Source organism: Ochotona curzoniae, unplaced genomic scaffold (assembly GCF_017591425.1).
Source record: "Ochotona curzoniae isolate NIBS_2020 unplaced genomic scaffold, NIBS_Ocur_1.0 scaffold_1037, whole genome shotgun sequence".
Lineage (NCBI taxonomy): Eukaryota > Metazoa > Chordata > Mammalia > Lagomorpha > Ochotonidae > Ochotona > Ochotona curzoniae.
The window spans coordinates 10,736,702-10,982,813 of record NW_024467083.1 but is presented as its reverse complement, the minus strand read 5'-3'; the positions used below and the strand labels follow the sequence as shown (position 1 = coordinate 10,982,813).

The 246,112-nt window shown below is 39.3% G+C and overlaps 2 protein-coding genes across 2 annotated transcripts; one reads left to right on the top strand and one right to left on the bottom strand.

Annotated features, from left to right (window-relative positions):
* Window positions 1-34,564: 34,564 nt before the first annotated feature.
* FRRS1 (ferric chelate reductase 1) lies at window positions 34,565-85,928 on the top strand. Its single transcript, XM_040998812.1, has 16 exons — window positions 34,565-34,726; window positions 44,079-44,274; window positions 45,431-45,567; window positions 46,652-46,746; window positions 47,924-48,071; window positions 51,115-51,297; window positions 63,318-63,416; window positions 64,492-64,639; window positions 73,807-73,920; window positions 74,890-75,005; window positions 76,779-76,865; window positions 79,309-79,406; window positions 79,656-79,714; window positions 80,930-81,073; window positions 84,999-85,060; window positions 85,132-85,928. Exons 2-16 carry the CDS (start codon window positions 44,079-44,081, stop codon window positions 85,222-85,224), a joined length of 1,779 nt encoding a protein of 592 aa, XP_040854746.1. The 5' UTR covers window positions 34,565-34,726; the 3' UTR covers window positions 85,225-85,928.
* A 16,421-nt stretch (window positions 85,929-102,349) lies between these two features.
* Window positions 102,350-150,988, bottom strand: PALMD (palmdelphin). The gene is made up of 8 exons (XM_040998750.1): window positions 150,571-150,988; window positions 134,050-134,130; window positions 126,969-127,093; window positions 109,840-109,954; window positions 109,662-109,695; window positions 109,452-109,565; window positions 106,953-108,032; window positions 102,350-102,700 (listed from the first exon to the last, which is right to left on the bottom strand). Exons 1-8 carry the CDS (start codon window positions 150,613-150,615, stop codon window positions 102,657-102,659), a joined length of 1,638 nt encoding a protein of 545 aa, XP_040854684.1. The 5' UTR covers window positions 150,616-150,988; the 3' UTR covers window positions 102,350-102,656.
* Window positions 150,989-246,112: the final 95,124 nt, after the last annotated feature.

Below are 246,112 nucleotides of genomic sequence, written 5' to 3'. Positions count from 1 at the left end.
TGGTCAGGCTGCTCCTCTAGGAATGCCAACTGCACAGGCTTGGGGCGTGTCCTCATTACTGCCCAGCAATGGTACTGTAGTTTACATGATGACAAAGAGGGTGGATTTTGCTTGTTTTTGTTTTTTTCTAACTATGCAGGCATAGGAAATCGGCAAAACTTAGGAAACCACTGGGATTTCATGAATAAGGAAAAATAAATTTCTAGGCCTAAGACCTGAAAACAGTGGAAAGAAAAGCCAAAGACATCACTGTTTTTATCAGTTTTAAAACATTCCCTATGGAGAGCTGTGTGGTTGAGTAAAGCATTATGACGTATGTGGAACCGGGAGGGACAATTCCAGCCTGGAGATTTCTTGGACCCCTTCTTTGGTAAGCCTCTGTCTCCCAGAGGAAAACTTTCATTCAGGTGTCCCAAAGAAGGCTGCCTCTTCCAAGCCCCTGCTTCTGTCCTGGTGCCATGCATCCTGTCCTGGCTCTAACTGCACCAATTCATAGACACGCAGGCAAGTGTGTGAATCACTCCATCCTGAATCACTCTATCCTTAATTCCATGAAGTTCTGGAACGAAAGGGACCCAGATGACCGCTTCACCTGTTAAACCCCTGAGTTGTCAAGTCAGGATTGCTAGACACCCAGTAGAATCTGCCATGATCACTGGGCAGAGCCAGCCTTCCCTCAGAGCGACAAAGCTGTGGTGGCTTTGCCTCTGCTTCTCAGTCATCCTGATCCCAGGCAAGGACAGTCCCACCTGGCTGAGCCAACTTTGTTAGATGATGCCGGGGTTTCATTCACCTGGGATGTCACAAGAGAATCAGCTTCAAACGGGAGTGGCTCAAGTGAAAGTTCTGTTTATTGATGACAAGTCAGAGAGGGAAGGAAAACATACTTCCTTGAAGCAACTGCTTCCCTGAGAAGCAATTTGCCAGGCCTTTTATATCTTACAGGAGAGCAAATGTCCAGGATGTAAAAAGGAGTGGAAAGTCCTTCCTGCTTGTGTATATGTTATCTGTTTAAAAATCTGACTCAGGCTGTTTTTTTTTTTAAAAAAGAATGTTTTTAAAATTTGTTTATTTACTTACTCATTTATTTGAAAGGCAGGGAGTCAGAGTTTCCAACTGCAGATTCATTTTCCAAATATCCACAATGGCAGGCAGTGGGTTAGACTGGAGCCAGGATCTCAATCCAGATAAAACCAGGGCTCTATTCCAAGTGCTTCAATATTGGATGCAGATGATGCGGAGGGCATCTTTACCACTGTATTTACCACGGTATTTGTGGCAGTTTAACTCCTCTCTGAGTACAATGTTGCAAAATTAGCTTTCCTGGGAACATTCTATGAAAGAACAAGTTGCAGAAAGTAACTGGTTGAGGTTTTCCTAACAGGTTCCAGTGGCTTCTTGGTGTACATGCTTATATTCCCCAATTACAGACTGAAAATGGCTAGTTGCAAATGGCCCCAAACTAAATTTGGGGATCCACAGCTTATTTAGCAGTACCTGCTGTTTGTTGCACACATAGATGCTGAGAGCATGTAATAGAAGTTACTGCTTTCCGGGGACTCCTAAATCTTATTGGTGAGAGAAAGATCAACAAAGAAGTGTATAATGAATAATAAAATGTGGCAAGAAATAAAGCAGGGGATAGAGATGTGTGGAACAGATAGTAGAGGAGATCTGTAATTCTAAATAAAATTACACCAAAAAAAGTGATGCTAAGCTGAAGGAAAGAAGACCAGGACATTCAGGGTAAAGGATTACACGCAGAGGTACACAAAGTACAAAGACCATGTGGTCAGGGCATGCTTAGTGATTTAAAAAAGGTCACTGTAGCTGAGTGAAGAGAGTGATAAGAGACTGGGACAGACAGATGGGGAAGAGTGGGTGGCTAGATCTTGCAAGGCTTTGTAGGCTGTTGCAAGGACTTATGTGTTCATGCTGGCAGAAAGAGCAGGCTGTTGGAGGATTCTAGAAAGTGCTGCAATCTAGCCTTTTATAAGGGTCATGCTACAACTTTATGGGGATACTTGTATATTGTATAAAGAAGCATGGAAAAAAGTAGGATGACCACTTAGCAATAATTATCTAAACCAGAGAAAGTTCTCTCTCTCTCTCCCTCTCTTTCTCTGTCTCTCTGTTTATTATGTGTTTTCAGGGAAAGTTACAGCTATGGACATGTTGAGAAGGTGAGTTCTGGATGTATCTTTAATTTCCCTTTTAAAAATATTTGTTAATTTTATGTGTTTAAAGACAGAGCAACAAGGAGAGAGAGAAAAATGAGAATGAGATATCCTTAATCTGTTGGTTCATTCAACCGTGCCCACAACAACTGGGGCTGAGCCAGGCTGAAGCCAGGAACCAGGAGCTTCTTCCAGGTCTCCCACATGGGAACAGGGTCCCAAGCACATGGACCATCCTTTGTTGATTTCTCAGGTCTTAAGCAGGGAGCTGGATGGGAAGTGGAGCTGCTAAGGCTAAACCAGTACCTACACGAGATACTGGTGCCGGCCCATAACCAGCATTTTAAGGAGTAAAATAGGAAAGATTCAAATGTATCGCTTCCATATTACTTCACAAAGCTTCTTACTAAAAGTTTGATAAACTGAGTCAAGCATTCCTACTGTAAGTCATCAACAAACAAGATTGCTCTAGAATGCATACTGTATAAAATCATAGCTCATGATCATGAACTAGTGGTTGGGCTTGAGTGCAAGCTCTACTAGGACCTAATTGTGAAGCTTGTACTCAATCTCTCTATGCTTTTTCTTGTTGGTTCCCCTTTTTAAAGAATTCATTTTATTATTTTGCATGATACAGTTTTGTAGGTATAGGGATTAATCCTTTCCTCTCCCCATTTCTCCCTCCCATTATTTCCCCCATATTATTACAGTAGTGTAGTCCTTTAGTAAGAGTTATAAATTTACCATTCTTCTGTTTAAATGCATCATGGCATTGTAAATATAGGCAAAGGTATGAAATTTAGTATCATACTGTCAAGGCATATTTAACTGTTTCACTGGAAATCTTGCATTTATTCCAGAGTAAAGATGCCTACTGCAATGTCTTCACTTCCTGGTATGCCTGTTTCCATTGCACAGTTAATCTTTGAGAATATGTGTATATACTTATTCACCTATATATTATGTTTTGGATCATGCCTGAATATTGCCTTTTCAAAAGAGATAACATATTTGTCCTTTTGGGACTGGCTTATTTCACTGAACATAATAGTCTCCGGTTGGGATAATTTTGTTACAAATGTTTGAATTTCATTCCAAAAAGAATGAAGTGGCTTTGTAGTATTCCATGAAATAGATGCACCACAATTGTGCATTTTCAAGTTACTGTTTTTTTTTAAGTTATCAATTTTTGTGGAGGTGGCAGTGACAAATATCTTGTACATTCTGTGCAAAGAGATTGATTTCACCGAGGAAATGAGGGCCAGCCCCACATTTAGAGGCACTGTTCAGTGCTACAGGAGCTGCTACACTCTCATCCTACACAACTCCTGTGAGGATGATTGGAGTTGTCTGAGAGTGATGTGAGCTCACAATTTCCCCCATGCTACTGTAGAGCTTTTTTTTTCACTGTGTTTCAACAGTCTTTGAGGCATATCTTCTGCCATATCTTCTGCAGTGTAATATCTAGGTATTTTGTGAAAGTTAACCACTGTGGTATCATTATGCTTGCCCAAACTGCTCAGAAGCACCTACTTTTTCTTTTCAATACTGAATTTGTTGACTGAGCACTTCCTTTTGAGCAGATCAAGAATATCTGTGGCTGGTGTGATGACTTAATTGGCTAATCCTCTGCCTGCCAGCACCCTTATCCCATATGGGTGCTGGTTCAAGTCCTGGCTGTTTCACTTGCCTTTCAGCTCCCTACTGTGGCTTGGGAAAGTAGCACAAGATGGCTATTTGAGTGTCTGAACCTCTGTGGGAGACCCAGAAGAAACTACTGGATCCTGACTTCAGAGTGGCTCAGCTCTAGCCATTGAAACCACTTGGGGAATGAACCAGCAGATGGAGGATTTTTCTGTCTCTCATCACTGTACATCTGCCTTTCCTATAGAAATAAATAAGTCTTAAAAAATCTTCTAATTCTCTTGACAAGAACAAGGTTTGAGCTGCAGTGGAACTTTTTCCTTCTTGGGTTTCCTAGCCCTGAGGTTGCTCTTGTGATAAACAGAGAGAAAGATCCTGCATCTATTGGTTCACTCCACAAGCTGCCACAACTGCTAGAGCTGAGCTAAACCAAAGCCAGAAAGAAGTTTCTTCTGGGTCTCTCATATGGGCACAGGGTCCCAAAAGTTTGTGCCAACCTCCTCTGCTTTCCTAGGCCACAAACAGGAGCTGGATGGGAAGTGGAGCAGCTAGGACACGAACCAGTGCCGGTATCAAATCCTGGCACCTGGAGGTAAAAGATTAGCCAGTTAAGTGCTTTCTCTCTGGACCCTCTGTTAAGTCTTAAAGAACTCAGGCTTTTTTCGCCTTATAACTTTCACCTTTGATTAGACAGACCTCATCTTTTATTACACAAAAAGCCTGCCAGAGCTCCAGCTGTCATATCCCAGTTCACACAGCAAGATGGAAGAAGAGAGAAAAAAAGTGGTGAACCTCATTGAAAGAACATTCCTAGAAATACCATACAGCATTTCTGTTTTATGTCCAAAAATTTATAACCAAAAATTACACGCAAATGTAACTTTTAGGCAGCAATGAGATTTGCTAAAGCTGAAGTGCTGTTATTAAGATAAGAAAGACTAGATTTTGGCAGATAACTAATAGTCTCTGACACCATTTATATGATACTTCATTTCAGATTTTAGTTTTTATCCATGTGCATATTTGACCTGGTAGTTAAGACCTTGCTTGGAGCACTCGCATCCCATAGTTGAGTACCCAGATTTAAGTTCTGGTCCCAGTTCTAAATTTCAGCTTCTTGCTAATGAAGACACCAGGAAACAGAAATGATGGTTCAAGTACCAGAATTCTTGCCTCAGTGGAGGTCCCCGCTCTTGATTTTGCCCTGATCCAGTGCTAGCTGTTGTCAGTTTTGAGGAGTAGGCTAGTAGAATGAAGTTTTCTCTGGCCCCTCTTCAAATTATTTTTAAAAAGATGAAAACCTTAGAACATTTTAATTGTCATAAAGATGCAATTTTCAGTAGGAGGATGGAAGGCTCCAGGAGAAATGTCTCAAAATAAAAAAGAAAATTGTTTTTGAATGTACTGTCCACATTCAGTGGTGTTCCAGCCGTATCCCATGAGTTTTTTGTTTGCTTGCTTTTTTTTTCCAGAAATATTGAGAGTAACTCAGTGATTGCAACACAAAAAGAGTTAAGCAAATGTATCCCACTTTTCTCTCTCTCTCTCTCTCTGTCACACACATACACACACACAAGCTCCATTGAAGTAGCAGCTTTTGAACTGAGGGCCAAAGGAATTTGCTGAAACTAAATTCTGGGACAGGTCAATTTACCCTCCCAGTCACAGGACAAGGAGATTAAGCTCACTGCATGCTCACTTTTGGGAAGAAAGTCAGAGGTGAGCCAGCCTTACACAGTTACTCTTCCTGAATTTATCAGCTGGGAATGAGTTATGAGCAAAGAAAAGCCAGGCTATGATTGAGAATAGCTGCTCTTCAAAGGGAGAAGAGAAAAACCCTTCATCCATTGTATAAGCATTTCAGTCTCTTGTGTACCAAGCCCTCTGCTATACTTATTCCCATAATAGCTGTACTATTTAACGTTTCTCACAATAAAGCATGAGATTCCAGGTTCTCCAAATTCTCCTTAATATTGTGTGTGTGTGTTGTGTGTTTCCCCTGTGTAGCCATCCTAAAGGTTGTGAGAGGTTGTTGTGTCTTTGATTTGCATTCCCTAAATTATTATTGATGTTGATTTTTTTGTTTGTTTTGGCTTGGTTTATGCTTTCTGAGCATTTGTCTATCTCCTTTGGAGAGATTTTATTAAAGTTATTTATCTGTTAAAACAACAGAAGACGGCTTAGTGCAATGACTGAATTGGCTAATCTTTCTCCTGCAAGTGCTGGCATCCCATATGAGTGCCAGTTCATGTCCTGGCTGCTTCGCTTGCCATATAGCTCCCTGGTTGTGGCCTGGGAAAGCAGTGAAGGATGGCCCAAAGCCTTGAGATCCTGCACCCACCTGGGAGATCTAGAGGAGACTCCTCGTTCTTGCCTTTAGATCAGCTCAGCTCTAGCCATTATAGCTGTTTGGGGAGTGAACCAATGGATGGAGGATCTTTCTGTCTCTCTCTCCATGCATCTGCCTGTCCAATAAAAATAAAATAATCTTAAAAAATGTATTTGAAAGAGGGAAAAACAGGGTGAAAGCTCCCATTTGTTGGTTCAGTTCTAATGCCTGCAATGTTCAGGACAGAAACCAAGATCTAGGAATACAACCTTTATCTCCCATCTAGGTGACAGGACCCCAATCTCTTGAGCCATAATCAGTGCCTCCCAGGGCCTGTGTTAACAGTAAGCTGGAGGTGAGAGTTGGAATTAGGACCTGGCTCTCGTCTTTGGTCTGGCCCAATCTTGTCCAACTAGTGAGTGAATAGTGAATTGGCTCTCTCTCTCTCCCCGCCTCCCCTTCTAGTAATGTGATTTTGAATTAAATAAATCCTTTTCAAAAACACTTGGAGCTGGGAATTGAAACCTTGATATGGAATGCTGGCGCCTTGATTTCTGGCAAAATGCCCACTTTTATGTGTGTTATTCTTTGTGATGTTATGATTTATGTTGCTGCTCTCTGAAGTATTTTCAGATCGTTAATTTTTGTTTGTATACAGAAACAAAACAAACTTTTGTGCTTTGATTTTGTTGCCTGCTACTTTGCTGAATTTATTTAGTTCTTTTTTTTGAAATGTATGTATGTTATCTGCAGAGTTTTCTAAATATATTATACCATCTGTAAACAGAGAAGTTTTTTCCCTTTTCTCCCCACTCTCCAATTGCCCTGCTGTGGTGTTGAATAGAAGTGCCCCATTGTTTTTCAAGTGCTGTGTTGAATACATGTGGTAAAAGTGAGCATCCCTGCCTTGTTTCTGACCATAGATTATCAGCATTGAGTGTGATATTTCCTGTAGGTTTTTCATATACAGCTTTTGTTATATTGAGATAGTTTCCTTCTATTCCTAGTTTTGGGGGGCATTTTTGCTATAAAGGAGTATGGAATTTATTCACATTCTCTTTCTGTAACAATTAAGATGATGATTTTCATTTATTTAAAATAGTTATTTCCCTTTTCTTTTTGAAGGAATGGCTAATGGATTTGAATTTTGTATTTCTCACAGCAATATGATAAGTTATGATTAACATCATGTTATCCGTGCTGCATTTACTGTGTTTTCAAAAGTAGCACTCCTGTTATTAACTTTAGTTAGTTTCAAAAAATATTCTGTATTATGAATAGGAATTTGTGGATCAAATTCAGAACAGTACAAAAAAGAAAGAGGAAGAGAGAGAGAGAGGGACAGAGACAGAGAGACAGAGAGAGAGAGAGACAGGGACAGAGACAGAGAGAGAGAGAGAAACAAAATGCCTTCTTCTACTGATAAGAGTTGGAACAAGAGGGCCAAAACTGGGAGCTGGTAACTCAATGCAAGCATCACAAACCATCACTGGGATCCACATCAGCTCCAATCAGGAGTTAGAGCCAGCCACTGAACCAAAGTACTCTGAAATGTGATAAAGGCTTCCCAACCAGTGGTTTCACAGCTAGGCCAAAAGCCTACAAAGCTTTCAGAATGGAAGAATTGATAGCAATGCATCAGGTACCCTAATATAAGAGTTTTCTATCTATCTTGCCAAAATGGAGAGCACTCATTAAGAAGAGAAAATCTTTTTCTTCTGAATGTCCAGTATCTTAAGGAATGTATGCTGTATAGTCACTATACACTAAGAAATTTAAAATTCTCACCTTGAAAAGGAAGGGTATTTATTCCTTGGCTCTTTGGCCCTCTCCTTTTTCGGAGAGTGCATCAGTTTAGGATTATGGAGAATCAATTTACTGTTATGCATGAATCTGAAAGTGTTCCAGATTTGCAAATAGTGCCAAAGTGATCAGTCATGTCATTTAACTTGGTGTTATTAAAGGCTTGAATTTGCTGTGAAGCAAGGATTGCACTTTCTTTTCCTACCATGCCACTATCAATCACTTTCTCTTTTCAAAGCAACATAGACTCATGTATTATTCAGTTCTCAACGGTTAGTTGAAAATTGCCTGAGGATAGATGGCTAAACAGTAAAACGAAGCAAAAACTAGAAAATGATGGTACTTTAACTACTAAAAATAGCTTTTTATGCAAATCATCACTTATATGTTATATAAAGATAAAACTAGGTGAAGTATAATCTAGTATAAAGCACTTCATGAAGAGATCCCTGCTTTATAGATTCTGTTTGCTGATCTGCACAATCCAATTTATTAGAGCACTTGACAGGAGTATCTCACTGTTGTTCAAGTAAACTCAGAGGAAAGGTCAATGGTGTAACTGCAAAGGTCAATCTATTTTAATTTCCTATGGTTTAAAAAAGCCCTCTTCTCAATTTACAGTGACTGTAGGAGTCATTTTCCTGCTTACACAGTGGTAAAGGGTTTGTATATCTTAAATGCAATACACTGAAAAATCAGCAAAGCAGAGATTAACATTAAATCAATCAGACTTGGGGAAGTTTATTCTATGGGTACGTGTTATACATTCTGTCAAGTAAAATGATTATTCTTTGGTTATTTATTAGAAAAATACTAATAAAGTTTCAGTTTCTTTAAGAAAGTTTTTAACTGGAAAATATTTGTTTATCCCAAAATAAAGCTACATTTTAAAAACATGTGAGGCATAGGTTTGATAATATTGGTAGTTTTTGAAGTACAAGTGTATAAAATACACATTGAATTCAGAACCAAATCAGTAATTATTCTTTGAATCTATTATTTTTTTTTCTTTTTGGTATTTTCCTTTATTTCAAAGGCAAAGTTGCCAGAGAGAAAGAGAGACACAGAGATAGATGGAGAGAGATCTTCAGTCTGTTGGTTCACTTCCCAAATGGCAGCAATGGCTGGGGATGAGCCAGGCCAAAGCCAGGAGCCTGAAGCTTCTTCTAGATCTCCCACATGAGTTCAGGGCCCAAGGATGTGGGCCATTCACTGCCTTTCTGGACACATTAGCAGGGAGTTGAATGAGAAGTGGAGCATCTGGGTTTCAAATTTAAACCCATATGGGATGCTGGTGCTGCAGGCTAAGATGTAACTTATTATACTATCACCTGGCCAGGATATTTCTTTTTTCTGAAAGCAAATTTTCAGGACTTAATTATTTGAAAGGCAGAGTTACAGAAAGAGAAAGAGAAAGAGAAAGAGAGAGAAATAGTGAGTAATCAACTACCCACTGGTTTACTCCCCAAATGACTGCAATGACCAGGCCTGGTCCAAGCTGAAGCCAGTGCCGAGAGCTCTATCCAGATTTCCCATATGGATGGCAGAAGCTCAAGAAGTTGGACCATCTTCAGTGATCTCCCCAGGCACATTACCAGGGATACGGATCTGAAGTAGAGCAGCAAGGACTCAAGAATTCTCATATGAGATGCTAGTGTAACAGTTAGTGGCTCAACCCATTGTGCTATAACACTAGACCTTTGAATTGATATTTTAAATCATGCTATATTGATTTGTCTCATTGTCTAGAATTCATTTTGACTTTTCTCTATCCATTTTAAGGCTTATTGGTTCTTCAATATCATAAAGGAATTTTAAAATATAGTGAGGAATTGAGGTACTTTTAAGTTCCTTCATGTCATATTGTAACGATAGCATTAAAGTCAGGTTGTCAAACAATACTTTTATGTTCATAATCCTGTACTGTTTAGAAGGCAAGATAACAGAAGAGCGCTTTAGTGCATATCAGGTAACATGATTATGGATCTTGCTGAGTTCCTGACAAGTTGTGCATGCAACTTAATCTGAGTCTTAATTTTGTTGCAATACAGTGATCTCTAATCCTGAATGCATAAATAAGAGAAAACCTGTTTCAGGAGTAGCTTGCAAAGTGAGGTTTACCTATAATTCAGAACTCAGGAGAGTTTCTGGTAGACATGGTGGGATGATGATGCTGCATTTCAGGAAACTTGGGAGGGCTTCTGGGTAACCTAACTCACGAGGTGACTGATTTCTGGGAAGTACATCCCGGCATATGCTCCTGGGATGAGGGGAAGGGGAAGCTGCAAGGAGGTACAAGGAGGGAGGTAAAACCCCCTTCGGAGACGTCAGGACTTCCACCATTTCTCTTTTCCACATATTTTACAGGAATCCTAGATCTAGGTGGGACCCAATATTGTAGGAAAGTTGTTGGCATTGTGTTTGCTGCTACAAGACACAGATGCTTCTTGACTTAGGGTGGGGCTACACCCATTGTAAGCTGAATGAATAAAAATTTATTTTAATATGCTTAACCTACTGAACATAGCATTGCAGTGTGACACACTGAAGACTCAAATGTTTGTCCTTGTGATGATATGACTGACTAGGAGCTGTGGCTCACTGCCTTTGCCAGCTCCTTAATAAGCTAAGAATTCTCACAGCTGTGCTCTCCAAAGGGATCTTGCCACTATGCTGAAAGCTACAGTAATACTTAGTTTTAAGCTCCCAGTATCTGAAATCTACCCCTTCACTTGAGGTATCATGAGCTTGGAATGAAACTAGAAATTCTTAGCACATTTGATGAAGTGATATGATATTTTTGTGCATGAGTGTTGCATTGTCAATTTATACATTTTACACATATATTGTAAATATTGTACAATTAAGTTATATTGCTCATATTGTCAAATTTGTCATAAGTTGTGTCATTTTTGGGTTGCCAAACTCCTTTTACACCTTAGTTATTTAGTTTATTTGCTTAATGGATACTTACTAATGGAAATATAATCTACTTGTTATATCTTATAATGATTCAACTGACTTAAAATACCAAAAATTGGAAAGATCTGATTTTAAAAAGTGCAGAATTAATTCTCTCACAAAGACCAATATGTTGTGGTATTTTCAAATCAAATTTTATTAGCCAGTATCTTTAGGTAAAATATCAAAACTAGGAAAAGATTAAATGGTGATAGTACAAAATTACTTTTCCTACAGTGAAGAAATGAACTGCAAACTGTTGTGTCATCTTTTTTTTTTTTAAAGATTTATTTTTATTATTTTTTCATTGGAAAGGCGGATATACAGAGAGGAGAGACAGAGAGGAAGATCTTCCGTCCGATGATTCACTCCCCAAGTGAGCGCAACGGGCCGATACTATGCCGATCCGAAGCCAGGAGCCTCTTCCGGGTCTCCCACGCGGGTGCAGGGTCCCAAAGCTTTGGGCCGTCCTCGACTGCTTTCCCAGGCCACAGGCAGGGAGCTGGAAGAGAAGCGGGGCTGCCGGGATTAGAACCGGCGCCCATATGGGATCCCGGGCGTGCAAGGCGAGGACCTTTAACCACTTGCGCCACTGCGCCAGGCCCCTGTTGTGTCATCTTTAAGTCATGTGCTGTTAGCTATAACTTCCAGGAATGCTTGAACATTTGTATGCTTCTTGCATTTTATTTGGTGGCATTATTCTAGATCAAGTTGTTCCCTCAATCCATGGAATTAAAGAAGTAGAATATTTTGCTAGCTATTACTTCCTCACAGTATACTTGGAGAAGTTATTTTTAAGAAGCTTATTCATAAATGATAATGTTAGATATGTAGTACCTTATATGTTTTTAATATATTGCAATACCTGTGATTCTATTTAATCTTCACCATGGTTTTGTGATAAAGACAAGATAGGTACTAACTCCATGTTATAGACAGTATAATGAGGTTGAGAAATGGTAGTCAATAGTAGTTGGGAACTAAACACCAGGTATTTTTATTTCTGGATATGGTAACATGTATTGTGGAATTATATACAAACGAAGGGCTATATGATGAGTTTCGTATAGACTTGAACAGCATAATTTTAGGGATGGGATAGATTCCATCCAGGCTGCCATAGATAGGCAAGGATTCAATCTGATTGGCTGAAACAGATAACAGCAGCTTTAAACTGCAGCATTTCTAGCTGAATGACAGCATCTTTGTTCTTGGGTTACAGTTAGACCACAGGTAACATATAAATAGTCTGACAGTGGAGAAGTGGGGACAGGGCTACAAGGACCAGGTGTAATATCGGTGGACCAGAATTAATATTGTCTAATTTTTTGTTTGTTTTTGAAAGATTTATTTTATTTGTATTTGAAAGGTAGAGTTAGTTACAGATAAGAGGAGAAACAGAGAGGTATTCATCAGCGGATTCACTCCCCAGATAGCCACTGTGGCCAGAGCTGAGCTGGTCTGAACCTGGGAGCCTGGAGTTTTTCCAGGTCTTCCACATGGATGAAGGGGCCATCCTCTGCTGCTCTCCCAGGCCATAAGCAAAAAACTGGATTGAGGGTGAAGCAGCCTAGATACAAACCAGTGCCCACATGAGTTGCTGATGCCATAGGCAGAGGCTTAGCAGCTACTATGCCACAATAAGTTCTGATATTGTCTAGATTATATTTATTTTTACCAGATTCCAAATATAACAGCAAAATTGTTACATAACTACTCACTGTGGTCTAAAATCCTGGGGAAACAGAACTAGGCAAGAAGTTTGGGAAGGAAGCTGTTGCTACTTGATGGATGGTGAATGTCAGCCAGGCATGAAACATATGGGTGAGAGACTAATTCTAGAGTCCTTAATCTGTTTCTGGTGTGGTTCTCATAGCCAAAAGTCAATCTGATGATCAGTTTTCTTATATATTCTCTCCAGGACAGAGAACCAGTGGGCAGGAAGCAAAACACAGTGCTCCATTGTCACTTGAGCACAAGGTTCAGTTTATAAAACATTTACCCGAGATTTAGTTGAGATGTTCTGCTCAATGTAAGTTCACAGCTTTACAACTATAAAGCATCCGCATTTCCCCCTTGCAAAATGTATGCCACTGTATTTTGTGATAATCCTCATGTGCCATTATATGGCATGACACAAGGAGAGCAGTGTGAAATGCTTCAAAAAAGTCATGAAAATACATAATAAAAATCTGCATAGATTTCAAAATGCTTCGCACTAAAATGAATGTGCATTTTTAATTTTTAAAGATTCATTTCTTTTTTGTTCTAGTTGAAACATTTTTTTAATTTTGAATTTTATGGTATAATTCCATAGGGTCTGGGATTTTCCCCCCGCCATAGTCCCACCTCCCAACTGATTTTCCCATGTTATTAAAATAGTGTAGTCCTTCATAAGCAGTCATAAGTCCATCAGTCTGTTATTTAAGTGTGCCTTGACATTGCTGGTACAGACAATGTCAGACAGTCCAGCATCCCATCGCATAGGTATACAGTTTCATTGGGAGTCGATCTTTGCTCTGGAAGTAGGGGATGCCTATTGCATTGCATCTTCACATCTGAATATGATAGGCTGCCTTATATCAGAGAGGACATATGAAATTTGTCCTTTTGGGGTTGACTTATTTCACTGAGCAAATGGTTTCTAGTTGGGACCATCTAGTTGCAAATTGTATGATTTCATTTTTAATGGCTGAATAATATTCCATGGAGTAGATATACAACAGTTTCTTTAACTACTCTTCTTTGGATGCACATCTGGATTGTTTCCATGTTTTTGCTATTGTAGATTGTGCTGCTGTAAATATACTATTACAGATCCCTTTCTAATATGCAGTTTTCATTTCCTTTGGATATATTCCTAGGAGTTGGATAGCTGGATCATATGGCAATTTATTTACAATTCTCTAAGTACTCTCTATACTGATTGCTGTAGTGGTTGTACTAGCCTACTCTCCCACCAGCAGTGAAGGAGATTTTCTCCCCACATCCATGCCAGCAAGTGTTATTAGTAAACTTCTGGCTGTTGGTCAACCTCGCTGGAGTTAGGTGGTACCTCAACGTGGTTTTCATTTGTATCTCCCTGATGGCTAGAGAGCTAGAATATCTCTTCATATGTCTGTTAGCCATTTGAATCTGTTCTTTTGAAAAATGTCTATTCATTTTCATTTCATTTTTATTTGAAAAACAGTTTGACAGATGGAAGAGACAGAGAACAAGATCTTCCATTTGCTGGTTTACTCCCCAAATCGCTGCAACAGCCTGAGCTGAGCTGATCTGATCTGAAGCCACAAGCCAGGAGCATCTCTCTGGGTTTCGCATGTGGGTGCACTGGCCCAAGTAGTCATCCGATGCTACTTTCCCAGGCAGTAAACAGGGAGGTGAATCACTGTGGAGCAGCCAGGACCTGAACTGGCACCCTTGTGGGATGCTGGTCTAATAAGCAGAAACTTAGCCTACTGTACCATAGTACTAACCCTGAAACGTATTTCTTTTTAAAAGAAAATTATTTATCTGGGAGAGAGAGCAAAAGCACTTGCTGGTTTACTCCTCAAGTGCCTGGGGTGGCTTGTTGATGCTGGACATGGGAACCGCAATACAGGTGTCCCTAAAGGATGGCAGGAACCCCATTGCTTGACTCATCCCTGCTATCTCCCAGGCTGCATTTTTAGCAGAAGTCTAAGATCAGGGGAAGAGTTGAGACTTGAACCCAAGTACTCCAACATGCAATGCAAGCATCTTAACTTGCGTCTTAATTGCCACACCAAACACCACTTCTTAATTTTATCATTTAATTCCATTTTTCCATTAACTCTTGAACTCTTTTTTTCACTGATTCCAGGAGTATCTCAAAAATGCACAGATTCCCTTTTAGGATAATGGTAATAAGTTGAACACAATACAAAAATTAATCTAATGACTCACAGGCAAAGGCATAAAACTTTTTCCCTATGCCACCCATTTTCTGATTATGTGAGGACTTGTATGGCTAAGTAAATATACAAAGAGTTTCTATTCTAGTTCCCTGGACACTATGTTCAATCGAGAGTCTTCAATAGTTTGTTATTCCGAGAGTGAGCCAAGGTCCATCATGTGGGAGCTTGTTAGAAGCACAGAATCTTAGGCCTAGTGGTGAGTCAGAGTCTGCAGTCTAAGGTCTGCAGGTGATTTGTAAGCACATTCCACTTGGAGAGGCATTAGGCATGTCGTCATACTTCATGTTTGTGCCTATCTTCATCTTCAGTTTTAGGGATATTCCGCTTCCGTTTATAAACTGTTGGATAGTCAATTCATCCTGTGCTTTGTAAAATGACAGGATTGATCCTAGTGTGTGTCTTATGAGGGAGAAGGAAGCTTCTTTTGAATTCCCCAGTTCTGACTTTTTCTCCTGTGTGACTTCTGCTTTTGAAGGCAAAGCTTTATCTTTGCTTTCAGGGAGACAAAATCGCTCTCTGATCAGCTTGAACACTCTTCCTTATAGCATTTTTCTAAATAACATCACTTGATGAAGGCTACTAAATTGTTGAGTTCTATCAGAAAGGTAAGTTATTAATTTCAATGTTGAATATTATTTAGGCAGTTTTATAACAATATTTAAAAAACATTTATTTATTTAAAAGGCAGAATTAGAGAAAGAGAGAGAGAGAGATCTTTTACTTATTGGTTCACTCCCCAAATGTTGGCAACTGCCAGAAATGGGCTAGGCCCAAGGCAGGAGTCAGTTATTGCATTCAGGACTCCCATGTGGATGCGGAGGCACAAGAACTTGTGTCAACCTCCACTGCTTCCCCATGCCACTAGCAGGGTCCTGGACTGGAGTGTAGCAGCCTATCTCCTATAGTTGTGACAACAAAAATGTCTTTAGGCATTGTCACATGACTCCCATGGGACAAAATCATGCCTGGCTGAGTGCAATTGCTCTTTAGTCGAGTCATAGCTTCTGTGAAGGTAACAAATGCCTTTCATGATGTTAAATCTCATAGTTACTCAACACCTTACTGCCATCTAAGATGATTAATCTTTCCGCTCTTGCCATTTTTCTCTTGCCATCAATGACAGCATTCTCTTAATATTCCTTCCTCTTACCTGTTGAATTGTTCTCTTTCTCTTTCCCTCATCCTCTCCCTGTCCTAAATTCTTTCCTTCCTCCTTCCTTTCCCTTCTTATGATGGCTGCATTGCATATCCAAGTGCATAATCAGAGCTGGCATTTTATATGAATACAAGTTGAATCCTCCACTCCCTCCCTAGCTCCCTGTTAATGCATGGAAAACAGCAGACGATGACTTCAGTATTTGGATCCATGTCATCCGTGTGGGAGACTCAGCTGGAGGCCCATGCTCCAGGTCTGGCTCAGCTTTGGCCAGTGCAGCCATTTGGGGGAGTGAACCAGCAGATGGAAGATCTCTCTGAGACTCTTTCCCACTCAGTATTTCTACCTTTTGCATAAACATAAACATACATGTTTTAAAAATAAATAATTGCAAAAACTATTGTCACATCAATTTTCCAGATTAGATGATGTTTGCAGGAATCACCCTTGGGGCTGGCATGGTAGCATAATGCGCTAATCCTCTGCCTGCACCATCAGCAACCTGAACAGGTGCTGGTTTGAATCTTGGCTGCCCCACTTCCAATTCAGCTCCCTACCAATGGCCTAGGAAAGCAGTTTAGGATGGTTCAAGTGCTTCGGCCCGTACATCTATGTGGGAGATCCAGCAGAAGCTTCGGACTCCCAGCCTTGCATCATTTCAGCCCTTGCCATCACAGCCATTTGGGGAGCTGATCAGCAGATGGAAGATTTCTGTCTTTTCCTCCTCTCCTCTCTCTCTGTAACTCTGACCTTCAAGCAAAATAAATCTTTTAAAAAGAGAAATTATCCTACAAATTTGTTTTGATTTTTTGTGATTGTGTTGTTATTGAATATTCACTCTTTTGAATATTTACTTTTATAACTAATTTTTATTCACAATGCTATGTAAACCTTAACAGAACTGCACTTCAAATTATATAAACCCAGCCTAAACAAAATTAGAATCCATTCCTGGGTCTTAATACTCTTTTTTTTTCTCCTTGTCTCTTTGTTTTTTCATTACTACCTGCCAATACAAAAATATGTAGGAGGTACAACAAAGTTTTTTAAAAATGTAACTTACGATATTGTGATTTAAACTTTAGAAAATTGTTCTATTAAGATTGACTCCTGGTGCCAGTGTCCTGGTGTAGTTGGCTATACTTCCACCTGATATGCCGGCATCTCATATGGGGGCTGGTTCATATCCTGGCTGCTCCACTTCCCATTGAACTCTGTTTATGACCTGGAAAAGCAGAAGAGGAGACTGTTTATAGCTTTCACATGATTTTAGTGCTATAACAATGCATGTCTTAAGTAAAAGAGAAATAAACTCACAGGCATCTGGTAAGTCTAGATGAAACCTTGCTTGTGGCAGCTGACATTCAGCTCAGCAGTTAAGATGCCTGTGTCATGTATTGGAATATCCAAGTTCAAGTCCCAGCTCCTTCTACTGATTCAGTTTCCTGCCAGGGCAGATCCTGCGAGGCAGCAATGATGGCTCACACGTTTAGGTTTCCCTCAGCCAAGCGAGAGACATGCATTTCATTCTGGCTCTGACCCAGATAGGGTTCGGGCTCCTGACTTTGGTCTGCCCAGCCTTGGCTGTGGAGGACATTTGGTGAGTGAACCAACAAAAGGGGTAATCTCTTTCTCTCTCTCTGCCTCTCTCTCTATTTGTCCTTCAAATAAATACATATTTTAAAAATGGTTTCTTTAATATTTTCAAGAAACTATGACAATGAAATATTTGTTGTTCTTTCGGACTTAGCCTGCTGTGTCACATAACCTGTCTGATTTTAAAGTATTTTAATGAAAAGAGTGATGTTTCTTCCAAAAAAATACGATCATCTACTTAAATATTTATAAGAACAAGATTTTTAATACTAATAAATATAAGTAAAAAAAAAACAAGAGCAGCTAAATTCTGACTCACTCCAACAATGAAGTAGGCTAACTCCTCGATACATGACCTTTTGACCACTTGAATATATGAACCAAAAATTAAGTGGTCAACGGTGAAAATTTGTGAAGGATACATACTTTTCAAAGTTTCTTTTAGAGGAACATGTGCAAAAAAAAAAATTTGAGACAGGTAGTCTTGGCGAATAAATGGACAATTCCATAAATCAATCATACGACACTGTTGCAGAAGAGTGGCTTCCTATTTTTAACTGTCCTGCTGGCAGCCTGCAGTGGACAGCTGCATCAGATGGATGGAGGCCTCTCAGGGCTGTGGAAGGACGCTGTGTTGGCTCAGTTATTTTTAGATGTGACACCCTCTTTTCAAACTCTAGTGTTTAGCAAAAGATACTTGACATGAATATTTTTACAGTTTGAATTGGAAATAACTCCTATTTCTGCTATAAAACACAAAATAGTAACGTCTACACACCTGTATTGAGCATTCTACTCATTTCCAATGAAGTCCCTTTTTGGTTTGTCCAGGACTCCTGGGCAGTTACTATCAGCACTGAGGAGCAGTACTGATACTGATATTGGTACTTGACTCTCTCCAATTGCCAAATCTGCCCTGGAGATGTCCGTCCTCAGTTTCTAGTCAAGGCTGCCATGGCTACTAGAGCACTAGTACCAGCTGATTTTAAAAAATTAACTTGTTTGAGAGACAAAGAGGGAGGGGGGAGAGATAGGGTGGAGAGAGAAAGAGAGAGAGAGTGCCCATCCTCTAGTTTGCTCTTTCCCATACAGGTTGGGACTGGGTCAAACTGAAGCCGAGACACAGAATTTCAATCTGGTGAGTGGCAGGGGCCCAAGCACTCGACTCACCACTTACTGCTTCCTGGGCCACAATGAGCAGGAAGACAGAGTCAGGAGCCGGAGCCAGGTACACAACCCAGGCCCTCCACTGTAGGATGCAGGCGTCATCACTGGGCTCTCACAGCTAGCTGGACACCTGCCCCACAGCTGATTTCTGAGATGAAGCAATCTTACTTTCCCATTGTCACACTTACTGAGCAGAGCTTTCTTTCTACTGGGCATAACATTGGACTCATTGCTCTCTTAAATTCTTGTCTCAGGACTTGGACCTGTCAGATCCACCAGGAAAACATATTGAGTTTTGAGTCCACAGTCAGCTGCTTCGCGGGCCTGGGTGCTTGCACATTAGGGTTCAGTAACTAAATTTTTGAAATAGTATGTGGTGACTGCTCTTGAGTGTATGTTTGCCTCCAGTTGGCTGGATAGCCACATCCCATCACATATTTGCTGTTTCGCTCTTTATGGCTCTGGGACTCAGAGCTGAGCAAGGTTCCCTTCCTTGTGGTGACCTGAGTTAAAACACCCATTCACTTTGTGCATACCCTGAATCCTTAACGCTGACGTTTCCTAACTCTAAAAGTCAGAGAATAGAGTTTCTTCCCGCAAAGAAATTGTCAAGCCAGTTTTAGTTCCCTGCAGATATAGCACAATCATCCCAGGAGGATGTGTCCCAGGATTCTCAGCACACAGGTATATTATAGCTTAATTTGTAAATTAGCACAATAAGACTTGAATAACTCTAAAATAGAACAGACCTAATAGTATGTTGTAATAAAGTTATGTGAATGTGATTTACTCCCTCAAAAACTTGGTTGCACTTTACTCTTTTTTGTGTTCAAGATTTATGTATTGACTTCAAAGGCAAGGTGACAGTGTTGGGAGGAGGAAGAGTTTTTTTTTTGTTTTTTTGTTTCAATATTTAGGAAAAGTCTTACCTATTTCAGAGAGTCTAGCTCTCCATGGTCCAAGATCCTTGCCACTGATCTAGAAGTTGTGGGAAGAATTTGGGAAACCAGCTGCATCCTGATTCTTTAGTGGTGGTGTTTTATGCGTAGTGCTTTGGGAGTGAGTAGGTAGAATTATACTAGTATTCCTGACTCTCCCTTTTACAGTCTGGTGGAAAAGGAAGGAAATGATGCCACAAACAAAGCTGAACTTGCTTTTCTCTGTGCTGTTGCTGCTAACATAGAATTTCCTGGCATCTACTGCCCCCATGTGGTACAGAAACGCATCTTAGGGAAAGTTTACAGTGAAGTTGCAAATTGAAACTATGACAGATATTCCAGTGCTGAATTTGCTTAGGTTTAAACCAAGGAAAAGAATGAACTTCTCATCAACTTTTCTGAACAACTCAAACTATTCCAAACATTATGAAGGTGGGGAAAGAAAAAGCCTTGTTATATTCCCAATCCTGAAGGCAGTAAAAGAGAAGGAAGGCTTTCCCTCCAATACTTTGAGGACTTCTGCCAACAATTCCAGGATGTGGAGTCACTCTCAAGGGCTATTTCAGAGTCACTCACATCATTTTATCTAGTGACCCATTCCTGGTAATTAAAATAATAATTAAAATAATTTAGCAAAGAGCCTTGCTGTCTCCCACCATATATATAAATAAATCTTAAATATATATGCATTAAACAGTTATTTACTCCATAATATACTCTGGTTTTCCTCTTTTGTTTCATTGATGTTTTTAATTTTTACCTACTATCTTTGTTTTATGTTACTATAAAGAATAATTTAGACTGGATAGTTTATAAGCAAAGTTCATTTGGCTCGTGGTTTTAGAAGCTGGGAAACTCAGGATTCAGGGACCATATTTGTGAGGGTCTTTTTGCCATATGCATCACATACCAAATACATGTGCCCAAGTGTGCATGAGAAGAGGCTTGAGAGAATCAAAGAGGGAAAAGGGGCTAAATTCTTTGTCTTTACTCTCATGATGACTTTCTGACTCTGAAATGGCAACTGTAATCCATACTTCAGAGTAGCATTTCCAAGACCTAATCACTTGTAAAGGTATCAGCTCTCAACGTTGCTGCCTAGGGGATTAATTTTCCGACATGTGAATTTTGAGGGATGCATTCAAACCTTAGCACCCATGATGTATTTATTTGAAAGGCAGAGTTTCATAATAGAGGTAAAGAAGAGAGAGATCTTCTATCTGCTGGTTCATTCTCCAGATGGTTACATTGCTCAAGGCTGACCCAGGCTAAAAACGAGGGGCATGGAACTCCATCTGGGTGTCCCATGGGAGCAGCACAGGCCCAGGCACTCAGGTCAGTTTCCAGTGCTTTCCCAGGTGCATTAGCTGTGAGCTGTGAGCTGAATTGGAAATAAAGCAGCCAGGACTAGAATAGGTAGAGATATGGGATGCCAGAGTCACAACAGTGGCTTAACCTGTTGTACCTCAACACTAGCATATAATTTTGAAAATTGCTGTAAAATAAAACTTGCCATTTTAACCATTTTCAGAATACAAATGAAGATTGTGAAATGTAGTCATGATGGTGTATAACTGTCACCGCCATCTTTAACTGTTTTCATCTTGCAAAATTGAAACTGTATGCACTAAACAGTGCTTCCTCCTTCCCCTATCCCTTGGCAACCACCCATTCTATTTTATGTCTCTATGATTTTTGACATCTCATACTGTACCTATCTATCTGTGGGTGGCTTATATCTCTTGGCATAAAGTTCTTAAATCTTATCCATATTGCAGCAAATGGCAGAACCTCCTCCCTGATGATGAGGAACTGGGACAGAGAGAGGATGGTTAACAAGTACAAAGGTGCAGTCTGATAGGAAGAGTAACTGTTTCATAATGCAGTGTTTCATAATACAATAACTATGATTACCAAGCCTTAACTGAATATTTTAATACAGTAAAGTGGGCTTTGAGATTCCCCAGCACAAAGAAGTAATAAATGTATGAGGTTATGGCTATATAGTTATCCTGATCTTATCATCACACATTGTACACTCATGTTATGTGTAGACATTTCATACTGTATTATACAAATATTGACAATTAGTATGTGTCAATTAGAAATAAAAACATAGTGATCTGGCGTTGTGGTGCAGCAAGTTAAGCTGTCGCTGTGGAAGCCAGCATCTCATATTGGGGTGCAGGTATGAATCTTCGCTACTCTGCTTCCAATTCAGCTTCCCACTGATGCTCCTGGGAAATGAGCAGAAGATGGTCTGAGTACTTGGGTCCCTGCCTTCCTGACCTCTGTTTCAGCCTGGCCCAGACCTGACTGTTGCACTCACTTGGGGAGTGAATCAGTGGAGCCCTCTCTCCCTTTCTCTCTCTTCCTCTCTTTCTGTTATCTGCATTTGAATAAATAAATGAATCTTAATAAGGATTAAAACATATTTAAAAGAATTTGCTTGCTTTATAAGGCCAAATAATAATCCATTTTATGCTCAGATAATTTTTGCCTATCCCATTATCTGTTGATGGACACTTGGCTTGCTTCTGTGCTTTAACTATTGTGCATAATGCTAGGATGAATATGGGAATACAGCTGTTTTCTATAGATCCTGCTTTGAATTCTTTTGAGTATTTTTTTTCTCAAAAAAAATTTTTTTTAAGATTTATTTTATTTCAAGGTCAGATACACAGAGACGGGGAGAGACGGAGCAAAGATCTTCCGTCTGATGATCCACTTCCAAGGGACCGCAATGGCTGGTGCTGTGCCAATCCGAAGCCAGGAGCCAGGAGGAACTTGCTCTAGGTTTCCCACATGGGTGCAGGGTCCTAAGGCTTTGGGCCATCCTTGACTGCCTTCCCAGGCCACAAGCAGAGAGTTGGATGGGAAGTGGAGCTGCTGGGATTCGAACTGGCGCCCATATGGGATCCCGGTGCATTAAAGGCGAGGACTTTAGCCGCTAGGCCACAGTACTGGGCCCATCTTTTGACCATTTTTTCCATGGATTTTATGTTCTACTAAAAAAACTTTTACTATTCCAAGTTGACAAAGTGTTAGCTATAGAATATGACAGATCTAATCCATTCTATTTCTGAGCTCACAGGAGGACACACAGTTTCAGAAAGAGGTGGCACAGGTGGTCCAAGTGTGCTACCCAGCAAAAAATAAAAAGCCAAGAATGCCTAATTTCTGGAGTCATCTATGCGGGCCAGATTCAGGAGTATCTCTCCGGAGCAGTTTGACATTGTTGCAAAGCTCTGACTTCCAAAAACAAAGAAATTGGAAACAGCAGGTCTTTGTGGAGTCTGAGTCTTGAGGATGTCTCCAAGATAGTGGCTGAGACCATGAACAACTACCTGTTTGGGGAAAGGCTCTTGGTGTGTCATTTTATGCCACCCGAAAAAATACATCTGGAAATTTTTATGAACTGGAATGTTGCATTTCCTAAGTCATCCTTTTCAGCAGTGAAGTGGTACAACTAGAATCGGACATGCCTCCAAAAGCTGTGGGTGGAGGAGCAACCTAAAAAGAAAGACAGGCTACTTAGGAAGCAAATAGCTAAAAGAATTGATTATGATTTCCCTTTATTAATAATAGAGAAAGAATCAGAAAATGCTTCCAAGATGACTATGGCTGATTAATGTGCAGCTTGCTAAAAGTTTAAAAATTTATTTGAAGGTATCAACTAAGAAGAAAAAGAAGAAAACTGGCATGGGTAAAAAGAAAGAAAAAGGCTTGTGCTGCTTCTGACACTGCTGGGAATGTTGTTCTCAGATGGCTCGTATTCTGTGTAAAGGAGGAAATATAAGAGACTCAAACACTTGCACGTTCAGGGAAGAAAAGGCAATCCGTGATTCTGAGTGTATTGTGTCCAATATATCTGCTGGTTTTATGGCTCTTTGTTGGACTGGTATAGCGACAACAACCTTGGCCAAGATCCTGCAGAGGAAAGTCTGTTGTTGGACTGTGTCAGTCAGCAAACTGGTTCTGGCTTGTCACCCTGGCTCAAACACAAGGAGGGCAGCCAGCTCTGTGCTTTCTGGCTTTCTACAGCTTTCACGGCTCGCTTTAGTGACTCCCTACATAAAAGGGGTCACTGTTTCCCGTGGCTTTAAGCACCAAAACTACAGCTTTCATGTCACCACCCTCTTCCTGGATCATCCACATGGTTGTTTTGTCTTGAAAGGTGTAGGTTTTCTATCCACAAGCTTGCTCCCCGTAGTAGCTGGGGCTGGGCCAGGCCAAAGTTAGGAGAAGGAACTCAGTGAGGTCTCCCACGTGAGCAACAGGCCCTGACTGCTTGAGATACCACCTGCTGCCTTCCAGGGTTTGCAGTAGTGGAAAGCAAATGGCAAGTGGAGCTAGGATTCACCCAGACCCTCCAGGAACAGATTTAGGCATCCAAACAGTTCAGCCACTGTAAAAGTGACTCTCTTAGAATAGTTCTGGTGGGCCCAGTGTGGTGGCATAGTGGTTTAAGTCCTCACCTTGAATGAACCAGGATCCCACATTGGCACTAATTCTGATCCCGGCAGTTCCACTTCCCATCCAGCTCTCTGCTTGTGGCCTGGGAAAGCAGCAGAGGAAGGCCCAAAGCCTTGGGACCTTGCACCCATGTGGGAGATCTAGAGCAAGTTCCTGGCTCCTGGCTTCGGATTGGCACAGCACTGGCCATTGCGGTCACTTGGGGAGTGAATCTTCGGATGGAGGATATTTCTGTCTCTCTTCATCTCTGTATATCTGCCTTTCCAATTGAAAAAAAAAAAAAAAAGAGTAGTTCTGGCGGGTCTGGTGGCTGGTGGTACTGAAGTTATAGCCTAGTGAATAAATCTTTACCTTGCATGCGCCAGCATCCTATATTGGCATTGGTTTGAGTCCTGGCTGCTCTACTTCCTATCCAGCTTTCTGATTGTGGCCAGCCTTGGGACCCTGCAACCATGTGGGAGACCTAGAAGAAGCTCCTGACTCCTGCTTTGGATCAACTCAGCTCCAGCTGTGGTGAAGGGAATGAACCAGCGATGGAAGATCTTTCTATCTCTCTGTAAATTTGCCTTTCCAATAAATCCATCTTCAAAATAGTTTAAAAGAAATGACAGATCCTAGAAGTTGAAAATCATCTCTAGTCTTTAGTTTGAGTGTCCTAGAGAATGAGGACTAGAAATTAGAAAGGGGAATTGATTGCTTTTCTATGATTGTCATAGGAAATTGCTGTAGACCTAACGGCCAACACAACAGCAGTTAAATTCTCAAATTCTAGAGGCCTCAAGTCCGTACTCAGTATCAATGAGGCAAAACCAAGTTGCTGCAGAGCCACATTCCTTGCAGAGACTCCAGGATAGAACGCACCTTACCTCTTTCAGTTTCTGACTTTATTCCTCACTTTATGGCCAGTCTCAACCTCTGTGTCCATAACCATATTACCTTTTCCTGACCTTTGGTGCAATTTGCCTCAGCCTGTACTTCAAGTGTGAAGGTGATAATTATGTTGAATATTTATGAAAATATTGAAACTGTGCGAGTGTATGTGCTATGCAAACACAGACCTAACTCATCTTTATAAAACATACAAAGTTGGGTATTGGATGAAGAATATATTTACATCAGATGCTTGTAAGCAATAAACACTACCTGGGGCAGGTGTGGTGGTATAGTATGACAATCTCCTTGCTGCGATGCCGGCAAACCCGTGTGGGTGCAGTTTGAGTACTGGCTACTCCAGTTCCAGTCGTTTCTGATGGTGGCCTAGGAGAACAGCAGAGGATGGCCCAAGTCCTTGGGACTCTGAGCCCATTTGGGAAATCCTGAAGAAGCTCCAGCTCCCAGCTTCAAATCATCCTGGCTCCAGCCACTGTGGTCATTTGGGGAGTTGCATGACAGATGGAATCTCTCTCTCAGTCTTTCCCTGTCTCTTTCTGTAACTTTTTAAAAAAATTTATCGGGCCCGGCGCGGTGGCGCAAGTGGTTAAGTCCTCGCCTTGCACGCCCGGGATCCCATATGGGCGCCGGTTCTAATCCCGGCAGCCCCGCTTCCCTTCCAGCTCCCTGCCTGTGGCCTGGGAAAGCAGTCGAGGACGGCCCAGGGCTTTGGGACCCTGCACCCGCGTGGGAGACCCGGAAGAGGCTCCTGGCTTCGGATCGGCATAGTATCGGCCCGTTGCGGCTCACTTGGGGAGTGAATCATCGGACGGAAGATCTTCCTCTCTGTCTCTCCTCTCTGTATATCCGCCTTTCCAATAAAAAATAATAAAAATAAATCTTTAAAAAAAATTTATCATTATTTTTTAATTGTAAAGCCTGATATACAGAGAGGAGGAGAGACAGAGGAGGAAGATTTTCTGTCCATTGGCTCACGCCCCAAGTGGCTGCAATGGATGGTGCTGCGCCAATCTGAAGCCAGGAGCCAGGAACTTCCTCCAGGTCTCCCACATGGGTTCCAACGCCTTGGGCTGTCCTCGACTGCTTTCCCAGGCCACAAGCAGGGAGCTGGATGGGAAGTGGAGCCTCCGGGATTAGAACTGCCACCCATATGGGATCCTGTTGCATGCAAGGCGAGGACTTTAGTTGTTAGACTATCACGCCAGGCCCCATCTTTCTATAACTTTGACTTTCAAGTAAAAAAAAAAAAAACTATATATAGATACAGATGGAGCTTTAAAAAAAGGAGAAAAGTTCAAATGGTAAGGAATACCTGATCTATGTTAAAGAAAGTTACCTAGCTGCAAGTATATGCATTTGTCACGTGATTATGCATTTATCATTCCATCTACCCCTCATCCACTTAGAAAATCAATAGGTTAGAGAAGATGTAGTGCCTCTTTGTACAAGTGCGGGTCACTGCTTAGCAGTTATCTGCTACATAGTGAGTGCCTGACAAAATATTTTTGAAATGATTATGATAATTTATTTGAAAGTGTCTTCCTTTTTGAAAGGCTGGTATTTTGCTGGCTTGCTGCCTCTCCCTACTTGCCATCAGAAATCCGAACTCAGAATTTGGCATGAAGATTTAGAGAACATACAGTTCTGGTTGTAACCCATCGTCTTTACCCTGGAGGTAATAAAAACAGATAGGGGATGGGGATGAACTAATACTCTTTTCATTATACTTCCTTGCCCTTTGCACTCATCTTAAACAAACGAGTGTGCCTATTAACTTGAAACAGTGTTGTTCTTTATCTGGAAGGATTAGTGTTCTAGATCTTTCACCTCTTGGTAGCAGTTTTCTTTTAAGTGATCTATTTTTATTTGAAAGGCAGATTTACAGAGAGAGAAATAGACAAGCATTTCGATCTGCTGATTCACTCCCCAACAGCCAGAGCTTAGCTGATTCAAAGTCAGAAGTCAGGTGCCTCTTCTGGGTCTCCCATGTGGGTGCTGGGTCCCAAGAACTTGAGCCATCCTCAACTGCGTTCCCAGGCCGTAAACAGAGACTTGGATTGGAAGTAGAACAGCCACGACATGAACTGGTGCACATATGGAATGGCGGTACTACAAAGTGGAGGGTTAGTTTGCTGGGCCTGGAGCTGGCCCCCTCTTTGGAGCAGTTTTCCTCAACAGCAAAATGCTAAAAATAAATAACTAAATTAAAGCAAATGCTTCATTCCATTTCAGACCCAGAGTCATCTGTTCAATCACAAACTTACACAAAAAATTCTTGCCACAACCTGGGAAACACTTGGTGGTTTTTATATTTTCTGCTATCATAATTGGAAAAAGAAGGGCTTTTGGTATTCATTAGCAAGATCAGGAATGCTTATGTTCTGCAACAATAAATATCCACTTAAAAAAGTAATAAAAGGCAATGACCTAGCCTACTAACGAGTTCGCATCTATGCATTTATGTTGGAGTGGACTTCTCTGATTTCGGGTTATCTCCAGGTAATTTTATATAAAAAACAGTAAAAATTTTTGAAATGATTAATTTTATTTAGATAATTAAAACTGAGTTTTGGTGAAAATGTTAGCTACTTTTTTGGAGACATAGTTCTAGGCAGGACTGGAGTGAACTGCAGGATCTGTTCTCATAGGGATTGACATGTTGGGGAATTACAGGAGTAGGCTCTGTCTAAGAGAACATAACACAAAGTGAACTTTAACTCAGAGGGAAGTCACTTAATGTTGAGGAACTGAAGGATTAAATGTGTTTAAGAGGAGTGTAAAATGAAGTGATCTTTAACTGGTAGGTAAGAAAAATATGGAGAAGAACAGTATGTTGTCGGAGAAGATATGCAGCATAGATTTAGTGAACAAAGTTGACCAGAAGTCTATGAGTAGTTTTGGAAACTTTTTATTATTATCTTTGAAAAGTTTCTTTATTTGAAAGGCAAGCTGACAGAAGATGAGACAGAGAATAGAGATGGAAGAGAGTTTTTCTACCTGCTTTTTTACTTCTCCACTGCCTGCAACAACCAGGGCTATGTCAGACTGGAGCCAGGAGCCTGGCACTCCATCTAGATCTGTCTGTGGGGGTGCCGGGCACCCAAGTACTTGGACAGTATTTTACTGCATCCAAGGCACATTTGCGGGATGCTGGCTCAGAGGACCTGGACCTGGAACTGGAACCAGAACTTTGATATGGATGCAGGTGTCCCAAAGGCTTCCCCATTTAAACCACAAGATTTACCTTAAAAAATTTTTTTCCCTTGCACTGAGGAGAAAGTAAATTGCATCTATAACACTACCATAACTTTTTTTTTGCTTTTAACTTTAATTTATTAAATATTTATGTGCAAGCAATGTCATTTGTATAGGTTGTTTCACCTTCCTGTCTATGGAATCTGCACATTCGTTCACTCCGTGGTATTAACCAGGTGAGGAGAGATATTTTTTGAGCAGGAGGATTGAGTAGTGTGCATTGTCTTTTAAGGATATGAACATGGTAGGATACTGGATGGCTAATGTGGTTGACGAGAAGCTGGAGGCACTTAGTAGAAAATGGCCACGGTCCAGTTGAGATGGCATAGGCAGTGAGGACATAACCCAGGGTGATTGCAGTGGAGACTGAGAGAGCAATGTTGTTGTTGGAATGATATGGACATAATTACAGGCTCAGTGAGGGGTTCGTTTTAGATGGTGATTTCAGATTTATTGAGTTGAGGCAGGCCTTAAGCAAATGGGCACTTTCTGTTTGAATGCAATCTTTTATGAAATGCTGCATATAATAATAAAGCTTATCAATCTGGACATTAGTCCTCATTCAGACTTGACAGTGAGGCAGAGTAGTGTTCTGCCTTAGAAACCTTTCTGCAATTTTTCTGCTTGGTTCTGGGCAATTTACTTCACCAGGCAAATACCTTAGCATTCTTGGCTAGTTGTAGACTATCCATAATAACCTTTCATCTGCAATCGTTGTGCAACTCGTGGTAATACATACAAGGCTGGACAAGTGGCAGCTAAACAGAAGGCAGTTATTGTTCTTGTTATATTGTATTTACCTTATTCATTCTCTTTCTCCCACCAGTTCAGAGTGGAGCTTTCCCTCAATGGTATGATGTATGATATCACAGTAGACTGAATGCAGGCATAGATGTGAGAATTGGCTGTCTTATGCTAAGCTAGGCATTAGGGAGGTATGTAAAAACCTATACAATGATACTGCCAAATAAAAACTATTGGAGGTATTCCTGTGGACTGGATTTCAGTCGTCGTGTCAAAACTAAGCTATTTATCTTATGTCCTGAAAAATTAGGATCAAAGTGAGAATAAGTTTCCAAAATGGGCCCGTTTCAGTGGCCTGATAATGATCCAACTGTTGTACAAAAGTAGTACATGAAGCAACCTGCTATCAAGTCATCTGTTGTTTTTTTCTTGTTCTGTTCCTGTCTTTTAAAAAATTATGTATTTTTATTGTAAAGGGAGATTTACAAAGAGAAGGAGGGACTGCGAGAAAGTTGTTCCATTTGTTGGTTCACTGTCAAAGTGGCTGCAATGGCCGGAGCTCAGCTGATCTGAAGCCAAGAACCAGGAGCTTCTTCCTGGTCTCACATGTGGGCAGAGTCCCAAGGCTTTGGGCCTTCTTCGACTGCTTTCCCAGGCCGCAAGCAGGGAGCTGGATGGGAAGTGGAGCAGCCTGGACATGAACTGACACCCATATGGGGATCCTGGCACTTGCAAAGTGAGGATTTAGCCACTGACCCATAATGTTGAGCCCTCTATCCCTGTCTTAAAAGGAAAGTAACTCAGAAATGATCACTACAGTTTCCCTTCCTTCCTTCCTTCCTTCCTTCCTTCCTTCCTTCCTTCCTTCCTTCTTTCTTTCCTTCCTTCCTTCCTTCTTTCCTTCCATTCTTTTTTCTTTCTTTCTTCCTTCCTTCCTTCCTTCTTTTCTTTCTTTCTTTTTCTTTCTTTCTTTCTTTCTTTCTTTCTTTCTTTCTTTCTTTCTTTCTTTCTTTCTTTCTTTCTTTCTTTCTTTCTTTCTTTCTTTCTTTCTTTCTTTCCTTCCTTCCTTCCTTCCTTCCTTCCTTCCTTCCTTCCTTCCTTCCTTCTTTTCTGGATTAATTTATTTCTGTGTGAAAGTCAGAGTTGTGGAGAGAAGAGAAACAGCTATCGTCCATCTGCTGGTTCATACCCCAAATATATGCAATGGCTGGAAAAAGACCAGTCTCAAGCCAGGGACCAGAAGCTTCTTTCAGGTTCCCTGCATTGATGTAGGGAACCAAGAACCTGGGCCATGTTCCACTGCTTCTCAGGTATACCAGCAGAGAGCTGGATTGGAAACGGAGCAGCTGGAACTCAAACCTGCATCTACATGAGATTCCAGAGCCGCAGGAAGGATCCAACCTACTATACCCCAAACTCCTGGCAAGGGGTAGCATTAGGTCCAATAATCAAGAAGCTGTTTGAAATGACCTTATCTAATTTCAGAGAACTGATAAGAGTACTAGCTATAGTGCTTTAGATCCAGCTTCCAGCTATAGTACCCTGGGAGGTGAGGGTGATGTCTTAAGTACCTGCATCCATATCACCTTTGGGATAGACCCAGAGTGAGTTCTGGGCCCCTGGCTTAGGACTGGTGTAGCTCTTGCTGCTGTAGACATTTGAAGAGTGAACCAGAAAATACAGAATCTAATTAACCAAAATGAAAATAGATAAAACTTAGGAAAAAAATACCCGAATCCCATAATAGATATGTGCTTTTGAACTTAAATAAGTACAGGATTAAAAAAAATATTATGTTAGCAAATTTATTGTCATGTAAAAATACTCTTATAGGGATATACTTCAGCTGTTTCAATTTATCATATAAAATATTAACAAGTATTACCATCACAAGCATCTTTCAGAAGTCTGCAAATTTTTAAGAGTTGTGCAAATTCAAGTTTTGATTGAGAGGCATGGGAATGGCATTCAATAGGGTGATTTCATAGAAGGAATCCAAGTGTGGGCCTGGCTAAAGTCCTTGTCCGACTTGTGTCAGGATCCTATGTGGGCACTGGTTCTAATCTTGGCAGTCTCGCTTTGCATCCAGCTCCCTGCTTGTGGCCTGGGAAAGCAGTCGAGGATGGCCCAAAGCCTTGGGACTCTGTACCGCGTATGAGACCAGGAAGAGCTCCTGGTTCCTGGCTTCAGATTGGTTGAGCTCCAGCCATTGTGGTCACTTGGGGAATGAATCACTGGACGGAAGATCTTCCTCTCTGTCTCTCCTCCTCTCTGTTTATCTGCCTTTCCAATAAAAATAAGATAAATCTTAAAAAAAACTACATCAGCTGATCCTTACTTCTGCTATTGAAAGCCTCACAGGGTAAAATAGCTTTCTGCAATTACAACTATAAAAGGAAGTCTCCATTAGATGGCAAAAGTGTGATTTAAAAGTCTATAAAATAAATACTCATTTTCTTGCATCCTAAAGCACCAAGAAAGTAGCACAAGAGAAACTGAAGGGAAGGGCTGGGCTCTATCTAAAACTACCCTTCCAAACCTCCAAGTCCCCAGCTTCCGTTCCCTCTTATCAGGCCCTCCCAGAGGGTTACCTCTACCAGTCACTTTCTTCACCAGCTTATGCAAGGAGAGGACTTCAGCCACTAGGTTACCGCTGGGGCCCCATAATTATACCTTTTAAAATTGGAGACTTTCAGCCTTACATTTAGCTTATTAAAGCCGATAGTTTATGTCCCCAAGTGGCTGCAATGGCCAGAGTTGAGCTCAGTTGACCCAATCCAAACCCAGAAGCTTCTTCTGGGTCTCCCACGTGGGAGCAGGAGCCCATGGCTTTGGGCCATCCTCTGCTGCCCTCCTGTGCCACAAGCAGGGAGCCGGAAGAGAAGTGGAACAGTTGGGACATGAACTGGTGCCCATATGGAATCCTGGCATATGTAAGACAAGGACATTAGCTGCTTGGCTACCGTGCTGGATTTAACTTGATATAGTTTAAAGTTATCTACCTTCCCAGCAGCTTTGGGATAGAGATTAAGTCTGGGTCTCCTTTATTTAATGCGTCTTTTCAACATTCTCTAGAGGGGTTTATGTTAATTGTGATGAGTGCTTAAGGAGAAGGTAAGTGTCAGTGAAAGTTCTTTCTTTTTTCTCCTTTTAAAACAGGTTGCAAAACAAGCAAACCAGTAAACAAATGGACAGGAGAAATTAATGGGCAGCTTTTCAAAAGCACAAATCCAAGTTTCTAACAGACATATTAAAAAATGCTTAGGTTGGGCCCGGCGCGGTGGCGCAATTGGTTAAGGTTCTCCCCTTGCACGCCCAGGATTCCATATGGGCGCTGGTTCTATCCCGGCAGCCCCGCTTCCCTTCCAGCTCCCTGCCTGTGGCCCAGGAAAGCAGTCGAGGACGGCCCAAAGCTTTGGGACCCTGCACCCGCGTGGGAGACCCGGAAGAGGCTCCTGGCTTCGGATCGGCATAGCACCGGCCGTTGCGCTCACTTGGGGAGTGAATCATCGGATGGAGGATCTTCCTCTCTGTATCTCCTCTCTGTATGTCCGCCTTTGCAATAAAAAAATAATAAAAATAAATCTTACAAAAAAATCTTAGGTTGCCTAGCAATAAGGGGAATACAAATAAAAACCACCTTAATGTTCCACTTAACTGCAGATAGAATGGCCTGTATACAAAAGTCTTCTAATAACACCTGCTGGCGAGGAGATAGGGTAAAATATGTCCTGTTTCACTGGCGGTTAGATTGTAGACTTGAGCCGCCATTCTGAAAGTCAGTATGGAGAGTGCTCAGACAACTGGAAATTTATCTACTGTATCTCCTATATGAGCCAGCAATTCCACTCCTGGGAATGTATCTAAAAGAAGTAAAACCTACATTAGAGAAAGCAACCTGCATTCGTATATCCATAGTTGCACTATCCACAATAGCAAAGACATGGAAGCAACCTAGATGCTCATAGAAAGAAGGATGGAGAGGAAAACTGTGGTTTACCTACTCTTTGGGTGCTACTTAGTCATTAAAAAGAATGCAATTCTACTATTTGCAAAAAGTGGTCTCAACTGGAGACCACTTTGCTCAGTATTCTTTCTGATATAACACAATTGCATGCAAAATACAAAACAAAAACCTATATAAGATGCACTTATATTCTCATAAATGAATGTTGTAATGGAAATGAGAACTGGGAAACAAAGAATGCAGTGTATAACTCTACTCCTGAGTAAAAGAACGACCCCCATGAAACTGTTATATGTATATATATATATATATATATATAGAGAGAGAGAGAGAGAGAGAGAGAGAGAGCAATAACTAGAGGCTGTACCATCACCCTAAGCCTCTAATGTCATGACACACACACAGTAGAATGTTGGAGTCGTGTCTCACCTGGACTATGTTATTGTAAAATACAGGGACAATGGGGAGGGGAGAAGAGGAAGGCAGAAAAGGGGAGAGAAAGGGAGAAGTCCTATGCCTACAAAGAATAAAAAAAAAAAAAACACGTAGAAAGAGCAGCTTACAGAGTTTGCCAGCACTGATTGGCAGGCAGTGCCGACCTGCTGAGGGGGTGTGCTGTGAGCTGCTGCCCTATTTGCCCTGAAGTGCCGCGCTTCATGTCTTCAGACAGGCTGTGTTGTCCTAGCCCTGCCGGAACAACCTTGTGTCGTACAAAGATTAAAGTCTGAAAAAGAAGCAAACATAAGACTTCTACATTTCAGGATATATTTTGGAAAATAAGGGGATTTCTTCCATTACATCATTCATAAGTCTGATCATTTAATACCTGTTGCAGTTAACTGAAATATTTTGCTACCTACTGTTTTTTATGCATTGGATTGCCAGATAAATTCCTGGACAAGCTGAATTTCAGCTTCAGTTAAATGATAAATTATACTTAGCATAAAAATGGTTAGAAGAAGTATAATTACATTTAATATGAATATTTTTAGTGTAAGTATTGTAGTATTAGCATGTATTATATTTAGTACGTATTTTTTAGGATGGTTAGTATAATATACGTATTTTAGTGTAAGGATGCAATGTGAGTATTGCAGAAAGCAACCTTCATACCACAGAATGAAATTCCAACTTAACTGGGTATCCTATAGCTTAATTTGTTAAATTTGGCAACTCCAGCTAGATACAAGCGGTTCTTTCGAATGTGTCCAATTCTGCAGATCAGGTGTATATTTTCGATTAGTTTTGCCGGTCAAAGTCTAAAAATGTAATTTTCTTGGTATAACGATTACTAGCAGGCAAAAAGTATTTCCGAAAACAGAATCCTCAATTCTCTGAAAGGGAGCTCTGAAACTAGTACTCCTGGCTTGCAGATCAGGTTTGGCCGCTTAGCTTGGGAAATCTTCCCTCTGGTTGTTGGGTAAACTGGCTCCACCCAGCTGCTGAAATGTGATAGGAGTTGTAGCAGAGCCGGAAGTTGGCTGGGACTGCCTTTGCTTCTCAAGGTAAGTGGCCCGTGTTTTCTTTCTGTCAAACCTTTGCAAATCATAGAAAAACTGCAACCCGCTGGGCGAGGGCAGCGGGGGGCTGGCTCCTGTGCTCGCTGGGGCCGAGCCGCTCGGTGCGTGCAAGCCTCACCAGCCGTGCTCTGGAGTTTGAACTGAGCTAATCAGTGCTCGCCAACGAGGTACGTTAATAATAAGCCTCGTGACTTTGACTAAGGCGCTTTCATCCCAAGCAAAGGGTGGTTATAAATGGAGTGGTAGCTGGGATCCTGAAAAGTGCAGTCCATTTGGGTATTTTTTTTTTTTTTAATTCAAACAGTGGGGACTTTTATATTTAGACCAAGTGACATGATTACCTGTATGTGGATTTCTTAGAGCCTGGCTTGTTTTCAAAGCAACTTTTAAACCTAGGGATTTGGGTTCTTTCCGATTCCTTCCCCTCGACCTCAGCCTTGGAGTACCATCAGATTTTCAGGAAGGCTCTGTGGGGTAACAAGATGTTACCTTTGTCCTGCATTTTTATTCCTTTATATGTGAATATACGTATGTGATGTCTTGTTTACACTACCTTAAGGGCAAAGGGGACTTTTCAGTTTGTGAAGTCAGCTTTTTAAAATGGATTTCCCACCGCCCCCCCTTGGAATATTAAAAAAAAATTAAAAGCAAGATTGGACTGTTGTGATTGGAGCATATGGATGTGGAGGGTTTAAATGTTGTCTATTAGTTTCTTGAAAGCAGAGGTAAACTTCAGTGAGTGAATTCTACCCAGTGACTTAATAAATCCATGAGTTGTTCTTTGGGTCACCCGTATCTTCTGTGTCATGCCTGTGCCTTTACTTAGTGTCAGATTTTCCTGATAGTCAGTTAAAAATCACAGTGCAGGCATATTTTTTTTTAAGATTTACTATTTTTATTACAAAGTCAGATAGATATAGAGGAGGAGAAATAGAGAGGAAGGTTTTCCATCCGATGATCAACGGTCAGTACTGCGCCAATCTGAAGCCAGGAGCCTGGAACTTCTTCCAGGTCTCCCATGCGGGTGCAGAGTCCAAAGGCATTGGGCCATCCTGGACTGCTTTCCCAGGCCACCAGCATGGAGCTGGATGGGAAGTGGGGCTGCTGGAATTAGAACCGGTGCCCATTTGGGATCCTGGCGCGTTCAAGGCAAGGACTTTAGCCGCTAGGCCATCGCGCCGGGTCCCGGTATATGGTTTTCAAGTGTATTTGCTGATTGTAAGAGGTTTAATGAGTAGGATCCCTTTGCTGTGATCCAGGAAGTGTGCGGAAACACAGGTCACCCATGTGGCAGAGAAATGTGATTAAGCTTTTCATTTGCAAAGCTCAACATCGGAAGCTGCAAGAGAAGAGAATAATCAGAACGGGTTGGCAGAATTGGGTAGGATTCCAAGGAAAGGAAAAGAATAGGCAAGCTGGTTTAATATGCCACCCTTTTAACATGTTCTTTGTGTTATGTGTTTAATAGGTGCTGTTTTATTTAATCCTTACCAAAGCCTCTGCTGTTGGTAGCATTGGTGAAACAAGTGAGAAAGTTAGAATTTTGTGAGATTAAATAATTCACACAGGGTTAGTAAAGTGGTGCTGTTAGATTTCATTCAGTAATCCGGGTCTATCAGGTTGTCAAGTTCTTTCCATTTGACTTTATTGTGACACAGTAATTAACAACATTTGAAAATGCGCCTTTGAAAGAAAGTGGAGGTTTGTTTTTAAAGATTGATTTATCCCTTCTAAAGGCCAAGTGAGAGAAAGGAAGTTCCATCCATTGGATCAAACCTCAAATGGTCGCAGTGGTCAGAGGTGGGCCAGTCGAGGCCAGGAGCTTGGAGCTTCTTCCGGGTGCAGAGTCCCAAAGCTTTGGGCCATCTTCGACTGCTTTCCCAGGCTACAAGCAGGGAGCTGGATGGGAAGTGGAGCTACCGGGATTAGAACCGGCGACCCATATGGGTTCCCGGGGCGTTCAAGGCGAGGACTTTAGCTGCTAGGCCACCCCACCGGGTCCATCCCTTTTTTTTTTTTAACTGACACACATATTCCATGGCTTGGGTATGGCATAGCTTATTTTTAAAATTTTAATTCTTTTAAGAGGCAGAGAGACAGGGAAAGAGAGAGAGAAAAGTGAGAGAGAAAGGTTGAGTGAGAGAAGGAGTGCAAACTTGTTGCCATTTTTGGCTCATTCTCCCAAATATCCCCAAGTGTCTAGGATTGGGCCAGGCCCAGCGTGGGAACTCAGGTTAGGTTTCCCACCTGGGTAGCCGGTGCACAACTGCTTGAGCCATTACTTGAGCCTCCCAGGGTCTACATTAGTGGGGAACTAGATTTGGGCGGATGGAACATGGTCTGAAACCCTGAGCGTGGCTATGGAATGCAGCTGTCCCAAATGACAGCTTACCCACTAGGCCACACATAGGTCCCTCATAGTTCATTTTTGTTAAACAGCTAAGTTATCTTGAATTTTTTGCTTAGAAGTAACTTTTGCATAATTGTGTGCGTTATTCTGTGTGACTACTTTCTAGAAGTGAAACTCCTAGGTCAGATGTTAAATTTATTTTTAGTTCAGTAGGATAGCCGCCAAATATCTTCCAAACTTGTTTTGATATTTTTCTCTTCATTTTAAATGAAGGTTGCTCAAAAAAAAAAATAAAGAAACTTCATTTCTCTATAAATTTGCTTTTTGCTTTTGTAGGATTTTACCGGTTTTATGCATTTCATATGACATGTTAGATAATGTACATTTTATTATTTTTAAAAACGATTTATTTCATTTATTTCTAAGAAAGAGTAATACAGACAGGAGGAGAGACAGAGAAGCAGAGAGCGGGCTTCCACCTGTTGGTTTACTCTCCCAATGTCTGAAACGACAGAGCTGGGCACGGAGCCTGGATCCTGGATCCTGGGTCCTGGATCTTGAAGCTGGGAGCATGGAGCCTGGAACCTGGAGCCCAGAAGTTACTTACTTGTGTCTCCCATGTGGCATTTGGGTCATCTTCTGCTTTCCCAGGTGTGTTAACAGGGAACTGCACAGGAAGTGCAGCAGGCAGGTCTTACACTGGTATCTGAAAGGGCTTCAGGCATCTCAGGCAGAGGCTTAATGTGCTGTTCCAAAATACTGGCCCCAATAATGTATATTTTATTTTTTTTTTAAATATTTATTTTGTTTTTATTGGAAATGCAGATAAACAGAGAGGAGACAGAGAAAGGAAGATCTTCTGTCCGTTGATTTACTCCCTAAGTGGCCTCAATGGTCGAAGCTGAGTCAATCTGAAGCTAGGAGCCAGGAGCTTCTTCCTGGTCTCCCATGCGAGTTCAGGGTCCCGAGGCTTTGGGCCGTCCTCGACTGCTTTCCCAGGCCACAAGCAGGGAGCTGGATGGGAAGTGGAGCTTCTGGGATTAGAACCAGCGCCCATATGGGATCCCAGGGCGTTCAAGGTGAGGGCTTTAGCCGCTAGGCCACACCGCTGGGCCCCACAATGACTATTTCTTACAGTTGACTTTAGATCTAGTGAGTCTCAGGGTTTTTGCCTGCCAGCAGGCCTCAAGGTCACCGAGGGTGAGGCAGACAGTGGCCTTAGGCCTCAAGAACCACTGGGGACAAGCTGCTGAGGAATGTCCATTTTATTATGCACAGATTACAGATTTTTTTTATTGAATTTCATTTTATAACATCATTTCCTAGGCTCTGATGTTCCCCCATCCCCTCCCTGTGCCCTCTCCACATGGTAGATTGCTCCACCTTGTTGCATTACCACAGTTCAAATCCAGTCTTGTTTCTTTCAATGCAAGCATGTACCATGCATAGAGTCCACCAAAGACACTGTAATTGGCTGTATGAAACGTCCATTTCCCTAGATCTTGCAGTCATGTCAGAAGTCATGTTCCAGGTGTATTCCTCTTGACCTTGTAGCCATGTTGGAGGTCGCACTCCAAGGCTGAGTCTCAGGCCGTGGGGAAAGTTAGGCTTAAGCCATGCCCTCCAGGCATCAGGGCAGGGGCCTGGGGCGGTTGCCCACGAGTGAGACCATCTCAATTCTCCTAAAAACTCCATTCTCATTTTTCTTTCTTAGCCTGGTTCTCATCCAATCATTTCATTCTGATTTTTTTTTTTTTTATCACATCACTGTGAAGGTCTGACTGACTCTGCGGATGGCTTAGTGGTTAAAGTCTCAGAAAACTAGCCCAGGGACCATGCTTTTCACTGCTCGGGCTTGCTGTGACATGGACAAGTGTCTTCATGTGTGCTTTATCGTACATGCTGGGATCCATGATCCCTCCACCATCCCCTGGGCATTGTGCTGCAAGCACCCTAAGTCCTTCACAGGTTGTCTGGCATGGTGAAGCCCTTCATAATTGTCAGCTCTTCCGTGATTTTCTCCCCTACCTCTAAACTACTATAATGACATGCATTTTTTTCTTACTCTGTTTCTGTGTAAGACAGCTTTTTAAAATCATCTCTGTGAGCTTCAATTTCTGTACCAGTAAAAACTTTGGTATTTTTTTTTTTTTTAGGGATTGTAGATTTTACATGGAAAGCACTAACTGTGATGATGATAGTAGGCCTTTAAACAACAGTAACATCATTAGTTCATAAATTAATGATATTTGTTTTTATTTTACCTAATTGTTTTGGGTGTTTAGAAAAGACCCATTCTACTAACCCCCTATTTTGTTTTCAGCACAATATTACTTTGAGAGCCATATGGAATGATCCATATGAGACTTCTGTCATATGTAATAAGCCAGTTGCTGCCAACCATTTTCTTTGAAAATGAATAAAGAAAATGGAAAAATTACCTCCTGATGACGCGCTGACTGCAGAACCAGGATGACAGTGTACTGTTGCAAATTACTCTTTCTATCAGTGATTTTCCTCACTTTTCCATTTACTTTGTACTACTTTCACTGAGACTCCAAAATCTTTTTCAGAAGTTCATCTTGAGTTAAATTGGACAAGCTTAGCTTGGTATTCATTGTGCTATTTTTGTGCTTTTTTTTTTAGGACCCTTATCATAAATGTTTAACTTAAATTATTAATGTAAGAATAATTTTTCTAGTTGCTTGCTACTGTGAAAATGGAGTCTGAAATGTTTTTATTTGGACAAGTTGAAATACTTGACATATGCTTTGATTTCCCTATAATTGAGCTTCAGCTATCAAAATCAATTTAATTCTTAATGTGGAAGTTTTCTAGGAAAGTAAAGTTAAATTACTCTAAAGAAGGGCAAGACATTTTGTGAAATATGGTAGAAGGGTTGAACATACTAGCTACAGATGGTAGAAATATGGGAAAATCTCAGTTGACTAACATTATTCAGCAAATTAGTTTGAAAAATTAATATCAATACCAAACAATTATTTATTGACAACTTTTTAATTTTAGGTATCAAACTAATTGCTTACATCCATTCTTTCTGGAGCCTGAGTTCTGCGAAATAAATCTCTGTATTGTTACTCAGACTTTCAGAAAGTGCTGCAGCTGATGAGGCAGTCTCCTGAATCCCATTATGAGTGGTGGTTCCTGTCTCTGGCCACGGCTCCCTCCCACTGGAGCCATCTGGGAGTGAATCAGTGCATGGAAAGGCCCTGTGTTCCCCTTGCTGTATGTCACTCTGCCTTTCCAAGAAATAAAATAAATCATCAAAAGTGACCTGAAGTGCTGAGATTCTGAACACTCTGTCCCTAAACTAGTTTCTAAATCAGTTTGGAATTCAAGTTACATTTGTTAGTATTTACTCATTTTTATTGGAAAGGAAGATGTACAGAGAGAAGGAGGGACAGAGAGAAAGATCTTTTCCATCCATCTACTGGTTCACTCTCCAAGTAGCCACAACAGTTGGAGCTGAGCTGATCTGAAGCCAGGAACCAGGCTCTTCTTCCAGGTCTCCCACATGGGTGTAAGATCTCAAGGCTTTAGGCTATCTTCTACTGCTTTCCCATGCCACAAACATGGAGCCGGAAGGGAAGTAGAGCAGTTGGAACATGAACAGGTGCCCATTTGGGATCCTGGCAAATGCAAAGTGAGGACTTAAGATATTAGGCTATAGAGCCACGTCCTCAGTTCTATTTTCTAATAAGAATAGTATAATGAATGGTGGTTTTATGTCTGGGCAAAAAGCCTAGATGTGAAATTATATTTAACTTAGAAGTTCATTGCAATACTTTGTACTTATACCAAAATAAAAGAGAGTAATGTTTTAGTGCTCCCAATAATAGAATGAAATGAAAACTATTCTGTAAGATATAGCCATTTTTCTTGAGCATTTTCTGGAATGCAAGTAGTAGAAATTCTGAACAGAGCTTTAAAGAGTGTTGTGTTTTATGTTAACTGAAAAAGTTCTTCCTCATATAGAAGATCACTATAAGAATGCTGATTATTTGCCATATTTATAGTTTTTGTTTAGCCTCATACATGGAATGAAGAAAGAATAAGGCATTTTCTATTTTATAATCCATTTCCTGTCTCCAAAAATCCTCCCTCTTGCATAGCTTGTTTGTTCCTTTTTTAAAAAGAATTATTTTCATTTTTGATTTGAAAGTAGGATGACAGAGAGAAGCAAGAAAGCTAGCAGTGCAATTCAGTCTAAGTTCAAAGACTTGGGGCTTGGATGAGGAAAGTAATGCTGGTATGAGTTTTGGGGTGTTGAAGCCAGAGAACCAGAGCTTGGACGGCTAAAGCTAGAAGAATGAATGAATGAGCGGCTCAAGGACAGTGGCTTCCCCACTCCCTCTGTCTTTTTGTTCTGTTGACTATGTGAGATCTAGTCACATTGGTGAGAGGATCTTCTTCACTTATTCTGTTGATGCAGATGCACAACTCATCCTGAAACAGCGTGACTCAGAAAGAATGCTTTCTCAGCTCTCACAGCATCCCTGAGCCCAGTCATGTTGACACATATATTAGCCATCACATGTGCCCATGTTTGATTTTTGATATTTAATTTATCTGCTATAGATGTTTGAGTTTCCTGGATCTGAGTTTTGGTGTCTGATAATAATTTGGTAAAATTCTCAAGCATTATGTTTTCAATGATGTTTTCTCTTTCTCAAATTGCTACTACACGAATGTTATACCTTTTGTAGCTGTCCTATAGTTCTTGAATACCCTGTTTTGGTGTTCTCTTAGTTTTTCAGTTAGACTATTTCTACTGAGATATTTTTGAGCTCAGAGATTTTTTAGTATAGACTGGGAACACCCAGTCTATCAATAAGCCTTTTAAAGACATTATTTAAATTTCTTTTGCAAGGTTTTTGGTTACTAACATTTCTTTTTTGGATCTTTGTTGGAATGTTCACATTACCTATCTGTGCATGCTGAGTACCTTTTTACTAGCGCCTTTAGCATATTCATCACAGGTGTTTTATATTCCTAGTGTGATAATTCTAACATCTTTGCCATGTCTGGGTCTGATGCAGGCTTTGATCCTTCATTTTATTTTTTATGGGCTTATTTATTACTTTATTTGAAAGAGTTACAGAGAGAGGGACACACACACACACACACACCTTCTGTCTGCTGGTTGGCTCACTCTCTTTTTTTTTTTTATTGTTATTAACATTGTATTATGTGATACAGTTTTATAGGCACTGGGGATTCCCCCACCCCTCCCATACCCCTCCCCCCATGGTGGATTCCTCCACCTTGCTGCATAACCACAGTTTAAGTTCAGTTGAGATTCCTTCCTTGCAAGCATATACCCAGCATAAAGTCCAGCGTCTTATTGTCCAGATAAGTTCAGTGGCCTCTTGGGGAGACCTTCTATGGTCTGAAGGTAGAGCTAACAGAGTAAAGATCCGGTCAGTTAAAAGCCCCAACAAAACCTCAGTATCAATATACAACATTATGGAATTAATTGACATAGTATTGAGTAAACAATATGTTAAAAATAATGCAAGTTCCATTCTTCGAAACATCTGGGTTGAGACAGTATCAATGACAGGTTCAAAAAATAACAAACAGTTGGTTCACTCTCTAAATGGTCAATATGGCCGTGGCTGGGACAGGGTGAGGCCAGGAGCCAGGAGTTTCTTCTGAGTCTCCCATATGGGTGGACAGGGTCCAAGCACTTGGTGCTGTTTCCTTATGTTTCCCAGGGTGCGTTAGCAGAGAGCAGGATCAGAAGTGGAACAGCTGGCGCCGTCACGGGATGCTGAGGTTGTAGGTGGCGCCTTTACCCTCTATGCCACAGTGTCTTCCCACTTTGTCCCTTTAGACTGTATTCTATTAAAAAACAAACAAAGAAAAACAAAAAACCCCAAAAAACCCTGTATTCTATTTTTGCTGTTTAGGATGCTTTGTAATTTGTTTTTCCCGGATAGTTATACATTATGTACTGAGTAAAAGAAACTGCTGTAATATGGGGGTAAGGTGTCAAGGGGAGGGAAGCATGCTGGAGCTGTAGGAGCAGGTTTTGATAGTCTCTTAGGGCGTCTGTGGGAATATTTTAGCAGCTTCCTTGATTTTCCTCTACCCTGCTTTAACTGAGCTGCAGCTAGTCTTTTCCTTCCCCCAGTCCAGGTAAGCTCTGATAAAACCTTGGTAGACTAGGTTCTGACTCAGTCCTCATTTAAATAACTGCAAAATGATCATAGTTTCTCCATAGTTATAAAATGGTCATTTGTTCCAGCGATTCTAAGACTGCTTTTCCCTACGACCAGAAATAGAAAGCTCCATTTCTATGGTTGAGTGAACAGCTTCTTGAACTCTTCCCATCCACAACCTGTCCAAAGTGTGAACTTAATTTGCTGCCAGGTGACATGTCTCTGTCAACTACCTCCAGCCTTGTGTGATGCTGTGATTTGCAGGTCCTGAATATGTATGTGAATTGAGGTGGTTGATCTGGGATAGAAGAAGATGAGACTGATGTGAAGTAGTTGCAGGAAAACGGCTGGAGGAAGATTGCATGGGCTGCCAAATGTGTTTCTTAATCCAAAGGATCTGGGTTTCAAATAGTAGAAATATTGTTTTCTGCAATTGGTTGTTACCTTCAAATTTTCACTGTTGCTGGTTAGATTAAATACCCTGTGACCATAATCGGTCTTCTGGGAAGCAGGGAGAAGAATTGAAATCAGAGATATATTCAGTGATGATATTTTAAGACAGCAGAAATATTTTCTCAAACTAGGATGAGATGGAGTAAATCTTCTGTTTTTATTGGAATTATTATCTCTGAATTGCACTCATGAAAGCTATCATTTGTTATCTTCCTTGAGGCTTTGATTGTTTCTTAATTTTATGTGAATAACTTTGGAAGAAGAGTTGTTGTCTCTTTCTTTTTCACTTCAGGAAGTGGAGGCCTAAGTGATTTGCTGGGAGTCTCATAGTTGGTCATCAGCCACCAACTGAGACTCATACCCACATGAGACTTTACAAGCCACATTATTCTTTTCCTACACATTTTGAGAATGATTAGCTGAACAGTGACAAGCAGAAGTAGAACTGTCCTGTGTTATGAAAACTTTTATATTTTGTTCTGATAATTTCTGAAAATAATTTGTTTTTAATCTTTTTTTTTTTTTTTGCAGATGACAACTCTTGGATTTATATTTAGTGTCTTCACATTTTTCTTGCACGTGGTTTCTGTGTTTAATTATCCCAATGGAAAAGTAATGCAGTCATGTGGCGGGATGATTCCTGCACATGGACATAGTCCACAGTCTGGGGCCGCTCACGACATTTCAGTGAGTCAGATGACATTCAGGCCGGGAGATCAGATTGAAGGTACCATGCCTTGATGAACTATTTATATTTTGTTTTACTCTTTTATTGGTAATTGACTCTTCATTATTATTGGATGACTTCATTTAAGACTGTTGACCTGTTTTTATACTTTCCATCTTTGTTCAAATAATAGATAGGACCATGCATACCTATTCCTTACTCAGAAGTAAACTTTAAAATTAGCTTTATCATTGTATTTAAAAACTTGAAAATTTGCTTATTTTGTTTATTTGAAGGGCAGGGAGAGAGAGAGAGAGAGAAAGATGGACAGAGGAAGAGAGGAAAAGAGTGAGAGAGAGGGAGGCAGGGAGGTATAGTGAGTGACAGAGAGAGAGATAGAGAGTGGGAGAATGAATATCTCCCATCCTTTGGCTTATTGCCCAAATATCCACAATAGCTAGGACTGAGGCCAGGGCTGAGTAAGACTAAAGCTAGGAGCTAGGAACTCCATCCAGGTCTCCTATGTGGATGATAGGGATACAGGTGCTTGAACTTTCCCAGGTGGAACTTGAACCAGGCATCTGATATGGAATTTGGGCTTCATAAGTGATGCCTTAATCACTGGGCAAAATCTTCCACCAATTGATATGTATTTATTAATAATACTACTAATAAAAGAAGAGAAAAATAAAATTATTTAGAATACATTTTTGTGCTTCTCGATATTCTGTAAGCTTATGTCTCCCTGATTGTTTTGGGATAATGTAAGCTGACTTTAAAAGTGCATCTGTAATAGCACTTTGAAAACTGCTTTCTGCAACTCTAGAAATGCAGCATATTAGTAATTACTCTTGAGTAATAGAAAGGGTGTCTGGAAAAAATGATTTTACCTTTATCTGTATATTGTATATCTCTTACAATTTCATATTGCATAGTAAGATATAAAGGCCCTGAAGAATTTGTAGTAAAGAAATAAATGTTTGCTTCATCTAACGTTTTCCAGACTAAATATAGCTTTCTGGATCCTGCTTTGACCATCACTCCCTATAGAGTGAATTTCCAGGCGAACACAGTTTAATACCTTCTTTGTGCATCTGATGATTTTCCTCCCTGGAAGGAGTTTTGCATATGCATACCTGGTTCTACCTGGGATGCACCTCTTCCAAATGTTCCTTTTTCTGGGAATTTACTATATTTTTAATCTGTTCTCTGTCAGTTACTTTGTCAGGGCCACCCTTTAAAGGCTTTCTCTTGGAAGCTCGTGATGCTGAGAATTTGAGTGGACCTCCTGTTGGCTCTTTTTCATTGATTGACAACCATATATCACAACTTCTGACTTGTGAAAACATACAGGTTTGTGTTTAAATTGATTTGTTTCAGTTTTCTTGGATCTTCTCATTTTGGGTTGGTGATTGCAAGATGAATGTAGCATCTTTGTGTTGCAGACAGCTCAATAAATGAACATCTGAATAGATTAAGCTTTCCTTCTAGTTCTCCTACTTGCAACGTATGTTTCTGTACAAGTATCCTAGAAAAAACAGGAAAGTGGCTTGAAGTGTTCTTAGTGTGTGACATAATGACTCATTGTATTGATTTTTGAAGAGTTTTAATATTGAAGCTGGAGTTCTGGGGAGGTTAATGTTTGTGCATTCATTCATTTAATGAACACTTATAGTAGGGACTGTACTGGGTGTGAAGGATCTGGTGAAGAACAAGAATTCCTCGAGCTGCTTGCAGAATCCCTGGCTTTTTGTGGACTTGGGAGAAATAGCACAGAAGTAGAATGTGTGGAACTAGGGCAGACACTAAGTAGAAAGGTGTGATAACTGGTTTCAGCACACACAGGGTGGGTGGAAAGCATCGAAGAGAGAAATACCTTGGCTGGAGGGAGCTGAGAGCTTCTTTGGGGAGAGAATCTCCGAACTACGGTCAAAGAACTGTAGGCGTTTGCCAGGTGAATGAAAGTGGGAAACAAAATTGTTCAAAAGAAGTTAGTTAAATATCATGGTGTATATCTGAAGGCACAGTTTTTGTTTTTTCTTTGGACAAATTGTGTGTAGTTTATTTGTGTCTGTTAGTGGAAGGAGTATACATATTTTGTATAAATGGAATAATGAGCAGGTTCCCTGTACCCTGTACCTACATATTTTGTATAAATGGAATAATGAGCAGGTTCCCTGTACCTAATACACTCTGTATTTAGGACTCTTCATTTCTTAAATTTGTGATAACTTTAATTTTGTGATTAATTCAGTTGTTAATCTGTTGTCAAACAATCAGTATGTTCTTTCTGAGGGCCTGGGTCCTTGTTCCAAGGAAGAGTTTGCCGTTATGCCATTATCATGCAGTGAGAAGGTGATTTACAAGATGATGGCAGTTTCAGTCCTGTTGAGTTCCTGAGAGACTGAATGGTAATTCTTTTTCAATGTTATTTCAGGGATCAGCTGTGAGTCATACAAGCTCATCCAAAAAAACCAAAGTTCAAGTATATTGGAATGCGCCAAGCAGCGCCCCAAATCACGTACAGTTTCTGTGAGTAGAAGAGTTTCTAACTCTAACATAGTTAGCTGTATCATTTTCTATGCCTATTTGGTTTTCGCTTCTACCGGAGAAGTTTGTGAAACTAAGGATACCAGCATACCGGTGTAAGAAACTGTTTAACTCTTTTTCTTCTTTATTTTTCATTCTTCATTCACCAGAATATACACAACACAAAGCACAAGACTTAGTACCCTAGTGGGCACAAACAAAGAATAGTTGGGTGAATAAAGTTTTGTGCTACGTTCATGCTGGCGAGAAATAGCAGTTAATACTTGACTGTGTCTGAGGCATCAAGGAATTCTTTTTAAAGATTGCTCCTGCTTTAGTTTAAGAATATAAAAATAGTTCTGAAATTTAGATGACTTTTTTTGCAGTGTTCCAATTTGCAGATTGTTAGGAAAGCATGCCCCTGTATGCCTCTCAGAAATATGAAATTGAGAGGAATCATAATAGCAGTTCTTCCTTAATCTTATAAACAACAGGAACTGGAATGTCACCAAGCTATGTAGTGATTCCTCAGTTGTGTTATAGATCTATGAGGGAATCTTAAAAATTCATGCAAAATGTTACTAATGAAATACCCATCTGTTAAAATTATTTCCTACCAAGTGAATTTAACTTTCTGAAGTACCCTTGTCCCTTTTTCAAGAGAAAAACTGCTATCCTAAAATGTCACTCAATGTGTACACAGATCCCCAGCACCTCATAATACAGCTTTGCACCTGTGTGTCACGTGGAATGTGGGAAGGGGGCCATAACCTCAGCCAGAGTTGGTGCTTGCTTATGTAACCTCTATAGGTTGTTACTGTAACTGCATGCTACATAAGCCCTCTGGAAGAATTTGAAAAGTACATTGTGAAATGAGTACTAGTAGCTTCTTTATACATGAACGTGCAGAAATCTGTGCAGTTAGTTCCAGTTTAGCCACATGGCTGATGTGAGTAGGTCTACAGAGCAGATAAATAAGAAGAGACAGATAGAGAGGGCATTGAAATTTCATCCGGTGATGGGGCAGAAGAGAGTCATTAGAGATGACAAACAACATAAGTACGATGGTAAGTACTACTGTGTACTCCCCATATGTTTCCTCTTTGTGTCATTAAAGGTTTGATTTTGTTAGGATGGGCCATAATCTGGGTTGTTTCTATCTTTTGGTACTGTATTTCAGAGCCACAGTTGTTGAGAAGTATAAAATCTACTGGGTGAAGATACCTAGTCCTATAATTTCACAACCAAATGCACTTCCGTTTACGACACCTGAAGCTGCAATAGCATCTTTGCCAACAATATCTCCAGTCTCTCATTTAACCAAATCTGTAAGTCGCATTTCCATAACTTTTCCAAGTGAGGCATCAAACAACAGCATCCAAGTTATGGCTTTATGCTTGGCAAAGAGGATAGAGATGTAAGGTTGAGATAGCAAATTCTTGTGTTCTCTATAGGATCTGAAGGAAGGCTTCACTGCAACATTATGAATTTTTATTTAGAATAAAGACAATTTAGGTCCTTGCAAGTCTAAAGTGTGCTTAAGACATTCCCGTAGAGTCTGTGCTAGTTGTGAGTTTGTTTTCCTTTGAAAAAAGAGCTGAGGAGACAGCTTGCTTTACCTTCCTGTTCTCCTCCCTGCCCCGCTGCCTCCCTTTCTTGCTTTCCCACAACCAAATGTCACACTTGCGGAGGGAACTTAGGCTAAAGTTAGTCATGATTTGGAGAATATTGTTCACATGTTTTTAGATCTTATTTCATTAAGTCCAAAAGATACTGGGGAATTCTATGTGCTGAACCATGGAGAATCTCTTGTCAGCTTATCAGGTAGAATTCCCATCCGGCCCTTTGGTTCAGTTATGACTGAAAAAGAAAATCTTGAAAAGGGCAATGCCTACTAGAAATCTTTAAAAAAACTAGCTTTACTGAAGGAGGTTCTGATCAATTAGACTTATTTAGCAGTGGGTATAAATGAAAATGTCTTGAGTCATGTTGTCATAGTTGGAGGGACAAACTTAGACATGAATCCTGATTTGGCTACTGTCTGTCTTTGGACAGATCACTTGGCTTTCAAAGTCTCATTTTCTTAAATGAGATGCAATATCAAGCTCTTTGATGAGAATTAGACAAAACAATAGATGTAAGTTTTCCAAATGAGCCTTGCACTTAATGCATGTTCATTGTACATTGCTTCTTTTTTTCTTCTTACTTATTTATACCTGTTGTTTTTGTTCTTAGTCTAGACCGAGTAAAGAATTTTTTAAAAAAAATTTTATTTATTTTTTATTTGGAATGCAGAGTTTTACAGAGAGATAAAGGCACAGAGAAAAAGAGAGCAAGAGAGAGAGGTCTTCCACCTGCTGGTTCATTCCTCAAAAGGCTGCAATGACTGGGGCTGTGCCAGGCTGAAGCCAGGAACCCAGAGCTTCTTTTGGATCTCCCACATAAGTCCATGGACCCAAACATTTGTGCTGTTTTCCACTTTTTTTCCCCAGCACATTAGCAGGGAGTTAGATCAGAAGTGGAGCTGCCAGGGCTTGAACTAGCACCCATAGTGGGATGTCTGCATTGCAGGTGGCAGCTTAACTTTTTGTTCCACAGCTCTGGCCTCTACATAAAGAGTTTTAAACCTATATAATTTTTAATTTTGTTTGTTTTCTACATTTTGTAAGATACGTATGGATACTATGTTTGATTACATTATTTTAAATGCTGCAGTTGTGTTTGACCATATAATTAGTCCCAGTGATAATGCATCTATTTGTATTTGTTATCAGTTAAATCTTTTTAGATTTAAAAAAAATTTCATTTACTTTTTACTATTATTATTTTTATTATTATTTTCCATGATATGGTTTTTAGTAGGTGTAGGGATTCTTTCCTCCACTTCCTCTTCCTTTCTTCCCATTTCTCCTCCCTCCTCACTGTTTCCTCCTCCATATTATTACAATAATATAGTCCATCAGTTAAGTCTTAATACCTATTTGTTCAAAAGATTCTTTAGAGAAATAATTAATCAGTTTGTATCTCAGCTTCCCTGTTGATATCTGTGGACAATATTGTGTGTCCTTCCATCTAATCACATAAAAGCTATTGGCTATTGTTGGGGATTTTATTGTGTTTTTCTGCCAGGTTTATAACTTCTGATTGAAGGGAGGTCTATTCGGAATCATGGTATTATGACAATTTTAGTGCTGGAAGAAAACTCAAGGTCTAATAAGTGCACTTTCACTTTCCTCTACTGAAGTTGGGACTCTGTTTTTGGCCACCTGAATGCAGTAAGAAAGAGAGCAGAGCCCAAAGTCCACAGCTCCTGATTCCTGGTAGCTTCTTCTCTTCACTCTGTGATGATTTGCCTTCAAGTTTTCATTTTATCTAGTTCCATGAAGTTAATGTGCAGCTCTCTCTTGAAAAGTACAGTCAGAGCCCATTGGAACAAGTTCTATTCATTTATGTGGCCAATATGCAGAGCTGATGTTTTCCAAGAGTTTTGCTATTACCTACCACTCTGGGTTAAAGTACATTGCTGCTTGTTTCTACCTTCCTAAACTACTGTTGTGATTCAGAATAAGGGTAAATGTCGGGGTAGTTTTTTTCATATATTCTTTAATGACCAAATTGGAACCTAAATTCTGGAAGTAGAGTCAAATCTAAGCTTGCCAAGGGTTGGTTTATTAGACTTTTAAAATTCCATCTCTGAAAACTAGAGGATACTTGTTAGGCAAGAATATCAACATGGATTTAAATATTCCCTAGGAATTTTCTCAGAATTAATCAGAAACTGAGGTTAGTGTTAACCCAATGGGTAAGACACCCTTGTGCCATATGGGAACACCATGGTTTAATACCTCGCTCTGGTGCCTGAATCCATCTTCCTGGAAATGCACTCTGTGAGGTAGCAATCATGGCTAAACTACCTGCTACCCACTTGACAAACTCAAATTGTGTTCCCAGCTCCCAGTTTGGGCTTTAACCAGCCAAAGTCATTATATGTATTTGGGAAGTAAACAAACAGTTATGAGCTCTCTTGTCTCTAAATAAGTTAGAAAAACACCAGAAACTTGGCTCCAGAACCTTCATAATGTGGGATATTTTGTGTATTAAAGAAAATTTGAGGCTCTCACACCATAGCAGGCCAACTACTGCTGTGTTTCAAAATTCCAATTAAAATTAATGAAATTAAAAAGTTCACAACCTGACTACTGCTTTGAACATTTCTAATTTGGGGAGTTTCTTTTGTTGCTTTGTTTGAATTCTTATTAGGAAGAAGTATTCATTCTCTTTCAAACTCATATTTGAAGGTAGTGTTCTGTCTTTGACAATGAATCACTTGTTTGGTAATTATGATTTTTTTTTCCCTTGTCATTTTTCTAGTTCAATGCTTCAGATTGTGGGAAAAAGAAGTTCTGTATCAGGAGTCCTTTCAACTGTGACCCAGAGAAGGAGCACGCGTGTATGTTCCTGTCGTTCACAAAGGAGGACCAGTCGGTGTTGGTTGAAATGAGCGGTCCCAGTAAAGGCTATTTATCCTTTGCGTTTTCTCATGACCGATGGATGGTTGGTATCTTTCATTTACGTAAGAGGCAATGAAAGAAAATCACGGGAATGGGCTCTAATCCACAGTGGATTAGCTGTTTACTCCAGAGTCAAATGACCATGCTCGGGTGTATTTGTAAAGGAGAAATTCACTTTGAACAGATTATAAGTTAAACAACTTTGAATGTTTCATCAGCTTAGTAGTAGGACAATTAAAAGTCAGGAAAATAATTTTACTTACAGTAGATTTGCCATATTATATATGTACATTTCTGTGATAAAACAGGAATCTCCGCTTAAACAAAAGTTGCTCTATGTAAAATGTTATTTGTACTGCCTCTCTAAGCACAATTGTTTATTTAAATGCCATATATTTCTCCTTTTGGTAGTCACTAGAACATTTTCCCAAACAGAATTAAACCCACCTGTCCAGGTAAAGTGAATTGATTATCAGCAGGCTCCTGCATCAACTCTGCAGGAGGCACTTAAGTTTGCTCTTGCTCTCTCTGCATGATGCTGAATAGACCCAATGGTTCTGTCGGTGGCTGCTTTGTGCCACAGTGTAGAAGGTTGTAGGCGTCCTGCTTCCTCAAGGAAAAGAGTGTTGTGGCTAGGATGTAAATGCACCTATTTAGGCAGGCTTGACAGTGGGAGCAGGGAAGACCATGCTTTGAGGTAGTCCCTTATTTCCATATTAGCAAATGCAAGAAGTCGTTTCTAGAGAGAATTTTTTTTTCCCTGTCAGCATTTAAACCTAATGCTCTTCTTTGAGGAATCATGTTCTGAAGAAAGAAAAGGAACTCTGAGATGCCTGTGATAGAACTAGGGTTTTCCTTGAAATTGTACTTGGATCATATTGGTCCTAGTGCACTGACTTTGAGTATCATGGGAAACAGGTATAACTTTTCTATGGGGAATGGCATGTGATTTGTATCTTTTGCCATAGCCCTGGAATACGCTTGCTGTTATCTTTCATTAAAAAAAAGATATGTCTTAAATCTATGACACACAAAATATATTATGAGCTTTAAAAAAAGCATATTATGGTATTGAAACAAGTTCAAGGAAAAAATGTCTATTATAAAAAAAACTACACATGGGTTTCAATGTTTTAAAAATATGCGTTTATTTGAAAGGCAGAATTATAGAGAGAAGCAGGCAGAGAAAGAGAGAGAAGTTTTCCACCTGCTAGTTAATTTTCCAAACGGCTGTAATGACTGGGGCTGGATTGGGCCAAAGCTAGGAGTCTGGAACTGCATGTAGGTCTCCCAAGGGCGTGCAGGAGCCAGAGACTTGGATTGTTCTCTGGTGCTTTCCAGGCACATTAGCCAGGAGCTGGCCTGGAAGTGGAGTAGATGGACTTGAATGAACGCTCTGCCACATGCCAGCTCCTCAAATTTTCTTTGCCAAGATAATTTTCTTTTGATTTATTATTTCATGAATCTTTAAAAAATTCTCTCATGTAAAGCATTTTGAATTGTTCCCTTTCAACAAGGCTTATATGGGAAATTTTACACTCTCTTTAAGGATGCTGCAATTGATTAAAATATTTTTCCATCCTTCCATTTTGTAATTGCCCTAAGCCATCTAGCATATTCTTTTCGGTCTTTTCAGCGCCAGCAAAAATGAACCATCTTTGGTGTATGAGGTGGATAATGCAGCTGGCTTAAAAATAAAATATGACTTGGACCCAGCACGATTGACTAGTGGCTAAATTTTTGCCTTATATGCACTGGATTCCCATATCAGTGCTGGTTTATTTCCCGACTACTCCGCTTCCCTTCCACCTCCCTGCCTGTGGCCTGGGAAAGCAGACAAGGCTGGCCCATGTGACCCTGAATCCATGTGGGAGACCTGGAAGAAAATGATGGCTCCTGGCTTCAGATCGGCTCAGCTCCAGCTGTTGTGGCCACTTGGGAAGTGAATCAGTAGATGGATGGAAGGTTTTCTCTCTGTCCCTCCTTCTCTCTGTACATCTTCCTTTCCATTAAAAATAAGTAAATCCAAAAAAAAAAAGGGACTTAAACTAAACAAAGGATAACTTTAATGCTTGGTGTGTGATCTGATAAATGGGCCACAAAAGACGTTTGGAATGTATTTCTAAACAGAATTGACAATGATGGCTTTGTTGAGTAAATTAAAGGGTTCAGCAGTTTCATCTCTTATTTATTGCATACTACAGTCAACAAAAATTACATTCTAGTCATTTTTATCTTTAAGTTCACGCTGTAGTATACCATCACATTTTCTTTTGCTGTCCATACAAAGTCTGAATTAGGGGAAGGACAATATCACTGGTCTAAGTATCGTGATGAGTGGTCTACAGGCAGGCCAATTATATTTGTTCTAAATTGTAGCTATAGGTGGCATAAAAGCATTTATCTCTAATTCAAGATGTATTTATCCCACTTAGAAAACTTATTTGTTTCTAGGATAGTATTCATCAAAAATGTTTATAAAAAGACTTAATTATGCAGGTGCAGTTGATTTACAGCGCAATCCTGTTAGTGATTAAAGTCATCTGTACACCTGTTTGCTTAAATTGTTGGAGAATGAGTAATTCTCTTAAAATCTATTTTTAAGTGGTATTTCTATTTTTGGTCGTTATTTTTAAGCTTGGGGGCACTTTTATGCTGTTTTATTTATTTGGAGTATATAACAAATTTAAATACCAAAGAGATCTAATGTTCTGACTACTGATTAGGTAACCTACCATGGCCTTTATCCATTTAACTTATAAATCAATTACATGATTTATTTTGGTATTAGATTTCATCACTAACATTTATTAGAAGTATACTTTTCATATTTTTGTAACATTGGCTTGTTAATATCATAATTCTAACCGAATTTCCAAGTACTCATGCCTTCCGTAAGTAATATATATTTTATTTAGCCAGTCTAAGAGAACTTTAAGGAATTATTGGCATAATGGAATTAAAGCATAACAATTAAAAATGCAAACCTTATTTATTTGTCAACGCAAATTTCATCCAATTTAAGACAGTTCTGTTAGTAATGACATTAGCCATTTAATCCATCCCTAGAGAACTGAAGGTCCTGGGAGTATGTCAATGCAGTCTTTTTGGCATTATCAGATGAAGAAAGCCTGGCATTCTTTAAAGAATTTTTTTAAGGCTAGGAAAGAAAAAGATGTCTGAAGGAGCCAAATCAAGACTGTGAGGTGAATTCCTAGAAGATTTCTCATCAGATATCTCTGGAAAAGTTGCCTTAGTTGGATGAGAACCAGCAGGAGCATTATCCTGGTGGAGAATGACTTTCCGGTGCAGCTTTCCTGAGCAGCTTTCCTGCTAAAGCCTTGGCTTTCCCCAAACATTCTCCTAATAGCCACACATAACTGTTTTCTCCTCTTCTGAAAGTCAACAAGCAAAAGGCTTTGAGCATTTCTCAAACTGTTGGCATTAGCTTTGCTCTTTGGTAGACTTCTGCTTTGACTGGACCCCCTGTGAAATCTGCATACAAGAAAGTGACCTGTAATCCTATATCTACAGCAGTACAATCTATAATAGCGAAGACATGGAAATAACCTAGATGTCTTTTGAAAAAGCAATGGATAGAAACTGAGAAATTGCTTTTCTCTATAATATTATAATTGTGTAGTCCTTCAAAAACAGTCATAAGTCCATCACTCCACTATTTAAGTATATCCTGACATTGTTTGATTCCTTCTAACACTACCTCACTGAAAATAATGTCAGATACCATGGGTTGAGGGATTAGCCACCAACAGATGCCCTCCAACTGCAAAATTTGTCATCCTAAGTCCCAGGTGGTTTTCCTTCTGCTTGTGAGTCTCAACTGGGATTCCCACATCCTTGCCTCTGGTTCCAGTAATTTGTTGTAATGGCTCATGTACTCAGGGAAGCCCATTTACTTTCATGGTGAAGGAGATGATTAAGGAAGTAGATGAAGAGATGTGCAGGGTAAGTTATGGGAGAGGAGTTCCCACACTGTGTAGGCACTGTCCTCCAGGAACCCTCATATATTCAGCTACCAGGATGCTTTCCAAACCATGTTTTGGTTCATTTGGAGGTTTTTTTAAATAGGCACAATTGATTCATTTACTGGCCTTTGCTGGTAAGCTTCAGACCCTCTCTGTTTTCTGAAGATTGTGGGATAAACTTCCTGGTCCTTGAATCCTGAGGGTAGTTAGTATTGACCAGTGATCAGTTGCTTTATAAGCAAACAAAAAGATGAATCACTATGAAGAAGCCAAGATTTTAAGAGTTGTATACCAGGAAATGGGGATGAAGACCAAGCTTACATTTTACAATGTTGGGCCTGCACTCTATAAATTTGCTCCATTCATAATCTCTCCATGACCAAATTCTAAGATATTCAATATTGATCTCTTGTGGAATCCAGTGTGATTTCTATCTGTTCCTTGTCTCATCTGGATGGGTGTTCCTAGATGACAAAAATCAACATCTGTAAACTGAACTTATGACAACTTCTAATGTCTCTTTGTATTTTTTGGTCTTGTTAATCAACAATAATATTTAAAACAGCAGTATGGTTAATTGCTTGATTCTTGTCCGGTACTGTCCTAGCCAGCTTGTGCAACATTTGTTCTTGCTTTCACCATTTTCCCTGGTAACTCAGAGACATTTTTATTGTGACTTGGATTCTTCCCTATCACTTATCATTTAGGTTCTTTTAACTCCTGCTTCAATTTCTTAAAGGTTTCATATACATAAAAAATGAAAAGAGCAGTGCAATGAGCACCATCAGTCTTTTACCTTGATTTGGCATTTTTTCCTCTGTGTATCTATTTCTATCTCAATTGATTTATTAAAGATAAGCATTTTCCCCTGAACTATTTGGAAATAAGTTTTGTTGTAGATATTATGACATTTTCATCCCTCAAGTTTTCAGAACATATCTTCTAAGAATCCTGACATTCTCCTGTAATTATATGGTATCTTTGTCAGATTGAGATAAAGTAACAGATGTAATAATTTTATCTAATATCCAGGCTGAACTCTGATTGCCCCAATTGTCACAGTGAAGACCTTTAGAGCCATTATTAAAGGAAAATTTATAATCTAACATCCAACCAGTTCTTATTCAGTTAATAATGTATTTCTGGTCTTTTCTATAGAACAACTACCCTATCTTTTTCTATTTTAGGAAGGTTGTTTTATAGAGTATTCAGCAATTTATACAATAGATTCATGTTAAAATTTTTGCATGAATATTATATATGCAGTGTTGTTTACACATCAGTGCATCCAACCAAAAAGTGCATAATGTCTAGTCATTCCATTGCTGATGCAGCAATGTTTCATCACTGGTATCTGTCAGACCTCTCCATTGTGAGGCTATTTCATTTTTTGTAATTAATCAGAGTGTGTGGGCTGTTACTTTGAGCATCATCTCACTAGTCTGTTTCCTAGTAACCCATTCCCTAGTGGTTTTAGCATTTACTGATATTCTTTCTTTGAATTGGTTATTAGATTAGTAGTTTTGTGATACAAAATTTCCACGTATGTCTTAGCTGAAATTGTTCTAAAAAGGGGAGCTTTCTTTTCTTTGTACTTCCCTTCTCTTTGGATCATTACTGGGGCCTGATGGAGCCCTTTTGCCCACCATGTTGTGTCCTTCTTTTGGGTGGTTATATTTACCTATGTGTGTCCAATGGGAAGCTCTTCAAACTGGGTCTGTGGTTTTTTGTTTTTTTTTTTTTTTTTGGTAATGTTTTGACAATGTCTTGTTTGTTCATATGTTCAAACATTCCGTTGTTTCCCAAAGGAACTTTCTTTTTCTTTAGTAAGGACAGTGTTTAGATGACAAGTTTCCATTTTAGTTGCTATCCCTCATATGTGCATTGTTGGATGTCTCAGGTTCTTTTGCGTCTGTCTTTGAGACCTCTGCCTCATTCTCCCTGGTACATTGTCACTACTCTAACTTGACTTGGACCTTTATTGTGCCCTGTTGTACTATTTCAGTAAGTCCTCATTGGCTTTCATATCTATGTAAATTCTTCTGTCCGTGTCATCTCTAATACAAAATTTGGCATTCTTTTTCCAAACCAAAATGGATATCCTATGGAAATCTGCTCTCCCAAACTTTCGGTGAGCCTTTAGTAATTATGGGAAAATAATTTTTTAAAGTATAACTTTCAATCTATTCAAAGTCTTAGGAATAGTCATTAGAATTTCCAGCCTTAGAACCCCTTTGTGTATTTTGTTTTATGAATTAATTCCTTTTTTGGATTTATATTTGAAAGTCAGAATTACAGAGAGAGAGAATGACACAGAGAGTGCGGGAATTTCCGTCACTGGTTCATTCCTCAGATGGCTGTAATAGCCAGAGCTGGGCCAGGCTGAAGCCAGGAGCCAGGATCCTCTTCTAGAGCTTTTGTGTGAATAGCAGGGGCCCAAACACTTGGGTCATTTTCTACTGCCTTTCCCAGGCAACTAACAGGGAGCTGATCAGAAGTGGAACATCTGGGACATACAGCAGTGCCCATATGGGATGCTGGTATCACAGGTGGTGGCTTCACCTATTATATCACCATGCTTATCCTTATCTCCCCTTTATATGTTTTAGCTAGTAAAAATTACTTGATTCTTACAATTTTCTTGTATTTTGATGCTTCAGTATCTTTTTTACATACAGTCCTCGACTTCTAAAACCTTTCCTTTGGTCTCAGTTCTACCTTATTCTCATACAAATATTTTTTATTTTCTAAATTGTACTTAATTGTTATCTTTTCTGATAAACCTTTTCCAATTCTCTGCCTTCTCATAATTTGTGTTTTTGCAGAGCTTTGCTGAAGTTTATTTTGTGACATTTGATGTGTTAATGTAACTACCTTTCTCTTCCAGTCTAATGTAATTTTTGATTGTAAGAATTGTATTCTGTTTATCTTTTTCTTTGCAGCACCATCCTGCACAATGTGTATGTGTGTGTTTGCTAGACTAGAATATATTCTACATGTTTCATTGATAGAAGGAAAACTGGGGAGGGAACTTCATCTCAACTCCAGGATTTAGTGAAATGTTTTATCTTGTATGCATCCATGCTCCAAACTTTAGGTTTTAGAGCTGCCTGGGGCCTCAGAGTTAGGTGTAGCATCTTTAATTTTGGAACAATTTGAGGTATGTGTCCTTATTTTTTTCATTATCGTCTCCAACATTTTAAAATTCTCCTTGTATTGACTTTTTAAAAATTGATTTATTTCAAAAATGAATCCTTTTTTGTCTTATATATTTTTAAAAATATTTATTTTATTTTTATTGGAAAGTCAGGCATAAAGAGAGGAGGAGAGACAGAGAGGAGGATCTTGCGTCCTTTGATTCACTCCCCAAGTGGCCGCAGTGTCCGGAGCTGTGCTGACCCAAAGCCAGGAACCAGGAGTGTCTTCCGGATCTCCCACATGGGTGCAAGGTCCCTAAGGCTTAGGGCTGTCCTCGACTGCTTTCTCAGGCTACAAGCAGGGAGCTGGATGGGAAGTGGGGCGGCCAGGATTAGAACCAGCACCCACATGGGACCCTGCTGTGTACAAGGCTAGGCCTTTAGCCATTAGGCTACTGTGCCGGGCCCTTTGTTTTACACACACACACGATTTATTTTGTTTTTACTGCAAAGTCAAATATGTACAAGGAGGAGGAAGAGAGGAAGATCTTCCGACCAATGATTCATTCTAGAAGTGACTGCAACAGCCAGAGCTGCACTGATCTGAAGCCAGCTGCCAGGAACTCTTCCGGGTCTCCCACATGGGTACACGGTCCTAAAGCTTTGAGCCATCCTTGACTGCTTTCCAAATCCATAAGCAGGGAGATGGATGGGAAGCAGGGTTGCCAGGAATAGAACCGGCGCCCATATGGGATCCCGGCTTGTGCAAGGTGAGGACTTTAGCTACTAGGTTACTGTGCTAGGCCCTATCTTATATTTTTAATAATAAGAGCTTCTATGTCTCATTGATGATAGATATTCTAAAAAACAGGTATTATTTTTGTAAAAGCATTTATATATTGAAAGGAAAGTTAGTGAGAGAGATAGAGAGAAGAGGGAGGGGAAATATTGCATTCATTGGTTCACTCTGCAAATGGCTGCAACAGCCAGAGTGGCAGATTAACTCACCATGCCACAACACTGGCTGCTACATGTGCCGTTTAAATTGGGGTTTGGCAAACTTTCCAGCAAAGGACTAGACAAAAGTTGTTTTAGAGTTTTGGACCTTGTGCTTTCCAAACCAGCTGCTGAATTGTTGAAGCTGTACAAATGAGGCCATAGATAATTTATGAATGAACAGGTGTTCTTGTGTCTCAACCAAACATTGTTATGGACACTGAATTTGAGTCTGATATATTTGTTATGGAAAGTCCTAGTAAGTTTCTTAACCATCTGAAGCATCTTGAAACCATTCTTAGCCGATTAGCTGTACAAAAACTTCACGTTATCTGTGGCCTGTATAGTTTGTTAGATAACTTGGTTTAGATTGTGTCTGTTCCAAATTCCTTATGTTGTGGTGGGCTAATTCTGCTTTGAGTATAAGATATATAATAGTGAGTGGTTATTTTCCTGAGATTATTTTGTTGAGCAATTCCAGAAAGGCTATAGTTGAAAATAAATTTGAATCTGAAAACATAAAAGTGTTAGAAAGTCATATTGGCATTTATAGCAAAATTTTTAAAAGAAATTAATTTACTTTTATTTGAAAGGCAGATTTTTACAGAAAGAGAAGGAGAGACAAGAGAAACCTCTCTCATCCTCTGGTTTACTCTCCAGATTGCTGCAAAGACTAGAGCTGAGATGATCTGAAGCTGGGAACCAGGCGTTTCCTCCCAGCCTCCCATGTGAGTGCAGGGGTTCAAGGCCTGGGACGATTTTCTGCTACTTTCCCAGGCCATAAGCAAAGAGCTGGACTGGCTGTGATACAAACCAGTACCCATCTGGGATTCCTGTGATTGTAGGTGGAGAATTAGCCTGATATGCCACTAAACTGGCTCCAGCAAAGTTTGTAATAGAATAATCTTGGATGTTGTTCAATGAGTAAAGAGCATTAAAGACTGCCGGAGTTCAGCTGCAGCAGAGTTCGGAGCTCGAGAAGGGTGCTTGGAGTCGGCGACAAGAAAAGACACAGATACTGTCACTTGGTGCCTTCTTGCTCCAGCTCAAGAAGCTGTCCTTTTTATTTACTTAGACACATCACAAGCCTCTGCACAAACGTTTGATTTTACTATCTTTTAACTTCAGACTAAGCCGGCATGCACAGATGTTCAACTAATTTTTACTTCATGGTCAACCAGGTGCTCTTAAAGGTAATTCTATAAGTTACTATAATCAGCTTTAAAGCAAGCCATTATTCATTCTTCAGAAGTAGCCATTAGGTGCCAGCCAGAACTCCAAGGCCAAGGCACAAACGGTTGCCTACTAATCAGTAAAACATTCCTACTACATTTTATTTTCACAACTTATCTATCTCTTAATGGGAGAAATACATCAATAGAAAAAATAACATAATGATCTAGGACAAAAAGTTTCAAACATTAAATCCCCCTATGACTGCAGGCTCTAAAACCTCATGAACAATCAAACAATAATCAAAAGTATATCTCTATGATGTTAATAAAATCACCCAATATTTCCTCTAGGTAAAGAATTATGAAAACAGCTAAAACAACTACATTTTCTATGATCTAAAGAGTTGCAAGGACAGGCTAGCTTTTAAGGTCACTGTAACTATATTTTTTGCCATAGCAGTCTCCGCTCATAATCCCATCACTTCCATAAGGCATGTTATATGTCTGGGAGAGATTTCAGGGCAATGGGTAGGTACACAATAAGGTGTCTAGAAATGGCATAGGTTTAATTGTATTCCTGTGCGCAGTTAAAGGCCCACTCACCAAGACACTATCAATAGCATTAACTCTCAAGCTCACGTTGGTTGCAAAAGCCACCTCACAGGGGCAAACAATACCTTAATAGATTATAGAATTCTTAGTGGGGTGGTTCAGTGTCCATGTAAATGGGGGTGAGACCGCATCAAGGTGGTCAGAGAGAAATCTGCTGGGCCCTGCCAAACAGCTGGAAGCTCCCTGGGCACTGCCAAGCAGAGGAGCTGTTCTCTTCACACCTTACTGTCATCCATACCTACTGCACAGGCCCCAGCAAAAGACCATGTTAGTTTATGTAAAAAATATGGGAAAGATCAAACTATAGACAATAACTAAAATCAAGATTATTTGTGTAAATTATTGTTTATACATAGTTTGACAGTTTAGATTGCTTTCAGATAATTTAAAAAGCAAGATCTAATTTTTAGAGTTAAGGAGACTTGGAGACTAAGGAATAGAAGGAAATTAGGCTGTGACAAAAAATTCCTTCTTGAGTTCATATTCTTGTTTTGATTATGTGAACTCAGTCTAATGAGATGCACAATGTTGAGCAGCATTTAGTTAAGATGTCTTCCACCTTGGAAGTTACCAAGAGTCTCAGAAAATGAAGCATATCATTGCCATTAAAACATGTAGGATGTGATTGTTACGGAGTGCAGCCAGTGATTGCTCCTTCACCTCTCCTTGTATACTCTTTCCCCCAAGTCCTGATTCAGCTGGGATGTTGGATGCAGATGAATCCAATTAGTCATTTTAGCTACAAGCGCAGTTCCTGTTCCTGCCCATCCCAATGAGCGCCAATTAACTCCTTAACTCACAACACATAGGTATTCACTCCTGCCCACCTGTGACTCACCTATCAGCTGAGTGGAGAGGGTATTGCCTTGTGTTGTGTAACCACGCCCCTCACAAGCCCCTTTAAAAGGCCCATGAAGTGGAGGCTCACTCTTTCTGGTCGGGTGTTTCCGTTATTCTGACTCCTCGACCCTTGGCTGACCAGGACAGGTAATGCCCTGAGCATGGTTCCCTGTGCACTGCTTAGATGGGACAATGGATATAGTAATGTTGTTTCTGATCTGTGTACTCTCAGGAATTCCAGGAGAGGTGAGGCCTAGCAGTAGTGGAATGTGGGCAGAGAAGCGAAAGAAAGGTGAATGTCTGCAGCTTTGTAAATATATCCAGGTTATTTGTTGCATGTCTATTAGGAAAATTTATATTGTTGGGGAAGCTGGGACATAGGTCTTTGGCTGGCTGGCTGGATGGATTTAAGGGTAATGACCATTTGTTCCCCTTTGGATTATGACTGGGTTGGATTGCCATATGGACTTGTGATCTGTTTCTAGCATGTTCTGTTATCACCAAGCTTGGTTAATAGACTCCGTTATAAAACCTTAGACATGTCTGGTGTGATCTCGCTTGCACCCCATAACAGTGATATGTATTGACAAATATTTGGAAAATGTTCATGATAAAATAAATAGCAAAAAGGGTAATGAAATGATTATTTTCCCATTTGGGAAGAGAAAGACAGGTACAGATACAAATAGATTAAGGTGAGTTTATACCAAGTGTTAGTAGTGGTATTGAATTAGTGACTGGTTTATTAATATATAATCATGTTATATTTCTTTTGTATTTTTAATTTTATAATACAATCTGAATACTTCTGTGGTCTAACAAATTATTTCTAATTGGTCAGTCTGTTTTCTAGAATTGATTGTATCATTCAGGATACAGTAAGTGATGTGTTTTATGAAAAATTTTTACTTGAAAGCTAGACATAAAGAGGGACATAGCCAGTGAAATCATTCATCCGTTGGTTCACTTCCACATGCCTGTGACTACTAGGCCTGGGCAAGGCTGAGGCCAGGAGACAGAACTCAATCTCGGCTTCCCGTGTGGGTGGCAGGGACCCAAATACTTGGGTCATCACATTTTGCCCTCAGAGTGTGCATTAGCAGGAAGCTGGAATTGGAAATGAAGGCAGGGCTCAAACCCAGGCCCTATGCTATGGGTGAGGGCATCCCAAATTACATCTTAACTGTTGTGTCAATTGCTCACTTCAGTAAATCATATTTAACCATCAGATAATATTTGACTTCATTTGGAATCCTTTGGAAAAAACTTAGTTATTGAAATTCCTTTAGCTAACTGTCATTTGTAATTGTTTTCCAGGGTGACGACGATGCTTACATATGTATTCATGAGGATCAGATGGTGCATGTACAGCCTTCCCATTTGACAGGGCGAAGTCACCCTGTGATGGAATCAAAGGTAGGCAGAAACTTGGGCCCCTCCACCTGACTGGTTCATCTTATGTGGCTGTCCCCAGTGTTTGTACTGCAGGTTAGCTCTGAGTTCCGTAGTTAGCAGCTTAGCTTAAGCAGTGGCCTGGTAGCTGTGTCCCTCTCTCAATCAGAATCTGTGTGAAACACAAATTTCTCTTGTAGAAAAATATGACCTGCTAAAAAGAGTTATTTAGTTGGAAGGCACAATGACAGAAGGCGAGCAAGGGAGAAATATGTTGTATTCATTGGTTCACTCTTCAGATGACCACATTAGCTAGCCTGAACGCAGGAAATAGGAGCTCCTTCTGGTCTCCCAAGTGTATGGCAAATGTTGAAGTACTTGGACCATTCTTTCCCAGTTGCATTAGCAAGGTGGTGGATTGGGAGCCAAGCAGCAAGGACTTGAACCTTTGTTCTGATGTGGGATGCTGTGATTATTTATTCCCCTATACCAGATTGATGATCCCTGAATTTTTTTTTTTTTTAGTTATTTTGAAAGAGTTAGAGAGAAAGAGAGAAAGAGATATCTTCCATCTTCTGGTTCACTCCCTACATGGTCACAATGGTCAGCCCAGCCTCAGGCCAACATTAGGAACTACCAGGTTCATCCTGATCTCCTATGTGGATGGCAGGGACCAAGCACTTGGGCATCTTCTGTTGCTTTATCCCAGGCCATTAACAGGGAGATGGGTTGATGTGGATAATCCAGGAGATGGACTGGTGCCCAAACAGGTTCCTGATGTCACAGGCACTGCTTTGCCAGAATGCTGATCCCCAAACATGATTTTTTGCCTGGGTCAGATAAACTCTCTTTGTTGCATTTCACAAAAATTATTTTATGGTTTGTTAAAGCAGCAGTCTCCTTTCAAAGCTTAAAGGTGATATTGAAGAGGTGGCCTACATTAGCGATACAGAGCTGTTTGGTCTGTAGATGTATGGCTTTAAATAAATGCCAATTATAATAAAAGAAGGAAGGCAGCTGAGAAAGTCTGGTTTTGAGCATATTTTGATTTGAGAAGATCAATGGAAGTGCTGGGCATATCCACTGTGTATATTCTCAGGCTGTTCTTGAGGGCGTGTCTTGGAGGTTGGCAGATGGCATCATGCAGTGTTCTTTTCGAAGAAACATCACCTTACCTGGGGTGAAGAATAGATTTGATCTCAACACAAGCTACTACATATTTCTAGCAGCTGGTGCAGCTAATGATGGTAAGTATTTTGATATAAAATGTCTTTTGAAGTTTTGTTTCTGCTCTTTTCTCCTTTTCCCATTCTTTCATAGAAAATACGATAGTCATCTTTTTAAGACAAAGATTTGTTTATCTGTGTTTATTCAATTATTTGAAAGGAAGACTGACAGAGAGTGGGGGTATCTTCCTTCCATTTGGTTCACCCCTCAAATGACTGCTACAGCGGGGGCTTGACCAGGTCGAAGCCAGGAACCCAGAACTCTTGTTCTCCCTCCTGCCATCCTAGGTGTATTAGCAGGATTTGAACCAGCACTCTGGCAAGGGATGCCAGTGTGGCAAATGGTGGCTTAACCTCTCTTGCCACAATGCCAACCCCTGTAATTTACTAATCCTTAAGGTGAACGTTTATGGGTAAAGTATTCTCACCTGTTTCCATTTCTCCTGAAAATTTGACTTGTGGTAGCCTTTTTTTCCTGGGGACTTTATATAGTCAAACTTTCTTCTGATAGCTATTCATTTGGTTTCCTTAAGTGTAGAGATTAAGGCTTGTCCTTTTCTGGGATTTTAGACACTGTCAATGGGATTGTTGTTAGAGATCTTTGCTCTTATGGGAAAATATACCCAATAAAGCTCTGATAACCATGGACCTGAGCTGTCACCAGTGGAAAGAATTGGGAGTAGCTTTTGGCCAGTAGAATCGGGTGCTGCCAAAGCTCCTGTTGAAGGAGAGTTTCCCAGGCTGCCCTTCGGGTGCTGTGTGGATTGCATCCTGCATCTAAGTGGCTCTGCTGTGAAGTAGAGCCCAAGAAGGTTTCAGGAATGCTGCTTAGTTTATCCTCAAATTGCCTTGTTGTATATCACAATATGTATTATAGAAGTAGTCTTATTTTAAGGTCTGAGCTATAACACTTTGAACTGTAGGAATGCCAGTGTGGTATTGAGTGACTCTTCTCTGGAGATAGTGTTGTTTCAAGTTTTGAGAATATAGCCAACTTTGAAAATGGTGAGGAAAGTGGCATATGGAATGGAGAGTTGGCATGGGAGCTAGGGTAAACAAAGAGGAAAAGCAGAAAATGTGTTGCAGGCAGAGTTGTGAAAAGCCTTGGGTATTCTATCACGTGGTTTGGACTTCCTAGTATGGGTATGGTGGAGCCCCAAGCGAGTTTGGAAGCAGGGTAAAGATCTCCTGAGTGTTAGAGAAAATCTAGGAACGTGTATGTTTACGAGTAGGAGCAGTTATCTTAGTCAAATCATGGATTCTTGTTTGCCCAAGCTGTAGCAAATACAGCTTAAAGTTCTTGGGTAAATGGTGATAAGGACTAAAATGACTTAGTGGTTTCTGGCTAAACATTTTAGGTTTACCCTTCAATTTTATCTTCATAAATGGAAACCCAGGTTTGTAATGTTTATTTCCCCTAGGAGGGAACTGAGGCTTAGGGAGATGATGCCATTTGCCTAGACAAGTAATGGCAGAGCTAAAGTTTAAAAACCCCAGCTCTGTTCTTCAGGGCCTGTGTGTGCAGTAATTTAGAACATGGGGAAATTAAAAATGAATTTTTAAAGAGGACAAGATCAAATGTTTGTGTTTGGAAGCAGTTACTGCTGAAGTGTGGGGGATACTGTTATTACTGCAGTCATAACTTACAGCATGGCACACTCATCTCATTTACTGCTCACAGAGGCTTTACCAATTGGAATCATGTTGCCCAGATAAGGATACTGGGACCTAGAAATGCTGAAAAGCTGGCTTGTTCCAAATGAACCGAGCAACAAAAGCAGGCATTAAAACCAGGTCTTGCAATTGTAAAAGCTGTGCCCTTCCCAAAATTCCAGGCTGCTTCCTTTGCTACCCAGCATGTCCTAGGCGAGCCATGAATGATTATGAGCTCGAAAGTATTTAAATTGTGAAAGTGCTTAGTGCTTTTGGTATTTACAATTTTAAAGCACACAAATTATACTTTAAAAGAATAGTGGACTGGCCATTGTGGCTCCACGTGGTAAGCCCCCACTTGGGAGACTTCTATCACATGTTGGAGTGGCTGGGCCAGGTCCTGCCTCTTCTTGTTGAGTCTCCTGCTAACGCACACCCCAGCAAGTGGCAGGTGAGGGCTTCAGCATGGAGTCCTTGCCATCCTGGAAGCCCGGATAGAGTTCCTTGCTCTCTACTCTGGCCTTGCCCAGCCTTGGGCATTGTGAGCACTCAAGGAGTGAACCAGCAGATGGAAGATCTTTCTCTCTGCCCTTTTGTCTTTTAAATAAAGAAAAAAGGAAAAGCAATTCTATTTAAAGGGAGAAAGCCTGTTGAATAATAAATTGTATGTGTGTATAAGAATGTATATGACAATGGCAAATGTTTCTGGACAGGTCCGCATCTTATAGAAGGTATGGTTTAAGTGATGGTTGTAACCGTCCCTTAGAAAGCCCTAGTGAGTGTGTGGTGTGTATGAAGAACAGAGCCTTGCTTCATCTCTCATCTGCCTGTACTGCTGTGTCATAAGCATGGCGGGAGATCTGTATCTTGCCTCTTGGGTTGTTTCTCAAAGTGTGGAGTTGAAGCAACTTGCTTTAGAACCGCCCAAGTGGTTGCTGCAAGTGAAGAGCCCTAAGCTCCATCAAGACGACTGAATCTCTGATGCTCAGACCTGATTTCCAGCAGCATTTCAACTAAGTGCTGCAGTTTACTAACTTAGTGCTTTTAGACAGGGCTTTCTCAGCCGAGTTGCACATGACAAGGTAGTCCAGGAGAGATGAAGAACAAAGCTAGAACTTTCTCATTATATTTATTTGATCCCATTTAACATTTTTCTTTTCTTGTTTTATTATACAGCATGTATAATGTGTTAAAGCAATGATACATGAAGGTGTTAACAAAAATGCACAAATGTTGCATGTACATGTTTTAAGCCAATAGAACACAAAGCAAACAAAGCAAAATACCTGGAATTACAAATTTTAAGATTGCTTCTCCAGATAATTCATTTTTCCAGTTCCTTTGTACTGAAGAACAAAGGACAATTACCATAAAAATCAGTGTTTTTTCTATTACCTACTCATATGTAAGAGAATCATTTATAAATTGAACTCTGCTTAAAAGCAGTGAGACTTGGTAAGGTTTAAACCATTTTTCGAAAAGTGATCATATAATCTCTGTAACCTGTGTAGATATAGTGCCCTCAGTTCGTAAATTCATAAAGATCTATTCATTCAAACTTTTTTCCAGCAGGTGTCTTCCTCAGAAGGCTAACATTTTCCTATTTTGGAATAAGCAGTCATATGAAATATTGTGCTGTAAGTAAAAGATAGAAATAAGTCAGGTGAATGAGTAATTCATGGTTATGCAATGCACCAATATATAGTGAATGAAGTAGAAACTTCCTTATGATGTAAGCTGCCATTTAAAGAATTTAGAAATACTACAGGTCTTATAGCACTGTGAAGTCTGGCGTTACACAAGAACAAACACTCTGTTAAAGTGAAACTGTAAAGTAAGAATAGAGCTGTGCAAAAGGGCTCTAAATTTATAGTGCATTTCTGCTTCCAGCAAGGTGAAGTTCATGCTCGGTCCACAGCTCCATGGTGATTCAGTTTAAAGACCTTTATCTTTCAAACTAGCTCTCAGACTCTTTGGGGATGTAGTCCTTTTTTCCTCCCTGCCACTCAATGCAGGATGTCTGGCTCCCCAATACTGATTGTTTTCTACATTTTCTTTTTGATGTTTTTGTAGTTCCTGATGACTACAGTCTCTTTTGTCTTGATACTGTTTTTCCTTGGTGTTTATTACATGAAACTCCTCTCATTTCTCCTTTATTTCTAATCTTTTCTGTTATTAGAGACATAATTCTCTTATGCTTCTTATTCCCACAATTTTTTTATTTTTAAAGATTTATTAATATTTGAAAGGCAGAGTTATGGAGAGATGGGGAGAGCTGGAGGGAAGGAGAGAGAGAGAGATAGACATATGTGTGTATATATATATATATATATATTTGTGTAGATATCTGCACAAATAGATAGATCTTTCATTAGCTGGTTCTCTTCCCCAAGTATGTGTAATGGCCAGGGCTGGGCCAGGTCAAAACCAGGAACCTGGAACTGAATCAGGATTGCCATGTGGGCATGTGGGTACATTGGTTTACTGACTGAAGCCCCAAGCCCCCCCCTCCATTTTTTTTCTGTGTTCCCAGACACATTAGTAGGGAACTAGATTGGAAGTGGAAGACTTGGATTGGTATCCATATGGGATGCTGATATTTGCAGAAAGTGGCTAAACCCACTGTATCCTAGAGCTATCCTTTTGTGTATCTCATCTTCTACATGACCTTTAGAAATGATTTGCCAAATTTTATTAAAAATCCTGTAGGGATTGTGATAGAAACTGCAATGAAATTCAAAGTTAATTTGGAGAATATCAAATGTATTTTTGACAGTGATTGAGATGATATTTAATTACTGTTACTTGATACATTTGTAGGATAAGCCTTGCTCATGTTTTATTAATGTTAATACACAACTTTGATTCACTAATATATTTAAAGACTTATTTATTTTGATTAGAAAGGCAGATATACAGAGAGAAGGAGAGACAGAGAAAGATCTTTCATTTACTGGTTCACTCTCCAAGTGGCTGCAATGGCCAGAGCTGAGCTGATCCAAAGCCAGCAGCCAAGAGCTTCTTCTGGGTGTCTCATGTGAGACTGGGCACCCAAGGCTTTGGGCTGTCTTTGATTGCTTTCCCAGGCCACAGGCAGGGGGTGGTTGGGAAGGGGAGCAGCTGGGACACAGACTGGTGCCCATATGGAATCCCGGCATGTGCAAGGCCGGGATTTTAGGTGCTAAGCTATCATGCTAGGCCCTGATTCACTAATATTTAAGCTTTTTTACGTTTATTCACAGTTGATTTTGATTGGTGGTTGTGTGTTGTCTGTGTGGGTGATGAGCAATCATGTGGACTCGCACATGCCTAGTTTTGGTGTCAGCATTAGGCAAATCTTACGGAATGATCTGTAAAATAGTTTAATTGAGCTAAAAATTCTAAAGATATAATGTCTTTTGATGGTATGGTAGAACTCATACTTATAACAACCTGAATGTGGAGTGGAAATATGGAAAAAGCCTATTGTAATTACTCTTTGGAGTGTCTACTTTCGTTGGCCAACTTCTAGAATCCCATTTTCTTAGAAATTAATGTATTTCATTAATTTTGAAATTTTTAAGTCTGATGTATATAGTCTTAGATATGAGTGTATCCAATTAGCCATTTTTATTCCACATAGTTAATTTTAAGTTGTGATACTTTTATCTTGTAATCAGAGCTGGGTTTTTTTAGATTTATTTATTTTCATTGGAAAGGCAGATATACAGAGAGGAGGAGAGACAGAGAGGAAGATCTTCTGGCCGATGATTCACTCCCCAAGTGACTGCAATGGTCAGTAGTGTGCTGATCCGGAGCCAGGAGCTCTTCCGGGTTTCCTGTGCGGGTGCAGAGTCCCAAGGCTTTGGACCATCTTTGACTGCTTTCCCAGGCCACAAGCAGGGAGTTGGATGGGAAGTGGAGCTGCTGGGATTAGGACTGGGGCCCATATGAGATCCCGGCGTGCAAGGCGAAGATTTTAGCCACTACTCTATTGCACCAGGCCCTATAATCAGAGCTATTAAGAAAAAGTTGACCTTACTGACTGTTTTGGTTCACTAGGTTGCATGTTTTTAATCTATGTTTTCATTATATTTTGATAATCTTTACATAGTTAATTAGGGTAAAAAACGGTTCAAGGGCTACAGGGAAATGGGTAAGACTATCATTTCCATACCGCTTCCTTGATGTATCTGAGGTAAAGAGGGATATAGAGGGAGAAGTCCCACCCAGTTTCCCACCCACCCTAAGTCCCGGATGTGGGGCATGATCTGAGATACTCACTCAAGTGGTTCCAATAGTTCACCATTCATGGATCGCTACCAGTCTCGCCACTCTAAGCTCGATGTGGTCGTTGAAGAATCCACTGATTAACACAGTCTCTTATGGAGTCTCCATTTGCCCAGTATTTCGCTGCCGACAGATAGCTGAGGTTGTTGATTGACTTGTTCTGTCTTTTTTTGGTTAGGACTCTGAGTCCAGTGTCTTGACTGGGGAGATCCTCAAAGAAACTTTGAGGTATTCCCAGTCCAGATTCCTGCGTGTTCTAGCAAGCATAGGACCCAGCACAGTCCATCGCCCCGATCAGCTGGTGGTTGCAGTTGCTGGGTCGGTTCTGTCTCCATGTCCTCCACTGGAACCAATGGGTGTTGCAGTCCAGCCTGGTTCTGCCCAGGACACACCCGGCCCTCACACAAACCAGTAGGAGCTGCAGCCCACTCAGGGCGACCCACAGTAACCCCAACTGGGTCCACCTCCTACCCTGGCTTGGCAGTGTGTATGGCAGACTAGTTTGGTCTGTCCCACATTCCCTACTGCTCACATACATGTCAACGGGTATTGTGACCTTATTCCATCCAACCATATCATCAATCCAGCCCTCATGGATGTTCTTGGGGGTCTGTCTAGCCACCCTAGCCCCTGTCCTAGTTCCCGTGCCCTCCCGTGGAAGGTGATCACCCAAGAGGGAGGAGCCCACTATTTCCCTCCCAGGTCGCTCCCACTCCCAGGTTATGCCCTCTCCAGGTGGCCCTGTGGTTCAACTCGACATGACTAGCCCCCTGTACCAGCCTCCGCCAGCCGATGCTACGATCAAGCCCCAACAACCCTCACCCACTCTGATTGTAGATTGCACCAGTGGGAATAGTCAGCCCAGCCTGGTTTTTGCCCGATCTGGTCCATATGAGGTACGCAGTTGTTGTGGCCCTGCCTGGTCTGGTCTACCCCCTACCCAGCTCATGTTCCCCAGTGGAAGTAGCTGTTCAGCTAGGGAACCACCCCTTATTTTCCTGCCAGCTCTGCCTCTTCCCTTCCTGATTCTTGCGTGTGCTGGTTGGGCACTGCTGCATCCGGCTCAGGCTACCTCACCTTGGCATTCCAAGTTGTGTATTGCTTTTGTCGCGGCCGGACCTGTTTCGACCCACACTCTGTCCTGGCATTTGGATTTACCAGTGGATGACATGAACAGATTCAGCCTGGTCTGCCCCTGAACCATGCCAAATGTATGCCAGTGAGACACTTTCCATGACCTCTTGGCTGTTACCTTCCATGCTTCTTGCGCTGACCTGCAGGGTCTGTGTCCTGCCAGAGGAGTTGCCCGGGCTCCTCCATCAGAACCCCTCCAAGTACCAGGTTTTGTGCATACCAGTGGGTCCATGTGCCAGTTCACCTCATGTCCTAGCAGGAACAGTAGCCTTTCCTAACTGGCCTTCATCCCATTCTGGTTCTTGCTGTTGGATGTTTCAGCCCAGCCACGGCTCGTCCACACTCCCAGATAGCTCGTATATGGCTTAATTGGGGTTGAGACCTAGCCTAGTCTGTCCCACATCTGCCCTGGTCCTCCAGAGCACCAGAAGGTGTTGCAGTTTGGCCCGGCCCGGTATGTCTTATTCCAGTCCACACTTGTGTCAAGGGAGATGATAACTGTATCCTGACCCGACCGCAGCCCCATCCACCTGTCGCGACCCCTGCCTTAGACACCGTGGCTCAACTCTGTGGTTCATATAGACCCGTTGGTGCCAAAACCTAGCTGGGCATGGCTTGAGCTCCACCCTGTTTTCCAATCATGCTTGTGGGCTAAGGTTTGCTCAGTTCAAACCTTCAGGTCTCAGTCCCATGCTTGCATTAAGGTTTCATGTCCCTGTTCCTGGGAATCACCAGAAATTTGTGTCTCACCTACACTAACGCTGGCCTTACTTATGGGTGTCCCTAAGCAGCTATTTCATACCATAAAAACCCCAGAGCTCACCACTGGGCCGCCAGCAGGCTGGGCCTGGCACCATTTGGTGCACTGGCCGCCCAAAGCCAAGGCCTCTGCCCCCGCCTTGTGGCGGGGGCTTTGGCCGAGTCCCCGGTGGGGTTCCGTCTGGCAGGGGCGTCCCCCACAAGTGCCACCTTGAGGAGGGGTTAAGTCTACCCCTTGCCCTGAGACTGGAATCACATTTTGTTTTCAATTAACCTTGAATTCAATACTTTACATATAAACGCCTTATAGACGGTCAAAGCTTCTTTTGGACAGTACGTTGATTGTGTCTCAGTGTTTGATAAAAAGCATCTTCATTGTTACACATCTCTAAGGCAACATTGAGTTCAGTTTTGATTCTCTGTTAAATTCAAAGACTAGTTTCATAAACATGCATGAATAAATATTTATTCATAAACAATTTCACCACTGGTTTCTAATTACTTTTTAGCTTTGCTTCATTGGATAGATAGCATTGAAAATTATTGATGTGATAGTCTGTGACCCAACATTTATCATCTGTGGAGACCAGGATTCCTATTTATCACCTGTGTTAAACTTCTAAATTATCATTTGTAGAATCTAAAATTCAGTATGTACTATAATGATTTAGATTATATTTTGTTTGTAGCATAAGATATTGTAAACATTTGTGTCTTTGGTTGAAAGCAAGAATAAATTTGTAGAATGCTCAGACATGCACACACGTGACAATTTAATTTTGCATATAATAGTCATAGTAAATACTAAGTAATATATAGTAAGTAATGTATTTTTGTGTTTTGCACTGTTTAGGATTTTGGTTGGTTAGTTAGACTGACTGAATTGGAGGCCTAATCTCTCACCTTGCAAATGCTTTTATGGAACTCTGTGCACCCTGGTACTGAAGGCCAAATTTTTGTTAGCTTATTCTAAGATTTTAGAGGCGGGTGATGGTTAATGGCTCATAGATTTTTTGTAAAAAGCATATATCCTTTCAAGAACAATATTTGACATTTGTAATGACTTAGGAGGATGTTAATAACTATTTTGACTTATACTCATTTCTTGGATATTCTTAGTTCTTTTGTGATAAGCTTTGCATTCCAAGCTCTTACTTTGATTCATCTCTTGATTAAATTATTTCTTTAGCTTTATTCCAGAAGGCCATGCATTTCTATAGTTATTTTTATATTGCATTTGCATATGAATTACATCTGATGGTTTTAAATTATTTTTATTAAGAAATTTTAAGTGTCATGATCACCTAATTCCTTCTTGCTTGAGAAAGTAATTGTGCTTTATATTAAAATATAATAAATAAAAAATTTTTAAGGTCGAATTTACAGGCACTCCCAGCAACCTTTGATTACATATGAACAGTATGATGTGACAGGCCCTCCAAAGGATGCAGGAGGGTCCCGTTCCACCCTCATTCTGAAGGCTCATGGTAAGTTACATGTTTCACATCACTAGTATTTTGTGGGATGAATTTAATCGATCCAGTGTTGACTGGATTGGAATGGTGATTGACATAATAGTGAAATTTCTGTTCTTTTTTATTTAAACATTAACACTTGTAAGTGGTATCATCCATCTTATTTTTTGTTAGTTTTTGTTAAAATTGTAGAGTAGGGCTAACTCAATGGTTTTAGCAATGACTGCCTATTAAAATTACCAACAGAGATTTCAAGATCTATGATTGTAAAAAGTATGCCTGTCATTTCCAAATGAAGTCATGTCTGAGTATACAGGATTAATGAATATGAGACTAATTTTTTTTACCATCTATTAAATAAATGTAGTATATACTACACCATTGTAAAATATTAGGGTTTTGGAAGAATTTAGTATATTCCCTTCTCCAGAGTTATTCTTTATAGCTGAGTTTACATAAATTTCAATTAACAGCAGTCAAGCTTGAAAAATTTTCCATTGCTAATTTGTTTCTCATGTTGTGGCTCCAGCTTTGCAGTAGATTTGAAATTACATACATGTTCATACTTCTTTTTTTGGTGAAATGTGAAAGTTCTGAAATAGGTGCAGACGATCTGTGCTAGGATTATGATTAAGAGCACAGTTGCTGAAGCCAGATCAGGTTCAAATCCTGACTATGTAAACTTGAGCAAACTACTTCTCTAAGCCTTACTTCCTTCATCCAGAGCAATTAGAATAACGATTGTCAGCATGTCATAAGACTGAAAAGATCAAGTTGATTAACACGTGTGAAGTAGTTAGATTTCACAGTCCACAGTCTTAACAGCTTCATAGCCCACCGTTAGGAGAAGGTGCTGGAAAGAGCTACATTGCAAAGGATCTCTTAGGTCAGCTGAATGTATTCTCTTTGTTTTTGCCTCTTGGTTATTTAAGAAATGGCATAATTGGGCCTACTAGCATCATTCTTTTTTTTCACATGTAGGTGCCTTAATGTCCGTGGCATGGATGACTACCGTTAGCATAGGAGTACTGATTGCTCGATTTTTCAGACCTGTTTGGTCAAAAGCTTTCTTCCTTGGTGAAGCAGTTTGGTTTCAGGTAGGTAAGGGAAAAGGGTTCAAGGCCATCTGTATGTTTTTGTACATTGCGACATGAAAATATGTGAAATATGTTGTGCTTTGTTTTTTGATTTCTGTTTAGGTAGGATTGAGAACCTCTTTTTTTTCCCTTTGGCCTTCCTAACAGAGGATACACAAGATATCTGGTGGAGGTCAAACTACAGCTTTTTGGCCAACAGCTTGCAACTCAATTCACTTCTCCTAGAAGGGTGGCAGGAATCCCAGTACTTGGGCTGTCACCTGCCACCTTCTAGGTACGCATGAATAGGAAGCTAGAGTCAGAAGCAGAGCTAGGATTGGAACCAGGCCCTGTGAAATGACCATCCCAAGCAGTGCGTTAACCACCACTCAACATCACCTGATCCATACAGTAGTTTAAAGCTCTCTCTTTGGACCAGCACTGTGACATAGTAGGTAAACCTGTTGTCTGTGACATCAGCATCCCATATGAGTGCTGGTTTGAATCTTGGCTGCTCACTTCTAATCCAACTTCCAGCTAAAAAGTCTGAGCAGGCAACAGTGCTTGGGCTCCTGCACCCACGTGTGAGACCAGAAAAATCTCCTGGTTCCTAGCTTGGATCAGCCTAGCTCTGGCCATTGTGGCCATTTTGGGGATGAACTGAAAGGTGTAAAATCTCTGTGTCTCTGCTCTCTCTGTAGTTCCACCTTTGAAATTTAAAAAATTCTTTAAAAATACATCTGCCTTTCAAATAAAGAAGAAAAAAAATCACTGATATAGCTGCTCCCTACCCAATAGGAAGAGGCAGTATGAAAAAAACTTCCAGATACATGATCATAACTGAGTTTAGGACAGTGTAACATTCATTGGCCTATCAATGAGAGGACAGTCTCCTGCTCTGAAAAGCTCCTCCCATCAACAAAAATTAAAAATAAAAGATTAATACACAAAAAAGCCATGAAGTATATGCATATAGTTGATTATGTTGCTTAGTGATGTGGACACATTCTGAGAAGTGTTTCATTAGGTGATTTTGTCAGTATAAGAATACACTTACACAAAAGTGGCAGCAGTTGATAAAATTTTGAGGGGCAACCATGGTATATTTGGTCTGTGTTTGACCAAAATATTATGGAGCACATACTTATGTATATATATATACACACATAGCTATGTGTGTGTGTGTATGTGTATGTAAATATATACAAGAGGTCTTCAAAAAGTTCATGAGAAAACTTTGAATGACTTTCAATTTTTTCTGCCCCATAAACTATTTGCAGTACCCACATACATACCCCACCATTCATATATGGTGATATATATACATACACACACCTGAGGTAGTTTTGCTTTGCCCCTGAAATCTTTTGTATAATGAATTGTACATTTCAGATATTTTTCTCTTATCCAGTTACATTCCCAGTTGCTGAGGAGACAGTATCCCCGTCCCTTGCTTGCTGTTTCCTTGCACCTGGTATAGTGCTATGCCTGGTAGAAGAGCTTAACCAATGCCTGTGAGGAAAGGACATACTTGGCAAGTAACAGTGCTCTGTGTGTGAAATATTCACTCTAGCTGCTCTGGGCAGGTGAAGTCTTGGCAGTTATGAATGATGAGGAAGACAGTGGAAAGCTTTCTTTAGAGTTAAGTATGGTATTTTTTAAAGTGGTTCGCAAACTCTGATTAAATGTTTGAATGCAGGTCTTTAGAGAATCTTATGTCGTGACATTTTCTCATTTTAAGAATAGCTCCTTCCTCTTAGATAATTGTGTTTTCACTGTCATCTCATGTTGCAGGTGCATCGAATGCTAATGGTTACTACATCTGTGCTCACTGGCATTGCTTTTATTATGCCCTTTATATACAGAGGAGGCTGGAGTAAGGTAAATGTGTCTTAAGAAGGGTGCTTTAATAAATTCATTTTGATATCAAAACAAATTGTTTTATTACATGTTGTATTTAATTATATTTCTGTGTATGCCTCTTATTTTTAAAAATTATTTGATAGCAATTTTATGATTATGGGTCAAAGTAGATAATTACTTGTAATGATATGAATTTTTAGTTTGAATGTTACAATGTCCATTAAGGTATTAGTTTTATAATCTAAAAAAGTTTATGCAAAATGGAGTCAAGAGATTTTTAAGTGTTCTGGCTGCTCCACTTTCCATTTAGCCTCCTGCTAATGTACCTGGGAAGTCTTTGGAACGGGGCCAAAGTACTTGGGCTCCTGACACCTGTCATTCTGCTCTACCTGCTGCCATCCACATTAATTGTTCAAATCCCATCTTTAGACCAAAACCTAAGAATCAGCCTTCACTATGATTTCTTGTATATCTCATAGCCAATTCATGAGGAAATCCTATTGACTCTACATTTAACATGTATTCACAATCCAGTATTTTTCCTATCACTGATTTTGAGTTTGAGCTACTGTTATGTTTGGTTTGGACTTCGTCAGGTAAGGTCTGTTTTCAATAAAGGCAGAGTGACATTTCAAGCATGTAAATGAGATCATATCATTCCTGTGCCCAAACATGTTTTCCGTTTCTCACTTATACTCAGAGTAAAAGCCAAAGACCTTCTGGTGACCTCTAGGGTAATAATTTGGTACTGAATTATTCTCTGAAATGCCAAATGCCTTCTTGTCTCTGTCTAGTTCTCATGCCACAAAGACTTTTTGCTTGTCCATAGGCATACCAGCTGTTTCCTGATTTGCATCCTATTTTCAAAGATTTTTCTTCCGCCTGCTACACGCTCCCTTCACTCCTCTAACTTGTTCAAGTCTTTGCTAGAGTCTATTTTTTTCCACCTTAATCATTTATTTCCTAGTGGCATTTCATATAATTCACTTAATTTTTTTTGTCTTTTTCTACCTCTTCACAGTAGAATATTAGCTCATAAGAGCTGAAATATTTATTGGTTTTGGCATATCCCAAACACCCAGAAAAGATTCTCATAGTCAATGAATATTAGTAAAGACATGAATATAGCTTACCAACTGTAGTGACATCTGAGTTCAGAACCTGGGCTCCCATTACAGTTTTCCAGTTACATAGCCAGTCTGAATTTGATATCAAAATTTAACATTTCAGAGGTTGGATTGTAGTTCTTGCCATTGATAAATAAGGTTGTATAAGGTTAAGAGCACTAGTCTACAACTAGACTACTTGCATTTTTTAGTTAACTTGTCTATGAAAATGGAAAGAATATAGATTCTCTTGTAGGCTTCCTACATGCTTGTGAGTTAATTGAAAGCACTTAGGATAGTTCCCACCCAGCACAGTGTAAGATACATACAAGTTGTTTTTGCTGTTGTATTTATTTGTTTCTAGCTCTTTATTTGTTTCTGGCTCCTTATTTGTTTTTGACTCTTCCATCATGGTTATGCTTTTATTTGTGTATAACTGGGTCTGTAGTTTGAAAATGTTTATGTTGCTGCTTTGTTAGCCAGCTACTATCTGCTAAGGCTTCCTAACATTGCTTAGAACTGCTGTGTCTGAGTTGTAGGTTCTAAACCTGTAGCCTAAACCAGCATGGTGAGAGAATGGGAGCCAGTGCCAACAAATTGTAGCATTCCTCCATCTAAACGTGCACAGGAGAGAACATTGTTTCAATCTTTCTTGGAAGAGTTCAAGTGGAATAACTTGATCCATGCTACTGTTGTAATGAGGCTCACAACATCCCTTAGGGAAGAATTTAGCAGAAACTATCCAGGATAGCTATAGAAGATTTTCCTGGGTTTAATCTTTACTATGAACAACAGAGATAAGCTTTTGATACAGCGACTCTACAGTTTAGATAACAATCATTTGTTGAATGTGGCTCTGGAGCTTAATCAGAGAACCAGACACAGCTCACAGCCTGGGCCAACAGAGGACACAATAAGTCATTGTAATATGTTGGGATGATTGCTCTTGACATGTGGACCCTGAACCGGGTGCTAAAAAGGTGGATGTCCTGACCTCCACTGGGTGGCCATCTGACATCCTGTGTGGGGAGAGGCAGCAGTCTATAGCTGAAGTCCATTGCTACCAGGCGCTGTCTGGGTTTGAACACAGTAATTGTGTTTCTGAGCTTCATTTCCTCCATGTGGGAATTTGGGGTATTTATATCCATGATCAAGCATTATAATGATCCTGAATGATCTTATGGATGAAGTTTGTGCCTAATGCAAAGCATAAGCTCTGTGAATGTTGTTGAACTTCATCATTATCCACATCATCATTGAATGCTCAAGGTTATGGAGAAACATTAAGTCTGCATCTTTGTGTATGGCTTTTCACTCAAGGTGATGTCACATTGAGATGACATTATTTTCTTCAGCATGCAGGTTACCACCCATACCTCGGCTGTGTGGTGATGACCATAGCAGTTCTTCAGCCACTTCTGGCAGCCTTCAGGCCACCTTTGCATGACCCAAGGTACTTGCAGTTTTGTATACAAATCCTTTCTATGTGGATATCACTAGTTGGGAAATGAAATTATTTTGAAGTGGAAGCATTTTGAATCTTATAAAATTCAGTGATCCATTATCTTTACTTTGAAAGACTTTATAATTTCTGCTCTCTATTTCCGAGGCAATCAGGAAAATTATATGCTCTGTGTTTTCTTGGGTATTAATTGTAGAGCCACCACGTTCAAAAATACTGACTGATTCCTTGTTTTGGTAGAAGGAAAATATTCAACTGGACACATTGGAGTATGGGTACAGCTGCGAGAATAATAGCAGGTGAGTAGATTTGATGCCACTTAATCATATTTAATTGCTGGTTGTTTGTATTGCAAGTCGTAATTTGGCTTAAATGATTTTAGATGCATTAGTAATTGGAGTAATTGGTTGTTGAGGAAAATTCAGCCTTAAACATTGAACTTCAGAAAGTAATTTCTAGAGGTAAATATTTAAGTCATTATTTTAGTTTTCAAATTTAAGGTTTAATAAAAAGGCTCAAAGTCTCCTTTTGAAGACTTTTTAAAGTTTACCTTTACCAGCAGAATCGTATATGCTGACAGCCAAACATTTGAGCAGCTCAAGCTGAGGATCATTTATGGGTTAGATTAAGCTGAGGCTTTTGGTGCAAACCTTTATTGGTCAGTCATTATACCAGAGTATCAAGAAAGGTACTTATGAATGGACAAGATTCCTCTTGGCCCTGAGTTTAGGTTCACAGTTCAGGATTGGCTGAACCTCATCCCTTTGGCTGTATGGTGAAGCTGCAAGTTGGCAGAGGCAGAATGTGCAGGAAAAGGTTCACAGGGTAAGCTTGGAAGCAGGAGAGGCTGGGCCTGACTCAGGCTTCTATGGCCACCCCACAACCTCCCTAGGGCGTGCCCCCAGTGGCCTAGGGACCTTCCACCAGTCCCATGTCTTCACTGGATTAGACTAGTACCATCAGTGCATTAAGTTTTCCATTTTCTTAATGCACGGACGTGAGACTGAGGTTTTAATGAGATGTCTGTATGCATTTGTGAGCCATGTCCTAGTCCAACCCTCATGCCCTCCAGCTCCAGCTGCCTCTGCTGGGCCTGACACCTTCCAGGGCAGGGCGATTATCAAAGGTAAGTGTGATTATCTAAGGCATTTCCCTGCCTTGCAGGTGTATAGCAAGTACACAGAAGACACCTCCTGTGGTCTGAACATGTCTGCAGCTTGTTCTCTGGGAAGATGGAGTGTAGTTAGTTAGCCAACTGTGATTTTCAGGCTTTGCTCCCCTCCTGCAAGGGCAGACTTAAAACTTTCTGGGAAGTTTGTATGTCTCTTTTTTGAAACAGTTGATATATCATAGGTATTGTTTTCTTTCTTGCTTTATCTAGTCTTAGAATAAAAGAAGGACTGACTCAGCAATTTGGTCTTAAACTCTGAGTATGTTTTACTTGATAGAGCACACACACATGTAAATAGCCATACATGTGCTTCATGTGAATGTAATTTGTATTTTATACTTAGTGGCAGCCATGTTCCTGGGGATGGACTTACCAGGCCTGAATCTCCCTGACCCACAGAAGACCTACACAATGATCGGGTTTGTAGCCTGGCACATCGGGACGGAGATTGTTCTGGAGATACATGCTTACCGCCTCTCTCGAAAAGGTAATGTGTTCAAAAAGCCATGTGGACAGAATCATATAAGATTTTCAAATATAATCGGATTTCTGATACTAACAGTTGATTATTACATGGTGGCTCATGAGCAATTTCTATTTTCTTAAAAGTTACAGATACACACGTGAGAGAGAGGAGAGAGAGGGAGGTCTCCTATCTTCTGGTTCACTCCCCAGATGGCAGCAACCATTGTGAATGAGCCAGGTTAAAGCTGGGAGTCTGCAGCTACAATCTGATCCCCTGTGTAGGTGACAGGGGCCCACACACTTGGGCCGTGTTCTGCTGCTTTTTCCAGGCCATTAGCAGGGAGCCTGATTGAAAGCTGAGTGGGGCATGGACTGGTGCCAGATGGGATATGGGCACTTCAGGTGCTATGCCACAATGCTGCCCCCCAAATATGTTTATTTTTGATTACACTGCTGTGGTAGAAACTGTGGGAATTGTCTTCCTTCGTCCTCTATATTTTGTGAGGAAAATAGGGGAATGAGTTTAAATTTTAGGGATGAGGACTTTTTGAACATTTTCACTTTGTGTGCTAATGTGACTTAAAGCCAGTGCATACTGGGAATTCTGAGTGCTTGAGTTGGAGGGAAGCCTGGGATAGAAGAGACCCAAGTCACACAGGATTGGCATGTTACACATATGACACAGGTGCGTATGTGCCATCACTTAGGTTTCCACATATGAAAACATACAGCTAGCAATCTCATTAGCTAGATAATGAAGATCTACTTTTTTTTTTTGAAAGATTTATTTTATTTTTATTTGAAAGTCAGATTTACAGACAGGAGGAGAGACAGAAAGATCTTCCGGCCAGTAAATGTAGTGGTTGGTGCTGTGCTGATCTGAAGCCAGGAGCTCTTCTGGGTCTCCCACGTGGGTGCAGGATCCCAAGGCATTGGGCCATCCTCGACTGCTTCCCTAGGCCACAAGCAGGGAGCTGGATGGGAAGCGGGGCCGCCAGGATTAGAACTGGTGCCCATATGGGATCCCGGCTAGTGCAAGGTGAGGACTTTAGCTGCTAGGCTACTGTGCCAGGCCCTTTCTCATGCTTTCTAATGACTGATTCTTTTTGGTCTCAGAGCCATGCAGGGTTAAGACACTTGTAAGCACTGACAGGAGTGGAGCTATTCAGAGAATGGGTAACTTTTTAAAATAGCTTGGATTCTGGCCTGTGTCAGTTCTGTCTAATCTAGCTTTTCCTTTTTTCTTGTCATATTATCACTTTATGATACAGTTCCATAGGCCCTGGGAATTCTCCTACCCCTTTTCCTAATCTCCCCGCCTGCCCCCCCCCCCAAATGAGTTCTCCCATGTCATTACAACAGTATATTTCCTCACAAACAGGCATAAGTCTGTCATTGCTGGCATGGACAATGGCAGAGTCCAGCATCCTACTGTCAAGACACAACCAACAGTTTCACTGGGAGTCCATCTTCGATCTGGAAGTAGAGATGCACACTGCACTGCATTCTCACATCTGCACATGTCAGTCTCCACTACACAGTCACTAGACATCCCCCAAGTGAAAAGCCACAAAATAAAAGCAACAGGAAGAAAAGTAGAAATTTACAACGCCATGAAGTTAAACAACATGCCACAGGACATGATAGTCTCCACTACACACTTCCTATACATCCGCTTAGATGACTTTCTAGAAACAAAACCCTATTATCAGAACTGTAAGCACACTTGAAAAAGGAAATTAAAGAAGTTTGTTTTGGTTTAAATATGCTTTGAGATTCATTCATAGAAGGTATCTTCAAAAAGGTTTTGAAAACATATTTTATGAAACAACTATGCATGAGTTGTAGGTATTTAAGGCATCTAAAATTTATGTGATTTAAGAGGCAGGAGAGAAGGAGTACTACCACGTACTTGCAGTGGCCTCTCCCTGGAGATGGAGCTGGGACCGGGACCTCAGTCCATGTCTACATTTGTGGCAGGGACTCAGTCATCTCCTGTTGCCTCTCAGGGCACACGTTACCTGCAAGTTGGAGTTCGGAGCTGGGGCTGAGTCCGAAATTTAGTCTGGAACTTTGGCATGGGATATGGACCTAGTGGTATTTTAACCTCTAGACCAAGTGCCCCTAAAATTGTCTCTTAGTCTTATTTTTTCCCATATGCATTTTGAAGTACCCTTATCTGTGCTGTGGACCTAGGTTCAGGGGTTTCCTGAGCAGCAGGCCCCTGAAACCAACGAGGAGGTGAGGCGACCGTGTTGAGCAGCATGAGCCACCAGACAGTCTGGTCGAGCATGTCTTATTGTAAAGCAGGGACAAATTTATATAGACCAAGAAAGGGGAAGGCAAAAGGGCATCTTCTGGTCCAACAATGACACTGTAATTGGCTAGAAGGCATGCCCATCTCTCTGCACCCTCCAATGAAGTCACAGGTCATGAACACTGTGCATGACTGGCAGGTGTGCCCCAGGTCACAGGCAGGTAGGCTGTGGGTCACGTACAGCACATAAGCTGGAAGCTATGTCTCAGGTCACCCTCACCACATGTGGCTGGCCAGGAGGCTGTGCGTTGCTTTGGCTTCTCAGAGTTGCTTATCAAGGAAGTCCCAGCACAGCTCATTCAAGGACAGAGACGAGACCCTGCGCTACAGCCCACTGCTCCTGCCTGTGTAGACAGTGACCAGGGCAGATCGAGATATCAGTGAGCCAAGACCATTGTCAGAGTTCTCTTGGGGACACAGTGTGCCGTGTACCTATAGCCTCCTACATAGGCCAAGCAGGCAGAGACCCAGGGACAATCCCCTACACCTAGGTGTCTGGGTGGCTTTTAGGAGCTGAATAGTAACTGTTGTGCCACTTTTGGTTCTTGATAAGGCTGTATACATGGGACATCTGACTTCTGACTTAAGGTTTGTTGTCTAAAATATATATGTTGGGCTGATGCTGTGGTGTAGTAGGCTAAGTCTCTGCCCCTGTATTGCAAGCATCCTGTGTCAACACTGGCTAGCACTCTGGCTGTTCTACTTCCCATGCAGCTCCCTGTCTGTGGCCTGGGAAAGTGGCAGAGGGTGGCCAAAATCCTTGGGTGCCTGTATCCAAGTATTTAGATACTTTAGATCAGCTCAGCTGCAGCCACTGTGGCCCTTTGTGGAGTGACCCAGCTCTCTCCTCTCCTCCCTATGTAATTCTGCCTTCCAAATACAAATAAATTAATAGTTAAAAAAAACACATATATAGACCCAGCACGATAGCCTAATGGCTAAAAGTCCTTGACCTGAATGCACCAGGATCCCATAGGGGAGCCGGTTCTAATCCCGGGAGCCCCATGTCCCATCCAGCTCCCTGCTTGTGGCCTGGGAAAGTCAAAGGTGGCCCAAACCTTGGGATCCTGCACCCACATGGGAGACCTGGAAGAAGCTCCTGGTTCCTGGCTTCAGATCGGCACAGCTCTGCTCGTTGCACTCACTTGGAGTGAATCATCGGATGGAAGATCTTTCTGTCTCTCCTCCTCTCTATATATCTGATTTTGCAATAAAAATAAATAAATCTTTAAAAAAAAAAAACCTCATGTACTGAAATTGGGTTAACTCCCTTGATCTAGTCAATTCACAATGTATACATCAAAAAACCTCATGAAGTACACCTTTAATATATACCATTGTGATTTCTGCCATAAAAGTCCTCAAGTTTAGGTTGTTTAGCTTGCCATGTTGTTGACTGACTAGCAGAACTGTGCAGGTTTTAAATCTTAACCAATCAGTGCTGTGACAAGTTCATCAAGATTTGTGTGAACTTTGAATCTTCAGGAAGTTTGCAATGCTTAGTAGTTTGAAGTGGGAGAATTTACAACCTGGAAATGAGTGAGCACTCCAAGTTTTATTTATTTTTAATCTCAAAAAACTGGTGTGACTGCCTGACACTGACCTTACAAACTTTTGTTGTTCTTGACAGTGGAAATCCTGGATGACGACAGAATTCAGATCCTCCAGTCTTTCAGCGCAGCGGAAGCAGAGGTACGTTCTTATCTTCTCTGTTTGCATAAACCGTAATGGAGGTACTTCTTATATCTCAGTTTTTCTTTCAGGGTCATGCTTTTAAAAAGGCTGTTTTGGCGATTTATGTCTGTGGGAATGTGACTTTTCTCATCATATTCTTATCTGCAATCAACCATCTTTGAGCAAGCGAAGACTTTGACTTTAGTAGGCCAGGTGGTAATCGCCATCACTCCAGAGACACTTGAAACCGAACTGACTGCTGGGAACGTGTGTATGAATTTTCACTTGAAGACTAAGGTCATGTCAATAGGAGAATTTGGAAGTCTGGTTTTTATGTGACGATCAAATGCAAGTAGACTGTAAACTGATGACAAACACTTCTTTGTAATCTGGGGTCTTAAGGATTAGGGTTGAAGAAAGATGAATGTTCAATAACCCATGCCATGAGTTTAAGATTGTTACAATGTAAGGAAACAAACAAGAATGTCATTAAGATAAAGTTATAAGGATAAAAAAGGAGATTGTATTAAGGTCAATGTATTCTGAATGGCAAAGCTGCTACGAAATGTTAAAACAAACATTTTGACTAGTTTATTTTAATAGTCTTTGGATTTTCTTTTAGAAGCAATGTTTTCTTTTTCACTTTTTTTGGATATGCTACTGCTCTGCGTATTTTGTTCCTTGTAAAGATTTCATTAACATTTAAGTACATTATAAATATTGTATTTCTTAGCAATGAAATGTAATTATGCATCACTTCCTTAAAGACATCTCTACTGATTTTATATGTTGTCTTGACTGTAATATTTATGTTCTTATAACGAATGAACATTATAGATGTGCATTTTCAAAATTAATAAATTGACCCTTCACCCTTCTCTCAAAAGTTATATTTAACAGTTCTAATTTTCTTCTTGGAGTAAACTAAATGTGTGTGTGTTTAGAAGTTACGTGCGCTAATGAATTAGAATAATCCATTACTTTGCTTGTTACTCCAATTTTCTATTAATGGCAAGGTCTTAGATTTTTCTGTGAGGGCATCTAACCAGTAGGTGGCGTTGTAATGCCATTTCAGTTTCTTTCCTGGTGCTGATTCTTAAGTATTTGTATTACATCATGCCATGGCATTTCCACTGAATCCCACTATCTCCACATAATCCTTACTTGAAAAATTCCTGAACTTTTGGGGTCAGGGTCATGGGCTAGAAACTCAATTGGGGACAAGTATTAGTTTCTAATTGCATTTATGTTTTTATGAATTTGTAATTTCCTTTTGCATTTCCCTGACCTGTAACAAATGAATACAAATATTTTAGATAAAGGAAGCAAAGCTAGACATTTGAAAATCAAATGTTCGAGGAGTCCTGCCTTATTCTTCCACTACGAGTATTGCTGCTGGTGGTATAATTTCTGCTTAGTCTCCAAATCTAACGTGTGTCTGAAATAAGAAGTGACCTCAGCTTGCAGAATGTATCTTTTATTGGAGAGATGGCAGTGAAGTACTGTGAATGTTCCTTGTCTCGGTGTCAGGTGCTCCTTACCCGGGCAGTTTAGGGTTTTGGTGTGAACTTTCTGTGCTTATCTTCTTACAGGTGCCATGCCATTTATCGTGTAAACATTTCTTCTGAATATATGTAAAAAAGGGAACAAAAACCATTCAGTAAAGCAAATTCAATGCAAGCTATATTTTCTATTTTCTGTTATATAGGGCTTAAAGGTCAATGTAATTTTAAAAGTAAGTATATTTTACATGTGACATGGGAAAATCCTTTTAAGGGAAAGAAGGACCATGATGTATTTGATTGGAAATATGTGAGCTTCTGTATTTCCTTTTTTTACTGTTCAACATGTTGGCATTATTTTAAGACTTCAACAACTGACATACAGAATTGTCTGGAGACATCTTTGTCATTTAATCTTAAGAGACTAATTCCTTTCACTGGAGCCAGGTCGTGATTCTTCTGGACATGGTAATTGCACTCACCAATTATAAATGCCCATTCTTCTTTCAGTTTTTGAATTAAAATGGATGATTCTGCAAACATTATTTTTTGATAGAAGTGATTGTTCAATTGGGTGCGTTAATAGTCCAAGCCATATAGCCAAAAACAATGTCAGATTTGAAGTTTTCCTCCTAAAGAAGAAATGCTGTGTAAAATAGAGAAGTCTGCTTTTCAGAAAAAAAAATGAAGCAAATTCTAGAAAATTATGGCTAGGGTAGCTTTTATAAGTCAGTTCAGTTTTTAAATTCTCTGGTCTGTGAAAGTCAATGTTAAATAGGCTACAGCATGAATTATCGAAGAAATGAAATCAATGATGTTAGTACTGTTTTTTTCAGGATTCTTGATGCCAAAGTGTATGAAGTGATGCATTTATTCTGCATCCTGCTCCAGCCCATGGTGCACTGGGAAAAGACAACTGCAGCAGAGCCAACTTGGAAGTTCTTGGGGCACATGTAGCTTTTGGCTGAAGTTCTATTTATCCGTAAATGCCAGTGAAGCCGAAAACACACGCAAACATAAAGAACAATGTTCCTTGTTTGAGATAATCCATTACAGATGGGAATGAAAGAAAGGATTCTTCTAAGTTCTTTTCAAGCCACAGTAGAATTCTCACTGTTCCTATTCACTTCCTGCTTTCTTGGCCAACACCCACCAAGCTCACCTCTGCTTGCAGGTCATGGATGATCACCTTCCTGGAATGTCCTTTCAGTTCCTCTCTCCCTAGAACAAACTAGCTGATCAAATGCTATCCCAAGTTCCTTCTTGTCTTTGCACCCTTTCTTCTTAACGACTCAACCAAGACCTCTCGTTGTCCTGACAAGGATTTGTAGGGGGTGAGCTGATCCTGATTACAAGGATGGAGTTGGAGGACTAGAGTGTGCAAGTTTGCTTGTTGATTTAGAAGCTACTCTTGGGCAAATCACTTATCTTTTTAGAGCCCCATTCCATCAGCTGCAAAACCAATTTTTCTGAGTTGTGAGGGTCAAATGCAGGGTTGTCAACAAAAGGCACTTTCTGTGTGTATGTCACTGATGCCTTTGCTGTATGATTGTTAACCTTTGTAGGTTTTGCATATAAAATGCGCATGTATTTTGTAGAAAGATTTTGGTATTCATCTGGAAAATGTTATGCTAAGTGAAATAAGTCAGATGCAACAGGACATCTTTTATATGATTCCGCCTATATGAAACACCAAGAGTAATCAACTTTGCAGAAACAGAAGGTCAAATGGTAGATACATGGGATCCAAGACCAAGGGATACTGCTTCCTGGGTGCTAACTTTGGGTTGATGAAAAGATTATGGAAATGATTAGTGATGGCTCATAGTACTGAGAATGTACTTGATGCACTGAACTATGCATATCACATGATCAAAATGGGGAATTTTATTATTACCAAAATAAAAAGCAATTCACAATCACATTCACAGCAATATTACACAATGGCTACATCATGGAAACAAGTCACATGTCCCATCAACGAATGAATGGATTCACACACATCCTTGTACATTCGGGAAATGGGACAGTATTTGGCATAAAATCACTGAAGTTACTGGCTCATTGCATCATGTGGATGAATTTCCAAAATATTTTGCTAAGTGAAAGAAGTCAAGCGTGAGAGGTCACATACTCTATAATGTCCTCTGTGTGAAATAATATAAATGGGTAAACTCATACAAGAGCAGGTTTATGGTTGTCAGGAGCCAGATGGGCTGGAAGCAGAGGAGAGTGGGAATAATTGCTTGTTGGGTGTAAGATTTTAATTTTGTGGTGATGAAAATATTTTAGAATTGGATAAAGGTGGTAGTTGCTCAACATGAGTAAGAAACATTGCTGAATTGTCGATTTTAAAATGGCTTTATGTTATTTGTCTCATTGCTCTTCAGCAATGCTTCTAGGCAGAAAGTCTGAGGGTTTTGCTGGTAATACACTAGCAATGAATTGAATTTCTTGTTTTGTTGAAGAGGTTGGTGCCACGATATGTTATGCCTAGTGTAAGGGAGAGGAAGTTCTTAGAGCTGTACCTGTTCTCATGATCTCCTACTCCTATGCAAAAAACATTGTGTTGTCCTGTAGGTTTCACATGAGTTACTATTTTTTTTTAAACACGGACATGTGATAATTAAACTCTAGAATAAGAAATTCTTGAGATCATACATTCTGGGATTCTGGCTTCCACTGGTGGTAAGGTCTGAGCAAGATCTTAAGAACCTCATCCTCCTCCAGAAAAGCTGCTGTGAGCTTCAGAAAGCAGCTCTCTGAGGGCCCTGGGGAAGGAGCGGCGGTGGGGACATCCTGGGGAGGGGTCCTCTGCTTTTCACTTTCCAGCTTGGCAGCAGTTGTGGCCAATGTGGTACTGGGTGAAAAGGGAACCAGTGGAAAGCTGTAGCTTACCCGGTGCCGTAAAGCGGGGAACTGATGACTGGGGCAACTACAGATGTTAAGGGTGAGGGAGGGAGGTGATCATATGCTAGAGGGGGATCTTGCATCTTGTTTGGCCACATCTCTGTCTCGTGAACATGTGTGAACACATCTACAAAAACACACGGCTAGTTTCAGCCCTCATGGTAAACAGGTTCCGATCAGGAGCAATCGAAGCCTGTGTGTTCTGTCACTGTGCAGGACCATCATGTTGGAGGGTATAGCAAGGGCAATTGAATAAGAGAACGGAAGGGCATCTGCATCAGAAAGAAGGAAGTAAAAGTATCATTTTTCTTAGATAAGTTAATATTGCGGATAGAAAATCAAAAAGAGTCTTAAGGATTACACCAATAGACCAGTAGAATCAATAAATGAGTTTAGCAAAATTGTAGGATATAAAATCAATATTCAAAAATCAATGGTCTACAACTAGAAATAGCATTCAATTTCACATGGAATTTTTATTATAGGTTTTATTTCATATTAAATGTGTATCTGTTTATCATCTTATTGAAGTAGGTAAGTATAATTCAGTTTACAACAGTATCAAGAAGATTCAAATAATAAAAAACAAAATATAAGACATGAGCACTGAAAACTGTGAAACACTGTTTAATGACTGCTGGTATAATGGAATGGATCTCATGTTCTTAGATCATATCATTGATAAGGCAATATTTGTCAAGTTGATCAACAGATTCTGTAGTCACTAGCAAAACCCAAAATGGCTTTTTCTGCAATAATTGATAAGCGACCCATAATTTCCTGTGGTAAACCAAAGGGTGTAGACTGGCAGGAGCAAATTAGAAAAGGATGAATTTAAAGAGCGTCTACTTCTTAGTGTTAAAGCCACAAAGCTGCAGTAATCGATGCAGGATAATCCTGACATAAGGATGGACACACAGTTCTGTTGAATAGATGGTGAGTTCAGAAGCAAACACGATCAGCTTGTGTTTTGACAATTGCAAAGGCAATTTGAAGCCAGCAATGGTGACCTTTCAACAAGTGGTAATTGGGTACTGGATATCTGGATGCAAAAAGATGTATATAGACTCCATCCTGGTTAGTACGTACAAAAATTGCTCAAAATTGATCACAGACTTTAATGCAAGAACAACTCATAGAAGGAAATACAAAATTGAATTTCTGACATTGCATCAGACATTGAATTGTTAGATACAATAACAGAAACATAATGCTAAAAGAGAAAAATGGCATATTGGACTTAATCATAAAACTTTTGTGCTTCATATATGACACCATCAAAAATTTGAAGGAGGGACAGTCACTGGCATAATAGATGAATCCGCCACCTGTGGTGCTGGCGTTTTGTATGGGCCCCAGTTTGAGTTCTGGCTGATTTGCTTTTGATCCAGCTCCCTGCTAGCATACTGGGAAAAGCAGTGGAAGATGGCCCAAATGCCTGGGCGCTGTCACTCACCTGGGAGACACAGAGCTGCTTTGACTTGTTCCAGTGCTGACTTGTGCTGGCATCTGAGGAAAGAATCAGAGGATGGAAGATTCTTTCTCTCAAATGCTGATTCTTAAAACCAATCAATCAATCAGTCAATCAATCAATCTCTTATTTTCAAAAGAAAACAGAAGACTTAAATTTCCTAGTGGAAGAGATGATAATCTTACAGATTCTGCAGATGCTGAAAATATAATTAGAACAATATAATGAATGACTTCATGTTAATAAAATTGACCCATTAACCGGAAAGTTTTTTTTTTTTTACATACACAGATTAACAAAACTGATTTAAGGAAAAATGAAGGTTGAAGCAATTAAAAAATACTGATGGAATTTGTTAAGCAACTGTAAATAGCCAAAGGACTTTTAAAAACATAGTTGGAGTCTTATAGTTTCTCTTACTTGACTGTCTTTTGTCCTACAAAATTAAAATAATCACAAGACTGTGGTACTGGCATGAAGACAGACATATACACCAGTGGACAAAGTGGAGGGTGCTGAAATAAGCCCTTGTGTGTATGGCCAGCTGACCTTTAACAGGGAGCAAGGGCAGTATCTTCAACAGTGTTGGGAAAATGGATATCCACATCTTAAAGAATGAAGTTAAACTCTTGTTTTCATAGACAAAATTATATCACAATGGATAAAAGAATCAAAATTAAAACTCTACTCTTAGAAGAAAACACAGGGCGAAAGTGTTATGGCAGTGAGTTTGGGAATGATTTCTAGGTTAGGCCACTCCAAAGCACAGACACAACAGTGAAAGTGGACAGAATGGGCTTCTGTGCATCAAAGGCAACAGTAAAAACCAGCATATGGAACGGGAGAAAATACTTCGAAATCATATGCCTTATGAATGTTAACGTTCTGAACACAAAAGGAACAGCTCCACATCAGCAACAAAATCCAAAGAACCTAATTAAAAATCTTGTAGTTGAACTATTATATAACGGAGACCAGGATGCTGGGAAGTGGAGATAAGGTGCAGTAGGTACCTCTGCTTCTGAATAATAGAATGACTCCCAGTGAAACAGTTTAATATACCTTGACAAAATGGGACTAGATTTTGTGCCTTTGTCTATACCTACATTCCATGATGAGCTGAAGTAGTAGAAAGTTAAATGTATAACTTACTGAAGGACTAAACCACCTTAATAATATGGGAGAAAATGGCAGAGAAAATATTTGGATGGAGAGAGGGGGGTGAAAGAGGAGATCTCTATACCAACAAAAATGTGTCATGTAAACTAATAAAAATGATTTAAAACACTAAAAAAAATGACACAAAGAAATTCACATTTCTCCAGAGATGCTATACATCCAGAAGCATATAGAAAATGCCCAATATTATTGATAAACAAGGGAAAGGCACATTAGAGCAACAATGGCACAGCATTTTGTATCTATTAGGATGGCTACTCTCCAAAGAACTCCAGTGTTGGTGAAGTTGAATACAGAAAGTGTTGGAGAAATTAAAAGCCTTAATAAGACTCCATAAATATACAAATGATGGGGGTATATGGAAAGCAGTATGGAGGCTCCTCAAAATATTAAAAATAAAATGATCAGGAGAGGAACATTTGGCAGAACACTTGGGATATTGCTGTGGATGCCTGTGTGTTGTATCTGAGAGTATGGGTTAATTCTGCTTTTATTCTAGCTTTCTGCTAAATAAGTACTTTGGGAGGTAACAGGTGATGCTCCAATAGCTGGGTCCCTGTGAAGCTGTAGATGATAGTTAAAATAGTTGAGTGCCTATCACCTGTGCAGGAAGCTTCACTGGATTTTGGGGCTCCTGTCTTCAACATGAAGCACCCTTGGCTTTGTAGGCATCTCGGGAGTGAACCAAGGGATGGGAGATATTTTTCTCTCTCTCTGCCTTTCAAAAAAAAAATGATAAAAATAAAATTTTCATTTTATCTAGTCTCAGTTCTGAGTGTGTATAGCTCCACCCCCCTCAGAAAGCAAGATATTTAAGACATATTTGCATATTATATTAATTCTAGCATTATTCATCATAGCCAAGAAGTGGATGCAACTCAAACATTTATAGCTGGATCAATGGGTGAACAAAATGGAGTTTATAAATATAGTGGAGATTATTTGCTTTAAAAAGAAGGAAGCCCTTATTTTTTTTATCACCTACTATAACATGGATACATTTTGAGGACATAATGCCATGTGTTATGTATGTTTTCACTCTAATGAGGTTTTGAAAGTGGTTGAACTTGGAAACAGAAAGCAGAATGGTGGTTCCCAGGGATTGGGAGGGAGGAATCTATGGGCAGATAATAGCCAATGTTTGTTTTAGTGTTGCCAGATGAAAAGCTCCTAGAGATCTGTTACACAGTAAGGTGAACATGCTTAGCACTGCTGAACTGTAGGCTTTAAATGGCTAAGAACTGGGGTGAGTGTGCGCGGAGGTGGCTGATGCAGCAGGTAACATGATGCTTGGGAAACTTGCATCTCATATGAGAATGCTTAACCTCGCTCTGATTTCAGAGTCCTGTCAGCGCACATCCCAGGAAGAAGCAGGTGGTGGCTCAGGTGTTTGGATCTCTGCCATCCATTCGGTGGTGGTGGTGGTGGTGGGGATACTGGCTAATTCTGGTCTCCTGACTTTGGCCTGGTCCAGCCCTGACTATTTCAGGCATTTGGGAAGATGTAAAATTTCTGTCTTTCTCTTTGCTCCTCAAATAAAAATGAAAGTTAAAAATGCATAAGATGGTGTAAGCTATGAGTTATATTTTTTGAAGGCACAATTAAGAATTTTAAAAATGTATGTTTGTTATTTAAAACTTTGCAGAAAGAAAATTGCAGGTTTCACTAGTCAGTTGCAGAAAACATTTGAGTCAGTATTGATCAGGAATACACAGACTTTACAGAAAGTAGAGCAGAAACACCCCACAATTGATTCTATGAGGCTAGTATTACTTTGGTACTAAAACCAGACAACAACATTACACTGAAAGAAAAGTGCACACAATAGTACTTGTGAATATTAGATATAAACATCTTTGATTTAAGAATTATTTATAATATATTAACAAATCAAATCCGGCATTTTAAACAAGGATACTAATTTTTCATGAACAAATAAGCTATATCTGAAGAATACCCTGCAAAATGACATTTATATTAAAGGATAAAGGAGCAACACTATCTCATAGGCTCTGCTGATGCAGAGAAAATGTTGGAAAAAATTAAAACACATTCGTGAGAAAATTCAGAACCAAGAATGAGAATAACAGCATCCATGAAAAATTACAGCTGACATTTTTAGTGGTAAATTATGCTATTTTCCTTTTGAAGACCAGATGAGCTGCAAAAGACGGCAGCTACCTAAATTTGTGCTCAACATTACAATGGAAGTCCCAGTCAGTGCAACAGACATTGTATGAAGTCAATGTTATAAACCTGGGGAAGGAAGAAAATTATTTTTAGTTGAAAAAAAAGGCCAATTATTTAGTAGTAAATCTTAATGAGCTTACAAAAACTATGAGAACTAATTAAATTCGCCAAGTGTTAATGGACAATAAGTCAACACGAAAAAGTCATTTCATTTTATAGTCCAACAAGGAAAAAAGTGAGAAAAAATAAAACTGAACTGTTAGTAGCATCAAAACAATAAAATGCTGGGCATATTTTAATCAATAGTTATGCAAGACTTGTGTACTGCAAAACTGTAAATTTTTATTGCAAGAAGTTAAAATTGATCTGAAATAAATGGAGCTATATAGATTGGCAAACTCAATTTTAACATGATAGATCTTTCCAAATTGATCTGTGAATTCTTTCTTTTTAAGATTTATTTATTTTTATTGCAAATCAGAGATACAGAGAGGAGCAGAGACAGAGAGGAAGATCTTCCATCTGATGATTAACTTCCCAAAGGCTGGAGCTGAGCCAATCTGAAGCCAGGAGCCTGGTGCTTCCTCCTGGTCTCCCACACAGGTGCAGGATCCCTAGGCATTGGGCTGTTCTTGACTGCTTTCCCAGGCCACAAACAGGGAGCTGGACAGGAAGTGGGGCTGCTGGGATTAGAACCAGACCTATCTGTGATCCCGGTGTATGCAAGGAGAGGACTTTAGCCACTAGGCCACTGTGCCAGGCCCGATCTGTAAATTCTTAAAGGCCCAATCAAAATTCTAGCAGGCTCACTTGAAGGAGTTGAAAAATTTCTAGAATTCATATGGAAAGATGGACAGTCTTAAATGGTGAAAGCCATCTTTGAAACATCGGGAAGCACATCTAGTGACTATTCTTGGCTTAGATACGATATTCTTTAATGAAGGAAATAAAAGATTCTTGGAGAAATTGCTGATCCCACAATGGGTAACAAATGTGCCGGATAAACTTAGATTATCTCACAGTGCCAGAAAGCAAGAAAAAGCAAGGTCAGAAAGTTTATTGGTGTCTGACCCTGGATAGATATGAGCAGCAAATTGTGATGCAAGTATAAATTTTCATGAATTCATACTGATTTAAATAGATAACTAGGCAAATTATGGAGGGAATGCGCAGTTTCTGTATAGAACAATTAAGATAACTGTATAGGTTCTCTGCCTGCAAGGAGCGAGAACCTCCTGGCTTGCACAATAAATCTTTCCTTCTGAGGAGTACATTGTAGAGAAGGGAGCAAAAGTGACTGCAGCGATCTGGTCAACACTCCTCCATCCAGGTAGGGCCAACACCAACAATGGTAAATCACATTAAAAATACGTGACTTTGATATAGTGGGATGAACATGCCACTTTACCTCTACAAATCTTCCTTTTCCAAACCCATAACTTCAGTCTATTGTGAGAGAACAGCACAAAATATGGAATGAAGAGATTTTCTTTGGTAACTTTATGGTATTATTCTCATTTTTCTGTTATTCTAAAACTAGTTTTAACTTTATGAAGAAATAGGACAAGGTTATCATAAAGACAAACCATTCACAACTATAAATAGTGTTCTATTGTCATAGATAAGTAAAATAGAATCCTTGTATAAGGCCATATTTATAAGGTCAACTAATTGACATTGAAAATGTAATTCAATGTCAAAAATATCATCTTCTAACAAATAGAGCTGGAATGGCTGAATGTATGTAGAAAAATGTTTATTTTTAAATCTTCACATACTGCTTCTTACATTTTTATTTACTTATTTTCCTATTCCATTTAATTAAAAATGCCCCCCTGGCCTGAATGCTGAACACTTAAATGTACAAAATCATGATGTGAAATGAGGAAGTGTAGTGCCAATCTTTATGTGTGACATATCAGCTGAACTTGATTATAGACAGGACACCTGTTACTACTAGTAAGTTGACTCCTCAGACAATTGTGAGGCAGGTGGCATTTATTTCATTTGATAGAAACTGAAACAAGCTCAGGTATGTTGTTTGTTGCCCAGTTGATGTGGCAAACACTTACCACCTGTCATATCCTCATAGTCTTATTTCTGCAATTCCGTGGCTCCAATGGATGGCCCTGGGGCAGTTTAGATTCAAGTTGATGTGGTCCCTCTACAAATGTGTTCTGTGGTTCTGTCTTTATACTCTAGGCCTTCTTCAGAGATTCTGAGCCTGTGGGACTCTTGTGACAACACAATCCAGGAGTGTGGAGGAGCTTATGTTTCTGGAGGCAGACATAAATCCCTAAGGCACTATGGCTGGGGGACAAATAACACAGAGTGCTGTCCTCCAGACAAGCTGTAGTTGATGCTTTATGGGTACGCTTTGGGAATTAGGATGGAAATGAGTCCCTGCTATTTGCAGTAATGACCTTACTTACTCATCATTAGATTGAATGCTCTGTCTTCTTATTGCTCTTGCTTCTTATTGCTCATTTCTAATAAACTACTTGTACACAAGCCCTCATTTCAGGCTCTGCTTCCTGTTGGAATTAGGGATGGACCTAGAAAGCAGACAGTTCAGATAGGATTCTGCAAATATATTGTCATTGGTCAGGTGGCTATGATGGTTTTGTGATAGCTGATAGTGGCAACCTTGGAAGGCTCTACTAATACATCTATTTTATTTTTTGTTGTTTGTTTGCTTCTTATAGTAGTTTTTCAATTTATTATTATTATTATCATTTTATGATACAGTTCCATAGGCCATGGGATTTCTCCTACTCCCTTCCCAAATTTCCTCTCCCCTGAGTTCTCTCATTATAATAGCATAGTTTCTCATAAATAGTCATAAGTCCATGATTGTGGGCGTGGACAACAGCAGAGTCCAGCATCACATTGTCAAGACACATTCAACAGTTTCACTGGGAGTCCATCCTTGATACTGAAGTAGAGATGCACACTGCACCATACCCTCACATCTGGACATGTCAGTCTCCACTACACAGTCACTAGACATCCCCCAAGTGAAAAGCCACAAAAAACCAACAACAGGAAGAAAAGCAGAAATTTACAACGCCATGAAGTTAAGCAACATGCCACAGGACATGATAGTCTCCATTACACAATTAATATACATCCCCTTAAATGAAAAGTCACAAAACATAATCAACAACAGGAAGAAAAAAAATTTACTTGCTGTGAAGTTAAATAACATGCTACTGAATGACCAACGTGTTGCTGAAGAAATGAAAAAGAAAATCAAGAAACTTCTTGAAGAGAATAATGCTACTGTATGTTCTGTGAGTCATTAGAGACTTTAATGAGACTAAAGTGTTGCAAAGAAATGGAACTAAAAACAAAAACATCAAAATCCATGAGACATAGTTTTCACTTATCTTTCTTGATGAGGTGTATCTCCTGTAGGCAATAAGTAGATGGGCTTTGTGTTTTTAATTCAGACTACTAATCTATAATGTTTGATTGATGAGTTTAATCCTTTCAAGGTTAGTATAAATAGGTGGTAATTTGGCCCTGTCTTTTTTAGCAATGGGTTGTTCATTGATTTAGTCTTCTGTTGTTATTTCACTGAGAAGTTCTTCACATTTGCTGGGTGCTGTTCTTCTCTGTCAGGAGAACATGGTTAAGTGTCATTTGTAGGGCTGGTTTGAAAGAGGTAAATTCTTTTAACTTTTCTCTACTGTGGAAGAATTTTATTTCATTTTCAAATGTGAAAGAAAGCTTTGCTGGATTTGTTATCCTGGGCTGACAATTTTTTGCTTTTAGAATCAGAAATATGTCACTGCATTCTCTTCTGGCCTATAGAGTTTCCTGTGAATGATCAGCCATGAATTTAACCATTATTCCTCTATGTGTCAGTTTATTTTTTTCCATGAGCACATTCAAGGATCTTTTTCTTATGTTTCACTGAAGAGAGCTTGATTAGCATGTGTCATGGTGAAGACCACTTTTAGTCAACCCTGTTGGGAATTTTGTGCCCTTCCTGTATGCTGTTTCCCAATTCTTTTTACAGATTATGGGTATTTGCCTTTATTACTTCATTAAATACATTTTTTAAACCCAGCTTCTCTTTCGGCACCTTCTGGAACTCCCATCACTCTTATATTTGGTCTTTTAATAGTGTCTCTCTTTTTTTAAAGATTTATTTATTTTTATTACAAAGTCAGATATCCAGAGAGGAGGAGAGACAGAGAGCAAGATCTTCCGTCCGATGATTCACTCCCCAAGTGACCACAATGACCGATACTGTGCCGATCCGAAGCCAGGAACCAGGAACTTCTTCCGGGTCTCCCACGTGGGTGCAGGGTCCATTGGGCCATCCTTGACTGCTTTCCCAGGTCACAAGCAGGGAGCTGGATTGGAAGTGGAGCTGCTGGTATTAGAACCAGTGCCCATATGGGATCCTGGCGTGTTCAAGGCGAAGACTTTAGCCACTAGGCCAAGCTGCCGGGCCCTAATAGTGTCTCTTAATTCTTGAATAATTTTTTTAGCTTGACCCAGCTCTGCTTCCAACTTTTTGATTGTTTCTCCATTGCCTTCAATTATCTTCCAATTCTGAGATTCTGTCTTCTTTCTCATTCATTCTATTATGCAGACTTCCCACCAAATTTTAATTTGCTCTTTTACATCCTTCATTTCCAATAACTCGGCTTGCTTTTCCTTTACTGTTGTTACTTCCTGTGTGACATATTTCTTAAATTCCTGCATGTGCTTCTTGTTAAGAAACTTTATATTAAGTGTTTTGAATTCTGTATCCCTCATTTTCTCAATGTATTCCTCAGTTAACTTTGAGGTTGGCAAAGACTTTTGCTCCTTTGCAGGGAAATCTTTAGTAATATTCATTGTGTCTTTGTCTCTTCTTTTGCTCTTGGTCATTGTGCTTCTGGTTAGCAGATTCTTCTCCTTGGGATGGGTTTCTAAGCCATGACTGCAGTTTGTCTGCAGTCACCTGTGCCACTCCCTTCAGCGAGTTTCAGATCTGGACTCCTAGACTTTCACCATGGTCTCCGTAGCCCCAGCTCCTGGCTTAGCACTCCACCTCCTGTGATCCCACGCTGTTGTTGTACCATTGTCTGTATGTTTTTCCCACTTTTGGCTTGAGCAGTTTGCAGGAGTAGCGGGATACTAGGTATCCTAAATAGCTAGGCTGTTGGCGGTGCTGATCTTCCTGGAACCTGTTGGCCATTAGGTCTGAGGGTCACACAGACCTATTTTGAGTCATAAGATACAAAAGTTGGTATTATTTTCAATGTAGGACCAGTGCAATGCCTTGACCTCAGTGAGCTTGCTCCCCTAGCTCAGCGCTTGTGCAGCTCATTCTTTTCCATGCTGTCTCAAAACCTTTGCCACACCACACAAAATCACACATTATATGCCACTGTTAGATTTCTTGGTCTGTTGCCTTTAAATCTGGGGACTACCTGGATCTATCTTTGGTGGAACCTATAGGATGCCACGTTATTGCAGTTCACTGAGACAGAAATGAATTCAATTCCAGCTCAGTACATGTGCAGACCTGTCCTAAGCAATATGGTGACTGATTTGGTACCACTGGTGTTTGAGCTGTGAAATCCACCCTGTTCCTGCACTGCCTGTTTGGGATCTGCTGGTCTGCCTCTGCTTCTGGTCAAATTAAACAAACCAACAGGATAGGCAATTTGTCCGAGTTCACCTCCTGAGCTCCCCATGAACTCCCCTTCCCACCTGTTTGCTGGTGGAGTTCCAGCCACTGGTGCAATTCATTTCCTTGCTGACTGAATGGTGCTTGGATGTCTGGTCACTGAAACACTTCACTGTTGTTTCTGCTGCTTTCTTGTGTCCATCAGTCTCTAGGTGCCCCTCTATCGTGGTTCTGCCCTCTCCTATTTTCAGAAATGTGCCTCTCTGCTTCTCCGTGGCTAATGTTTCTCTGTCTATATAAAAAACGTGTACTCACCTTATTCCACCATCTTGATTTTTCCTACTTTAAAAATATCTATTTATTTTTATTAGAAAGGCAGATTTTATACAGAGAATGATCTTTCATTCATTGTTTTACTCCCTAAATATCTGTAACTACCAGAGCTGAGCTGATCTGATGCCAGGAGTCTGGTACTTCTTCTGGGTCTCCTATATGGGTGCAGGATCCCAAGGCTTCAGGCCATTATATGCTGCTTTCCCAGGCTATAAGCTGGGAGCTGGATTGAAGTGGAGCAGCCAAAATTGAAATCAGTGCCCACCTGGTATAGCCGCACCACAGGTGCTTACCCAATATGCCATAGTGTCAGCCCTACACTGACGCAGCTGGTAATGCTCTCACTTGTATAAATTGAGATAAGGTGCAGGTGAAAAGAGGAAAACTGAGTTATACAGTCAATCTGCTCTTGTCTGATTTGGCACAGAAATTGTTACGTACTAAGATACCTTGTGAAGTTGGCTGATTTTTTTTTTTTTTTTTAATAATTCCCCAAGAAGCCTTGAAGAATAGAAATTAGGTCCCTATCAGGCAACTATTTACTCGGGGCATCAAAACAAAACAAACAAAATAAAAAACACATACAGGCCCCAAGGCAATATTTAGAGACCTTTGTTTCCTGTAGTCAGAGGGGAGACTATGTTGAAAATAAAATCCATGCTGCAGTTACAATGGTGGTAAGACTAAAAGGCATTTGCAGGTTTGGCAGATCACTTCTGCTGAAGTCTGAGTCATGAAAGGCAAGGAGTGTCCTGCAGATTTCCCAGGACATTCCAAATGGGCAGAAGGAGCCTGCACACAGAACAATTCAAGTGCTTTTCCGTCATTGTCTTCAGACCCATAATTAAGATAAGGTCTATGGATGGAATTCCTGACTCCTGGCTTTAGCCCTGATTGAAGCCCAACCTTTCCTGGCATTTAGGACAGGAATCAGTGGATGAGAACACCCCACCCCTCCTTGACTCTGCATCTCAAATAGATAGTTTTTTTTTTTTTAAAGGATGAAGTCTTATATTGAAAAATATAGAATGAAGTCTTATATAGGCCCAGTTGAAAAACATAGCATCTGTGTTGGGAGTAAACAGCCTAGATGCTGAGAGTCAAGAGTCGGGCGTTCTGCGCATTCATCATGTAAGGAAAAGATGGGAATGGATTTTGAAGATGTGGGAAAGGAGGCAGTAACATCGGGCACAGTTAGAGAACTTGTTGGCACGGGCATATTTGCCTTCAAATCAAGACTTAACAAGAATCCTTGGCAAGAATTTTTAGGAGTGACATTCTATAGGTATACATTCTTATTAATTTTAATATTAATATTCTAACTTCCTCACAAGAATTATTCAAACCTTAAATCAGATTTATACTCTTTGAGAATATTTTGAAAAGTCCTCTATTCAACACCCAGCAGTCATAACCATTCATTACACCATGGGCTTTCTTTAAACTGCATACCAGGAAGAATGCCTATTTAAGAGTGTACAGAGTCCAGGCCCAGTGCGATAGCGTAGTGGTTAAAGTCCTCGCCTTGCATGCGTTGGGATCCCATATGGGCACCGGTTCTAATCCTGGGGGCCCTGCTTCCCATCCAGCTCCCTGCTTGTGGCCTGGGAAAGCAGTCAGGACCACCCAAAACCTTAGGGCACTTGCAGCCATGTGGGAGACTTGGAAGAGCTCCTGGCTCTTGGCTTTGGATCGGTGCAGCACTGGCTGTTGCGCTCATGTGGGGAGTGAAACATTGGACAGAAGATCTTCCTCTCTTTCTCTCCTCCTCTCTGTATATCCGCCTTTCCAATAAAAATAAATCTTAAAAAAATGAACATAGTTATCATGTGTAAAGTCATGTGCGTTGACAAGATAATCCAAATCTGTGTCATTTGTATGTTTGCTAGTGTTTGAAGTCTGCGCCCGAACAATTGCCTTTGTCCTCAGCAGAAGCATAAATAATTGTCTTCAGATAGTATTGATTTGGGATGATGTATTTCCTTATTATATTTGAAGATGAATGCTTTTGTAATGAGGTATATTCCTCTTGACCTTTCCATCTTTGTGTGAGCAAAGATAGGATTTCAGTTAGTGTAATACAGCCAGGATATGTTAAATAACTTTATTTTGAAATTTAACAAGCTCTTATTAGAAATGCTTTGGTATTAATGCAATACAAATGTACTGGTTTCTCCCTGCTGAATTGTGCCTAGTAACAGGAAAAGTGAAGCACTTTTTCTTCTCAGGCTCTTGGATTTTTAAAAAAATGAATGATGGTTAATGCTAATTCATATGGCTTAATATGGGTGTATTCATATTTATTTGGATTTCAGAAAAACAACAAAAATCCAGAAGAGCAATTTCAAAAATTCCTTAGTTTCTTCTCCAAAGGGTGTTATTGTGGAGCCAGGCCTCTTAGATCACTTTTTTCCCCAGCTTTGCCATTCTCATCCTTAAAGCTGTAAATGAAAGAAAACATAAGAGATAAAGAGTTATTAAAAACTTTAACTTTTACTCCAAATGACCATTTCATAGAATACAGGAAAATTTAGAACATACCTCAGATGTTTTTATCCAACAATGTGAGCATTGTTTTAGTAGCACAAAAAGATAGTAGAAATAATAAGCTATGGTTAACTTAGGAAAGAGGCAGGTTCATAACTAAAAGGAACCTATTTCTGTGAGAGAAAAATTAGTAGTGCAAACATAGTAAAAGATGGGCAATGTAGTGCTGCCTAAAATTTCCTGTCATGTTAATAGCATTCCTACGGGCTACGGACTCTTTTGTGTGTGTATTTCCGAGCTGTACGCTAACGAAAATAAAGCATATTGACACTCAAATTCTATTTCATGCCTATCCTGTCATTAGCTCGTTAAACTTGATTATCTGAAGGCATTCTAGCTTTTGGATATTTAGTGACAAAAATTCTTAATGGATAAAACAATGTGAGCCATTACTTACAAGTGGGAGTGATTATAAATGTCTCTTGGCAAGATACACATACCATTTCAAATGGCAAATTTATCTTTTTTGGACTGCGCTCGGCTTTTAATGTTATAGCAGATCTGGAAAGGATTTTTAAAAAATCTTTATTTATTTATTATTATTATCATTTTATGATACAGTTAAAGAGGCTCCTGGGATTTCCCTTATCCCCTCCCCAATTTCAACCCCCCCCACCTAGTTCCCCTATATCATTACTAAAGTATAGTTCTTCATACACAGTCATATGTCCATCATTGCGGACATGGACAATGCCAGAGAGTTCAGCATCCTGTTGTCAAGATATAGTAAACAGAAAGGATTTTTAAAATGTGAATTTAGAATATAAAATTATAACTCTCCTTTAGTATTTTGGTATCATACTCTTTAATATTAAAAACTTAAGAGTTTAGCTGCCTCCATCATGTTTCACAAGAGATACTTTCTTTTTTTTCTTATATTTTTATTTTGAATTTTTGAATTTTGTGGTACAATTTTGTATAGACTAGGATTCTCCCCCAAACTCCCCCCTGACAGATTTTCTCTGTGTTGCTACATTAGTATAGTCCTTCATAAAGAGCCATAATTCCGTCAGGCTAAGAGATACTTTCAAGGCACTGATTATAATGATTGTATAAATGATGTGATACTACATTCATGTGTTTAATATGGCCCAAGAGCTGGTTATTTAACAGTACAATATTGTTTATGAAGTTTTCCAACTTGCAAGTCATATATTAGCTATCATTTTGCAAAGAAAGTGATCCCATCTCTAAAAAGTTTTTCTACAGAAATATGACAAAGAAGCAGCACTATAAAAAAACCGTGATCATTTTTATTGTGACCCCACTTACATGAAATATTCTTATTTCAAGGAAATTAAAGAGCATTACTCTCCTTGCAGCTTTAAGTGGCATGATCATTTGTAGAGACAGGGTTAACTTGCAAGGTTTATAATTCTGGGTTTTGTGGACATTTTCCTTGCCCATAAAAGCCTCAGAAGAACACATAGGAAAGAGACTTTTGAAGGGTTCTTTCAACGTAGAAAAGCCAAGTCCTCTTTTGACCTACTTTTTGTAAACTTGAGATTCTATAAATTAAGCACATCTTGTGTACTGTAGACATTCAGTAAAGTGTGTCAGAATCTGCGTTCCTTTCTCTAAGCCTATGGCAAATGGAAGGTTCAATTCCAGGTTAAAAATGTGGGGCTACAGCATATCAGCAATGGAAGGTTTTTTGGTATAGCAAATAATCTTGGGCTTCTTTTGAACTTCTCTTTTCTGATCTCTGCCACATCTTTCTGTAGTAACTTCCGACACATCATTTCAACTGGCTGAACATGATGGATATGAAATTGTCTTCTTTTCTATATTTCTTGGTACCTACTGGCTACTACAGGTTGACAATTTCAGTACCAATAGCATGTGAATCAAAAATGAGATGCCTCACTTTCTGAAACACCACTGACACTGCTACTGGACAGACTAGAGCTAGAGATATAAGAATAAGTGGGTGAGTACTAATAAAACAGCTAGCTGTCTACTTAGTGGTGGTGGTGGAGGGGGGTGCTGGTGGCTCCAAGGAAACATTGGGGTGGCGACACAACAGTGGGAGTGTCTGACACTGGATCACAACGTAGAACATGGTTGCATTATATTTATCTTAGCAGACAGACATAGTGCTGCCTAAAATTTTCTATCATATTTTTTTATCTGTTCAAAATTTTGACCAAAAAAAATATTGTCTTTTGAATCTCTGGGCTCCACTTTTCCCCACGTTTCTTTTCCCTTCATGTTATGCTTCAAATTAAAAAAATTGCTCTTAGAGACATCCTTGATAAGCATATTAAGGGACTAACACATTCTTAACCATTATGCATATCAGGGCTATTTCTGTTTAGGAGGTGACACACAGCATACATGATGAAGTTGAAAGAAATTTGAGTATTCCAGCATCAGATAGCATTAGGATTTGTGGGAAGGGGCCCAGCCTAGTGGGGCTTGTGAACTTGGAGTGTATGACAGGCTATCTGTTCTTCATATGGAAGTAGCTCTTAAGGGCATACGAAAATATGATCAATTAACATTAAAAGGTATTTAAAAATATCAACTCTTTAATCCATATTCTGAATCACAAAACAGGGACGTAAAACAGTATGATGTATGGATGGCAAGGAATTTGGAATGTTCTGTTTATAAGATACTTTGATTGATAGTACAAAACTTGGTATTGTTACTTTGTCTGGGAAATGTTTTCCTGTTTTTATGATTTTAGTTCAGTAGCATGATTAGTGTTGTCTGGAAGCATTAGTCATTTCCTGTCATTTTCTTTGGGGTAGTTGTGTTGACATGGCTGCAGCAGAAGGAATAGGGTGTTTTGGAGGAGTTGGCTAATATTCAACTTCCAAAGAGGGGGGTTTATAGTGGGTAATGTTACTGCTATTGACCATTCACAGCGTATTCCACTCTTCTCATTGTTTTGAGTTGTCTTAAAAATAAATACAAGATGTAAAGTTTGACTAACAAGCCAAGATCATTCAAAAAGAACTTATTCTCATTGTATGGATTCAAAACCCAGTGATAATCGATGGAGATATGTATACACCTGCCAACGGGTTAGAAATTCTTCTCATAATTGAATTTGCAATTAACATATAACTCCTAGAAATCAAGGAAAGGGTCCGTTCTTTGGAAACCCAACGTTAGATTTCTGGGTTGCAGAGGAAGAAACATTTTAAGCTGTGTGGCTGCAATTACGCTTCTACAGCATTAACTGCCTCAGTTGCTGGATTAGTTAGGACCTAAAGTTTATTGCTTTTTCATGTGAATTCTTCCAGTAGAGATATTTAAAATTACTATTCTTTTCAGATGTCCACAGCCTGTATGGTTAAGCAATTTGACTTATCTGTTTAGCAAAGATAAGCATGATAAACTAAGTTAGGCATTAAAAGTGATTTTTTTCAGACTCTTGTTTATTCTTTATAAATGATAGCAGTTAAAAAACAAAAAGGACTTTAAAATTGAGGAACTATAATTATTGTAGAAAAAGGGTTGAAGTTATTTTCTTTTCTATGCCAAAATATCCAGATAGCTACACGTCTATAAAAATTCTGTAGAGAATGGGGAATGCAAATATAAAAAAGAAAAAATGATTAGTAAACTGGAATGACTATGCCAAGTTAAGTATTACAGATGATGTAAGGCAAGCATATTGTATTTGAAAATGTAGAAAAAATAGTTAATAAAGCTATAAAAATATAGAGAAACAAGATGCAGCAAAGTAATAAAATATCTAGAAAATAATTTGTTTCTGATATTTTCTTATAAATTAAGGCAATTTGTTAACTTATGCTTACCTAGGCTTAAGCTATAGAGAGCACAAATAAGTAGATATTGTCAAACTCAAGAAGGAAGATACATTACTGAAGATCCAACATATAGTGACCCAAACATCTTCACACATAGTAATTCACCTTGACAGAAGACGGAGTTGCTATTTACTTGGGTCAATCAATGAATTATCCTAATAAAGCAATAATTGTTTTAGTGATTTATTTTTGAAGTCACTTAATTACCACCCTGTGTAATGTTAATTTAGACACTATAAATAAAAAAAAAATTCAGGTGGATTCTGATGTGCTCTGAGAAGCCAAACACAAAAGGATTGCTAACCTGGAAAACTGTGTTACATGACCACACAGCATCGGCATGCCTTGCCATTCTTATTACCTGTTAAAGATGGATCCTCAGTCCCATCTCCAGCTACTGGCACATCAAGTGCAGAATGATGGGCAGGGCTGCCTAAGCGTTCTTCTTGTTCTTTCAAAGATATGGAGTTTTTGTGGGGAGAGTTGCGCTTTGTATTTTCTTGGGGACTAACTTCGCATCTTTTTCTAGGAAGCGGTGTGGGTTTGGCGGGCTGGTAAACCTGACTGTGGGGAGCGATGGGATGGTAGGATGGTTTCTCAGCTGTCCCCTCACTCTCCTCCTCTTCATCATCAATCACAACCAGTTCTGCATGGATGATCCCATCATACCCAGCTAAGAGCTTCTTTTCTTCCTCATTCTCTTCTGCCTGTTGATACCCCATGAAGATCATTGTCACGGGTTCTCTGTCATTCATGTCAGAAGGCAGGGAATGGACGATATTATATCTGATGTCCTCTTCTTCCTCCTGGCAAGTGAGTGACTTTACACCTGTTGCTTTGCTGGGGCTTAGCCTGGTCTTTGGAGAGGGTGTATATTTATCTTGTGTGACATTCGATTTTTCACAGGCAGTCATCGGCCTCTTTGGTGGGGTGAGGGGGATCTCCTCTCTCTGTTGAGGTGCTGATCGAGGGTGAGGTACTGGACGAGTGGGACTGATTTGATTGATGTTGTTGCCCCTTTCCTCTGAGAGTCCATTGTCCATATGGTGTGTGGATTCATTTGCATCATTGCCTAGTCCATTAGCTTTAATCTTTATCCTTTCTTGAAAGTTTGGTCCAGGGATAATCTTTTCTTTCTGTGGAGTTGCAGGCCGACAAAATGGATTGGCATACACAGGCTCATGGTATTCTGTTGGGGATTTAGAGTTTCTCTCTGAGGCTTGTCTTAAAAGATCCTCCACCTCCACTGGGGCCAGGCCATCGGTGCCGTTGTATGCTGCAGTGTGATTTGAGCTTACTGCGTAGACTGACTTCTGCCCATCATCATAAACTTTTACTCCTGTACCTTTAAAGTCATCTGATGGGAGAGGTATTGAAGACAGAACTGTGCTTTCTCCAGTCTTCAAATCCTTTTCAACTTTAATTTCCATAGCATACAAAGCTGTTAAGAGAGAAATTTCATTTTCTTTTAATTAACTTTTTCTTTTATAAACTAGCCTGTTTTCATGTTACTCATTTTTATACTAAGTATACTATGATGTTTTAATATAAAATGCTGTCTCTTTGTAAAAATTCTCAATTTTACTAATTAGCTATATAATAACTAATACTGTGATAACTGATTTTTATGAAAAGTTGTATGAAACTGTTGAAAAATTGGAAGACGTTAAGAAAGCAAGCATGGAGAAGAAAGATTGATAATTCCAAATAAGAACAAAGATATCTTTCAATGAATAAATTCAACAAAATAAATTTATGCTTTTTTGCATTCATATACTTTCTGTACTACTCATTTTGCATTATTCAATTACTATGTTATAGTATGCATTACAGTAGATAAAATACCTAAGAAAGTATATTTTATTGTTACTGCTGCACAAGAAGTCTCTTGCCTTATAGAGGAGTGTTCTAAAGTTTTTACAATAGGGAAGTTTAAATTTAAGAGCAAGTATGGAAGAAGGAGAAAGTTGAGAATCGTGTGTTTCGTTCTTGTCACTCTCATTTATAAATAGAGAGGGGGCTGAAAATAGAACAATATCATTTATGTTGAGACAACTGGACCACAAGAACCCAGTCAATTTGGGAAAGCTGAGACCTCAATTATGATTAAGGCAACAACTTGAAGACTACCCAGTTTTAAGACAGCATGAAATTACTCTGGGAATTACTCTGTGTTTGCTTTTGTTGTGTTTTCCTGTATTCCCTTCTGATCGAACCTTGTGTGTTGTAGCTCTTCAAGAGCCTAATGGCTTTTGGCCTTTATGATTACCCAATTAAAACTGCAACTTGTCATTCACAACTTTCCTATCCCACTGTTTAATTTTGGGGTTCACATTCTCATATGCTTACCGTATAGTAAGCATTAAAGCAATGCTACATGAAGGAATGACTGCTGCTTTCAGATGTAGCTCCTCCTACTTAAACATTTCAAGATTTTCTCTCTGCACTGGTATAAACTTACATTTTCCCAGGAACTTGGAAGTATTTTATGAAAAATCATGCGTTTATTCCCTCTTGGGAATAAGCTATGCCTAATTTTACCAAGGAGAATATTCTCATTTAAAAAGGGTTCTTAGTACCAAAAAATGGATGTACTGTGCTAGAAGAGACGTTTTTGAGCAGTGAAGCTTTTCTTTCAACCTTTCTGTCTCCATCTAGCTTGAAAAGGAATCAGATGCATGAAATTAATATTGTAACCTTATCATCCCCACCTATGCAGATGACTTGCATCATACCTCATGGAATCGTCTAATATGACCATTGCTAAATCTGGAAGCATACACTGTCATAGCAAGTGACGACTCTTTGACATTGTAAAACCTGAAATCAAGAATATGCATTGAACAGATTTCCTGTTTACCTTTCCTGTTTTGTTCATCATCTTCTATTCCTTCGTTTCTTTCTTTCCTTAACTTGGAAGGTATGTAGGATTTTGGAAGATCGGGAATATTAGCATAGATGTATTCAATAGATTCTGTAAAATTAATATGAATGCAAAGTAAACATGTTTAGGATAGTAGTTTATTGAGTATATCACAAAATATCCTACAATAGGCAACTCAAAACATACCTCCTGATGCTTCTTCCTTTTCCATCTTCACAGACTATAAGCAAAAAAAAAAACTCTATTATTAATAGTTTATAAAAATAGATGTGTGAATATTCTTTGGAGAATAAAAAAGTACTTGTGGATTCGTTTTGGGAGAGAATCATAAACTTAAAATCAGTTAAAATGGATTTAAACTCACTTTTATTATGTCTTCTGTTGTTCTCTCAATTGATTTTAATTTTTTTAAAATTGCCTCTTCATTGGTTGAGATTTGTAGCTCAGCTTTTTCAAGATCTTGAATTTCTTTCTCAAGCCTGATAATAAAAAAGTGTTTTATTGTTTAATACAATGCAAATGCAGGGTTTTCAAATATGTCTTCCCCACATATAGATTTCACTTGGCAAATGGCATGAAAATAAGCAAATATCCTCTAAGAACATTTAACATAACACTAAACACCATAATCATTACACAGAAGCTAAATAACACTTTGAACATATTTTATTTACTTATTCGAAAAGCAAAAAGGGAGAGGGAGAGATTCAAGAGGCAAAAAGGGAAGGCGAGAGGAAGAGAAAGAGAGAAAGAGACAGGTGAAAGGGAGAGGTGAGAGAGAGAAAGAGTGAATCTTCCATTTGCTAATTTGTTCCCCAAATTGCTGCACCAGCTAGGGCTGGGCCAGGCTGAAGGTAGGAGCTGAGAATTCCACTGGGGTCTGCCATGTCAATGACAGGGATATAAACAGATACAGCCATCAGCAGGAAACTGGACTGTAAGTGGAGCAGCTGAACTGGCAGTCTGATATGGAATGCTGCCGTCCTAAGTGATGGTTTAACTTGTTGCACTCCAAGTGCTAATCACATGAACGATTTTAACTCAAGATTTTTTCCTTTTTCGCAAAGAGGATTTTAGGGAAAATATTTGACCTTTGTCCCATTTTCTTCATCACCATTTCTAATGCTACTTCCAAATAAAGTAGAACAATGTAAAGGAGACAGCCGAGTCAAAAGAAATAGTACATTTACAGTTATTTTCTAATTTTTCTTAACGAAATTTTCCATTTCAATTATTTTGAGAAAATATAATGATTAAATTTGATTTAATAATCATAGCTATTTAATATTTGGAACCTTAAATAGCTTAACACTGAAAATGATTCTGCTTTAATTTCACAGTTTTCTAAGTGTTGTCTCATAGTGGACTAAATATTATGTAGAAATGGAGAAATGGACATGAACAATAGACTCAGCTGGTGATGTCCAGATATTACATTTTCTAGGCAAAAAATGAGCACACATCACCTGAAATTCATAGGGAGATGCACACACACACACGCACACACACACACACACCGCCCCCCCCAGATATTTGAGATTCTGCACGATTACAGTCTGACTTGAACTTTTAAACACTTACAATATCCCATGATATGATGTTGTAGGTACAAAACCTCCTCCATCTCTCCTTCTGCCCTGTCTCCCACCCCTTCACTATTTTTCCTGCGTTCTTACAATGGTATAGTACTTCACCAACTGTCACAGCCCAACGTTTTGCTAATTGTTTCACGACATTGTAAGTCTAGGCAATAGTACAACATTTTTTAAAAAGATATATTTATTTTTACAGCCAAGTCAGATACGCAGAGAGGAGGAGAGACAGAGAGGAAGATTTTCCATCCGTTGATTCACTCCCCAAGTGGCCACAATGGCCAGAGATGAGCCGATTCGAAGCTTTTAGCTGGAGCTTCATTCGTGTCTCCCACATGGGTGCAGGGTCCCAAGGTTTTGGGCCATTTTCCACTTTTTCCCAGGCCATGAGAAAGGAGCTGGATGGAAAGTGGGGCTGCCGGGATTAGAACCGGCACATATGGGATCCTGATGCATTCATGGCAAGGATGTTAGCCACTAGGCTATCTCACCAGGCCATTAATAGTAGAACATTTAATATTATATTATAAAGGTATATTGTAACAGTTTCATGATCTCCATCAGCACACATGTGGCTACTTACTCAATGAACTCCAGAGTCAACACTGTGACTGCTTCTCTGTAGAAAAGCATGAAGTTACTGGCAATCACAGAGTTACTATAAGGCTGGCTCTTGGCAGCCTTGAAACACAGGCAGTTTCTCGGCCAAAGACTCTAAGCTCCAAGGTCAGCTGCCTCAGAGGATGTCTAATTAGATACGGCAGCTGGCACTGGAGATGACAGCTGTGGAAATTTGTGTTATCTAAGATACTTGTCAGTTTTCTTGGCTTGCTTCTTAAAGGTGGTAATGGGCCTGGCAGCTTGAACATCCTCTGCTGATTTCATGTGTCACACCCATGAAAGCCCTCGATGTGGCTTACTGGATCATTCTACATATCGTTTATTTCAGAATTCTCACTTTGGCACTGTTTCTGGTCATTGGTAGCCGAGAAGCTTTTCTTGCATATCACAGAACTCCAAGTGAAATGCAGTCTCCCTAGTTTTTTAAAAAAATGACTGCAGTGTGGTTAGTATGAAAATTCCTTCCACATCCATGGTAGCGCATTTGCCATTAACACAGTTGTGGGCATATGTGTTGGTAAAGTACAAAACCCTGTTGTGAATTCTGTCCCGTCTCTACTACTCACTTCTAGGGAGTCAGTTTCCTTCACCGCTTTGTAACGGCTTTGTAATGTATGTATAAGGGGGGTAGGAAGCTGCTTGTATTTCTGCATGAAAACAGTTTTGAGGCTTGGTTGCTCCACTTCTCTGCTAATACACCTTACAAGGCGGCAGAAGATTGTGCAGATTCTAGAGTGCCTGCACTCACATACGGAGCCTGGATGGAGTTGCAGCTACCTGGCTCCTCCTGTCTTGTGTAGAACTGGCATCTTGACTACCTGGGGAGTGAAAATTTCCCTCTCCTCTCTTGGTAACCTCTTGGTAGCCTCCTTGGTAATCTGAATCAAGTTGCTAGCCCATTAACATGTTCACCTAACATTCACTTTGTCCCAGATAATATTTGATATCATAGGGATATGACAGTGAGCTCAACAAAGGACTTATCCTTGTGGAGCATAACTCCCAATGGAAGTAAATACACTAGTACAGAAGCTACCAGCCTTTTCTGTAAAGGGTCAGCTACAAGTACTAAATATTTATTTTAGGCTTTGTAGTGTAAATGTGGTTTCTGTTACATAGTTCTTTGTTTTTCCTTTCTTTTTATTTTAAGATATTTTAAATATAGTAAACATTCTTAGCTTTCATCTGTATATATAAAAAATCAAACTGAGCCTCAGTTTGCCAAGCCTGGCTTTAATAAATGCATATAATGTATATGTGATATGTTTGCACAGACATAGACATACACATGCAGTCATGTGCCCTATAATGACCTTGTTGTCAATGGAAGATCGGAATATGGTGGTGGTCTCATAAGATTATACTGTATGGTTAGGAGTTTCATCCAGATCCACCTCATGAGTGCAAGGGCCCAAGAAGTTTGGCCATCTCCTGCTGCCTTCCTGACACATTAGCATGGAACTGAAGCAGAAGTGGAGCAGCCAGCACTCGAACCTACGTCCATACAGGTTGTCAACGCTGCCTACTATGTCATGGTGCCAGACCCAGATTGATTGTTTCAAGGAGTATAAACCAAGAAGTGTAGTCATTAGTCAGGGAGTATACGCATCTACTGCATTGGTTTTCAACCAAAGGTGGTTTTGTGGTTGGACTTAACTTGGGGAGTGCTGCTGACACTTAGTAGGTAGAGTCTAGCAATGCTGCTGCACAGCACAGAGCACTTTCTGTGCAGCCAAAACCTAGTTGTTCCAAACTGTCAGTGTCATTGAAACCGAGAAATGCTGGATATTTAAACAATGTGCCACACTACAAAATCTTGATCATGTTTTACAAGGGATTTGTTTGTTTTTATGGGGCTGATATTTTAACCTTTTTCTCATTATATCTTTACGCTCTGTTTTCTCGCTTTCCAATGAACATCTAAATGTGTGGAGATAATAACCACTTCTTCCTAGTTCAGTGACAATTTGCCCTTATAAGAATACTCAGTTCTGATTTCAAGCTCAAATAATGGAAGGCTAATCTAACATAAGTTAGATTCATATTGAACAACTTTCCAAAGGCTGTTTTGTGGGAGAGAAAAATTTAGTAAGTGTAAATGGAGTGTTTAGGAAGTGTGTATGGATACGTATGTATTATGTGCCTGTATGTAGATGCCTATCTGAATTGCACACAAATGTAAAATTGAATTTATTTGATGCAGAAAGCTTCTTGGGAGGTTACTGTGGGATAACGCTTTAACCTTCACCTCTCTATCTTTCCTTGGCTGGGTTAGAATTTCCATAAGTGCTGACATTCCCTGGTTAGAAGGTATTACTTTCCAAATGGGAATTGAGCTCTTTGAAATGTTGATTCAGTTTGGACAGAAGCAAGCCGCAGAAACACCAGAGAAAAGCAGAGAAAAAGAATATTCTTTTTGATGCTTTCCAGGATCTTAGGTGCGGCCTGGTGGACGAGTTAATAGTTCTCACAATTTCTATGTGATGGTGGGCAGGTATCACGTGCCAATGTAGATAAGCAGAGTACATGAATAAGGATTTGTAGTGCTAACTGCTCCTAGAATTCTTATTCTCCTGCGTGCTTGCTGGGGGGAAAGAGGGACATTTCCAAGCGCTGCCTAAATGAAACCAGGTAGCTTTCCTTTCCCATGCTGTTGTTGTAATAACCTTCCTTAATCCTTACACGATAACTTCCCCAGTCCAATTCCAACATACTATTTTTTTTTTTTTTGGTCTTAGAGGAAAGTGCTGGATGCATCAAGAGGTTATTTTAGAAGGCATTTTTTTCTGCTGCTCAGGGTCAATTTATCTCAGTTTCTGGTGGAGTTACCAAGGACTAACAACCTGATGCAATTTGCCACTGTGGCCAGATTGGGATTCGCCAGTTAAAGAGTAACCACAATCCAATGCAAACATTTACTTTCTTTTGTTTGTTAGCAATTACAGCAAAACATAAAGAAAGGACATTGTGTATGTACAAGATACCAGATGCTGGCCTCATTGGTCCACACCACCCCTTCATGAGTTCTGTATTGGTTCCATTTGACAGTTGAACAAACTGAGCACTTAGAAAGGCAACTGGCTCTAGGCTTAGCAAGACAGAATTTGAAAGCAAATCTCAGCCTGAGTTCTTAGTAGTTCTTGAATTAGAGCTCCTGTCTGTGGAAAAAGTTGTCTTACAATGGATTATTATGCACTTAGATCCAGCAATCATTTCAGTCAGCAGTATAAAAGGAATTTATATTTTCTTTGAGAATAAAGAAAGTGAAGTCTGAAATGATAATTGGGAACCATGAACATGTAAAAGTGCTGACCAATCTTAACCTTCATTGGGTTTACTTTGTTATACTGGGAAAATTTTTTTCTTAGTGTTTCAGCCAATAGGGTGAGAATTAAGGTTATAATGGCCCTTTTGCTATGCATTTTGAAAGGACTCATCAATACTTACATCTAAGGTCCCAAAATTCTTACATTAAAAGCTAGGATGGCACCTGAATGAGAGCCAAATTATCTCTTTTCTGGGAAAACCTGAATGATCCGGGGTTAAATCCAGGCTGTACTGCTGCTCGTGCATGCTTGCTCTCTGTGGGAGGTCATAAGGACAGGGTACACCGTGACCCCGGGGAGCCCCATGGCAATAGCCATAGCACATTGAGACCTTACCCTGACCGGATCACTGGCCATACAGGCGAGAGCAGTGGGCTGCACCCCAGTTTCTTCTCAGTCCTTAGACAAGCTGTGCAACTGTGAGAAGTCAGTGTGCCCCCGGTTATTTGCCAGCCATACGTGATATATGTGACTTACGGCATACCTGCCAGCCAGATGTGGTATATATGACCTGCAACATGATTGGAGGGTCCAGAGAGATACAGATACCTTCTAGTCAATTTTAGCGCCATTGGTGGGTGGGAGGATTGTAAGGAGATGCCCCATGCCTTCCCCTTAGTCTATGTAAATTTGTGCTTGCTTTACAATAAATGGACATGCTACACAACCACATTGTCTCTGGTGATTCTTGCTGAGAAACATTGTCACCTCATCTGCTTGGCGGTTGTGGGGGTCTGCTGGTCAGAAACCCCTGCCCCCTGACTCTTATTCCTCTGAGACTAGTTGAAGGAAACCAGGACGAACCGCTTTCTGTCCTCACACTGTTTCCCAAGCTAAACAAAAAAGGATTCTGGCTCTTTTGGGGCACACAGATTCTCAAAATGTCTTTATCTGCATTCTACATGAAATTCTGCTTATATGGGGAGTGATTATAACCTTGACTCTTCTCTTTGGCCAAAGAGTCACTTCTTTTTCTTCTCCATTGACTGTTGGAAGAGGATAAGGCAGCTTGTGGTCTACCTGTATTATGGGAACGTTTATTTGAAAGCCTACATTTTTAAGGGAAGGAATGATTTTTTTTCCCCATTCTAGTCTTGGAAACAAAAAGTGAGCTTATAGGAAAGAGAACACTTTTAGCTTAATAATGAACTCTTTCAAATTTACACTTTCTCATTTGGGGACTAGTCATCATGTTCAGTAAGCTCTGTCTTAAAGAGAACATTGGGACATGTTTGTAAACTTCTAGTACAGGTTGGAGCAGCTTCTTGATGACTACTAGTTATAACTTTTTTTCTTCTCAGTGGAAAATTACCAAGTGTAATTAAGGAATTGATTTTCAACTTCAATATGAATAAGTTTACAGCAAGCATGGTAATCACATAACTAAGGTAAAAACTTGTCTTTAAATATATACATATATATATATTTTAAAGATTTATTTTATTTTTATTGGAAAGGCAGATAGACAGAGAGCAAGATCTTCCATCCCATGATTCACTCCCCAAGTGAGTGCAACGGCCCATGCTATGCAGATCCGAAGCCAGGAGCCTCTTCCGGGTCTCCCACACGGGTGCAGGGTCCCAAAGCCTTGGGCCGTCCTCCACTGCTCTCCCCGGCCACAGGCAGGGAGCTGGAAGGGAAGGGGGGCCGCTGGGATTAGAACCGGCGCCCATATGGGATCCCGGGCGTGCAAGGCGAGGACCTTAACCACTGCGCCATCGCGCCAGGCCCACATATATTGTTTTTGATAGAGAAACTCAGCATGCTCTACTATTATCAGGGTAATTGTCATAACATTTATGAGGGTGATGTTTAAAAAATGTTAGAAGAAACAACAGTCTGATCTATGTTGATTACCTGTTATTTCCCCCACCAAATCCATTCTTCTAGTTCTTACAGTAATTTCTATTATTAAATTTACTAGATTTTATGAATGTCCTTGACTATAAATTCCATTTCCCAGCATCCTTTGCATTTTATGGAGCCATGTGATTGAGTTCTGGAGGCAGGATATTAGCAGAAGTGATCTCTGCAACTTTTAGATCATATCCTTAAAATAGAACTGTTTGCCCTCCGTTTATCTTGCCCTTCCTGAATTGGAATGCAGATGTGGTAATGATGACGTGGCTTGTACCATACAGCTAAGGGCATCCCCCCAAGGGAAAGCAGAGCAATAAGATCAAAAGAATGAGGATCTCTCAAAAACCTCCTGGACCCCTCCTGCCCCCGTCCTATTGAATATCCATCAGTTAGGACTGATACGTGAATGAGAGAAACTAACTTTTCCACCTTGGTTAAAAAATTGCTTTTAAGGATTATTCTGAAACAACAAAAGCAATTTGCTAAAAATCACAGATTTTATGAGATTATTCATTTTTCCCCACTAATTTGTAGCGTTACTCATTAAAATGTACATTTCAGAGTGTTAATTAGTAAACAGAAATCCATCAGTATTTTAACTCTGGTAAAGCAACTTATACTTCTAAATTTTATATCATATTTGACATATTTTGTGTTTACAACTTGATAATATTGAATGATTAGGGACTTGCAAGGGAAAGGATTTTTTTTCTTTTGCTAAACAGTTCAACAGTTCATCTGAATGAATAGCTATGGAAACTAACTCAATATTTTTGAATCCACATGATTTACTTTAGTTGGGCAATCTTGATTGCAATGCATTAGCTACATGTAATGGGGAGATAAGTTACTATTAATGGGTTAGAGGTTAAAGATATTATAATTTTATAGATAACTTGGCTAATAATATGGTAATATCAAGTCACATATTAGTATCATTAAGTGTATGTATTCTAGTAGAAGTTGAGCATTTTTATGATGTTTTTTTCTTGTTTGTTAAAGTTGGAACCTGACATATTTTGTCAAACACTTAATAAGTCTTTAGTAAGGACCTGAACCAATTACATGTCAGGCATAATTGCTCCACTACAATATAAAAGCATACCATAAAAATCTGAAAACTACTTCCATGCACAGAGATGTAGGTAGCAAATATTATCTTAGGATCAGTCACTGTCTGGGGCTAGCATTGTGGTGTAACAGGTTAAGCTGCTATCTGCAACACCCAAATTTCATATGGGTATCAGTTTGAGTGCTGGTTGCTTTGCTTTCAATCTAGCTCTCTACTTATGTGCCCAGAATAGCAGTAGCACATGACCCAAGTCCTTGGTCCCCTGCACCCATGTGGGAGACTTGGCTGATGTTCCTGATTCTTGGCTTTGGCCTTGAACAGCCCTGGCTCTTGGTGACAATTTGGGTAGTGAATCACTGGATGGAAGATCTGTTCTTATTTCTCCCACTCTCTGTTTCCATGCCTTTCAAATAAAAAAATACATTTAAAAAAAATCAGTCATTGTCAAAGGGCATGTGTGCAACAAGGATGATGTAATTTACCAGTGTAAATGATTACATGTAGGCTTGCCAGGGAGATAAAGGGCATTTGGCATATGGCAAGCACCAACTTTGCTCTGAGCCAGATCTGTTGCCTTAGCATTCAAGAATAATCCTTAGCATTCAAGAATAGGACAAGCAACACAATGCCACAGCTTTAAGATAACTTGAAGCAGGAAGCCAACAAAACAATGCTATTACGACAAGTGTCAGTCTGCTCTGAACACTGCGAACAGAGCAGATGTTTACAAAAATGAGTAATTTATGATTAAATGTGAGCAGCTTTTGCATGGGCGAATCTCATCTCCTAATATAAATATTCAAAGATAAATAATTGTCTTATGGCCAGATTATATTATTAGAATTTGAAACTGCCACATAGGCAGGTGATGTTACCAGGAAGTAATTTGCTTCCAGAACAAACCCTTTCAAGCAGAATAGTATTTCATAAATATTTATTTTCAATGATAAAGAAAAGAAACAGCATGTTTTCGTGTGATCAGTCACTGTCAACTGCAAGTTACAAACGTAAGTTTTAAGTAAGTGCAGCAAATACCTGCCCCAGAGATTGGTGTGGAGTGAGGAATTGGTTAATTACGGGATTCTCAACTTCTGTGGCAGGATAGAAATGGTGTATAGTCTTCAGTTAGGTTCCATAAGAAACATGTCAATCATCTAGCAAGAACCAAAAATTGGAATAATAATTCCATTTGATCACTAACCAGGTGTCATGAATTTCTTAAGTGGTCTTTACCTTACATTTTTGACAGAACACTGCACTTTAGCTGAAGATTGTTTATTCATGTCTTGTTGAGTTCTTTTTTTCTTAAAAAACATGGAAAGATATCCTAGTGAATGAACTGCTTGTAATTATCCATAGAGTGAACTAACCAATTACAAGCAATGGTGTAGACAGTCATCAACTTTCCCAGTTCAGACAAAATCACTACTTAAGCCTTGTAATCCTTCACTCACATTCTCAAGCAACATTGTAGAGCATCCACTATATTTTGCACCCACTCCATTTTCACTTTACTTCTTAATGTTAATTGTTCACATTTGGTATTGAGAACTGATCAGCGTTATTTTAAGAGTAACATATATATGAGCCTCAAACTTAATATAATATGGAATAAACAACAAGGACCTGTTAACCTTAGGCGATCAAAGTTGTCTGAGTGATATTTGCTATATGGCAGACAAAAGATGCATGGTGAGTATGCATATAGATGTTTTCTGAGTTGGTAAGTTTAGTCATGAGGAACACTCCAGGGGAAGAATGAGCCTAAATCCTATGGACACACATGGATCCTGTTTCATAAATACAGTGAGCTCTTGCCCTTGAACATTGTTCATTTCTGCTGGAGAGTTGGATAATATATCACTGAAAATATTTTTTCTCCCATTTTCTGGATTACTCAGTTTATTCATTTGCTGTTTCTTCTCTCATGTCAAAACAGCCAAAAACTATGACATTTCTGTATTGGTAGTTCAAGGCACTAAATTTGAAAAAATGAATGGCTCAAAAAAGAGGCAAACACAAGAGCCTGGCATGATAGCGTAGTGGTTAAAGTCCTCACCTTGCACATGCCAGGATCCCATATGGGCACCAGTTCTAATCCTGGCAGCCCCACTTTCCATCCAGCTCCCTGCTTGTGGCCTGGGAAAGCAGTCAAGGATGGCCTAATGCCTTGGGACCCTGCACCCATGGGGGAGACCCGGAAGAACTCCTATCTCCTGGCTTCGGATTGGCTTAGCTCCAGCTGTTGTGGTCACTTGGGGAGTGTACCATCAGACGGAAGATCTTCCTTTCTGTCTCTCCTCCTCTCTGTACATCTGCCTTTCCAATAGAAAACAAATAAGAGGTAAGCACAAAAATAAATTTGCTTTGAGGAATTTTTGATTCTGCAGTGTCCTCTAGAAGACAAAAGATTTATGTAATGTAAATCCTTAGTGATATTTAATGAAATGAATCAGAAATAAGCAGGATGGGGCATGATGGAAAGGGACTGGAGTTGGCAAGTCCTAGGTGTGACTCATGGTATAACTGCTTGGGACGTTTTGTGCATTAACATCCTTGTGTGTAAATTGAAGCGCCTTAGAATCCCTCAAGGAATTGTCATTCTCAGACTAATACATAAAATGTGCTGCATAAAGGGCAGCAGTGACTGGACTGATATGGGGTGGGGTGGACCTGCAGAGTTATCCTAATCCACTTTCAGCCTATCATGGTAGAAGTGTGCACATTATTCAGGGTCAATAACTATGTAATACTCATTTATTCTAGCATAGAAAAGTTTGGGAGGTTCAAATCAGAAATAATATTAGAATATGTGGATAAGGTAATAAACTGCAATATGAAGGAAATAGAGATGCAGAGAGAGTTAACAAGATGTTAAAATGTGCCTTCAACAGCTGCATCAATAACCATGGCACTGGTACCATATAAACTTGACCCGAAGATAAGAAGGAGTCTATTGTTTTTGTTTTTTGAATGATTTCAAAGCCTTATTACCGTGTTCATTAGAGCTCATGCCATTGTTTCGGTTTCCTCATTGGGTCTCCTTAAAGTGAGGTATTTTAAAATCTGTTCATTCGTCCATGTTTCCATCATCATCCACTTTTCTCATTCATCCACTAAGCTGTGCACTCAAGGGTATTCACTGGGGCTGATGTGTGTTTGTATGTTGGTGGGGTTGAGTGGGTAGATTTATCTTTTTGTGTGAGAAGTTTGGTTCACTTAGCTTCTTTTGTCAACTTAAAAATGATGCTCTTGAATTAAAAATAATCATACTATCTGCAGAATTAAAAACAACAGATGAGCTATTACAAATCTGGTAAAGCAATTAGTTAAATATGGAGAGTGAGAAATATGCTTGGAATGAGTTTGACTCATGTAATTGCCTCAGAATAACTTTTAAGTGTTTCTAGGCAACAGCACATTTATGAGGGAAAAAAATGATAGAGTTTTTTTTTTTAATTCTTTTTCCTTTCATTTCTGTCTTATGTTGTAACAAGGGAACAGTTTGCCTAACTTCCTGCTATGTAATATTAGATATGGCTAGTGGGTTCAGAGCAGAAAAGCAGCAAATGGTAGTTTCTTGCAGCATATTTTGCTTGAGATTTTCGAAATTATTTATTCAGTTTATTTTAAAGGCACACAGAGAAAGAGACCTCCAGATGTTCATAACTGCTGGGACTGGGCTGGGCCGAAGACAGGAGCCTGGAACTAATCTGGGTCTCCCCTGTGGTTCTGGGGACACAAGAAGCAGAGATGGGACTCTAAAGCATGGCTTCCCATGTGTGGTGTGGGTGTCCAAAGCAACAATGTAACCATGGGCGTAAACATGCCTCTATTGAAATGCTGGTCTCTCGGATAAAATTGACCCGCATAGATAGGTAAGAGCCCCAAGTACGAATAAATGTGGGTAGAAATCACAATGAGCCACACCTGGAAATCTAGAAACATTGATGTAAAGAAAACCATTGAATCTTTATATTTTTACATCAGTATTTTGATTCCCTTTTGAAATTGAATCCTGCATGCTGTCTTTTGAGCTGACCCAGTTAACTCAAGTTAACTTAATATTCTGTTTAGCAGAATGCATCTTCTCATATTCTGTCTCCACGTGTGGAAGAGTTTTCCTTAAATTATGGGATGTGGCTACAGCTGCTATAACAACCCACTCCTTTGCTTTTTTTCTGTGACATTTGAAGGTACTAAAAAAATTGATGGAAAAACGAGATTTAAAAAAGTAAGTTTATTTTGGTTCATAGGATGTTTGAAATCCGCACATCTTTAGAAAGAAATAATACGTACTTTCCACGAACTTTTTGAAGACCAACATTGCTTATTCGAACTGCATGAGGATGCAGCTTCTGTTTGAGGACAAATAAAAGTCCTCTGAAAGAAGTGAAAGGTTAGAAGGGTGCTTTGGAATATGAAGAAAAGTCCTCACTGGGGAACATTTAATCATGAGTAGCTTATCCTCCTTAAAGGGAATGTAGTGTGTTTGCATCATTCTCCTTGACAGTTAACCTTTTATATTTTATGCTCATGACATTTCTGTCAAGCACTCAGTGTGTTCCAGTTAAAGTCAGAGGTCTCTGGACCCAATTCAAGCAGCAGACAGTGTCTGGAGGGGAGCCTGATGCAAGGTCTTTTGGTGGAGGGCAGTCATGGAGAACAACGGGGCTGCTGGAGAAGGAAGACAAGCCCAGATGGGAACAAACTGTTGAAGGATAGCTCCTCTGGACACTTCTTGGGGCTGTTGTTTTGGGTGTGGAATGTTCAAAGGAGGAAAGCAATGGCAATGTCAGAGCAAGATTTTTAAATATTTATTTGTGCACAGGGATAGTTGGACTGAGCAATTCGTGTCCTTGTGTCTAAATCAAATAGCAAATTGTTCAGTAAGCACACGAATAGTAGGAGGCAAACTGAGACCCTAAACAAAGTAATTCATAAGGATACATTCAATAGTAGCTTTCCTCACATTTCCTCCTAAGGTATTTATCAGTGCACCTGTCAAAGTACTGCGTGATATTCCTCCTATGTTATGAATGTGACTCAGGGACAGAAATCTTACAAACCCACTTAGCTGCTGAAATGTTTCCTGTCTTTGGGAGAAAAGAAATGAACAAATGAAGGTGCTTTGCGTAAAGGTATGTTTTAGTCAAGGAACCTTTTGAGTGTTTTACATATGCTGAATATTCAAGTGAATACTTACACAAAATGGTGCATTTAAAGTGAAGTTAAAAAAAGAAGAGGTAGAGTGTATTAAATTTAATTTTTATAAAGTTTTTCTATAGGATCTGAGATGTGAATTTTTTTATACCTAGAACTTTTAGTCATGTTTTAAACCTAGGCTCTTAATTTTTTAATTGTATGACTTGGAGTGTGTTAGTCCCTGTAATAGTCATTTTTCTTATGTGTTAAAGGTCACCTACCCCATAGGATGAGAATTTAATGAAATCACAAATAAGGAGGACTTATCAGGGTGTCAGGTGCACATCTTCTATACATAGTAAGTATAATCTTTACATTTAGAAATTTTGTAATTTAATCTGCATTAAATCTCATTATTAACATTTTAGCTTTTAAGCCACAAAGAATTCTATAACTATTCCTGAATAGAAAGAATCTTAATTGATGATATCCTCAGCTTGCCCTCAAGAACAACAGTGTTTAACCTGGGTAAAAGTTCAGGCCATGTCCTTCATGTAAGCATTTTAGACCTTAACAGGAATCAGTATTTAGCTATGTGTCAGGCACTCGAAGTTTTTCTTTCCCCAGCATCCCCTGAAGTGTCTATAATTATCTTACTGGTACTGACCAGGAGACTGAGGTTCAGAGAACTGGAGGGACCCGGCCAACTTCCTATAAGCCATGGTCAACAGAACAAGCAATTTGGCATGTTCATTAACTGTCTCACAGAACCATGGACACAGAAGGAATGAGATGTTCAAGGGCGAAGTCTACTCTACTGTGGACCCCGAGGTAATGGCAATGTTTCTATTTTGATATTCCCATTAAACTTATCCTCTAGCTCAGAAGCTTGGCAGGATGGCAAATGTCACCCTTGAGCAGGCACCTAAGTCAGGGGATAAATCACATTCAGAGTTTGGTTACTTTCCCCGTGCTTTGTCTAGTTCAACTACATCAGTTGGTGTGACTGCTATTCAGCATGAACAAGAAATGATGCTTATTTCGCGGGCAATAAAAGCTTCTTAAGCACTGTGGGTAGTTGTTTTGGAGAGATTGAATTAGAAAATCTGCCCCGATTATGTAGTAATTTTAGAAATGTGTTAAAGGAGAATGTTCAGTTAACAGATAAAGCTGCTTTGGCAATGTGATTTCTATAGTGTGGCGCTTCTGCAAGGGCTTCTTAGTACAGACAAGGCACACATATTTTTAATCAGATAAACATACTTCTTGACCATGAGGGCATAAACTCTTTACCAATTCTTTGTAAATACATCTTTTCCCCCTTAGGTCCATTCCTTAAACAAAGTAGTTTGCTGATTATTAGAGATGATGCTTGTCTACAGTAGGGATTTTGTTACCTATAGAAAATTTATATCTATAGCTGTCTTTTTGTTTTCCACCTGAATGGCAACAAACACGACTTGCTTTGAGATCCGTGTTTATCTACCTTTTCTTGGCTCTATGTCTTAATGAAGTGCCTTAGCTAACTGTGAAATGAGTTAATGCTTTTAGTATTTCTGTGAGCATTAAATCATTTCATATAAGTGCTATAAATTATGCAAGTCTTCACAAATGATCTATACTGTGATTCTTATTTAGATTTATGAACTAAAATTATTTGATGTTCATTCGTGGGATAGCATCCTGAAGGTCTGAACTATTGCTGTAATGAGATGCTGGAAATGTGGTAACGAATGGATGTGTAACTGGTAGTTTAGCAAAGAGAACTGCTGGACATGGAAGAGGATCTGGAGTGGTGGGAACTGTTTGGAGAAAGGAGTACCAAGGGCAAGTTCATGCATAAGAGCCCTCCCAAAGTAGGAGATTTCTCTCCAGCCCACACAGGTTGTTGTGTGCTGTCATGTTCTAGTCAGAGTAGGGCAATCAGAAGAATCAATCCTGGATCATTCCTAGTTGTGTGAATTCCTTAATTCCTTTGAAAAAAAAAGTGAAGATAATATAACCTATCCCACAGGGTTGGGAAGATTAAATGGGACTAGGTGTGTAAAGTGTAGGGTAATATGGCCCTTGAATATATCCTTTTTTTGTTTTTGGTCAGACAGAGGTCTACCAAGACAAGCCAGGATCACTACTGCTAAGATGTCTGTACTTCTCAGATCATTCAGGCAAGGTCTGAAAGCAATCAGTAGAGTCCTCATAAGCACTTTGGGATTACTCAGAATGCTGTCCAAAATTGTTAATAGAGTTTGAGTATATGTAGCTACTTCAGTTATCAGGTACAGGCAAAATTGTAGGTGTTCAGTGTGTGGAAAGACTTTAAAAGGAGGCTCACAGGGGAACAGGAAGGGACTGTGCAGGGCGGGGGAGGGATTTGCAGGGATTTAAGTCAGAACTCCTTCAGAGATAATGGTTCTGGGCTGAGGAACGAGAAAAGTAAACATCAGCTTAAGCCAGACAAAATAACGGAATTTTCCAAATTTTTGGAATTGATTCATTGGGTTAAGTGCTTATTACCTGATATTTGGACAACTGATATAATTGCCCAAGACTTTTTTTATTTTAAAATCATTTCTAAAAAGGTAGCTGCTGGTAATTTTAGTTATTAAATACACAAGTGCATGCAATGAAGCAACTAAAATTGAAATTATTTGAAATAAGAAAACTCGTTCCACCCATGAGGTCAAATTTAGCCCCAATGTGATTTTTTTTGTATAATATGGAATGTATGGATGACATACTGTAGCAGAACTATTGAATTCATTTTCAAGATCATTTTTAAAAGGCTTCAGTAGAGATAAAGTAAGTTAAGTTTTGAAAATCACCTGTATTTCAAAGATGGGTAGATTTTACACTATCATCATGATTGTCTTCTAAGAAATTCCATTGTGTCTTTTCCATATCCATTTTTTACATGCTATTTTTTGTTGGTATGCTAATAGTACCATTTCAGGTTTCAAGTTCCCTGTTCTTTAAGTACTTCATTTCATTTGAATCAAGATAATTTAAAAAGTTTACTTGTTACCCCTGGAGGTCGCTTGCCTTTACTGATTGTGTAGGATGTGCAGAAAAGGACAATGGTATAAGCTGAGCACTTCTGATTAAATGATCGAGGGGACAGGAGAAAGGAAATGTTGGCTAAGTATCCCTAGGATATCCCCTCTTATCAGGTGTCATGGTTGTGACTGGAAAGAGTGTGGGAGGGATGAGAGCAGGAAGGACAAAATGAACACAACTGCAGACCTGTCACCTGTCCTGAGGTAAGACAGAAAGCTGGGCTGTAGGACTGTGTGTGCCTGTCAAGTCCCAGGAATGCCTCATAGTTTAGGATATATATTCCAACATTCTCAACAATACTAATAGATATTATGTGGGAAATATGTTTAGAGAATTACTGAGAAGTGAAGACATGTTGCAGTGCACATCTGCTCTCCAGAATAGAAGAAAGAATCCCACTGAGACTGTTAAATATATCTTGACAATGGGAAGCAGGCCTTTCTACCATTGTCTATCCCTACGATGTCATGATACACTTACATAGCAGAGTGACGGACTTGTGACTGTTACTGAAAGATTATACTATCGTATTTATATAGGGGAAAGCAGTGGGTGGGAGGATGAATGTGGTGGGTGGAAAGGAAAATTCCTGAGCCCATGGACATGTGTCTTCAAAAATAAAAATTAAAAAAAGATAATGATGTATACTTTAAAAACAAATTTAATGCATGTTCAGATGATGCTTACAGTCAAATTTCTGGTGTTACTTTCTAATATATTTCTCTAACATTTTTTGGCAATCCAAATGAAAGATCACCTTGCACCTTTGAAAATGAGGACGGCTCCTTTACTTACAGCGTGGAGTGTAGCAGTGAGGCCATACCTGTGGATGCTTTGTTCTAGAATCTGGATCTGGTACTGGTCCTGTTGATTTTGCTTCTTCATCTCTTCTTGTTCTTTTCCACTGCTGATTCCATCCAGAAGCCATTTCTCCCTCAAGGCCTTTTTCTGAAGTAGGAAAATATCAAGATGTTCTCTATGTATATATAACCCATATCAAGGTGTCTCAAGTGGCATTTTAATTGTGACACAAACATCTGCCCATATCTTATGGTTTAAATAAAGTTAAAGCACTTTGAAGCCATTTTGATAATTATTCCCATGATTGCATAGATGACTACTCTAAAAAATATTTTGTGGGAGTAATTGGGGTGGTGAGCAAAACAGAAGTTTGGTATCATGTCTTAAGTTAATTTGACTTTTGTATTAGACTATATGGTAGACATTTATTGCTTTGCTTAACCAGCACCCTTTCTTTCTTCCAGGAGTGTTGCTGGCTCTGTGCAGTGTTGATCTGAACTTCATCACAGTTCAATGATAAAATGCACAAAATTCACCGATCTGTATACACATGGAGGAGTTGAATTTTGTCAACTTTGACAACACAAAAAAGACTTATTTTTATCATATGGCAGAAAGATACTCTTGAATTTGCATGAATGAGTTAAATTTCTGGACTTGAGTCCAAGACAACGTAAATGAGTGACAGCTTTAGTTAACCTACAGTCTGTGTATCAAGTAGAAACTGTCACATATGTGATTCTTTTTTTCTCCAGGAGTTTAAATTTCTTCTGTCCTGCGGAAAGGCTATCATTTTGTTACCTATTTTCTCTGTATAAATTATTTGTCCAGCTATTCACTGTTAATTATTCATTGGGGTTCACTCTGTCTAAAATGATGATGAAAGAGTAGGAACTTTTTTTGTTAAACTTGTTTTTCTTATCGTGAAGTTAACATTGGAAAAAAAAAACCTTTTGTCTTTTCTTAAGAAGAAAGTTATAATTAAAACTATAATACAGTTTAACTTACTCTTGGTTGTGCTAAGTAATTCCCAAGGAATAATTATTTTAACTAAGGCAATGATTAAAGAATACATTAAATGGAACTACAATTTTTAGAACAAAAACAATGTGCACAAATCTATTTCAAGCAGAGAGGAATCAGGAAGCTCATAGCTACACAGACTATGACTTCGAAAAGCACTGGATTAAGTGAATAACAATAGCACCCAGATCATTGTACTTGTGTTGGCCTTTTCAGAACCTTAAGCAATTGTGTGTACATAGCACACATATCTAGAGCATCTGATATTCTGCTCTGTGGCTGGAGATTACTTCCCCCAGTGTTATCCTAACCATTTGTGACAGTTGAAAATGTATTTTCCCATAGACCTAGTAAATATTACTGATATGGTTTAAGACTCAGCTCCTGAGGTCAAAGATGTCAAGGAAATCTATGTGTTGTCAGTGCTTTAAGTTATAAGCACCTTTTTTTAAAAAAAGATTTATTTATTTTTTATTACAAAGTCAGATATAGAAAGGAGGAGGAGAGACAGAGAGCAAGATCTTCCATCCGATGATTCACTCCCCAAGTGAGCACAATGGCTGATGCTATGCTGATCCGAAGCCAGGAGCCAGGAACTTCTTCCAGGTCTCCCACGCGGGTGCAGGGTCCCAAAGCTTTGGGCCGTCCTCGACTGCTTTCCCGGGCCACAAGCAGGGAGCTGGATGGGAAGTGGAGCTGCCGGGATTAGAACCGGTGGCCATATGGGATCCCGGCGTGTTCAAGGTGAGGACTTTAGGCTAGGCCACGCTGCTGGGCCCTATAAGCGCTTTTGTGTTGATTTTCATCTACTTTTATTTGAGGGAATTTGAAGATACGCAATGCATAGTAAGGAAGACACCAACCAAAGCAGAGGATGTTTCTTGCAGATCATTGTAGGTATAGTTCTAGTCAGTATATATCTTTATAAAACACGTACTTGGGATGATCTCATTTGGAGTTAAAGGGAACAGAAAATCATTTCTGAGATATGACTGATATGTTTCTAGGTATGGATAAGAAGAATTTTGATTTCTGTCCTATAAAAATTTGTTCACTCTTCACAAATGATCATTTGCCATTGATGTAGACCTCTTCGAATTTAAATAAATATACAGTTTGGTTGTGCAATCAAAATAATTAGGCATAACCACATATTGTAGTAATATAAACAAGGCTGTTTTGTTTTTATGGCACAGTGTAGACTTGTGCTTTGGCACATATTGTTAATGAACATAATAAAATATATTCCACAACAGTGAAATTCAGAGTCAAAAGCCATATGGACTAGATGAAAATACAAATGATGTGCAGGGATGGGGGTTTCGCCCAGAGGTTAAAGCGTCGGTTGTGATCCTTGCATCCCATATCCAGGTGCCTCAGTTGGAGTTCTGGCACTACTGCTGAATCCAGATTTCTGCTAGTGTGTGTGCTGAGGGGTGGCAGGTGATGGCTAAAGTAGTTAACTGAGCGCCTGGCTCCTGACTTTGTTATGGTTCAGCCCTGGTCACTGCAAGCATTTAATGGAGTGCATCAGTGGATGGGAGCTCTTTCTGTCCAACTCTCTGACTCTGCCTTTGAGGTTTTCAAATAAATAATTCAGATCAATGAGTTCAATGGATTTATGGAAAAGAAAACTTTCTAGATTGAGTGTATTTTGTGTACTTGTGGCATGAGATGGTAGTCATACCACTAGGCAGATTGTACCATTGCGTACAAATCCAGAATTGTTTGAATACTAGAATGTTAGTAATGTCCCTGGAAACTCCCTTGAATACGTGCCATGGGTATGATCATCAGCTCAGGAGATAAAGCTAAGAGAGTGTTCAGGTAATAATCTTGAAATACGAATACATTAATACAAGGAGAGCACTTTGTCAATGTTTGTGCCTGTGCTGTTTTGTATGTGTCACTGAAGTGTAATGAAATCATGTGCCGCTGGGGAAGTAGTGAGAACAGTCATGGGATCCTTCCAAGACAAATGGATAGGAGAAAATGAGACAAGCTGGTAGCTGTAGAGGCCAAAAGCGCTCTCTTGACTTGGTGAACATGTTGTAAAATTGATTTTTAAAATATGTTTGCACATTTTTGAACTCCATTTTGGACTTACGCCTTGCTGTTATTTAGTGTGGCCAACTATTTTCTGCAACACTTGCTAGAATGTTCTCTGTTGAGACGGCTACTCTTCCCGCTGTGTTCCCCTTGCGGTTTATGCCTCTCTTACAAGTAATGTTCACTATAGGACAAATGTCATTGTATTTATTTTTCTCGTGTCATTTTAAAGGTACAGGCCAATTTTATTTATTTATTTATTGTTAAATTTTGTGGTGTCCAGTTTAGTTCCTTGCAAATAAGAAGAGCTTAACAAATGTTTATTTACTGAAAGGGTCTGTGTATACCCTTATAAGTCCTATCTATCAGGGGCAGGCATTGTGGTGCCGCATGTTAAGCCTCTGCTTGCCAGGCTGAAATCCCATTTTGGAATATTGATTCAAGTTCTGGCTGCTGTGCTTCTGGTCCAGCTGCCTGTTAAGGCACCTGGGTAAAACATGGAAAAAAGCCCCAAGGCCCTGTGTCCCTGCCACCCACATGGGGGACTTTGATCTGTTCTTGACTCCTGGTTCTAGTCTGGTTCAGGCCTGACTGTTGCAGGTATCTGGGTAGTGAAATAATGGATGGAAGATTGCCCCATCTGTTTGTGTCAGTTTCTTGCCCAACCGTGCCTTTTCAATGAATAAATAAATCCTTTAAATTTTTTGACATGTCAGTTAAAACTCAGTTTAAATTTTTCACCTTTAATAGAACCTTAATACTTATATTCTAACTTAAAAAATATCAACGCACAAAAATATCACCCAAATTAAAACCCAATGCATAATACTGTTTTAATTGAACTTGTCTTAAAGTTTTAATATTGAATTTCTCTAATTAGGGAAAGATGCCGTTCCTTTTCTCTTCCTCCAGTCTCACACTGTTTTAGTATATATGCTGCTGAAGTGAGCACGACACACACTGTTTTGATTAGTTCATATCTTGGAAAACTGTGTAATGCTTTGTGCAAATAAATGGAAATCTCTTTCTTTAAATACAAGCATTCCTGGGCTCAGTGTAGAGCTGGCAAGGCAATGTGGGCAGGGCCTTAGTACCCATTTAAAGAACCTTTGTGTCGTGCACAGACTGCACAATTGTGTGCATCAGTCCAGGGTATTAGTTCGAGGTGTGGTGGGCTTGTGTTGTGACACAGAGTTTAAGCCATTGTGTTGTGACACAGAGTTAAGCCATACTTCCTGCAATGGAAGTATCTCATATGAGGGCCATTTCACATTGCAGCTGCTCTATTTCCAATCCAGTTTTCCGCTCATGTGTCTTGGAAAGCAACAGAAGACGGCCTGAGTTCTTTGGCCCTTTCCACCCATGGAGGCGTCCTGGAAATAGTACTTGCCTTCTAGCTTAAGACTGGCCCACTGTGGCTATCTGAGGAGTGAATCAGCAAATGGAATTTCTTTCCCTCTCTCTCTCAGCTACCTTTCAAATAAATAAATAAATCCTTAAACAAAGAAGCAAGCATCAAAATTGCTTTTGGCAGGATTGGGTTAGAAGAAGCTTCTTGGTTCCGGAAAGCAGACTGCTGAATTTCTACCTGGAGTATTTTTGGCAAGAAATGAGGGGCCGCCACAGAAATGGACCTTTCAGGAGGCAACTTGCTTCCTCAAGTAAACTGAGAGCTTATTTAAACTCCTTCCTGTGCTGTGAGCTCCATGGTTATTTGGCTATCCATTCTGCAAGGACAGCAATTGCTGAATGCTAGTGAGCTATCAGTTTTCTCAGAAGCAGGACTTAGTTCACTATGAGATCCAAAATGTGTACAAAGTGTGTGTGTGGAAAAGAAAGAGAGAGAGCGAGAGCGAGTGAGAGAGAGAGAATGCAAAAAGCATTGGTTTTGAAGTTACAACAAATCTATCTTAAAAATCGTTCTTATTATTGGCCCATTAACAGGGAACTGGATTGAAAGTAGAGCAACTGGGATTCAGACCAACATCCATGGAGGATTTCAATGTTGCAGGCCATGGCTTTAGCTACTAGGCCATAACAGCAGCACCTCGTTGCTCATTTCTGAGAGAGGGTCAGCAGGATGTGCTCCCTGAAGTCACTGTGCTTTGTATCCTTGGGCTATGGATGGCCTGGTCAGTGCTCAGCACTCTGCATGGCCTCCTTGGATCCTCTCTCACAGCACAAATATGAACAGGACTTGGGAAAATGGAAACACAGGCAGAGAGAAAGGCACACAGAATCAATCACTGTGATGGGTACAGACTGGAATGTGGAGCCCTGAGAAATTAAACAAAACACTCTTTCCAGGAAGCCTAGCTGAGTAGCTACAAACATTGTTGTTTTTTTTTTTAATTATTTTATTTTCCACAATATGCTTTTGTAGGAATAGGAGTTCATCTGTCCTCTTTTCCTTCCATCCTCCCCATGTTTCTCTTATCATTTTTTCTCCCATAGTATAACAATAATTTAGTCTCTACATGCCAGTTAGAAGTTTAACTCTTTGACATTTAAATGTATCATGACAAAATAAGTTAGGGCAAGGTAGAAAACCTAGTATCATATTTTATTCCTTTTACATGTTTTTGTGGAGAGAACATATAGCGTCAGTCCTTTGGGTACTGGTACAAACATTGTTTTTACCTCCTAATGCTACTTAGTGTTTCACTGACTGAGCTAACTCAAGTATATAGTATTTCAAACAGAGAAAGCCCAACACAGCATTAAAACTTTGTTATACTTGTCCACTACATAATTGTCCATTGGAAAAAGTTGAATAATTTATTTAGCGTATTCCAAGTTTTAAATTCATTACCCAAACCTCAAACCTCAATACTCATCCCTACACAGTTATTTTATACTTGTTTTTTTTTCTTAAGTTCCTAAAAGTTGTGAGTTATTGTTATGGTAATTTCTACAGTAAATAAACACAATGTCTTTTAAAATAAGCTCTAATTTCATTTGAATTACATCGAAACAATTGGTAAACTTGTTTTTATTTCAGTTATTTTCTGGAAATGCACACTGCATTTCTTGTGTATGTCAGATATTCAAGTAAATGCAATGTGACACATTGTCAGGATTACAGGGCAATGACAACTTGAAACTATCCATCAAACCTTGCAAATGTCAACCTGAATATGAATAAAGAAGCCCACAGAATCCAGGAACTGAGATTAGTTGGAATCTTATTATAGTTCTTTTCAGAGGTGGTTACTTGTTCCATTAAAAAATGGGTTCTGTTAAATTTGGAAAGTCTAACTTGGTAGACCCCATGATTAGGCAGCATTGTCTCACTGTGGGGATTCATTAAGATTGTAGATAGCATCCTGCCCTGACAGATAAGTACAGTCTCCTGCAGGGGCCTGTTCACAGGGCACTCCTGTTTGTCATTTGCTTGCATCCTGTGACTAAGTCACGCAATAAAATGTTGAAAGTCAATGTGCTTTAATTACAAAATGACCACACCCGGGGAAAGATGTAAAGTCTGATTTTAAAAATGGAGATTTATTTCTGGTTATGATCTCATGTTCTGTCAAAGCAAAACAAAACAGAAACCCGAGCCGTACTCAAACAACTTTGGATTCATTGCGCTGAGTTTTTAAATACAACCATCCTTGACCAGGCCAGACACTAGACACTGTCTGTTCGGCACCCTTAGGGAATGGCTGGCCTTTCATTGATTTCAAAGGCAACTGCTTAGCTGGATCCATTCCCTTGGGATATTAAGCAAGACTGTATTCAAGGCCAAATTCTTAAGGCTGAATTCTCAAGGTTACCCAAGAAAATTAGGAAATCAGTAATAAGCGATAAAAATAATAAAATCATATTTTTAACTTTCCAAGTTTGCCAGAAGGCAGTCATTTCATATGTAAACATTACTGGCTTGTTGGCCTCCCCTATGGTTATTAAAATGCTGGTGAAACTTGGTTGGAATTTTTGCCTTTCTAAAGCATCTTTACTATTGAAAATTGAGTGCATTGAATTATTCTGATCCAGAATCATTGAAATGAAGTTAAAGTCAAAAAAGTTACCTTTAGGTGCTGGTGTTTCAGTTTGTCTTCTTCTATTTTTAGACGCTTCTGTGAGATTTCTTCCTGTATTTTTCTTTTATCCTGAAATTTAAAAAAAAAGTTACAGAAAAGTCAGCTTTTAAAAAGATGTTTTGTTGGGGATAGTGCCATTATCTGCCATTCGGCCGGCAAGCATATGCTCATGATGTTGGAATGAGATGCTTTGGAAACTCATATTTCAAAGCAAAGGAAGGCAAAGGAGACTTCCATAGTGGTTTGCTACAGGAAACAATATGAAAGAAAATTTTTCCCCCTCAAGGGAACTTCAAATATTTTAATGTTTTATTTGCTTCTTCACTCTCCTTTTTGCATTTCCCTGTGAGCCTAGCAAGATTGTCCCACTGAGTGATGCTGTGGAGACTGTTTCCAGGAGGGAGTTCTAAGCGGGCTTGCAGTAGGAGTGTGGGAAGAGAGACTGCTTCTGGCATCACCATGAAGAAAGTGCCAGGTAAGAGGTCTGCTTGTGTGAACAACCAGGAGGGTTTACAGATGGTTACAAATCTAAGAGTTTGGAAAACGAGATGTTTGTTCCTTGTATAGCTGGCTGTAGACCGATAGGGCAAAAGAGTTTAGGTAATTTTTGAGCTGAGATTGAAAAAGAAAATCACGCAGAGATATACAGTACCTTTCATCAAGTTTGATAAAAGGAAGCAAGCAAATACTAAAATACTCAGAAATGGCAACTATTAACACACAGAGGTTGTATTTAGAAACTAGACAGCAGACAGTCTGTGTTTGATTTCTGGCTTCTTCATTTACTAGCTCTGTGTTCCTGAACGAAATCCTAACTTCACTATGCCTCAATTACCACATCTGTAAGATGTAGACTAAGAGTACTGATTCATTAGATGTGAGCATTACACGAGCTAATGTATATGAGAGTCCCTAGAACAGTGCTTGATGCATAGTGCTTTAGAAATGTACAGTACAATGACATAACAACCCAGTAACTTGTTAATCACACAGAAAAGAGCATGCTAATAGTGCTAGCAATTCCATTTATCTGAAATGTTTCAGCATTTCCCGGTCTGACTTATTTGAGGCATATGACAGACCATGCAAAAAAAGATTCTCATTTCCTCCTTTTTGATGAGAAATGACATGATCCTCTGCTTTATTCATAAGAGTTTGTTCGAAGTTTGCTTTCACAATTGAAAACTCAATAGATAAAATATTCTTGCCAACAAAGACGTATAACGGGGTTGGAAGCAGGCTTACACAGTTATTTAGAAGGAGGAGTTCCAAAAACATTTGGCAGTACTGTTGAAATAGTACACGGCTTCCTGATGTGATTCGTTGGAAGATGAAAAGTTTTTTGATATTTAAGTTCAGGTACATTTGTTGAAGAAAAAATAACATGTTATTTTCCAACTTTATGTCATGTTTCTGTTTGTGTATAAGAAGACTGTAGGAATTTGTTATTTTTAAAATTTCATAAAGAGTACTCTAGGAGAAAAAAACTAGATAGTCAACAAGCATGAGCCTTCAGAGTCACATCTTTGGCTTAAATGAAATCGCATCACTAGTGGCAAAAATGCTCAGAATTCTGTGACTCAGTTTCCACTGTAACTAGAAACTCTTGGTGAGCAAATATTAGTTATATTTTAAATTTATTGTGTCAGACATCATGGTAGGTATTTTATAGGCACTATTTCACTTAATAGCTATAGAAACAAAGAGAGCCAAAGCAATTTGCAATTTGCAAAGGAGCAAATGGAAATTTAGAGGGGTTGAACTCATTCAAGTTCTTACAGTTAGTGAGTAACAAGCCAGGATTTGAACGCAAGCAATCGGAGGTCAGTTTCCACACCCAGCTAGCTCATTCTACTGTTTCCTTGAGGGAGAGGTTAGCTAAGCAAGTCCTGACTGACTTCCCTCATTGTCCTTTCTGTGACGAAGTGCTGTGGCCTGGAGGCCTGTGCCAGTACAGCTACCCATAGGTGGGGCTTCCCGTTGGAAGGATGCGCGCCTGCTTTCCATCTGCACCAGGACACAGTTGTTCCCTGGTTGCAGTGTTGTGACTGTATAACCCCCTCCATGACTAGCTTATGGAGATGAGGCAATGAGTACATTACATATTGTGAACTTGGCTGCCAAAGCCAGAAGTACCTACTCATTCCTGCTGATTGTCATCTTGGGCTGGTTTTGCTTAGGGGTTAGTAATCAAACAGTGGAAACCATGAGTAGAGGCAGGGCACCTGGAGTGTTTTGACAATATTAGGCTGATGCAAGGTTGCTAAGGAATACTGACGTTTTGTGAATCAGAGATTATGTGATACCTCTTTTGTATCAATGTAGCTAGATAGGAAGGCAATTTTATAACATAGACACATGAATTTTTATCAAAGCATTAGTTATTTAAAATTCATCTTTATTTAATTTTGGAAGGCTTAAAGCAAGTTTTCATCCACATTCTCCAAGTATTTGCAAATGCTGGGGTTGGGTTGGGTGAAAGTCAGGAGTGTGAAACTAATCCAGGTTTCCCATGTGCTATCACTTACTGTTTCCTAGGGTGCAATTTTACAGAAAACTGGAATTAGAATAGCTGGGACTTACACCCAGGCACTCAAGTGGTATCTTAAATCACTGTGGCAGAGCCTGCTCCCAGGATTGATCTGAATTATTTATCAATTTATCTGATATCTAGCTGTTTGTGTATAAATGCTGTATTTGAGGTAACAGTAAGCATTTTTTAAATGTTAAAATTTTTTTATGTCGTAAATACTCAGGGACTTAGAGTTTTATAAAGAAAATCATTTGTGGAAGTGATTATAATCTGAGCAATAAGGTGATACATGTAATTACTAAAGTACGAGTAAGGTACTAAGAAGACCGAAGGGTGAAAGGGAGAACTTTCAGTTGGTGTGGTTAGGAGGGGCTTGGAGATGTATTCAAGTGTAGTGTGTCAGGTAGTTAGTTGGCAGCTGGGTAGTGGAGAGAAAGGATGTTCAATCAAAGGACTGATGTGAGCAAAAGCCGATTAGTAGAATATTGTAGTGCTTTTTGGAATGGCAAGTTTGTGATCCTAGCCACAAAACAGCAAATAGCATGGAATAAACCAAGAATATTAGGATGTGGGTAGCTTGTTAATGGAGAATGTTGAATGGCTTGACAAGGGATTTGGAAAAGAATGATATAATTAAAACCATTCTTGGACTCATTGTGCAGTAGACAATGAAGAGGAACATGAAGAGGATAATTAGAGTATTTCAGAAACTTGTATGTTAGGCCGTGAGCAAATTAGAAGCAGCACAGGGTGAGGATGTGAGAGAGCAAGCAGTTGGCATTGACAGGACTTGGACACTGATGACCTCTGCATGTATGAGAGAGAGAGGAAAAGGGAAAGGGAATATAGGGCCTTCATGCCCAGACAAGCGAACGGGGCGCAGACTCAGGACTAGGAAACTCAGGAGAAGATAGGTGGTTTTGGGGGGAAATGACAGATACACCTCACGTTTGAAGTAGCCTTGGAATGACTGGTGTAATTATCTGGTAGGCACTTGGAATGGTGGATGGAGAGACATGAGAAGATATGTTGGCGCTAAAGAAAAGCTGCAGGACTTTCGGAGGGAGAGGTGAAAGCATGAAGTAGGGGGAGATGTTTTTGTAAAAGGAAAGGAATGGGCCTTGCATGGTAGCTTTGCTGCTGAAGTCCTCATTTTGCACACGCTAGGATCCCATTTGGATGCCGGTTCTATTTCTGGCAGCCCCGCTTTCCATCCATCTCCCTGACTATGGCCTGGGAAAGCAGTTGAGGACAGCCCAAAGCCTTGGGACTCTGTCCCCATGTGGGAGACCCAGAAGAGGGCCCGGGCTCCTGGCTTCGGATTGGGGCAACTGTGGTCATTGCAGCCACTTGGGGAGTGAATCAGCAGACGGAAAATCTTCTCTGTGTCTCCTCCTCTATGTATATCTGATTTTGCAATAAAAATTAAAAAAGAAAAAGAAAGGAAAGTAATAAGGACGGATCCTTCAGGAAGCATCTACATTTAAAGGGTAAAGAAGGAAGGGAACTGACTTGGAAATTTATTTTGCGCCAGTGTGGCAAATTAGGAACATGACAGAAAGGAGCGATGGAAGGGTGTTTGTTTCACATAAACCCTATGAAGAGTCAATGATAGCAACAACCGCATCATGATGTCGCAGCTTGTAAGACATGCGGATAGTGATCATGTGCAAGACATTTTCCATACAAGAGCGAGATTGACTTGTTAACCAAGAAATTCAGCAGCCAAGCTGAGATTGGTAAGCAAATCTGTGTAATGGCCAATACTGGGCTCTTTTGGAATCGCCTCATTGTGTCACTTAAAGAAAGGAAGACATGATTTTGAGCGTTTGCACAAGGGCAAAAGTACATAAAATAGATGCCATCTTGCTATTACACCAGATTCTATCTGACCAGAAAGAGACTAGAGGTGGTGTTTTTCCTAAATGAAATGAAAAAAATTGGAAGCAATGACAAGAGAATTGATAGGTGAATGTTTCCAGATACATTCTGTTGGGAGCCATTATGTTATAATTTTATGACAAGCTTTCTTGATATATTCAGTGCTTAGGGTATGAGAAGAACAAGTAGCAACTGCTTATTTGAATGTATGACAGCTGTTTGTAATGGTGTAGATAAGGCAAACATCCAGGGTGACGTGAAACTGTGAAGTGCATGAAAAAACCTAGGAGGAGGCCAGAAGAAGCTGTGTGTGTGTGTGTGTGTGTGTGTGTGTGTGTGTGTGTGTGTGTTGACGTGAAAAGGCAAAAGCAGTCAGACTACTAGGGAGATACACATTGTCCTATTAAATCCATAGAAATAACTGGAACTTTTTCATGTCTCTGTTGTTCTGTACATTTGATTAGGAAGAACAATCTTAATGGTGGAAAGTTAAAGCAAATGTATCTACAGGGAAACTGATGCCTGACAGGACGTAGCAGAGAAGTCACAGCTATTCTAGTCTTTAACCTCTCATGGTTTGCATTTCATGAAGTTAAAAAAAATTAGAGATATCAAAGAATTGTTAACTATTTTTCTTGGAATCTTGGATGAATTGAAAAGGTGTGAGAAGGCTGAAATTAGATAAAGATCTAATTTTTAAAAGGCTGGTGAATTCACTGGTGAATCCCTAACAAACTGTAGAGTGAATCACATTTATAAAGATTTATTTTTATTTTTTTTTATTGGAAAGGCGGATATACAGAGAGGAGAGACAGAGAGGAAGATCTTCCGTCCAATGATTCACTCCCCAAGTGAGCCGCAACGGCCGATACTATGCCGATCCGAAGCCAGGAGCCTCTTCCGGGTCTCCCATGTGGGTGCAGGGTCCCAAAGCTTTGGGCCGTCCTCGACTGCTTTCCCGGGCCACAGGCAGGGAGATGGAAGGGAAGCAGGGCTGCCAGGATTAGAACCGGCGCCCATATGGGATCCCGGGCGTGCAAGGCGAGGACTTAACCACTTGCGCCACTGCGCCGGGCCCAGAGTGAATCACATTTAGACAAAGAATGTCTAGGAGATTTTAGATAATTAAAGGTGGATTAAAAAGTCATATTTTCTTGTTAAAATGTTTTCAGGTTTGTTGTTAAAATGTTCTCAGGTTATGACAGTCATAACAATGACTAATGTTAATTGAAAACTTATGAATCAGAAATTATTTAAACATATAAATATGTCAATTTTAATGTTTCTCAAATCTCCATAAAGTAGACCATGTGTATTGTCATTATCTTGGTGAAGGAAGAGAGGAGGGAAGATAGCTTGGCTTTGGACAAAGTTTTTTTTTTTTAAACATATGTTGTGGGGCGTTTGTGGAAACATTAACAGAAAAAAGTATTTGCAACTGGTGGTCTTAGGTTAAACACTGCCTGTGACACTGGCATCCCATTTAGGTGTCAACTTGAGTCTCTACCTGCTGGAATTTCTATCATGCTCCTGTTGATATGCCTGGAAAAGCAGAGGAAGATGGCCCTGGTGCTTGGGCCCCTGCACACATGTGGGAGACCCAGGGAACTCCTGTCTCCTAGCACCAAACTGGCCCACCCCTGCCACTGAAGCCACTTGAAGGAATAAATCAGTGGATGGAACATCTCTGTCTTTCCCTCCTTGTCCTGTAACTGCTTTCAAATTAATAAAATAAATATTTTAAAATGATTTATTATTATTATTATTTGAAAGGCAGATTTTACAGAGCGAGAAGGAGAACTGAGAGCAGTTTTTGGGCTCACTCTCCAAACAGCTGTAATAGCTGAAGCTGGGCTAATCTGAAGCCAGGAGCCAGGAATTTTCTCTGGGTCTCTCCTGTGGGTGCAGGGGTCCAAGGACCTCCTCTGCTATTTTCCCATGCCATAGCAAGGAGCTGGATTTGAAGTGGAACAACGGGGACTAGAACTAGTGTCCATTTGGAATGCCTGAAACCAGAGGCGGAGGGTTAGTTTACAATGCTATCATACCAGCACCTAAAATAAATCTTAAAAAAAAAAAAAAAAGAAAAGAAGAAGAAGAAATAGAGCCTGGCATGATGGCTCAATTGGTTAAGCCACCTCTTCCAAGTGCTGAGACTGCATATGGGTGCTGGTTTGTGTACCAGCTACTCCACTTCCCTTCTGGTTCCTGCTTGTGGCCTGGGAAAGCAGTGGAGGATGGGCCAAAACCTTAGGTCCCTGAACCTGCATGGGAGACCTGGAAGAGGCTCCTGGACATTTGGAGAGTGAATCAGCAGAGAGAAGATCTTTCTTTCTATTTCTCCTTCTCTCTCTAGAAATCTGCCTATCCAATAAAAATAAATAAATCTAAAACAAAAAAATCGCAGAAGCCTTTATTTAAAAGATGACAATGTTAACATTTTAAAACAGTGCCTACTATGAAGATAAGTAAAAATTGAAGCTAAATGCAACAAATAAACAGGCATATTGAAATAACTTTAAATCAGGATTTCGAAGATGACATGGGGGTCAGAATTTATTTTATTACTAATAAGTATAAACTATAAAACATTAACTGCAGAATATTTGAAAAATTCAGCAAATTTTAAAGAAAATCAGAAAAATTGCTCAAACTTCTGCTATTTTAGAAATAATCATTGTCAACAATTTGGTTCACATTAAGCTAGTTTTTCCTCAATGCATGCAAAATGCAGGTATACATGTCTACATAATTATAGGTTCATAAATCATGTCCCGTGTAAGTGTTCTGTACAAATCGTTCTGTGTTCTCTTTTTCCCTTAACACAATGCTGTGAACATTTCTCATAAAATTAAGTTTTATTAAAAACAAAAATAATGCATTTTATTCAAAATGTTACAATTGTAATTGTGAGGAGGCCAGTGTGGTGGTGTGGCCAGGTAAGCCTCTTCTGGCTGATGCCAGCATATAGTGCCAGCATCTTGCTTCAGCTCCCTGCTTACGGACTGAGAAAATAGCAGAGGATGAACCATGTCCTTGGGATCCTGCACCCATGTGGGAGACCCAGAAGAAGCTCCTAGTTCCTGGCCAACGGTGTGACCATTTTAGGAGCGAACCAACAGATGGATGGAAGATCTTTTTCATCCCTCTCTCTCTAACTCTGTCTTTCCAAAAAATAAATATCCCACCCCCTTTTAAGTAATCGTGTGATGAATTTTAGATCACTTCTCTCTATTTTCCTCAGTTGGGTTCCTGGTAGTGAGTTTTATGTCAAGAGATATCCCATTTAAACCATTCTAATACGGGGGCTGATATTGTGATGTAGCCACGAAAGCTGCCTGAAGCGGCTGCTTGCGGATGCCGGCGTTCTACATGGGAGTCACTTTGTGCCCCAGCTGCTCCACTTGCAACCCTGCTCTCTGTTAATATTCCTGCAGAAAGCGACAGAAGATGACCAATGTGTTTGGATGCCTGCTACTCTCGAAGGTCACCTGAATGAATCCTCTGACTCTGGGATTCAGCCTGCCCTGCCCTGGCCTTTGAGGGAGTGAACCAACTGACAAAAGACCCTTCTCTACATGTCTTTTCCCTCTCTCTTTGTAGGTATAACTTTCTTAATAAAAAAAGATGCATTTTGTTTTTATTGGAAAGGCAGATATACAGAGTGGAGGAGAGACAGAGAGGAAGATCTTCCATCCATTGATTCACTCCCCAAGTGGCTGCAACAGCTGGAGCTGCACCAATCTGAAGCCAGAAGCCTGGAGTCTCTTCTGGGTCTCCCACATGGGTGCAGAGATGGATGGGAAGCAGGGTCACCAGGATTAGAACCGGCATCCATATGGGATCCTGGCATGTTTAAGGTGAGAACTTTAGCTTTTAGGCTACTGTGCTAGGCCTGTAACTATAACTTTCAAATAAATAAGTAAGTAAATAAATAAATATTTAAATAAATTTTTATATAGCCTGCTAAAATATTTTAATGAGAAATTGTTTTAATTTATGGTTCCACAAATGGTGGAATTTATAATTATTTCAAAGTACCATATCATATTAATATTTTAATGAAGTTAATGTGGTCAAATTTTATTTATAATTTACTTAATTTTTAACTTTTTCAAAATTGCCTGTCTGTTGATCCAATTTCTGTGAAACTTATTCACGTATCAATGTGTAAGAGCTCTTTAAAACAGGCACAGAACCTTTGGTTTGTACAAGTATTTTTTATTTGCCTTTAAATTTTATGTTTGAATAAAATTCTTTTAAAAATACTGATCATTTTATTGCTTCAATTTTTAAAATACATTTTATGATCCTAGCTTCAGTAATAGTTCATTTCATTATATTTTATACAGATTAAAAATATAACTTTTATAGTCAGCTTAATTTACTTTTATTTATGATCAATGCTGATTTTTACTTAATCTTTAAATTATTTATCTAAGATTTTTATCAAAGAATTCCTTCTTATTGATTTAGGATGTAATTTTAATGTTTACCCAATTTTTAGAAAAATTTACCTGTCTTTTTTTTTTATTAGAATGGCAGTGTTACAGACAGAGGAGAGACAGAGAAATCTCTTCTCTGCTGGTCCACATCCCAAATGGCCACAGCAGATGGAGGTGGGCCAAAGGGAAGCCAGATGCCAGTAGCTTCTCCCAGGTCTCCCGTGTGAATGTAGGGGCCCAAGAACGTGGGCCATCCTCTTTTGCTTTCTCAGGCTATTAATAGGAAGCTGGATTGGAAATGGAGGGGTCAAGATTGAAACCAGCACCCATATGAGATGTTGTTTAGCCTGCTATGCCATCCATGATCCTCTTTAAAATTTTGTTTTATTTATTTATTTAATATTTAAAAACATGTTCATGATAGAGTTCCATTGGCTCAGGGATGTCCCCTTCCACCCTCCTCCATTCACCTCTCCTTCCACTGCTTTCCTCTATATTGTTACAGTAGCAGTGCTTCAACAATAGCTACAAGTCCATCCTTGTGCTACTTAAGTGCCCTGAAGTCTGGTTCCAGGTTATCCTCCCAGTTCCCTAATTATTGATTTTGGTATCAAATATATTAACATTTTATTAGACAAATTTTCTTCATTGCTCTTATCAAACTGTCTTGATCAATAGCAGTAATTAATTTCTACAGGTAGACTTCAGAGTACTTCCAAGTGGAATAGGATATTGATCAGCCTGCTGTTGGAAGTGCTTGAGTGAAAACAGGGTGAGCATGATGTAAAGAGGGTAGCAATGTAAGCCAAGAAAACACTGAATTTTCTGGCTCAGTGAAATAGCCTAGCGGCTAACGTCCTCGCCTTGCACACACCATGATCCCATATGGGCGCTGGCTCTTTGTCTCTTATTCTCTCTGTAGATCTTACTTTCTAATAAAAGCGAATAAATCTTAAAAATAAGAAAACACAGAGTATCTACCTGCTGCCATGAGCATATCTGTGCCTTGCTTTGAAATGCTTCACTTCTCAAGTCACCCATAGGAGTGGGTATGGTTTTCACCACAATTTATGTGGTGAGTTGAAAAGCGTACATTTCTAAACCACGTTTCATTTGGTAGCTTCCCAACCTGGGAACAAATGCTAAGATATCTCTAAGTAAAATCCACTTTGTGTTCTACTCTCTCACTTCTTTGTCTCCTCTTTGGTGTTCATTCTAATGAACAGTAACAAAGCAAACAAAACAGAAAAGAATCATCAAGAGGTGATGCTGAACTTGGCCAAGTCGTTAGTGAAAACAAAAACAAAACAGAAACAGAACCTGTTGGTAGGAAAGGTAGTCATGTGCTTTCAATTCTATATCAATTTGAAGGTATTTTTCCTTCAGTCATTTAGGATGATCAGGGTATTAGGTGCTTGGCATAAAGTGTTGAATTCATTCAAAGAGGAGCTATGAAAGAGGCATATATGCCATTGCCTGGAGAAGCCCTGGGCAGAGTGTGCACAATGGAAATAGGATTTAGGGAGTGTGGTGGACTGTCAAGGGCTTGGGATATTGTCTGCTTTGCAAAATGACTGATTCATCCCATTCTTCCTAAAATAATAACGTGTTTCTGAAAAGCTACCTCAATTTTGTTCTCTCCCAATTCTACTCTTAGAGAGGTAGGTGGAAGCTGCTGTAGGTAGAGGCCTGATTTGGGTTAGAAAATGTGGATAAGTGATGAGGAGCCTCTAAAATTCTCTCTGTTCTACTTCCAACTCCATTCATAAGCATGAGCAACAAAAATCAGAGAAAGTTCTGAAAATTTCTATTGGATGTTTGAAGGATATCTTTTTCTGTGTGATTTTATGATCAGAGAATCTTATAAAGCAGAGAAATGGATTCAGGGTCCATCATTTAACTAATCCCTTAACTTTTGCTGGCCACGCGTAAAATGGGAATGGTAACACCTGCTCCTGAGGACACTTACAGGACTGGGCAGATGAAAGGATGTGATAGCTGAAATGCTCTGTAAGAACATGCACTGTTGTGGATAGTGACAGAATTGTTTATATTCCAGATGTGTTAGCACAGCGTGATCATGAAGAACTGCTGTGTTTTGTGTGTGTTGCCTTGTTCTGTGTCAGTCACTATCTCAGTTACACATTGAAAAATTGGTGCTTAGGAAAAAGTCAATTCTGGTTTAATTCCAGGACAGCTGGGTTCAGCATTGTCCATGGTCTGACAGAATCCTCTGTCCCAGGGTTTTCTGTTAGAACCGTTAAGTGCATATCACAGTCAAATTAACATGGTGCTGTGTTGGTAGGTATGCATCCTGCAAGGTTCCAAATGAGGAAACTTCTCAAGGAAGTTCGATTTACACGGGGTCTCCTATCAAAATGACATCACAGCCATTTGAAGAAACTAAGATCTTTTATTTTCAGAGAAATGAGATAGCTGAAGACTGGAGATTGGATATTGGATGTCTTGCTTCAGTTTCAGCACAGACGGGACTGTATTTTAGAACTCAATTACACTTAGCTGTCTAAACACCAATTAGCTTTGATCATAGTTTCCTAAAGTTGTTTGTTCCTTTTGACTACCAGGCAATGCTCAGAATGCTTACAGGAATGCTTGGGTGTAGAGGACAGAACAAAGTAGCATTATCACTCTAAAACACACTGGAAAAGCCTTTCCCTGTTATCAAAAACAGCTTCCTTAATGAATTATCAAATTATTACTCCTCATCACATGGTCTCCTTTATGGGTGGGTTATTATGTTTGGCAAAGAAATGTGGCGTGGCACATTTGTTTGAAGAAATCTTTTGATTGCTGGAAGAAAACAAGTAATCTTGGTGCAGCATGTGGAAAATTGCATGGAGCCTTAACTGGGCGACTCCCCTGGCACTGGTTGCTTTTACTGAGGTGATTGTTTCATCTTCTTGCATTATCCTAATGTTAACGTCTTCATACTCATGACAAATTGGAAGCTGTTGTTGTAATTACAACTTCACCGTAAGGTGTGCTGACTAACAAAGGTGCCTGATGCATTGTCTAGTCACTAACACTGTAAGAGACCCACAGAACTCTGAATACTACACACACAAGCACACTGTAAGGTGTATACCTTTGGTCCAGACACTATCTAGCTTGTTATTGCTTTCATACACTTACTTGTGCAGATAGAAAGAACAGAGAGAGACACATATAGCTTGCCTGGAATATGGCAGCAGGTCAGGCTTCCTGGGCGTGTGACTTGGGAAGACTCCCAGGGCAGCATGCCTGGAATGGCCAGTACTTAGCAGCATGCTCTGATGTAAGCTTTTTGAAACTTTGAATACTGTTTGAACAAGAATCTCCACATTTTTCTGTGTACTAACCTCCACAAATGATGTCACCGCTTTTCAGTCATTAACTGTCTTGTTGACTGTTACAAAATCCCAGATACTGACAAAAAAAAAGAATGAAAGGAATTGGAGTGCCCAGTGACTGGAAGCAGGTGCTAAAGAAAGAACTAGAGCTCTTCTGTGATTCTGTTCTTGCCTTAATATTGGCTTTATTCTTCCAGGAGACTTCTATTTTATGTAAAGAAGTTCCTGCCTACTAAATTCCTACAGTTGCAAGTCAATAAAATATTCGTTGAGAGTGGAAAGTAATGGGGGAGTGGATCTGGGCAAGTGTGAGAGCTCATTACGTTTTGCGTCATGAGCAGCTTTGGCTGGCAAAGCTGGCTCTGTTGCTTAAATTCCAGTATCAGGACTTTAATGGCTCTTTTCCAATGCAGGCAGTTCTGGGCAGGTGCTTGTACTAGTGATTATTGCTGAGCTTTTGACAAAGCTCACCTCCTTCATGGCTATATTCAAATGTCGCTCTCTCCCTGCAGCCCAGCTTGCCCACTCTACATAAAACTGCCCTCACTGCCTGTAAGCATATGGCTTGAGGGAGCTGACTTTGAGGTATATTAGGTTAAACTGAAGGTTTCCAAGCTGGCATTCTATAAGGAGTGCTGGCTGTAGTCCTGGCTGATGATTCAGTGCCCCACTAACGTGTCTGAAAGCAGAGGAAGATGGTCCAAGTGCTTCATGTCTTTCCACCCATGTGAGAGCTCTGAATGAAGTTCCAAACTAGGCTTCAGCCTGTCTTTTGTGACTATTTTGAAGAGATGGTGAGACTTTGGATACAAGATCTCTCACTCTCTCTATAACATTAACTTTCAAATAAATAAATAAATAATCTGAGGTTGAACACATAACATGTGCCTAATAAGCCATTATTAGTTACAGAAAAACAAAATAAATTGATGACACATATTCTTGAGCATTAAAGGTAAGCTTTGAGGAACTAAAACATCATTTTCTTTTGACCTCTCATCTCAGTGGGTTGTGTGCTTTGCAAACTAATTCTGGTCCTCAGAATTATTCTGAGCTCACCCTGTACATTGCATTGCTTTTTCGAGCGTTTTATCTCCAGACACATTAAAATCTAGGAGTTTTCCATATTGGATGTTAGGAACGGTGTTTTCCATGTGTCTGTAGGACTGGAGATAAGAAGAGGAGGAGGATGGAATGAGTGTGTGCAATATGACTCAGTCTAAGGAGATCTTTCTCTTTTGGGGAGATCCACCTGGCCTTCCCCATTTTTCATTGAGCTGGACTGACATGCAGAGAGGAACTCTGCAGGGAGAGCGTTCAGTGACTCATTCAATCCTCTTTTCTGTTCTTCCAGAGAATATTGGAGACATGCTCATTGTTAGTTCCAGTAATGTCCTCAGTGATTTCCAAATTACTAGTCTACTTCATCAGTTCTTCTGTGTAAGAATAAACTATTTGTTAAAATATGTATTAATGTAAAAAGAGTACAGACAAGGTTCCTAGGGACAAAACAATATTTCACCAGTTTGTAGCAGCCTTTTTTAAAAAATTATAGTTGAAAATCAAACTTAGGTGGTGAAGTGATGCTTTAGATTTCACTAATGAAAAATTGGCATAGATCATGAAGGCAGGACATATAATAAGTAGTTTCACAAACTAAACTATTATGCACAAAGAAAATAGTGCCTTTGAAAAAATGTTTTTCTGTACACTCCTAATTTTGCCTCTATCCTCTGTGAGTCTTTGAGCAGACTTTTGAGTAATCTAAAATTCAATTTAAATAAGTGGCATGATCACAGTGAGTTAACTTTCAGCTTGAGAGCTTATATGCCACATTCCATTTACTTAATATGTATTTAATATTTTTTTAAGAAAAAGAAGGATAGGAGTTTATTCTGTAAAATTACAGGTATGTCCTTTTTTGTTTTTAATTTGGTGCCGTGGAAATGACTTTTAGACACTTAAGATAGGTGGAATAAATGAAAAGCAAAGATTATTTCATTCTACACTAGGAATTGGGCAAACACATTTTAATATAAAGTCGGATAGGTCTTCAAGTGTGAAAGTTTTTCCTTTTGGTATGAGGTCTAGGAGTTGCAGTATTTTGGGATGCTAGATAGTTGCCTTCTGATTTTATTGTTGAAGTATCTGAAAATTACTTCAGGGTTGGAAAACAAGAGGAAGACAGTTAAAATGAGAAGCTTGTCTGAATTTTTAGTAGAGTCAGATATTCTGAAGATTTCAAATACTTTCAGAAACGACGTGGTCCCTGTAGACTGTGGATATGATGTGTTTTCACTGTCCCAGGGGCACAGAGTGGCTGAGGCAGCTTCCTGGGTATGGCAAGGGTGGGGAAAGCTGGCGTTTCCCAGGGTGTTCAGCACGGAGGAGGTGGATGTGTTGTTTCCATGGACACATCACTGCTCCATTTTCCCTCTAGGTGGTGACAAATGGGACTGGATTTAGCCTGGTGAGGTATAGGCTCGTGGAAATTTGTTCCCATAAACTTTTTTCATTTTTTCCCCTACAATTGTATGCAAGTGTATTACGCTCAGGCTAGCATTACTTTATGATCTTTGGAGATTTGCTTAATTCTTTTTAATGGGGGGGAGTGTCTTTAGTCTAATGGAATAATCCCAAAAGTAGGAAAAGCACCAGCTGTATACTCAGGAACCTCCTACTTCTCTTGATTGTTTAGAAGGCAGTTTACAACTCTTCTATATTAAGTTGTGTTTGGGACTCACAGGGAGAATGGCTCCTTTTCCTGCACACCTGCGCACAGCCATGTCTCTGGAGCATGTGCTGTTTCAGTAAGAATTACAAGACACTCTGGAGAGAAGAAGGGTTTAAGTGTGCCCCAGTCCCAAAAGGAAAATTGGAAGCAAGGTTCTGTTTGTGCGTTTCATTGGATGAGACATTTCATGAGTTAATTAGGAGATGGCAACACCAGAGAGAGGGGAGTGTGCAAGGAAACAACTCCTGGCACAGTCTAATAAAGTAACCTTTAGACAACAGCTGTAATGAAAAAAGCCATGCCAATAACAATAGAGCAGAGCCCGGTTCCTGTCCGTTAAAGCAGGACAGCTGAAGCGGTGGGTGGCTGAGTTTAACATCAAAAAAAGACAAAACAAACAATCTAGACCAAGGTTCTGTAAAAAAGGAAAACGTAATCATTAGAGGTTAAACATTTTAAAAAACTTCACAGTGAAAGTGCCGCCCTGATCAACAGCCCTCTGGTTCTGTACCATTGGCTAAGGAAACCTTTCCACTTACTGAATTCTCTCTGAATGGAACTGCGACATTATACTCATCTAATAAAAATCCTCCACTAGCATTAGCAGTATTAGCTACGCTACGAGACTCTGAAGAGCAAAGACAAATATCCTCCCACTCAGCCCGATTTAGCTTCAGTTTTTAAAAAAGTACTAATTTCTTCCTGACAGCTTGCTTCAGTGGCAGAGAGCACTGAGAAACTGGAATATGGATTTCCAAAGTTTTTTTTTCTTTAAAAAATTGTGCCAGAAGTTATAGCTGAAGACAAATATTCTGCCACAGAGTTCCAAGTTTATGCCACATGCAGCATTTTACAAAGTTACAAAAATGGATTATTTTAGAAAAGCAATTCCTATATTGCTTTGATTCTTTCCCAGGATAAATATTTAAAAAGTCAGCATTTTCCTTCCTGATATTAATAAAATCTTTTCCAAGCCCATTGCATGCCCTGCATTCCTGTATCAGGGTCCCTCTCAGCTTGTGACTTTGCTGGAAACTGATAACTGAGAATTAATCTGATATATGCTTTTACCTTGTTCTTGTCTAATACTGAACTTAAGTATACTAACATACTTCCGCCTTAGTAGTAATTTGTTTTATTTTTCCTGAAACCCCTTTAGAGAATTCTAAGTTTTCGACACACTCAAAAGTGTAAAACAAAGTTCAAGAGTGAGGATCTGTTTGTTACAGGTATAATCCGATGTTTGTGAAATAAAGCTGAAGGAAAAGCTGCATTATTTAAGGTACACAAAAGGTAAACGATACTGAACTGAACTACCTTAACAGCTTTTGCTTGCTCTGGAACCGCAGGCACGGTCTGTGAAAGTCAAGTACATTTGCTGTGCACTTGGATTCCAAACCCCAAGCGTTACAGAGGGTCACAAGGGTTAAGAGAAGCCGAGACGTGACCGTGAAGGCTGACAGTGCTGATTTTCCACTCCCAGGGGCTCAACTTCGGGACAGGCAGCAACGGGTCTGCTGTTCCTCTAAGCAACCACCTTAATGAGTTTTAACTATGCAGACTTACTGTGATGGCCTGGAGTCGTCCCTTCACCAGCTCAGCTTCTTCCATTCTGAAAGTCAAGGACAGGCAGGCGCTGAAGGACGTCCAAAGCTACCATAAATCAAAGAGCCTCCTTGGGGAGAGGAGCAGGGGTGACAGAGGAGCGGCGAGGAGAAATCCACTCTTTTCACGCGTGGAGAAAGGGAGAAATTCCCGACTTGTCAGGAGTGTCTCTGAGCAGATGCACAGATCAGGCCAGACAGACACATGTAATGAGGGTGTGCTGGGAGGCAGACGCTGAGGCTGCTGGCACGAGTTGACTGACAAGTTTGAACGGCAGCGGCACAAGCCCTTTTCCTTCAGGAGCTGCCAGCTCTTTGTTATAATGTGCACAGTTAGCAAGGCACATTCTCTTATTAACTGTTCCTTACCCAAGCCATTCTTTTCCAGGAGGGGCAAGGGCAACCACGTTGCTGGGGTTTGAATCAGCCTCTGCTGTTACCGGACCCTGTGTGTGGGGGTCTGTGAGTGGATATGAGTCAGTTCACTGGCACTCTGGCTCTGGAGCTCAGAGAGAGAGCCTTACCTGGACTGGGGCAGAAATGCCAAGTCATTTGTTTGCCTTTCTCCCTCTTATTGGCTTTGCATAACAGACATTCTATAGTTCCTTTAGAATTTCATTTAGGGATAGATTTACCTGAAGGTGCCCTCCCCTTGCTCCTTGACCTTGTTTCAGCAGCTGGAAGCAAAGTTTGCAAACTTCCGATCATGGGAGAAGTCCCTTGATTCCTAATGGGATCATTGGAAGGGTTGGCCCAACAGGAATGCTCTGCGCGGTCATAACGCTGAGTTTCACTGTCTGCTTGCTTGGCTTGGCTTTTATGGGATGCTGATCTCTCTTGGACTTTGTTCAGAAATGATATTCCTGGCTTTCAGGAAGGTGCCCATTTTGGCCTCACCAGTTACGTAAGAAGAAGGGGGCAAGCTTTGGGAAGTGTTGAGACAATCTGTGAATGCCTGCAGCCTGGCACGGTGTGCATTTCCTCCCCCTTTGGAGAGGAGCAGTTAAGCCCAGTGAAACTCAGACCAAGCCGAGCTGGGACACTTTACAATTGACCTTGTTTTCTTTACCACAGCAGTTCTTTAATTAAATTTTCATGCACTAAACCCTAATTACCATCTACCTCATTATTACGTGTTTGGGTACTATCAAGCCCTTTCATAACATTCATTCAGCTGATGAGATCAGAGGGACAACCCAAACATTGAACATATGGTTTAATTTCCTTCGCATTTTTGATCCTAGTCATAATAATAGCCACTATTTGTTAAGTGTTCTCTATAGGCAAATGAGCTACATCCTATTTATCTCACAAGGTGCTGAGAGATAAGCATAATGATCCCTATTTTAAAAATGAGGAAGCCGGCCCAGAGAGGTAATTTGCCACATAGCTAATAAGTAGTGAAGCCAGGATTGAAACCTCAGCTGTCTGATGTGATAACAGCCACCCATTAAGGCTTGCTCAGGTCACAAGGCCAGGTGAGGCACAGGTGTCTCCACGAGAAGGTGTCACAGGTCTAGTCTCATCTTCCGTCATGCTCCTAGTACTTTTGCAGCATAGAGGAAAGCCCTCAAGCAGATAATCTCCTCTGGAAGAACTTAGGGGCCCTAGTATGATAGTATCTCTCCATATTGCCATTTGGACAAGAATACAACTCACACCCGGAGTCAGTCATCCCTAGGTGGAAATCACTGGTTTCCAGAGTCTGAAAAAGTGCTTCAGAACAGTTCATCCTTGCTCGTCTGAAGAAGACGTGTTTAGGGAGATTGGATGATGATACTTCGACGCAGGCCAAGTTTGAGTTCCATTGGACAGATATTTAATCTAAAAAACAAATCTGCCAAACTTTTGACACTGTTTGTCTGCAGATCTTGGCAGTAATCAAAGACAATAAGGTGGTAGTGATAAATATCTCAGTCAGAATTGCATATTTGCTGCTCAGCACAGATGGGCATTCATCCAGTTATTAGTCTGGATCTTTCCCTATTTGCCTCTCAAATAGCATTTCTATTATAGGACAACTCAAGGATTTTGTGGTTTAGAAGAGGATGAGATAAAAGAAGAGGTTTGGGATTTTAAGGAGGGGGTTGAGATGTGACAACTGATTAGGATAACCAGGGTATTTTTCCCATCTTTCCAGCCGATAATACTAATAATTTCTACAGTTTAAATAATATTGTAAGTTTTAAATATTTATTTAAAGATTTAATTTATAATTTTTTTAAGGTGCAAAAGCACAGACAGGTCCAATTTGCTGGCTATTCCCAAATGCTTGCAGTAGCCCTGGGCCAGGACTACAGCTGACAACTGGTAACTCAATCAAAGTTTTCCACATGGATTTCAGGGACCCAATTACCTGAACCATTTTTTGCCTCCATCTCCCAGGGTCTTTCTCATCATGAAGGTAAAGTCAGGAGCCAGAGCTGGTTATCAATCTGAAACACTCTTCCATGGAATGCAGGTGCCCTAGCTGGCATTTCTGCTCCTAACCTAAGTACCTGACTCTAATAATTGCCAATATTTTGAAGTATTTCTGTTCAGTCAGGACATATTTATTGAGCACCAGTGATGTGCTATGAGTTTGGAATTCATGGATGAAGTAAAGTCCTGCTCTGTTGGAACTTATATGCTTGTAGGCAATTAAAAGCAAATAGAATAAGTGAGACACAGTAGGTGAGAAGATGATTACCATTTGTGTCCTCTGAGAAACAAATAGTGAAATGGGTTAAATGTGCAGGATTTTATTAGGAGAAATGATTATAAGAGAGAAAATGAGGAAGAAGTCAGACAAGACTAGAGCTGGGGAAATCTGGGAGACAAGTGAAAGAGATTAGGAGGGAATGTCCTATGGAAATATCCCAAACTCTGGTGCAGTCTAAGAGAGGTTGGCAAGGCCACTTCAGAGTCTTGGAGCCAAAGTCAGCTGTGAACAGCCCTCTTCCTTCCAGGCACATGACAACTTTGGTATTCCTGGGCCAGGTCTAAGCACAATCATTGATTTGATGCAGCCCTGGGAAACATGGCTTTGATACAAACACGGGGTTGGATTTAGAGTTCAACCACTGGGACCCCTGGTCAATTATGATTCTACAGATGGTATTTGAGAATGAGTATTTTATGATTTTAGCTATGAAAAGGAAAAAGACACAGGAGGAAAATAAATTGATAAAGCATGGAAAGTTGCGATTTCGAATTGGGCCAATAAATGAGAAAGGAGCATTGAATAAAGGCTTTATAGAGATGAGAGAGTTAGCCACAAGGATACTGAACAGATACTGTCAGATCACAGAGACGCTTTAATAATCAAACTGTGGATATACTTTCATCTTGTTTTAGAGTCAACAGATGGGGTTTAAGAAAAAAGAGAGCATTTATGATTAGAGTATTCTGAAAGATTCTGCTCTAGCAGATAGGAATTGTCATCCATTGAGACAAGGAAGTCTGTGAAAATAATGTACTTCCCAGGTGCGTTAGCAGGCGCTGGATTGGAAGTGGAGCAGCTATGACTTGAATTGATGTCCTGAAGGTTTGGTGGCATCTCAGGTGTGACTCAACCCATCGCCTAATATTTCTGGCCTTTCTGCTTCCTTCTAATATACATCCTTGGAGGCAGCCAATGATAGCTCAATGATGGATTTTTGGCATTCACAATGGAGATTGACTTGGTTTCTGAGCTCCTAGCTTTGATCTTTTGCATGCATTTGGGGAGTGAACAGACCACTGGAAAAACTCTCTTTCAAGTAAAAGAAAAATAAAGTTAAAAAACTTTTAAAAATTGTGGCCAATTTCATAATAATGCTAAGTCTACTCTTAATTACGTCACTAGGGAGGAAGCCAACAGAGAAGAGCCACGTATTGTCAGTACTGTGTTGAAGCTCCCCACATGGCAGAGTCCCACACAGCTCATTTAATGCCCATCTACTTCCCTGCAGACCTCTAAGATCTTTGCTACATGGGACTAGCACCAGGTAAAAATATCTAATGTGGCTGCCCAATATTAATAATCATGGCTTGTACTCCTATTCCCTCCATGCACCTGATGCCGAGACACTTCTGAGATTTTCACAGAAGGACAAACAAATGGACAGAACTCAAGCTCTGCCCCAAACTCTTTCCCCTTTTGAATATTCAGTTAAGCCTGGCTCCAGTCACCACACTCTCCCTCTTGATTATATGAGAGGATGGCTGTGAATATTGTGGATTGAAGCTGATTATCTTATGAGCTTGCCTGTACTTTAATCTTTATGTGTGTCCTTTCACTCTAAATGAATCTTGCTTGCTTGGTCACGTTTCTCTATGTCTTCTTTGAATTCTTTCTCATGTGACTACAAGAATCTGGACCACAACAAGTTGGGAGTTCTGTCTCTCTCTAGATCTGTCTCTTTCTCATAACAATTTTGAATGCAAAAGAAAATAAATGGATGTTTAAGTGTACAAAGAAAGTGGAGTGAGAGTTTATGAAGTGGTGATAGAGAAATATATTAAAACCCAAGGTGGATGTCAATGAGATTGATCAATACGGAAGAAGTACAAATACATTTTCACTAAGAATGTTAAATTGGAGAAGTAATGAGAAATTTGGTAGGTTAAAATTTTATTTTTATTGGAAAGGCGGATACACAGACAGGAGAAGAGACAGAGAGAAAGATCTTCCGTCCGATGGTTCACTCCCCAAGTGAGCACAATGGCTGGTACTGCACTGATCTGAAGCCAGGAGCTCTTCTGGGTCTCCCACGTGGGTGCAGGGTCCCAAGGTTTTGGATAGTCTTCAATTGCTTTCCCAGGCCACAAGCAGGGAGCTGGATGGGAAGTGAAGCTGCTGGGATTAGAACCGGGGCCCATATGGGATCCTGGCATGTGCAAGGATCCACTACATTGTTGTGCCGGGCCCTGGTAGGTTAAAAATTAGGTACAAAAGGAAATCAGAAATTAAACCACATAAACATTTAACCGAATGTAACGATAACAGGCAGAAAATTGGTGAAAATAAAAGATAAACATTCCTAGAATATACGTGCATGTGAAAAGTCTGTTTGAGTGCTTATTGTCATTTAGGCTTCTTCTTCTTTTTTTTTTGTCTTTCTTTCTTTTCCAACTCTTTTTGTTAAAAGTAGGGGTGTTACTATCATATAACCAGGGCTTCATGACAAGGATCATAGATTGCAGAAACAAGGGTATTTGATTACAAGTGATATAATATCAGTGAAGACAAGATTTATAAACATCCATATGTCAAGCAGGGTGTCAATGACATAGTTTTCACATGCAATATGTAATATGAAAACCTATACACTTTAGAGAAAACATGGAATTTGTCTTTCTGTATTTGGCTTATTTCATTCTGTTTTATCTATTTTTTTGCAAATGTCTGCATTTTATTCTTAATGGTTGAGTAATATCCAATCATGTGTGTGTGTGTGTGTGTATGCATACACATATACACATAAAAACCACATTTCTTTAGCCAACATCTAGGTTGATTTCCTATCTTTGCCAATTAAATTGGCCTGGAATTTCTTGAGGTGAGGAATGAGAAGTGCTCTTAGCCTTTGCAATAAGGATTTTAACTCTGAAACAATCATTTAAAAAAGGCTGACCTTTAGATGCAGTAAATACAGCTTTATAATTTTATTCTTGACTCTCCCACATCATGAATAGATGTGAATGTTTTCGCATGCTTTTCTTCTTTAGTAGAACTCTGTAGGCTATTTAACTGCCATGAGTAAGCAGAAAACAGCTGTATTAGCAGTGTGAATACAAATTATAAAAAAATGTCTACTTTATTTTCAATTGAGGGTGTTCTATGTAGTTGAGACTAAAATAGATGATGCCAATTTCTTTATGATATAACTTGAGATTTTGATGACTTAGAAGGTAAATAGGGACCAATACGATAGACTTCAAGACAATCTAAGGTACAGTGCTCCTCTTACTTAAGCTGCACATGGTTTGGTGACACGGATCTCTTTCCTTGCTACACTTGGTACCCAGGACATCTTGTATTTTTGACTGATTTTTCCACTGCACCAACGCTCTCTTCCTCTAAGTTTGATTTCTTGGCTCTTTACCTTTTCCTCAGACTCTTAAGATTGGAGTGAACTGGCCCTGGCATTGTAGCCTAGTGACTAAAATCCTTTTAAAAAGGTCTGCTTTGACCACACTGAATAGAACCACAATCTTTCCTTGATACTAGTTGCTTCACTTTTTGCTGCAACTTCTGTCATTTGCTGCAGTAGCATCTAATGCACTTTATTATGCTCATTCAGTGTTCTTTCACCAAAATGCTACACCTATCATAGCAATGGATTTTTACCTCTGAGTTCTTGCAATCATACTAGTATCTGGTGATTTCTCAATAAAAAATTGCCCAACGTTGATCATTATGATCAATTTGATCATGTAACATATGTAAACACTTTATAGTTCTAGTAAGTGGATTAGAAAATTGACACTCAAAACAAATATAAACAAGAATAAACCTAACTAACTCATCAAATGCTATACATGTCAACGCTCATTACTTTCAGGACTGAAATAAAGAACTGCCTCCACTCAATGTTTCATCTCAGTTCCCATTCACCTGACCTCTGTTTTTCTTTAGGTGCCACGAGACATCAGAGCATGAGGTTTAACTATACATATCTCATATCATTATCTGCCTAGAATAACATTTAAATGACAAGCAGATTGGATCATTTTGATGATGTGTGCAGTTATTTTTTAATATAGGAGCACAGTCTATGACCATTTTCTTTTAGTCATTTATTTAAAAATCAAGCTATAATTTTTCTATAAGAGGTATTTCAGAGGTATACATTGCCTGCCCCTGCCTCCAAACTCTATAGCATTTAGTAGATAAATATATGTAGTTAAGCCTACTGCTTTACACACAGTTCTTTCAGGTTGAGTCTCTTCAAGGTCCCTATTTAATGGGAAAGGACACTTAGTTAAATCAATTGACATTTTTGAGACAAAGGATGCAGCTGATTTTTGAACAGCTTGAGTTATCCGATATGCTATCAAAAATAACTGAGATAAAAACTAAGCTACTAACAAATCAAACACACACAGCAAATAATCTTCTCAAAGATCAAATAAAAAGTATTCCCTAATCTATTCCTCATCTTCTAACCATATAACATGGGAACTTAATAATGAATTTAATTGTAGTCTTATATTTTAGTTTCCTTTGCCTTGGCTTATGAAGAGAAATCAGTCAACATTACATGAAATGTTAGAATAGCTTTCTTTTTTTTTTTTATTGTTGCTTACATTGTATTATGTAGTACAGTTTTATAGGCGCTGGGGATTCCCCCCACCCCTCCCATACCCCTCCCCCCATGGTGGATTCCTCCACCTTGTTGCATAACCATAGTTCAAGTTCAGTTGAGATTCATTGCTTGCAAACACATGCCTAGCATGAAGTTCAGCGTCTTATTGTCCAGATAAGTTCAGTGGCCTCTTGGGGAGACCTTCTATGGTCTGAAGATAGGTCTAACAGAGTAAAGATCCGGTCAGTTAAAAGGCCCAACAAGGCCTCAGTATCAATATACAACATTATGGAATTAATTGACATAGTATTGGGTAAACAATATGTTAAAAATAATGCAAGTTCCATTCTTCGAAACATCTGGGTTGAGACAGTATCAATGACAGGTTCAAAAAATAACAAACAACCATACAAAAATTACAGGTTAAATCAAGGCAAACATGTGGTATCTAATCTTTTGGGATTCACTCATTTCCCTTAGCATTATAGTTTCCAGTTGTGCCCATTTAGCCACAAAGAACTGCATTTTGTTTTTTTTAATAGCTGAGTAGTATTCCATGGAGTAGATGAACCAAAGCTTTCTTATCCAATCTTCTGCTGATGGGCATTTTGGTTGCTTCCATGTTTTTGCAATTACTGATTGTGCTGCAATGAACATAGGGATGCATGTTGGTTTGTCGTAAAACAGGTGTTTTGGATATATTCCTAGGAGTGCTATTGCTGGGTCATATGGTATGCAGATTTTGAGTTGTTTGAGTGTTCTCCAGACTGATTTCCATAGAGGCTGTACCAATTTGCAGCTCCACCAGCAGTGGAGTAGGGTTCCCTTTTCCCCGCATCCTCGCCAGCAAGCGTCGTTGGTGTTCTTGTTTATGTGGGCCAATCTTGCTGGTGTTAGGTGGTACCTCATCGATGTTTTAATTTGGATTTCTCTTATTGCTAGGGAGCTAGAACATTTTTTCATATGTTTGTTTGCCATTTGGACTTGTTCCTTTGTGAAATGTTTGCCCATTTCCCGTGCCCATTTCTTGAGTGGCTTGTTTGTTTTGGTTTTTTGGTTGTTTTGAAGTTCTTTGTATATCCTGGAAATTAGCCCCCTATCACCTATATCGTGTGCAAAGATCTTCTCCCACTCTGTGGGTTGCTTTTTTACTTTGTTGATTGTTTCCCTTGCTGTACAGAAGCTTCTTAGTTTGATGAGGTCCCATTTGTTTATTCTGTTCTCAACTGCTATTGCTTTTGGTGTCCTTCTTAGAAAGTCGGAACCTACTCCTAGAATAGCTTTCAACCAAAGCGAGAGCAGAGACAAAGCAGTCAATAATCATGAAGGTTAAGTGCAGGTGCCTCAGCACAGTTTCCTCGATCAGTTTAGCACTCCCACATCCACACATAGTCGTCAGAGAGTGGCACCACAAACGAGAGACCTCCAGGTTGAACTTCAAATGTTTTTGTTTTGAGTTAACAGCAGTTGATGGGGACCACTTGCCTTCTGCACTTTCCTTCCTTTGTTAGCTGTGTAAGGAAGCCGCCCTTCCCTCAGCATTGTTTTCAGGGTTGGGTGTTTTCACAAACACTCCTCCACTGTGACACTTTCACTTGACACTTTTGTTTGCAGGCAGTTGCTTTGACATAAGGTGTAAGATATTTGAACCAACAAAAGTTTCTGAAATCAAAAGTATGTTGAATTATGTTCATAATACACGATAGCACAAGCTACATTGGCGGATTACATTTTGAGATTGCTTCTTTGTAGAGTTAGTTGTTTGTATAAAGATTTAATTATTGAAAGTTCATTTCACAAATACTGATAACAGCATGAGTGGGCCACACTGAAGCCAAGCGTTTAAAGCTCGATCTGAGTCTCCCATATGGGTGGCAGGGACTTAACTACTTGAGCCATCATCTGCTACCTCCTAAGATGTGCGTTCGCAGAAAATTGGATCCTGGGTTTTCCATTTGGGATGTGGGCATCTGAAGTGATGCTATAACTGCAGGACCAAATGCCTAACCCTCAGCAATATCTTTAAAAACGTAGGGCTTTCTTTATTTTATTTTGACAAGTTATTGGTTCTATTTATACACAAATGTATTGTTTTAATTTTAAAGGGAAAATGACCACATATTTTATCATTTGGATTGTTTTAAATCTATGACCTCTATTTGCACAAAGAAATGTTAAGTGGGAGCCCATCTCTTTACTGAGATTATTGCATTCACTTTCATCTTTTGCCTTAAATTTGAATTGCACTGTTTGTTAGCATAGCAAAATAAATACCTTGACTTTGCAATGGGACACAAAATGCAAAAAGAAAATTGAAATTGATAGCTGAGAAGATACCTTCTTCTCAAATAAATAAGAATTTCAGAGCTCTGCTAGGCCTCCAAATTCAGGTATGAGTGTTTTTGATCTTGATATTTAGATTTTTGTGATCCCTACAAAGTTTCAAAATCAGTTTGGCCATTATAGAAATGCAATTTGAAGATTGGATTGGGAATTTTAAAATATGTCTCCACTAAATAGTGCTCTGTATTCTGGTCATTTACTCATTCTCCATCCATACATCACACACTGGTTAAACATCTACTGGCTGTGTAACTAATATCCTGCTGTGTGGTAGAAGCAAGGATAAACAAGACAAGGAACTCTTGTTAGTGGCAAAGACAGGAGGTAAACAAAAGTAAGTACCATGTGAAAAGTGAAAAGGTCATTAAACTTAGACTCCAGGAATAGGGGACACCCGATTCAGGTAGGCCATCTCAGTAGAGATAACAGCTAAGCTGGCCAAGTGTTTCAATTTTTTAGATGTGGACAAATAGGAGTTAACTAACGAGCAGAATGAATCAGTTTGAAGGTGACAAAGCAAAGCTGACATTGTATAGTCACAGCTCCTGATTTTCTCAATTATCATGAAAAAAAGAAGTACTCTTCCTAGTGTAGATTCCTTAGCATTTAATGGTACATGCTACAAAACTGTCTCACACAAGGTTATTATGTGAAGTGTATAGTGTTCATAGACCAAAGACAAGGGTAGACCAAAAAGGTTGTGAAAAGATGGAATTAAAATATAATTTTATTTTATTTCAGGAAACTTTCGAGATTCACACATAGTTTCTTCATGGTATATATTTCCATGAATCTTTTGAAGATGCCTTGCATATAGATATGCTTACTTAATACACATTATAAATGTATTTGTTGTTATATATTAGATAATTTACACACATAAAAGTCTTTGTTTTTTTCTATTATAAAGTGAATAATTGTAGGTGGTTTCAGAGTCAGAGAAAGATCAGCTTATATTTCAAGTTTTAACTTATTAGATGAGAAAACTGGGGAAATCAGATTCTTTTTGGAGTCTGCTTCTTCTAGTGTAAACCATTGAGAATAACAAAAACCTCATGTTTTTCTTTGGTAGTCATTGAGCCTAATATGTACTTAGCAAATATTACTTTTATGATGATTAATTTATTGATTATTACATATGATTATTTACTTTTAGGATTATTTATTTTATTATACCAGTCAAGTTCTTAGAATGGTCTATTAAATCTTACAGACACATTTGGATTTTCTTCAGTGCTTTCACATTTACTGAGTACATCTTTGTACATATATAACCCAGTGTTATAATTAATTTGCTCAGGAAAAAAGACCAAAATCTCACGCTTCTTCTTCAACCAGGCGGCTCTCAGATTTCTTCCTTTCCAATGTGGGAAAACTGAGGTAGAGATGGACAGACTGATTCAGACAGGGTTTCAGTTCACTAAATGCTTACACTCTGTGTCCAACAGTCTTTCCATTAGAATGACTACGGAAATCTTGCAAGACTTGGTCTGGTTTCTTTGTCATTATGGAAATATTCTATAAGCCTATCCAATTAGATCTGCTTCTAGGCAAAGCCATCACTCTAAAAGCTTGGGAGTGAGCCAGTTATGCTAAAGTGGATTTACATGGCAAATCAAGAAATGAGCCAGCTGTCAGTATGTCTGCCCTTCAGCCCATTTTGCTATTAAGAGTGAAGACTTTAAGTGACAGATTGTGTTCCAGACAATTGTAATTCTAGCTTGAAGATTTTTGGAAATAAGTGTTTTAGAAGATGCCAACTGAAAATTTACTTCCAAAATATTTAATGGATCTCTCTTTAGAGAGATGAATATTTTGCAAGGGCCAATGTTTATTGCATGCTTTTAAAAAGAGACATAAATATGAGGCAAAAATCCCCTCTATTTAGCATATTATGAAAAATTCCTCTTATTTCATCATTAGATGTGTCACGCAGAGTGAAAATCTTTTGCATTCATAGCCTTTATTTTCTCCCTTTCTCTTCTCCTCTGTCCTCCTTATTCCTCCTCCCCGCTCCTTTTGGTGAGAGTCTAATAGTAGGAGTTAGATTGCTCAATGTGAGCCCAGGGCAAAGACTGAAAGAATTGCATTATGTAGTCATTCAGTAGTGTGGGTGGGGTGAGATTTAAGAAAACACTAAGTTCCAAGAAACACAGTTGCCACCAACAGATCTTGTAGGGACTCCTTTGGAGCTGAAGGCTAATTAGAGTCCTTATTTCCTGTAGGCCTAGAGCATTGCTAAAATAATGATAGCTGCCACTTTATACCCACATTAGTTGTCAATCACCCACTTGTTTTAAATCTTAAGCAACAAAAATATCCCTTTGTATATATTCAATCTTATAAAAATATCTTCAGAAGAGAAGTTTAAGAACAATTTAGCTGCATTTCCCTTTTTGAGTGAAATTCCAAAGAGCACTCTGCTGTTTCCTTCTGACCCTTGGAATTCTTAAAAATGAAATCCTAAACTATTAACGGTTCCACAATAGTTAGCAGCATTCTAAGGGTAGTGCTTGAATAGAGTTAGAACAGTAATTCAGTTGGGAAACAAAGGTCAAGCTAAGATGAATATCTCTGGTTAATTTTGTCCAAGGCTCTGCTAACATACTGTGGTTGGCCCATTTTACATTAGATTTTTTTTTATCAAGCTATATTCTTATCAGCCTCCTTTATTTACATATCTCATTTGGTAATTGATACAGATGAAATAAAAATCACAACCTTTTGAGGTATGGGACAGATCCAGTTTCCTTTTGAATTTACTAAACATGTGTGATGAAGTAAGAAAATGCATTTGATGATGGCCTAATGGAATACATATTATATTTCCCAGAGCTATTGAAAGGACTAAGATCACTTCCAACTGAGCACTGTGAATGCTCTCAGCTTTGTACTGAGCTTTGTGTAATTGCTGAGCCTTCTCCCCCTTACCAGAAATCTACCCAGTACAAATGTCCATGTTGACAAATGGAATGCAAACAAATGGTAGGCAATGTGTGCACAACAGGGAAATGTTCAGAACTGTTCTTACACATCATTAGAAATGGTGGCATCCAAATGCCAAGTTATTTATAAAGAGGAGAAACAGCAACTTCCCAACACAGAGCTCAAAATAAAGATGTGCGTGTACATGGAAAAGAATGTCATGATTCAGTTTTGTGTATTTGTTTATTGATGATTTTCTTTCCCTCTTTCATCGTGACATTCCACCAAAGCAGACTGTATGATCTTCCCTTGGGAAGCAACTCAGAGCTTAGCTTTATTTGCAAGATTCATTCTACTGGAGAGCAAAATGTTCTAACTGGCAGAAGAGATGTTATAGAGCAGCCCACTGGCTTATCTAAAACTTGACTCCCACAGAGTATTTTCAAATGTTAGCTGATTCATGTTCAATTTCTTTCTTTTTTTTAACAAAGACATTTGTTAATATCTGAAAGGAACACTAGACTTACAGGGAAAATGAGAGACAGAAAGATGTTCTGTTTCCTACTTCATTCTCCAAATGGGTGCAATGGCAGGAGCTGAGCCAATCTGAAGCCAGGAGCCAGGAGTTTCTTCCTGGTCTCCCACACGGATGCCGGGGCCCAAGGCTGTGGGCAAACCTCTACTGCTTCCCCAGACCACAAGCAGGGAACTTTATGGGAAGTGGAGCAGCCAGGACACAAGTTGTCATCCATATCAGATTCCAGCACTTGGAAGAGGAGAATTTAACCATTGAGTCATCACACTATGCCCCAATTTCTTTTTCTTTCTGTGTTTACCAAAATCCAAATCACTGATTTAAGTTTAATTGAGGGAAAATTGTAGAATGCTGTTTTGACTATGAAGTCACAACAACTTCTAGAAACACCCTGAAAAGACAACTCAGCTTAACGTAAGAGATTATGACATATATTTTAGATTTGGGAATTGATTAGTTATTTTTGAGGAGTGTCTTTCTGATTTCAGCCTGAAGAAGCCTGGGCTAGAATCTTGAGTAAGAAGAACTGTAAAATCAATAGAGGATGCTGCTGTTTGGGGATTACTGAGAGCAGGGAGTAGACCTAGCTCCCAATTGTAAGCTCTGAGCATCAGTAGAGAGATCTGTAGGAGGGAACCAGCATGATTGAATCAACAGCTGCTACGTAGGAGGTCAGTAGAAGACAGGAAAGGAATTCCAACAAAGCACTAAGAGAATGTTGGAGCCCCCTGGGACCAAAAGGAAGGATTCAACCTTTTGGGAGTGATGTGTTCTTACAGGCTGGGAGTTCAAGGGTCAACAATAATTATAGTTGTAAGTATATCCTTGAAGATCTCTTTGCTTCTCTAGGACTAGTATATTCTGGGTAATTGTCAGCACACAATGGACATTCTAGTAGCAACATGCAAGTTAAACACTCTACCAAAAAGGATAGCTTTAAGAAAAATTAGATGATTTCAAGGAGAGTTTGATAAATTATTAAAACAACAATGAACAATCTTTGCTTTCCTCAGAATATTACCATGGTCCTTTTTTTTCAATAACTCTTTCTTCTTTCTACCAAAGCAGGACTGCTTACATATTGGGAGTTCGTAGCCAACATGCTGACTGAAGCAGCATCAATAATTAATCCCATCATGACCAGCTTCATTTTCCCCCACTCATCCAAGTGTACTGAGCTTTTGGCTATTACTTACTACACATCCTCACTACATAAATGAAGTGTATCTGTTCCCCAGTGGCTCATAATCGTGAGGTTGCCATTATTAGAGTCTATGTGTACCATAGTTACAAGAATATCACCTCTCAAAGTTTTCAGGTTCACTGACATATTTAGAGAGAAAAAGCTTATAGTCTAAATGGAATGGGGATTAACTAAGTGTTAAATTTTGACTTATGTATGACAAGAAATGATCTTTTCCCTAAGTAATATATAGGCCTATTGTAGTAATTACTTCGTGGGAATTATAGCTGATCATGTGTTGGTGCCTAGGTGGTTAGTTAGAAAGCATGAAACCCTTGGAATAGCAAGCACAAATGTGCTTTGTTGTATATTCATGGGAAGATGAAATCACTAGGGGCTGGTGTGGTTGCATAACAGGTTAATTCCTTGCCTGTGGCACTGGCGTTCACTTCTGATCTAGTTACCTGCTTATGGCCTGGGAAAGCAACAGAGATGGTCCAAGTCCTTGGGTCTCTGCACACATGTGGGAAACCCAGAGTAGCTCCTGGCTAGTGGCTCCTGGCACCTGGCTTTGGGTTGGCTCAGCTCTGGCTGTTGCAGCTATTTTGGGAGTAAGCTAGTGAATGGAAGATTCTCTCTCTGTAAAATCTGCCATTCAAATAAAAATAAATAAATTTTTTGAAAAACAGAAGTTTAGACATTTAGCTTGAAAGTTGTGTTGACAGTATTCCAGATCTGAGTACTTGGGTTGGATACATGGCTCCTGACTCCAGCTTCTTGCTAATGAGACTTTGGGAGGTAGTGGGATGGCTCAGATAGTTAAGGTACTGCTACCATCACGGATGACCTGGGTTGAGTTCCCAGCTGCGAACAGCCTGACCCATGAAACCATTTGGGCAGTGAACCAGCAGAATCAGCTCATTGTCTGTCACTAAGAAAAAAAAATGATTTTAATTTTTGCATATTTTTTCAATAGTACACAAGGAATTTGTAGTATGCAAAAATTATAAATATCAAATGGTTTGAAAGATGTGAGTATTATCTTGATGAGACAGTGTTGAACTGTCGTAATTCTCAGGTTTCTTTCTGAACTGTATTGCTCTTTTCATAGTTATGAACCTAAGAAGTTTCAATAAATATTTCTGTTGTGGGAAAGGAGCTATGGCACAACTACTACTTGGGAGATCCAGGTCCCGTATTGCAGTGCTGGTTCTAGACCCAGTTATACTATTTCCCATATAGCTTCTTGCTAATGCATCCTGAAACGCAGCAGTTCATTTGCTTTGGCCTATGCCACATACATGAAAGAACTGTGTGGAGTTCTGTGCCTCTGACTTTGGCTTGGACCAATCCTGGGTACTGTGGGTATTTGGGAGTAAATCAGTAGATGGAAGATCTGTCTTTGCTTCTCTCTCTCTCTGCTGCTCTCACTCTCTTGCTCTTTCTGTCTACCTTTTTAGTAGATGAAAAAATGAATAAATATTTAAAATATACTTTTGTATTTATTTGCTTCTCCTGAACATTTAGTAAGCTTGAAAATTTAGCACAGGGGAGGAAGAGTTTGTCTGCTTCCTTTTAGGATTTATAGTAAATATCTTGCAACTGGGGAAAATTGCCTCTAGGTAATTGGCCGTACATTAAAAAAAAAATGGACTGATGATTAGACTCCACCTATGTGTGTAGTTATTCCAGAGATAACAGAATTTTTCCCCAGTGAGAAGCTACTTTGCTTGTAGTAATTTCTTATGTTTCTTTCTGTTAGCTTCCTATCTGAAGTAGTGATCAAAGATATTCCCTCAGCTCTTTGCAGAAATTAGCCACTTAAAAGCAGAACTCAGGTATTTTCTGTTTTTTGCTGAGCCAGACACTCCTCCAAAAACTTATTCTAAATTTTTGCTGTTAAATCAACTTGCTTGATCTGCCTTGTTTATATGTTTTAACCATTGCATTCCAGAGTGTTAGTTTTTTTCGTTTTCTCTTATCTGATCCATAGTTTCCACAGATAGATATGAAAACCATGGTCACTTGCTCTCTTCATGTCCCCGCCCTGTGATGTTTTTGGAGGTGCTACTTAGGAGCTTGCTGTGGAGCCTACCCTGTCTCAGTGCTCCTCTTTCGCAGAATTCAGCAAAAATATAGTTCACAACAGAATAATTTAAAAAAAACCCTTTCAAAAGTTATGCTGGCTGAGAGGCAATGTTTGAAGATTTTAGACTGTGCAGCTCATCTGCCACCTGTGAAAGAAGAGGGAGAGGAGAAGCAAAGATTGTATAGGAAGAGATTCAGACTTCTGTAGGATTGAGAAAGTCTTGGCTAGGCTGATGGGGGAGTTTCTGAGCCAAGAGAAGCCCACAGCAAAACAGCTTGGCTTCCATATTGCTGTATTCTCTCATGATCAGAGGGAAGCCTTACCTTGGCGTGAACACCAGCAGGCATCTGAAGGTGTGTGCTTGGAAGTTGTCAGCTACCCATGCCCTCTGAAGCTGGCTTCTTTTGAGGGGAGGCATCTTCACAGCTGCTATGATGGCTTCTAGAATTTCATCTTCATTGACCCTCCATGGATGAAGATAATTTAGAGAGCATACTTTTGGTTTGTTTTGCTTGTAAATTAAGAACATAATTTTGTTCAGGATATGTTTGAAATGAATGACATTCAAATGTATATATATATATGCACACATATATGTATATATACATACATATATGTATATATGTATACACACATATATAAATGTACACACACACACATATATGTGTGTGGATTGGAGTTCCTATATGAGGTTTGGGTTGAAGATGTCAGTTTTAGAGTTAGCATGCTTTATAGCACATCTTTATCACCAATGTTCATGTTGGAAGACAATTTACAGAATGAGCAAGGAGTTCAGGAAAAGATTTCCAACACTCAGAGGTCAGCTGAAGCAGGAGGTGACTGCGTGGGAGCAGCCAGAAGATTGGGTAAAGTCACAACAGTGTGTGAGATGAGAGGGTGGCAAGAAGTGACACAACTGTGTATTACCTTTTGGGGGTCAAGTTCTGTAAATAGAATAATGTGAATAGAATAATGAAAAACATTGACAATATGGTAATGTCTGTTAATTTGTATTTTTCTTTGTTTTGGTATCCCCATTGAGTTCTAATGACAGTTTGAGTAGAAGAAGGAAAGGATAGGAAATGAAGAAGTGGCATAAGTACATATTTGAAATACAAGAAATGAAGCCAATTATAGGAGCAAGGAAATAGAACAGTGTTTAGAAAGAAGAGAACAGGCCCAGCTCTGGATATTGTGGTCATTTGGAGAACAAACCAGTAGATGGAAGATCTCTCTATCTCTCTCTTTCTCCCTCACTTCCTGTAACTGACTTTCAAGTAAATCTTTTAAAAAAATGTCAATTGTCTATTTTAATTACAAACTAAAGTCCACTGTGAACTGATGGGTAAAGCTACAGCCTGCAGTGCTGATGTCTTGCACACAAGCTAGTTCCAGCCCCAGCTCCAGTATTTCCAATCCAGTTCCCTGTTAACAACCTGAGAAAGCAGTCGAGTTGGTCCAATTACTTGGATTCCTGCAGTTCATACAGAAGATCTACATTGAAACTCCTGGTTTCTGGCAGTTCTGCCAGTTTCAGCACAGTTCTGTGTCTTGGGTCATCTGGGGAGTCAATCAGTGGATGGAAGGCTTTCTCTATCTCTTTTTATCTTTCTGTAACAGCCTTTCAAAGTCAACAAATAAATGTTTATAAAAGTAAAGACATGAAGTCTAGATCTCTTATCCTTGTTGGCATAGCCATCTGCGGTTTGTTTCCACCTCTTATTGTACTCTTGCTATTTTTCCTTGCTGCTCTCAGGATATGAAGATGCCTGTGAAGTTCCTCAGGCTCTCTTTTCCTTCCTAACTTTAGGAGATCTTTTCATCCTTTCAGGGCTTGCTGTAAGGTGCTTCCTTAGTAAGTTCTTGCCTAAGAGAACTAATCTTTCTCTCATATGTTTCTTCACAGTTGCACCTACCTTTATGATACCACTTTATCAACTGTAAGTTCAAATAGATTTGAGTATCTGCTTGTGAGAATATGATGTTTGCAAGTTCAGAAAGTGTTATAATCATTTGATAGTAAAATTTGTTTAATATAGTATCAATCTTAAAAGATGTGTATTTGGAGATTTTAAAAAATAATTTTACAAAGGGCATTTGAAGGCATTGAACTTGATTTATTTCACAAAATGTAACAACACAGCTACTACTCTGCATTGAGTCTGGGTATTTGAGAGGCAGCATGGTTGGCCCCATAGAATGACCAATTCTGCTTTTCAGCACCCATGACTTACACAGGGTAAGTACTGGATGGGGGAGATGAAAAAGAAGGCAAACTGAATTGTCATGAATGTACTTCTCTTTCTCTTTCCAGTTTACCTGACTAGGAAGGGCATAATTGGGAATACTTGAGAAAACATCTTAAAATGTATCAGTATCTCTAGACATTGCTGTTTGAATTCCTAAAATTCTATAATAGAACTAAGCAGTCATTTCATGCTGGCTATGGCATTCCAAGTGTTGCCTTTCTTTCCTTCTCATTAATTTGGGAGAGAGAGAGAGAGAGAGAGAAAGAGAGAGAAAGAGGGCTCTTTTGGTTTGTTGGTTCCTTTCTCAGTTTGGGCTGCCCCAAGACAAAGCCAGGTGCCAAGAATTCTGTTCAGATCTCCTTTGTGGGGGATAGGGATCCAAACACTTGAGCTGTCACCTGCTGGCTCTCAGGTGCATTAGCAGGGAGCTGCTTTGGGAATTTTTGAAGGGATGAGGACAGTGCACGCAGTGGCTTAACCTACTCCATCACATACCTGCCCCCACTTTGCCCCTTCTATCTCACTTAATTCTTGCAGTAATACTCCTAAGACAGATACCTTAACTATCGCCGTTAGACATTGAGACCAAGAGCAACAGGAACTTCCCCCAGTCACACACACTGCAGCAAAGAAAGGATTTCAAACTATTTCTGCCTGAATGTATAGCCTGAGTTTTAACCACTGCTCTGAAAACTTCAGGCTGGTGCAGTTAACAAGGATTTCTGCTGGTGATTCATTTGCTACTGTTAGCAGATGGACCTAAACGGGCAGTGGAGCTGAATTTAAGACACCCACAGTGTTATGACTCATCGCCAAGGATCCAGGATCAAATTCCAAGGAAGTTAGAGCTGTGCCTGGAGTTCTCCAAATTCTTCTTTCCTGTGGTCTGGTTGAACGCTGTCCTTCAGTTGTCCAAAGTCTACCCAAACTCACAGTTTTTTTTTTCTAAGAAATAACTTTACTGATATATAACTCACATGTGTCAAATTCATTTTACACTTTTTGCTTGTTGAACTATTACTTAGTGGCACATTAGGTCTTTGAGTTTAATACAAACTAAAAATATGTTATTTCAACAGCTAAAAACCAAAGGATGGAAGGAAGGAAGAGAGAAGAAAAAAGAAAGAAAGTGGAAAGGAAGTATCTTTGTATGTCTAGAATTGTATCTATTAACTATATTGAATCTGTTCTCTTTGTAGTAATATCACGTTAACATGAGAATTGCTGAGAATTGTGATGTAGTAATTGTCAGCATTGGCTATGGCCCTGAGAATCTACTGTATTAATAAATTCCTTAAAAATGTTTTCTGTTGCATATCACTCAAAAAATAAATGCAATATGCAGCTAAACTCAACGAAATGTACTTTAGGAACTAAACATTTGAAATTGGACAGAATAAAAAAATTCATAAGGTGGTGGAAAAAAGTGCATAGCAGTATTTTTGTACATTTCAGAGAAGTACAACTATCATCAAACACATATTAAAATTTAGTTAGTAAATTGTTTTCGTTAAAATGATTTATTTATTTGAAAGGCAGAAATGCAGAGACAGAGAAGGAGAAAGGGAGAGATAGAGAGAGAGCTGGAAAGAATGCTTCCATTTATCGGTCCATTCTCCTAATGAATGTAACACTGGGGGTAGACCAGGACAAATTCAGGAGCCAAGAACTTCTTCAGATTCTTTCATATGAGTGGCTGGTGCCTGCTGCAAGCAAAGCATTTGGGTCTCAAATCAATACTTGTATGGTATACTGGCACTGCAGTCAGTGGTTTAACGCTATGTGCTAGAGCGTTGATCCCAAATTAATTGTTTTTAAAAGCATTTATTTATTTGAAAGGCAAAGTAGCAATGAGAGGAGGGGATAGATGGAGATATTCCATTGCTCTGGTTTACTCCCCAAATTAGCCGTCTGTCTGGATGAGGCCAAGACAAAACCAGGGACAGGAAATCCATATAGGTCTCCTATGTGGATAGTAGGAACCCATGTATTTGAGCCATCCTCTACTGCCTTCCCAGGTACATTAAAAAGAAGTTGTATCAGAAGCAGAGGAACTAGGACTCTAACAAGCACTCTGATATGGAATGCCCTATTGCTGATAACAGCTTTACCCTGTAAATCAGTCAGGCCTACCACAATTGACGTTAAAATAGTTTATAACTCCCCAAAGAAACTCCAAGCCTCTTAGCTATTACCCCCATCCTAAGCTCCCTGAACCCAGGTTCTCAGGAGTCTTCGTCTCTACAGTTTTGCCTATTCTGAAAATTTTGTATCAACAAATCTCATAGAATATATAGCTTTTATGTCTCATTTTCTTTATTTCACACATTGTCTTCAATTTTCATCCATTTTTTGTAGCACATGTTACAATTTCATATACTTTAATTGCCAAGTAGTATTCTACTCTATGGATGTATACTATTCATCAGTTGATAAATATTTGGATTCCTTCAACTTTTTGCCTATTATGATTATAGCTGATATGAACACAAGTCACTCGGTTTCTTACTGTGTCTTTTCATTTTGTACTCTGAGGTCCCACTTCATTACTGCAAAGATCTGAGTTAGGGACCTGACTCATTGCACAGTTTGGGACTGTAATTACCTAATTGTCACAATTTGCACTGAAGGGGAGATGACTGATACACTGCAGCACATATTAAAAAAGGAGTATTATGGTCACAATAAACCTTTAACTGATGAAGCTGTTGTAGGCAGATCTTGAGAAATGAGATCATCCCAGAGCCTTATCTTACATTGGTGTCCTCCTGTTCTTCCACATCCACAAACTACTCAAAGAGTTTAACATCCTACTTTGGAAGAGTTTATGGTTCTCTGCAGAGTTCTGTGTGCAGTTTAATCTTTCTAATTCTTATATTCTACTTTTTCTCTCTGTAGTAACTTGCTCTGGGTAAGCAAAGAAATTATCACCTTGATTTTTTTTTTCACACAGATGCAACAACTCCATGATTTCTCCCTCTTCTATCAGCATTGCTTTTGACCTCCCAGCTCATGCCTTTAGGAATCATGATTGAAACAATCATCTCACCTAGATTCCCAATCAAATGATCCTAACGCCTTCTTACTGTGTATTATTCTCTTGAAGACTTCTCTTCCCTCTTACTGAAGCATAAGCTCTGCTTTCAGGCCTATTTGCTCCCTTACATGCACTTTTACTTCTTTGCTTGGTTTGACTTTGGGGTTCTTTCCCCAGTTCTGTGCATCTTTCTGTCAGTCACACACCTACATCAGAGAAAATGAACAGAATGAGAGAAAGACAGAAAATCTTACCTCACTGTACAAACTTTATAAATTTGTTCCACTGCAAATTAAGAAAATCTACTTCAGGTTGAAGCCAGGAGCTTGGAACTTTATCTAGGTCTCCCATGTGGGTGTCAGGAACCCAAGGACTTGGGCATTCAGGGAGCGAACCAGTAGGTGGAAATCTTTCTTTTCATCTGTGTCTTCTCTTCTATAGCTTTCATGCTACTTTTTTTTTTTTAACAAACAAATAAACACAAAAGTAAATAAACAAAAAAGAAGACACTTTAGATGGATTTCTCATGCTTTATGCTTCATTTTTAAGCTTCATTAATTTTCTCATTTTTCTAAGTTTTTTCACACTTGGCCTCAAACTTCAAATATCATCTTCAGTCCAATGAGAGATTTTGCAGACTAGAAACACGATATTTGCCCACTCACCAGTCTCTGAATCCGCAAGTGCTCTCATGTGCTCGTTTTTTCTTACAGTGAAAGCTAATCTTTCTGCTTGATGCTGAAAGTCATTATTTCTCATCTAATAAAGGTCATTGCTTCAGCAGTTCTGTCCCCTCTCTTCTGCTTCACCAGTTTATTTTTAATTTTCTTGGAAAATTATCATCAATATTGGTATTCTCTCTCTCTCTCTTGAGATTTATTTATTTTAAATACAGACTGATGGAGACGGACAGAGAAACCTTTTCTCCTTCCCAAATGACTACAACAACCAGGACTGCACTGGCCCACGTTCTGGAGCCAGCAACTCCATCCACTCATGCCACCCTTTGCTGGCTCACTGGCCTGGCAGCATGGAGAAATGTGGGAATTCAAAGCAGCACTCTGATATGGCATTTAGGAGTTCCAAATGGCCGCTTAATTCACTTTGCCATTGCAACCTCCCCACGACCTCCGGTCTTGCGTCTTGTTTGTTTCAGCAAAGCAGTTGGTATGATTATTACAAAGCAAAAGTCATTTCAAGTCACTCCTCTGTTCAAAATCCTCACTGTAAAAATCAAAACACTGACAAACAATGGCTTCCAAGGTTCTGCACAAAATGAGCTTTTATGGATTGGTACTGTTCCCGTCCTACTCACACAAGTTGGCATGTTCCACTTTGGGACTTTTGCATGGGACTCTGGCTGGAATGATTGCACACTTTATGTGTTGTCAGCCTTCTGGAAGACCACCTTCATAAAGAAGTACCCCTGGAGTCTCTCTTTAAATCGAATAATATCTCCAACCTGGTCTTCTCATCCCCCTCCTCTTTTTGCATACCGTTTTTCATTTTTGATTCATTATAACATTTCCCTATTATTTTAAAATGTCAACCTTTTGTTTTTTGTTTCTCCACATTAAAATACGGGCTTCTTGGAGTGTAGAATTTGAACTGTTTTCTTCACAAATAGTTAATATGTGCATGTTGGAAGCTCAGCAAATATTTGATCAATGGATTAATATAAAATTGAGACATGCTGTATGGTGGGAAGTATCTATGTTCTTTGAAGTGGTAGGACAAAGATTATTTATTAAATCTGATAGCTTATTTTCACCTAATTGTCTTTATTTTAAAGTTTATTTATGTTTTAATTTGAAAAGCAGAACAACAGAGAAAAAGAGAAATCACATTCTAACAGGAATGTGAACATCTCAGGCATTGGTCTAGCCCACTTTGCCATAATGTCCACCCAGGATATTGACTTGAAAAAAAAATATATCCATATATACACAGCATTGCTATTGCTACTCTTGTCATAAGTTTTCATTTAAATGGCTGTTTTGGAATTAGTACAGAAAATCTTTGTTTGATTCTAAATCTTATTTAAAAATAACCTTTTTGTTCCTAACAGAAACCATGTAAGTGATGATTATTTTTAAAAGACAAGTTTGAAATGTGGTATTAGCTTTATGTCCTGGAATTTGGCACAGAAGACTCCCCGGAATTCTCCAACTGCTGTAGATTGAGCCGAGAGCTAAGAATAGTGCAGAATGTAAACGTCTATACAGCCAACTGTGAAAGGAATTTTTAGAAGTACTGTGAAACTATAGCATTGTCAGAAAGTTAGGCAAATCAAACTCTTCCAATGCCAAATAGTGTGTCCTTTTAATTTCGTATTTTACTGTCCTAATTAAAGTGGAAAACTTATGCCACCCTCTGTCTCACTGTCAGAATTGGCTTGATCTGTTTTCTCTATTCATTTGTGTCTTATTTATGCTTTTTATGAAGAAATATAGAAGAAGGGAGGACTTGTATTGTAATTGCTGTATTTTACAGAAGTAATTTCAACTTTGAAATATACATGCCAGTTTTCAGTATCACATTATAATTTGTTGAATTCATTTTAGTTTTGGGAAGCACTTTGTTTATTTTCAAAGTTTCAGGGCAGTTAGAATTTTAAGTCTAGTAGAATTTGGGCAGTGCATAAATGTCATTTTTTTTCCTTTTGCTCTGTTTGGCCTTCTGTCATTCTTCTCTTGGCTTCTTGGTGTTAGAGCCCACAGAGCTCTTCCCTCCTTGTAACTGCCTTCCGGCTTGGATGTTCTATATAAACCAATTATTCACTCGTTGAAAATAATGTGTCTAAATTTTCATTTTTCTTGTACAATAAAGAGAACTGACTTAGATAATATTCATTCCTGCTTAAACATCCTGTGATTCTGTGATTTTGCATCTTCTGAGATAATTGGAAACTGCGTCATTTTCACCATGCTTGTGCAATTACCCTTTCAGTTTTGTCAATCTCTCTCTCTACAGGAGTATGCTTTGAACCTAGAATAGAGTCCTGCTTCTCACCATTTCTTCAAAAGTGGTTTTGACTCAGATCTGTTTCTGAAGGATTTCAAGTCTGTAGTTGGTCTGGTGGGCAGTGTGGTGGCAAATACCAGAGACGTTTCCGCTTACTGTAGACTCTGCTTTAAAGCCAGCTCTGCCATGGGCTCTCAGATGCACATGGGCACGGGATCCTCCGTAAGAGCACTTCTTCAGAGGTGTAATATTGTTGCACACTCATTGACAGACTCAAATTTTGCAAACAGCTTCATTCAGAGTCTGAGATGACCTAGAAAGAAGTAAATGTTACTGTCTGTCCTGAAACACACAAGCCTTTGCTGACATTAACTGCGGGCCAACGTGCCCTAAGATCCATGAGTATAAAGCACTCTAGGGAGTACAAAAGATTGCAGTCATTAGCCTGATGGAAAGCCAAGCTCATTTTGCCAGGATCTGACCCTCTGGTTCCAGGGAGTCTGGCTATTTCCATCCTGTCACTTAAGTGACACACCATAATGACGATGTCGTCACTGGGAGTGTGATCAGCCGCTCACAGGTGCTGCCCTTCCCTTAACCTCCCCAACCCCTAGCATTTCCTTTACAGCTCACAGCTATTTCCCTGAAATCCAAAACGACTTCTGAAAGGCGAGCCTTCCGTGCTTTGTCGTCCTTGCCTTATAACCGGTCAGCCGCAGGCCCTGGAGTTTGGGAGGACAGATAATTTCAGACATACGAATCCTGCGTTGAGTCCTGAGGAGCCAATAGAAGGAGATGAGAGAGCAACAGGTGCTGAACTCATAGAGATGCTAGGGTTCTCAGAGGCGGGGATTAGTGCAACAGAGGCAAATTACCTGAATAAGCAACTGACTTATAAATTTCACGTTCATCTTCAGAACATTCTTTGTTTCTGGCTGACTGACACCCACAATAACATTTGATTATAGCGGCTTTGGTTACCAATGCGGTTCATTACAGAAACCCACTGAAACACTATAAAGAAAAAAATCATGATATATCATTAAAGAGCTTGGATGGAGGAAAAAGCAAGTGCTTAAAGGGAAGCAATCATTTGGCTTAGGGCTGCTTAGCACTAAACACTGCTTCCCTCCTGCTGCAGAAAGTACTTGGTAAACGGAGGAGGGAAGAATATGAAACATTGCTTCATTTATTTTGCTTTTTAAACTTCCAGTTTTTTGTTTATATAAAGGATCAAGTTTCAGCTATTTCATATATGCAATTGTGTAGAAGCATAATAATATTTCCCACCCTACTCTCTGCCACTTCTTAGTTTTCTTTTAATTTTTAAACTAAACTATGGCTTCAGTGAATGAGGAAAAATGGGGATGGAGATGAATGAGACTGATGTGAGTTTGGCAGCATCTGTACAAGCCATGGGGGTCACAGGGTGTGGTGTTTTCTGAGGAAGAGGGGAAGAAGCCAACAGCTCCTAGGATCTCCCCCACCTCTGAATGGGTGATCTTCAGGAGCAAGTGTGTGGCGATCATCCGTGTTCGCATGGAGTGGCACTTCAAACACAAGTAGGCCCATTTTGGGCAGCACTGCAGCATTATGCATGACCTCAACACTCACACACCCGATTTCTCTGTAGAAACTTGCCCAATCCTTATCCCATTTGTGGTTCTTCATGGTAGAACCACTGGGCTTAATGTATCACCCTCTTAGAATTTCATTGGTATACCAGTGTGTGCAATTCAAGTGAAGTTTGAAAAATAGGGCAAGAAAAATGGGCTTTGTGTGTTAGATTTTTATCAGTACAGAAAATAGCCTTAATACTGCCATCATACTTTGTCTTTATGAAGCAGTTCGTTCCTTATCCTTTCATGTTGGAGCTGTCTTTCTAGCTCCTGTTTCTCTTTTCCTTTCTCTTGACTAAAGAATTGCTGGCTCTACTGTGAAAGGTCTCTTTACAACACCTACAGCTCAGTGAACTGGAAATCCTGACTCATCCAGGCTCACTTTTAATAACTACCTGGCATGAATGTTTGCCTTTTGACACTGCTCAGTCTTTGCTATGAGAACAGGATAGTGATCCAGTTTCGGTTGCAAGGCACTATTAAAGTTTGGAAGTCAAGTGAAAACAATAATGTGCTTAGACTGTATTCTAGAAGTTTCTCGCCACTTGAGCATTTCAGATACTTAAGAACCTGCTTGGCACCAGTGCCCACAAGCTTTGCATACAATGATATGTTTAATTCTTGGAACCGTCTAGCGAAGATCCGTCTTCACAACATCTCAAGAGATAGGCAAATTTGGAACCATGTGTGACTTCAGCTGCTCTGGCATGTCACTGTGTTCTGGGAACAATGTGTAAGCAATGTGGGGATTAAAGAGAGACTAACTTGAAATGTTAAGTGTAGAGAAGCACTGTAAGATGATGTCTAGTGTGGGTGTTACCTTAACAGTGGACAGTTGTGTACTAGGAAGTGTCAGAACTCCATGATGATTAGTTAAATTATGGTGCTCATAAACTGAGGGATCCTGGAATATTTCTTGGAAGAAATACTGAACAGTGAATTGAAAGGTGAAAGCTTCTGGAATTCTTTGACAATTCAGGGTTAGGATGGAATATTGTTATTATTATTATTATTATTTAAGGATTTATTCTTATTCCAAAGTCAGATATACAGAGAGGAGGAGAGACACAGAGGAAGATCTTCCACTCAATGACTCACTCCCCACGTGACTGCAACAGCTGGAGCTCAGCAGATCTGAGGCAGGAGCCAGGAACTTCCTCCAGGTCTCCCACACAGGTACAGCGTCCCAAGGCTTTGGACCATCCTCGACTGCTTTCCCAGGTCACAAGCAGGGAGCTGGATGGGAAGTGGGACCGCTGGGATTAGATCTGGCTCCCATTTCAGATCCTGGCGTGTGCAAGGTGCGGACTTGAGCCACTAGGTCACTGTGCCAGGCCCTGGAATATTGTTTTTAAGAGAAAGCCTAGACTTTCTGATAAGGTTGTTATAGCTTCCAACCACTAGTTGGAAAGACAAAAGAAGTGTGTGTATTTATGATGGAAGCTGGAAGAGATCTTACCTCTTACAAATTTGTGGGCCATTGCCTTATCTAATGACTTCCCATTGCACGCAGTGTCATGTTCAAGTCCCCCAGGTGTTGAGTCTCCAGAATGCTTTACCTCTAGGAAATCTTGAGGGTTCTGTAGGAATCTTTTGTTGGATCCAAGTAATCTCTTATCTATTTCCTAAATATATTGTGCTTTATACATTGAAGATTTGCTTGTGATTTTTCTCTGTGGCCATTGAGAGGAATAGCCTACCCTCCAATAAAACTCTAGGCCTTCTGTGAAGGTTTTTCTGTGCCAATATGAGTCTCTGCTTTTCCTGAGTGCTTGCTACCTACATTGCTTTCCGTTCCCATTGGGATAAGGTTCTGATTTTTATCAATTACTTACTCCTCGTACTTATACCTCTTCTCAACAGGGCTTTAAATTCCAAGAAGGTAGAACTATAGGACTTAGCATTTCTTTTTGTTCTACCACAAAGCGACTATGACCAAAGAAAGAAAACTGTATGTCGAATCTTAAGTCATAATATGAACTTTAGTCCTCGCTCAGCTGTTTTCTTATCCTGACCTTAGGTAACCCAGCTTCATCATCTATAAAGTGGAATTAATAATGGCTCTCTCACCAGTTAATGTGGGGTTAAAACATGATAGGGTATGTGACAGTAAGGAAGCTCCAGACACACAGAACTTGCGAGTATTTGCTCATAAATTCTTTTTCAAGTGAATGACTATAGCCAAAGTCATACTTTTCCAACCACAGGAATTTATGACATTTTAATACCTTTGTTAGGGAATGCCAGAATATCCCAAGTTCTTAGACTTCATTTTCATCTTATCTTTTGAAATCACGACCTTGCTTCTAAGCACCATTTGCTTTCCTGTTCATTCTGGACCCACTGCTTGCTTTACCAGAGACGTGCCATCTGCATGTTAGAATCCTGTCCTCAATTGGTCTCCTAACTCTTTAAACTTGCTGTATTTTAAGTTTATTATTGTGTGACAGATTCCCCCAAACTAAATATTTTAAAATAGTAAATGTTGGGGTGGGATGAGTAGAGGGAGTTTGAATACAAACAATTAGGGTAAGCTGAATACAGTTTATTAACTGTTAAATTGCAGAATGTTGGACTTGTGATTGTTGCTCCTGGACTACACTGTTTTAATTATATAAGGGGAACCAGTGCAGGGAGGTGGGGAGAGAAAGAACGAGGGACAGGGTGGAAGCAGAAAACCTAGAGCCTATGGAACTTAATGATGAAGAAAAAGCAGAGAATCTCAGAGGGCTTGTGGTTAAATGACTTCCTAAGACTCCGTTTTGAGGGCCTTTTCTGTGGCTAGATGGTTCCTCAGATCTTTCTAGGGTCCTCTAAAAGGATCTTATAATTCTGCCCCAGACTTGGTCTCCGCTCTGAGGTCATTCCTCAGGCTGAGACTCTTGGAAGGGCTAACAATAAGAAGCAATTTTATTTTTGAACTCAGTAAATCTTGGATTTCTTTGTATTTGGCTTTTTCCTTTAGCTTGTTACTCCTCTCACATTTTACTGTAAAGAAGGAAAAAGAAGCCAAGTGACGCTTTTAGAACCCTGCTGGGAAATCTCCTAAGCTGGATTATCCAGTTCATTAGGTACATTTTCTTCTTTGGCTGTTACTACATAGTGCAGGAAACAGTACCACTAATTTTTCTGCCACTATATGACAAGCATAACCCTATTTCCAGTTTTCAATTACATTTTACCACCTTCTTTCCTTTTTAATGATAGGCTATATTTCTTTTTTTTTTTTAAGTGCAAGAATGGGAGTAGGGCTTATTTAAGGAGTTTAAAGAGATAGTACACATGCAGGAGTGTGGGCAGTCTTCCTTTATGAGGAGAGAGGGCGTTGGTGTAGGTGCTGCTGTTGCTGTGCTCAGGATGCCCCCATTGTGGTGCAAAGGGTGGCACTCCAATGAAATATACAGATGATGTGGAGTGTGGTGGGGCTTTAGTGCATGTGATCTTTGCAAAGATTCCAGGGTGTCTACATATGGAGCTCAGCATGCACGTGACTATATTCCAAACTGTTTTAGGTCCATAGCAAAATAGAGAAGTATAGAGTTTAAATACAACTTCTACTATCCTCCCCCCCAAATACACATGTACAGTCTCCCTTACTATTGGCTTCCTGCACCATACTGGTATGATTTTTGTAACTGTTGAACTTCCATGGACGTGTCCTTATCACCCAAGGTCAATTATTACATTAGATCTCTTTTTGAACATTCAATGGGTTTGGACAAATATGTGGTGATATTTGTTCGTAACTACAACATTGTAACTACAACATTCACTGCCATAAAAACCCTCTGGACTCTGACTATGCACCTGTCTTCTCTTCTAAGCCCTGGAAATCACTGATATATGTTTTTAAAGATTTGTTTATTTTTATTTGAAAGACAGATTTGCAGAGTGAAGGAGAGACAGAGATAAGGAGGGAGACCTTCCATTTGCTGGTTTCTTCCTCAAATGGTCACAAGTGTCAGAGTTGAGCCAGGAGCTAGGAGGTTCTTCTAGATCCCCCATGTGGGTGCAGGGGCCCTGTTGCTTTCCTAGGTCCATAAGCTGGGAGCTGGAGTGGAAGTGAAGGGCAGATCATGAACTAGTTCTCATATGCGATTGCTGGTGCTTGTAGGTTGTGCTGGACCCAACCACCATAATGGAAATTATACAGCAGGTAATTTTTTCAGATTGCTTTTCCAACTTGTTAATATGTGTTTGCGTGTCCTCCCTGACTTTTGGTGGCTTGAGAGCTCATTTCGTTCTAGAGTAATTAATACCCCTTTGTCTGTATGGGCCATGGTTTAGACCCTTATTCACTCACTTTCTTTTAAACTTGCGTTGGCAATCTCCCTGAAGCACATCATGCTTTCACTATTAGTTTCCTCAAAGTCCTGTAGACTGTGACTACATTCCTTTCAGGCTTCTTCCAGTTTTTGCCTGCCTCCTTATTCCAAACCACTCCCTCGTGTTTTACATTTTTTATTACAGTATTTTCCCATTTTCAGGGATCAAGTTATTCAAGGCTTGTTCAAAGGATAATTTTATGTATACACATTTATGCTTCACATGCACACACATACTACACAGGGATTCCCATTGACATTGTGCATTGCTGAAAGTTGATTGCATTAACTTATTTGGGGCTGTTCCTATGTCTTGTAACAGAATTTCACAGGACAGCCAGCCAGAAACAAAATGATAATTGACCTTTAGGACCGGCTGACGCTGAATTAATCTCTATTCAATTTCAAGCCTTTCTCTTGATTGATGGATATATCGTTCAAGAGAAGCTGTCCAGGATTTGGAAAGGCAGATGAAGACACATTAACTGCAGCTAGAGAATTTGTGGACCCAGATGCTGTTCACATAAACCAGAGACAACACATCAGCAATGTGCATCAGCTGCAACTGTGCTTTCCAGTGCGCAAGAAAGATGGTGGCTGGTGGCTTCTTTTCTTCCGTCTTCAAAACAGTAAGCAAATTTGGCGTATGTTCCAAAATTATCTGATTCTCATGCAAAATACCTGCCATAACTGTCTTTTCTCCTCTTTCCCTCCTGAGCTATTTTTCCTTAACTTCCAGGAATGTAAGATGAGAAGCAACATTTTTTTTTCGAGATTGAATCAACTATGTAGATTCAACAGAATATTGTTATTGCAGAAATTTCCCTCCTGCATATTCAACTTCTATTTATTCCTCACTGAATTCCATACAGCAAAGATGTTAGACTTTTTTCTAGTCTCATCAGATCCTGTTATACTCTTAGATTTCTCCCTCTGACTTGTAATGACAGTTAAGACGAAGAGTATAGACTAGGAGAGTGGTTCTTAAATTTTAGTGTGTCTGGGACTCACCCGCAAGTCTTATTAAGACAAAGATTGCAAGGTTCTACCAGGTGAGTCTCTCACTCAGTAAGTCCAAGCAGAGAGTAAGAAGGCATCTTTCCAGCAAGTTTCAGTGTTAGAATACAAGGATCTTTACTGATGAATTGCAGAAGGAAGGTGATCATTGAATCATGGTAGTTTGAGTGCTATCATGGAAATGATGTGGTTTTGGAGAGAACTTACTTAAAGAAACTAGCATTTTAGACATGTGACTGGATTCCCATGGGCTTGTTTCCACATATGCTGCCAAAGCTATGGTTAGCTATCTGGATTTCCAGGAGGATTGCAAGACTATAGTTTGTATATTTTGGTTTTGGCATGAAAAAACATACTAGAATGAACGAATGTCCATATTATGAAAAAGATGGTGAAACTGTGAGGAAAAGAAGTTTGCATTTTGCCAGACTGGTGCAGCTCTTTGGAAAGTACTTTGCTCTGTGTTATTTCATGTGGGCAGCAGTTGGTATCAGTCCTTTACTCTTGGACACTTTTGGATTTTAGACACATAGCACTGTAACAGTGATGCAGATCTACAGGAGAACGTTCATATATTTTCCCCTGGTTTTTACCCAAATGTGTAACAATTTGTGGATGTAATGAACCTAAATATTCTTGCTGCATCTGAGATTCTCATTTATATTTGAGTCTCTTGCTTTTTGATATATTGGGTAGATTTTAATGCAAACAAGTGAGAGGGAGTTTTTAGCAAAGGCACAAGGAAACGTGGCAAGCTTCAGAGTGGCCTCACTTCAATGACAACACTACACCTAGGGGTCAGGAGACAAGTTGTAGCCAGCCTCAGGCCTGCCATTAAAATGTTGTAAGATTTGAGCAAAATTTTAAATGATCTAATCTCAGTGTTCTCAATTATAAATTAGAGGGAATGGATGAGATAATTCCAAAGATACCGAGTTTTAAGATTCAGTGGCACTTTTTGTGGGAATACAGGTTCAATAAATAATAGAATTGATGCCATTGTTCTGGTAAGTAATACAGGGACACATCGAACTGAAAACATTAAAAAAATAGATTGAAAAGACCTCTCTGGCTTTGGAATCTTGACGAGAGTCATATAGAATAACATGTTCTTCTAATTGGTTTTATGTGAATTGAACATTTTTGAGGAAGGTGAGAAGACTGGCTCCAAGGTTGCATGCCTTAGCATATGAATTATTTTTATGTAATGTCCTCTCAAATGCCAATGTCAACACCAGGCACACACAAATAAAGGTCCAAAGTTTCAATGCAAAAGTGACTGCAGGAGGTTGAATCTTCATAGTGGAATTTGATAATGCAACTGAACTACCTATTACCTTCTTCAAATGGAACTTAATTCTAATTAGCTCTGTGCAAATTTGCTGTGGAATGTCCACCATGAAGGCATCCTTTTGCAATTGGGTTACATTGCTCGGTGACTATAATTGTACGGTCAGCTTTTAAGACCTGATTAATTAGCTATGAAAATGTTGAAATGCTAGATTATTTCTTTTGGAATGATGATGGACCAATGATGAATAGAAAATAGATTCTTTTTTTGTAGGTGTTAAGGAATTATAAGTAAAATTTAGATGACAATACTTTATTGTGTAAAATATTAAGCGGAAATGGAAACCAACAGCAATCAGATGCAGAGAAGGCCTTGGTGATATTGTTGGGTTAGCTATTGAAATATTGTGGATAAAAGTTATTTTGCTTCTACTTTTTATATCCATTCTCAACAATTCAACAATTCAACAAAGATTTGCTAAATGTGAGGATACTGTTATATATTGGAAATTAATTTCTTTCCCTTTGTATTTTATTTTTTAGTTAGGTGGCAAAGGCACTTGTTGCTGAAGACAGCATGAGAAGGTACAAAAGGGTCCTGAAGAGAGAACAATGCAAGTGCAGGAGATCTAATGAATGCTTAAAATATTAATCACCCACGGGGGTATATTTTATGGAGTGAATACGTCTACAGTTATAATTACTGAACACTTACCATTTTATAGTAGCTCTTAAAAAAACTTTAGATATCTATAGATAAGGATCAAGCCCTCTATTATTTAAATTAAACATTACTATCAACAAATGAATAGATAAAGAAAATATTCTGAATGTGCGCAACAGAATATTATTCAGCTCTCGGAAGGTGATTATGTTATCTGTGATGACGTGGGTGAATATGGAGGACAATGTACTAAGTCAGGAGCAGGACAAACAGGCCATGGTCTCCCTCGCATGTGGGATCTGAAAGAGCTGAATTCAGAAGCAGAAAGTAGGATGATGGTTATAGGAGGCTGAGCTTTGAGGGAGGGGGAATGGAGAAATTTTGATTGAGGAGTAAAATTTTTAGAGTCTTAAGATCTGTTGCACAGCATGATGTTGATGACACTGTAGGGTTAAGATTAAATCACATCAATTTATTTGTGTGATATTCACAGGTACAGATAAACTTGAGAATGGTTAGGTTTTTAAAAAAAATTTTGTTTTTTAACTTTTTTTAGAGCAGGGTATAGAGGTCAAAGACACAATTGGGAGTTTATAATTGGCTCAGTGTTTTACAAACTGTATGACATCATGGTTGAAGAAGGTAATCTTTGTGTTGATAACCTGCTGTTTTTCCATCATCTCATTTTGGAGAAATGGAGCAAAGGTAGGTATTACATGGGAATTGCATATTGACAATCTGAAATATGTCTTTTGGATTTCTGGAGTTGTTTGTGAGAGGAAAGAAAACTACTTTCTTCTTGAAGAATTAGCAACTCACATTTAAATAAGCATTTTTATTTTATATTTGTATATTTAAAAATTCCATTAAGTACTTTGCTCTTTCTTTAAGGATTTATGTAATTATTTGAAAGTCAGACACAGAAAAAGAGAGAGAGAAAGATAATTTTCATCTGCTGGCTTATGACCTGGATGGCTACAACAGTCAAATCTGGGCAGATTTAACGCCAAGAGCCAGGATATTCCACCAGGCCAGGAGACTCTCTCACATGGGAGTAGGGGTCAAAGCGCTGGGGACACCCTTTGCTCTCCTAGGCCATCAGCAGTGAGCTGACTAGAAGGTGGAACAGCCAAGATGTTGGCATCACAGGCAGTGTTTTATTTGCCACTCTCAACAGACATATTTAGAAAAAATTCCAACGAGTGATCATAATTGAACGTAATAAAGAAAGCTTATGACATAATAAAGATAATCTCTGGATATTTTTGGGGTTTTACCTGGATCAAGAAGCCAAAGGAAAAGATATTTCCTAAGCCATGATGTGAAAAAAGGTGGGTTTCCTTAATAATCCTGAGGGATCATCATGTAATTTCTCCTAAAATTAGTAGTTTGATGCCTTTCCAATATTAGAGCATCAGATTGCTTTAAATAGAACAAGTTGCTCAATCATATTTGCAGAATTTAAATACAAATTATAAAGAATTACCAAATTTTTCTTCGTCTGAATTTAGTCTACTGTGTTGGTTACAAATATCTCCAAAACAAAGTTTACATTAGCCTGGTACATGTAGTCTGTACAAATTGCAGCACTCTAGAGCTGAGGTTACTCGCAGGCAAGTGGCTTGTGATCTTCCAGCCACTAGTAGTTGACCTTTTAGAAGATCATTTAACCGGAATATTTTCTTTGTTTTTATTATTATTATTAATTTATTTTCCAATAGTATTCTTGAAGGAAAATAATTATAGAATATCATGCTACTGTAAGTACAGTTTTAAGATTTGTACTTATATTCAATTAAGCTAAATGGACCCAACTGGAAACTATAATGCTAAGGGAAATGAGCGAATCCCAAAAGGTTAGATACCACATGTTTGCCTTGATTTACCTGTAATTTTTGTTTTTTTATTTGTTTGTTAGTTTTTGAACCTGTCATTGATACCCTCTCAACTCATGTGTTTTGAAGAATTGAACTTGCGTTATCTTTAACATATTGTTTACTCAATACTATGTCAATTAATTCCATAACATTGTATATTGTTGCTGATGTTTTGTTGGGGCTTTTAACTGGAATATTTTCAAAATTATGATAATTAGTTATAAATGCTATAATCAAATGTTATAGCTATATATTTTTTGAAAGAACAATTTCTAATCATCAGCTTCTTTTTCAGTATTTTAAAAAGCCTCTGGAAGGCAGTTTCTCAAGAAAACTAAATACTTCAATTCATTATACCCAGCAATCACACTCAAGTGATTTGAGTGTCCACTTACACAGAGTCACATGTAAAAGTATCTGCACATGAATATTGGTAGCAGTTTTTTTTCCCATAATACCTGAATACAGGAAGCTACAAAATGAATAGAGTATTATAACATTGTAATGTGAAATATATGTATACACACACATTAACACTCACTGGCATACATAAATAATTGGAAAACAGATAAATGGGGAAAAAGACGAGACTTTCTCACAGAAGAAGATGAAATAATTCCTGTCTCCATGAAAAGTATGAGGAGAAGGACACTTCACATATGTGATATTTCTTCCCCAACTCCTGAACCGTGGTCTAATCTGAAAAAACTTTTAACTCAACCACTTCTATGAAGTTATTGCAAGAAATGCAATCAATGCTCCTTTAAAATAATAAGGATCATTATAAATGAAAAAAGGCTGAAAAACAGTCACAGAGCAGGATAGAATAAGATGAATGCAACTAAACACAATGTGGTACCCTGGAATGGATGCCAGAATAGAAAAAGGAAGCCAGAGGAAACTTAACTGAAATCCTCCCAACCCCCAACTCTAGAGTTGACTTCATAGCCATGTGCCAGTGTTGACTTCTTATTGCTGACAACTACCCTATAGGTAATGTAAGATCGTAAGCTTGGGAAAATTGAAACTGGGCAAATGGTGTAAAAAATTCTCTGACATGATTTTGTAACTTTTCTGTAAATCTAAAATTATTATAAAATAAAAGTTCATTTGAACAACTTTTACCTTTAATCTTAATTAATTCAACAAATATTTACTGGAAACCTACTCTCTATAATCACTGATTAGGTGTCCTCCCTAGTTTCTCAGAGTTTATGGATTAGATCCAGATGAAGGCAATAGGGAAATGTAAAACAAATTGGTAAGTGACCTGAGGAAATGCTAGATACTGAAAAGAATTCATTTTTTCTTATTTTGAAGTCAATAAACATGGCATGGTAACTAAATCTGGAAGCGGAGTAAAAATATTGGTTGAAATAGAACACTTTTATTACATATTTTTAATGTTAGATAATCCTTAAATTCTGAACTATTTCTCAGGAATTTTTAGAATAATCTTATTAGAGACATTTGGGATTATTATTATTTTTTAAATACTTTTCTCACCAAGAAATTATTTCTGTATGAAATAGAGAGTTAATGCCCCTTCTCTTGTTAAGAACTGAGCAATAGTAGCCAATTCCTAAAATATCTTTCAATCATTAAATCAGTGGGCTTTGTCAAAAAGAAAGTGTTTTCTTGCTTGCTTATTGAATCAATCAGTAGAGAAGCTTACTTATTGGTCACATAAAAATAAATGTCAACCTTTCATCATCAAGGTTTCTATCTCTGTAATTTATTTCAGAAAAGTGTATGTTTCTTCCAGAAGAAACATATTCTCAAGTGCAAGACAGAAAACACCACATCTGAGCTCTAAGGACATCAGTGCTTCTCAAAAGAGAGGGAACCTTGTTGCCTTCCTAAGAAGGCCTTGGCATTGCAACCCCTATGTCAAAAACTCTACACTTGCTCACCTGCCTTCATTCTTAAAATCCCCAGGAGGGGTTTTTTTTTTTTTTTTTTTTTTTTTTTTTGATTTGTGATTTCTTACTGCAAGGAAATTCATCTCAGTTTGAAAGACCTTGTGGACTCAAAGTCAAGATGCATTTGGAATGCTGAGAGGCAGACATGGTGTGTCTCTTTCGCCAAGAAGAAATCTCACAAAGGATTTTTAAGTCACTGGGTGCTTATGGAGTCAGCTCTGTTTCTAGAGGGGATTCGAGTTGTGTGTATAGTATTTTCAAGTGGAGCGGTTGGAGGGATGACAATGAAATGTGACTCTTGATTCTACACCTAGTGAAGTTACAGAAGAGCCAGGGAGCTAGGGGCTAGAGCACGCAGGAAGAAAAGACATGACATGAGGCAGAGATATGCGAGAACATGTTGGGGAAGAAAGCATGGGGGAGACCACATTCCCTCTAAAGGAAAAGAGACTGTAAAAGGCAAGGATTAGGGAGAACAAACAGGCAAGAGTAAAATCAAGCTCAACCAAGAAGAATTACCTTTAGGTTGAGCAAGCCTGCCTAACATGGCCTCTTAGCTCGACCACTTCATTAAACTCCTATCGTATGTAACTTCTTGGCATCCATTTTCCTTTAGTTTGTTCTGCAAACTACTTTCTGAGTAATTGTCCTAGCATGTTTTATTGACATTATAGCTGTCCTCACCAAAAACTTTCAATGGCTCATCTTTGCCCTGGAATGATCATCCAAACAGTTCACTTTTGGTGTTAGAGTCGAAACTTTCTCTGGGAGTTTTTTGTTTTGTTTTGTTTTGTCTGTAAATGGTATCAGCACATAGGAATTTATAGACTATCTGGGCAATCTTGTTTGCACATAAGATTTCACTGCAGCAGTCAATCATCTATCATTTTCTGTTATCATCTATTTGTCTTCTGGTAATAACAGCCAGTATTTTGGGTTAATATTAATATAGGAGGTGATTTTTTAAAATCTCCAGTGTCATATTAACTTATTAGTGCATTTTTGACGGAATCATACTAAACATATAAATATAACATATAAAAGAACAGAAAAATTTACACTTCTGGCTGCTTACTAGGCCTGAAATGAAACTTGGCAACATCAAGACATGACAGCATTTTTGATGCCCATTGTATATTTCAGAAGTCTTAGTGAATAATGGGTCTGATTTAAGGTAATAATTTTTGAATTTTCTTGAGCATGCTCCTGCTAATATCTGTTTCCAGTCTGGCTAATTATAAAATAATTAGTTTCCAATGAAGCATTTGCTTCCTTATGCTATTTACCAGCACCATTTCAACATCCTTCTATTGAGGCAAAATGTGGGGAAATGTTAGTTTTCCTTTTCATTTTAATCTTTTTTTCTGGAATCCCTGGTAGAATATTTAAGGAGATTTTTTAACAGTGAACAGAGGAAGTCTTATTCTGTTTTGGTTTTGATGGTATACAAATTAGCTAGTTTCCTCTGCTGAACTAAGAATTCAGAAAACGGAACCTGCTGGGAATATGAACATTCCTGTTCTTCCTGATCCTTAAGTTTTATTAGAAAACTTTTTCCATGACACTCACTGCATAAATTCTGTTAGGAAGAGAATGGAGGCAGTGTTTATAGAGGCTTTTTGTTAAAATAGAACTGAAAAACAACATACAATCCCTAAGTGATTATTGAATAGACAATGTAAACATCATTGTTTACAGAAATGGTATGATTGTAGAGTTGAGTTCCAGCTCTGCCATTTCACGACAAGCAGCAGTATTTGCTTCCTCTACCGTGTGCCAGACATTTTGTTAAACACCCTACATCCCCATACTGCCATCTAATTTAATTTCCAACAGTATCATTTGGCTTGGTGCTTTTTCTCAAATTATTAGAAGTTAGGAAATTGAAATTTAGGAAGCTTTTGTACTAACGTAGTGTTAGATGGTAGCATTTTACTTTACAGACTATCAACAAATGACAACAATAAGGACATTTTAAGTTAGGACATTTTAAGGACATGTTCAAGGTTGTCCATTTATTATATTGCAAAGCTTGTTTTGAAGCTTCTATTTTAATCCAAGCTGATATACTTGCCACGATAGCACAGTGTCTCTGTGAGTCTTTTAGTATCTCTGAGCCTGCTTTCCTATTTTATGGGACTAGAGTAATAATCTTGATTTATTTTGAAAGGATAAATGGACTAATGAATTATTGTAAAGTATGCTTATAGTTAGAACATGTAATCATTGAAAGAAAAGTTACGATTTTTTATACTTACCTTCTCAGATTCTTCTTACTTCATACTGACGTAGGATGATATATGAAGCTATCTGTGTGTGCTGTCTTGTTAGTAGCATGAATTAATGAGAACACATAGCCTATACAAGCATTTCCTAACACTGCTAACCCTTCCTTCCCTGGGCTAAGTTCTCCCAGACCTTTAGATTCTGGGGGGCATAAAGGCCAGACTTCTTTCTTATCAAGTTCTTTTCAGTAGAATAGGTAGAATATGAACCAGCAACATGCTGAAATTCTTTAAGGAGCATCACTGGATTTTCAAATCCTGCTTTGGATGAGTGTATCAACGGGATATCAGGTGAAGAAAAAGGAACATGGCTAATTGTATCTGTATCTGTAATGTAATTGTACCTGGCTATGTTTAATATATAATATCTGTAGATTTCCAGATGAAAGACCAGAACAAAAGATGCTAAAATACCACCTGCATGGTCTTCTGTAGCTGAAGAACTTACAATGCAATTCATTTAATTGTTAACATGTTTTTCTGTAGTTTCTTATTTTTTAAAAAGCATATTCTTTCTATAATCAGAATGCACTCCATTTTACCCATATTTTGAAAATGCACATTCTTTTGAAAGTGTCTCTGGTAGAGTGTGAGGTTGAAAATATCCTCCAATGGAAACAATTTTGTTTGTAAGGGAATTCAGCTTTAGAATGGAAGCAAGGCATTTGTCTCTGCTGTCATGGTAACCAGAGGGAAAATGCAGTAGAGTTCAACAATGCCATAAAAATGTGCCTCAAGAATGGATAAGAAGGAGGCAACCTTGAGTTACTTTTTTTCTCACTTCCCCTATAACAGAAGGTTGCATTGTGTTTTTCCAGCTGACTTCATTGCTTTCCAGAGAGGCTGCGGTGGTGGGAAAGAACAAATAATAATAGTAACCTTTTCCGCATGAAGTTTTGGGTGGCTCCCAAAAACTTTATTTTCTGTATGAAGGGAAATTCCAGTTTCTTTTGGTTTATTTTCTCTGTCTTCTTCCGCCTTTGTCATTTTTAGTTTTATTCATTTCAGTCATCTTTAAACAAAATTTTTTGGTCCCCTTAGAGTACACCTCTAGTTCTGTTCCCACTCTAAGATTCCCTCATTTTTGTTAATTCTTTTTGAGATTATAAAACTGAATCACTCTTTGACTATTTTCTTCATTTCCACAAAAGGACTCCTCTTACAAAATCTCTCTTTTTTTTTCTCTTTCTTAGACCTCACTCCTTAATGACTTAGTTTGATTTTTTAGGTTAACTGGATTTCATCTAGTCACTGGAGAATACTAAAGGTCCTAATTTAACAAATATTTATTTAAAAGTTTAAGTTATGGAAAAAGAGAGGGAGAAATAGAGAGAGTTCCTCAGTTGGCTAGTTCATTCCTCCAGATGGCTGCAGTAGGCAGGTCTGTGCCAGGAGCTTCATTGGGTTTCCCATGTGGGTGGCAGCAGCCCAGACACTTGTACCACCCTCTGTTGCCTTTCTTAGGTTATCAGGAAGGATCTGAATAGAAAGTGGAGCATCTGGGTCATGAATCAGTATTCCATGGGATGCTGGTGTTAAAGGTCTTATCTTGCTTTGCTATGCGACAATGCTGGCCCCCTACTACGGGTCCTAATTATGGCAACACAACTGTAAATACTGTGTTGGTACGGAAGAATGTTTTCCTTCTCGTATAGATAAGTGGTCATAGCTCCAAGCTTTCCCTTATGAACTGAGTAGCATTGCCTGTAACAGCAATGAACTTTGAGGCTGGAGTTTAAGATTTTGATTATTTGAACTTAAAATCTTTAGAAGAAATGAGCAACCCAAAGAGATGTTCTTCTAATTTTATAGTGCAAATCCATGTAAACACTGCTTTTTAACTTCTACATTTTTCATGAATATTATGTGAACTAAATTGGGATAAAATGCATAAAATATTAAGCACAGCACATAGCAATCATTTAATAAATGTTGGTTATAATTGTAGATACCATGTGTTGTTTGGCTTCCATGTCTTTCAAACTCTTTCTAGTGTGCCTATCTGTAAAGATTAAAGGGCTGTTTCCTAGGTTCATATACATATAAATATGCAGTTATAGATATCCAATTAATACATATAACAAATAAATGTATACCATATATATATACACACACACAACTTAGAATTCTCTTATCATAAGCATTTATTTGAGGGTTAACTTTGGACTGAGTACACAAGGTGTATATTTCATAGATGTTGGTAAATTTGTGCTTTCCAAATTTACCCTAACTTGACTTATGATTTCCAAAATTCCTTTCCTTGCATACTTCTAGTTTTGGCTACATGAACTTGTGTGCAATTTAGAGAGTGGAAACTAAGTAGTAGACAGTTCTTTTGCCCTCATAACACAAAGTACTACTGCAGTATGTGCATTCTGTCAATGGGCTCACTTTCTGGGTTTGGTACAATAGCCATACCATATTTCTTCCATCTCCTGCTATGTCTTTCTTTCAGATTCTCCAATCCAAGGGCCAGGTTTTTGTCTAATTGTGTGACAAACTTTTCTAGCTTCTCTTGTGGCAACCCCCATCATTGAACTTGGAGACTTAGAAGCAGTATTTTGCCAATATGTGTCCCAGTGTCTTTGGAGGCTCCAGTTGCTCCTTTTAGGTTCCAGTTTGTCTTTGCTCTGCTGTGCATCACTGTGAAGTCACTGTTCAGCTGACTTCAGGCTTCAATGTGTATAGCCACTCACCTAACTGCAAAGTCAAATCGCTACAATAAACCCACATCTGTAACATTCCCAGGCGTTCTGTTTCTGTGACTCAGATTGGATTGAGACACAGAGGAAGTGCGGTTCTGTGGTTAGAAACTTCCTGTGTTAGTTTTTGAGAGTGGCTCAAGCAGAATGAATCTGTAGGTCTTGGTACTTCTTAAAAGTGTAGACTAAACTGTATAGGCCTCTGGTATCTGCTGTTAAATCCTTTTATTTTTATCAGGGACAACATTTAACTCAGAATGAGCATTTACTGAACATTACTCAGGCAAGTCATGGCTCATGTAGCCTCAGAATTCTGCAGGAAAGGACATTCAAAAAGATGTTCAAGTTAAGTTAGCAGAATATACTCTTCAGTGAGCTGTATCAGTGCAGGTGCTGCGATCACTGATTTACTCTTGGGCTCTGTCCTCATGGAGTTTACGGCCTTGTACCTGTGTGATCTGTTCCTTTTCCTTCCATTGAAAAGATTTCCTTTGATGCTTTTCCCAGTCCTTAGGAAGGAAACAGTAGTGTTTTTCCTTTGCTACATCAAAAGGAATCTGGGGCAGGGAGCATCGTGCTAAAATTCACATGGTGTGAGACCTCCTGCCTGCCTGCATGCTAACGCCAGGATTTGGAAAACTGTTGATTCAGAGCAGCAGGTGCTGTGAAGATGGGTTGGGAGAAGGTGTTGGTAAATATTTTCTTGCTAAACATGACAGTGCAAGAGAATGTCTGTGCTGTAATTTTTCAAAATGTAAGGGAGGAACAGCAGACCAGTGAACAAATAGAAACAGTCTATGAAAAGGCCGTGGTATTTCACAGATTTAAATAGATACAACTTTCATATAATTAAAAAAAGCTTCATGCCTTACATGTTTGATCTATTTGCACCATTCAAAATGTATCTGAATACTATTATTACTAAAATATTTTGCTGAAAATTATGACTTGAAATATTCAGACTAAATTATAAATAATTATATTGATTTTGATTTGTCATTTTGAAGTTCTAATGCAATGATTATTTGCATTTTATATCTTTTTCTTTGATGGATTTGAGAAATTTCCCCATTTTTAAATGACAGTGTTATCAGGTCTTTCCTTTTTTTTCAGTAATGGGAATTGCTTTTTGCACTGTTGTATATTTTCTGGCATTTTAAAATACAAGTTGTTAGGTTTAGAGGCGATTGAAGGAGAGAGAGAAGCTTTTTGTTCAGGCAGAGTTTAGTAGTCAGGGGACAGAGTCTGAGGACCTGCTCCCTGGCAAGAGGTGGACCAGGGCCGCCTGCACATGGCAGGCTGACCTCATGAGGCTGCCCAGGGTATTCAGCACTGGCCTTTTCTACATCTTAGGCATGAGAGATGGGAGAAGGCAGCAGCTCCTTGATTTACACATGTTTTTGACTTGTAGCATCATTACGGTAGGTGTTGACCTTCTGCACAAACAAGGTTGGGGTGATTCGGCATTCCAGACATTCCTGAACGGGAGTGTAAGCTTGACTTCTGCAGGGTGGTAGAGTTGCTTCTGCTCTGCCTAACCTAATGCAAATAAAATTGGATCATAAACAAATTAAACATACTTTTATCTCCTGAATCCCAGGGCTGGGAATGTTTGATTCTAGTCTCCATGCCTTGCTAGTGGAATTATGACATTGCTTGAATACTTAACCCTGGCAGACCTTCTCACCTAATAGTAACCTTTGCTCCTGATTCTAAGCTGCCAATTTGGAAGTAATGTGATGGTAAGGAAGCAGATGTCACCAATTCAGGAAGTAACTCACAGGATAAGGTGACCCTGCAGGGAGGTATTGACATTGGTTGTTTAGGATCTCTCAACACACTCTTTTAGGATGAGAGATTTAGATAAGACCTGTTTTATGCTTGAATCTCACTTGTATACCACGTCGTTTGTATGCCAAGTCGTTTAACCTTTACAACAGTCTCAGGAGACTATCACTATGGTTTTCTTTGGCACTTTTTGCAGTTCCTGGGAGGATAAGTAGTAGTGTTTTTCTCTTTCTATATCAAAAGGCATCTGGAACAGGGAGTACCTTGCTGGAATTCGCATGCAGCTCTGTTGTGAGAGCCAGGTCTTGTTGCATGCTAGCTTCTAGGATTTGGAGAACCGTTGATGGAGGGTGGCAGCTGGTTGGTCATTGAGTTATCTCTAGTTATGCCTGTAAGCTCAGAGAGTTGAAGAACTTGCTAGAGCGTGTATATACTGAAGAAGACAAGACTTCCTCTACACAACTGCCGGCTTCGAGAGAAGATGGATGTTTCTTATATAATCTTTCTGCTACCCTAAGCCCCATTGAGGTTTATTGACCATGTGCTAAAGTTTGAATATGATATGGCTGCCAAACTCAAACAGCTGTTTAAATCCCAGAGTCATAAGTAATGGTTCTAAGAGGGTAGAAACAATAGAATTACTGTGCTTAGCAAATTGTGTCAAATGAATAGGAATTACGTCACTAGTGGCATGCCCTTGGCAGGTGATTATCTTGAGAAGGTAGGTTTTTGACAGCCCAAAGTTGCGCCCGGCTCCCTTCTCACTTCCTTTGACTCTCCATGTGCTCCTTCCTCTTCATGTGATTTTGGAAGCCCGCCACTGTCTCAGAGGCCAAACCAGTGAGCCTGCCTGCTATGGAACTTGAACCCTAAAACTGAGCTAAAGTAATAGTTTTTTTTTATACAGTTGATTGTCTCAGATATTTTATTGCAGTAATAAAAATGTAATCAGAATGATGCTTTTGTGGATGTTTAGATGGGAAAAAGTAGTGAATTAACATTAAAAATTTTTAAAAGACTTATTTTTATTGGAAAGGCAGATATACAGAGAAGAGGAGAGACAGAGAGGAAAATCTTTTGTCCACTGATTCACTCCCCAAGTGGCTGCAATGGCAGGAGCTGAGCCAATTCAAAGCAAGGAGCCCAGAATTTCTTCTGGGTCTCCCACATGGGTCCAGCATCCCAGGGCTTTGGGATGTCCTCGACTGCTTTCCCAGGCCACCAGCAGGGAGCTGGATGGGAAGTGCAGCTGCCGGGATTAGAACCGGTGCCCATATGGGATCCCGGTGCATTCAAAGCGAGGATTTTAGCCACTAGGCTACTGCTTGGGGCCCACCACCAGATAATTAGTTTCTGTAAGTAAGTAATTCTTTGCAACTCATCCTAATGTTGACTGTCAGCTCAGGCACAATGTTAATTTGTCTGTAAATGATGTTCTGACTCGTTTTTCCCCAGAGCTTACACTCTAAAATGATAATAACCACATCCCACACCCAAGAACCACATACTTATGTTTCAGGACAGCTTCCTTCAAGACTGATCGCTCCCTCTTGCTTCGGGAAGTTGAGACAGCATCAGGGAGCATGCACAGGGAATCCATGAGGCATTTGGAAAGGTTTTGTTTTCATAAATGATCAGCAAATCAGAATGCTTTTTTACGCTTATCTTACCTCTAACCATCTATGCTTAGGAATTTAGCCATCTAGATAAGTTCTAGGCATGTAAAAATGGTAATAAATACCTCCTTGGATTAACAAAATATTCTATAGAATTTTTTTTGGTACATTCTTCATGTACTCATATATATGTGTGTGGGAGTCCTGAGTACAAAAGACCCACTTTCAAGGTGGATGGACACTATCTAGTAAGCTGGGGATCTAGATGCAATAAAAAGGCAGAAGAAAAGACCAATTCAAAGCTTCATTCACCTGAAGTTGGGATGTTTCCTCTCCGGCATTTGGACACCAGCGTTTTTGGTCGATGGATTTTGGCCTGTGTGACTTATGTTAGCATCAACCTCCAAGTAGCATTTGCCATCTCTTAGATTCCAAGTTAGAGTTATGCCATTGACCTCCTTAGGCTAAGAGCTTTGAACTTGACCTGAACTATATCACTGTCCAGCTTGCAGGTGCATTGTCATGGGATTTATCATCTTTCATAATTATGGGACCCACCTTTTATAATAACATTTGTCTCATGTATCAATATCTATCTATCTATCTATCTATCTATCTATCTATCTATCTATCTATCATTTATCTACTTTTTTTTTTAAAGATTTATTCATTTTTATTACAAAGTCAGATATACAGAGAGGAGGAGAGACAGAGAGGAAGATCTCCCGTCCGATGATTCACTCCCCAAGTGAGCTGCAACGCCCGGTGCTGCGCCGATCTGAAGCCAGGAACCAGGAACCTCTTCCAGGTCTTCCACACAGGTGCAGGGTCCCAAAGCCTTGGGCCGTCCTTGACTGCTTTCCCAGGCCACAGGCAGGGAGCTGGATGGGAAGTGGAGCTGCCGGGATTAGAACCGGTGCCCATATGGGAACCCCGGGCATTCAAGGTGAGGACTTTACCTGCTAGGCCATGCCGCCGGGCCTCCCATTTATCAACATTTATCTATTCTGTTGGGTCTGCCAATATGGAGAATCCTGACCAACACATATACTAAATTTCATTTTTTTCTGTTTGGCTTGTTTCTGATGAAGATGCTCATGAATTTTGGTATTTTGATATTGTGTTTTTCTAGGCCTCTGCATTTCAGGAGTTTTGGCCTTATAAATTGGAGTCAAATAGTTATACACATTTATTATTGCAAAATTTTAGTAATCTTATTTTTGGATTTAGTGATCAACATTTTATTATTTTCCTCTAAGAAATTTTCTTGAGACATAAGCCTTCTTTTGATTAATATTCTGTTGATATGTCTTTGATAAATATTAGTTTTCAAACTCTGTCTTATTTGAACATCTTGTAAGCCGTCTACATGATTTTCGTTAGTAATATTGTTAATTACTAGGTAACTTAATCCACTTGCATTTAGTATAATAATTGGTACATGTGGACTTGTTTCTACTGCTTATTTATTTGTGTTATTATCCTTTCTTTTTTAATCTTTCAAGATCAGATGAGATTGGGTACATTCAGGGTGGTATGGCCGTAGACTTTTTATCTTTCTTTCTTCTTCCTTGTTCTCCTTCTTTGCTTCCTTTCCTACTCCAATTTATTTCTATTTCATTTTTTGTTAAATAGTTTCTATGTCTGGCTCCTCTGCTGGTTTAGAAGTTGAAGTATGCACACATACCTGCTGTCTCTGAGAGTATTCATTTTCAGGAAGCTGCAAATAAGAGCAGACAAAAACGTAGAATTTGGACCTATGCACTCTAATACGGGATGTGGGCATTTCAAATGGAATTTTAACTACTGTGCGAAAAGCCCACCTGGGACTGTTATTTTTTCATGTGTTTTAAATACTTTTCAAAATTTGTTTTGCATTCTTTCATCATGCTTTTTCAATTTTGATGAATTCTTTACTTCTGTATTCTAATTGGCACATCTGTGTTGTTTAAATTTTTTTGGTGGTTGAAATTTTAAATAACAAATATATATATTTAAATTTATATTTATGTTTAAAATTGCAACACACTGTTTGGTTTTGTTCTCTAATCTTGTTTTAACTGTTTCCATTAAAAATAATTTTTACTTGTGAGGACTTTAGATATTTCCATTACTTTGGTTTCGTGTAGAGCAAGAGTTTTCACTGCCAGTACTATCTTAGAGCCAAATCCTTGTTGGTTGTAGTATACTGCCTGTGCACTGTAAGATGTTTAGAAGTATCCATGATTTTTACTTATTAGAGAATAGTAATACCTCATTCACCACCAGCTGAGAACAACTGAAAACCTCTCTAGCAATTTTAAAATATCCTCTGGTTAAAAACAATCATCCCCATTTGAAAGCAAGTAACATATAATTAGCTTATTCTGGTTTTTATTTATTTTTAAAAAATTTATTTTTGATGATGTTAACATAATTGATCAGGGTGGGACTTATTCTGGTTTTTAGAAAGTAATTTTATTATTGTTAATTTTCTTCATGTGTCTTGAAATTTTATGGATACATTTATTTTCTCATTCTGTCTGATGCCCACTAGTTTTGCAATGACTGCCACCTGCCCTTTGGCTCAGAGCTCATGACCATTTCTCAGGCTTGTGACTTAGATTGTTATCCTATGGTGACATTAAGGATAATGCAGGGATGGGCATTTGGTTCTGTGGGTAAAATACTGCTTGGGCTGTTAAACCAATATCAAAGAACCTTGGTCAAGTCTCAGCTTTAGTTTCTGTTCATGATCCCAGATTTCAACTAATGTACACTTCGGGAAGCAGTAAGCAGGTGACAGTTCGAGTATTTGGGTAGTTGTTATATACAAGAGCGACCTGAATTGAATTCCTAGTTTTCAGCTCCAGCCTGCCCCAGCCTAGGCTGTTGTGAACATTTGAGGAGAGAATCAGCATATGGAAGCTTTTTGTCCCTATGCTTTTTAAACAAATGAAAATTAGAAAAAGAGTATCACAGATCACAGATCAGGGTACAGAAGACAGGCTTAGTCTTTGCTCTTGAGTCATGTTCATTTTCCTTTGTGTCCTTAAGTATACTGCTTCCAAACCAATATCTTATAAAACTGCACTAGCTCTTTTGCAAAGTATTTTCACAGCCTTGCTTTATTCAGTGACGACTGTTTCATCCCTTACCTTTCGCATGGTTGCACAATTCCTGAGTGCTGTTGTCTGCCCTTGCCTTGAAGATTCTCCATTCACATTGCTGCCTGACTCTGGAGCACAGAGGCGTTTGTTTTGTTTAAAAGCCTAGCTTTGTGGTCTCACAATTTGTTCTCATAATTTATTCATCAGTATTATGATCAAAATAAGGGTTTAAGGAGGAAGAAAGGGCCTTAAATTAGAATTATCGAAACTTCATTTTGAAATTTGTAATTTGCTGAAAAATGGTAAGTTAATTTTTGGTGGCTGTAGCCCAGAATTTCTCAGGTTTGAAATCATCGACATTTCATCCAGGTAATTAACTGTGAGTGTTATTGCAGGGTGGGGGGCAGTAAGTGGGGTGGGACATGGGGTTGTCTTGCTAACTGTAGGACATTTGGCAGCATCCACCATCTCTCACTACTGGAAACTAGTGATGCCTCCTATTCCTAAAATATTGTGATGACCAAAAATGTCTCATACTTGTCAAACCTACCTTGTGGGGCAAATTCACCCTTGGTTGAGAACTACTGCTAAACAATTTCTATGTATAGCTTTACGTGTCTATGCCTCAGCCCGGTCATATAAACTCAATACTTGGTTCAAGTTCCTTTAAAATCAAAGTTGATTTCTCATTTAATATATGGTTTTAGTGTACTTATTACTAGCACTCTTGATTTTCATCACGTTTAACGGGCAAGGATGTCGAGATGATAATGTCTAATCTCGATGTTAGTTCCTTTAGAAGATAAGTGACTTGGAAAAATGTTCTAGAGGGCATGAATACAGACAGTAAAAGACCTGAGCACTCGTGACTTGTTGAAACTCTGCTGTTATCCTAATACCTATGTCAGAACTGCCTCAAAGATAGAATATCATTTTCACAAGCAGTTTCATCAAAAATATTACCTTCACCACACTCAATTCTAATAAAACACTTTTTTTCTTTCCATCATTTCTTCTTAGCATTATTTGAAGATACAGTTCAATAGGCTCTGAGATTTCCCTTACCATCTCCGCAGTGATTTCCCCTATATCATTACAACAGTGTAATTCTTCACAGTCATACATCCATCATTGCATCATTGCAGGCATGAACAATGGAGAGAGTCCAACATCCTATTTTCAAGATAAATTTAACAGTTTCATTGGGAGTCTATCTTTGATCTGGATGTAGTAATTCATACTGCATTGTATTCTCATATTTGAATATGATAGTCTCCATTACACTGTTACTGTATATTCCCTTAAATGAAAAGCCACAAAATAAAATCAACAGCAGGAAGAAAAACACAAATTTCCAACACAATGAAGTTAACTAACATACTAATGAACAACTTTTGTGTTGCTGAAGAAATGAAAATAAAATCAAGAACCTTCTTGAAGAAGAAAATGAGGCTACTGTATGACTGATGAGTCCATGAACTTTATAGTATGAGAAAAACTGTTTTGAAGAAATGAAAATAAAAATAAAAACAACAAAATCCATGAGATATAGTTTCTGCAATCTTTGTTGGTAAGATATGTCTCCTGTAGATAGCAGACAGATGGTTTTTTTATCCAATCTGCAAATCTATAATGTTTGATTGATGAGTTTAGGCCATTTATAAGGGTTGTAATTTAGGCTTGCAATTTTAGCAATGAGTTGTTCATGTTTAATTTAGTCTTCTGTTTTCATTTTTTTCTGGGATGTTCTTCCCATTTGTCCTTGCTTTTGGTGGGTGCTATTCATTTTCCTGTCAAGAGAACATCTTTAAGTATCATTTGTAGGCAAGATCTGAAAGTGGCATATTCTTCAAGCTTTTCTCTACTGTGGAAGAATTTTATTTCATTTTCAAAGACAAAGGAGAGCTTTGCTAGGTATGTTATCCTGGGTTGACAATTTTTTCCTTTTAGCGTCTAGAATATGTCACTCCACTCTCTTCTGGCTTGTAAAGCTTCTTCTGAGAAGTCATCTGTGTGTCTGATTGAGACTCCTCTAAATGTTAATCGATGTTTTCTCATGTGCACATTTAAGGATCTTTTTCTTAAGTTTGACTGAAGAGAGCTTGATTACCATATGTGGTGGTGAAGATCGCTTTGTTTTTAAAGATTTATTTTTATTATTTTTTTATTGGAAAGGCGGATATACAGAGAAGAAGATCTTCCGTGCGATGATTCACTCCCCAAGTGAGCGCAACGGCCGATACTAAGCCAATCCGAAGCCAGGAGCCTCTTCCGGGTCTCCCACGCGGGTGCAGGTTCCCAAAGCTTTGGGCCGTCCTTGACTGCTTTCCCGGGCCACAGGCAGGGAGCTGGAAGGGAAGCGGGGCTGCTGGGATAGAACCGGTGCCCATATGGGATCCCGGGCGTGCAAGGCGAGGACCTTAACCACTGCGCCACTGCGCCGGGCCCGAAGATCACTTTTGATCAAGCCTGTTGGGAGTTCTGTGCCACTTTAAATGTTTCTAATTCTTTCTCCAGATTAGGGAAGTTTTCCTTTATTATTTCAAAGAATACAGCTTTAAACCCAACTTTCCTTTCTGTACTTTCTGAAATTCCCACAACTCATATTTGGTCTTTTAATAGTGTCCCTTAATTATTGAATACTTTTATTAGTGTCTTAGTTCCTCTTCCAGCTTTTTAAATTTTTTCCCCATTGTGACAAGAATATCTTCCAATGCTGAGATTCTTCTTTTTGCCTCATTCATTCTATTATTGACTTCCCACTGAATTTTTCATTTGCTCCATTGTGTCCTTCTTTTCTAATAACTCTCCTTGATTTTGTTTCAGTATCGCTATTTCCCATGTGACATATTCCTTAAATTTCTTTAAACTCTTGTATGTGCTTCTCATTGTTGATAAGAAACTTTATAACAGGTTTTTTAAAGTTCCTTTCTCCCATTTCCTCCATGTCTTCCTCAATTAGCCCTGAATTTGGCAAAGGCTTTTACTTCTTTGCGGGGGAGTCTTTAGTAATATTCATTGTATCTTTGCCTCTTCTTTTGCTCTTGGTCATCGTACTTTTGGTTATCAGATTCTTTTCCTTTGCGCAGGTTTCTAAGCTGTGTCACCCACAGGTCTACAATTTTATTTTATTTATTGTAGTTGTTGCATGGTTCTTTGTTTGCAGTCACTTTTGCCACCCCCTCCAGAGAGTTTCAGGTCTGGGCTCTCGTGTAAGGCTTCCACCATGGTCTCTGTAGCTCCAGCTCCTGGCTCAACACTCTATCTCCTGTGATCCCGTGCTGTTATTGCACTGTTGTCTGTACAACATTTCTCCCACTTCTGGTTTGAACAGTTCACAGGACTAGGGTTGTTGTCGGTTCTGATCTTGCTGAAATCTGCTGGCTGTTGGGTCTGAGGGCCATGCAGACCTACTTTTACCCATAAGACACCAAAGTTGGTGTTATTTTCCCTGTGGGATCAGTGCCATGCACTAAGCTGGAAATGAGTTCACTCCCAGCTCAGTGCACATGCAGCTGTTGTCCCTCCTTTGCCACTCTGCACAATATGGTGCCTGATCTGCCATTGCTGGAGTTCTTGATCTGCTGGCCATTAGGTCTGGGGTCTTCCTGGACCTATTTTTGTTGTAACATTTAGGATACCATGTTGATGCAATGCACTGAACTAGAAATGAGTTTGCTCCCAGCTAAGTCATGTGGTATCCTGTCCCATAGCTTTTGCCTCCCTATACAGAATGGCATCCAATGTGGTTCTAGTAGGGGTCTGGGTTGTGAAATCTACTGTGCTCGTTCATTGCCTGTTTGGGGTCTGATGCTTTGTCTCTGCTCATGTTTAAAACAAGCAAATCAAGCAGGATGGGTAGTTCTTTGCCTGGGTTCACCTTCTCAGCTCCTGGTGAGTGCCGCTCCTGCCTGGCTGCTGGTGGAGCTCTGGCTGCCAGTGGAGCTCAGATCACCACTTGCTGACTGCCACTTGGGTGTCTGGTCACTGCAATACCACACCGTTGTCTCCACTGCTTTCCTGTGTCTGTCAGTCTCCAGACGCCTCTCTGCAATCAGCCTCTCCTATTTCCTGGAATGTGCCCTCTCTGCTTCACCCTGGCCAATGATTCTTTCTGCTTAGATGTGTCCTTACCCTATTCAGCCATCTTGAATTTTCAAAACAATTCTGTGAAGCTACGCTTGTGGAGGAAAGACAAAGAGGTTGAGGTTGTTATATAAGATTTTTGCTTCTGACAGTTCTGATTGGCCAGGAAAAACAATTTCATTAGGGGTGCGCCAATGTAAGCCATTCCTAAATGCTCCATTGTTTGGTTAAATTTAAGATAGTGTTGTGATGATTGATTTGCTGAGAGTTTAGTTTGCTACACTAAATGACAACTCTACTACTACTGAAGGACCAGCTCTTCTTGTCCTGTACTGTGGGTTGTACTGTAAGTGCTGGATACTTGCTATATTGCTGTATTACTGTATGAGGGAGAAGATGATTCAGAATGCCCAGGGGATGTCTGGAAGGTGATGTCTCTGGCTGGGAGTTCTGGCATGGATCAAAGAGATTCAGGCTGACAACTTGGAGCCAGATTGCAGAGACAGGAAAACAGCGGTAAGCATGTTCTCCCATGAAGAGACCCTGACCCTGGAACAGAAGCTGCTCTGTTCCTATTCCTTAGGAGGAAGCTCCTTCTAACAGACACCTACTGTTGTGCTTGTTTTGATAAGCAAGTCATTCTCTCAGGGTCTGGAGCCTGTTGTTCCACGTGGGTGTTAGGCTGTGTGAACTGAGGTGTGGCTCTTGTGACCTTCAGAATTCACTGCCAATGAATAGCAGTGTTATTATAGACAAGTCTGTTGCCAAGACACATTTCCTCCTCTTGTGGTTCTGTATTTTTAAGCTTCGTAGAGCCTCTTGCCACACAGGGAGGACATTTCTAAACGGGCAGATAGAAGTACATGTCCATGTTAATGGCCATGATGGAATTGGAGAAGCAATAGTTTTGTGGTCTTCTCCAAAGAGCTACTGATTAACTGTCATGATACCTTCCCTCCTACTCACTGCATTTCCTGACTTCTTTTTTCCAAAATAAAGATTCTGATGAGTAAGTCATGGATTCACATGTGGATAATACTTTTGCATCTACAAAAAGTATTATTATGTGTAGAAAGACCTTACCTAACATAGTTAAGTAAATAAAATATCTGTTGACTGAATAACATTATTAATTTTTTTTAGGATTTCTAAAAAAAAATAAAGGCTTTGTTTTAAAAATGATTTATTTATTTACTCGAAAGTCAGCATTACCCAGATAGAGAGGAGTGACAGAAGGAGAGAGATGTTCTATTCGCTGGTTTATTCCCCGAAGGGTCATAATGGCCAGAGATGGTGATCCAAAGTTGAGACACAGGACCTTCCTTACGGCTTCTTATGTGTGTACAGGGGCCCAATGTTGGGAGCCAGTCTGGGAAGTGGAACAGGCCAGCTGGAAACTTGAACCGGCACCCCAAAAGGATGCTGGCACCATGGGTAGAGGCTTAGTTTACGTGCCACCATGTCAGCTCTCAAATTAAAGTCATTTTTGAACCTCAGTGCTTACCAGAAGCATTATGTTTCATTTGCAACTCTTACACACCACATTTAAACACCTCTCATCATGTTTTAAAAATCTAACATCTCTTTACCAAACCTTGAATTCGTAGCAACATTCATGTCTTGTTCCTTTTCCTTACATGATTTTGATAGGGTGGGCAAAATAGGCTCCTAATAAATACCTGTGGATTAATTTACCATTAAATAAAAAAGAGGTGCTAGGCATGCCAGTGTTCCTTCTCCTTCCATCATTTTCCTTTTTTGTGATATTAATGTAAGACTTAGTAATATAAGGATACATAAATTCAGTACAGTAATCACAGTTCCAATTTGATGTGCTTAAATAGCTTCCTCTATGGCTTATTTTCAAGGGTAAGACAAAGTATGATAAACCAATACTTGGCTTGAACCCTATACGATATAGATATACAAACCTGAGTGAAACACCTTTTTTTGTGCTTCTGTAAACACTTTGTCTTAATAGGTGGGAAATGCATTTGGTGACATCAATGATACTAATGTTCCCTTAAATTTCTTACAGAGAGCTCTAGTGGACAGGGTCTAGTTAGAGAAGCAGAAATATTATAAGTGTTATAAAAATCAGGAGTTCATTATATGAGTTAGATTTAAAAAAAAAACGAGAAGAGCTGGAAAAATCACATTCGCTGAATGTCAAAAAAGGAAAGTTGGAAGATGAGAAAAGACTTAGGAATGGTTCATCTCAAAGCAGTTACAGGTGGAGAAGTCAGAGTTTGTAGGGAAAATCTGAGAAGCTAAATATGTCCTGCCAGTAAGTGGGCATGAGAACAGGAAATTGTGTAAATGTTGAAACCTGCTGCATTTGGACAGCTGTTGACTCTGTGGGTCCATAGCCAAGCTCAGGGCCAGTGGGTTCACGTAGAAGACAATGAAGAAATGCTGGCACTTTCCGATTAACTCTGTTGTCTTGCTACATTCCCTACAATGAATTTCAGAGAGTATACCTAACATCTTTTCACTTCCACTTTCCAAATATCACACAAATTTCTCATTTGGTGAACTCTAAACCCAGAACCCCATAAGAAGCAAGATCTTGGAAACTTGGCTTCTAGCTCGATTTTGACAAGAGAATGATTCAGCAAAACAACATCCCATAGTGAAGAAGATCAGGCCTACAGTGAAGCCACATTAAGGTGTTCTGGCTTATATCCTCTGAGTCTCTCAGATGAAACCAAGATGCTTGATAAGCTGTCCCAAATGTACTCTGTAGCTTCCTTACCTGTGGAAACTCTGAGCAGTGATCAGTGACTATTGCCTTAATTCATAAAATATTTTGAGGTGATTTTTACATGTGTTGATAGATAATGAATTAGGTGATCCCTGGAAATGTCCTCCTCTATCAGTCCCCTCGATTCTCCACCTTTACAGTGCCTCTTGCCATCCAACCTGTGCCCATCTTGCTCCTACAAAGCTGTATCTGGGGTTAGTGAGTTCTATCTTTAGTGCTTTCCTGGGAAATCTAAGAAATAATTCTGGAGTCCTTAGATTGCATCTCCTCCAGGCCAACAATCCTTCTCTAAGCAATATTGATTGCCTCTGGTAACAGAGTTTAAATCAATTAATTAGGTCAGGTAACATAGTAATATTTTGCTCCATACTGGGAATGCAGTTGGAGAAGGACAAAATATAAAAAGAGAAAGAATCCTTTCTTGATTCTACTTTTGTGGCAGGACATAAACTGATACATCATGAGCACTGAATAAGTACTTGTTGAATGAAAGAATAAATGGCTATCATTTGGGCATTTTAGAAAAGATTCACACAGTTTCACAGTGGGTTTTGTTAAGAGTTATGATAAGGTTGGTGTAGATGGTGGGTAGTATAGATTCTGCCCCCATAAGATAGCAGTTTCAGAGGTCTGAAACTGATCTACTCAATGAGCTTGAAGAATTTACGTATATCTTAGGAAAAGCCATGGAATCTGTAAGTTTTTGGTGGCCAATTCTGTTCCTGTACAACTCAAGGCATGTTCTTGATTACTAATTACATGGAATGAGAAAATGCTGACTCTTCCTGGAATTATGGTGAACAATAGCATAATTCTAAGGCCTCTCAGTACCTGTGTTCCTCACCCAGAGAGGACTAGGGTGGGTTGATTAACAGAATCTCATTACTGTTTGAGTCTTGTGCTCTTTCTAGGTGGATTTTTTCATTACAGCTGTCTAAACTAATATCATTCAAGGATGGAGGTTGCAGGTGCAACATGGGCAGTGTCTGATCAAATATCACTCAAGTATTTCCTTCTGTGGGCAGTATTAACACAGCACAGAAGATTGCTGAAATTGGTCATGGCGTTGTAGGTTCTTCAGTTAGATAGATGTATATCTGGACCTTAGCTTACTGTGGCATCATAAATCTACCTACTACTTCAAACTTGAATTTCATGAACTCTTTTTTTTTAAAATTTTAATGATCTTTGTATTGTTGATCAGGGCTCAAAGGGTCAAGGGCTACAAGAAAGTGGGTAAGACCATTGTTTTCACGTTCTGTTTTTCTTTTCTGTATCTGGGGGAAGAGGAGAGATAAACGGAGAAGCCATACCCACCCTCCCAACCATCCCAGGGTTCCCGATGTGGGGCATGCTCCAAGGGCACTGCTCAAGTGGTTTCGATAGTTCAACTGTTCTGAATTGCTGCCAATTTCATTAACTCTTAATTGAGACCAGTATCTGGGTTTACTATGTAAGTTAAGTATCATTATATATTGTTGCATGTGATATTGTACCACATATATGGAATGTTGTAACCACTGATTAAATGGCAGTCTATCATTTTTATGATAAATATATTCTTAGGCAAAAAGATACTTCCTGTTGAATTGTCCTTTGAAACATCAAAGCCTTTCATTGTGATACATTTAATGTTCCTACTTCCTGTATTTTTAACAGAGCACAATACTGTAAATACATCTTTACAATTCAGTGTCCTTCATGGAATATTCCTCAACACTTCTATTTTAATCTTATCTTTTCTTTTGAAAATACCATCAGTCTTATTACTGAGATTGTTGTCATCATATTTAATTCATCATCATCCGTTTTTTTCCACATGGCTGTAAGTGTGGCTTGTCTTCTTAATAGAATTTTAGGTACCTGGAGAAAATGAATCTTGTCTTATACCTGTACAATAAGTGAGCATTCTAGATCATTTTAGATGAAGAATTGCTGATCAAAATTGATTGTTGATGTCAGCTTTTACTTTGACGTGATTAAAATGCTGTCCATTCATTGAACTAGATCAGGAGAACAGTCCATGAGATGTCACTGATGGCTGTGGGCTGGGAGCCACAGGGCAGTGATAAAGCTTGATTTAAGCAAACCAAGTTATCACACCGCTGCTCTGCCCATGCCTACTGAAGGTGCAGAGTGGGATGTGGCTGCAAAGGCACAGATGCCAGCCTATGTGGCACACACTGTATACAGAACCTGATGCTTTTCACCTATCTCCAGATTTCTCAGCATGCCAAGGGCAGGGCTTGGCCTAGAATAGAAAGCTCACAGACAACAGCATGCTGGGCTTAAGCAGTACTGAGAGAATGGAAAAACTGATCCACAGGAGGTCCGCCCTGCCAATTCAGCGGCAGTTGGAGGAAGTGCTTTCAAAACATACTGTGTGGAGGTTGGCAGACCAGCACAGGGAGACATGCCAAAGCTTGCATGCACCATATCTGAGAGAGGGTGGATTCTACCTGGAGAAATCATGACTTCCAGATGAAATGGCACCACCTAATTAACTTTTGCATTACTTCCAATCTTTCAGTGTGATCTGGACTGACACAGTTTAGGCAGACTAAAGAGACAAACAATTCAGGTGTGTAGAAAGTATACTTATAGATTATACTCCAAACAATGTGTCATGGGATAGCCTATTTTATGCTATCTCCTACCCTTAGTGGACTCAAGCTCGCTAAAAGTGAACTCCATTTCACAGCTCTGTATTTGCTAGTGTTATAGATTATATGAATAGAAAATATTGCTGCTTCTAGTGGTTTCTGCCTCAGTTTCATGAAACACAGTGCCTATGCTACCAAAAGCGCTGGCTTGCTTTTTCTTGATTGGGAGGAAATAAACCCGCTTAACCAGATGACTTCATTCTTATTTTGACGACTGGCAAAAAAAAAAAAAAAGCAAAACAAAAGAAAAACAGATTCAAGGGTAATGGCTGCACCCTGGGAGAATTATTGAAGCTGGAAGAATGGTGGTAGTGGAGGAACATGTTATGTCCTGTTTGGAAGAGATGAAACAAAATTGTGATTAACACCCACAGAAGGATTTAATCCTATGCCTAAGTGAGTGGTTTAAAGAAAACACATTCATTGACATGAAAATATCAGGTAGTTTTGCTTTCTATTGAGAGAAAAAGGAATCATTGTGGTTTGGAATAGCAAATATATTCAGTGTATTCTCTGTAGTTTGTGGAAATCTGTTTTTCATAGTATTTCATTGCAGTTCTACGTTTTCATAATACCTGATTGGAAAAATAGAAAGGGACTTAGACAACATGTTACAAGAATGTATATATATACCTCTTTGGACTTCTGTACACAGTTCCTTGGAACAAACACACCTGGTGACTCTAAATTCATTGCTATCATAGAGGGATGGGAACCTTGAAGCAAGCATTTGAATAAAGAGGAGAGACCAATTTTGACAGATTAAGAAAAAAATCTTTAAAAAATGCTTCACATTTCCTTTTCTTTATAATGTCAGGTTTGTAGTCAGAGGACACCTGTGAAATTTTTAAAGGAAAAGCACTCAGGTCCCTGCCATCACTGTGGGAGACATGCAATTCAAACTGGACCCATCTCAGTTTTTGTGGCTATTTGGGAACTGAACTGAACTCACTTTGGGGACATGTAGGAGGCTCTTGGCTCTTGGCTCCTGGCTTTGGATTGGCTCAGTCGTTTGGGGAGTGGCCTAGTAGATGGAAAATCTCTTTTTCTGCCTCTGTCTATCTCTCTGCCTGAAACTCTACCTTTTGAAATGATGATTAAAATCACAAAAACAACTTAAATAAAATCTCAGATAATCAAGCTTAAAAAAAGAAAGCTTTACACATTGATTTAACTGTACATAGCACAAGAGAGCAAAAGCAGCCTAGAAGAAAATCCAGCCATTTCCGTTGAGCATTTTCGTTGAAATTGTTGGAAATATTACCTCTGACTCAACTCACTTCTTAAAAAAGCAGAGCTTCTTGGGCCGTCCGCTGCTAGTGGGATGGTAGAAAAACTCCAGTTTCCACTGAAGTGATTTTGGGTGATTTTTGAAATGCCTTTTTCAGAATCTCAGAAATTTGTGTACATTTCCTGAAATATCACTGCATGAGTATTTGTGTCAGCAACATTTTAATTTAGAATAAAAAGTGTCCGAATTGGCAGGACATTTAGAACTGTAGCTTTCTGTAAACCCAATTTGGATCCTAATTAGTCATTCTAATGCTGTTGGCAGATGACAGTTAGGAAACACATGGATCCGTCAAAGGAAAATACTTCTACTGGGCAAGAATAAAGTGAAAAGCTCAGGTGTTAATGTCAATTTAAACTCTAAATAGGCACAAACTTTAATGTGGAAAAAGTAATGTATAATGGAGGTAAAAGAGCATCTAAGTAAGATTTTCATTATCCAACCATAATGAACATGGCTCCTAAAGTCAAAATCTAAAGGAAGACTAACAGATCGTTCATATGTAGAAGAAAAAATCTTCTGCAATAGGAAACACTGTGAACAAAGCTGAAAGACAAAGTGGCTTTCTTATATAAAGAGCATTATAAAAAGCTTATATAAAAGAAATGAAGAAGTAGTAAACGCTAAAAGATGGAAGTAAAATGCAAAAGATTAATTAGCCTGTGAAATAAAGTTAATCTCACCAATACCGAAATAAATGAAAGCTAAAATAATGATTATTGTCAATGGAAAACATTTTTGGATGAATAATATTTAGTAAAATGAGGAATACATGACCCTCCTATGTGGTGGAAAGGATTTTACAATGGTGCAAATAGGATAGAAATGTCCACAGCTGTTGTCTTGAAGTATAAACTATCACAATTTTTTATTCATCTTATTTTTAGTTTTATTATTTCTTATTTGTGCTTTTAAGAAAATTGTCACACACAAGTCAGCATGTGCATATATGATACTCATTTCTGCTTTGATTACTTGACACAAATGGAAACAATCTAAATGTCCACCTTTGAGGAGAAAATAAAAAGCATAAATGCAAAAACCACAAAAGGCCAGCTAGTACAAATGATAATGTAGGCATAAATTTATTGATTTTCAAAGGAATCCGTGAGATAGCTAATGAAAATGATCAGAAACAATATCAATTATACCATAATGATTTGAACATACTCAGATTAAATGCTTAAGAAGTTTGAATAAGCTAGTGCAACGTTTTTAAAAAGATTGATTGCTTGATTGGAAATGCTGAATTAAAGAAGAGGCAGAGAGAAAATTAGAGAGAGGGAGAGAGAATCTTCCATCCACTGATTTGCTCCACAGATGGCCAGGATTGGACCACTCGATGTCTGGAGATTCATCCATGTCTTCCACGTGATAGGACCATCTGCTGCTGCAGTTGGGAACTGGACTAAAGTGTAGAAGCTGAGACTCCATCTGGCACCCCTGTGGGATGCTGATATCACAGACAGAGATGGAACTTGCCATGCCACAGCACTGGCCCCTTCTTAATATTTTGTCATATAAATTATCATGCATATACAAAAGGTGAAAACATAATGACCACTCAGGAAATTTACGCTTAGATCCAATAACTGAGAACATTTTGCTGTATTTATTTTTTTTGATGTGAGCACATGCTTACCCAACGCGTTGATACCATGATACTTACCACCTGAATTACGAATCTTCTCCACTTACTTACTAATGCCTAGACATTGTTGGAGTAAGGGAGATGGTGAACACCTTGATCTTTTTCTGGGCAATCTTTTCTGGTATTAGTGGCACCCTCTGACAATGGTTTTTTCCCTTCATTGTATTAAAATACGCATTTTCTTGGCTATCACTAAACATAGTTTAGAAAGCTTTTTTTTTGTTTGTTTAGATAGGAATAAAACAAAAGACAGAGTTTATTCAGGGTTAAGTTTGGGATAATGCCAATTCCATACACAAGTTAATTGCACTATAAAAAGTAGTATTAATAAAAAGCTTGGTATATTTATCTAAATAAAATAATGGATGTCTGTCTCAGAAAGAGAAAGAGAAATTTTCTAGTGCGGGGTTTGCATCCCTCAGCTTGGTGTCTTCCTCTGGAAGAGAGCAGTGAATCACAGCGAGTAAGCCCTAAGCAGAAGCCCTGAACTTGTGAAAATTCCACGCTGTCGGGAAAGCAATGCTATATAAGAATATGCTTTTGAGCATTCTGGTGTTCTTCCAAGCTCCCCTTCAGAATTCAACTTTTTTCTGAAAAAGGTTAAGGGCTGTTCTCTGGCCTCTCTCCTCTCTCCTCTGCACACACACACACACACACACGTGCACCCGAGGGTAACTACAGGTGGAAGCAGGGCAATTGGAATGGGATGTGGCTTCTACAAAGCAGCGATTCAAGATTACTTGCCCATTTAGTTCCTAACAAATTCTGACCTTGCTTTCCTTCTCCCTCCAACTTTACTCCCATTTCTCTCTTGGTTCGTGTGTCCTTTCCTGCTGCACTCATCTCCATGCAGGCAATCTCTCATGAGATCTGTTCTCTGCCGAGATTGCTGCTTGCTTCAGAGTCCCAGGGTTTGATCGCACAGTTTAGAAATCAGATTTCCCTCTTCAACGTGTTCACGAGCTTCTCTCCCAAACAATATAAAGTTTTTCCCTGATCTGGCTCCATCCAAAATATTCTTATGTGTCTGAATTTCCATTAAGTTTGTCTCAGGAATGGTGCTTGAACTTAAGGTTAATGATTATTAGAGATCATTAGTTGGCCAGGAGTTTGGGCTTCTGATTAGATGACAGATTTTCTGCTCTTTATCATGAGCCTGGCATGTTGGTTTTAGAACCGGCCTTCAAGATTAGGCTTTGAAGTAACCTAGGGGGAAAATTCCACAAACCTGAGTTGGGTGTTACTTGAATTCATGATACAGGTAGGGGAAATCATTCAACTTGAATTCAAAGTTTATTATCTTAGTTCATTAAAGCTTGACATAGTTTAAAGAACTGAAATGTTATCATTTTAACCAATTTATTATTATTGCTACTAATTTTATATATATATATATAAAATTTACATATGTTTGTTCTGTCTTATAAAAGGAGTCAATATTAATGATAGGCTCAGATAGTCCCATCACCCTCATTATATTTACTTGTATGTTGTATGGAATAATTCATGAGGCAAGTACATCCTGACTTCCAGTTGAGCTTCTATTTTATTTCATTTTTTAATCTTTATTTTTTCATTGTACAGTTCCATAGGCTCACGAATTCCATTCTAAAACTTAAAGATGAAAAAAGAAATCTAAAAGACATTATGTCATGGGAGAAAATAGAATGATAAAAGTAGTGAACATTAGTTATATGTGTCAAAGCAGCAAATAAACTAATTTTATGAACATTAGGAATTCAAAAATAATCTTATTTAAGGAAAAATATAAATTTTGAGTTTGAGTGTTTAGGCTCCCTGCCACAGATTATCTTTTTCTACATTAGTCAGCATTATAACACAAATTGTAAATGTTTGTAAAATCATCCTATACCAAACTTTTATGAAATAATTATATCCGTTTATAGAAAGGAAGAAGTGGGAAAGGATGAAACTTGGTCCAGTTCATATGTCTATGAATCAGTGTTAACTAATGTGATGTTCCATATCGATTTGATTATTTTAATATGTAGCAAAAGTTATCTTTGAAGTTAAAAAAAATACCTGTTTCAATGGAAAAATCACAGTACATGTTCACATGTAATCTTAGCCAAAAGACCAAGAATCGTTCATTATACTTTTTCAGGACAGATTGTTTATTTATTTATTTATTTATTTACTTTTATTGGAAAGTCCGATATAGAGAGAGGAAGGGGAGACAGAGAAGAGATTCTTCCATCCAATAATTCATTTCCCAAGTGTCCGCAACTGCTGGAGCTGAGCAGATCTGAAGGCAGGAGCCAGGAGTCTCCACTCTGTCTCCCACATGGGTGCAGGGTCCAAAGACTTTGGGCCATCCTCAACTACTTTCCAAGGTCACAAGCAGGGAGTTGGATGAGAAGTGGGGCAACCAGGATTAGAACCAACACCGATATGGTATCTCGGTGCATGCAAGACCAGGACTTTAGCCACTAGGCCACTGCATTGAGTCCAAAGTCCAATAGTTTTTGCTGTGGTAAATAAGTCAAATTTTGTATAGATTATTTCCATTTAGATTCTAAGTAAAAGCATCTGTAGAGAAATTTATGTAATATATAATTTGTCCAGGTTAATTTTGTTTTTGGGGAAGAAGTTCTGAAATATATCTCAAAGGCATTTAATCATCAACCGAAAGTCTTCCAGAAAGAGAGCTAAGGGGAGCTGTGGTGTGTGGTGGTGGAAGAAGGAAAGGTTCCTCAGGTTTATGGAGGGGATGGCTTAAAAACAAACAAAATCAAAACCAAACCAAAGGAACACAAAACGAAACACTCAACAGCTACCTTTACTTGGTTCAGCAAAGATTAAACTTGTCAATTTTAACATTAATGTTATGTCAGAAATAAACTTATGTGATATTCTGTAGTAATCTGTGATGTCTACAAATATTAAGAAAAATCTTGCCTTATGTTCAATTCTGCAATTAGGTACCATACATAGCTATTTTGCATTATTCTTACTGCTTTCACGTTTGTTTGATATCTAACTCAAAATTATTTAAAGTTGGTCATAACGCCTGCTGGTATGGATGTAGGGAGAAAGGTGCCTTCCTTCACTGCTGGTGGGAGTGTATGCTAGTACAACCACTGTGGAAATCAGTACAGAGAGAGCTTGGAGAAATGCAAATAAATCTGCCATATGACCCTGCTATCCTGTCCCTAGGAATATATCCAATAGAAATGAAATCTGCATATGAGAAGGGGATCTGTAATTCTCTATTTGTGGCAGCACAATCTACAGTAGCAATGACATGGAAACAATCTAGATGTGCTTCCAAAGAAGAGTGGTTAAAGAAATTGTGGTTCATTTACTCCATGGAATATTATTCAGTTATTAAGAACAATAAAATGATGCCATTTACAACTAGGTTGTCCCAACTAGAGACCATTATGCTCAGTGAAATGAGTCAATCACAAAAGAACAAATATCATGCTTTCTCTAATATAAAGAAACCATCATGGAAAATGAAACTTCAATAACCCAATCCATACTGATTTTTTTGACTGCATCCCATGTGTTTTGGTGTTACTGATTTCAGTTTCATTTATTCCAAATACTCTTTTTCTCTTGTTGAATTCATCACTGGCTCATGGATTACGTGGTGGCATCATTTTCCCGAAGAGACTTTTGTGTTTCCTTTTTGTCACCCATGTGTTGGTTACTTAATGGTGCATTTTTTCATGGAGCTGTGATCTGTTGCTGTTGTTGTGACTGTTCTTCTAATTCATACCAGCGGTTGAACTTGATTCATGGCTTCCCATTTATGGAAATGTATAGTGATGGAGTACTGGAGTAACCATATCCAGATGTATGGGTACAATGCAACATGCATTTCTACTTTCAAACAAAAGATGGACTCCCAATGAAATTGTTGGAAATGTGTACACAACAGGATGCTGGATTGTCTGACATCATCTGTACCAGCAATGTCGGGGCACACTTATATAAGAGATTGATGGAATTATGACTCCTTATGAAGAATTATACTATTCTAGCAACATGGAGAAAATCTGTCGAGGGTGGGAGTTTGGGGGGGAAGTCCCAGTTTATACAAAATTGTACCACAAAATTCAAAAATTCAAAATAAAAATATGACAAAAATATTAAGTTGGTAATGTGTAAAAAAATTATCTTGTAGCATTATTTGGCACCAATAGAGTATGAATATGTATAACAACATTTCAACTGACTACAGTTATTAATGCATAATGTATATAATGTAGTAATGTATACAAATACATTTTACATGATACAAAACACAAAATATATATTTGTTTGATACAACATAATACAGCAAAGTACACAAAATAACAAATATACAAATAGTTTTAAGTATTTTAATATTTGCACTACATTTTGAAACAGATAATTAAAACATCCCTAAGTACTGAAGCAGAGTAATGACTTCAACTTTCATTAAACAATGCCATGGAACTTTAGAAATGTTTTATAATTTATATAACAATATAACAAATGTGTCTGATTAGTTATTACCAATTTACTGTAAGATTGATTTATTGTAGTTAATCAAACTATTTTAAACTTAGTAATAGCATTGTTTTCCCAATACTTTTTGCCAAAGTTGTCTTCTATCAGAAAATTTTCCAACTAATTAAAAGAAACTCATTAATACTAACATTTAAAGGTAATATTTTTTTGAAACAGTAGATTTCAATTTTCAGCCTGAATGTCATACTTCGATATCAGGTACATGTTGACTAAATATTTCAAGGTATTTTTCATCATGAATGCATAATTTCCAGAAGAGTGTGTTTATTTGTGAGGACATTGTAATAAAGTATGAATTAATTCTATAACTGTGTATCTCTCTCACATACAAAAATGCACAAACGAGGCAAAATGATGGCAAATCTGTTTGTAGACAAACATGAGTTAAAAATACTCTTCTAGTACAGTGAATACAAGAGCATCCATCTGAGGTATGTTGTGAAATGGGTTTATATATGTATTTAAAAACAGGACCCTGGTTCCCCTTGAGAGAACTCTCTTTGCAACTCTGACTCATGGAAGGGTTTGGTATATAGAAGGGGACTGGAATGTAGAGTACCAAGCCCAGCTTTGTGCCTTAAAAGCCGGATGAGCTTGAGTATGTTGCTGAACCTCTAGGTGCCTCTGATTCTCATGTGTAAACGGAAGGCAGTATTACTCATTTTTAAGAAGCCAGCATAATGCTCTGTAAATGTCAGTGTCCCTACTTCTCCCTTCCCCACACTGAGCAAATGCTCTGTAACTACATGATCAAACATTGCCCATACACTTTGAGAAAGAAACCTTCTAAAAATAAACAGCAGTCTTGGATGGCCTTGAAAATAAAATAAAGACTAGAGGAAAGATTTTTGTAAATATCCACAAGAGTCGGAGTAATCAGATGGGAAATGACTATAATTACAAAAACAAAGCTTGTTTAGAAATGAAAGAAAGTAGAGGTAGCATTGGAGAACAGTGAGTTGCTTCTGACGTAATCAGTGGTAAAATGTAAATGACACATTGGTTTAAGATACCAGTCACTACAGTAAATCTGTGTGATGATTTTCTCTATGGGTGACATCTGGTTAGTTCCTGTGTCCAGAAGGTAGAGAACTCCAGGGCAGGACCCAGAGCTCAGTTTGTTCCTTAGGTTCATATATTTACTGGGAATGTTCCTGTGCATGACTCAAGAAAGATCTGGATTTTTAAAAAATAAGTATTTTTAATAATAAGTATGATTCCAAGGCGGCAACCCTATTTCCCTCACTCCCTGATCCCTCTTTCTTCCCAGTTCCCCTTGTTTTCTCCTCACTTCATCAGTTGTAATGAAGACATAATTTTAATCCAGTCTATAGTCACAGGATGAATTCATCACAGATCCTAACTTTGAACAAGTAAAAAGTAGAAAGACCTGAGTTCCACAGGAGTATAAATGAGGGCTAAAAATGATAATCACATTTCAAAGTGAAGGTCTGGGTTTTTTGAAGAGATTGCTTCTGTGATATTCATAGTGTAACTTGATAAAAAAACTTCTCAAAATGTTTCATCAGTTGCAGTCACAAAATTTGATGTCATGCATTTCCCTTTTTATTTATATAAAATGAAATATCCTGTATTTAATGATGTAGATATAGGAGCATTATTATATTTCCCACTCCACCCTCTCTTCTGCCTGCATACCCACCCTCACTCTTTCTTCCTTATTTCTTTTTTCCCCTCAACTTTTACAATGGCATATTTTCATATTACTTCTCAATCACAGTCTTAGCACTGCATTAGTTAAAGATATTAGCCCATAGTAGGAAGTGAAAATAAACAAACAAATAAAGGAGCAACAGCAACAACAAAGTCCCAACCAAGTATATAGAGAGGCTAATAATAGGTAAATAAAATAATCAAATCCCAGGAAGTAAATTTCACTCCTATAGATAACACTTTTTTTTGTGCTCTGTGTATGACAAATCAGGGAAAATATATTAGTCTCTTGGGTGCTGGTTTATTTCACGAGGCATAATGATTTTCAGTTGGCTCTTACTTTTTTTGGTTATTACCATAATCAGACATTTGTTGAAATGAAAAAATCCACAAAGCAGCACATTTTTAATATAGCTGTATTTTATATCATTTGTATTTTTAAGTTAAGCACAACCAAGTTTTGTCCTGTTGCTCAACAGTGCCTTCATCTATACTGGAACATCTAGTTGAGGCTGGATCTACCTTCTCATAGGTCTCATATATGCTCCTAGGTCTGATGAGTTGGTGGAGCAACGGGCAGAACTGTTTGTTGGCTGATTGTACCTGGTGGGGGGAAGATTCACCTAAAAACAAGGAGAGCCATACCCCACCCTTACCTGAGCCATAAAGCCTTAGACATTAAATAAATAATTTTGAACAAATGTAGTATTTTCCCTTGGAGAAGGAAAGAGAAATTTAACACAGAAATATGTATCTCACTAGATGAATAAACAGTGAAGTCTGAAAAACACCTCTGGAGAGTTCTACCCTTGGAGATGAATGGAAATGTAAAAAAAATAATTGTCAGTATTGGATCATGGGTGACCTGAGAGGCCTTGGAGTCTTTGGGGTTTCAAGTGCGTAGAATTTTTGTTTGGGAGTGGAAATTCTACATTAGGGGAGCAGTGGTAGCTTTTGGAATTCACTTATTTGGAAAGTGTGTTTCTATGATCACTCTCCACTTCATATGTGATGGGACTAGAAAACAAATACATGAATTTAAAAATCAAATTAGATTTGTTTCCTGAGTTGTGAAAGGTGAGCTTTTGGTAAGATTGGTGATAAATATGAAACAGTGATCAGGAGTTAAACCATTCAGAAAGAAGTACCATGTTCCTGGATAAATAAGTAAATGCAGGTTAAAAGGTGAGTTATTAATGTATAAGAAACTAGTTATTAAAGATAGATGCAAGGTTTTGATAGAAACATCTATTTGTTAAAGTCTTTCAAATTCTTATTGGAAAATTTTGCCATATATAAATAAGCACATTTCATAAGTTTATGCATATTGATAGTTGTATCAATGGTACAATAATTACTTGGGTCAATCATATGATATAAATGTATTCTTTGTAAAATAGATATTTTGAGACTTGAAAGTTAAGGCAGGATACATAAAATTGGCCTGTATGCTCTGTAAATCTCAATTCTTGCCTTTGGCACTGTCTCTAGTGGCCTAATTTGAAGGATGTGGTGAAATTTTTGACTATGGCTTAATGAAGTCAAATCAGTAATTCTGTAAGAATGCTCAAGGGTTCAAAGAATATGGCAAAAGAAAGAGTAGGTTATATGAGTGATTAAGATATTAATATCATTTAAATTAAGCTGAGAATGACACTGTCATACCGGAATCTTTGCAATTTTAGATGGGAAGGAGAATGATAGGCAATTGGTAAATGAGATGGAAAGGACCCAACGGGAATGTTGATATGAGTGCCAGCATTTGAGGGCTTTGGATGGAAGAGGGCCATGGGGATTTGGAACACAGACACCAATGGGCTGGGAGTGCGAGACTGGAGGGGTGGGAATGGAAGAATCTACTTGGTCATCTAGCTTGGATGTATCCCGTAGAGACATACACCCAGGATTTCCTAGGAAATTATAGTGACAGATTCTAATAATAGCACACAAGTAAATTTCCTTTTTCTAAGAAATACAGAGATTTTACCAAACATGACACATAATACTCAATTATGATGAATATATTCTGAAGAAAACAGGATGATTTTAATAGCTGTTAAAATTGGGGGCATTAGTTTTTCTTTTCTTGCTCTGTGATCCAGCTGAATTGACACTAACAAAGATTAATATATGCCAGACATTGTGCTAGTCCATGGGAATAAAGGATAAATATAAAAATGAGTGATTGGAGAATGGTTTGGAAAGATAGCTACATAGGCATGGCTTGAGTAGCATGATTAGCCAGTTTTTGATTACTGAGATATCTCAAGTTGGGTGGCATCATGAGTAGTGCTGGCCCATGGACTCACTGGCAAGTGCAGAACCTGGCATCAGGAGGGGCTCTGAGGGAGGAGCCTGAGCAACTCCTCTGACAGGGCACGGATCCTGCAAATAAGTGCAAGAAGCATGGAAGGAAACAGCCCAGAAGAGGTCATGGAAAGTGTCCCACTGGCATACATTTGGCATGGGTTGGGGGCAGACCAGGCTGAATCAGTTTGCGTCATCCACTGGCAAATCCAAACGCCGGAGCAGAGTGTGGGTTCAGAAGAGACAGGTGCAGTACACAACACAGAATGCCAGGGTGAGGCTGCCTGTGCCAGAGAAGACCACAACACCCGACCAGCACACGTGAGAATCAGGAAGGGAGGGGCTGAGCCGACAGGGGAACAAGGGGTGGTTCCCTTGCTGGTTAGTTGCTCCCACTGGAGAGCATGATCTGGGATGGGGATAGACCAGCCTAGGCAGGGCTGCAACACCTGTGCGCCTCATATGGACCAGATCAGGGAAGAGCCAGGATGTGCGGACTATTCCTACTAGTACTAACAAAACTAGAGGGGGTGAGAGCTGTCGGGGCTTAACCAGAGCAGAAGCTGACACTAGGGGCTAATATTGTCAAGTCCAACCCCAGGGTCACCTGGAGAGAGCATAATTCGGGAGTGAGAGTGAACTAGGAGGGAAGTAGGGGGCTCCTTCCTCTTGGGTTACCATTCCCATGGGAGGGCACAAAACAACTAGGACAGGGACTGGGTGGCTAGACAGAGAGGCACTCAACAACATCCGTGAGGGTTAGACAGTTGAGCTGGTTGGATGGAACCAAGCTCCAATACCCTTCGACATTTACGAGAGCCAAATGGGATATGGGGCAGACTGAACTAGTCTGCTTCACATACTGGCAAATTAGGGCAGGGCTGGGCCTGGTGGGGGTTATTGGGGGTCACTCTGACTAGGCGGCAGCTCCCACTGGTTAGTGTGATGGCTGAGTATGTGATGAGCAGAACCAGGATAGACTGTAACACCCATTGGTTCCAGTGGAAGTCGGGGCTGAAAACAGAACCAACCCAGCGATTGCAACCACCAGCTGATTGGGGAGATACACTGTGCCAGGTCCTGTACTTGCTAGTACATATAGGAATGTGGTATGGGAACACCTCCAAGTCTCTTTGGGGATCCCCTCAACCGAAATGGCAGATTCAGAACCTTAACCAAGAAAAGACAGAGGATAGAACAGGTCAAAATCAACCACCACAGCTATATGTTGACTGTGAAATACTGGACAAAGGGAGACTCCATGATAGACTATGTCAATCAGTAGATTATGCAACAGCCTCATCGTGTCTGGAGTGAGGAGACTGGCAGCAATGCATAACTGGTGAACTACCGGAACCACTTGAGCAAAGATCTCAGGGCAAGCCCTACATCCAGGACCTGGGGTGGGTGGGTGGGAGACTGGGTAGGGTTTCTCAATATTCCCTTTAGATCTTGTAACTTTTTACCCTTATCAGCAATGTAAAGATTGCCAAAATAAAAAAGTTAAAAAGAGTCGATTGAAGCTAGTGATGGGCGTAATAAATGAAGATGCCCTCTGTGATGCCAACATCCTTTATGTCACTGCTTCGAGTCTCAGGTGCTCCATTTCTGATTCAGCTCCTTGCTAATGGCCTGAGAAAGCAATGGAAAATGGGCCAAATCCTTGGGCCTCTATCCATGTGGGAGAGCTGGAAGTACCCATGGCCATTTAGCTATTTTGGGGGTGAGCCAGTAGATGCAAGGTTTCTCTCCCTTTTCCCCCTACCTAGTTGCAACTGTGCCTTAGAAATAAATGAAATAATAGTATGATAAAATAGCTTTCTTTAACAGCATTATTTTGCTGTGGTAAAGGCATCCATTTAGTTGGTATCATGCTGGTTGGTGTGCATGCCAGAGGACAGATGGTACAGGACAGGAAGCCAGGGAGAGAGCAGGCCTCTTACTGCCTTGTGAGGGCATAACTTCTCATAAGCTAAGGGTTTTCCGCTAGGCACTCTCTTTTAGATGTGTTATAATGTCAACCCGCTGCACTGCATGCCAAGCTTCCGACATATTAGCTCACCCTTAGGGACCAATCTGCAACCCAATCATAGCTGAAGATGGTGTAGAGGTTTCATTAAGAGGAAAATACTGTCATATGAAAAAAAGAGGAAGGACATTTTAGATGGAGCTATGGTTTCTTCAGAAAAAAGTGACTTGGAGCTGAAGTACAAGATGTGGAGAAGAATCTGGTGAGAAATTAAATGTAGTGATATTCATTGAGCAATTTCAATTGAGATAAAAATAGGCTAAGCTCAGATGGGAAGACCTTAAATGTAAGCCTCATAAAGAGATTTTGTATTTTATTTTATTTTATTTTATTTTATTTTATTTTATTTTATTTTATTTTATTTTATTTTATTTTTACCATGAGGTCAAGTAGAAAATATTTCTTGTAATTGATTTGTGACAGAATTAAAAATGCTGGAGTACTCTAATCACAATTATAATTATTGTTTATTTTGTGTCATTGTTAGGTAAGATAATATTATACTTTCTGTACATAAAATATGATAAGGGCCGTCATCAGATTTGTTATTATACAGTCAGGCAGAAGTAAACCAATTAGGCAGTTGTTGGGACAATATTTCTAAATCCGAGTTATTTTTTTTCTGATAGGTGAATCTTAATCAATGTTATAGACAAAGATAAGGACAAATAAAGACTAAATTGCTTGTTCAACACTCTATAGCAAGCACATAGAACAAGAATTACATTGTCTGAATTCAGGCCTGGGATCCTTAATACTCCATTCTTTGTGTCACAAATATATAAAACTGTTTAATTTAAATGTATCACTTTCATTTTTGATAGGTGGGAAGAACACAATCTAGCCTCCATAGCCAGGAATTCCACCACACCAACAGCTCAAGCAACTGGCGCCGTCTTGGCTTAAGCTGGGTGCACAAATGGGACCTTCCAGCCCACTGGTCGCTTTTGGCTGGTGGGAGTGTAGCCTAGTCTCCTGAGTGGGAATTCCACTGCACTGGCTGTTTAAATGTGGCTAGCGCCATGTTGGCTCAGACAGCCAGGGTGCCAATGGTGCCAGGCAAAGCCCACTGGTCACCTGGTGACAAGCTCTGGGGACTTTGGGGTGTGGATCTATAATGGCTCTGGTGGTTGGCACTGGTGGGGGTGTGTTGGAACCTGAGAGTTCATGTCCAGGTGATGAATGACTTCCAAAGGACTTCCATGGACATTGCCACTGTTCTAATAGGTAAGGAATTACTGTCTAGGGACATCCATGGATATGGCCACTGTATGTGTAGATGAGGAATGACTGCTGAGGGACTTCCAATGACAAGGCTACTGTACTTGCAGGTAAGCAAGGGAACTGAGACCTGGTAGTTTGGAGGAGAGAAATTGAAAGATCTGTATGGGCTAGACTGGTGCACCAGCCAACATGGGATTCCTGAATTGGGCTTGTAAGCATGTACTATTACTGATGACCACACACCAACCCACATGAAAGCTAGGGTGTGGGCCTGTCTGGCAGGGTTAGATCCCAGTACCTGGACTGTGAGTGTCAAAACAGGGGATAGGTCACAATAAGCTGGGCCAGCAAGGGAGAGAACCATATCTTGGGGGTAAATTCTGTGGGGGAATGTTGGCTCAACCCTGTGGAAATACAAGTCCCGCTGGTTAGCTAAAGAGTTGGGGTGGTGATGGGCTGAGCTAGGTGTGACTATGAACCTGCCAACAGTCATGGGTATTGGACTGAGAACAGGCTGGGCAGGTCCAGGCTGTAGCATCTGCATGCACACCCTAAAACAGGGTGTGGGGTGGGGTGGGCTGCAACATACAGCAGCTCATATGCAGGCTGGGATGGAGGGGCAGGCTATGCCAGGAAAGGGCCTAGCACCCACTGGAATGCGTGAGATCTGGTTCTGGGAGTGGGCCAACTGGGGGAACTTGGGAAACTCCCTAGTGGATCATAGTTCCTGCTGGTGAGCATATGGGCCTGGCCTGCATTTTGAACAGGCTGGGCAAGGTAGCTCCATCTGTTGGCAAGCGTGTGGGTTGGTTTTGGAGGGGGATTGACTAGGCAGAAATGAGCAAACCTTAGCTCACTGGCAAATGCAGAAATCAGGCTGGAGCACAGGTCATGCTAGGCTAGACTATCACACCTACTGGTTTGCATGAGTCAGGGATGGGAACAGAGCTTATCTGTGAACATTTTCATCTATAAGCAATTAGAATAGACTACATAGCTTGCCATGCGAACATGTACATGGTGTATCAGGTAACGCACATTATAAAACAAAATGGCTTTTGTAACAGTTTTTTGAAAAAGTTTTAAAGTTTTAGAAATGTTTTAAAGTTATCAGTTATTTAGAATTACATCTTTAAAAAATAGTTTTTTGTATCATAGCAGTTTTTTTCAAGATTTATTTATTTTTATTTTAAAGTCAGATATACAGACAGGAGGAGAGACAGAGAGGAAGATCCGTTTGATGATTCACTCCCCCAGTGACCACAATGACCAGTGCTGCGCCGATCTGAAGGCAGGAGCTAGGAGCTCTTCCAGGTCTTCCATATGGATGCAGGGTCCCAAGGCTTTGGGCCATCCTCGACTGCTTTTCCAGGCCACAAGCAGGGAGCTGGATGGGAAGAGGGGCCGCTGGGATTAGAACTGGCATCTGCATGGGATCCCAGCGTGTTCAAGACAAGGATTTTAGCCACTAGGTCACTGTGCAGGGCCTTAGAATTACATTTTGCTCTTTAACCCGAATTAAAGATGCTTTCAGTGGCACCTGTAGCTTACTGTTTAACTTTAGTTCTATCTGCAATGCATACAATTGTGTCTGTTGAAATATAGAAGATGAAGCATTCATTGTTAGAATTATAAAATAACAACAAATGTAAACAACTATTTACTTCACACAGCATGCTATGGAAACACCTGTAGGACTTTACACACACTTGTACTGTTTAGGCCTCTAGGTCTTGTTCATTAGGATGACAATTGTGACTAATAATGCAATAAGATTATTAAACTTCAGTGATGTTTTGACATTTGTACCAATAGTAGTCTGTTATGTTAATATTTCATTATTATAACATGAAGTTCATACCACTTCACATCTTAACAGCACCTTTTAATAAAATCCAAATAGCCTAACCAGTGGTCATCTCTACAAAATGAGAGATAAGTTTTCATTATTAGGAATAAAACTATTACAAACATCGTTGCCCAGGTTTTTGTGTGAACATGCAGTATTCATTTCTATGGTACAAATGCCAAAAAGTAGACTGCTGATAGATAGTATGGCAGTTGCATTCTTAGTGTTTGAAGATACTTGCAGTGTTTTTTAGAAAGGGAGTCTCACTTTACAATCCCACTAGCAAAGTTAACTTGACGGGTGTGCAATGATATGTCTTAGTAGCTTTAATTTGCATTTCTCGGATGGCTGATGCTGTCAAACATCTTTTCATGTGCTTGTTTGCCATCTGTATATCCTGTCCTGGGAAACATCTTTTCACATTTTTTTTTTTGCCTGCTTAGTAACTGATTTTTTTCCTATTGGGTTTTGAGAATCCTTCATACACTTTAATTAATAGACATTAATTTTTTATTGGGTTTGAGGTTTACAAAATTAAAACCAAGGTTTTAATTTTATTATTATTTCTAGATCTGGGGTAAAGGGAGAGATAAAGGGAGAAGCACTGCTCAGCCTCCCACCCATCCCAGGTCCCAGCATGGGGCATGCTCCGAGGGTCCTGCTCAAGTGACTTTGATAGTTCAACAGTTCTGAATTGCTGCCAATCTCACCACTGCAAGCACAATGAAATCTCTCCAGAATCTACTGGCTTACACAGTCTACCTTAGAGTCTCCTTTTGCTCAGATTTTCACTGCCAACACATGGCTGGGGTAGATATTGATTTGTTCTGTCCTCCATCCTATTGTGGTACTAGGTGTCCTCTGCAGGTTCCGATGTACAGCAGTATCCTTCATGTTAACTTGGATTTGCTGTCTGTTGTTGCTTCTAAGCTGCTGAGGGGGCTCAGCTTTGAAACATGTACTCTATGGTAAGACCATGAAACCTGCACACCTCTTCATGGTTGGGGTTCTGAGATCAGCAGTTCAGTTGGGGGGGATCGCCACATAAACTTCATCTGAGGTTATCCCAGACCTGATTCTTGTGTGTGCATGCCAACACAGGGTTTGGCACAGTCCATCGCCCTAAGCAGTTTATGCATATAATGGTGGTTGCAATTGCTGGGTCAGTTTTGTTTCTAGCCCTATCTTCTACACGAACCAATGGGTGTTGCAGTCCAGCCTGATTCTGCCCACCACACCCTCAGCCCTCAAGCAAACCAGTGGGAGCTGCAGCCTAGTCAGTGTAACTCCCAATATCTCCCACCAGGCCTGCCCCCTACCCTGGTACACATGTTTGCCAGTATGCACAGCAGATTGGTCCAGTGGTTTACCAGGGCTGGTTCAAATCAAAGTTATACTATGATGACTCCATTTGAATTTCACATGTGAATAGCAAAAATGGACCATTTTATGCTCTTAATTTAGGCTCTGTAGCAGGGAGCTGACTGGGAAGAACTGTGGGGCTCATGGGCAAAGAGGTCACTAAGTCAACAAGATGGCGACTGACAGTCAAGGTCACTGGATTACACGTGGTGAGCAATATGGCAGCCAAGGGCCAAGCCCTGGGCACAAATCAGGGCAGGGGTCACGTTGTTTCAAAGAAAGACTGATTAGCCAGGGCCATTTTGCTCACCTGCCCCTGGCCTATGGGAGGTGGCTTACACAGTTGTGTTCCTAGTAATTGGCTACTAGTTCTCTCCTCCTGGAATTCCTGGCCTGGGGCCATTCCCTATTCTATATAAGAAACTGAATTTCCCAAATAAACCAGAACTGCTTAGATAGAACCCCTGTCCGTCTGTTTGTCTCTCGCATGCCAGGAGGCTGGATGGCGGGCAGCAGGCTCACCCCCTCTGGCAACAGGGTACTAGAGAAATTTGTGGGGGAGACTCTGTGAATTTCATTGAGCTAAAGCACAGCCCTTTGTTTTATTGTTTTTTCTCTACAGCGTTTGTCTTTACTTCTGATATATTTTGTGTTAATCATTTGCTTTTGTTGGCCTAGTATTTAGTTTGTTCTCCCCCCCCCTCCATGTTCTTTGGTATTGTGCTCTCATTTTTTAGTTAGTTCAATGTATTTTTTAAAAACTTTCCTTAAGACTCCCTCCTTCAACCGCTGACAATTTTGTTGTTTGTTTTCTAAGGCTGAACATTTTCTTGTCAATGATTTCTAACTTCATTTGTGTTGAATAAGTGGTTGTAAAGCTCCAAATGTTTTAGTTTTTTTTTTTTTTGTTATTTCTTTTATTGTTCAGAATATGGTTTGTGTTGGTACACATTTCATGACACTTTACATAATATATCTTATGCTGATACTGGAATTTTTTTGTTAGATCATATCACTGCTATGTTTTTGCTGAGTCTCTTTGAAGCTGTTGTTAAGAGGCAGGTGTTGAAGACAGTGATTGAAATTAATTTGCTGTATATGTCTTTTTTCCTCTATATTTTGCAAATCTTTTGATTGGCATAAACACTTTTATATCACCATGCCTATTTGGCATATTGACTGTTATTGTTATGTAGTAACTTTGTTTCTGAGAATTTTGTCTTTTTCTGATGTCTGCCTTACCTGATATTCATATTTTCACAGGGTTGACTGTAACGTATCTTTGTGTTGCTTTCTCTGGATTTATCTTGCTTGGTGTTTTCTCCTCTTCTTGATGCTGTATATTTTCTTCTTTTGTCATATTTGTGAATGTTTCTTCCATTATTTTGAATATTTTCTCCGTCCTCTGTTTCTTTCAGAGCTCTAATGACATGAATTTTAGATATTTTGCTATTTCATTGGTTAGTGGGACTCTTTTCAAATTCATTTATTTTAGATTTACTTATTTATTTTGAAAGCCAGAGTTACAGAGACAGAAGACACACACGCAGAGATGCCTTTTATCAACGGTTCACGTTCAGATGATCATGATGGCTAGGACCAGCCAGGCAAAAACAAAGAGCCAAACACTTGCTGCTTTCCCCATGGCATTAGCAGGAAGCTGGATCAGAAGTGGAGCAGCTTGGACATAGACCAGTACCCAAATGAGATGCTGGGGTCTCAGGTGGTATCTGACTACAGTGACCGTCCTGACTATTTGAAGGAAAATAACACTGTTTTTGGATGGAATGATTTCTGTTCTACTTTTTTGGTTCACTCCTTCTTTCTTCTGGCACATTAATCTTGCTCTTGATCCAACATATTGAGGGGTATTTTAATTGCAGTTTTTTGCTGAAAAATTCATTTTGTAAGTTTTATTTCGTCTCTAATTTTTCTCTTAAAAATGCTGGCTTCAGTAATATTTGTAATGATTCATTTAATATAATGAGAGTGTGGCTGAGGAATAAAGATAAAGATTAATTATCACAACATTCAAAAGGGGGCACAATAAAAGAAAGTTTTGTGACTATGTTTGCTATGCACAATTTTTTTTTTACAAAAATCTAGAATATTTTTTTGTTTTGTGCTTTGCTGTTACTGACCCCATTCCATCTTCAATTTATAACTGTCAGAGAAAAAGGAAAAAAAAAATGCAGGTCCACACAGCTAGTGAGTTTTGAAACTTGATTAACATTCATATATCTGGCTCTAAAGTCTGTTTTATTGCCGTTGGAAGATGAAAAAAATGTGCAGTTAGGTATTAAATAATTTACTTAGAGGCAATTGTGACAGAAAAGAAATGAATGTAGATTTGAGAATTATGGGTGATAGGAAGAATAGAGATCATCACTATTTTTTTTTTTTTTTTGGCTAACCTGTATGGTAGTTTGAGAATTTCTCTCTGTTTGATTCCCATCATTATTGTGATAATTCTATTTGCATTATAGAATTTTTATTGGGAAAATATGTAATAATTGTAAAGCATTTAGATTGTAACACAGAATCCATGTACCTAATATCATTTAAAGCCTTTGGACATGATTGCTCTAATTTTTCCATTCAATAGCAACAACAAAAAAGCCAAGCTGAAATCATGGCAAGTAAGCATTTTATAAAAAGTGAAACTTTAAAAAGTGTTATACTTATTTTTTGTATGTTCAGAATCTCTGGAAAAACAGGAGATTTACATATTGCTGATTCCTTTTTTCTGGTCAGGGTGCAGTGCTGCTGCTGGTGGTATTGGCAAACTGTACAAATGAGTAGTAAATGAGTTTTGACTAGTATCATCTTATAATTTTAAGGGTAGTATGAAGCTGAAATTTTTTAAAAAGTGAAAATAGTAGCCATAATAAACTTCCTATTCTTCTTCTGAAAGAGCTGATGTAGAGGGTAGAGGTCTATTAGTGCAATATATTTTAAGGCGAGATTCCATGAGTGAATGGTAGAAACCAATAATTTTTAATATCCCTGTGTTGTGATTACCAGAATTATAAGTGAATTTTCTATTAATTAGTCAAATTCAACAAACACTACATTTAGCTGTATGTTTTCTCTACTTTTTGTGTTTACCAGGCTACTTATGACAAATAAGAAGATTACATTCCAGGGGACAATGACCTCACATTGGAAAAATTGCCCTCTTTGTGCTTAGTGACAGGTGCCAGATATAGCTCCCTGATTAATGACAACAGCATAACCTATTGACTTGTTATGCCAAAAACAAGTCTAGTTGTCAGTTCTTTCATGAAGGGACCAGATTGTTTAAATCCTCATTCATGGAATAGTTTTCATGCTTTTGTGTTGAAGGTCTCTGAACTGGGGCAGTTTACCTTTCCTAATTTGACTTTTGTTCTGAACTGTTTCAGTTTCCAGTTCCAGTGTGTTGACCTCTTGTCTGCTGGTCCTCACATGAACTGTGCCCTGTGGCAAGGTTTGATATTTGCTTTTTCTCTGCTCAAAATTCTGTTTTTCTTTTTTCTCTGGTGTTTTACAGCTATTTGAAAAATGTTTCAGCTTTCTGAAGAGCTGAATGTTATATGTTATTCTAGGTATAACAGAAGCTTTACCACATGATACAAAATGACCTTTTCATTGTCATCAAGTTGGTAGTACTGTGGAAACCTATGATTGTTACAATGTACAGAAATTTCTATAGTATTTTATTTTTGTTTTATTAAAGATGATTCACTAAATTTCACTAAAACACAATTATATGGTATGAAATAATGTTTTCTTTCCTGTTAGCTGATATAGGAAATTAGCAAAAAATGTTGGAAAATTTTTACTAAAAAATTATCGACTAGAGTTGATAGGAGATGACTCATCATTGTAGATAAATAGCATACAACAGTATGACAGGAGCAATCAACACTACATAAATTCAACAATTTATGATTGAATTTCCCTCAGGTTCATAAGCACATATTTGAACATGTTTTACTATAAAGGGTTGACTTTTGCAACTAAAAATTTCTCCAGGTACTGACTTATTTTTAATTGCTTATTTGATGTTGCATCACCAGTTAAAAATTCTCTGGAGTTCAACTACCTCTTGGTTACATTTATTTTGATAGCAATATTTAACTAAGAAATCTAAAAAATATTTGCTATTTGGTTCCTTGAGATTTAAGATGTATTTAAAAGCTTACTTCATTCAAATATAGTATATGTTTTGCTCTGGATTTTGAGAACCCAATGAGTATTATATTTACCAGGTACAGCCAGAATACACTTTATATGAAGAGTTGTGGGGAGCAGGGTGCTAAAGCCGCTCCTGGGATTAGGATGGGCCATTGCAAGATGGTGGCTGGCCCAGGGCCAGGAGGCGTGGTTGGTCTCACCAGCAGGTAAACAGGAAGTCACAGGGATAGGCTAATGCCCCCCCACTGCGATTATGTCATTGCTACTGGCCTATCAGATTGTGCCAAGTGGACCCACGGGGAGAAGTGATTGGTGGAGAACAATATAAAAGTAGCCGGTAAAAGCTAGGCAGGGGACAACGGACGGACGACAGGATGACTGTGACAGATGATGGACTGACAGATAGACAGACGAAGACAGATGAGAAAGACTGGGAGGCAGGAAGAAGGGTGGCGGAAAGGAGACGGGGAAAGTACGGGAAGAAAAAATATGGGAAGAAGGGTGGCAGAAATTAGGGCTAGAGAAGTGGCAGAGGAAAGCTTAGACCAATGGGGACAGGAGCAGTGGAGAAATGCAGCCACTTTTGGCAGTGAGGGGTCCGGTTCCAGTTTTTCCCAGACCCTCAAGAGTGTGCCCCGTTGTTTTTAGTGCCGCCGCTGCTGGGCGGCAGCGACAAAGAGTTATTTAAAACCCACGATGATAAAACTGTTTTTATTACTGAGAAACTAAAAACTTTTAATCTAATTGCTATACTTGTAATTCAATGATCATCGCATCTAGTCAGCATAATTTACTGAGGAGAATAATTGTTATATAATGTTTCTGCATTTTGGAAATTGACAATTAGGCTAATTTAAATTTCTTGGGCTTGATTGATAGTTGTATCATTTAATGTTCCTAATTTGATTGTTGTAGAAATTATTGCTAAGGCTAGTTGATTTTAATTCCTTTTAGACATAAGTGGTAACTTTGGAATTCCTTCTGTGTCCTGCACATCTTTTCTATTATGTTACTAGTGTTTCAATATACTGAATCTTCTTCCTGTGTTTCATCCATCTCTTATTCTTACTTTGTTATTTTTTGTAATTTTACGTGCATATATCCCTGCTTCAGTTTGATAATTTTACTTCAACTGTATCTAGTTTGCTATTTCCCTCCACAGCTGTGTAATTAATTTTAGACTAAGCCATAGTATTTTCCTATATCAGTTATCACTTTTACTTATTGTTGTTGAGAAATTCTACTTGGTTTTGTTTCACAGTTTCTTTGTCAAAGTTATTTTTGTGTATTCTTCAATGAATTGATTTTCTTCCTGTTTTCATACTAGCACCAGACAGGTTTGATTACTACTGCCATGTAGTATGTCTTGAAATCTGGTATTCTGATTTCTCCTTCTATGCCTTTATTGTTTAAGATGGCTTTGGCTGTTCCAGCAGGGACTAACATCCAAGCTCTATAAAGAGCTCCAGAGATTCGACAACAGCAGAACAAACAACCCAATTAAGAAAAAACGGGCAAAGGACATGAGCAAGTATTTCTGAAACAATGACACTCTAAAGCACTCCAGAAGCAAGTCATGGGCTAGCCAACTAGGTGGCATGATGTTGTTTTGTCCTTGACCTTGACCATTCTGATTCCAAGAACTAAGTTGTTTACTACCACGTGGAATCTGGGTATCTAAAAGAGAAAAAATTCTATGAACATGTTTTGGAATTATGAGAGGAAAATGAAAGTTCAATAAATATGAGTTGTTTTAAGGAGAGAAGTTGCAACAAATTTTGATGGTGGGGGGATGTAGAAAATTACGACTCAAGTGAAAATATATAGCGGCCCTTGCTGAATAAGTGCGTGGGAAAAACAAGTATTAAATTTTGTGTTTTCAGCCACAGTGGGTTGTACTAAACATGTCTGAAACTTCTTGGTAGTGGCAGCTTCCTTTAGAATAGCTGGACTTTCACAGATAAAAACACTGATTTTTTTCATCAATGACAGCTTCATCTAGAATATAAGAAAAAACTAGAAGGCCTATTGATAAAAATTTAATAATCATGTCATGAGAGATGGCAGAGGAGAGATAGAGTCCAGAAGAAAGTAGAAAACTGAAATAATAGATGATGTCTAGTACGGGGTCAGACCAGATAACACTGAAAAACGGTGTATTCACACACACACACACACACACACATGCGTGCACACATTCTTTATGCAATAAAATAGACTACATGTGTGACTTGGTTGCAGCTAAGACTCTGGAAACCAATTTGACATTTGGTAGTTTTATAGAAGATAGGGAGGGGCTCTCTCTCTCTCTCTTTTTCTGTCATTTAGTTTCTTTACTTTTCATAAGGCTTTTAGGTTTGGCATCAGGAAGAAGGCATAGGTTGTTTCATACCAGTCTTATTACAAGGTGATTGACTGATGCTAAAGCTGTAAAGAGTCTCTTTCCTAGCAGACAGTGATCTCATGTTGGCCCACAGTCATGAGTTGATTTGAAGCACCTTGGTCATCAGTTCCAAAGTCTTCTAGGGAAACAGAAGTGAGGATATAAACCGGGCTCCACATGAAGCACTGATGTTTTGTACAAAGAGTAATTTCTACTGTTAACCTAGTAGAGTAATTAGCTTAATTCTCTTTCTGTAACAGAGCTTAAACACGGTAACCCTTGGAATGGAATCTTATAGCTATTGGTATAGAATTGTAACTTTTCTCTACAGTTTAGATAAGACTTAGAAAAAAAAAAAGGAAAATGGAAAGGATTTTGACAAATATAAAAGGGATTTTGGTCTGTATGTTGGAGAGAATTCTAAATGTAGTGAACTATGCCTTGCTAATAGGAAGTTATTATTCAAAAATTTCACCAAGTGTATTTCTCACAAAGAAATAAGTGTGCAAATAAAATATGTGTTACATGATTGCAGCTGGGACTCTGGAAATCGACATGGTATTTTGTAGCTTTATAAGCAGATTGGAAGAAATTATCTCTTAGTTATTTGCATACTTAATAGTTTTGAAAGATGGGCTAGAATTGGATGTGTTTCTTGAAGATCTTGGAGGAACAGATCACTCTCCCAATTTTATAAACCATGAAGTGCTTTAGTATTTTGATGAAATACAAAATTGTACTAGTCCAAAAAATAATCAAAACTAGCTACAAGTTTGTTAATCTTTTGACTGGGGCACAGCGTGATGACTCAACTGGTTAATTCTCCCCTTGCAAGTATTGAGATTCCAATATGGGTGCTGGTTCATGTCCCAGTTGTTCTGCTTCTCTTCCAGCTCCCTGCTTATGGCCTGGGAAAGCAGTGAAGAATGGCCCAAATCATGGGACCCTGTAGTCTTGTGGATTGGCTCAGCTGCAGCCTTTTTGGGGAATGAGTAAGTGACCATTTGGGGAGTGAACAAGCAGATAAAACATCTTTCTTTTTTATTTTTAAAGATTTATTTATTTATTGGAAAGTTAGATATATATAGAGGAGGAGAGACAGAGAGGAAGATCTTCCATCCGATGTTTCACTCCCCAAGTGAGCTGCAATGGCCGATGCTATGCCGATCCGAAGCCAGGATACAGGAACCTTTTCCGGGTATCCCACATGGGTGCAGGGTTCCAAGGCTTTGGGCCATTCTCGACTGCTTTCCCAGGCCACAACCAGGGAGCTGGATGGGAAGTGGAGCTGCCGGGATTAGAACCGGTGCCCATATGAGATTCTGGTGCATTTAAGGCGAGTACTTTAGCTGCTAGGCCACACCACCGGGCCCAAAAGATCTTTCTTTCTCTTGTTCTCTTTGTAAATTTGCAATTCCAATAAAAATAAACAAATCTATTTTTTTTTAAAAAAAATACTTTGGCTGATCTAGTAGTACCCATTACATTGTGCTTCTGAGGCCAAAGTGTGCAAGAATGATAGTGTAACATTGAGGATTAGCTCTGACTCTGGTGGGTTTACATGATTGACTTTTGAAGTAATATTGGATAGCTGAAAAACTGTGGACATTTTAACTTTTGTTCAAGAAAGGGCAGAAGAAAATGGAAAAATGACTGTGCTTCACCTTGCTGTGTCTTCAGGGTGATTGCAGAACATAAAAGATTAGTGCTTGTAATTTAACTAGCAGCCCTTGTTTATCTAACTCCCTTTTATTCTTGTTCAGATCCTGTTAAAAGCATTGATAACATAAAAGGTCAGATGAATCGCTGTAATGTTGGTGGTGTGAAAATTTTTGGCAGAGTTTTCTCAAAGTATATAAAGAATCATTCTTACAGAACCTGTTTCAATGGATTGTCCTTTACTTGACATGTAGAACTTTGTAAATATTTAACTTTGTTCAGAGTTTGAAATATACGTGTGTGATTTATTATATCTGATGGTAAGTGGTTGGCGTCTACAAATCAAAGATATGAGTTGAAAGAGAATGTATAACACAATAATTTCTTTGTAAGATGCAATCAAAACAGTATTTAAGGAAAAAAAAGATAGTTCTTAGAATCGCTTGCTTTTTGGAATTTAAACTTCCAGCAGCCTTCTGGCTGCTGGTGGATCTCAGGACAGGGCATCTCATGCCTGTATCGCAGACGATGGCCACCATGTACACGTGGTGAGCTGTCCCTGGGCCTGCCTGGGCTCTGGGGGCTTCTCCTTTCGAAGTGAGTACACCGAGAGGGGAGGTCTCTGTGACTGGGCAAGTCCGGGACTGGGATTGGATGCACCGAGCCGGGCCAGACTCCAACACCGTCTCTTGTCCTGGAGGCCCAGGACAGATGTGCGATGGACTAGGCAAGGTCTCAAACCCCTATTGAGCCATGTGTGAGCCATATGTGGGTATGAACAAGCTGTGGCTGGGCTGAAATATCCAACAGCAAGGACCAGTTTGGGTTGAACGCCAGTCAGGAAAAGCCACTGTTCCTGCTAGGACAGGAGGTGAACTGAGTAGGGCTGGCTCATGGACCCAGTGGTAAGCGTGAAGCCTGGCATTGGGAGAGGTTCTGATGAAGGAGCCTGGGCAACTCCTCTAGCAGGACACAGACCCAGCAGGTAAGCGCAAGAAACATGATAGGAAACAGCCCAGAACAGGCCGTGGAAAGTTACCCACTGGCATACATTTGTCAGGGGTTGGGGGGAAAACCAGGCTGAATCTGTCCACGTCATCCACTGGCAAATCCAAGCGCCAGAACAGTGTGGGTCGAGCCAGGTTCGGGCGCAACAAAGACTAAATGCCAAAAACGAAATGCACAAAACGAAATGCCAAGGTGAGGTTGCCTGTACTGGAAAGGACCGCAGCACCCAACCAGCACACGTGAGAACAAGGAAGGGAAGGGGCAGAGCCGGCAGGGGAATAAGGGGTGGTTCCTTTGCTGGACAGCTCCTCCCACTGGAGAGCATCAGCTGGGATGGGGGCAGAACAGACTAAGCACAGCTACAATACCTATACGCCTCATGTGGACTAGATCAGGGAAAAGCCAGGCTGGGCTGATTACTCCTACTGGTGCAACAAAATTAGAGTGGGTGAGGGTTGTTTGGGCTTAGCCACAGCATCAGCTGGCAGAAGCTGGCACTGGGGGCTAGTTCTGTCAAGTCAAACCACAGAACTATCTGGAGAGTGCATAATCTGGGAGTGGGAGAGGCCTGGGAGGGAAATAATGGGCTCATCCCTCTTGGGTTACCACTTCCATGGGAGGGCATAAAACTAAGACAGTGGCTGGGGTGGAATGGGGTGTGGAACAGACTGGACTACTGCTACACATACTGGCAAACCAGGGTAGGGGGCGGGCCTGATGGGGGTTATTGTGGGTCGCTCCAACTAGGCTGCAGCTCCCACTGGTTTATGCGAGGGCCAAGTATGTGCTGGGCAGAACCAGGCTGGACTGCAACACCCATTGGTTCGAGTGGAAGTCGGGAGTGAATACAGAACAGCAATGGCAACCACCAGCTGATCAGGGCGATGGACTGTGCTGGGCCCTGTACTTGCTAGAACATACAAGAATCTGGTTTGAGAACACCTCAGACAAAGTTTCTTTGGAGATCTCCCCAATCAAAATGCTGGGCTCAGAACCCTAACCAAGAAAAAAGAGAAGACAGAACAGGTGAACCAACCAACTCAGCTATGATGGACTATGTCAATCAGTGGATTCTTCAAGGACCTCATAGTTCGTGGAGTGGCAAGATTGGCAGCGATTCATAACTGTTGCAATATCAAAACCTCTTGAGCAAGAACCTCAGAGCACATCCTACATCTGGGACCTGGGGAGGGTGGGAAATTGGATGGGCCTTCTCCCTTAATACCCCCCTTTAAACATGAAGGAAACAATATGGAAAAAATACTAGTCTTACCCACTTTCCTATAGCCCTTGAACCTTTTTACCCTAATTCACTATGTAAAGATTGTCAAAATATTGCTTGCTTTTTAGCAATAACCATAGATAGGATTTAAAGTGATACTCCCTTTTACTCACTGAACACTTCTTCTACCCTAACTTCTGTTTCTGCTAAATACTTTATCTGTTATTTCTCTCCATAAGATAACATTGACTAGTAGGTGTAAATATAGTTGTGTTTGTAATGTTATGTATCTATCCTGCTGTATTATAGTATCAATTTTTTTTTCAATTTCTTCTAAAGATTAATCCAAAGTTCTTAGAGATGTTAAAGATCTTAAAGATCTTAGAGGAGAAAAGTAAGAGTAGTTGTGAGATGTAAATCTTTGTGCACAAACGTGACTCATGGCATGTAATGTATATATATATGTGCATTTAATATATGTATTAATTTAATACTGTCAAACTTAATAGTGTATCTCTCTGATCCATTCCAGACATCCAGTGAAAATCATTTATCTCTTGCTGCTAAGCAAGAAATCTGGACAGTTTCCATAACGTTTTTGCTCATATTTACCTATTTTCACATTTTATCTTCTTTAAGAAACAAATGTAGTTCTAATGAATAGACCCGAGTTGCCAAATCTCAGATACTACTACAAACTGGGCTTGACTCCGTGTCGAATATTTTCAGTTTTCCCATTCAGGTCTTCTTTAAGAGGAGAGACGTGGAAATGAAGCAGTTGGCTTTTGTTTTCCTAGGTTTTGCATGTTCTTCCTCAACAGCCTTCTCATCCTGAATTATGAGTTTGTTTCTTATTCTTCTGAGGAGCATGAATAAGAGGATAGAAAAGGTTATAATTTTGTTTTTCTGGGATGGGTCCATTTCTTAGGTAAATCTTATCAACAGCTTTAAAATAATTTTGTGTATCTGATATTCTCAACCCTATAAATCTCCCACTTTGTCAAATCCAGTTCTACACTGTATGGCCACTTGACTGCTTTCCACTGACCCCAGAATTCATTGTCCCCAGAAATTGTGTCTCCTAGCTTCTTGCTTCTGGTATTTTGTGTAATTCCAGGGACTCTGGTTCTACTTCCAGGGTCTAGTTCTTTTTTGCTTAATATTCTGACCAAGAGATCTATATCTGATTCATTGGAATCCATGTTTTTCCCATTGGAATCTCAGTCTTGCCTCCAAAGTTGGCTCAGTGTTTACAGTCTACTCCTTTGTGGTCATTTTGGCTATTCCAGGCTTTAGTACTCCACCCTATCAGCTGTATGAAAGCCCTACTTCTTCAAATGGTACATTTACTCAGTATTTTGAAATGAATAAGGAAATTTTACTCCAGCAATTCTGTTTTTAGTAAACAAGAGGAGACTGAGGGCATGGCTGTCTTCACAGAAATTTGTTCTCATTCTTTTCTAATTTTATTTTTCTCTTTCTATTGTATATTTTCTTTTTATTATGTTTAAATATACTTATTTGAGAGAAAGAATGGCGGGAATGGGAGAAAGACAATGATCTCATCTGTGGGATTGTATCTGTAGTTCCTGCATGCATGAGCCAAGAAATTAATCCTGAATTCCTACCAGGGTGGCTGGGACTTGATTATTGACCTTGATTATTGAGCAGTGTCTGCGTTAGCATGCATGGAGTTGTAGTAATGAACAGGAGCTGGGCATCAAATTCAGCATCTTAACAAGTGTCTTATCTGATTGCTAATAGTCTTCTCCCATCCTTTTTATGTTTTCAAAATGAGTGGGGTGACATAGGAAATGACTGCTTCAATGTATTGTCTAGTGCAAATTCTTCAAAACGCAATCTGTCTGACATTAAATTTATCTTAAAAAGATTGATCTGGCCATTGCCTCAACAGATTATTTTCCTCTTGCATTATCTTTTGACTAATATGTAACACCTGTGCATTTTCACACGGTACCTGTGTATTTTACTGAGTACAATTTGAAGAGCCATATACCACATAAACTGATCAAATTGGATAGCATTTGCTCATTCAGCATTTCTGTTTCCTTATCTTTATGTTTAGAAGCTATACATTTTTCTCTTTTAGTTCATCAAAGAATATGTAATTCATTATTGTGAACTATAGTTTCTCAACTGTGCTATTGAACACTAAACTATTACTGCCATCTAACCATGATTTAGTACCTGTTATCCAACCTCTCTCTACCTGTCTTCCCCCAAACCCTACTTACAAATTCCAGTAATTACTTATGACGTCCTGACAAACTTTTTAAAAACCTCCTTTGTTGTAGTAGAAACCTGCTTTACAGTTCAAATAAGTAAGCTAACCACATAGATAAGAAAATTGAGTGATTTTTTATGGCTTTATTAATGTAATCTCAGCGTTGGGAATGTAGAAAGTACCCAACAAACAATTGGTAACAGTAGGAAATGAAGAATAATTCCAGGCATGTCACCTGTTCTAATCTGGCACAAACACATACATATTCAATGCTTTCTATTTCTCTTTATCTTTCTCTGTTTCTTTACTTCAATCATCTTAGATGTTGATTTTAGTCTGTATTAGTGTCTGTCATTTTTATTTCGCTTGCATTGTTTATTTCTTCCTTGGTTATCTGAATTTTTGATCTTAGTTATCTCTGACATCACTCCTGCTATGAAACTAGCTTTTTATATAGACTTACACTCTATTGATAATGCAGTTTTGCCTACTGTATTTATTTAATTCATCAAATAAATATTCAGAAGCTTCCATAAGTCCAGTGTAAAATAGGCACTATGAATACACGGGTTTAGGAGATAGTCTTGATGTACTGAGACAAATAACTGATTGCAGACATAAAATATTATGCAGAAATTATCTCACTTAAAATATCACTGCAAATTGAAGTTATTATTTCCATTTTATGTATGTGGAAATTAAGCAAAGAAATCTAATAAATTCATCAGGGTTCTATAAGGTACACTGGATTTGGCAGTTTTATTCCTTATCAACATATTCTAAAACTTCATTGACTTGATTTGGCCCATTTCATGAATGCTCTCTGCTTGTTTCTAGGATAGAACTTGAGGATTGAAATAGGGCTTAAATAAGACCCGGGGATTTTGTGTCATGCATGGGGTGAAGCAGCAGATAGTGGGCTCTCTCGCGCTCTCATCCTCTCTAACTCTGCCTTTCAAATAAAAAATACACCTTTAAAAAAGAGAAAAAGAAAACGAATTCTATTTAAAACAAGGTCAATGTGGTCCTTGAAAAATTATTGGTGCAACCAATGGAAACTGTGAGGCTAGTACAGAATGAAAGTAAAACGTGAAAGAGAAAATTGATGTAAAATAAGTGGAAATACATCAGAGAGAAAAGGCATTTGTTCTAACGTGCATGTGATCCCATCAGAAAATAGTTCACCCAAGAAGGCAAAGTATTTTATGCATGAAGCACAGATATACATAAAGTACGTAATCAGCTACATGGCATATCTATATTATTAAAATACTATAAGATGCATAAAAACACTTATTATCGGGCCCGGCACGGTGGCGCAAGTGGTTAAGGTCCTCGCCTTGCATGCCCGGGATCCCATATGGGCGCCGGTTCTAATCCCAGCAGCCCTGCTTCCCATTCAGCTCCCTGCCTGTGGCCTGGGAAAGCAGTGGAGGACGGCCCAAAGCTTTGGGACCCTGAACCCGCGCGGGAGACCCAGAAGAGGCTCCTGGCTTTGGACTGGCATAGTATCGGCCATTGTGCTCACTTGGGGAGTGAATCATTGGACGGAAGACCTTCCTCTCTGTCTCTCCTCTCTGTATATCCGCCTTTCCAATAAAAAAAATAATAAAAATAAATCTTTAAAAAAAACACTTACTATGGAGATGACTGCAGAAGAGAAATTGAGAAATGCTACTATCTATGGGTTTAGGCAAAATGAATTTTATGGAACTTGCTAGAGAAAATCATGTATTCTCTTTTAGATCTGATTCCTGGCAGCCTCACCAAGGTAGGGTATTGAGCTGAGTGAATCTAGGTAGTTTCGACAGCTATTGTAGATGCTTAAATTGGCTAATATAATTTTGGAAGCTGTACAGGAGGCAGATTATACACAGGTTAGGTTTTCCCTGACTCATGGAGAGAAGGGCTTCCAAAGTAATTAGGTAATGTTTTCTTTCCCCTTGATTTTGGTCACTTGGCATTGCAAGTCACAGGGATTGCAGAGAGCTTTCAGAGCCTGCTGCAGTCATTAAGTAATGAGCACTCTTCAGTCTCACCAATTCCATTAAGGATGACATCATCAATTTCCAAACCCAAAGCAAATGTCTTGCTCCTTTTAATATAAACGATTTTGGTGGTCGATCTAGAATTCAAGGTTGTTATTTTTCTTCTAGCACATGTATTTAGTGTCTTAATCATTTTAGGCACAATGGTTAGAGGAACATAAAAGTCTAACTAATAACTACCCTAGGTATAGGTTTCATGAGGCAAAGTATTTAGAGGATTATAATATACATTCACTAGACTAATGGAGAATGGGAAAATACCAAAAAATTAGTAAGAATTCTTTAGAATAAGTTAACATACTAATGTTATAATGTATCTAGCAAAAAACACAACCAAATAAAAGCAAATAAATCATTATTCCTTTCATAATATAGGTTCTTTGGCATGGTAATGCTATGCCCACTTAAAGAACTTCTTTAATTAATCAGAAATCTTACAGAAATGAATAAAGGTATGGTGAAGGTGGCTTATATAATCCTTGGATAAACAGCATGTACTGAAACTCAGTAGAAAAATAGTAGTAACAAGTAGGAATGCATGATATGAATGCATCACGGCGGATCATCATTCACTTTCCATCATACTGAAGAGAAGCGTGTTTATCTGATTTTCTTCTGTTGAGGTTAGCTCAAGTGATGTGCGTCTGCACAGTGGAGAGGCTGGCTTACATGTGTGCTAGTCTTGGGATTCCGCTTCAATACAATGAACCAGAAAAAGGCTTGTTCTTCACCTAGACTAAGTGAGAAGTACGGAGTTGCAAAAAGTCTACCCTAGCGTGAGGCGGGAGTGGGAACTGGGCTTCTGCTTTTGTAAACTCATATAATTCAGTTTGTTACTATAGCCCCGACTTACCGGATTGTTTTGAAAGCTGAGCTGGCAAGATATCAAAGCACAAATACAACAATGATGAGGCTGATTATGTGGAGAAACCTTCCTGCTACAGAAAACCAGCTGGATAGAAGTCAGCAGGAGAGGCAATGATCAGAAACATAATGATGTTTCTACAGAAAAGTAGGTGCACTCACCACTGATTATTTTAAGTGTATGCATTTGTACATTTATCTATTTCAATTAGCATGAGAGAGCAAAACTAATTATTCAAAGGTAAGAAACAAGAAAAAATATCTCTTAGTTTGCTATTTTTTCAGCTCCTCAGTGCAGGGCTTTAATTTGTTTCCCCCAGAAAGTGAAAAAAGCCTAACACAAGGTGTCTCAGAGAAGGGATTTTCCAACATTTTCTCAGGATTTTCTCCAGTGCTGTTCTTCTTACTGTATTTGTTCCTCCATGTACATTTCACTGTTTTTTTTTTTCCTTTTAGCTTTTCCCTGTGTGAGTGCTTTCACTCCACTAGCGCTTCTGTCGTGTGACTGGTTTGTAAAAGAGAAAGAATCCTCCCAAGTGAAGTGATGATGATTAATGGATAGCATTTATAAAGCTTCCACCACTATCAGCCACTCTTATAAAAGCTTTTTATGGATTATTTCATTGAAATTCTTATAGCAATTCTAGAGGGTAGGTATATTACTATCCCCAGTTTTCAGGATAGGAAACTGAGGCATGGAATGATTAAGCAATTATGCAAGGTTGTACAGCCAATGATTTTAGGAATTTATGAATTTAGAGACTTGGAGTAAGAGCCAGAAAGTCATTTTTTTGGCCCTAGTTCTATCACTGATGAGCAGTGTGATTTTGGACTTCATGTTTTAAGTCTCGTTTCTTTTAAGTTTCCTACAAGATTAAAGATGTCTTCTAGGTGTAAAACTTAGTGAATCCTCAGACCATTAGATGGGTGCATTTAGATCATTTCCTATATGTTGGTGAAGAGTTGCAGCATATTGAAAAGGTTATGAGATTTGGTCTGATCAAATTGTGTGACATGTAGGAAGTCTCTTAACCTCTGAACCTGTTTACTGATATAAATAATAATACTGGGTTCAGAGATTTGTGTGTTTAACCAAGCTTACATATGTCAGAATTCATTTCCTGATTTTAAAGGAGCAATACAAACATAAGTAATTATTGAGCTATCCATTCATCCACCTATTTATTCAACCATTTCCTCTGTATTTTAGGTCATTTGTTAGAGTGAAAAGCATGCTTTCTTTCTCTTAGGAAGTCCACAGTCTAGGGAGAGGACAGACACAGAGTGAATCAAGCACATGGGAGACAGGTTGTTGATGATGTGTTGGAGCTTTAAAGTGGTCTGGATGATACTCTGCCAGCTCTGCCTTCAGACCAGAGATGGTCTCCCCAAGAAATCGTTGAATGTATCTGGACAATAAAGTGCTGGTATATGCCTGCAACGAAAGAATCTTGACTGGATTTGAACTGTAATACTGTAACAAGGTGGAGGAATACCACCATGGGGGAAGGACACGGGAAGGGATTAGGGGAATCCCAGAGCCAATGAAACTGTGTCACAAAACTAAACGTAATCAATAAACAAACAAAAAAAAAAAAAGAAAAAGAAAGCATGTGGGAAACAGGTTTGGAACATAATTATATGAACCCTTTAAGAATGCTGAAATAGGGCCCGGCACGATGGCGCAAGTGGTTAAAGGTCCTCGCCTTGCACGCCCGGGATCCCATATGGGCGCCGGTTCTATCCCGGCAGCCCCGCTTCCCTTCCAGCTCCCTGCCTGTGGCCCGGGAAAGCAGTGGAGGACGGCCCAAAGCTATGGGACCCTGCACCCGCGTGGGAGACCCGGAAGAGGCTCCTGGCTTCGGATCGGCATAGTATCGACCCGTTGCGCTCACTTGGGGAGTGAATCATTGGACGGAAGATCTTCCTCTCTGTCTCTCCTCTCTGTATATCCGCCTTTCCAATAAAAAAATAATAAAAAAAAGAAAAAGAAAAAGAATGCTGAAATAGAAAATTGGCACATAGGATAGAGTATTTTCTTTTCTTTTCCTTTTTTTTTTTTTTAAGTTGGAAAGTTAGATATTCAGAGAGAAGAAGGAGAGACAGAGGAAGATCTTCCATCCACTGATTTATTCCCCATGTGGCCACACTCTCATTCACTCCCACAAATGCCCACAACAATGGGTCTCAACTCACCAGGTAAGAGCCAGGAGACATTAACTCTAGGGTCAGAAGCAGAGCCAGGACTCAAACCCAAACACTCTAATACAGGAAGTTGGAATCCCAAACAGCCGTTTAACCACTGCAACAATACCCACCTCTGAATGTTGTTTTGAATACTCTATCCTGGGCCCAGAGTTATAGCCTAATGGCTAAAGTCCTCACTTTACATTCTCTGGAATCCCATATGGGAGCCAGTTCATGTCCTGATGGCCCCGTTTCCCATCCTGTTCCCTGATTGTGGCCTGGGAAAGCAGTCAAGGATGTTCCAAAGTCTTGGGACCCTGCACCTGCATAGGAGACCCAGAGGAGACTCCTGGCTCCTGGCTTCAGATCAGCTCAGCTCTAGCCGTGAGGCCACTGGGGAATGAGGTAAATTTTAAAAATGAGATCCAAAGATGAGTATGTGGGTGGTATTTGAGGAAACATACTAGATAAAGACATGGACCTGTGACAATGCAAAGCATGTTAAAAGATTTACAAAAGCTCATGAGCATGCAAGTGTCTAAGTGAATGGACCAAAGAAGAGGAACCAATAAGTGAAGCTCTATTATCAAGGATCTTGTATGTAGTGTTAGGGACATTTGAGTTTATCTCAAAGAAGAAAGGGAGCTACAGAAAAAAAAATTCAGGGGACTCTTGCACTATGTTAACACACTAAAAGTTTCAGTCTGGCAGTGCTGTGAAAGATGGAGTGGAAGGAGGGAGTTCGCCAGCAGCCTGATGGCAGTGGGGCAGGCTCATAGCCAGCCTTAGGTAAAGACTTGGCTATGAATCACTTTCAAACTGTAGCCACAAGGATAGTGGAATCTCTGAAGGGTAACAGGTAGGAAGAGAAATGAATTAGAGGGCAAGTGTCCCTCGGGTGCACCTGTGAGGCTCACTCTGCTATGTTTACAGTTGTGTTCTTGAGAATTCATTCTCACACACTGTCCTGTTTGAGGCGGGTACCCATGAACACACCTGTGATCATAGTCATTTAATAGGTGTTGCTTACAATATTGATCTTGCTTTGATTATTATATTCAGTCTCATGTTCTTTTAAGACTCAGTCCAAGTAGAAGTAGCTTCAAACTGTACCAAAATTGTCATTTTGTGATTTTTTTTTCTTCTCATTTTCTGGAGGAAGCAGCAGAAGGAATAGGTTAGAAATGTAGGTAACCGAAGAATTCTTTAAATCCTGACTTTCCCTCTCCATTGACCAGAATGAATAAAAAAACCCCAAGGATATAATATGTATGTATTTCCATATGTTATAATATACATGTCTTTTGAAATACCTAAATTAAAATTAATGATTATTCTCAAAGTTTGTATTAATAAATGCAGAATATTATAAAATATCACAAGGTTACCAATTAGGAAGCCAGGCTTCCCAGTTTCAAATCCTGACTTAACCCTGGACAAGTCACTTTTCTAAAGCTCAATTTCTGTAAAATGAATAAAATTATAGTCCTTCCAA

Coding starts and splice junctions, on each gene's coding strand:
- FRRS1 (XM_040998812.1), top strand. CDS start 44,079: ATGACAACTCTTGGATTTATATTTAGTGTCTTCACATTTTTCTTGCAC. Junction 63,417..64,491: donor ACCCTGTGATGGAATCAAAG/GTAGGCAGAAAC, acceptor GTATATTCTCAG/GCTGTTCTTGAGGGCGTGTC. Junction 79,407..79,655: donor CCACCTTTGCATGACCCAAG/GTACTTGCAGTT, acceptor TTGTTTTGGTAG/AAGGAAAATATTCAACTGGA.
- PALMD (XM_040998750.1), bottom strand. CDS start 150,615: ATGGAAGAAGCTGAGCTGGTGAAGGGACGACTCCAGGCCATCACA. Junction 134,131..150,570: donor GACGACTCCAGGCCATCACA/GTAAGTCTGCAT, acceptor TTTAAATTTCAG/GATAAAAGAAAAATACAGGA. Junction 109,566..109,661: donor AAAGGAAGAAGCATCAGGAG/GTATGTTTTGAG, acceptor TTAATTTTACAG/AATCTATTGAATACATCTAT.